The 288,358-nt window shown below is 39.1% G+C and overlaps 8 protein-coding genes and 2 non-coding genes across 12 annotated transcripts in view; 5 read left to right on the top strand and 5 right to left on the bottom strand.

Annotated features, from left to right (window-relative positions):
• The window catches only part of LOC134660503 (copper-transporting ATPase 1), a 64,865-nt gene extending 39,290 nt beyond the window's left edge, over positions 1-25,575 (bottom strand). The window contains exons 1-9 of the mRNA XM_063516274.1: positions 25,418-25,575; positions 12,654-12,771; positions 11,960-12,084; positions 7,912-8,033; positions 6,947-7,126; positions 5,856-5,947; positions 4,768-4,876; positions 3,436-3,602; positions 1,104-1,204 (exon numbers count right to left, since the gene is read on the bottom strand). Coding sequence (XP_063372344.1) covers positions 1,104-1,204; positions 3,436-3,602; positions 4,768-4,876; positions 5,856-5,947; positions 6,947-7,126; positions 7,912-8,033; positions 11,960-12,084; positions 12,654-12,771; positions 25,418-25,464 — 1,061 coding nt within the window. The 5' untranslated portion in view covers positions 25,465-25,575. The remainder of the gene's footprint in view (positions 1-1,103; positions 1,205-3,435; positions 3,603-4,767; positions 4,877-5,855; positions 5,948-6,946; positions 7,127-7,911; positions 8,034-11,959; positions 12,085-12,653; positions 12,772-25,417) is intronic.
• A 15,475-nt stretch (positions 25,576-41,050) lies between these two features.
• Positions 41,051-46,044, top strand: LOC134660495 (glia maturation factor beta). The gene is made up of 4 exons (XM_063516265.1): positions 41,051-41,248; positions 43,458-43,567; positions 45,045-45,132; positions 45,917-46,044. Exons 1-4 carry the CDS (start codon positions 41,141-41,143, stop codon positions 46,034-46,036), a joined length of 426 nt encoding a protein of 141 aa, XP_063372335.1. The 5' UTR covers positions 41,051-41,140; the 3' UTR covers positions 46,037-46,044.
• A 5,980-nt stretch (positions 46,045-52,024) lies between these two features.
• LOC134660399 (nascent polypeptide-associated complex subunit alpha, muscle-specific form) lies at positions 52,025-150,034 on the top strand. Its single transcript, XM_063516136.1, has 31 exons — positions 52,025-52,257; positions 87,453-87,639; positions 102,552-102,696; positions 103,694-103,755; positions 104,349-104,487; positions 105,544-105,694; positions 108,022-108,163; positions 109,164-109,236; positions 113,089-113,218; positions 114,594-114,733; positions 115,460-115,657; positions 118,676-119,074; positions 119,135-119,227; positions 121,253-121,369; positions 122,490-122,570; positions 123,576-123,663; positions 123,902-124,000; positions 125,353-125,421; positions 126,711-126,799; positions 127,751-127,852; positions 133,435-133,818; positions 135,853-136,012; positions 138,271-138,434; positions 140,628-140,763; positions 141,551-141,644; positions 142,932-143,006; positions 145,341-145,404; positions 145,769-145,895; positions 147,265-147,379; positions 148,151-148,325; positions 149,917-150,034. The coding sequence occupies exons 2-30, from the start codon at positions 87,581-87,583 to the stop codon at positions 148,323-148,325; spliced, it is 3,870 nt and encodes a 1,289-aa protein (XP_063372206.1). The 5' UTR covers positions 52,025-52,257; positions 87,453-87,580; the 3' UTR covers positions 149,917-150,034.
• On the bottom strand, positions 113,625-113,697 carry Trnar-ucu (transfer RNA arginine (anticodon UCU)). The gene has a single exon. It is a non-coding gene; the product is annotated as a tRNA-Arg (tRNA).
• On the top strand, positions 124,892-124,964 carry Trnaa-ggc (transfer RNA alanine (anticodon GGC)). The gene has a single exon. It is a non-coding gene; the product is annotated as a tRNA-Ala (tRNA).
• Positions 150,035-159,742: 9,708 nt separating the features above from the next.
• Positions 159,743-162,345, bottom strand: LOC134660459 (zinc finger protein 845-like). The gene is made up of 2 exons (XM_063516208.1): positions 162,210-162,345; positions 159,743-161,282 (listed from the first exon to the last, which is right to left on the bottom strand). The coding sequence occupies exons 1-2, from the start codon at positions 162,329-162,331 to the stop codon at positions 159,752-159,754; spliced, it is 1,653 nt and encodes a 550-aa protein (XP_063372278.1). The 5' UTR covers positions 162,332-162,345; the 3' UTR covers positions 159,743-159,751.
• A 2,179-nt stretch (positions 162,346-164,524) lies between these two features.
• On the top strand, positions 164,525-256,754 carry LOC134660483 (acidic fibroblast growth factor intracellular-binding protein). The gene is made up of 12 exons (XM_063516250.1): positions 164,525-164,664; positions 164,952-165,048; positions 165,903-166,004; positions 167,661-167,742; positions 167,964-168,109; positions 170,488-170,587; positions 173,364-173,491; positions 174,408-174,476; positions 175,546-175,632; positions 176,752-176,850; positions 178,708-178,784; positions 256,745-256,754. Coding segments are annotated over exons 1-12 (1,074 nt in total). The 5' UTR covers positions 164,525-164,579; the 3' UTR covers positions 256,747-256,754.
• Positions 182,925-254,011, bottom strand: LOC134660464 (TBC1 domain family member 1). 3 transcript variants are annotated; one of them, XM_063516214.1, is made up of 24 exons: positions 253,877-254,011; positions 251,558-251,646; positions 250,194-250,299; positions 222,423-222,592; positions 212,056-212,155; positions 211,596-211,736; positions 210,487-211,155; positions 209,765-209,966; positions 208,921-209,055; positions 207,917-208,032; positions 207,504-207,595; positions 206,488-206,626; positions 205,879-206,002; positions 204,081-204,177; positions 201,693-201,811; positions 199,516-199,665; positions 198,409-198,576; positions 193,941-194,105; positions 192,367-192,518; positions 190,540-190,638; positions 188,702-188,855; positions 185,556-185,725; positions 184,838-184,984; positions 182,925-183,873 (listed from the first exon to the last, which is right to left on the bottom strand). In XM_063516214.1, exons 1-24 carry the CDS (start codon positions 253,994-253,996, stop codon positions 183,016-183,018), a joined length of 4,482 nt encoding a protein of 1,493 aa, XP_063372284.1. In that variant the 5' UTR covers positions 253,997-254,011; the 3' UTR covers positions 182,925-183,015. The 3 variants fall into 3 exon arrangements, with proteins under 3 accessions (XP_063372284.1, XP_063372285.1, XP_063372286.1); XM_063516215.1 differs by having other exon boundaries at positions 208,921-209,043; XM_063516216.1 differs by lacking the exons at positions 250,194-250,299; positions 251,558-251,646; positions 253,877-254,011 and adding an exon at positions 240,191-240,277.
• A 9,170-nt stretch (positions 256,755-265,924) lies between the features above and the next one.
• Positions 265,925-284,301, top strand: LOC134660515 (P protein-like). The gene is made up of 18 exons (XM_063516288.1): positions 265,925-266,135; positions 267,136-267,262; positions 267,591-267,651; positions 268,566-268,701; positions 269,041-269,177; positions 269,749-269,884; positions 270,699-270,847; positions 271,886-272,089; positions 273,782-273,897; positions 274,738-274,876; positions 275,319-275,454; positions 276,014-276,111; positions 277,195-277,296; positions 278,385-278,478; positions 279,033-279,175; positions 280,104-280,214; positions 281,023-281,170; positions 283,646-284,301. The coding sequence occupies exons 1-18, from the start codon at positions 265,946-265,948 to the stop codon at positions 283,819-283,821; spliced, it is 2,403 nt and encodes an 800-aa protein (XP_063372358.1). The 5' UTR covers positions 265,925-265,945; the 3' UTR covers positions 283,822-284,301.
• Positions 284,302-285,340: 1,039 nt separating this feature from the next.
• LOC134660398 (uncharacterized) lies at positions 285,341-286,382 on the bottom strand. The gene is made up of 2 exons (XM_063516135.1): positions 286,374-286,382; positions 285,341-285,874 (listed from the first exon to the last, which is right to left on the bottom strand). Exons 1-2 carry the CDS (start codon positions 286,380-286,382, stop codon positions 285,341-285,343), a joined length of 543 nt encoding a protein of 180 aa, XP_063372205.1.
• Between the last annotated feature and the right edge of the window lie 1,976 nt (positions 286,383-288,358).

The following is a 288,358-nucleotide window of genomic DNA, read 5'->3' as shown; positions in this document are numbered from 1 at the left end:
TCCATATGAAAACCAAACTTCGCACAGTAATTGCGTCATAGTAAGCGGTTGGTCAGTATAAGCGGAGTCATAATAAACGGATTCCTATCAGTGAAAGAATAAGGGTCAAAGTCAAATGGCGTTAATCTTTTGTCAAAAGATGGCAGTAAATGTACTGGGGCTACATTTTACCATGACAGTAACTCTCTATTCACTCTATTCTCTTTGATTATAGTATTGTAAACTTATAGAGTCTGGCTAGCCAAAAATTGTTGACAGATATTTCGTTGTTGTATCACCAATTGTCTATGATTTAAAAAAAGCTAAAAGTCAATTTATGTCATTCATTTTATTTGTTTGCGGTTTATAAGGGGTTTATTTTAAATAATATTAGTAATGTCTATACTGAGTGAGGTCCGCAAACTACTATTTAAGCTAGTAAATAATTACGACAATGTGCGAAGTCGACGTGTAGCGTTGTATGACGAAAAACTGCAATGTTTACAAGTCGTAAGCAAATGTAAACAAATTAGGAGGTTAGTGATCTATAAATATTTTGATACTTAGCATTTAGCATATTTGGCATAGTACTTATGTAGTTTTTTTGCTGATGGATTAATATTACGGTATTATCGAGCTAGGTCTTATTTACACTACATTTCATTTTTGCCCGTTACAATGGTATATGGTGAGAAAGTGTTAACATATGTGTTTTTATCGTTGACAGTACTTTACATAGTGGTAGAAATTATGTGAGCTGATTTTGAGTGCACGTCAACGTATATTTAACTTATATCCTTAGGTACCTTACGTCTGCACAGAAAATCAAAAATATTATCTAGTATCAAAACTATATAAGGTTGTCTGGAAGAGATCGCTCTTTAGCGATAAAACCGCCTGTTGTTTACCTCTGTCTTCATGTATTATTTGTGTTTCCATGTACATTTATTCTGAGGTTGTACAATAAAGAGGATTTGTATTGTATTGTATAATTCCTACTACACAAAGTGTGACCAGCCCAAGATTTTTTGAATTTCCCGCCAAAAATTTGTGTAATATTTCAGTAGCCATACTCCATATGTCTGTATTATATTGTATTGTATTATATTGTATTGTATACTTACTTGCTGGTGGTGAGTGCGACGGCGCACGACGCCACGCCGGTTAGTTTAAGTACAGTTTTCTCTATTTTGTTGACGCACGACGCGCACGTCATGCCGCGTATCTGCAATTATTAAAATAATCATTAATAAATATAGCTGGTCAACCAAATCTTGTCAGTAAAAAATAGGCTGTGACAGACGGACAGACAGACAGACGAGTGATCCTATTAGGGTTCAATTTTTTCCTTTTGAGGTACGGAACCCTGAAAAAGGCGCAAAATTCAAATTTTCTATGGGACGATATCGCTTCGCGCCTACATTTTTCAAATTTGCCGCCTTTTTCTACTGTCAAGATCGTTGACCAAGTATAAATATAAATATCAGTGGACATCTTACACAGATCAACCTAGCCCCAAAGCAAAGCTTGTACTATGGGTGCTAGGCGACGATATACTTATATAGATAAATACATACTAATATACATAGAAAACACCCATGACTCAGGAACAAATATCTGTGCTTATCACACAAATAAATGCCCTTATCGGGATTCGAACCCAGGACCATCGGCTTCACAGGCAGGGTCACCACCCACTAGGCGAGACCGGTCCTCAAAATCGAAGTACATATGTAATATATCTAATATTGAAAGAAAAAGAATTTTAGGGCGTTTTCTAAATTAAATATTGAAAACCCGATTCTCACGGATCCTGGTATTTTTGGGTTTTTTCAACTCAGAATCACTAGCATATTCAATCCTGATGATAAAAAAAATGTCCCAAAAAATTGTACATTCCACTACGTCACGTCCATACAAGTGAAAAATTTTCTCATAATAAAACGTGACGTAATGGAATGGACATTTTGGGACATCTTTTTTTAATGGAAGGGTGGAGAGTGCTGTCGATTCTGAGTAGAATGAACCCAAAAATGTCCAGATTTGAAAGAATCGGGTTTTCGATATTTATTTTAGAAAACGCCCTTTAATATTATCAAACATACCAGAATAGACCTCTCCTTAAATCCACAACGACAGCATGTAATTGTAAATTAACAAATTATAGTCAATAATTATAACCTATGGGCCATATTACTATACTTTGTAGTGTTTCATAGAAATTCCATAGTAGTAAAATCGTTTTGACAGTTCGAAAAAAGAAATTGACTAGCAGTCAAATACCCTATTATGCACTACCAGGGGCCCATTTCTCGAACGATATTAGTCTAATATTATTAGTGTGTTGTCATGACAACGCATATGATTTGACAGTTCGTGGACTAATATTATTAGTGTGTTGTCATGACAACCCATACGATTTGACAGTTCGTGGACTAATAATATTAGTCTAATACCGTTCGAGAAATGGGCCCTAGGCGTGGCTCACTCCGCGGTTGCGTCTCGTCGCAACAAGTACTTAAAAGTACATCCGTCCCACACCAATATTGGTGTCTAGCCATAAGCCGCGCGTGGCGCTTGCGCCACCTAGCGGTCATATCTGTCCTAATCGTAACAGACGCGTTTTGTTAGAGAGTGAATCTTCTGTACCTAGTACTATTATTTATTCTGTGGCACTACATATGTACAATAGCTGGTGGCCTAGCGGTAAGAGCGTGCGACTTGTAATCCGGAGGTCGCGGGTTCGAACGCCGGCTCGTACCAGAGTTTTTCGGAACTTATGTACGAAATATCATTTGATATTTACCAGTCGCTTTTCGGTGAAGGAAACCATTGTGAGGAAACCGGACTAATCGCAATACGGGCCTAGTTTACCCTCTGGGTTGGAAGGTCAGATGGCAGTCGCTTTCGTAAAAACTAGTGCCCACGCCAATTACTAGGATTAGTTGCCAAGCGGACCCCAGGCTCCCATGAGCTGTGGCAAAATGCCGGAACAACGCGAGAAAGATGAAATATCTCAACAGTAACTGGAATTAGCACTACATTATGTAAAACTATATGGCGTCCTTACATGGCGACCCAGCCGCCGTAACATTTTGCAACATAGACGGGACTCGACTCATTCTTATTGAGAACTATAAATGTCTTCTACTTGCAGTGTTAAGGCTACGCTGGCTTAATAATTCATTCAGTTTAAAAGACCATAAAATTATACATAAGAGCCTCTAAATACTGAAAAAATAAACGGATGGCGCGTTATGTACCTATTCCAGAAGGCATTATCTGTTATACTCAAATTGTTCTACATTGTGTGACAAACGCGGTTTTAAGTATTGTTCGCTTATTACCTATAATCTCTGGGTTCTCTGTTAATATTAACATGCAATCATCAGAAAACGCTTGAAAATCAATTCTATTTACATTACATATGTAGTCTATATATGTACAATGTCATACCGTGAGTTGTATCTCCTTGAGCCCCGTTCCGTCGTCGACGCTGAGCACTTCAGAGGGGAACCCTAACTCAGTTATACTGTTAGCGATGTCCGTAGCAGAAATCTTTCTGGGGGAAAAACTGACTTCCGCCTTAGCTGCTAACAGCGCTATTAGGATGGAATCCACACCTGGAATATAATAAATAAAAATAAATAAATATCAGGGGACATCTTACACAGATCAACCTAGCCCCAAACTAAGCAAAGCTTGTACTATGGGTGCTAGGCAACGATATACATACTTATATAGATAAATACATATATACATAGAAAACACCCATGACTCAGGAACAAATATCTGTGCTCATCACACAAATAAATGCCCTTACCGGGATTCGAACCCAGAACCATCGGCTTCACAGGCAGGGTCACTACTCACTAGGCCAGACCGGTCGTCAATATATAGTTATTTGTTTTAAAAGGGGGCAAAGTTGTTGTTTAACCGCTCGTGCTAATATTGATACCCGAGCAAGCGAAAGATTCCAAAATTGAATCGAAAAATGGAATCTTGAGCGTTGCGAGGGTTTCAAAGCACGAGGGTTAAACAAAATTTGCCCCCGAGTGAAACACAAAATTTTTCACCACACCAACCCCGAAGCAAATATTAAATGTAAAATATCAACAAAATCAAATCAAATCAAATCTAAATAAATGTTATTAAATATTTATCATCCAAAATCATCATTTAAAAGTAAATTCTACCAGCAAACATAGGAAAACAACTAAAAATTTGCATTTGATTACTTTGCCTCACATGTGAATAAAATGCAACTTTGCTATCAGTTTTTGAAATGCAAAGTAAGCCTTTCCGAGCTGGTGTGGTGAAAACAACATTAATACACACATATACGATGCAACTCGCGTAGATTCATTGATGAATCGTTCAATCACTGTATATTGTCCCGTAGGTATATAAAAGTTTCGTCACTGTTAATTTATTAATTTACCGGCCGGTCTTTTGAGTAGACCAGCGGTCTTTTCAGTAGACCAACGGTCTTCTCAGTAGACCAACGGTCTTCTCAGTAGACCAACGGTCTTCTCAGTAGACCAAAGTCTTCTCAGTAGACCAACGGTCTTCTCAGTAGACCAAAGTCTTCTCAGTAGACCAACGGTCTTCTCAGTAGACCAACGGTCTTTTCAGTAGACCAACGGTCTTCTCAGTAGACCAACAGTCTTCTCAATAGACCAACGGTCTTCTCAGTACACCAACGGTCTTCTCAGTACACCAACGGTCTTCTCAGTAAAACAGCGGTATTGCAGTTATTTTAGTAGACTAATGTTCCCGATAGCTTACCATATAACTTTGAGCAGTGTTTCTCGATGGCTGCGACACACGAGGCACAGGTCATCCCCTTCACTTCTAACGTACATCGTGTCAACTCTGACTCTGATGGTAGTTTGCCCTGAAATTAAAAATAGATCTTTAAATTCCAATCTAGTATTAGCACAGAATAAATAATAGCACTAGGTACAGAAGATTCACTCTCTAACAAAGCGCTTCTATTACGACAAATACGACCTCTACTATGGCTAGACACCAAAATTGGTGTCGGCCGCATGTACTTGTAGGTACTTGTAGCGACGTGACGAAATCGCGGAGTGGGCCACGCCTGGTATTAGTGTATTAGTGTGTGTGTGTGTGTGTGTGGTAGTGTGTATAGATTTAAAAAAAGTCATTCGCTTTGAACCTTCTTAACCCTTTGGACGCTATGCCTATTGTGAGCGGCATTTCATCGTGAACCTTATACGAATGCATGAAGGTTGATATTGGCCTGTAGCCGCGCGCGTCAGGTGATTGGTATTGGTGAGTGATCGAATGAATGAATGAGTGAACGTAACTAAAGTGCACGAAATTTAACATATCTTTCCATACAATTTTGCAACTGGCTTTTCAACTTGCTTTTGGTATACAAAAACAACACAAATTCAAAATATTGCTGTCATTAGGTATGTGAATGAAATACCTATAATAATATTCTTGTGTGCAATAGGTTTTTTTTTAATATTTCCTAATCCTCGAGAAGATTCTCGAGACAGTGGTGTAGGGTTGGCCCGGTGTAGCTTTATTTGACGTTCATAAGCGCTTTGTAATATGCCTACTTGAATAAACTACGTAGGTCACTCGATAAGTTTTGAGATGCTCGAAATTCTGAAATGGAACGCACCTGAATTATATGTTTTTAAAAAGCAAATTTATTTAAAAATAGAACACAAGTTGGCGATTCGCTCCAATTTAAAAAATGAATATGTTACAGTCATTTTTCTAAAACGGTTCCCGCGTTTTTTCTTTATCTTTAATACCACCTCGGTGGCGAACAAAGCATACTGCCTGACGGTAAGCGGTCACCATAGCCTATGGGCGCTTACAACGCTCGTACTTACATTAGTTTGTGTTTTACTCTTGACGGGCGAAGGTCTGACCAGCACGCCGTCACCTGAAGCTTCTTGGTTGGATTTGCCTTGCGAATTCGTTTCTGGAAAGACAAATGCCTTTTTGTGATAAATACTTTACAGAGACAGTTGAAAATGGTGTCACTTGAGTCATAAAAACGAATCAACACTTTTGAAGCCTATTACTACTACTAGTCCAGGAAGGCTCGCGGGCCGCAAGTGACAGGTTCACCGGCCGCATGCGGCCCGCGGGCCGCAGGTTGCCGACCGCTGTTTTATGGTGTAAAAGTATAGCAGCTGGTCTCCAGAGTCCAGCTGAACCAACGGTCTATCCAGTAGACCAATAGTCTTTCCAGTAGACCAATGGTCTTTCCAGTAGACCAGGGGTGTATTTAACAGACGATAACAATTCTTACCACTATCCCCACTGGTTTCCACACCATCAACGCTTTTGATCGACGTCTGCGACCTGTAGAGGATTCAGAGTCGATGCTTTCGTTGGAACAGACCTTTGCGTCAGTAGACCAACGGTCTTTCCAGTAGACCAGCGGTCTTTCCAGTAGACCAATTATATTTCTAATGAATCATGAAAATCTCACCATTATCCCCACTGGATTCGACTCCATCAACGCTATTGATCGACGTATCGAATCCCAGCTCGTATATGATGTCTGCGATCTGTTGAGGAGTCAAGAGTAGAGCGGCTGGCCCGAACTCTAGCTGAACCAACGGTCTTTCGAGTAGACCCACGGTCTTTCCAGTAGACCAATGGTCTTTCCAGTAGACCAAGGGTGAATTTAACAGATAAAAATAATTCTTACCATTATCCCCACTGGATTCAACTCCATCAACGCTCTTGATGGACGTATCGAATCCCAGCTCGTATATGATGTCTGCGATCTGTTGGGGAGTCAGAGTGGAGCGGCTGGCCCGGACTCTAGCTGAAGCAACGGTCTTTCCAGTAGACCAATGGTCTTTCCAGTAGACCAATGGTCTTTCCAGTAGACCAATGGTCTTTCCAGTAGACCAACGGTCTTTCCAGTAGACCAGGGGTCTATTTAACAGATAGTAACAATTCTTACCACTATCCCCACTGGATTCGACTCCATCAACGCTCTTGATGGACGTATCGAATCCCAGCTCGTATATTATGTCTGCGATCTGTTGGGGAGTCAGAGTGGAGCGGCTGGCCCGGACTCTGGCGGTGCCAGACGCGAGGTCCACTGTGGCGTGGATTACGCCAGGGGTTTCTCTTAGAGCTCCTGTGAACGAAATATTTTACACAAATCAGAAAATTTTACCTTATTGTTGTTATTATTTGGTATGACCAACATATAACTGTACACTTTTAGTCGAGTTTTTTTTATTATCCACAAAATAGTCCCTTGATTATTCAAGGGTTTTCTTCCTATAGAATCATCATGACAGAAAACTAAAATGGTTTCTTCTCTACCTGTTCAGGACTTGGGCTTTTCTTCGGTTATCTTTCGGAAACAGACAAGTCAAATGAGAACACTAGACTAGACTAGTACTATCAATATCACATATTTGTATGAAGCTTATGCTTATAGACGTACTGTTGTTCCATTTGAATGTCCTTAAAAAGAAACGAATCGAAAGATCGATAGGACATTTCGCATACAATCTTTAACGAACGTTTTATCAGTGACAGGCGGTTCGGTGAAACCAACCCTAAGCCCCAACTTCAGTCACCCTATATGTAAAAAAAAAAGTAAAAATTATTTATTAACCATGAATAATTGTTTAAGTACAGTATGCAGTTTATCGACGACTTCCACACTAGGCTAAGCCTGTATCGTGAAAGTCAGCTACATGCGTAAATTAACCAAGTAAGTAACAGCGGCTTGAAAAATCCGATACATATACAGAGCAGTAGCAGCAGGTAGTGCATGCAAACTTACACTAAGTATTTAAATAATACAATACAAATGCGTAAGTATATGTAGTTGACAGGCTGACGAGTATGGCAGTTGGGGAGACACTCTGCATACCCTTTATAATGCAATCATACTGTAGAAATACGTACCCTCTATAGTATTAACGCAGGACTGACACGTCATGCCGCCGACTACGATGAGGATGTCGCTTTCTTCGGCGGCTGACATGTCTATTAGCAGATCTGTGGGGATTTCTTTCGGTAGGAGATTTCTGGAAGAAGAGAAGAAGAGATTTTTATTAAAACGTTAATGTGAAAATGGGAGCTTAGTTGGAAATGGATCTATATCTGAATCCCTAAAGTCTTTTCTCCTATCTTTGCATTCCCTAATATTGTCATAAAGATCAGTTGTCCTAACACTAAACACCCTAATTTTGGTTTCCCTAATTATTGTTTACTTATCCTATTAAGCATATTTTATTTTTTGCGAGGGTCGCAGTTCTAACCCTAACCTAACCCACTTTTGTGGCAGCAAGTTCTAAAACCTAACCATTTTTCAGAACCTTACATTATGGAAAATAATCGGTATGACAAATTGATCGTTAGGGCATGTGCTCATTAGGACAAACCAGTTAGGGCAAGTGACTTTAGGACAAACGTTGTTAGGGATTCAGAATGACACCCTTGGAAATTAATAATGTACTTTGTTGACTTCACTAATTGAGATCTAAACACTGACCATCCAGCCTCTAGACTCAACTTAGGCCAATTCTTTCATGAAACCGATGCTGCCAAAAATACAGGGGTGCGGGGGACGAGGTGAGCGAGTCCCGTGCCGTGATTGGTCCGTTCAAACACACGTGGGCGTCAGACAGTAATATCTGCCGGGCGCTAGTGATGTGACACGTTGAATAATAACATTGTCAATCACGGTCAATAATGTAATAACAGTAATAATATGCAAGCATGTTTTGAATGCTATGTTGATTCGTTCGTTCGAAAACATTAACCCATAACGTTGTGGTTTCGTTAGCAGGTGTATCTGCTTTATATAATTAATTTAAAAATAAACTATTGGTAAAAAGGCGTCTTATGGGATTTAGAGAAGCGCGAGACGAGACGAGATGCGGATGCGGATATTCGCAACATCCCTGCTTGGAAGCACTTCTTCACGCAGCTCGCCCTTCGGCCTCGCTTTAAATTACTGAGGGTTGCACGCTTGGGTGTCGGGGTGAAGGCTTCGGGCCTTCGGCGGGTCAGCCTTCGGCCTCCCAGCCTGATATTCGCCCTTCGGGTTCGCTTAACCTACTTGGAAATTTTCCTTTGCCCGTGTCCGCCGCCATTTTGAGTGTTTTCAAAAAATAATTCACATACTAATCTTGGGCCCCCAAGCTCGCCGCATGCCAAATCTCAACGCGCTCAGACCAACTTGAAAAAAAAAAGACGGCCATTTTCATAATCATAATCATAATTCTTTATTGCAACCATGGTATTACAAGGTGTTTTTATGTTAGTTAGTACATTTTGAAACTTTTTAAATGCAATTTGTGTTGTCTCGGGCCCTCTATGGCATTTGGTCGAGCACCCCCCACCTATCTCTCACCTTTGAAGATTTTCATAAAAAATAAGTGGCCATTTTTACCGCCATATTGGTTTTATTAAAAAAAATCCATAGGAATACAGCTAGGTGACCCCGAGTTTTCGTGACCAAAATTTTAGCGCGCTGGGAGTATTTTGAAAAATGATCGCCATTTTGAATCCGCCATTTTGAAAAAATAATGGCGGCTTCAGAAACTGTCAGCGTCCCTCTATGACATTTGGTCGAGCATCTCCCACGTATCTGTCACCGTTTAGTGACCAAAAGTCGGATAATCCGGTAGACCAAAAGTCGGATTTTTCTGGAAGTCACCAAACCACCCCCTCTATACGACCGTATCAAAGTCAAATACCCCAGGAACCCCCTTCTGGGAGAGCAATTATGTCAATTAATCACTCGGGTTGCGGCTTTATATACAGGGTGGATTTTCTTTTTGGCTCAGTGAGGGCAGCTACCAGATCCCGAACTGCTACGAGAAAACGGTCTTAGGAGACCTTCCCTCGATTTCAAATTAGATCCCATTCCTATTGAGGATCAAAAGCTTGTATGGAAGCAAAAAAAAATTCCGGCTAGAAAAGCCACAAATCGAGGAAAACTTTTCCCATAATAAATTTCACATTTTCTCCATAGTAAATGTATGGAAAAAGTTTTTATTAATTTGTGGCTTTTTAGTACATTACCGTAAGTCGACCCCTAGGAAACTATTGATACTGGATAGGAATGGAATCGATTGGCATACAAAAGTAGCATGTGAAAAATAAAAGTTTTCATTTTCATTCAAATATTATGGGAAGTTTTCCTCGATTTGTGGCTTTTCTAGCATGAAATTTTTTTTTGCTCCCATACAAGCTTTTGATCCTCAATAGGAATGGAATCGATTGGCATAAAAAAAAGTTTGTCAAAAATGACCTTTTTCTCGTATCCTGTATGTTTTTTCCAAAATCTGTAAATGCCAATCTTCATTAATTTAAAATCGAGGGAAGGTCTCTTAAGACCGTTTTCTCGTAGCAGTACGGGATCTGGTAGCTGCCCTCACTGAGCCAAAAAGAAAATCCACCCTGTATTCGCGGTATCCTACTATACCCACCCATTAAAAACATCCTGTATAATTCTATTAAGAGTTATTACATGGTTTAAATCAAATATTGATTTGTTATTATGTAAATGAAATGTTATTTAACACAATCTAACTAAATGAGGTTTAAATTATTTGGCCGAATGTTCAAGTATCATTGCCATGTTGGCAGTCGTACACAGAAAAAAAGCAAAAATTAAAAAGTTAAACCGGCGCCCACTATTCTCAACAAAAATGGAATCAAAATAATGCATTTTAAATTGCAACCGTGTGTTTTTGTATAAAATTGGTCTTGTGATTAATTTTTGCAATGTTTTTATAATCGCTAAAAGTAATACGAGTACCTATGTAGTGCTGAATTGACAATATCGGTTATGTTCAAGGGAAAATTGGTACCTGACCGTAAGTGTACTTCTCATATTATTTATTTGTTTTATAGTGAATTTTTCGCAAATACCTATGCGATTTGAATTGAATTACCTTATCAATAGTAAACAATCACATTCTATGGATATGGACATCACTAGTTTGGGCTTAGGAATGTCACGTAATAAAATACAAGAAAGGATGTATACGGATGCAGCGCGATAGAAAGAGACTTTCTTAAAAGACGTCATCGAGTTTCAAGCGCTGTCAAATTTGATGAGACGCTTAAATTAAAATATTTTTTTATCCAAATCTCTAAAAAATCGGCTTACCTGTGAAATGAAATGCCATTTTTTTGTACACCAGAGTTTTTAGTGTTCTTGCCACACAATTTGACACAACAATAATGCATTTTTGATAGCAAAAACTTCTTCGAGCTACCGAAGTTTCTACACCGAGCCCGGTCCGCCGACTGAAGTAAGCGGTGTAGGCGTGACTCGAAGATGGAGTAACGCTACCGTATGTGTGGCAGAGGGGGTAGCGCGACTATGCTATGTCTAGAGGCTGGATGGTCAGTGGATCTAAATTGGTACAAAGTTCTATATAGTTTTTCAAGTCAACAACAGTCATATGGTCAGTTATTTCACAAAAGGCCTTCTACCGTAAATTATGTACAGATAAACCGATAAAGATCGTCGGCATTTTGACTACCAATACTACCAATATTTTGAGTAGATCCATTCACTTTTTGTTTTCTCACGCTAGCCCGGATCCACTGCCATACCAGAAGTAATCTAAATTTTCAGAAGATCTTCGGTCTTTCCAGTATACCATGGTATTTCGAGTAGACCAAGGCATTTCTACAATATTCCTACCTGCTCTCGCCCTGAGCGGTATCGCACTGTTTTCTATTCACTCCGGTGCAAAGCGGAAGTAACCGAGTTTTTGAGAAGACCATCGGTCTTTCCAGTAGACCATAGTGTTTCAAGTAGACCAAATCTTACCTAGTCTCTTCCTGAGCGGTGTCTTGTGTGCTGAGTCCCATGTCTTCTTTTGACTCGCTGATCGCCTCCGCGCTGCATAACGGAAATAACCGAGGTTTTGAGAAGACCATCGGTCTTTCCAGTAGACCATGGAGTTTCAAGTAGACCTAGCCTTACCTAGTCTCTTCCTGAGCGGTGTCTTGCGTGTCGAAGCCCATGTCTTCTATTCGCTCGCGGATCGCCTCCGCGGTGCACTCTCGCGGCGCATAACGGAAGTAACCCGCGTTTTCTGATAACTCCACCTGCGGATACATTTACATATTATGGATTAAGACAGGGTCACCAAATGGCGGACCGCGGCCTGCATCCTGCATCCAGACCGCCGCCGACCTATTTTATTTTTTGCTTAAGTATTTAATAAACTCAAGGAGAAACGGACCGCGATGTCATTTTATTTTAAGAACCGGACCCCTGAAGAAAATTTTGGTGACCCCTGGATTAAGAGGAAAGGGGCAGAGCAGATAATGCGCTGGACCTTCAAAACGGTTCTAACGACTTTTTAGTACGTGGTTATTACCGGGTATTCCAAATTGGATGCAAACAGCCCAAATCAGAGATAGATGGAGAACTTTGGTGAAGGCCTCCGAAGACATGGTTTTTACCGAATGTTAACTCTATCTTCTTATCGTGAACTTATTATACCTATGTATTTATTTATTATCAATACGAACACGGGGCAATAGATCGGCTCAGTAGGTCTTTCGAGCAAACTTCCGGTATTTCTAGTAGACCGTTGGTCTTTCGAGTAGACCGTCGGTCTTTCGAGTAGACCGCCGGTCTTTCGAGTAGACCATAGTGAATTAGAGCTCACCTTAGCATGCTCGACGCCTTGCAGTCCACGGATAGTGCCCTCAATGTTCCGCACGCAGGACTGGCAAGTCATACCCTTGATCGGGATTCGAACCGCCACCAGGGCCTGCTCAGTCTCCCTGTGAACAAAGAGAAATTGTATTTAGTGTTTTATTCCAAACTTTATTTGTTGAGGGGAAAAAACACACTTGTCATTGGATTCGCAGCGCTTCGTAAGAAAGGAGTGAAATGTGAATGAAATTACTACAAGGATTTAGGGCGTTATAAACGCCTGCTAAGCTAATCAGCTGATGATCGTTGTTTGTCCCTCTCTATGGCATAACGACAGATAGGGACAAACGACGATCATCAACTAATTAAGAGCTCATTTAGACGATGCGAGAACTCGCATGCGTCTTTCATTACATTGCGGGTTTTGATCGGTCGGTTGAATTGGACGTAACCAACAGTCCGGAATGTAACTAAAATCGCATGCGAGTTCGCGCGCCGCCTAAGGGCTGATTTATACGACACGCGAGCTCGCATGCGGTTTTAGTTACATTGCGGACTGTTGGTTACGTCCAATTCAACCGACCGATCAAAACCCGCAATGTAATGAAACTCGCATGCGAGTTCTCGCATCGTCTAAATGAGCCCTAAATCAGCCCTAAGTTTCGCAGCCGTTTATGAACGCCATTAGTGTCGTGGCGTGGCTAGATCGAGTCGAACCAATATTCACCGCGTCGCTGATACACTATTATTAACCGGAAGTAAGACTATCTTAGAATCACAGATTGTTGGAAAACACATTCGTTCCACATTAACCAATTTCATGGCAATTTGTCTTGACTGAGCCGGTTTCCTGCACGAGGCTAGTAACTGAGCATTGTTTCGCTATTATATTACAGTTATGGGCTTGAAATCGTTTTTTTGAAGTGGAAACTTCTTTAGCGGCGCTGTGCACTTATTGTGATGGGGAAAAAATGTTAAACTCGTAACAGGTGTCACGTGACCGTAAGACGTAAGACGGTCACGTGACCTGATCGAAAAACTGTTACTTCAATGTCATTGAGTTTTTCTTTATTGATTTAAATGCCATCTAGTGAGTGTCGATCTAACTGGTATTAATATAACTCGAGTACTAACAGTGATGTTAGTTAGGGTTTCAAGTAATGCGATGAAATAACGCTAGATGGCGTTAACCTCAATTATACATAGTGCTGCAGACATTTTGCAATAGTTATTGAGTTTTCACTTCTGTCGGCACTCCCTGAGTGCAACCAGTTGTTTTTTTTATCTTTCAATCTCGTAGTCACCCATGCTAAAAACTTTCAGTGCTACCTTATGCTATCGAAACGTATTTTTTGTCACCTAGCAGGTTCATTGTCAAATCCATTCAACTGTGTCCTATCGTTTTCCGCATTCGATAACGTTTGCGGTGTTCTACGTTAACCAGGTATAACCGCCAATTTGAATTTGGAACTAATTTATCTTTGAAGAAAATGTTCCAATGATTAGCAATACAATTGAAGGGATGTTTACAAAAACAACATAACTGCTTAGAGCGGTTGACACCTTTTTATGAAGACTGTTAATCGTTTCAGGTGTCAACCAGTGTAGTCAGTTATGTTGTTTTTGTAAACATCCCTTCAATTCGCCACTGTTCTAAACCTTTAAAGGGGCCCACTGATTAACAGTCCGCCGGACGGTATCGGCCTGTCAGTTAGAACGAAAAATTGACAGTTCCGAACAACTGACAGTCTGATATCGTCCGGTGGACTGATAATCAGCGGGCCCTTTAGATTAGGTACATAAAAATTTACATTATAGTTTATAATATAACATGTAAGGGAGCGTTCAAGTATTACGTAACGCAATTTTTGAAAATTTTTGACCCCCCCCCCCTCCCCCATGTAACGCACCGTAACGTTTTTCTGTACCACCCAGGCCCCCCATCCCCCTAGTAAAACGTTACGTAACCACCAAGTGACCATTTTTTACCTAAAGGCCACAATTATGTGGCGTAAAGTACCGTAAAGTGGCGAAAAGTTCTGTAGGGTTAAAAAACAATGTTACGTAACGCGTAGTTCATTCTGAATCCCTAACAACGTTTGTCCTAAAGTCACATGCCCTAACTGGTTTGTCCTAATGGGCACATGCCCTAACGATCAATTGATATAACGATTATTTTCCATAATGTAAGGTTCTGAAAAATGGTTAGGTTTTAGAACTTGCTGCCACAAAAGTGGGTTAGGATAGGGTTAGAACTGCGACCCTCGCAAAAAATAAAATATGCTTAATAACATTAGGATAAGTAATCAATAATTAGGGAAACCAAAATTAGGGTTTTTAGTGTTAGGACAACTGATCATTATGACAAACAATATTAGAGAATGCAAAGATAGGAGAAAATACTTTAGGGATTCAGATATAGATCCGTGAGCAATCTATGTATTTTTTTCTCTATGGCATAGCACACGGCGTTTTGCACACGACAAGTCATTAATTCGCTCGCACGTAACTGCATTAACATAAATGCATATTTATTAGTCTTATCGGTAATACGCTTGTCAAGTTCACACGCTAATTGAAAATTAATGTTTCCTAACAAAGTGTTTACTTTGTTGTAGGTTTTTGTCTCGAATTTGTACGCCTAGACTCCTCGAGTCGAATGATGGTCCCTATACATAAATAAATAAATAAGTATATATTTATTTCAAAGCCAAACCAGTGGGGAGACACTCCTGACTTCGGGCACAGGGCGGACACGCCATACATCAAAAATCATTTGCGTTTATGTGTGCACGGCACGTCTGTACACGCGTCATTGTGTATGTGTGGGTAAGTCGCTTTACTGAGAGCACGCCAGAAGTCCGGCAGATTCATGCCGCGGCCAGTCGCGGGGCGAGGTAATGCGAGTCGGGGCGGGGCGGTGCGTGGCCGTTCTGTATGATAATACTATTACTTATTCTGTGCTTCGGCTCAGCATTGCTCCGAGCAATTATTAGCGTTGACACAACTTGAGGTCCCTTTGCGTGCACGACCACAGATAAGATATTTACTTGATTTTGACAACCCTAAATAGCCGAAAGGGATAGTGCCATAAGTTAGAAAGGGATATCATGATTCCACCTTGGATCGCTGTCAAACTTCGGTTTCGTAGGAAATGTCCTTTCTGTACGGTAGTAGTATATAGTAGGTACTATTACTTATTATGTGCCTACCATGAGACTTGAAGAAACTGTCATAGGGACCATCCAACCAATTTTGCGGGAAAAAGGGAATTTTACAAAACGTGTAAATTAATTAAGTAGTTTAATAATAGCTACACGTGAATTTTTTGTCTGTCAAGGTGTCTTGTATAAGGAAAAACCTCGATCCTTATGTTATATAGAATTGTATACCTATGGGTACTTTACATATGTATATATATGATATAGGTACAATGCGTCACGCGGAAGGCACCATAATGACGATAAATAAGTATTTTGGTGAATCTGGTGATAATCATAAGTTGAGTCATAGCGTTATATCAAACGCTATAAAGTATGGTTGATGTTTTGCTTACAAAACACTAATTATTATATCTACATGTAGATATATAATTCATAAACTTGACTCACTTAATTATTAAAATCATTATCATCAGCCACAAAAACTCCCAAACCGAACTGAAACACTATAAAATTAGAGTATAATATCGTAAACTTCTCAAAAATTCACACGCTCGCTAACAAAGCAAATGCAACTTTATAACAGAAGCAATAAGATTCAATTTGCAATGTCCAAACACAACACGTTCACAGTTGCCGAGATTCTAATTTGACTGAGCAAGTAGCAGAAATTGTTTAAAAAGTGAAATCTCTTTCTCGTTCCAATTTGAACTTTAACAAAGTGAAAATAAAATTCAAAATCATCTCAGCATATTCATCATACACACGGCACGCTCTGCGTCGAGTGCAAATTGTATTTAAAAAACTGAATAGTGATGGTTGTTTGATTTTAAACCTACAACTAAACGAGTTAAAGTTCAAATTTCAATGGGTATGTTACTCGATTTAATACTGTTTAGTTTCATAAGAGTATTTTGAATGAGTAAGGTCAGTACAATTTCAATTTCAATTTCAATTTCAATTTCTTTATTGTGAGTTATATGTAGGTAATACAGATGTTCTAAAATACTTAATGTCCATTATAACCTGCCTTTAAGGCGTACAATATTCTTAAACTACATGCATTATTAAAAAATTAAACTAACATAACATAATCAAAACATAACAAAAACCGACAATAATTATTAATTTATATCAACAATTACAATAATTATTAATTTACTAAATACATATCACAACCGAGATCCCAATTTCTTATTATTAAATTTAAATGTCAAAATTATCATCAAAAAATTCTTTTATGTCATAATAACTTTTTCTTACAAGTAATTCCTTTAGGTGTCGTTTAAATGAAGGTGTTGGTAAGCCTTTTATTTCGTTCGATAAGTGATTGAACATTCTAGGTCCCATAACAAAAAAAGAATTGTCATAAAAACTAGTTTTCGGAATGTGATCGGGTAGAATATAAAATACGTTTTTGGCTTTCCTAGGAAATTGGCATGTGTGACTTTTAAATAGTTCCATATGTTCCTGAATAAATATGCAGGACTCTAAGATGTAGGTTGAGGTCAGAGTCAATATGCCTAATTTGACAAAGTGAGCTCTGCATGAATCTCTTTGTTTTAAGAAAGACATTGCTCTTATGCACTTTTTCTGTATTTTAAATAGAGGCAATATATGTGTTGCAGCGGCATTTCCCCAATGTATTATATCATACCGTAAATTTGACGCTACATATGCGTGATAGGCATTTAGAGCAGTTGCTTGTGAGACTGTATTTGTTAGGTTTCTTAAAACGTATATATATCGGCTAATTTTCTTACAAATATCCATTATGTGTGTTTTCCAGCTAACATTAGAATCAATTGTAATGCCTAAGAATTTAAATTCATTAACTTGCTCTATAATATTTCCCTTATACATTATCGTCATGTCCTTTTCCTGTGATTGAGATAGATAAAACTGCATTACTTTTGTCTTGGTTACGTTGACTTTTAAATTATTTTTATCAAACCATTCTATGACATTATTGACGGCGTTGTTAGTTTGTGTTTCATATGTTTCGGCATGACTTGATTCAACTATAAGTGTGGAATCATCAGCAAAAAGCACCATTTGATGTTGTACGACACATGGAAGATCATTGATGTATAAAATGAATAATAATGGTCCTAGTATACTCCCTTGCGGGACGCCGTATTCTACTATTCTACAAACTTATATTTGCGGTCAGTTACGGTATTGTTCTAATCAAATAGTATGGATACATGATAGATTAACTGTTTTTGAACTGTGTTTGTGGATTTACGCGGATTTTCCTCTTTGCTTACAGATATTATGGATAGGTACAGTCACGACTAAAAATATCGATACGGACAACGTGCTAAAAATATGTAGGTATATACCATATAAGTAAAGAAAGTGTGGTAACTCCATACATCAGGTTTCTTACCAAAACGCGAGTTATTTCGTAGTCGACATCTAACGTCAAGTAGTGGAACTATCAGTACCGCTACTTGACGCTAGATGTCGACTACGAAATAACTCGTGTTTTGGTAAGAAAACTGATGTATGGAGTTACCACACTTTCTTTACTTATATTTCTCTATGATTCTGACTTAAAACTTTATGTGAAACAAAGGCACCCCGTACAGGATGGCCGTCTATTTATCATTTGTCACCATGCCTGTCACGTTCTAACAAGTGCGAAAGTGACGAATGACATGACAGGTGATAAAGACACAACCATGATGCCGCTGCAGTACACTTACGGTTACGTGTCAGAATAAATAATAGTACTAGGTACAGAAGACTCACTCTCTAACAAAACGCGTCTGTTACGATCAGCACAGATATGGCCGCTAGGTGGCGACAGCGCCACGCGCGGCTTATGGCTAGCCACCAAAATTGGGGCGGAACGGATGTACTTTTAGCTACCTGTAGCAAAGCGACGAAATCGCGGAGTGAGACACGCCTGGTTACGTGTCAAAGCGCCTATCGCCCCACACTCAATGGTATTGTTGAAAGTTCCACCTCAACTATTGTTAAGACACTGACAATAGTATTTTAGTTATGTAATGTTCGTATTGATTAAATATAGATGTGTTTATGTCGAGCTAAGATAAACTAAGGCATAGTTGAATAATCTATATGTTTTGTTTCAAGCTTTTATAGCAAGTGACAAATGGTTACAGAATGTGCTTGTATTAAATAAGTGCATTGAGTTATCACTACATAGTATAAAACAAAGTCGCTTCCCGCTGTCTGTCCCTATGTGTGCTTAGATCTTTAAAAGTACGCAACGGATTTTGATGCGGTTTTTTAAAATAGATAGTGATTCAAGAGGAAGGTCTATGTATATATAATTTGTTAAACCGTGCGAAACCGGGGGCGGGTCGCTAGTTAAGTAAAAGTTGTGGCCTTGTGGCGTTAAAAAAATGTATTTTCTTTCTTTCTTTCAAATATGATCCAAAAAAATTGTTTATCTTTATGCTGACCGTTATTTGCGGTTTTAGAACGCCTCATAGACGAGTTCATGATATGTGTGTACAGATGTATATTTTATAATATACATCTGTATTTTATAATATACAGATGCATAATTTTTTTTCATCGTATTTTCACGGAAACGTACGAACGTTTCTTGCTATTTCAGTCAATCTCGGTACAAAAAGTACTGAGGTTGACTGAAGTAGCATGACAAATACCAACGTTTCCGAGAAAATACGATGGAAAACAATTGTGACGTTATCTATGAAAAGGGACCTTATTGTCGATGGCGCTTACGCCATTATTAACAATGCTCCGATATAAATGCAATGCCGCGCGACGCTGTGCGGCGTAAGCGCAATCGACAATAAGGTCCCTTTTCATAGATAATGCCCCAACCCCAATTATCACCACATCTGTAGATCAATTTATTTAAATTCTATCGTACGCTAAATCAAAACAGCATTGTACCCGCACTGTTTATAAAACGACTACTTTTGATTGGACGCTCATCTAACTAAAACAATGACTAAACATTCATAGGACATGTTTAAATTTCATTCGATAGCGTGATTTGTATGGGATTTTGAACAGGGGCCCGTTTCTCAAAAGCTTGTAACTTGTAATACAAGCGGATTCCACTTGTATTACAAGTTACAAGCTTTTGAGAAACGGGCCCCAGGGCGCCAAGCGGGACGTTTTGGAAACTCAAAATGTGATACAAAATGAGACTTAGTGCAATTAAACGCGTACGTCCGTTTTGGAAACTCAAAATCCCATACAAATGACACGCGTACGTCACGTCACGCTATCAAATAAAATTTACACTAGGGGTACAGACAGCAGCAGAAGTTGCTAAGCGGGCGAGGTGTTACAAAATTACCTTGACACGCTCTTATTCTCGCGTCGCGTCAAGATCATTTTGAACACCCAGCCCGCTTAGCATCTTCTGCTGCTGACTGTACAGCTTACAGAGCCACTAGTTAAAGTCATTAAATGGTAACTTATTAAGGTCAAGTGTTAAAATACGGCCAATGGTCGGCAGAGAAAGGACAACCTTGCGACAGTTAAGTCACGTGCTTACGTAATAACGTATATGCAAATTGGACCTTAAACCTTTAGGGTAAGATTCAAATTTCTCTACCTTCAAGATTAAGACTTGAATCATGATTTAGTATTGTACAGCCGCCATCAAATATATTGGAGCGGCCAAGGTGCTCACAAATATCTGAACACGCCTCTATTGCCAGGGCGCTGGAGTGCGTGTTCAAATGTAAGTATGTAACTTTAACCTTGCCTATCCATTCCATATGTGCCTATTCAAAATCACTGGCGATTTTTTTTACATGCTACCTATGCCAGTGAGATTAGAAAACACAATTTATAAAATAGTTATTTACGATACAAGTGCGGAAAAGAGGAAATTCGAAACGAGTGGCGATAAATTAAAAGTATTAAAACACGACCGGAGGGAGTGTTTTAAATCGACACGAGTTGCGAATTACCTATTCGCACGTGTATCGTACAACGTTTTACATTACTGTTAGCGACGTGCTCAAAATGGTTTTTTTTTGGTTTTGTTTAATTCTGTTTATTATTGTGGTACTCCGATGATTTGTACAACTTTAGTTTTAAGCTGAAATTTGGAGGTAGATATACGTGTGACGCAGCGACAAGGTTCCAACGGTTTTTGTTTTTGACCACGGGTCAGTCGGCTTGTCTATCCGCGCGCGACACACGTACATACTGCTCTCATGTTAAAATCATGTGGTGTCTGTAACTTTTAGAAATTAAACTGTGTTTTCGTGTCCCGTACTGTGAGCTTTTATTGTGGAACACCTTCATCATCAACAATTACATATGGCACTTTAAACTTTTGACATACGCACGGAAAGTTCTATTTCTCGCACTAGTTCGGTAAAGTAGCACAATATGTACTGTAAACATATTTTTGGTTCAGTTTTGTATAAAGATATCAAATGGACCGGTTCATAACAATTATAGTGGTTAAAAAGAATAAAAGCCTTCCGAGTCTCCCGTTGTCGAATATAACTGTTCATTTAGGTGAAAGTAAAGCTCATAAACTTTCGCTTTCTTAAGAAAAAATCGTAGAGAAACAGATAAAATATAAATAGGGAACTTATTGTCATCAGGAAACACTTCCGAAACAATTAATTGAAGAAGTACCCACTAATCATCACGCACTATCTCCACTTATGACCGCCACATACCACGAACACATTACGCGAAGTAAGGTATAAGGGTTCCGTTTTTTCTTTTTTAGGTACGGAACCGTAAAAATTAATGCTTAAGGCTCAGGGGGCCATTTCGACTGCGGAATAATTTCAACTAGTCGAAATATCTTTCATGTTTTACGTTACTAACTAGAGTGCCATATACATAATAATAATAATATGTCCAGATAGCGAAAAAGATACAATACAACTCCTCTTTATTGCAAAACCTCAATAAAACATTTACAGAGAGACACACATAATACCTACATGAAGACAGAGGTAACAACAGGCGGTCTAATCGCTAAAGAGCGATCTAAATCTATCTAGTTAATTTATCTAGATCTATCGCGAAAGATGTGTTGTGTGTGACTCTAGTTAATAATGTAAAACATGGAAGATATTTCTAATAGTTGAAATTATCCCGCAGTCGAAATAGCCCCCCTTCACCTTACCTATTTCCAATTTAAAAAAAATCTAGTTCCTTTTGGACCATAGTTTACGGTAAATTATTAGCAATTTGTATTAAACTACACTTTAATTCCGGACACGATTAACAAACGCCATGGCGCAATTTCTACCGGCTACCTGTAAAATGGTAAAATCACGTGGAAATGTTTACAAAACAATAGCGCATTGTTTACAAAAAGTTTTGTAGGCGGGAAATGCATGACTTAGAATTTGCTTTTTAGGGTTCCCAAGGAGTACGAGGGCTGTTTGATAAGTACCCGTTTATGAAAAAAATAATCAGTTGTTTTTGTTTATATGCATTTATTTTTCTTCATAGTCTCCTTTTAACTCTATACACTTGTTCCACCTATATTCAAGCTTCAATAAACCATCCAAAAAGTATGATTTCGGAAAGTCATTAAAATAGGCCTCTGTGGCGGCAATGACTTCGTCATTTGATCCAAATCGCTTACCACCGAGCCATTTTTTCAGGTTGGGAAACAAAAATAAATCGCATGGGGTCAAATCTGGAGAATACGGGGGGTAAGGCAATAGGGCGTAGCGTAATTGTGTTAATTTAGCCATCACAACTCTAGACGAATGAGCTGGTGCGTTGTCGTGATGAGACAGTACTTTTTTATTTTTTAAATGGGGTCGTTTGTCCTTCAACCCAGCGTCAAATTCATCCAATAAATTGGCATAGTACTGCCCTGTTATCGTTTTCCCCTTTTCTAAGAACTCAATATGTATAATACCCTGCGAATCCCAAAAAACGGTCGCCATGACCTTTCCAGCCGATGGAACGATTTTTGCTATCTTTCGCGCAGGTTCACCCGGTAAAATCCACTTCTTCGACTGCCCTTTCATTTCCGGGGGGTAGTGGTGACCCACGTTTCGTCTACGGTCACGAAACGACGCAGAAACTCCTTCGGGTTACGCTTGAACACGGCCAAACACTGCTCCGAAGTAGTCAGTCGGTTCCGTTTTTGCTCCTCCGTGAGTAAACGCGGCACCCACCTCGCCGATACTGTCTTCATACCCAATTTTTCTTCTAATATGTTTTGTACCCGCTCGATTGGAACATTTACAGCATCAACGATTTCTCGAAGTTCAATTCGGCGGTCGGCTAAAACGATATTTTCAATTTTCTTAACCATATCGTCTGTAGTCACCTCAATTGGGCGGCCTGGGCGATCCTCATCAAAGACGGTTGTTCTCCCCCGCTTAAACTCGTTAAACCAGTATCTGACGGTTGTCATAGAAGGAGCACATTCATGGTAAACCGCTTGCATTCTTACTTTTATTTCATCACATGTTTTTCCTTCCAAAAACAAGAATCTAATTACAGACCGATACTGCTCTTTCTCCATTTTCACAATTTTAAGTTCACGCTTTCACTGAATCGCTGTCAAATGAGAAAAAAACAAAAGAATGCTGTTTTTTTTTTAAATTTTCCCACCTCTGAAAAATGGCTTAAAACGATTGTATACATATTTTCGGCCCGTGATATTAATACATTTGGAAAACGGGTACTTATCAAACAGCCCTCGTAAAAACGGGACCCTATTACTAAGACTCCACTGTCTGTTTGTCTGTCACCTGGCTGTAACTCACTCATGAACCGTGATAGCTAGACACTTAAAATGTTCATAGATGATGTATTTCTCTATTAATCTTCTGGTGCTTTATTTCTTGCATGGTATAAAATAATTTCTTTTAAATACAGTCAAATACCCTATTCGCCATACTCCCGGTCCGTAAAATGACTGGATAATATCCATCCGCCCTCGCGTTCGAGATGAAATTCTCAGTGACATCGCCTGCGTTCCGGTCGTGCGCGTTGGATATTAATGAAAAACTTGGAATGTTTGAAATAGGTCTCAGAAGAGTATGAAGCAATCAGTATTATTTAACCAAGGATTGAATTACTGAGAGGAATTAGGTGCTTTAATCATGATTACTATTGATTACCCTCGGGGCAATAGATAGACCATAAAATATAGCGGCGCCACCGTGTAAGGTTAAAACAACACCGTGTATTAAGGTTATAAGATGATATACCTTGCAGGTGTCTTCAAGCTTTACATTTGTAGTTTATACCAGGCGTGTCTCACTCCGCGATTTCGTCGCTTTGCTACAGGTAGCTAAAAGTACATCCGTTCGGCCCCAATTTTGGGGAAAGCCATAAGCCGCGCGTGGCGCTGTCGCCACCTAGCGGCCATATCTGTGCTGATCGTAACAGACGCGTTTTGTTAGAGAGTGAGTCTTCTGTACTTAGTACTATTATTTATTCTGTGTTTATACATACAGTTCAAAAGTTTTAAAGTTCTTGCACATTTTTATAAAATTACACTCCCTGTAGTCAGGTAAATAAATATTAAATAAAATTTGGCAATAAAATGTCATAAAAAATTCAATTCAATGGGATAAATAACCTCCGGCCTTCATTTTTCTGCCTTTTTCAACAGACAAAATTGGTTTACTGGACTATAATTATTATTTTTTTCTCAATAAACTTAATTATGACCTTATACAGCCGCCATCAGCTATATCGGAGCGGCCAAGGTGTTCACAATACCTGAACACGCACTCTAAACAATAGAGGCGTGCTCAGATATTTGTGAGCGCCTTAGCCGCTCCGATATATCTGATGGCGACTGTACCTAAAGCTTTTAAAAGCATCGCCCACAAAGCTCCAATGCGTGGGCGTCCACCGCCTTTAAATATTGATTTCTGAACGCCCACGGCGCTCCAATGACGTCACATAGGGGCCAGTCCAGACGGGACAATTTTCGCCTATTAAATTGAACATTTGATCGGGTGGTGTGGACGCAAAAATGAAAATGAAGGACATTGGCTCGCCGAATCTATTATGAAATTGTGTACGTGTGAAGCGTCCAGATGAGATTGATACCAATTTATTTTCTGATCAAATTGTCAATTTGATGATTTGATCATCCAGTCTGGACGGGACTTGTCACACTTATCAGCATCAAAGAGTGACGTGACAGCCAAAGTGGTCAAATATTTCGGAACACATCCTTATTTCTATAGTAACAAAGGCGATATATTTCGCAAATTAGGCCGTTAACTATCTATTTGATGCTGACTGTACATGTCGGATTTTTTTTTATGTGGGCGCAGAAAACTTTCTGGCCCCTGTTTCACCACGGTGACAATTTGTCACCTGACAATGACAATTCGCCGTGCATGGCTGTTCCAACAAGATTTTTTTTTAATAATGAATTTGTGTTATTAAAAAGAAAACTCTTTTCATATCGTGAAGAATAAAATGGGGTATCAAAACAATTTTATATAGTAATAATCGTATTATTAGAATTTTAGTTTTCGATCTGTTTTCGATATGTTACTGATCTGATCTGTCAAAAGTGACATTACTCAACCAAAAACGTCACTCTGGACACTGACAGATCAGTATTATATCTGAAACAGATCGAATCACTAAAATTCGAATATGCCTGTAAGAAATGTTAACTCACCCAATCTCCACATCGTCCAGCCTCTGGTACTTGACGTTCCGCGACATGTTGCCGTCCCTGTCACACACTATGTCGCACTCACTCACACATCATCGGTCTATAACTCCAGTAATCGTTTTATAATCGCTTGTTCTACAATAGATTTAATTAAATTAACACATTTTTTAGGTTAATTTACACTTGATTCAAAAAAATACGTGTTTTGATGAATATAAACATCTTGTAATGTTAAAATTGTTAGTTTATAACTGTGGGTGTCTTTAATTAGTGGTATGTTATTTGACTACAAATTACTGTTGGTTGCCGCTTATGACAATTTTGACAATTGTCTATTGACATACCTGTTATTTCATGAATTAGTAATTTGTTATTGCAAAGCCGTAAGGTTCAACGGTGGCCAATTAAGAGTGTCGTCACTAAGAGCACTTGTCGGGATATCTTAAGTGATTAGAGAATTGATAAGGCACTCGTAAGACTTGCAGTCGGCACTATTGCACACGGGTTTGTTTACATACAATAAAATGTACCTAGACTATACCTACAGCGTGTATTTTTGATACGACTACAACAACAACAACAACAATTAACAACAGCAGTTATAGAATAGGCCCTAGTGAATTTAGACGATAGTGGACGAAAGTAGTCCACATGTTCCTCCCTGGATATTGACTTTGTGGAAAATATTTCACCTATAAGTACTTACTAAAGGTTATTGCAGGTGACTGTACCTATGTGTGTATGTGTTTAAAAATATTTAAAAAATATTTTGTAAGTTAATTTAGTTTTTTGGCTGTCCTGAATATATGATATGATGGTATATGAAATTATCACAAATAGGGGATTGGACACGGACGGATTGTATCAAATACTACTTATATAATCACTTTAGACCCGATTAGTATATCTTTACTGTCTTGTACTATTATCGCCTGTGTTATCACTAAACAAAACACTATTAAATAAACTAAAAATCTCTCCATTAACCAGTATTTCGTCACGAAGTCTAGTTGACAATCACCGCACTGATAAATATCACATAACAACGTGAAACGCCGCGTGAATAACGCTTATTTTTAGGCTTAAAGACTCGAGCCCTCAAGACTCTTACGTCTTGAAGACTCGACTACATTTGAGAATTGTATTTATTTATTTTACGCGTATGGATGTAAGAAATCGTCTTTGCCGCCTTCGAGGCATTAAGCCTCGAGAGTCTTAAGGGGCCCTCTGATTAACAGTCCGCCGGACGGTATCGACCCGTCAGTTGTTCGGAGCTGTCAACTTTTTGTTCTAACTGACAGGCCGATATCGTCCGGCGGACTGTTAATCAGTGGGCCCCTTTAAGGGTTCGAGCCTTTAAGCCTTGAAATTAGCGTTATTCACGACACTAGAAACGCGTCGATATACCATGAACGAGTTCTATAAACTGAATGATAACAACTATCACTATGTAAACGGTTTATCTTCCAGATTAGAGAGTGTCTTTCAAAGGGGCTTATATCTTTATGAAAACTGTACAAAGATAAGCCCTTCTGAAAGCTCCTCATGCGCTGTCGATAGCAGGTCAAATAACGATTAACAGAAAAGTGGGAATGGTTGGTAAACTTTAAATCATTGGCAACTCATGAACAAATTTAGAGGAACGCAAAAAAAATGTTAAATTCCTGATGGATTACAGCGTAGAGATCACGCACAATTTTTGTTACACCTTGTATACTACTAAGTACTTGAAGGGATCTATATCTGAATCCCTAAAGTATTTTCTCCTATCTTTGCATTCCCTAATATTGTTTGTCATAATGATCAGTTATCCTAACACTAAAAACCCTAATGTTGGTTTCCCTAATTATTGATTACTTATCCTAATGTTATTAAGTATATTTTCTTTTTTGCGAGGGTCGCAGTTCTAACCCTAACCTAACCCACTTTTGTCGTAGCAAGTTCTAAAACCTAACCATTTTTCAGAACCTTACATTATGGAAAATAATCGTTATGACAATTGATCGTTAGGGCATGTGCCCATTAGGACAAACCAGTTAGGGCAAGTGACTTTAGGACAAACGTTAGGGATTCAGAATGACACCCTACTTGAAGTAATCATATAGAGCTAATATTATACTACTTGAAGTAACATAGAGCTGATATTACCACGTTAAACGATTATAATCGGTTGCGCCACCGCTCCAATTCGCGGGTGAAAGTCGCGTTACGAGGTAAAAGCGAGCGATGCGATCGGTACCTGATCATGCGCACTTTTAAACATCTTTTGTATTTTTCAACCAAAAAGGACAGTCATCAGACTTATCGGAGCGGCAGAGGTGCTCAGAAATATCTACACACGCACTGTCGCCTTAACTATATTTGAAGCTAGAGTTAGACCAAGAAAAGTCTGCAGCGATTTTGATAGCCCACGCAGTGTTATTTACACGTCATAAATTCATAGAAGTTTGACATTTAAAATGACACGTGCACTGCGTGGGCTATCAAAATCGCTGCAGACTTTTCTCGGTCTGACTCTAGTTAAAAAACCGGCTAAGTGCGAGTCGGTCTCGCATTCCAAGGGTTCCGTACATTAAGTCCGACTCACGCTTGGATGCACATTTCTAATAGGTTTTCCTGTCTATAGGTAAAAAACTATTTTGTGTATTTTTTTCAAAATTTTTAACGCAGTAGTTTCGGAGATAAAGGGGGGGGGGATGTTCGGACAGACAGACGCACGAGTGATCCTATAAAGGGGCCCACTGATTAACAGTCCGCCGGACGATATCGGCCTGTCACTTAGAACAAAAAGTTGACAGTTCCGAACAACTGACAGGCCGATATCGTCCGGCGGACTGGTAATCAGTGGGCCCCTTAAGGGTTCCGTTTTTTCCTTTTGAGGTACGGAACCCTAAAAACAGTTGCCAACAACGCAATAAACACCAAATATTATTTAGGATTCAATTTTAATGACTATCATTACATTATTTATTTTTTATCACCGAATCTTTATAAACCGTTCATTATGTTTTGATTGATATGATAAAACGATATCTGTGATTTGAAACCTTGAAAATATTGAATAATTTTACGGTTTAGACTCACTTGTTTTAAGTCACTCGCGCGGCATGTTTCGGAGAGCCTAGGTCTCCTTTCTCAAGCACCAACAGCCGTCAACGGCCGTCGTGAACGCTGCTCGCACTGTTGGTGCTTGAGAAAGGAGACCTAGGCTCTCCGAAACATGTCGCGCGAGTGACTTAAAACAAGTGAGTCTAAACCGTAAAATTATTCAATGTTAGCATGTCTCACAACAGTTTAAATTCGACCTTGAAAATAAGTTGTGTTTCACAGATAACTAGGTACGAGTATTAGTTTTTTAACTAGCTACAAATGTAGCTAATGCGACAGTGCGTGTTTAGATATTTCTGAGCACCTCTGCCGCTCCGATATATGTGATGGCGACTGTACATCACGACATAGTATAAAACATAGTCGCTTCCCGCTGTCTGTCTGTCCCTATGTATGCTTAGATCTTTAAAACTACGCAACGGATTTCGATGCGGTTTTTTTAGATAGAGTTATTCATGAGGAAGGTTTATGTATAATTTGTTAACCCGTGCGAAGCCGGGGCGGGTCGCTAGTTGTGTATAAAGGGCGGCAAAGAAAAATTCTCGAACGAGTTTCAATTGACGCCCGAACCCGATGGCGAGAGCTTAATTAACACGAGTTTGAAATTCCTGTACCGCCCGCACACATGTTTTTCATCACACTTGTGAGGGAAAAAAGGAAATAAATTTCGTACGTACATTTACAGCCCTAGGACGAATTAGGATTTACGGTCCGCATCGCCATCGTGTAATAACACCTTTTGCGAGCAAGTGTGATGAAAAATCGATAATTTAGTTTCGTAACAATGATTAATTAAGTTGTTAATGATATTCATTGAACCCATACTTGACTTTTATTGAATCTATTCCGATTTTAGACGCAATACTTGTTCAACGCAGTAAATATTGAGTTATAGGTCTAACATTTAGGATAAAAATAATTATATGGCATTTATTGTGAGTTGGGAGCCTATTGTGTCCCACTGCTGGGCAAAGGCCTCTTCTTCCATTCATCCCGGTTTTGAGCTGCATCTGGCCAGTATCTCAAGTCCAAGTTATCCCGCCATCGCCGACGAGGTCTGCCGGATCCCCAGTTGACTTGTGGGGCGACCACTCCGTGGTTATCTTGGCCCACAAGTCATTCGCCATGCGGCAGACATGACTAGCCCAGTCCCACTTTAAATTTTGCCACTTTTCGAGCTACATCTTTTGGCATAAAAACATTAATACTTATCTGGGAGACCCAAGTTTTTCTCGGAAAACATATTAAAACTCAAAAATGCGCGTTTTCCCAGAGATAAAACCTAGTTAGATCGATTTTTCGGCCCCGAAAACCCCTATATGGCAAATTTAATCGAAATCGTTAGAGCCGTTTCCGAGATATATATGTAGGTATATATATGCTCACAAGAACCAAATAGGATGCCGCTCAGCATAAGCTGGTTTTCAAGGCACCCAAAATTAAATTAAATTAAACTTAGGCAGTATAGTAAGAAGTTTATATGGTTAGCTATGGAACATACCACAGTTTTATATTGCCAGTTTGTCAAGAAAAACATTAAACTTTCATAAGTATCATAACTGAGGAAAAATCCTTTTAAAACTTTCAAGGAAAATCTATATTGAGTAAAGAAGAGTATTGATAATTTTATAACCCTTGACTTGACAATATCAGGTATTATAGGTAACTATCTCATAATATCGTCCATATTTGAAGTAACTGATATCACTGATAGTACCCATCATACGACGAGAAGTAGGATGCAATTAATAATTAATAGACACAGAGTGTTAATTATCAACGAGGTAAATAATAAATATGGAGGTCATGTTGAACAAATTTTACTATGGGACCAACCACGAGATCGGGTAAAAGATGGCGGTTTCCTAGTTTTCAAATGATCATATAACAACTATTAATATTGCTGTTTGTGGAGACTGGTCTATGTAAGCTAACACGAGCTATTATATTTAGTAACTTTATTTTTGAGGATAATTACATGGACACACCTCATTCGGTTCTCGTATGCTATTTTATTTTTATTATCATTTTCTTTGAATGTTTTAATTATTATTATTATTTTTTTACTCTTGGAGACCCTATACGCCTCTAAGGATAATTTGATTGACTACTATATATTGTAATCTTTTAGTTATGATGACACTTAGAGACATTTACATCTCTAAATAATTTAAGATTATAGTTTTTGTATCTTTGTGTTTTTTTTTTCAATACTATTGTTATAGCTTTTTTTGTAATTCGACATTTAGAGACTTAATACATCTCTATACTTTAGTTTGATTTGATATTTACGGCTTAGTTGTATTTTATAATTGTTGATGTTTTTTTTTGCTGTATGTAAATTCCATGTTGACGTGTAAAAGTGCCCTTGTGGCCTATTTGCTGAATAAATGTTGATGTTTGATGTAGGGACCCATAAGCAAATCTGAAAATCAGCGCTGGGTATATATCTAGACATATATCAGCGGGCTCAGCACGGTTCCATTTTTTATCCACTATCACTAAGCCCGTCACTTTCGCACTTACATACTTGTTAGAACGTGACAGGCATGGTGATAAACGATAAAAATGCGACCGTGCTACTAGAGCTGGCTAAAAGTTGTGCATGATTTTGTATAATTGTCTTTGTGAAATGAGTGTATATTGTTTTTCTCTCGTGTATTTTTTTTATGGTATTGCCTATATAAATGGACAGAGAGTAAACTAATACAAGAAAAAAAAATCAGTTTGCAAACTTGACGATTTGTTTTAAATATGTACTACCTATTCCGAACAATTCACAACTACATACATTCAAGAACTTACTGTAGTTTTTTATCTAAAGAATCTTTGTACTGCCATCAGATATATCGCAGCGGCCAGGGTGCTCATAATATCTGAACACGCACTGTAACGCCTTGACATTAAGAGGCGTGTTCAGATATTTGTGAGCACCTTGGCCGCTCCGATATATCTGATGGCGACTGGGCATCCCACACTCGAGCCTAAGACCTCGCCGGCAACCAAAATGCAACCAATTCACTTGGCAATCTTGGTCGATTACGATTATGCACCCAGCCGCCGGAATACCAGAGGACCTACCGCGAACACCGAAGTTCGCATATTGCGGGCGTCTTTCTCTTCTACTCCAATAAAGGCGTAATTAGAGTGACAGAGACATATGCCAGCAATTTGCGAACTTCGGTTTCTGCGGTAGGCCCTCAGAATGCACGTGATTATTGTTTGCCGGTCTTACCAAAAGTTGCGTAAATACTGAAGAGGATACTTGGATAGCATACTATACATATATGCTATGTTGGGGAAGGGTCTTTATGTGGCACTAGCGATCCGCCCCGGCTTTGCACGGGTTAACAAATTATACATAAACCTTCCTCTTGAATCACTCTATCTATTAAAAAAACAGCAACAAAATCCGTTGCGTAGTTTTAAAGATAAGCATACATAAGGACAGACAGCGGGAAGCGACTTTGTTTTATGCTATGTAGTAACGGTGACTGGTAGAGATGGGTCGTGGGTATTTACCCAATTTCCTCACCTAGGTAAATACCCGGTAAATACCCATCTACCCGGTATTTAACCGTATCTACCCAAATGGACGGGTAGATTCATTTCTTATTGCACATGTCGAGTTGTGTTAAAGTGGAGATATAAACCGAGTTTAGGTTGTAATTAATGTGTGTCATTTAAAATGAAAAGGTTTAGTGAAACCTGCAGTTGTAACTAAGGATTTTTAGTACACTTTTGATAAATATTAAAAAAAGACCGTCATAAGAGTATTTTTTTTAGATTTTAGTAATTTATCATACTTACACGTTGATAATACACATTCTAACTTCAGTCGGCAGGGGGTGTGGTTGGAGGGAGGGGGGTAAAAGTGTTTTTTTTCATATTTCTTGGAATCTGTCATTAATATCGAAAATTGTTGTATGTACAAACTAAAGCACACAGAATTTCCTACAAAAAAGGTTATATACATTTTTGTCCTAAAACTAACTGTATTTGACTTATGAGCTTCCCAAGTTGTGACACTGCACAATTTTTTTTTCTTATCATTCATAAGTAGTCTTTATTTTCATCTTTCTAATGTATATTAAAAGCGTTATAAAACATTTCCGGAAGCCAGGAAATGATTTTACACGATATTCATAATTTGACTTATATGTTAAAATCTAACTTTACCTCATAGCAACCTTTTCGTAATTAGTTTGAACATACATTTTATGTAACATTATAAAATATTACTTAAATTAATATTATTTATACTCACATACCATTAAACACATCAAATTTAGAAGAAAAACGAAAATACCCGCGTATTTACCCGCGGGTAGGTAAATATCGGGTATATACCGGGTAAATACCCGCTCTCGGGTATTTACCCGGGTAGTTACCCATCTCTAGTGACTGGTGCTTAGTTTGAGGCCAGGGTAATCTAATGAGTTTCTGGACACTTAATACATATGTACTTTATGTACAAAATATTACGATATTGTTTTGTTAGGATCCTGGAGAAATCGATGGAACTCCTAAGCTAATTAGTGGTTATGGTTTAACCCATCTATTTTAGTCACTTGCGCGACATGTTTCGTAAAACCTAGGTCGTTTTCAAGCACTAACAGACCTAACAGTGCTATATTAGCGCTTAGATTAGTGTTAGTATGACTCAGGCCAGTTTCAATCCGATGGATTGAACAAATCATATTATTAGACAGTACAGTCGACGTCAAATATATGTTTACAATTTTGCACCTTACTCCTTTGTAATAAGGCGAAAAAAGTAAACATATCATTTGACGTCGACTGTACAATAGTGATTTGGTTATTTTTATGGCAACCCGTGTTCACCTCTCATCGGGGAGTGATATTTGGTGAAAAGACGAAAAAATTGTGACGTCTTAAACTGTTTCTCGTAGTCGGTACGTTTTGTTGAAAATAAAAGAATAACTTTCATTTTTTGGCAATAACAACTAACTGGAATCCGCTTCGCGCTCAGCTTTCGTTTTGCGGCGAATTTTTTTTACGCTGCCGCTACGAATTTTTGATTTCTGTTGCTATACTAATACATTAACACTTTCCTGGATAACTTGTACTTATTGTACCCCTAATCATAAACGCATTATCTAAGACTTTTTCCAATTTTACTATACACCAGCAAACGATAAAACTGTGTACAGTCGCCATCAAATATATCGGAGCGGCCAAGATGTCCACAATATCTGAACACGCACTCTAACGCCTGGCAATAAAGGCGTGTTCAGATTGTTGTGAGCGCCTTAGCCGCTCCGATATATCTGATGGCGACTGTATATCTATTCAACAGTAAGATCAACCACGCAACTTTAACACCACAAATATATTAACATCTTATAACACAACACCAAACTTACAAACATATCAAGAACACAAACACAATTCACATATTTCCGAGCGAATTTCGAATCGAGACGGAAGTTCGACAACTTTCGCTTCGGGAAAGCGAGACGTGGTTACGCCGCGGCGGTACGAAGGAACTGAGGCTGTGGCGTAGGTCGGGCTGAATGGAAGTAGAGGTGGGCAGAGTCGATATCGATATCGATAACCTGCTAAAGGGGCCCACAGATTACCAGTTCGACGGACGATATCAGCCTGTCAGTTAAACATTCAGCAGCATTCCAATTGAGGGGGGATTTAAATCTTCTCGGGGCAGAGGTGTAGGGTTGGAGCCGGTGTAACTTTATTTGACGTTCATAAGCGCATTGTAATTATGCCTACTTGAATAAACTATCTTTTATCTTATCATTCTGAGCGTGTTTATGGAGCGCGAAAACGGCCCCATGCTCAGCCGTTGGCAGAGACTGCATGCAGTCGTCGTTTAGTTTTAAGTAGTTGATCTCTTTTTATTTCGTACTAACACTAGAAATAAGATTTTAATGTTTAAATTACTAACCATGTATGGACATTTTCACTCTGAAACAAATGATTTTTATGCATTTTATTTAAAAGCAAAAGGTGACAGTTCCGAACAACTGACAGACTGATATCGTCCGGCGGACTGGTAATCAGTGGGCCCTTTAAGATCACCGACTTTTTGACGTGTGGGAGTGCCACAATAAATGTATTTTTTTCATCCATAGATTATAATTGCAAAAGTAACTATACAATCGTGAAAACAGACATGTATCTCTCTAACCGCTGAACAGATTTAGATCAAATTTGGTATGGAGATAGTTTGACTCCTGGGAAAGGATATGGGATGGTGCAAAGGGGCGTGGAATTGATCACCTATAGACGGACTACGCAGACGAAGTTGCGGGCAGAATCTATAGTTGATCATGTTTATTATTCCAATCAGATGAAAGAAACTGGACACCTACGATAAATACTAATGGGAAATTATGTACAGCAGAACCGAGGTCTAATTTGATTTGATGAGTTGCTATAGTAATCCTTCGTCAAAAACTTGCAAAAGCTGATAAAATATCGACAAGTATACAATCGTCACATCACTAAAACTATTACGCACAACCCATTCAAGCACTTAGCAATTTCTTACAATCTGACACACATCTCACAACGGAATATCAACTCTACTATCATTACTTAAGGTCTTAATTTGCTTAAGTAGGTTAACTACATAAATGTACAATGTCAAGGTGATTTATGTCGTATTGACACGTAATTAGAGTCGAAAATTATTTGTTTACTAAAGATCCTATTAAGATTGGAATGTGATATCAAAATGATTGTCAATTTTAATGATAAGTAGCTAAGACTCAAAATGGTTCGTAATTCTGTAACTAGTTTTTCTTTGTTATGGTATGATGTAGGTATATGATAATATAAATTAAGCTTTTTCTGTGTATAATACTGCGGTTTATGTCTGCGTCTCAGTAACAAAACAAATATTGCAACAAAACATATACCTGTGAAATATGTAACTGTCTAGATTTTATTTTATTTTAGACTGTTATTTTAACGAGAAGCGCTGGTGGCCTAGCGGTAAGAGCGTGCGACTTGCAATCCGGAGGTCGTGGGTTCAAACCCCGGATCGTACCAATGAGTATTTCGAAACTCATGTGCGAAGTATCATTTGATATTTACCAGTCGCTTTTCGGTGAAGGAAAACTTCGTGAGGAAACCGGACTAATCCCAATAAGACCTAGTTTCCCCTCTGGGTTTGAAGGTCAGATGGCAGTCGCTCTCGTAAAAACTAGTGCCTACGCCAATTCTCGGGATTAGTTACGGTACCCAGGCTCCCATGAGCATATGACTATGTTCTTTTAACGCATATACCATTTAGTATAGCGGGTTAAAGGTGACTTTCGCATATGTGCAGTCAGCAGCAGAAGTTGCTAAGCGGGCGACGCGTTCATAATTACCTTGACGCGCTCTTATTGTCTTAACAATAAAGTCGCATCAAGATCATTTTGAACACCTCGCCCGCTTAGCAACTATTACTGCCGACTGTGCGTGGTGGCCAAAGATGGTGGGTTCACTTTACAGTCCGTCCTCATATCACAATCTCTATTCCGGCTTGGTGTTGGTTCAGTCACGATTTAAACATTAACCGGATGTAAGTTTTTATAAGTTACGGAGTAGTTATGACCTTCGAAAATATTGTACTCACATTCATTAAAAACAGCGCCTACTAATGATTTAATAGCAATCATGTTTGTCGTAAATTGATTGCTCTGACAAATGTGACAGGCGCTTTGATAATCAAATAGCGGTAGCACCGATAAATGTGTCGGAGTCTAGTCAAAGGTCCCACTTAGCCGCTTACTATTAGGACGAAATTTGCTCGTATCTTTATACGAATTACCTGTCAAAGCGTCCTTATGGCAAACGACGAAGTGAAAGTTTTTGCTTCGAAACGACACAAATAATATTTGTAATGTAAGATTTGAGTTGACTTTACTATTTTAATACTCACTTTGATGGCTTTTCCAGCATTTCCGTGGTTTCGCCTGTAACCAAATGAAAAAACAATTGTTTTTAGAAAAGTTGACGAATAAAGTGCATAATAGGGAGTTTTACTGCAATGTTTTGCCGCCAGAGTGCAGCACTAGCGCCTTTCGTAAACCAGAGTAATTTATACATACTACGCCTTAAACTGTATTAAATTTGACAAGTTTTCACAGACAATAAAATATGACATTGACACATCAAGGCGGTTTGTTTACAAAGGGCCTACCAGGAATCGCGAAATCGAAACTCTGATATACCTCTTTATCGCTCGAATATGCAAGAGTGATAGAGAGGTTAGATAACAAAATTTCGACTCTCTCGTTTGCGGTAAACCCTTAGAATCCTTAGATTGTGACTGATTGAGGGAGTGGCGCCCCTACCTACGCAGATTTTCGCTAAATTCCCTATTGTTTTCCATCGTATTTTCTCGAAAACGTCCGTATTTGTCATGCTATTTCAGTCAATGGCAGTACTTTTTTAACCGAGGCTGACTGAAATAGCAAGACACGTTCGTAAAAATACGATGGAAAATAATTATGCACTATATCTGTACTTTTTACACCTTTTCCAAACTTCAACATTTATTCAGCAAATAGACCACAAGGGCACTTTTACACGTCAACATTGAATTTACATACAAGCAAAAATAATAATAATAATACATCAACAATTATAAAATACAACTATGAATACAACTAACTACAACTACCAAATCAAACTAACGTATTACAATTACTTAGAGATGTATAAGGTATCTTAATGTCAAATTACATAAAAAAACTATAATAATATTATATTATTTAAAAAAAAAGAACATGGAAAAAAATAAAATCTAACTTATTTAGAGGTGTAAATGTCTCGTAAGTGTCAGAGCTATAAGATAATATAGTTTATCAAATTATCCTTAGAGATGTATAGGGTCTCCAAGAGTCAGAATCCTGTATAATTAACACATTCATTAATAGAATTCCACTATTGATAACTCTTTGCTTTGTCATAAATAATTAAAATGATAAATGTAATAGATAACTTACACTCCGTCATGTTGCTATCTGGGTTTGACTCGATTCAAATCAGGTCCTCGTGTGACATGCCTAAGGGCAATGACCTCTGCAACAAAGATATGTATAGGGTTAATCACAGAACAAGTAATAAGGTTAGAATGGCGATGCGAGCAGGGTACGTGTTGCCGCGGTTTTGAGCAAACGCTCGCCTGCTACTCGCTCGCGCTGACCGAAAAACGAAGTAAACATGCCTTTTTGCGCCACAATAACGTTCAGATTAAGAAGCCAGACATCAAACTTACGGCCGCTTACGCCGTGAGGAGAATTAGACAATTGACTGATGTTGAAACAGCTCGCCTTGTTTATTATAGTTATTTTCATAGTGTAATGTCATATGGTATTCTGGTTTGGGGCAAAGCAGCTGACATACAGACTATATTTGTCTTACAAAAGAGAGCCATTCGTTCTATATATAACTTAAGAGCGCGTGAATCATTAAGAGAACTTTTCAAAGAAATTAATATTTTAACTGTAGCTTCCCAATACATATATGATAGTATTATTTATGTTATTAAGAATCTAGACTCCTTCACTAAGAATTCTGATGTCCATAACTTTAACACTAGAAATAAAAATAAGCTTGCTATCAGAAAGTTTCGTGTCCGTAAGGTACAAAAGTCATTCGTTGGGCAATGCATTCATTTTTATAACAAGTTACCTGAGGATGCTTTAAGATTACCCTTTCCAGCTCTTAAGAATTACTTAAAAAAGTCATTGATGTTAAAAGCTTATTACAGAGTCGAGGACTACTTGACAGACAAACATGCATGGTCCAAACCAGAAACTAATAAAAAGTAGTAGCAATTAAAAACATTGTATTATGTATAGAGTTATAGGTGACACAGCTCAGGTAAGCAGGAAAACACATCAAATATTATATGTTGGTAATTCATAATAATCAATCAGATTTATATAATATGTTTTCCCATTTCTTTTAATAACTTTATTTTCTTTTCCTTTTGTAAGAATTTGATATGTTTTCTGAAAGAGCTACGAATTTGTATGATTCCATGTACATATGTAATTAGGACTCGCGCACGGAGGGTTCCGCACCATCAACAAAAAATAGAGCTAAACAAGCAAAAAAACGGTCACCCATCCAAGTACTGACCCCGCCCGACGTTGCTTAACTTAGGTCAAAAATCACGTTTGTTGTATGGGAGCCCCACTTAAATCTTTATTTTATTCTGGTTTTAGTATTTGTTGTTATAGCGGCAACAGAAATACATTATCTGTGAAAATTTTAACTGTCTAGCTATCACGGTTCGTGAGATACAGCCTGGTGACAGACGGACGGACGGACGGACGGACGGACGGACGGACGGAAGGACGGACGGACGGACGGACAGCGGAGAGCGGAGTCTTAGTAATAGGGTCCCGTTTTTATCCTTTGGGTACGGAACCCTAAAAACGACGCTGAGCACGAGCAAGCACATAATTATATCGCTGTTCCGCTCGCATATATAGCGTGCGATAGAGACAGAAATAAGCGGGTCATACATTCTTTGTGGTTAGTGTCCTAAAATTGAATTTAATTGAACTCAATTCAATGGGGTTGGCAACTGTCAAAAGTTTGCATAGATGGCGCCATCATAGCTTGGGCATATGGCATATGGGGCATTATCTATGAAAAGGGACCTTATTGACGATGGCGCTTACGCCGCACAGCGTCGCGTGGCATTGTATTTATATCGGAGCATCGTTAATAATAGTGTAGCCGCCATCGACATATCGACAATGAGGTCCCTTTTCATAGATAACGTCACATATTAACATTAGTTATCTTGGCTGAATTACTAAATCTACTAGGATTAACCACAATTTCAATGAGGCTTGTAATTTGGAAGCAAAGTATTAATAAAAAGTGATTAATATTATCAATATCAATTAATGTTAAACTAAGATTTGATTGTAGCAATATATCAAGGTTTTATGCGCATAAGAATCTCAATTTCAATAAATAATTGATTAATTGTTGTCTTAATTGTGTTCTATATAGCAGATACTAAAATATACAGTTTAATTTAGTCAATTTTCAAATTCTACTGCTTCGTAGCAATTTTGCAAAAATTATACCTAATTGGAAAAATTTGTGTAATCAAACTGCCGCAAAGTAAGTGTAAGGAATTATGTAGCATACTCAAATTTAACATAAATTAGAATCGGCACTTAATCGCCTACTTACTAAACTCCTGACTACTTAAGTCCCGATCAAGATGTAATTATTATGAGTGAAAATTCTCTTAAATACTTTAAAACATCATAAAAATTGCTTATCAGTTTAAAAATCAGGCAAGTGGCAATTTTGTGTATAGGTAGGTAAATAGGTATTGTAATAATGCCCTTTCACTCTGTATTTCTCTATTACTAACTACATAACTTATTACTATTTATACTAAATTTTGGTTTGTATTATTAACATTAAATCTCACAATAAAGACCAGTCCTAAGTAAATAAATGAGCCGGGAAAACGTAATAACAAACAAATCAATATTGTATCCACAAAAACAGCTCACGAGTTTTTAAATTCATACAACTTATTGATATTAAAAATTAGTAGGTTTGAACAACACTGCTATAGTATTTGTGACATTTTATACATAAAACAGGCAATGTGGCTTAGAAATGCGATAAAAATCCGTCGTTCGTTACGGTTGGAATCCGACACCGTAACCACTCACCAGACCAGTGTCACCACACTTTGGTACATACTCCCTAATGAGACAAAGACAAACTGTAATACAACATTTACAAATGGACATGCATGCATTATTATCGAAGAAGAGCTACTCACAAGTTATTCAGGTCTCAGATTACGCTATTGTACTCTAAATAGGGCATCTAAACCTCTTCAGCAAGCACAATCGACGATAAACAAAACATCCTACATACGAAAACCACTTTCTAAAACACGCACCATTCACTAAACAAACTCAAATTTCGTTGGAACTTATATCGATACAGGTCACATGGAGTGTTTTTGTGTTATTAATATTAAGTTTAAGTGTAAAATTGTAGTTTTGTGAGCGAAATATTGCTTTAACCTTTGACAGGAACTAACTCAGAAAATTCCGATTGTCACTTTTACTTTTACTGGAACATATAGAAACGAATTATGTAATTTGATAAAAAAGCTATTCACCTATTCTACCCAAATATAGACAGTATTTCAAGGCGTTAAGAGGCACTATGGCAATCAGAGTAAATGCACAGTTTACAGAATATTAAGACTTATCAGTATCTACTTAAACGGTGCCAAACGTCAAATAGCGTTTTATTTTCGCAAGATTCATTCAGCAATGTAAAGTGTAATGGTCACTGTTTTTAAATTTAAGGAATGAAATTAGAAAGCGAATACCTAATTAAAGCTTTGTTTTATGTTACATTTATATATTAAGCAATTAATTGAGCTTTAAAACGTTTCCGTTCATAACCGTATGAATTACTCCGTTTTGCAATCAACACTATTCAAGTACTTCCTGTCAAAATTGTGTAATGCTAATGTCAAATGTGTTGAACTGTTGACGGCGTTGACGCGTGTCCTTAGCTATTGAAGCGTCTCAATCGAAATTAAATAATTACAAATTATTACCGAAATAAATAAGCATGTCCGGGCACAACGTTAACGTGTGTGATATAGGAGACGACGTAAAGGAAAAACTGAAGAAGTTTCGCTTCTCGAAACACAATGAAAATTGTGCGTTAATATTGAAGGTACGCATTCTGCATTATCTTATTTCCTTTACATATTTATCCTTAAAACATTAAACCTTTAATCTGGACAGGATGTTAGCTGCAACGGATCATAATAACAGATACTTTTAAAGCAGTTTTTTGATACCCATTCAACAAATAACAACTAAACATTACGTTGTCAACATTAATGGGTGTATACTCATTTATACTCTATAAAATATTGCTTTTATATGGTCAAAGGGCTATTTTTCTGTGTATTTAAGGGTCTCCTCCCATCACTCGATAGATTTATCATTTTACGTCATACAAGTGTTATATATGTCACCGTAAAATTGTAAACACTCGTCATATTATAATCTCGCTAGTTACATTATAAACTGACGGTAGGGAGATTATAATCTAACCTAACCTAACCTACGTTAGATTATAAACTAACGGGTTCACAATCTTACGGTGTCATATATATAGTATTTTGATTATCTGTCGAGATACGCGCGGTAACTCACGATTAATGAGTCATGTAATAATATTGTGTCTTTATGCATCGTAAATGCGTCACGAGTCTAGTTCATAATTCGGTTATGGTTTTTTCCTTATTTAAAAACTTATTACTCCAAAAATATAAGGAAAATCGAGTAAAAGGTGGATGTAGTGTGTGAGAGATGATATGAAACGGACGCAAGTGAATGATGAGATGATAGGCGACAGAGGTATGGAAGAAAAACACATGCTGCGCCGACCCCAAGTGAATGGGACCATGGCAAGCAAATTATAAATTCCTTGTGCTGCTACCAGCCACTAGTCATACATACATACATATAATCACGCCTATTTCCCGGAGGGATAGGCAGAGACCACGGATTTCCACTTGCTACGATCCTGACATACTTCTTTCACTTCCTTCACTTTCATAACATTCCTCATACATGCTCGCCGGTTTAGGGTGCTCTTGACCAGGGATGTTGCGGATGCCGATTTTTTGACATCCGCGGATGCGGATGCGGATTTTTAAAGGCTCACATCATGGATGTCAAAATAGGTACATAAAAAACATCAAATATTACATTTTAGTAATTTTTATTTCAAAAAACCGGCTAAGTGCGAGTCGGACTCGCGTTCCAAGGGTTTCGTACATTAAGTCCCACTCACGCTTGACTGCTAATTTCTAATAGGTTTTTTTGGCTAATGACTAAATTACCTAGCAGTCTAGCACTTACGCTGATGCTAAGACGTTCCTGTACCGACCTGTTCCACATCCGCATCCGCATTAAATCCGCATCGATTTTATGCGGATGCGGATGTTGAAAATAATGCGGAAGTTCCGCAGTTGCGGATGCGGATATTCGCAACATCCCTGCTTGACCTTTCTTCGGGATTCCTCTGATCTGATCAGAGAAAGTCTGCCGAGGTCTGCCCCTTCCAACTCCCTCTTCTACTTCTCCCTTATACACTACTACTACTTCTACTAGTCATAGTTCAATATTTAATATTTATTGTATTGTAGTAATAAAATATACTGATACTACATTCTGATTACTATATACTCATTAACTAGACATTACTTAATAATTAAATCGTTGCCTATTTGTATTGAATACACATATTGACAATTAACTGATTCAATTCGACTTTATTCTAAAAAAAAAAATTGACTTATATACTTACTTTTATATTATACACATAGATTTAAGATTAGATCCTAAGCATGTATGTTTGCTATGCCCTCCCAGGGTCCATGTGGAACTACCCAAACATTGTAATATCTATAAAAATACCATGGTTGCAATAAATAAATATAAATATGAATAAATATACTTTTTATCAACAATAGTGGCTCTGTGATACTGCAGTCGCCATCAGATATATATTGGAGTGACCGAGGTGTTAAAAAATATCTGAACACACACACTCTAACGCTTTGACAATAGAGACGTGTTCAGATATTTGTGAGCACCTTGGTCGCTTCACTATTTTATATTGTCTATTGTCAGTTCTTATATGTTTAAAGTGTCATTCAATAGAACTTGCGAACTATGTAAACAAAAGTTACTAGTAATTTGACATTCAGTGTCAATTTTAGTATGGCGGTTTGTTTACATAGTTAGCAAGTTCTATTGAATGACACTTTAGAGTCATTGCATATTGGCAATTGTCCTGGCTGGTCTTACAGAAACTGTGTTATCTTATCTTTTATCTTTATCTTATCTTTTATTTTTATATCCCATAGGTAAACAGAGAAAAGCAGATGCTGGAGGTGGACGAGGAACTGGAGAGTGTGGAGCTAGAGGAGCTGCAAGATATATTGCCGTCTCACCAGCCGCGCTTCATTGTATACAGGTCTGTACTTAACCAAAATTTATTTGCCATAAGCAGAATACATATTTATTACAGTAATGTCATTTCAAATGGGGGGGGGGTCTCATGGTAGTATGACGTAGGAGGAAGGGATCATTCGAAGCATGATTTTTGGATGATTTTAGGGAGGGGGGTCAAAAATAGATGACGTAATTTATGAACAACCCCTGTGCGTACATCATGTACAGTCGCCATCAGATAAATCGGAGCGGCCAAGGTGCTCACAAATATCTGAACACGCTTCTATTGTCAAGGCGTTAGAGTGCGTGTTCAGATATTTTTGAGCGCCTCGCCCGCTATGATATATCTGATGGCGACTGTATAATAAATCTGTCATTTTAGTATCTAGGCAGTAAAAACAAGTTATAATTCTGAATGCACATTGCTATTGATGGTTGTATTTAGGCAGGTCTCATCATCTTCCTCGCGTTGTCCCGGCATTTTGCCACGGCTCATGGGAGCCTGGGGTCCGCTTGGCAACTAATTGGCGTGGGCACTAGTATTTACGAAAGCGACTGACACCTGACCTTCCAACCCAGAGGGTAAACTAGGCCCTTATCGGGATTAGTCCGGTTTCCTCACGATGTTTTTCCTTCACCGAAAAGCGACTGGTAAATATCAAATTATATTTTGTACATAAGTTCCAAAAAAACTCATTGGTACGAGCCGGGGTTTGAACCCGCGACCTCGGGATTGCAAGTCGCACGCTCTCACCGCTAGGCCACCAGCGCTTAGGCAGGTTCACTGACAATCCAACGTCTAGACTGAGCTTAGGCCAATTCTTTCATGAAACCGATGCTGCCAAAAATACGGGGGTGCGGGGGGACGAGGTGAGCGAGTCCCGTGCCGTGATTGGTCCGTTCAAAGACACGGACCAATCACGGCACGGGATTGACTCGAAGATGGAGTAACGCTACCGTATGTGTGGCAGAGGAGGTAGCGCGACTATGCTATGTCTAGAGGTTGGATTGTCTGTGGGCAGGTCTAAAATACGGAAATAGATAATAGATTTATACTTGTACATATCCTAAAACAATATCCACACCCACATTGGAAACTACGGAAATTCCTGTAATGCAATCTTCAATTGAGTAATGCATGCCTTTGTAATGAGTTCAATGTGGTGAAGGCCGTCTATGAGGGAAGACCGTCTACAAGCTCTTTCGTCGCTTTTAACTCGTTTGTACATCACACTAACAGAAGGTCCGCAGCTCACTCAGACAAGTGCCGTCCTTACAACATAGTATCTGGATTTTTAAACTCAACCTATGTAAATTAGTATAGTATCAGGATTTACAACGTAGTATTAGGATTTTTTATTTTTTAAACTCTACCTATGTAAATTAGTAGTTGTGTATATGACTAGGTAATAACAGTATAAGTGTGTTGGCATATCTAGAGCTGTAAACTTATACATGTGTTTATTTAAAGAATGAAGAACAACGAATGTCTGTTGCAGCTACAAGATGGAACACGAAGATGGCCGCACGTCGTTCCCGATGTGTTTCATATTCTACACTCCGCGGGACGCACACATGGAGCTACAGGTCTATACCCCTCTCTCTCTCTCTGTCTGTGTATCTCTCTCGCACAGCTACAGCACGAAGATGGCCGCACGTCGTTCCCGATGTGTTTCATATTCTACACTCCGCGGGACGCACACATGGAGCTACAGGTCTATACCACTAATTACCACTATATCTCTCTACCTCTGTTTCTCTCACTCTTTCGCACTCTCTCCGTCGCTCGCTTGAGATTATCTTGTGTTGTGAGTAAGGGCTCATTTAGACGGTGCGAGAACTCGCATGCGAGTTTCATTACATTGCGTCGTTTGATCGGTCGGCTGAATTGATGTAACCTCAATGGTCCTCGATGTAAATAAAATCGTATGCGTTAACGTGGATAAGATCGTTAATAAGGGAAGATCGTATACAAACTCTTTCGTCGCTTGACACTTCTAACTCTTGTTGTACACATACTCCACTTACAGAAGGTCGGTAGAGCCATAGAGAAATATAAAAAAGATAAGATAAAAGATAGTTTATTCAAGTAGGCATAATTACAATGCGCTTATGAACAATATTATAGTAAGACAAGAGTGCTCACTCCATACATCAGTTTTGGTACCAAAAAGACTATTAATTTCAGTGTCTACATCTAGCATCGAGTAGCGGAACTATCGGTACTGCTACTTGACAATATAGATGTAGCACAGACCGGAAAGTCTTATGTTGTTGCGCATACCCTTCGTGCGTGAGTCCGACTCGAACTTGTTTTTCTCCACATCGGCCTAAACGTTAATTTACAGTACTTACGACTACTTTTCGACAGGTAATGTACGCGGGCACCCAACGGGCGCTAGCGGCCGCTGTCGGCGCCCCGCGGCTGCTCGAAGTGAGGGAGATAGACGAACTCACCGCTGATTGGCTCAAGGAAAAGCTGTCCAGGTAGACGTACCCAACTACGTGGTTTACACTGTCAACTGAGACGATTCATAGAGCCACCCCATAGACAAATATAAGTAAAGAAAGAGTGGTAACTCCATACATCCGTTTTCTTACCGAAACGTGAGTTATTTCGTGAGTTACATCGTGTTACTTTGGTAAATTCGCCGGATAATAAAGTTTGTAGACTTAGATCTTTGTATAGTAATATATTATAATTAATAGTTATTATATTAAAAGATGATCAAGTATTAGAGAAATGCTAAATTTGGTTTTAATATATTGCTTTAGAACGCGTAGTTTAGTGATAGAAATTGAAATATTTTTTCTAAATATCAGTAGTATATTTTAAGTCTTATAAGTACAAGAAAAGACCAGGATTTCCAACAAAAACTTATTAACTCACATTTTTATCAAAGGTCAAAAAAAAAGCGGTGATTTGTGAAACAATCGGCTCCATATAAATACGCAATAAATGTTTTATTTTTATTTTTCAAACAAATATTAAATCTTGCCAGCAACATGTTGTAATTATTAATCTATTTTGTGTTAAAATATTATCAGTTATTTTTAGTGTCTAAGGCACTAGACCAAAGTTTTATTTATACATAAATAATCTTTATTTACATAAATAGGCAAGTGTTCAACAATACTCGTAACATACATAATTGGGGCATTATGAAAAGGGACCTTATTGTCGATGGCGCTTACGCCGCACAGCGTCGCACGGCATTGTATTTATATCGGAGCATCGTTAATAATGGCGTAAGCGCCATCGACAATAAGGTCCCTTTTCATAGATAACGTCACAATTTGTTATATTTTATTGCCATTCGAAATTGAATACGACAAACCTGACAATTTGAAGATTGTCATGACATATTTGGGGCATTATCTATGAAAAGGGACCTTATTGTCGATGGCGCTTACGCCGCACAGCGTCGCGCGGCATTGCATTTATATCGGAGCATCATTAATAATGGCGTAAGCGCCATCGACAATAAGGTCCCTTTTCATAGATAACGTCACATTTAATGTTTATTTTTTTGGAATTTACATACAGAGGTTGCCATGACGTCGTATAGCGTTTTGTACTAATATTTGTATTTAATAAATTGATTTGATTTATACAATAGCGTCAATAACTGATAACGTATACCTATTTAAACCTAATAAGAGTTCATTAGATAGATATATTTATTTTTAAATGTCTTCCTCTTAAGGCCCAGCCCAGCCGTACAAATGAGAAATCCAAAATTTGCTACTGCCGTTTGAATCTACACTGTAAGAAATAGAGCTGATTTTGCTTTGTATAAAAATTGAACGAAACAAAACAAATGCAACTCTGTTCCAATTGGATATTATGATTTAAATTTTATCAAACTTAATAAGTACTATAGGTAGGACCTTGGGCCTTACGAGGATATAACGCACAATGTGATTGAAATAAACAAAAAAGACATTTTAATTTGTATGAAGTCCATTACAAGAGTGATACTCGTATTATTGAAGGTCTCATTTTTATAAGAGACTAATATATTAATATTATGAATAATTTGTAATTTGTATGTTTACAAGTGATTTAAGATGCATTTATGTATTTGTATATCGTAGATATTTGTATAGAGATTTTTTCGTGTGATTTTGATAATAAACATGTATTAATGTGTCTTTGTATGTTTTCACTACACCTTATATAAAACAAAGTCCCCCGCCGCGTCTATGTGTGTATGTTTGTTCGCGATAAACTCACAAACTACTGAACGGATTACCATGCGGTTTTCACCTATCTATTCTTTTTCCTATTTTTCGCACTACATATTACCTATTATAATGTACAGGCACCATCCATCAGATATATCGGAGCGGCCAAGGTGTTCACATTATCTGAACACGCACTCTAACGCCTTGACAATAGAGGCGTGTTCAGATATTTGTGAGAGCCTTAGCCGCTCCGATATATCTGATGGCGACTGTACTAATGTATAATATAATAGAATAGTCAAGACTACGTTGATCACACAAAAAAGAACTTAAAATTCGTTCTGTATATCGAGGGAATAGGTTTTTGATGTCAGTACCCTACCCTTTGGTGGTGGCGACCTCTAGTGACGAAAGGCATGAACTTAAACTGCTTTGGCTACCCGCTAATAGATGGCGCCACTTACTACACAGCTAGGAAATTGCTAGGAATGTGTAAAAGCTTTGTTTTGTCGGCGTATTTTTAAAGTTATTTCGAAAGCCTCGTGCCGCCCAACGTACATTAGGATGTACACTCAGTTTCGATGGAATGTCAACCTTAATAAATAACAAAGTAGGTAGCGTTTTATTTGTCTCGTAAATTTATATTCTGATTTTCTTCTCATTTTCCTCGACAACTGTTTACACGTCAGCCCAGCGGCGAATCGAACGAAAATAAACGATTCGCTTCCGAGAAATACACGCAGGTGGGCCGTAATGTACTTATATACATGTACATGTAGTACTGTACATGTATACATGTTTAGGTTCATTACATGTTGATAGTACAGTCGCCTGCAATAATATGTTACACACCGACGGCCTAAAAATATCTGATACGGTCTTATTTGTAGAGCCATAAGAGCGTGTCACATATTTTTGCGGTCTTCGAAGAGTAACATATTATTGCAGGTGACTGTACAACGGGTACAGTCCGTAGTATCTGACCTTAGAGCACCAATGTTATAGGGGCGAAAATGGAGGGGGGGAGGGATCATTTATGCAATGGTCTTGTGGAGCTTTCAGCAAAGTATTATAGTTCGTTTTTTTTTTTAGAAAGAAGGTAAGCGATCTTGACATGTCTTTTAATAGGGATGTTGACATGAATCGCGAATATATAACATGTTATGTTTTTACCATAACGGGGAATATTAGAACGCGGAAAATCATATTTTGCAAGTGTAAATATGCGTAATAAATTAATTAAAAATAATCAAAAGTATTTAAAATAATGCCCAGTATCACGTGACTGCAAACGCCAATCGGAGCGCGTGACGTAATCACAGTGGAATCACCAAAGACAAGTTATAAAACCTGCCTAAGTGTCTACAGATTATCGTACCGAAACGCGATCTTGATGCGGTGCGGCGCACGAATTGATAGTGTGTAAGGTGGTGCGTTAAGGACGCAGCTATAAGTTAGAGCGAGAAAGAAGGTCGCTGTCCGATGCGGCAGTGTGTTTAGGCTTTAAAAAATATTGTCAGTTGCCATATAAAGAATTTAAAAAAATGACTGACAGCAGTTTGTTTAACCTCGTAAGTCCTGTGTTTTTCCAACAGCAGTAGTCATATCTGCCGGCTGTACTATACCAAGTACAAACCAAGAATAGTGCTTCAGACCGAAACAAAAAGATGTCGATTTTAGAGATTTTTGAAGTGGGGTCTTATTTTCAGTATTTTTTATGGTATGTTTATTATCTATAGCACCTCTTTAAGAAGGAAATTATTGAAAATATTTTGTACTTGTGTGAGTACATTGGGTTTTTACACAGTATAATAAAAAAAGTTAAAGGATTTATTTAATATTAAAATTAAATCATATATTTTGTCTAAACATCACTAAAGTAAAATCTTTACTTTATTACAACATAACTAATCTTCTTCTTATAAAAAGGTGAATTACAAAAGCTCTTTTCATTATTTTAATACCATACTACATCTACGAAGGTTGGATTTGGGTGTTCAAAATCTGGACTAGATCTCCAGACCTACCCCTTGCACTTTGACCACGTCGCGCCCTTGTGCACTTGTGCTACTACCACGGCTACGCCCACCTCATTGACCACGAGCACTTTGAAATCGATGACTAGATACACGTCCGCGTACTACAACTTCTATTTCTCTATCTTCATATTAGAAAAGTCCCTATTTGATTCTTGGTCGGGTTTAGATATAAACATATCTTCATTATCCGAGTCCTTGAAGTCATAGTTATTGAGAAGTTGTGATATTTGCTTTTCATCAAACGCTAGAATAAAAAAAAAATACTTGTAAGTTAGACCGAACGTACTACCGTAAGTACAAATTATTTTGACCAATCACGACCCTCCTTAAATATACAGGTTTCTTTGAAATATTGTTTATTTTACAATATTTATAATTTAAATATACTAATACATTCGTATGACAACAGAAATACAAGTGATTACTTGAATATAAACCGATTATCTTACCTCGTGCTGGCCAGCGACCTGACTGTGTGGCCATCTTGCGAAAAAGTGACACTGACACTGACAGTTGACTTTACCTATCTAACATGGCGAAATTGACCATAGAAAATAGAATGAGAATGACCGTGTCAGTGTTGCCGTTGTAAAAAAACTACCCGGTAAATGGGGAATGAAAAATTTGTACTTGAGTAAGTACATTAGGCAGTTACGCCATCTATGTAGTTAAAATGTCAGGTCTGAAGTGCTATCCTTAATTTGTACTTGTACAAGTACGCGGGGACTTACGAGGTTAAAACGACGTTACGTCATCAAGGTCACGTGACAGTTTGTAGCATTTAGGCGCGAAATTTAAACACGAAACTTATTGTACATGTTTTTTTATTCAAAATTAATGAATATATTTTTTTAATATTTTTTTCTGTAATTATTACGTGTCTATCTACAAAATAAAACCAGTTCCAAAAAATTGTCAACATCCCTATTGAAAAACGCTTTTTAAAAATCAGTAACTTATACTTACGAAAGCAGAAGAATATAAATGATCGTATTAGATTCATAATTGTTACACATTTGCCGTGACTTATTTTTAAAACATGTTATTCAATTAAAAGACACATCAAGATTGTTGCAATGCTAAAAAAAACGAAGTATAGCAGAGAAAGCGTTATTTTCCTATGTCAAGGAAGTAAGCGAAAGAGGTATGTCAGGATCGTAGCAAGTGGAAACCCGTGGTCTCTGGCTAGTTGGCTACCCCTCCGGGAATCAGGCGTGATTATATGTATGTATATAAGGAAGTAAGAAGTGGCAGTGACTAAGATTCAGAGGAAGAAAAGTCGGAAGTGAGACCTTGCAGCCTTGGAAGCCGCGTAGTTAAGGAAACAGCCAAGATGAATTAGTGATTTTAGTATAAGAGTATGATAATGCAAATAAATTAAATCTAGATGTGAAAGAGACCAAGGCATGTATGTTAGGTTGCAAAATACCGAGATTACGATGCCCCAAACAATATGCAAGTGTATAAAACAATACTGAAACAGGCATTCTGAAACTAGAGGAATACAGTAATGTTGTTTATCTGTCTAACAATGATTAGGCCGGACACATCATGCCATGCATCCAGAAATTTGGGCCATATTAAATAGCTGGGTAAAAATTATTTTCGTTGTATTTTCTTATTTTTTGTCCCCAAAAATGTGACGGAGTGGAGCTTTTTGTATGGGGTGAAATAAAGTTTTTATTTTCTCTCAAGAAAATTATAATATAGGTAAGTACAGCTAGAAATACATGCAATAGTACTCAACTTTTTTATTTATTTGATATATATAAGGCAAACATAGAAGCGTGACAGAGTGGTCAAAAATAAGACAATGGAAAGAATTTTGACCCAGCTAGAGCTACCAAATGGACCTCACAGTTTGACCAAACAGAAAATGGCGAAACAATAGACACATTAGACTCCTGGTGCATAGGTACTGTACGTATGTAGGTAACTGCTGAGTGGCGGAATCAGAGGGCTGTCTTAAACTATGCTGGGGCCCCTGGGCACATAAGAATTTGGGGCCCTTTTGGAAAGTAAAGAAAGCTAATTAAACTAACATTTTTCTACTATGATCTTCTATTTATTATGGGTAATCATTAATCAACTATACTGTTACTGTCTGTCCTTGGGGGACCCCTGAGGATAGGGGCCCTGGGCACGGGCCCCGTGTGCCCTTATGGTAAAGGCGGTACTGGCCGGAAGACAGGGAAACTCACGCGAACCTAATTTACAGACAATCACAAACTCATCAGGGTCAAACGTTCACCCGAACCCAGAAATACAGGATTCCGCGTACAAAAACTAGTATCATCCACCGTCACGCGGCGTTCGCCAAAATAACCGCAAGCAATTTTACATTTTCGATTCAGATTCGAGTCCGCCGCCGGGCTGGCGAGAGCGTCGCGCGCCACGCAGAATTTATTTAAAAATAATCGCGTTTCGTTACTGCAGTGTTGTTTCTAAATATAGTTTTTGTGTTGTGGATCATGATTTTATATTGGTAAGTAAGTATTTATTATTTATTTATTTAGGTATTTTATTCATAAGATTTTTCATACATAGAACCAATCAAGGTATTTTATTGAGTAAGTAATATAAGCAAAAAATTATAAACTAAAATTAAAAAAATAATTTATTTAATTAAACTTTATTGCACAAACATAAAGCCAGCCGTTGGGTCAAACAGAGATGTGTTTTAAGTTCAATAAACTTTATATACTTATTTGTATATACGGGGGATAAAGATATATTGTCACGCTGACAATCTTCAGTGAAATGTGTTGTAAATGTCGAAAACGGTCGGTCGCGAGGAGACTATAAATATTTAAGCCGTGTGCAAACGTGTGTTATTCTGTAGGTATTTTATTGTTTGAGATTTTTGATGATTTTTAGGGTTCCGTACCCAAAGGGTAAAAACGGGACCCATTACTAAGACTCCGCTGTCCGTCTGTCTGCCTGGCCGTCTGTCTGTCACCAGGCTGTAACTCATCAACTGTGATAGCTAGACAGTTGAAATTTTCACAGATGATGTATTTGTGTTGGCGCTATAACAACAAATACTAAAAACAAAAAAATATATACAACAAACCGCCGTTTTTTGCGTAATGGCACGGAACCCTTCGTGCGTGAGTTCGACTCGCACTTGTCCGGTTTTTTGTTTGTAGGAATTGTTTTAAACCCTACTCTTTACAAAAAGTAATTCCAATCGAGCATAATTTCTGTAATACTAATATGTACCTAAATAACCAGGGCCGGATTAAGCATGTCGGGGCCCCTAGGCAGTGCAATGCTCGGGGTCCCCTTACAGTCAATTCTATATACATAATGTTCAGTTGTTCAGTACAAGGATGTAAGTTTGCGATTTTAATTTCAACCTTCAGGTGTCAGTTGAGCCGATCCGAACATGCCGAGCGATGTCTTTTTCGCTCTTATTGCGTGGACATAAAGTTTTTTTCTATAAGTTTTTGTCGATTCCTTTTTGCGTCAAGTGTGGGGAGAGCCCTTTTTTCTCAATTGGTAGTTAAATATTTTGTTAGGCTGAACAGCTATTGTCCGACCATAAGACCATACGCCGAGCCACATGATTAAAATTAACCTAATAATATAGACTTTCCATGTTTAAATGACACTTCATTCACCAGTCAACCTAGCATGAAGGTACAGAGTTAACCTGAAAAGCAGCAAAAAACGCAAGCGCAGCGAGCGCGAAATTTTTTGTGAAATAATTGTGAAAGCGTGTTAAAAAGGCCGAGCCGGGCCCAAAAATCCAAAAAAAAGTGAGGCGTGCTTTCATGCGAGGTCAAAGCCGTGTTTCAGGATAAGCTCGGCTAGAGCACAGACGCCAACCAAAGTCCATTGTATTAAAAAGCGAGGCCGCAGGCCGAGCTTGGCCCAGCGAGGCCAAAGGCTAAGCTGAAGAAGAGGAAATTTGGAAGACAAACCAAAAATTGAGGTAAAAAGTGAGGCTGAAGGTCGAGCTCAGCAATCTCCACATTACTGACTTTCCATTGATGAGGTTTTAGGCCCTCGAGAGCTTGATATTCGAGCTCGACATTACAGACTTTAAAAGCTATAAAATAACATAATTTAGGTTCATAATCATCTAATGTTTCTGTGTCTGAGAAACTGATATTGGACATTAGGTATGCCCCGCCGCGTCTGTCTGCATGTTTGTTCGCGATAAACTCAACAACTACTGAACGGATTTTCATGCGGTTTTCACCTATCATAGAGTGATTCTTGAGGAAGGTTTAAGTGTATAAATTGTTAAGGTTTTGTGTAACCCGTGCGAAGCCGGGGCGGGTCGCTAGTAAATTATAAACTGAAATCATTGAAATAGATTGTCATGTACTAGTACCAAGGGCACAGACTAGTCAGAAGAAGTCAGACTACCATATATTATACTTTAAGCTGAAGACGTCGGTTCAATTCCGGCCTCAGCCATAGGACTTGGTTACTTTTCTTAAATAAATGACATCTATTTCAGTTTATAAAACAACAGTCCAATTCAATCAAGCAACTAATATGTCGCAAAAAAATAAATCCGTCACAATAATAGATGGCCGGACTCTGGTGTATTAACCCGGGTTGAGAAGAGGCACCTGATGCTATGAATACAGTTGCTATGAATGAGCACAGAGAAAAATAACCTTGTTTTTATTATACTTAGTAGGACGAATTAAAAGATGTATATTTTAATTCGTCCTACGAAATGGACAGGTCATATATAGATAGCGGTACATTTTAACATTTTTAACCTTATAACTCCATCGTTGTATAATAGTTATTTGTTTTACAAGGGGCCAAAGTTGTTGTTTAACCGCTCGTGCTAATATTGAGATCCCATAATTGAATCATAAATCATAATTAAAGCGAGTGGTTCCAAATCGTGGCACGATGGTTAAACAAATTTTGTCACCGAGTGAAATATTATTTTTTACAGTACATATGGTGCTACTTTCCTGAACTAGTGCGGAAAATAGCACTTTCCGTGTGTATTGTCGAAAGTTTAAAGTGCCATATTATGTACTGTAAAACGTTGTACGATACTCATACTCATACTCATACTCGTTTATTCATAAAGCCAATTTACATGTGAAATAAATTATACACTTACCCTACACGATACACGTGCGAATAGGTAATTCGCAACTCGTGTCGATTTAAAACACTCCATTCGGTCGTGTTTTAATTTATCGCCACTCGTTTCGAATTTCCTCTTTTCCGCACTTGTATCGTAAATAACTATTACCACACCAATCCGAGGAAAATACCAATTCTTAAACATGAAACCAAATCAAGTCCAAATTAACGTTATTTAATATTTGTCTTTAAATTAAAAGTCTATTCTACCAGCCAACATATGGAAATAACTCAAAATTTGCATCAAATTAGGTACTTTGCACTCTTGTGGATAAAATGCAACTAAGCGCCACTTGCACCATCCCACTAACCCGGGGTTATAACCGGTTAACCTTTTGGCCGCCGGACCTAGTCCGCAAAAACGCTCACTCACACGCCAGAGTAAATTTTAAGTAAACAACTAATAAAAAGTTTAGGGATTGCAAATAGTGATATCGATATTTACAATTTAATGGTAAAAATCTTCTCCATTTGGCTTTGTTCTTACCCAACTTTAATTTATTTCGAAAATGCCAAAAATTTACATATTTTTTACACACTACAATGTTAAAAATAAAGGTCTTTATCATTAAAAACAACCACTAAACAATATCGATTTATGACGTAATATCACTGCACTAGGCTGTACGAGAAGTCTTTTATACATGACAACGGCGCGCATGGACTGGCCGCAGTGCAGACCGACAAGGACTGTTTCCGCGCGGATTAAGTAATAATAGTCTCTAGGTCAACGGCGTAAGCGCTCGTCGGTACGTAAACTTTATAAGCGTAACGTTAGAGCCGCGCATAGTGTGTCGATATAAATGTACCGGAACTGCATTGGGGAAAATTACACGTGGGTTGAATTGTCAATGAGTGAAGAACAATAATATTCATTCAGTCATTTATTAATGTAATAGTTTGAAAAACAATTTCATAGTAGCATACGTAGCTTTACTTTATATCCTAACTCCTTATCAACGAACAATTAGGAGTTTTTTTACTTTCCATCCTAACTTCTTATCAAAAAATAATCAGCTGTCCTTTTTCGGTTTGGTTCCTGTGTTTTTCGGTTCGAGTGAATAAAGAAAATTTTAAGGGTTAATAACCGTCACATAATAAACGCTCGGCGCGCGGCGCGTCCTTTGTTCCTACGTCTGATTTAAAACAGTGTGGTATTTTTATACACTTGAACACGTGTGCGTGACTAAAAATATGCATGTGAAAATTGTAATCATCATCTTCTTTAAAATGACTCACTGCAGGGGTATCACTCCCCACTACACTATCATGTCAAAATGAATCATTTGTTCTGCAAATAGACCACAAGGACAGATTTACTTGTCTGGCTCTATTATCTACAGCTGAAGAAGCTCCCTGAACTTCAGCTATAGTTATGCCTGTCTCTCTCTCTCGTTTTACGTAATCTAGTTACTAGTTACCACCAATTGGCATTTAACAAGTGTTCAAATGCTTAAATAAAACGAGATTTGCGATTTGATATTTATTTTGAATATTCTCATATCGAGTTAACATTCCCATCCCTAGCTGTCTTGTATACAAGGCAACGGCGACGAGGAACATGAAAAACGTTGAAAACTGGAGCAAATTCTTTGATAGCCTTATTATAAAAGAATGGATTTACATATATAGCTGCTTTAAATGCATTTTTTTAAACAAAGACCTAAAACATTAAAAAGAGTGTAAAAAAATTACAATTGATATTTTTTTCACATTTACCGAGCGGTTGAATTTGTGTCTTGTATACAAGACAGCGGCGCCAGTGTACCGTTCTATCGTTGTCTTGTATACATGCCAACGGCGCTCAAAGGGTTAAACCGTTAACCCAGTGTCAAATCTTACTGGTAACCATGGTAACTCCAGGTTTAACCGGTTAACCCCGGGTAAGTGAATAGTGCAAGTGGCCCTTACAGTCTTGACACTCTTGACTATAGGTACACTAGGTATAATTATTAATTAACATTCAAAACATTCTGATTTATGAACAAACCTGTCCAGGACATTGTCCTAATAGTGAGACAAAGATTTAAAACATCACATAAACAACGCAAACATCAAAAAGCTGATTAATGTAACGCGCGGGTTTTGGCAAAAACATACGACGATGCGTATCTAGCCGTCCCTTTGGTTCAGAAATAACCGCCATTATTGCGTTTCGTTCGTTTACGCCATCGTACAAATTTGAGAACAAATCAAAGTTATTAGGTATATTAAAATATTAGACGACAACGGTTTCACTCACTTAGATTTGTAGGGATCTCGGAAACGGCTCTAACGATTTCGATTGAATTTGCTATATGGGGGTTTTCGGGGGCGAAAAATCGATCTAACTTGGTCATATATCTAGGAAAACGCGCATTTTCGAGGTTTTATATGTTTTCCTAGCTTTGCTCGGTCTCCCAGATATTACATATTGTGATTGCCTAAAACAGTATATTCAGAGATATAATCACCCACCATATCTCCTGAATACTTACAGCTTTTCGTATTTTGTAGCCCGCTGCGTACGTTTAAGTAAATTCGCGGTCACTTAGCACCCGCTATAAAGCTAAAAAGTTGTCACATTTTTCATTTATACTCGTAGTCTGCCTCTTTTGCACTCACGTATAATGTTCCTCATACGTGATGGCTTCCCTTTTGCACACTTCAATTATCCTTAACATCACGTCATGCCTTGTCGCCGCTTGCATTTCCTCAAGCACTACGCACATAGCAAATAGAAGAGGAAAGATGCTAGGGCACCTGATACGTTCACGACTAATTTATGAAAAATCATAGACTGTTCGGAAAGAGAAGAGATGTGAAATGTATTGGGCTCCATAGATTCCACGACTCTTCTCTTTCCGCACAGACTCTAGAAGGGAAAGTTGTAGCAAAGAGGAAGAAGGGAAGACCAAAGGCGAGCGTACATGAATCAAATAAAGGAAAAACGTTTTAACGTCGTGTCGTATCAGGCTGTCAAAGAGAAGGCAGAAGACCGCAAAACCACAGAATAAGTAATATCTAGTATTATGATATAGATATTTATGTTTGTGGGGAAAGTCGTTAAATATTTAGCACAAAGTGATGGTGGTTTGTACACCTGATTTTATCCATGACGTCCATCAGGTAGGTATTTGTGGTACCTATGTGTTCTGTTCGAAACACGAAACGAAATTAATATTGTAGATCGACTGACCGAAACATCAAAATTATAGATAATTTAGTTGACTGTTAAATAGGTACTTATTCAGTAAAAATATACCTAATAAAATACCTCTTACAATACAAACCTATTGTCACACAGATCATGTTCAATTTAAACAATTATTAGGTACTTACGCATTCTAAAATTTAACCATTATAATGGTTTGTTAAAGTAGAGCCAATGTAGAGATAATAGTACATTACCTACGATACCTACAAGTGCGAAAAATAGGAAACTCGCAACGAGTGGCGATACTGGCGATAAATTAAAACACGTCTTAATTATAATGTGTGATTAAGGTTCCGTTTATTATATTCCGATAAAATTTTAGAATGCGTATATACCTAATAACTGTTTAAATTGAACATGAATTTTCATGAGGCAGAGCTATTTTATCACAATTGTTATAGAAATTGTGTTGTGTGTGTTGTAGAAATAGTCTAACAACTTGTCTATGCCTATAACAATTGTGATAAAATAGCTCTGCCTCATGAAGATAGGTTCAGTTCCCATTTAGTTTTCCTTTTCTACGCCACCCACCTGAAAAACATGTGTGAAAAACAGTCAGCAATTTTGTATTACCAACTTCCCGCGTTTAATTGGGTGTTTTCTGGTCGCGAATCTGCGTGGGCGCGTCGTATTATTGTTCCGGAATGCACCGATAGCATCTGTGGTGTGTGCACTATAAAAAACCTGTGGCGTTTCGTTATCGCATTTTAAACGTTATGTACATCGTAAAGAGATTTATTTTTAGGATGTTTTGTATTCTGGAATTTTGTGCTACGTGTCGCAATTCGATGTGTTCAAATACTTGCTTCGTACCACGTAGATTTTCTTTACCATCGCGCATAAGTTTAATGAATGAATGAATGAATGAATGAATGAAAATGAATGAATGAATGAATGAAATCGTTTATTTCAGGCAACTAGTGGCCCATACATAAATACCTTAAAACTAGCATACATATTATAAAAATATAACTAAACACTAAAAAACACATTATGATTGCGATGCATTACGCAACCCCGCAGTGTCAGGGAACCGGCCGCGGAACCGCCGAAACTTGACACCCTTCGGCCAAAACTCCTCCTTGGTGAAGGTCGCTAGATGTTCAGTCGGAACGGTCACCACAAACGAATTAAAATTCGCATTGTGTCGAGATTCCAACTTCGCGACCCTCAGGATGAATCCGGTTTAATGTCCGAGTGAAACAAACTTCTTCAACTTACTTATATTACGAGGATCTTTCTCTTTTACTCCAATGAAGGCGTAATTAGAGTTCGGTTTTCGCGGTAGCCCCTCTGGACTTAGATTATGGTTCATGGTACATTTGGACTAGTCACCTACATATTTAGCCAAAATAGTCCAGAAGCACTAGATGCCAAAATTGCCAAAGCGCCAGAGAGAAAAGGCGGCCAGCGGATCTGTCAGCGGCTCTATTATTCTGATTGTCACGCTCACGCTTGACGGAGTGTTGAGTGATTGTCCTTAGCAATACACGTTTCGTATGATATGCCAAATGCTAATAACGCTCCGTGGCGAACGAAACGCAACTGTCACTGTCGCACTAATATGGAAGAGTACCTAATAGAGAGACACAAAGCGATTCGATGGCGAAGCGATAGCGATTGTCATCTGGGCTAGGTCGCCTGTTATCTTCCTCGCGTTGTCCCGGCATTTTGCCACGGCGGGAGCCTGGGGGTCCGCTTGGCAACTATTAGTCCGGTTTCCTCACGATGTTTTCCTTCACCGAAAAGCGACTGGTAAATATCGAATGATATTTCGTACAATGTTCCGAAAAAATCATTGGTACGAGCCTGAGTTTGAATTTGAACCCGTGACCTCCGCGGATTACAAGTCGCACGCTCTTACCGCTAGGCCACCAGCGCTTCGTCCAAACTGTTAACTGACAGTAAGAATACTTATGCCTTATTGAAAAGTTACTTAGTTTACAAGGCCCACGATATTTGAAGCGACGAAAGTCCGTGATAATTATCTATCTTAGCTTGACCTCTTAAAAATTTCTTAGGGTGGTATTCCACCTGTCCAATTTCTTTGTCCAATGTGCATTGCGTCTCAACTCTCTCATTTAAGCAAAATGTGAGATGCAAATACACATTGGAGAAAAAAAATTGGACAGATGGAGTACCACCCTTAACCTTTTGGACGCCAATGACCGATATATCCGCACCGTAGGTTCAACGCCAAAGACCGATTAATCGGTCACATATCACAGAGCAACATAGACCTACGTGCATATGCATAAAGTTCAATTTCAGTTTTGACACTCCGGTGACGTGGCGTTAGCGTGACAGCTTTTGTGTTTGACACGGCGGCGTCGAAAAGGTTAAGACGAAACAGGAGCTGAGATTTAAATATTTTAGGTAAATATACCCGTCTCGATAACGGAAGCGGCTCCTAAAACTAGTGCGATAAGGACAAGGCGAAAAATCCTGCGTAAAAATATCAAAAATCGAGGTTTCGTACTCGACTGTTTCCTCCTCCAAAACTTAACCAATCGTAACCAATATTGGAAATCTAAATGATTATGAAATTATCTGTGTCGGACCGTTTTGCTTTTTTGGCTAATTGATATCAGTTTTGAATACCACGCCTCTCATTGCGGCATAGTAAATTAGGCCATTTTGGCCATTTCAAACAAAAATATCAAAAAAAGCAAAACGGTCCGACACAGATATTGACAAAATTAATCTGTGTTGAAAAAATCATTGCTCTAGCTTCAAAACCCACGGAGGAAACAGTCGAGTACGTTTGTATGGAGAAATGACCACTCCTGTTGGCTCTTAATAAAACCAATATCTGGCTTGTCACAACGTCACGCTTGAATCCGGCAATCAATAATTTGACCTACGTTTCCTGGCCGATTGACAAGTCGTCGATAGGTCGATGGCCGACTATTATTAGTGCGCCAAATGTGGGCCGCCACTATTAATAACCTTGCTATATCGGCCACTAAGTCGATGGTATTACCAAAAGGAACAGGTGGGATATGAGAAACAGGTTTCTAGTTAAATTACGGGCAGCAGAATCATTCTTCCATTGTTAGTAGAAAAAGGCGCGAAATTCATATTTTCTATGGCACGTCAACTCTATTTTAACCGCCTTCAAATTTGCCGCCTTTTTCTACTGACGGAAATGCCTTGCCAAAATAATGGCAGCATTTGACATGTGTTCAATAACAAATCATGAAATCATTTTTTCTGTCTGTGGCGAAACTGTAAAAAGATAAGGCAAGACTAATTATATTTTCTTTTCTTTTCATGGTCATTTCTGTTGTTTATTTTACATTAAATTAATTTCATTTCAAATGTGTGAGTGTTAAATGTTTTTGGTCCTTCGATCCGGATATGAATCAACAGACATTATATTATATTATAATATAATACTGTAATAATTCATGAGTCACTGCGGATACGACGAAAAGAAAAAAGCGGCCAAGTGCGAGTCGGACTCGCCCATGAAGGGTTCCGTATTCAGGGGATTTATGACGTATTAAAAAAAAAACTACTTACTAGATCTCGTTCAAACCAATTTTCGGTGGAAGTTTGCATGGTAATATACATCATATATTTTTTTTTGTTTTATATTTTAGCAAATAAATAAATTACAATTTGTCAATAAATTACAAATCATTCTCTTATTTTAGAAGTTACAGGGGTGGGGGGGACACACCTTTTACCACTTTGGAAGTGTCTCTCGCGCAAACTATTCAGTTTAGAAAAAAATGATATTAGAAACCTCAATATCATTTTTGAAGACCTATCCATAAATACCCCACACGTATGGGTTTGATGAAAAAAAAATTTTCGAGTTTCAGTTCACAGTATGGGGAACCCCTAAAATTTATTGTTTTTTTTTCTATTTTTGTGTGAAAATCTTAATGCGGTTCACAGAATACATCTACTTACCAAGTTTCAACAGTATAGTTCTTATAGTTTCGGAAAAAAGTGGCTGTGACATACGGACGGACAGACAGACGGACAGACGGACGGACAGACAGACAGACATGACGAATATATAAGGGTTCCGTTTTTTGCCATTTGGCTACGGAACCCTAAAAAGAAATATATAAGTCGTTCAAGCCATTTCCGTCAGTAGAAAAACGTTACAAATTTAAAAATACGCCTACGCGAGGGGTTATCGTCCAATAGAAAATATGAATTTCGCGCCTTTTTCTACTGACAAAGTTGTTTGACAGACTATTTAAAAGCTATTAGGGACACACTTATCCCACGTACGCAACGTATGCAATGCATTTATGACAATCTGAACCCTGAAATGTGTACCTATGTCTTGTCATGACTCACTCGCTCTCCTGCACATTTCACACACACACACACACACACACACACACACACACACATATATACACACCCTAAAGCATACACCTTATCACCCTCTCTCTCACATAATTTTAATTAGGAAATGAAATGAAATGAAATGTATTTGTAGGTTTAAGTAGTTACTGTGACCTCTCTTTTGTACCTAAGCCCCAAGATACAGGCTCAGCCTAGTTTGGGGCTTACCGGACACCTTTGTGCATGCGTATTTTATTATAAATAATAATTATTTTTATTCTTATACGTTGCTTAGAAATTCTTCATCACATTAGTACAGGTATACCAGAGATATAATCTCACCAATGAATGGATCATAACAAAGCCACTGTTATTAAAATAACTATTAATTAACCAAAAACAAGGAAGGCCAGTGTCCTTCTGGCGACAATGATTGAAGTCGTTCCAACGGCAATGAAACAAAACATCGTTGCTGAAAGTAAAGTGTTTCAAAACAACACCTAGAGGCCGGTTGTGATTTCTACATTTGAGAATTTCATCTTGTTTTAACGAGACCTTGAGTCGTATCAATAGCCTTCTAAGGCCCAGCCATACAAACGAAACATCCGAAATTTACCACTGTAATTTGAACCTAAATTGTAGGAAATAGAGTTGTTTTGCGTTGTTTTAAAATTGAACGAAACAAAGCAAAATGAAAATGAAAATTTTATTGATAACAATTGTTACATGTCTTTTCTTTTTTTTAACATACTGCTATTTGTCTATATGAAATTAAATATTAAATATATTATATAAAAGCGACTGTTCCAATTGAACATGGTTTAAATTACATCGAACTGAATAGGTACTGCATGTAGGTAGGACCATGGGCCTTAAAAGGTTAGGCGTTTGGCACCAATAAGTGCGATGGCACGACTGATTGCTTGGCTCATTGGTGTCGTGAGCGAAATGATACACTAGATGAAGCTATTGATCTGTGCTATAGATAGAGCGAAATCATGGAATGCTAACTGATGCCCCAGAAGTGTATGTAAAAGTTTGGGGTAGTTAACACATAATGTTAACTATTGTCGATAGTCCGACACGCAACACTCACAATATCCACGCACACATCCGAAGTTAGATCCCTTAAATGTAAGTAAATGTGTGTTCAAAACGCGAAAGTTATAATAATATAAATCAGAAACGGCCTATAAAGATGGGGAATGGTGTTAGAAATATGTTCCGCGTGTCTGAAGGCTAATGAATTTTCTGAAATATCGTAAAATCTATTGATATACTTACTAACGTCCCGCGTGGCAATCTTGTTATTTGAATAACATACCTACCGAAATACTCTTGTCTTGTAATAGTTTGAGATCTAATCTAACTTGCTAAATACGTAGTATCTGTTAGATTTAGTGCAAACAACTGAAATTATTGCTAATATATAGAAAATTGTTTCACCCTGGATTTCTGGCATTCTGTAGGAAATGTATGCAGTGCCGGATTAACGAATAATATGCAAACTAAGTATATAGTTGCTTAACCTTTTAACCGCCAGCAATTTTTGATCGAGCGTGCTCGTGTCGCCACCGACAGTAATTGTCCCACGCAGAGTAAGGTTGGCATAGTTACGGGAGTTATAAATGTGCTGTTAAAACCAAATCAGATCTTTGTCTTATTTATCAGACTGTGGCGAAATGAGCTGGATATGTAATGTCTTATATATCAGACTCTGGCGGTTAAAGGGTTAATGGATGTTGTAACACCTCTAGGGGGAAAATCAAAGGAATCAATTTAATCTGACTTAGGTATTTATGATGTACGGAGAGAGATGGGCTCATTTAGACGATGCGAGAACTCGCATTATGCGAGTTTCATTACATTGCGGGTTTTGATCGGTCGGTTAAATTGGACGTAACCAACAATCCGCAATGTAACTAAAATCGCATGCAAGTCGCGCGCCGTCTAAATCAGCCCTTCTTCATTCCGCTCGTGATACATTATTGTTAGTCTAAAAGTCCGTAAATATAAAAATGTCTTCACGAAAATCTGAAAACATTTTAATTTAATGTTTACTTTCTCTTCCTCGACCGTTGCTTCATCAGCGGTCGTAAAGTTTCCAGAAAAGCGTGTCTCACGCCAAGTATGTCAACACTACACGCCCAGCTTAACATACATCCTTGTCCGCAGCCAGACAGGTATTTTGAAAAACCATTTGTTTTAAAGCTCGCAGTGCGTAGTCTGCTGTGTCATTGACCGGGAATTTTTTGGGAAGAAAAACGTGATATTTTATTGGTAATGGTCATCACACAAATAAATGCTCTTATCAGGATTTGGAGTCGGGACTATCCGCTTCATAGGCAGGATAACTATACGTAGTATCTTCTTAGTAGTTTGGTAACTATAGAATAAGTCGTCAAATTATAAAGTATTAGGTAGTAGATTAGCCAATAAAACTGGGAGTTTAGTATGTGGGGCATCAAAAGAGAGTTCTTGCTTTAAAATATGTGTAACAAACAGGCAGATAACTGTGTCGACTATGGTATTCAACTGATTTAACACAGGTACAGTCAGTCAACTTCAAGTGTAAAAAATATAGGTGCACACATCATACTCAAAAATATGTCCCGTAACTCTTATGTCAGCGAATTAAGAACTATGGAACCTATTCTTGAGTAAGTTATATGCACCCATATTTTTACACTTGACTGTACATGAGTAGCATTGTAAAATATTTCTTCTCACTATTACATTTCTTAATACACCAAAATCTAGTTCGCGTGCGTGGGTTGGACGAATTGTTTCATCCGGTTTCTGTGTTTATGACAAATTAGGTTTATTCAGGCCGACGTCCCTAGTTCCAATGACCTTTTGAATCATTTACAAAAAGCTAACATTCGGACGTCTTATTCTTAGTATTTTTGCAGGATAAATAAGGACGGGAATTGGACCGAGACTGATGAAATGCTTTGTTAGATTTTGGCAAAGATTTAACGAAGACGACCTGGTTATTATTGTAGGTCCGGAATGTGGGTCTTTCCTTCATTAGTGTTACACCTGTTGTTACACTCTTTCTTCGAATCTTGGAGAAAGCTGCAGTTACTTTTGCATAAACAATCCCAGGCCTAATTTATGGATTAATTCAATTAAATATGCATGCTGGGCCAATAGTTGCCTAAAAATAATTAATGATTTTTCATTTCATTTGTTTACTGGGGCCTTAACCATGATGTCCTTATTGCGATTCTGTTTAGGACCTAAACTGAATTGCTAAAGGACGGAGCTATATAAAGTCGCATAAAGCCATCCCTTACCAATTCAATTTAGTTCCTAAACAGAATCGCAATAAGGCCCCTGGTATCGCCTAGTTTCCGCGTGTCACCAGCTCAGAGATTTGGTGTGTTACTCTAAAGATATGTCGGAGCCGGTCTGTCTAGATGTGTGCTTGTGCCTACTGCTTGTGCGTCAAGAACTGTGTTATGTGTAGGTACAGATTTGCAGATAAAATATGACTTATAGGTTAGATGTGCACACGAGACCGTTTTGTTTGGGAGAACAATGACGTCAGTGAACTGAAAACGGAGCGAAGCGAATAATGATAGTTTAATAATCTCACTATCTTACCTGCCTGCTTGCTTATTAAAAGCGGTTGTATAAAATCTATCGCAGATGGAGTATCGAGACAAACCTTACTGGTTTAACGATACTTTTGTAATTAAGTTTAGATATAATTATGTACCTGAATAAAATAAAATAAGCATCCGTAGCTAATAGACTGGTAAAGCCAATTTGTCAGTAAATCGACTTTTAAAAAGAAACTTGATTTATGACGTATTAAAAAAAACTACGTACTAGATCTCGTTCAAACCAATTTTCGGTAGAAGTTTGCATGGTAATGTACATCATATATTTTTTTTAGTTTTATCATTCTCTTATTTTAGCAGTTACAGGGGGGGACACACATTTTACCACTTTGGAAGTGTCTCTCGCGCAAACTATTCAGTTTAGAAAAAAATGATTTTAGAAACCTCAATATCATTTTTGAAGACCTATCCATAGATACCCCACACGTATGGGTTTGATGAATTTTTGAGTTTCAGTTCTAAGTATGGGGAACCACCGAAATTTATTGTTTTTTTTTCTATTTTTGTGTGAAAATCTTAATGCGGTTCACAGAATACATCTACCTACTCACCAAGTTTCAACAGTACCTATAGTTCTTAAGGTTTCGGAAAAAAGTGGCTGTGACATACGGACGGACGGACAGACAGACAGACATGACGAAAGGGTTCCATTTTTTGCCATTTGGCTACGGAACCCTAAAAACTGATACTCATCCGTTTCTTTTGGGTGCTAATTAAGCACCTATTACTAGTGTATGACAAAGACAGTATAATATTCTCTCTTATGTTTGAAATGAGACAGTCGTCCCTATCACTGGCCAAACTATATTATATCAAAAGCTACCCAGAAGAAGGTATACGTCACTTATCAAGTCTCTTGCTATAGCTGAAACCAAAGAGAATATATCCACTATGGCTGAAACAAGCATTGGAAACAAGCTAAAATACATGTTTTTGGCAGCGCTTTTACTATTTTTTACTCACAACCACTAATATCGTCTAATTTCTTCCTCCGAAAACATAAATAGCTCTTTCGCCCACAGTCCCGCATGAAATCTCTAAAGGTTACGTTACGAATAGATATCAAACGCAAGCACTAACGAAACGCTTTCCCGCCAAATTGCATAGAAATAAAAATGGCGGACGCTCCGAAGGTCAATGTCGATATCAGGCGTTGAAATATTACGAGAATTAACTCTTTTGATTTATTCGAGTTTTGTGCAGAGTAAAAATAAAGTCTGTTTATTTTCACCGAAGGTTAGAATTAGAAGTACTGCTTCTTTGATATGTACAATAATAATTTGGCACAGATGTTTTTATCGAATTCGGTGCTGTTTGATTTTGATTGAATCATATTGAATGTGACAATCGGTACACGTAAACCACAACGGCGCGCTCTTTCTTTCTTCCGTGACGTAAACGTAGACCAGGGGGCCGATTTTTGAATTTCGATCGCTCGATTTCGTCACTCGAAAATCGGTGGAAAACGGCGAAATACTAATTTTTGAAATACGAGCGATCGAAATTTGGAATCTAGTGGTATTGACGACTCGATTTCAATTCTATTAGTCGAATTTAAATGCCTAGTAGTGGAGATATTAATTAACGAAATACACGAAATCGAACGATCGAAATTCAAAAATCGGCCTCCTGGGGGCCGATTTTTGAATTTATATCGCTCGATTTCGACACTCGAAAATCGGTGGAAAACGGCGAAATGCTGATTTTTGAAATACGAGCGATAGAAATTTGGAATCTAGTGGTATTGACCACTCGATTTCAATTCTATTAGTAGAATTTAAATCCCTAGCAGTGGAGATATTATTGAACGAAATACACGAAATCGAACGGTCGAAATTCGAAAATCGGCCCCCAGTAACTACCGCTGTGAGATGACTTCATTTATTTGTCAAATTTATCGAATATTTTCATCACACTTGCTCGTAAAAGGTGTTATTATTATTAGGTTTATTACACTCAGGCGATGCGGTCCAGAAAATACTAAATTTTCACCTAGGGCTGTACCTAATGTATTTTTCGCGGTCCGTAACTCCTTGTAATGTACGTACGAAACTAGGCCGAAGTTTTATTTATTCCCGTTTTTTCTTTACAACTCATGAAAACATTGCGTGTGCCAAACTCGACCGTACAAAGCTTATTAAAAGTGTTGCTGTTGTACATATACACTGATTATCCTTGAAGTACGCTGTGTGTTTTTCTAAAAATAAAGCATTTAACACTCGTTTTGAGTGTTTCGCTAGTAAACAACGGGCAACCTCTAACCGTTCAAAGATATAGGCTCAATAGGCAAGGTGGTTTTCTATGGAGAATATATCAAATTCTAACCACTAAGGTTTCATGACAAACTGCATGCTACTTACGTCAAATATGTCGCTCATTTGGGATATGTAGGTATTATATATCACCACCAATATGATGCAAACTTAGCGTGGTCGGAGTCTATAAACTAAGCCACCATCAGGGGCCTATTTCACCACGGTGACAATTGACACCAGACACTGACAATTTTCTGTCCATTTAGCGTCAATTTAGGTACTTGTAGGACCAGCAGAGTAGGTACGGAGAATGATCACTGTCAGCCAGGTGACAATTGTCACCGTGGTGAAACAGGGGCCGGGGCCCGGCCTATTAGCTGATACATCGACGCGCCAACATGTTCAAAAACATCTAAAATGCCATTACAAAAGTCAAAAGCATTTATTGCAAACATATTACCTACATAATATTAGGTACCTACATAATATGGACCCTGCAAGGGCGCAGCAATCTTATAAATAAATATCAAACTACTACAGTAGTTTCTTCAGAATTACGTAACATATATGAGATCACATTAGTGCATCGTAAGCGCTAATTCGCTTACAATGTTTTCTACTTACGAGTAAGTATATCAGACAGACGCATCCTCGAATTATAAGATCTCATGGATATTAGCAACGATCGAGGAAATATATTTTATCCCAGACACCAAATTCACGGTATCAAGAGTAATCCATCAGTTTGGCCATAAAAGACGCCGGGAACGCGTAGAAATTCCGGTGGAGTAAACATTGGCCGACTATAAAATCCTACGCATAAGTTCTGGCTTGTGTAAGTATTGCCACACTGAGTAAGACGCTGTGTAGCAATACGCAAGTATCTGTCGCGCCTGCATCAGTGATGCAGCATCACCGCTACGGCTGCTGAAGTGGTGGAGTATGTACATTGTAAAAGAAGACATGTTACACGTTGAAAGTGTTCTAGCTTCGATCGCGCCACTACGTACATTTCAACTCTTTTGTGGTGCACGCGCCGCGACCGCTACAGGGGACTATGGTGGGCCGATTTCTGGCCGAAGGGTTTCAGAGGCTCCGGGGCAAACTGCCGAATCCGACACAAGAGGAGACAATTTATTTAAATCTACTATGTTAGTCTGTAAGGTGTATCTATGGGCCTTTGTTGCCCGAAAATAAATATTCATTTCTAGATGAAACATTAGGTGGAACTGGTAGAAGATCGTGCAATCAAATTATATCAAGTACCATGTTATTAAAATCCCTTGGTCTTTTAGGATGGCTTGCTTCAGTTATGTGCTCGGTAAATAGGTATTTCAGGCAGGAGCTATTCTTGTCTTTAGCGTCACAAAGGGGAGTTATTGTCCTGCCCACCGAATCACGTTTTTGTTGAAACATTTTTCACGATATTATTGCGTTCGTGATATCTAAATCTTGAATCTCTTGGGAATGTTTTGGATGTCCCCTGAGAGATCACAATGTCAATGTCTAAATATTAATATAGGTAGGTAGATGCAGTGTGCTATGTTTCACTTTAATTTTACATGCCTGTCTTCTCCAAATTGATGATCAACCTTAAGATTTTCCCAATTTAACTGTTAAAGTATTTAACTTTGTTGTTTTATTACTTACTGAATTTGCTGATATACCTAGTCTGTACGGAAAGAGAAGAGTCGTTGAATATATTGGGCCCCATACATTCCACGCCTCTTCTCTTTCTGAACAGACTCTACTGATAAATGTAAAATTTCTTCTAGTACGCTCCAAATTTCCTCAAGATTTATCTACACCAGGTTCCGGAAGATAAATAGCAGCAATAACATGGCTCAACTAATGAGGTTTCAGAGTTTAAGCGATCCTCTACCATTCTCCCAAACCAGCATTAATCAGATCTCCAATTAGGAATACTTATTACGGATTCCGAGACCAAAAAATAATAGTTTGTTTAAGGCAAATGGGAATAAAGCAGTAGGTAATTGATATAGGAGCTGTACTACGCACGTAAAGTGTCTGCCAAGTGCCAAGCGATAACACGTGCGTTTACGTAAATACTGTGACGTAGAATAAACGTAGATGGGCGAAGGTACACTAGTCCAAAATATCCAAATAGGCCGAGAAAGGATGACTCACGTTAGACCGCCGACCGGGCCGTGTCTGGGCCGGAGCTTCCGGCGCTTACTTTTCTATGACAGATGATCACGTGATGCTTTCCATAGAAAACGAAGCTCCGAAAGCTCAGGCCAGCACACGGCCCGGTCTCGTGAGTCATTCTAAATGAGTGAGACGACAGCCTATTTTCACACCGAAAGGCAAATTTGCTAGCCAAATATGTCACTAGAAAATTGAGCATCAAAATGTTAGGACTCAATGAAATCTGTGGGTTTACCGTGAAAATAGTTTTTTTTTTAATCTTTCGCTCACTTCTCCCTATCGCTGCGCTGGAAGATAGATTTACAAGATGCAGACGTGCTGTAACGCAACTCAGTAGGCTGCGTAGAGATCGCACACAATATTACAAAACCGAGAGCCGAATTCACATATACTTAAATGAAAAGATAACATAAAATGTCCAAAAATACGTCGGAAACCCCGAATTTCGCCAAATAACCGCGTTCATTTCCACTTTAATTGAATACAGGTATTTTGAAGCTGATGCAAATGTTGTAGGACCGGCTGAGCGCCTGGTAACGGCGGCCATGTTGGAATGGCGCCAAACCGCTGCTGCAGTGTGCATGGAACATGTAAGCCAAGTTCTGGAAGACGGGGTACTATGTACGGCCAATAGCAACTTAGCAACGTTATGGTGAGGCCAGTGCACAGTGCCGTAAATCATTAGGGTAGGGGTAGGGATGCGCGTCGCAAAATCTTAAGTTGTCGATAGAATTATGTATTATAATCACTGATTTTATTCTACATATATCTATGATAATAGATTCTAGGTGATAGATTGTTATTGCTGTCTGTTTTTGTTTGTCGCTTTCTGTTTTTGTTCCACTAACACTTATTCATCTTAATTGTTACTAACCATTATTACACACCACATGGCACACGAGAAAATGTATGAAAAATAAAATACGCCTGGGTACTCCAAGATATAGAGGTTTTGGAAATTTGAAGAGAAAGAAGAGGCCCTTCTCAGATTTGAGAGTTTTATGTGAATAATATTCATATTATGTCCGTCGCGCTGACGGGGGCGGCTTCGCGCAGCAATAGTGTATACCGTGTGTGTCATAAATTATAAATCGATTTTTTTTGTGTGGTGCACGTACACATACGCGTACGTTAGTTCCGCTCGCGAGATAGGTATATCACTTATATCATATCAGTATCACGAAACCCCACGGCAGTCCAAAAAAGCGATGGCTCGATGTCGTGAAAGCAGATATGAGCGTAAATGGGCTCACACGAGACGTCGCCCAGGATCGCGCAAGGTGGAGGAAAGCAAGTCGGTAAGCGGACCCTGGCAAAGGCCGGGATAATGCTAGGTAGAAGAAGATTTAGAAAAGTCAGCCATAAATTAGTATTATATATGTTATAGTACGGCCACGTGTATTACGGCATCAGAGACAAACATTAAAACACTTGGCTCGTTTTTTACCCAAACATTTTTGGAGAAATGCTATACATATCCAACACATGTTTATCGAATCTCAACTCTACCAGCCCATTAATAGAGTAGCTTTAAGACTGTACAACTACTTAGAATAATAAATAGGAGTCTGTCAAAACTATTGCATTTTTAAGTGCCTATTTCAGTAGTTGTTACTTCTAAATAGTCATTTAGATATCGTAATGTGTTGGTGGCTCGTTGGTTTGATTTGTTTCTATTATAGTTCCGGGTTATGTTTCACCTTTGAATAAACTTATTGAATCATTATATAAGTGGGTATGAGCACGGGTGTTTAGTTTGTAGTAAATATGTTAATAAGTAGATAGGTCCTGAAATATTTGTTCTCTTGTTGAGAATAGTTATAAAGTCCCTCATTACTCTTATTAGGGTTCCGTACCTCAAAAGGAAAAAACGGAACCCTTATAGGATCACTCGTGTGTCTCTCTGTCCGTCTGTCACAGCCTATTTTCTTGAAAACTATTGGACCAATTAACTTGAAATTTGGTACACATATGTAAATTAGTGACCCAAAGATGGACATGTAACGTAAACAAATGAATTTTAAACATGGGGCCACTTTTGGGGGGTAAGTAAATGATAAAAGTATTTTTTTTGTCAGCGCCAAACTTGGCTAACTTCTAATCTGCAAGGTACTAACATGCTACAAGAGTTGGGAATTTATTGATAAAATACTTACTTACAACATTTTTTCTACCGTGTGCGTGCGATACATTTGATTTTCGCATTCTTCGAGATATTTTAAATGTTACGGACATTTCTCACTTGTCTGTGCCCGAAATAACGCGTGAAACGCGTCGGGTATTGTGATAGTGAATTCAGTTATTGTGTTGTTGATAAACAACCTAATGATGGAGACCCAGTAGTTTCAAAAATAGAAAAATGTATTAAAGTAAAGTAAATTCTTTATTTGCATTAAATGTGGTTAGCAGTAGGTCTTATTGTAAATATAATGTAAGGATCATTATTTATAAATAGCTTATATTTTGGTCATTCTTACTTTTATTCCTGATTAGATTATGAAAGAGTATCAATTGACTCTTACTTGTCACTGGTTCCCGCCATCTTGAATTGTTATAAAAAGGGCGGTAACCAACGGCAAGTGGCCAGTTTGAGTACGGACAAGTTACAGTGAAGACGTCTTGTAATATTTATTGTAAAATGGTTGTTATTATGCTTGTAGTAGACGAATAAAGTTAAAATATTAGTACAAGTATCAGTTTTCATCATCAACCCGGTAATACCTCCAACATCTCAGAAGTGAAATCGTACAAAAATCTATAGGATTTTTGCCACGCCGCACAAACGTAAGGTTTTCTTTTCTTTTTCTTTTGTATCAGCAAGTAAACTATACCGGAAAGTATATAAAATTATGGTAAGTCAGTCTTTTGTTTTTTTTTACTTTCTTTTATTTCAAATAAAATTGGTTTGATAATCTACCGTCATATATAATTAAAGATAATATCATTTGGAATTAAGTAATTTTGGTAGAAAGAACGTATGAACGAATGACGGGTAGCCTCAGTAATAATAAGAACTTGAAATTTAAAATATACAGTTGTCAATTAAGCGTTTCGTCATATGAGTTAGTGGAAATTAGATCAAGTGTTATTATAATGTTTCTTTATTCCTTATTTTATGAAACATCGATCGTATGATAATGTAACACGTCGATTATTACAAGTTCAGACTAAGGATTCATTATTTAGTTTCCTACAGCCTGTAGCAGGCTACAGTATTGCAGTAGGATATTGTTTTATACACATCACGATTTACGATATGTTGCACCTTTTGAAGTCAGTTTGTGATGCTAATATTGTATACATAAACTGGCCTAGTGACCGTGACACCGATGAGTAAACTTAAATTATAACTTGTCGATTAAAAATCTCTGTTGCGTTTGTTTAGCAATGCCGCAAGTAAAACGTTGTTAAACGCGATTTGCGTCAATGTATAACTTAATATTGTTACGAATGCATCTATTAAATTGCTTTTATTAAAATATTGGGCCATTCCTGTCGTTACGTATCATAAATAAACTGCGTACGTCTAGATTTCAACTTAAAATATTATTATATTATAATATGAGCTTATACGTAAGATTATTCACATCAGAACAAAATTTTAAACAAGTTAAACGTTATGTTTACACTTTACTCATAATATTGCGAGTCTATGCGCACACGACTGATAAGACGAATTTTTTTCGAAAGAAAATTAAAATGTGTAGATCTTAATTCAAATTGGAAACCATAACGCAGAGTTAAGGTATGTAACTTGGTACCTAGTAAGGTTAACATGAATTTTAACGTTTTTATACTGATATCCGTTTTTATTCGGCGACGCTGCCATCGTAGCATTACAATAAAAGCCTCGATGACGTTAAATGACTAGAACACATATGTAAATGACTTGTTTCCCTTTTTTGTGAAATACAAAACCTCTATGACAATCGGTTAATCAACGTAATGATGGTATGACTCAGAGTTGGGCACTTGTAATTGCAATCTATGATTAAAATGAAATAGCTGTCTCGATTAAAACGTTAGTTTAAATAACCATCTGCTCGAATAATTGAAATACTTTTCAAAATTATGACCGATAATAAAATCGTAAGAGTTTATCATGTCGAATTCAATTTGCCTGATAAGCTCATGATTGAATTCACGAATTAAGTTATGGTTATTAAAAACTAACGTTACCATTCGTAATCTGATTTTTAATCAAACTAAGATTGTCCAACTCTGGTATGAATATACATCTATATTAAATCTCCATGTTGTGGAGCGTGTCTCGTCTGCGAAATAATTGTAGAGTACACGAGTAGTAACTCGTTAACGAATGTACTTTTGTGCGTTATGCTTCTATTATAAAAATAACTTAACTTTATGCGCTGAGCTTTCAAGTATTTTTGTGTCAATTTACACATAATACTTGCATACTAGACATCGTGAACTTATTCAATTTAATGATTGGTCACCTTTTGTTTATTGACGGTATGTTACCACATGTAACAATTCACTGCGACACTTCTCATAACAATTTTATAATGGCCAGTAATGTTGGCACAAGTACTTAATCAGTGTTTTTAAATCTACGTGTGTTACCATGGTGATCATGGAGAAATATGAGGTCGATGGGAAATCGATATTATTATGATTAACTCGCATAATTTGAATTATAGAAACTCATTTACCCCTTTTTATTATGTATAGGATGTGGATATTCTGAATGACGTTGAAGTCATAATTTAAGTGTTATTATTTGATAGTAACGTTTGCTACATTTTATTATTTTACTTATCCGTAATAATACCAATTTATGCTCGTGTTTGTGGATCCATAAGCCACGTGTAGTGGTGTATTGTAAAGTTGCGGTTATGAAGAGTCACATGTAGAGTCACATGTAGAGTCACATGTAGAGTCACATGTAGAGTCACATGTAGAGTCACATGTAGAGTCACATGTAGAGTCACATGTAGAGTCACATGTAGAGTCACATGTAGAGTCACATGTAGAGTCACATGTAGAGTCACATGTAGAGTCACATGTAGAGTCACATGTAGAGTCACATGTAGAGTCACATGTAGAGTCACATGTAGAGTCACATGTAGAGTCACATGTAGAGTCACATGTAGAGTCACATGTAGAGTCACATGTAGAGTCACATGTAGAGTCACATGTAGAGTCACATGTAGAGTCACATGTAGAGTCACATGTAGAGTCACATGTAGAGTCACATGTAGAGTCACATGTAGAGTCACATGTAGAGTCACATGTAGAGTCACATGTAGAGTCACATGTAGAGTCACATGTAGAGTCACATGTAGAGTCACATGTAGAGTCACATGTAGAGTCACATGTAGAGTCAGTCGAATGTAGAGTCACATGTAGAGTCAGTCGAATGTAGAGTCAGTCGTATGTAGAGTCGAATGTAGAGTCAGTCGTATGTAGAGTCGAATGTAGAGTCAGTCGTATGTAGAGTCGAATGTAGAGTCAGTCGTATGTAGAGTCGAATGTAGAGTCAAATGTAGAGTCAAGTTGTATGTAGAGTTAGTCACATGTAGAGTCAAATGTAGAGTCGTATGTAGAGACAAGGTGATTCTCAATGTAGTCGATGGCGTATGTATAGACGCTAGTATCAGTTATGACACAGTGTATAAATCTTGTGGAATCGATGTGTAACGCACGTGGATAGACGTGTGAGACTTCAATGCACGTGGATGAACGTGTGAGACTTAACGCGCGTGGATGCATGCGCTAGACTTTTATTCCAACTTTCATAAATATATTTACAACACGTTAAAATAATTAGTCAAACGTAAATAAGCATAATATATAAATCAACAATAATAATAAAAGAGAAACTTAATGACATTGCTACACGTCTAACTCAACATATTAGAGTTCTCATTTAAGTTCAATTTAGACTAACACGGAATAAATTACAGATTATGTGAATGAAATATCATATTATGTGTGTTATACACAAGTTTCTAAAGTCCCAAGATTGTAAAAATACTTTTAACCACTAAATAAACGCGTTATTATCGCTCGTTCGTAAACATGAAACTACATGTAATGAAAATTGATATACGCGTAGATTAGTGATACCTGTTTTCTTAATGTTCAACTTGAACTTTTCTGAGCGCCTGAGCCATACAGTTATAAACTCCCTGCGAAATAAATAACGAAATCTTATAAGTTTAATTCATAAATAAAGCTTTTATATTTACAGATAAACTCATTCCTTCCATTATTTCAATAACCATAGTGCAATATCATGATGTACATATTAAATAGTAATTGATAAGGTGTTACGCCTTTAACAGACTGTCGAACTTTGTTCAATACTACTTAACAACTAAACATGATTATTATTCGTATGTAAACTCTCGTATTTATTATTCTAATACTTACTTACTGTGTTTGATGATCGACAATTCATAAGAAAGTCCCATTTATTCGAATAACAATAACAATACAACTAAGTTGCAAATAAAATGTATGCTTCATTTAATGAGGTTTCAGAAAGCAGTTCTTCATTTGACTCAAAAATAATTATTTACGATTATCTCGATTTAGTAAAATAGTATAAAAATAATATGCATATAAACTGTATTCTATATACCCACACTTTATTTGGCCCAGGGTTTGGTATACGTGAGTTATAAGAGATACCTATATTATTTTCCTTGTGTCTAACGAATTAATTTATTTATAAAGTTTTATTTTCGTAAAGCAGAAATAATTTTAATAATATAATAATAAAAACGAATTAGGATAACCAATGCACCATAACACCTATTAGGTTTTGTTTCAATAAAACAACACTATATTCGTTTGACATCTAATATTTGGTAGTATTCAAACTCAATTAAAATAATAAACTTAACGTTGGTCTAGATAAAAAAACCTGTTGGAGTAAAAAAATAATAATAATAAGCAAAAAGCAAGGGTGGTAAAATTATATAGCATTTCTTAGTTACTTTGTGAAACGAATATTGTTCGGTCTAGATTCACTAAAAACTAGTATATGTCTGATGTTTAAATCCATCCATTGTGATAAGGTTCTTGTAATGAAATTATGAACTCCTTATTACTCATTCGTTTATGCATTCAAATTTTACAAAAACCCATGACTATTTAGTTTATACTTGGTTTAGTGTTCATGAATCTTTAATGGCTATATTAATGATCTAAGGTGTGTAAGCAGTTCTAATGAGGATTAGTAGGTCGCATTCATATTAATTTATCTCTTATCAAACTTGAACTCGTCGATCGAATTAAGTCATTTTAATAAAAATCGTTGGCAACAGTTGAATATTATTCAAAGTAATAACAAAAGTTTAATTTAAACGATATTGTTTAAAAATCTTAATACAAACAGGAGTTAATCGTGTACACTTGCGTTTATTACGTCAACATATATTATCAAATTATCAGTAGCCAAAACAACACAACATAATTTGTTACTCATATTCTTATTATCAAGAGGTTTTTTATATCGCAGCATTATGCTTGCATTCACGTCAACTACGGGCTGGGCCCGAGGTTATAAAATCAAAACCATACATTCTTTATAGATGTCTAAGACTTATTACGTTTTTAAATCAAATTATTAAACTTCACTTACAAAACAAATAGTAAATAAATAATTAGGTACAATACTTGGTAGCCATGTCGTTTATGTACTAAAATATTTAAAACGTAACAATATAAATCCATAACAGGTTTAATCGATATAACGACTAAGAATAAAATAAATCAATTAAATAAACCCATGAGTTATACATTCAATGATAATTTAAAAGGGAGTCTTAATTTCATATTTCTAAAGAAAGTCTTAAAAGTTTCAGACAAAGGACCCAGGAGCGTCCAGGTGAAAGGGCCAGGGTTTGGTATTCCATTACCACCCAGGAGTGCCCAGGTGAGAGGGTCGGGGTGTGGAATCACTTCCGACCCAGGAGTGCCTAGGTGAGATGTCCAGGGCGATGACATTCTAGTTCCTTGGCAAAACAAAGGTGTTTTTACGCAGAAGTACGATCCTTGACTACAACGAAGAGTCTTCGAAGGCTGGCATCATGGCACGGGAGGCTGCGGCTTTTAGCGGCGCGACATCCGGCGCCCCGTGGTGAGCTGCGTCAACGTGGTCGGCGTCTTCATCGCGGACAGCGACAGAGAAGTTGACGGCATTATCGTAGCATGGTCTGTGATGCCATTGCAGTTAACGAGGTCGTGGCGTCGGGTCGGCAGACGCTGCAGCATGCGGTGTCGCAACTATCTTCCGCAGGGGAATCGTGTGGTGATACAATATAATTGCTAATCAAATTGTGTGATTCGTATATATCGGTTTTAATATTTACTTGTGAAAAGTGAAGTGTTGCGTACGATACATATTGTATTTCTTGCTCATAATTCTTGAAATGTAACAAGTGTTAAGGAAAATTTAATAATGCTAGATTGCGTAATTTAACTATACATAATGTTTGAAAACGAAATTAAGCTTATGAATTTTCTATGATTTAGTATTTTATTATATTTCTGCAGGCCGAACTAATTAAATTTATTCGTTTCTATGATGACACATACAGTTTCTTTAATCTTGATAACAGAGTTATGTAATTTCTTCAAAAACCATAATTTAAACGATTAATAATATTGTTTCGATATCGGCCACCTACTTCTTAATTCTCATTAATTGTCATTTTATTAATATCTAATAATTAACAACAATACACATTACACATTACAACTGTAAGCGTATTTTTATAGCACATCGTGTAATCATGAGTGCATATGAGCATTATGCGTTTTCTCTTGTTGCTTATTATAATTTTGCATATAATGTGCATAAATAATGTTTTTAATGTATACATTTCTGATTCATTATTTGTATAAATTAGTCATTATTTGTATCATTTTAACTATTTCATGGCGAAGGGTCTCGCCTCGAACAGGATGGCCGAGCTGTAAGGATCATTATTTATAAATAGCTTATATTTTGGTCATTCTTACTTTTATTCCTGATTAGATTATGAAAGAGTATCAATTGACTCTTACTTGTCACTGGTTCCCGCCATCTTGAATTGTTATAAAAAGGGCGGTAACCAACGGCAAGTGGCCAGTTTGAGTACGGACAAGTTACAGTGAAGACGTCTTGTAATATTTATTGTAAAATGGTTGTTATTATGCTTGTAGTAGACGAATAAAGTTAAAATATTAGTACAAGTATCAGTTTTCATCATCAACCCGGTAATACCTCCAACAATAAGTATCACACATTTAGCCGTATATAGCATGCAAAAATATGTACAAGTATATCTTAATTAAATCTATTTACATTTCATGCAATCTTTTAATCAGTCAACAACAGTGATAACAAATAAAATGATAAAATAATAATAATAAAATGAAAATGTCATTAGCTAGTGTGGAAGTCAAAATATTCATTAATATTGTAAAAATTATTATCTAGTAGCCAGTTATACAATGTCCGTTTGAATCTTTATCTTTATTTATTTTTGTTTGTTTTTTTTTAATGCTCGTTTATTAACACGACACGACCCGCCCCGGCTTTGCACGGGTTACAAAAAACCTTAACAAATTGTACACCTAAACCTTCCTCAAGAAACTCTATTGATAGGTGAAAACCGCTTGAAAATCCGTTCAGTAGTTTTTGAGTTTATCGCAAACATACAGAAAGACGCGGCGAGGGACTTTGATAATCCAAAAAATATATGTCTTTATTATTACTACCTTCAAACTTTCGGTGCCGGGGCCCGTATCCAGTACAAAATGGACACACATGTTCGTGTTCTTATAATTATTATTGGCAGTGAATGTCTGAATGTGTTAATACTGTTAATATATGTACTTACCTACAACCTACAATACGATCTTATATATATCTACATATTTTTGGCTCTTGGTCCGTGTCTACATTCTGTATATTGAAGCCAGCCCAGCACAAAATTACAGGACGTCGAAAATGGCCTGAATCGCTTCGAGAAAAGGATGGTACGGCCGGCCGTTTGTTTTGCTCGACTTGGCGGGGGCACTGTACCTTGACTGGACTGAGTTGACTGGATATTGATCCGAAAAAGCCTAATAAGGGCTACGGCGTAGCTATGGCGTAGCACTGCAGCTGCACTCGTAGCTCGACCGCGCTACGAGACCGATTCTGATTTAACAATTCGTTATAGTTTGGAACCGGTTTTGATACGAGCTTGAAGATCGACGCTGATTGGTGCGTGTGAAATGAAGTGAAAGTGGCGACGGATTGGTGAAAGTGCACGTCAGACTATTATTAATTCTGTGGTCAGATACGATTTAAAAACAATTATAGGAACGCCATTTTGTTCGGAACATTGGCCGCTACAGAGTGACAGCCGTCAGTTAACGATTAAAGTGTGTTTGGAAATTCGGGAATTTAGGAATTCCACTTGAATTTGAGTTTAAAAATAAATCATGTTTATGGTTTTATTATTCAACTCAATAAGTTATTTCTTGGAAAATTTCTACAAAACTCTTGAGATGGAAATTTTAAATTTTTATACGGAAGCCGAAAAGCATAGGTATCCTACTTTTTCTGTGGTAAAATCTTATGCTTGGAGGATACAACTAAACGGAGTAGCCATTAACAGGCTTTCCCCTCTGTCGAAAATAGGCGGCCAACGGTCATACACAATGTATGGACTGACATTTATCTGACATGGCTATTTTTACGTTACGTATACATTTGACGTTCCCCTCCCCCGCAAAAATCGGCAGACTGTTTGTACAGAAAATTACAGACATGGCGTCTCCGTTTGATTATATCCTCCAAGATCTTATGTATAAAATATTTTTATAGTCTGTCAATCCATTTCCGTCACTAGAAATAAAGCGGCAAATTTAAAAAATGTAGGTGCGTATTAGGGTTGTCGTCCCATAGAAAATCTTGATTTCACGGCTTTTTCTGCTGACAAAGTTGTTTAACAGACTATAGGTACAAAACATCGAAGCTAATAAACTTAAACATTTTACTCTTTTCGCCTAATATTCTGCTAAAATCTAAATCATCAGACTATCCAAAGCCAAAACACGTATGTGCTGTCCATAAATTGTCTCGGATCAAACATGACATTCATTTGTAGATCGGACGAATGATCGCTATTAAGTTTATTTTTAAAGTCTCGGTGCGTTCAACTCGCTGATTGAAGGCTGAAATGTGAGGCCTAGGTCGCGGGATCACTTCCAAACAATGATATCATGTAGTGGATTAATCACGTGGATTACAGTATTACAGACAGAGCAAGACAAATGGCGAAGAAAAATATACTTACCTATTACACTTAGGTACTGTATTTTTTTCAATAGAAATTTAGTGGGTTTATCTTTAGCCTCGTGCCGCCCACCATACAAAATTATGGCCAAGGAAGTTTGAATCTTGTTGTGTGTCTTGTATTATCAATTGGGTTAAATTTCATTTATTCGAAAACTTTACGAGACAAATGAAATGCTACCTAAGTCACAGAATAAATAATAGTACTAAGTACAGAAGACTCACTCTCTAACAAAACGCGTCTGTTACGATCAGCACAGATATGGCCGCTAGGTGGCGACAGCGCCACGCGCGGCTTATGGCATTCCCCAAAATTGGTGCCGAACGGATGTACTTTTAGCTACCTGTAGCAAAGCGACGAAATCGCGGAGTGAGACACGCCTGCCTAAGTTTCCGTCGAAATTGAGTGTACATCCTAATGTACATTATTGGGCGGAACGACGATCGATTCTGTTCGGAAAGAGAAGAGTCATGGAATATATTGGGTCCCATACATTCCACGACTCTTCTCTTTCCGCACAGACTGTAGCAAAATGCTAAAGTTGTTAGTGAGCTATACGTACCTATATCTTATACCTTTAAACGAGCAATTCTTGCATATTTATTTATTTATATATTTATTTATTTATATGTATATATATTTCGAGGATCTCGGGAACGGCTCTAACGATTTCGATGAAATTTGCTATATGGGGCTTTTCGGGGGCGAAAATTCGATCTAGCTAGGTTTTATCTCTGGGAAAACGCGCATTTTTGAGTTTTATATGTTTTCCGAGCAAAGCTCAGTCTCCCAGATATTACGGGTTATGCTAATACATAATGACGTAATATCTGGATGACCGAGCTTCGCTCGGAAAACATATAATAACTCGGAAATGCGCGTTTTCCCAGAGATAAGACCTAGCTAGATCGATTTTTCGCCCCCGAAAACCCCTATATACCAAATTTCATCGAAATCGTTAGAGCCGTTTCCGAGATCCACGAAATATATATATATATATATAAATAAATAAATAAACAAATAAACAAGAATTGCTCGTTTAAAGGTATTAGATTAGATTAGTATAACTTATCTATAGGTATGTAGAGTTATCGAATTTAAATTGTTGTGAGACATACTAACTAACATTGAATAATTTTACGGTTTAGACTCACTTGTTTTAAGTCACTCGCGCGACATGTTTCGGACAACAACAACAAGTGAATCTAAACCGTAAAATTATTCAATTTATGTAGAGTTTGTACGGAAAAAGAGAAGAGTCGTGGAATGTATTCAGTACAGACTTCATCATAATATCTAAATAACAAGTATTGGTTTCTATTAGCACGTCTTCTCATCTTGCCTTTTAATAATGAGGTCCCGAGCGTGCGTCACCGGCAATATATGACGAGAAGGGGCAGTTTTTAAAAATTCATCATAAAATTATAGTGGTAAATTATAAAAAATGATATATAAGAACAGTTTCAGGAAACGTTGTAGATTGTTTAAGTATCAAAATTACGTTGAAATTAAGCCGATTTTCACGAAAAATGTTCACTTGTTTTGAAGTAATTTCTGGTGAAAATTGATTTCGTCTAACTTTCATTTACTCTTGTTCAATATCATATAACAAAAATGTAGTCTATTAAAGTTGGAGTACAGGATATGTGTAATACAAAATTACCATTTTTAGCAGTCCAAACTTTACGAAATTTACAAATAAGATCGACTAAATCAGTGCTTTACGCGCGTTTACCTAAATTACCATCAGAAAAAAAATCATTACTAGTTTAGTGAGTCAGTTTTCAAAAAAATGATGTGTACTAATGCAAGATAAGAAGACGTGCTAATAGATACTAGTTCTTGTTATTTCGTAACAAAAGGTGTACAATTTCATCGACTAAATCTATCAATTTTACATTTTTGCGACTAAAATCGATACCGGCCTCTTAATAGGGTCACATTTTTACCCTTTGGGTACGGAACCCTAAAAATCTAGTGCGATGTCGATGAGTTTGAGGAGCCCATATCTTAATTCATGACCAATTACCCCACTGAGCCCACTCTCCTTCGATTATGTCCAACTAATTAAGTACCCACCAACGTTGGCTTGGCACGGGCTCAACACGTAATTGACAGATCATTAAAATCACGGGGAATCTTGATAGATGTTTTTAACAAACAGTGAATTTATACAATTATAAGAAATCTAAGAGGAGAATGTGTAAAAAACTATTTTAGTATAAGTTAAGATTATGTATCTTTCCTGTAGATATTATAAAATAAATAGGCTTTAAAGTCAAATTTTCTCGTTGGAGCCTAACAGGCATGTTAAAACCTTCTATTTCTTACAAACTATAGTTTGTCAAGCCATTTCTGTCAGTAGAAAAAAGCGGTAAATTCTAAAAATTGTAGGCGCGAAGGGTAATCAGCCCATAGAAAATTTGAATTTCGCGCCTTTTTCTACTGACAAAGTTGTTTGACCGGCTATATATGATAAATGCCTTAAGGCCCCTATACACAATGGGCCAGCGTGGGCCATTCTGGGGAACGCATTTATGCGTTAGAGGGAGCAAGTGATATTGCTATTTCATTCTACCGCATGGCTGCGTCCCTTGGACTGGCCGGCGATGGCCCATTGTGTACAGGGGCCTTAACATGTTCACTTTTCAGTATTTTCACCACCCCGCAACACGTAGAGGTAAACGCTAGACTGCTCGTCTACAAAAATCAAACAAAACGTGTTACATATTTGAAAGCTCAAATGTTTTGGAAGGCATCTCAGGAAATACCTCGTTTATTTATAAATACCGCACACATATTACTTCAGACTAAACAATCGTTTGTTTGGAAACTTTATTTGAAATTTCGAAGCTGCAATCTCATGGTTACTCTTATACCAGTCAAAATTAAACCATATCACTGAAATACGTACGTACGTAAATGAAAAATTCGTGAATTTCACATGGTCACACTTACATCACTAAACTTAACATATACTTGGTCAACTAGATCTTGACAGTAGAAAAAGGCGGCAAATTTGAAAAATGTAGGCGCGAAAGGATATCGTCCCATAGAAAATTTGAATTTCGCGCCTTTTTTTACTGACAAGATTTGGTTGACCAGCTATAAAAGTTTGTTTGCCGCCAACCGGACTAGAAGTCACAAGTTCAAGTAGACAAAAAAGTTATAAATCAACTCTATGACCAACTTTGTCTTTGAAGAACGCCATCTAGGGTCGGATAGTAAAAGTATTTTTTTAATTCTACAGATAAGATAACAGATTATACTAATCACAAAACGTTTGCCAGTTAATCAATCTTATTTTATTTGCTTCCACGAAATGGAACAGAGATGGCGTTGCCAACCTTGCGTTAACTATTATTTTAACAAAGCAGTTTTGAATGATCTCGAACAAAACATGTCATTAACGCGTCGATCTAACTGGGACAAACGTATATCTAGGGCGCGTATTCTGGTAACAGGTGACTCCCACGTCGCTCAGCTTTCGAGCCGTATTTCAAAATCTACGTTTTCGATGTGACAATGACATGGTCCTATGGCAAGGTGTCCTCGAGTGTGTTAGAACCAAATTGAACCAATGCCATTTTTTAACTCGATTATGGCATAGAGAAAAAAATACATAGAGTGCTCACTCCATAGTCTCCATACCAGGGATGTTGCGAATATTCGCATAATATTTGCGAATTATTTTCAACATCCGCATCTGCATCCGCATCCGCATAAAATCGATGCGGAGCTCATGCGGATGCGGATGTCGACCAAGTCGGTAACAGGAACGTCTTAGCGGCGGCGTAAGGCTAGGTAATTTCGTCATTATATATTAAACGAAATCGTCTAGATCCCGAAAAGTCGACCAAGTTACTATTTATTAAATAAAACGCACCTATATTCTTGCTCAAATACTAAACGTTTAGTTTTTTTTATAAAAAATACTAAAAATGAAATATTTGACGTTTTTTAGGGTTCAGTAGCCAAATGGCAAAAAACGGAACCCTTATAGATTCGTCATGTCTGTCTGTCTGTCTGTCTGTCCGTCTGTCTATCCGTCCGTATGTCACAGCCACTTTTCTCCGAAACTATAAGAACTATACTATTGAAACTTGGTAAGTAGATGTATTCTGTGAACCGCATTAAGATTTTCACACAAAAATAGAAAAAAAAAACAATAAATTTTTGGGGTTCCCCATACTTCGAACTGAAACTCAAAAATTTTTTTTTCATCAAACCCATACGTGTGGGGTATCTATGGATAGGTCTTCAAAAATGATATTGAGGTTTCTAATATCATTATTTTCTAAACTGAATAGTTTGCGCGAGAGACACTTCCAAAGTGGTAAAATGTGTGTGTGTGTCCCCCCCCTGTAACTTCTAAAATAAGAGAATGATAAAACTAAAAAAAATATATGATGTACATTACCATGTAAACTTCCACCGAAAATTGGTTTGAACGAGATCTAGTAAGTAGTTTTTTTTTATACGTCATAAATCGCCTAAATACGGAACCCTTCATGGGCGAGTCCGACTCGCACTTGGCCGCTTTTTTAAGTACTAAACTAATTACTAAGTAAATCTTGACATCCGCATCCGCGGATGTGAGGCTTTAAATATCCGCATCCGCGGATGTCAAAAAATCTGCATCCGCAATATCCCTGCTCCATACATCAGTTTTGGTGCCAAAAAGACTATTATTTTATTTTCATAGTCCTCGAGCACTCTATTCTTAATATATTTCTCTATGATTATGGCAAACCGACGTACGACGAGTATCACCGGCCGATCTTGCAATATACGGCGGCATTCAGCGCTAATCACGACACGTTGTCGTTTCACCTCTATGAAGCATTTTCATCACCTTGATATCGGGTTATCGGTTAAGATGTAGCGTGTAGCGTTACAACTGTAACTTAAGTTACAGTTACAGTAACTTATCCAGTGAATAAGTGTTATAAAAGTTTTGATATTAAAGGAAAAATCTAAATCTTCACCGCTTCCGGCAAGACTCGAACTTGCGACCTTGGAACACCGGTCCGGCCGCATATACCGAAGCTTACCAGAAGCGTACAAATCTTTTCATTTCTTCCTTTTTGGTTACACGCCTTAGGGTGGCGTCATCATATATCGGAGCGGCATAAGTGCTCAAAAATATCTGAACACGCTCTTTAGCGCCCGTTCAGATATTTGTGAGCACCATGGTTGCTCCAATGTGACTGATGGCGACTAAAATAGAGCTATAGTAGCCCTAGTGCAGTAAGTTCAGACTCTAAAGGCCACTTGCACCAACCCACTAACCCGGGATTAAGCGGTTAAACCGTTAATCTAGTGTCAAATTGTTCTGGTAAGTATGGTAACTCCAGGTTTAACCGGTTAACCCCGGATTAGTGAATGGTGCAAGTGGCTCTAAGAGACACAATGCAGGGGGCCTAGCCAAGATGCCAATCATTGGTGAAATAATTAATAATGTATGGAAATGTACACGGAACTGTTCGTAGCATCTGTCATTCCGATAGATTTTTTCTTTTCGTTTTGGCATTTGTCATCTTGACTAGGCCCCCAGGTTCCTTTCCTTGACCACGGCGCCTCAGCAGCTTTAACTAGTGGAAGAGCGACATAAAACAGTTTAATCTCATATAAAATCGTATTTAATAACATTTATACATATTATTAATTCCGATTTTAACTTGTTACAGGTACAAACAGGCAGAAACCAACTAGAATCCAATATCTAGTGAACGTTTAAAAATAAATGGCCCCAGTGTATGTTATGTGAAGTGAGCGTGCGAGCGAGACAGCGACGGTGGCTGAAGAGAGACAGAAGATGTCGCTAGTAGCGCCACGGCGGGTCCAGTTGGACTGGGCTCCTTCTATAATACCTTGGTATGTAATTATATACAAAAACAAATGTTTTCTTCTTCCTCGCGTTATCCCGGCATTTTGCCACCACGGCTCATGGGAGCCTGGGGTCCGCTTGACAACTAATCCCATGATTTGAGGTAGGCACTAGTTTTTACTAGTTAATAAAGGCGCCACGAGTATTTTTGACTCAGTTAAACTACGTTGCATACAATACTTTTTCTACGACCAAGCACTTACTTTGAAATAAAATTGTAAATTTAACAAATATTTTTAATTCAAGAAGTAGCAAAAATGGAGGGTACGGGCGGGAAAAGAATGAATGAATGAATGAAATTAAAAAAAACATGTCTATGGTTCACTTATTTGTCAGAGATGACATTTAAAATAAGACTGGCAACACTGTATTTCATTCAATATTTTTTAAGTGGTCATTACACGAAGTATCGTAAAATCGCCAAAAAGATACTGCGTGTATGCACAAATTCTTTTTTGGGGAATAGACTAAAGACTTGTCTTGACAACTATAAGGTAGGGTTTTAAAGGTGTGTGCACGACCCTTTAAATGACAAATAAAAGTACGGGAGTAGAAAAAACTTGTTAGGTGTGTAACTGTGTATTTCCAGCAATAAAGGCTATAATAATAAAAAAATAGATGTCGCGACGAACGAAAACTCTAATGCTCAACAATCCTGCCCTCTCCTACCCTGAGCCCGTACCATGAGTCACTGACAGTGTCAAAACTGACATTTACGCTATCGAGAACGTAATTTACTTTCTATACATCTCGTTTGCACTAATATGCGAGTACGAGCGAGATGTATAGAAAGCAAATTACGTTTTCGACGGCGTTTATGTCAGTGCCAAACTGATGGTAGCCGTACTGTCCTGTGACTCGTTGGCTGTCAAACGTAACGCACGTTTTTTGTTAATATAACACCTCCCTTCGGGTTTCCTTACATGACTCAAACTGGGTGGTGAAGGTTCCCGGTTACTAGTGTCGCTATACTGGCCACACTGGTGTGTCCTTACATGTCTTTTCAAATAACATTCACGCCTGCTAGCATAACCGCATTGGCCACATTTGTAAGGTAATTTAGCAGTGTGATTCCTTATATGAACTATCAAATTACGTTTATTGGTGCTGGCATAACTGCAGTGGTCACATTTGTAAGTTTCACCAGTGTGTTTTCTTATATGATATATCAAAGAAGTTTTTTCGTAGCTAGCGTAACTACACAGGTGACATTTGTAAGGCTTTTCACCAGTGTGTTTTCTTATATGGTTTATTAAATTCTGATTGTAATAAGATGCATAACTGCACTGGTCACATTTGTAATGCTTGTTACCTGTGTGTTTTCTTAAATGGACTAACAAATTGCCTTTTAGGTTGCTAGCATAACTACATTGATCACATTTGTAGGGTTTTTCACCAGTGTGTTTACTTACATGTTTTAATAAATCATTTTTGTAATGACTAGCATAACTACACTGGTCACATTTGTGACGTTTGTTTTTAGAATGAGTCTTCATATGACGTGCTAAAGAGGATTGTATGCCTGTTACATATTTACAGTTAGCACATTTGTAACTGGGTCTAGGGCTTGGCCTCTCCTGTGGATTTTGCCCTGCAACAATATTTTAAATAAATTAATAATAAATAAATATTATAAGGACATTCATACATTTCTTACACAACATTAAAAATCGTGAATATAAATAATAAATAAATAATAAATATTGGGGGACATCTTACACAGATCAACCTAGCCCCAAACTAAGCAAAGCTTGTATTATGGGTGCTAGGCGACGATATACATACTTATATAGATAAATACATACTTATATACATAGAAAACATCCATGACTCCGGAACAAATATTAGTGTTCATCACACAAATAAATGCCCTTACCGGGATTCGAACCCAGGACCATCGGCTTAGCAGGCAGGGTCACTACCCACTAGGCCAGACCGGTCGTCAAATGGAATGGTGACAGTGAAACCCTTTAAAGATATCATTCATTTTAACCGACATTAAATGTAATTAATTAGACAGGTAGTGTAGTTAATTGCATGAAATATCGCCTATTGAATTCAATTTAGTTTGGTAATTAATATTTTTCAATTTCTCTACCTGTACCACGAGTCACTGACAATGTCAACACTGACATGTATTATAAGCTAAATTCTGTCAGTACTAGCGAGATGCATAAGAAGTGACGTAGACGTTAGCGTATTTATGTCAGTGTTGACACTGTCAGTAGTGTCAGTGACTCAGGGTAAGGGAACTGATCATGATGGTAGAATTCAAAAAAAGGGGTTGTCATTAAATTACGTCATCTATTTTTGACGAGTTTTGACCCCCCCCTAAAATCATCTAAAAATCATGCTTCGAATGACCCCGTTTCCTCCTACGTCATGCTACCATCATCCGATGTCCAGACCCCCCCAAAATTTGAAATGACGTAATTTATGAATAGCCCCAAATCACTCAGATTCACTTAGGCCCACGAGCACACGTGGCATAGGCGTAAGCGTATCATAAAACGATACGAGTGCGAGACGCGTACAGTTCTGGGCGCCAAGCGTCGCGTAAGCGTATACGTCTTGTTTGCATACAAGTTCATTACGTTTAGGGCTCATTTAGACGGCGCACGAACTCGTATACGATTTTAGTTACATTGCGGACCATTGAGGTGACATCAATTAAGCCGACCGATCAAATGACGCAATGTAATGAAACTCGCATGCGAGTTCTCGCACCGTCTAAATGAGCCCTTATGCTACGTTTACGACTGTCGTGATGACGACAGAGATCTCATACGCTACGCTACGACTATACCAACTACGCTTTTTGTGGAGAGTTGTTTAAACTTCTACGTGCTCGTAGCGTTTTCGTTCTACGCGCATATTATGATACGCTTAAGCGTCTCTTACGCTTACGCCTCGTGTGCTGAGGGCCTTAGCTTATCCTGGCACAGGCTTTAATAAAAAATAACCAAATTCACATTGGCAGAATCCACCTTGCCAAATTAAAAATTAGCGAGGATTAAAAGCCATTATCACTACATAGTATAAAACAAAGTCGCTTCCCTCTGTCTGTCTGTCTGTATGCTTAGATTTTTAAAAGTACGCAACGGATTTTGATGCCGTTTTTTTTAATAGATAGAGTGATTCAAGAGGAAGGTTTACGTATAATTTGTTAACCCGTGCGAAGCCGGGGCGGGTCGCTAGTTTATAATAAAAAAAAACAGTTTAGAAAAAAAATACCACAAATCCGCACTCACCTCCATTGTTTCTTTTAACATTCCCAAATCCTGAGTTCTTGTCCTCCACATCAGCTCTATGAATTGGTCTCGGGGTGTCCCGGTCTGTGCTCCGAGTGCCGGTGAGCATGTCCACAAGAAGACGCCGTAGCCTTTCACGGCTGTCCTTCCGCAGTATATCAGGGACAATCACACAGGACTGCTTCGCTTCTATTGCCAAATTGGATGCTGAAACAATATTTTATTTCCACAGATTACTTATAGGGAGCCGACGATGCTAAATGTGTACTTACTCGAGCGTCGTACAGACCTATTGGAATCGAAATATTAGATGATAAGAAGAAAAAAAAAATTATATAAAGTTTCTTTTTCCAGCGAGCCGGAAAGCGTCCACAATTTTTTTGAATTTCGGGAGGTTGATCGGGAATTGTCGGGAGGGTTAAAAAATCGTTAAGCAGTTTGTGGGTTTGGTCGTTTTTGTCCACGTTAATGCTATATTTTTTCTATAACTTAATATTTAACACTTATTTGTAGGCATTTTCTTAATCTAACGAACACAAGTTTGACGCCTAATTTTTACATTGTAACCGTCAGATTAAGGAAATGCGTGCAAATAATTATCAGATTTAGTAATAGCACAATTATAGCGTTAACTTGGACTAATATGACCAAATCCACAATCTGCTTAACAATTTGTTGAACCCCCAGCCCCCAACCAACCAAGGGCTCAACATAGATGGCTAAAAGGGGTAAAGGTAGACTACACGGGGTAGCAAGATATCACTCATATCTTAATCTGACGCGCTCAAGTAAACACAAAAATCCCCTCTTGGGTCAAACATCAACACTTGACAATCAGAGTTACCGCAAAATGTATGGAGCTGTACCGCGCCATCTCGTTTTACCTTTCAAATTCGAAGCACGAAATTGTCTTAGATTTTACGCATCTTACTCAATCAATGTATCTTTGGTATCACATTGTAATCTTGTTATTTTAAACATAGCAAATGATATAATAACGTATGAAGCTTCATGGAATAAGTAAATGAGTTTGCAAACATGTTGCAATTAACCAACTCTATCTCCTGAGCTCTTTTACAACTTCACGCAAGCATGTTGCGTTTTTGGAAGACCAGTTTCAAGGTTTCATCAGGTATCTTGATACCAAGCTGAGTGGAAACCTTTTCAGTGACGTTTTAAACCCTTTTTGTGACATGTTTTTGTTGTTTAAATTTTATATTTTATTAGGGTTCCGTACCCAAAGGGTAAAAACGGGACGCTATTACTAAGACTCCGCTGTCTGTTTGTCCGTCCGTCTGTCTGTCTGTCACCATGCTGTATCTCATGAACCGTGATAATAATAATAAGACAACCGCCATGTGGGATGTTGATTCGACGATCATTGTCCCGATAGTTGTTTCAGCGAACGGTCTAATAGCGAAGAGTCTCGACCAACATCTTGAGAGACTCTCGCTAGGTGGTTGGATCAAGGGTCAGATGCAGAAGGCGGTGATCTTGGACACGGCGCGGATAGTCCGCCGGTTCCTCTCTCTGCAGCCCTGACCACCGGCAGCTTGGGTCTTGCCCCGCTGCTGGCAGCACCCTAGGTTAGGTTTTTTATAATATGTTTATATGTATTTTGTATTGTTTTTGTAAGTGTTTTTGTATTTTATTTTTATATCCATATTATAAAATAACCTAGCCTAAGAGTTCAAGTAAATAAAGAGTATAATAATAATAAAATCATTTATTTCAGGCAAAGCCCATAAAAGTGTTAGTATATATGTACAATTAAAGCATAACTTACGACTATTGTTAGTAATTAATACAGAGTCACAAAACACAGACACAACCGGATGAGCACAAATTCAAAACAATTCAGATATTGGTAAAAAATAAAATTACATAATTGAATTATTAATTACAGAAATAAATAAAAACATTAAAATAATAAGAATAAATGTAAAAAATCAATTATAATAAAAAACATGTCATCAATTAAAATTTCAAAATTACCAATTAAAATTTACAAATGTCGAGTGAAGGCTCCATCTTTTCAGCATGGGTGAATCCCACCTGTCGGTGAACACCTTTAGAAGGCTGCTAGGGCTCCCCCGCATCCTTTCTAACAATGAGGCGTAGCGCTTCCTCATGATCGCATGAAAGCCATCAATTCCTGCCTCCGTAAACAGCTAGCTAGCGTGATAGCTAGGCAGTTGAAATTTTCACAGATGATGTATTTCTGTTGCCGCTATAACAACAAATACTAAAAACAGAATATAATAAATATTTAAGTGGGGCTCACATACAACAAACATGATTTTTTTGCAGTTATTTGCGTAATGGTACGGAACCCTTCGTGCACGAGTCCGAGACGCACTTGTCCGGTTTTTCTATACTATTCAATGAGTTCGAGTTAGTATCCACAACTGACCTGTTGGTGCGTGGCGCACGCCGCGACGCTCCACTAGCACGGGGCCGACCACAAGCTCATCTTTCACAACATGGTCAGAGTACAGCTCCGCCGCCGCGCCGAGCTCCTTTATACACACATCTGAGCAAGATGGCTCCGTTTTTATACACACACCTCCGCACCTGGGCTCACAGACATTAATGTCATCGCTGACGCTTGACATTTTATTTCTATGCCTGGGCTCGTGGTTTATACACACATCATCCAAAGGCTCGGCTTTCTGAGCATTCACAAACACTGCCGTGGGCTCCTCTGTTGAAAAGATACTACAAACATCCACATCGTCACAGGGCTCAACCTTCACGGCCTGTAACGCTGACGACTCCATAGTGAACTAAAAACTTGTGATTATTCTTTAGTGTCAGGTTAATAGAGGATTAGGTATCTTTTTTAAATAGGATATTGTTTCAAATACATACAAAATATAAGAAAAGAAAACTAACTACACTAGTAAATGAGTAAATCCGTTTGTTTCGTTACTGTCAGTTTGACATTGACATTGCTAATTTTTTTTATTATTCGTACTTCTGGCCAGGCTAAGACTAGAGGCCATACTGCAACTGCCTCGTCTTCGGGGAGATCATTATATTCATTATGCATGAATCTAATATACTTGGTCAACCAGATCTTGACAGTAGAAAAAGGCGGCAAATTTGAAAAATGTAGGCGCGTGGTCATATCGTTCCATAGAAAATTTGTCTTTCGCCTTTTTTTACTGACAAGATTTGGTTGAGCATCTATATTTTAATTGGATAAGGCATGATGGGTGGGGAAAAAAAAAAAAAAGAATTAACAAAAGACACTCACAGATTGAACCGGATTTTTGATGCTAAATTTTGACTTAAGGGGGAGTGCCCGCCGAAATTTGTAAAAAAAATAAGTTTTGCTACGTGCTCAAGTTAGGTATCATTTTCGGGTAAATCAAGGATGCTAAATTAATTTCTGATATTTAATTTATACGGTTTCATATAAATAATTTAAAAAAATGAAAAATAAAATTTGCCATTTTATTATTTTCCGAATAAATGCCTAAATTTTTCTTATTTTATATATACACAAAAAATAAAATTAGGGGAATGGACTAATAATTACATTATTTCGTATTTTAAAGATATTACCACAGAATAACTAATAGTACTACCGTATTACTGCCTATATATGTATTTGTAAACTCTCTTTACATTGCTTACGCTCGGTGCACAACGTAATCCGAGTTAAGGAACGTAGCTATACGGAGGGAAACAATTTAAATATTAGTCAATATTTACATTATTAATTTGTATTTTGAATATTTAATTACCTAAATGATTTCTTTCTTTTGATTTACTTGAAAATGTCACCAAACTTATTGCAGAAACCTAAACCTGCTAAATTAATTTCTCATATTTAATTTATACGGTTTCATATAAATAATTTAAAAAAATGAAAAATAAAAATTTGCCATTTTATTATTTTCCGAATAAATGCCTAAATTTTTCTTATTTTATATATACACAAAAAATAAAATTTGGGGAATGGACTAATAATTACATTATTTCGTATTTTAAATATATTACCACAGAATAACTAATAGTACTACCGTATTACTGCCTAAAGTCTATTTTTTTATTCGGTAGACTGAAATGACAGTTAATAGTATGAACATGAAATGTCATTTCATACTATTAACTGTCATTTCAGTCTACCGAATAAAAAAATAGACTTTATATATGTATTTGTAAACTCTCTTTACATTGCTTACGCTCGGTGCACAACGTAATCCGAGTTAAGGAACGTAGCTATTCGGAGGGAAACAATTTAAATGTTAGTCAATATTTACATTATTAATTTGTATTTTGAATATTTAATTACCTAAATGATTTCTTTCTTTTGATTTACTTGAAAATGTTACCAAACTTATTGCAGAAACCTAAACAGGTGCCTGCATGTATGATTGTACGGGACAAATCACCCCACCTTTCATCCCGACCGTACTAAAAATCAAGGTAGATCTCCTTTCTAAAATGATCTAAGGGTTCTAAGGACTCGCTATATATAATAAAAAGGGATCTCATCGAACACCGTAAATCGCTTAGCTGTAGCTCACATCAAAGAGCTCACATCGTTGTATCTTGTTCAATGAGTGGTCGAAAGTAGATAAATTACATTTTTTTTGTTCACATTAAATTAAAATAAATATGCCATATGTATACTTTTTATAACGAGGATCAGTAGGGCTTTTTCGTGAAATTTTTATTTTTGTGTGCATATTAAATTAAGAAAAATATACGCTTTTATTCGGAAAAAAATATAGCAAAGTTTTATTTTTAATTTTGTTCCAATTATTTATATAAAACCGTATAAAGTAAATATCATAAACGAATTTAGCATCCTTGAGTTACACGAAAATGATACCAAACTTGACCACAGTATAGCAAAACTTTATTTTTTACAAATTTCGGGAGGTTTACAAATTTACAAAATTTTGACTTAAGTCAAAATTTTTGTAAATTCGTACGTAAGTGTGACAGGGAGGCAACACGTCGAACGTGGTTCGCGGTAGACCCTCTGTACATATTACACATATTATTACCTACACATTATGTATAGGTAGGTATGCAGTCGGATATAGTCCCTGGTGGTCACTTAATTATACGGCAAATGATGATGATGGAATTTCCTTTTGCAGAGTTGCTCCTTTTGACTCACAGATTGATTTAGGAAGGGGAGCCAATTGAATTTTTGATGCAAAATTTTGACTTAAGCACCCCCCTTAAGTCAAAATTTTGTAAATTTGTAAACCTCCCGAAATTTGTAAAAAATAAAGTTTTGCTATACTGTGGTAAAGTTTGGTATCATTTTCGTGTAACTCAAGGATGCTAAATTCGTTTATGATATTTAATTTATACGGTTTTATATAAATAATTGGAACAAAATTAAAAATAAAACTTTGCTATATTTTTTTCCGAATAAAAGCGTATATTTTTCTTAATTTAATATGCACACAAAAATAAAAATTTCACGAAAAAGCCCTACTGATCCTCGTTATAAAAAGTATACATATGGCATATTTATTTTAATTTATTGTGAACAAAAAAAATGAAATTTATCTACTTTCGACCACTCATTGAACAAGATACAACGATGTGAGCTCTTTGATGTGAGCTACAGCTAAGCGATTTACGGTGTTCGGTGAGATCCCTTTTTATTATATATAGCGAGTCCTTAGAAGCCTTAGATCATTTTAGAAAGGAGATCTACCTTGATTTTTAGTACGGTCGGGATGAAAGGTGGGGTGATTTGTCCCGTACAATCATACATGCAGGCACCTGTTTAGGTTTCTGCAATAAGTTTGGTGACAATTTCAAGTAAATCAAAAGAAAGAAATCATTTAGGTAATTAAATATTCAAAATACAAATTAATAATGTAAATATTGACTAACATTTAAATTGTTTCCCTCCGTATAGCTACGTTCCTTAACTCGGATTACGTTGTGCACCGAGCGTAAGCAATGTAAAGAGAGTTTACAAATACATATATAGGCAGTAATACGGTAGTACTATTAGTTATTCTGTGGTAATATCTTTAAAATACGAAATAATGTAATTATTAGTCCATTCCCCTAATTTTATTTTTTGTGTATATATAAAATAAGAAAAATTTAGGCATTTATTCGGAAAATAATAAAATGGCAAATTTTATTTTTCATTTTTTTAAATTATTTATATGAAACCGTATAAATTAAATATCAGAAATTAATTTAGCATCCTTGATTTACCCGAAAATGATACCTAACTTGAGCACGTAGCAAAACTTATTTTTTTTACAAATTTCGGCGGGCACTCCCCCTTAAGTCAAAATTTTGCATCAAAAATCCGGTTCAATCTGTGAGTGTCTTAATTGTTAATTCTTTTTTTTTTTTATGTAATTATGAAAAACGACATGTAATATGAATTATTATGAATATACGAATATGAATATGAATACGAATATGAGTCAAAAGGAGCAACTCTGCAAAAGGAAATTCCATCATCATCATTTCCCGTAAATCACACTTTTTTGTCGTGAGCGCCACGGACTACTACTCATACTACTGCTAAACCTCTTATTTTGTAAGTCGGTAAAGAATCATACATTATAATAAGTTACCTACATGTCAAGCTACAACCATGATCCTAAATGACAAATTTTACGACTATAAATTACATGTAAAGCAAGGGTTCCTGCCTAAATTTCGTATTCTAAACAGCACCGTCCCCACGTCGATCCGACTCCGCAATGGCTTTCGCCTGAAAATCACTAAAACGATAAACATTTGCATCACGAAAGCTAAAGAGCAGATAAAAGTAACGATTACGATTTTCCCTCATTTAAATTCCCAAACATAAATAACCCTTAATGTACTCCATAATGTCAAAAGGAACCCTAATTTATACCAAGGAGTTCGTCGACCTTCTCGCTGCGGCCCACGGCTAACTTCAATGCGGCAAAATTAAAAAAAAGTCGCCGTCAGCTGAGCGATCGCTGCTCTATTCACTCGGGACAGAACTGTCATGGCATCGCGATCGATGGCTAGCCCGTGCCTAGGAAAAGTCGGGGAAATTGCAAATATGCCGCGCTAAATGTCACGGAACGTTATAAACGCTATGCGACATCATTAGTGGGAGCACTGCGCTGGTTTTAGTGGTGTTGTTTAGCTTTTTCAGTGGCTTTTCAGTGTTTTATTAGGGATTCTAATTTTATTCTCGTCTAACGAGACCGTAGTTGCACTTTTTCTGGGTGAGTTTTCAACTTATTTATACATCTAGCAACCTCAAAACTGTTTTTACTTGTAGCATATGTATTAACAACTGTGTATTAGTAGTTATATTTAAATTAATACACTTCATATTCCTTCAAAATCGATTTGTGGGTGGGCTAGAAGATTTCATAGCTATCCCGCTCGACTATAAACCGACCGCGGCGAAGATGACGTAACGATGCGGCGTTTCGTACAACAGACCGCAATTTAAATCAGCCGGTTAACTGTTTCTGTCCCACTTTTCTTTTCCGATAATTTTAGTTTTTAATTACGACAAATTATTGTATTTCTAAATAGATAAATGTATGTAATATCCATCATCGATATTATCATATTACACGCGTTGTTTAGTTTTTATTTGAAGTTATAACATTGTAAAACGTCTGTTTTTGATAAATCAATAATTACTTTCTTACGACTTACGATAAGTAAAAAAAATGTTGAATGTATTTTTTTAAAGAAATCGTAGATAACATAGATTTGAGACTTTTTTTTTAAAAGGTGCTTTATTGTAGGTACAAGGACTTCTAGGTACTTAATGAAAAGGTCAAAAGAAGGTTTCCCAATAGGTATAGTGGATATTTCTTTGTAAATGCCACAGGACTGAGGAATATTGTAATAAAGGTCACATCATCTTATTCTCGTATCCTGATTAAATTAGAAATGAATAAAAAATGTAATCTCTGAAACTTTTTCTTGAAATGATTTATTGAATTGCCAAAAAGATTCTAATTGGAATAGTAACTTAAAATCAATTTAGCTGATTCTGACAAGATTCTTGTTTACTGTAATGTCCCCTGCCGCATCTGTGTGTATGTATGTTTGCGATAAACTCAAAAACTACTTAACGGATTTTCATGTGGTTTTCACTTATCAATAGAGTGATTCTCAAGGAAAGTTTAGTGTATGCACCCATACTCTACAGCAACCACTTACCTTGCTTGATGATGTATGCTAGTTTGACATTAAAATAATAATTATAAAGTATAAATAATCATTGTTTTAATAATAACAATAACATTGAAAAATTCAATATCACTACACCTTATAAAACAAAGTCCGCCGCTACATCTGTCTGTTTGTATGTTCATGTTAAACTCAAAAACGACTGTACGAATTTTCACGCGGATTTCACCTAACGATAGAGTGATTATTGAGAAAGGTTTGTGTATAATTTTTGACCCGTGCGAAACCGGGGCGTGTCGCTAGTTTGACATAAAACCCCTTTACGGCTAACACCACCTAGACACTGACATATTCGCTAGCATTGTATGTAATATACTTTCTATGCATCTTGCATATTAGTAGGAGCAAGATATTATATATCTCAGATATATATAAAAAGTAGGTTATGCAGACATTAGTAAATATGTAATACCTTTAAACGAGCAATTTTTGCATATTTATTTATTTATATATTTATTTATTTATATGTATATATATTTCAGCGATCTCGGAAACGGCTCTAACGATTTCGATAAAATTTGGTACATGGGTGTTTTCGGGGGCAAAAAATCGATCTAGCTAGGTTGTATCTCTGGGAAAACGCTAATTTTTGAGTTTTAATATGTTTACTGAGCAAAGCTCGGTCTCCCAGATATTTTTGTTAGTTTGACACTGCTAATAAGGCAGTCTTGGTAACACTACTTGTATCTATAAAGGAAAATTTGGCTTGTTTTGGTTTAACATAAACAAACATGATTATATCAATAATTGAATTATTATCATAACATAATATTGATAAAAAGGGCAAAATGTTAGGAGATAAGAAACCTATATTATTCCAAAAGGGCTTAAAACCTTGCGATTACAAATATTTATAATATGTTAGATAAGTGATATAGGAAGTCAGTCAACCGTGTCAAATGTTGGGTTATCTGATACTAAGTGTGCTAATTGTGTAGAGATAACACATTATGTTCATGGTTGTTGGAAGGTTGTCTGGAAGAGATCGCTCTTTAGCGATAAGACCGCCTGTTGTCTGCCTCTACATTTAATCAATTGTTATTTTCTTTTGTATCTTTTTACTGAGGTGTGCCAATAAAGAGTGTTCTATCTATCTATGTTCATGCATGTGTGTGAATTATGGGATTTTAATAATTGGCCACCTTTAAAAATGAATTCTACTCCCCTATAAACAGAATTCATTTTAGTACAAGGTATCAATAACTGGCCAGCCTCAATAACTGGCCAGTAATTGACGATTTACCCTAGAGTTTTTCTCAGAATAATAATAAAATTGAATTGAATTGTCGCTAAATAGTAATTTCCCTGCCACCGAAAACCTTCGATCAACACGGGCTTCCGACACGTCGAAAACGCTTTACAAACTAGTTAGGTAAGTTAGGTAATTAAATGAACGACAACGCATTGCCAAATGACTCAGCTTAGTTCTACTGAAATAGTTTACGTGTAGTTAGATATTTACATACACACCTACTGCGACAACCCTCTATACAGTCTATATGGCAGGGTTCGGAACCGGTTTTTTTGTAAAACCCAAAATAGCCCAATATTTTTAATTATTTTATGCTCTTTACGTAGGACTGAATCGTGCATTTAGGTAACAACTTCGTATTATTTTATTAGATTGTCCCATTAAAAATTAAAAAATAAGCCAAACAACGAAAAAGAACGTAATAATACCGGTATTTTTTGTATGAAGAAAAAACCGGTCCCGAGCCTTGTAAGTAAGTAAATATTCTTTATTGCACCAATAATTATACACTAAAAGTACTTAAGGGCATTTTCACTTAACTGTGCACCTTAAAGCACGACTTAAGTCGTATTTCAGTAATGTCTAACCGTTACATTCCTGACAAAATGTATGGGATCTGACATTGACCGTCAGTTTTGTAACGATTGCTAATGCTTTTGTTTCCTCCGAAAGCGGTGCCGTCATATAGCGGCCGTCTCCATACAAATACTGCGACATCCATATTTAGCCATATTATTTAGTATGGAGACGGCCGCTATATGACGGCACCGCTATCCTAGGAAAACCGATCTTAACTGGCCGTTAAAGGTGCACAGTTGAAAAAGTGAAAATGCCCTTAAAGCCGTAAGAGACTACCGCACCGCACATAACACACAACATATCTCTTTCTCGCTCCAACTTATAGCTGCGTCTTAACGCACGTACGGCGTATGCCCACCGAGGGACAGTGGAGTCATAGTAATAGGGTCCCGTTTTTACCCTTTGGGTACGGAACCCTAAAAATGCATAATAAAGACAGTCGAATAACTAAAGTAATTTGGCAGCGAAAGTAGGAATCTGCTAGAGATATGCAAAAGGTCTCGTACTCAGCTTATTAGATTTGGCGTGGGCCCAACAGTGGGATGGGGCACGTTTTTTTCGTGCAATTATGTATCGTACCTATGTAAAGTGTGTTAGTTTTCGTCCAGCTCTTGTTTTCGTCCACTTGAGGAAATTTGAATATAAACCTACATTGCTGCACAATTTTTTACATATTGCAATCCAATGTCAACACAATATATCTCTCTACCGACATACATACATTTATGCACATTTTCAGCTTCATTGGAAGTCGGGAAGTGGGTCAAATATAACGTGCAAGATTTGACCCGTACACACATACGTAGTTAGCTATAGTTGGTCAAACCAATTTGTCAGTCAGTAAGAACCAGGAAAACTATACTCATCCTTTTCTTTTGGGTGCTAGTAGTAGTGTAAGGCAAAGTTAATATGATTCTCACATGTCTATGTTTGAAATGAGACAGTCCTTGACAAACTATACATTGCAAGTTAAATAAAAGCTTAATTGTAATGAATGAAAGAATGAAAAACTTTAATTTCAGGCAACTATTGGCCCATAGATAAATACCTTTAAACTAGCATACATATTATTATAAAATATATCTTAAAACTAAACACACAATTATGGCTGCGATGCATTACGCAACCCCGCAGTGTCAGGGAACCGCCGGAACTTGACACCCTTCGGCCAAAACTCCTCCTTGGTGAAGGTCGTTAGGTGTTCAGTCGGAATGCTCGCCACAAACGAATTAAAACTCACAAAAATCTCTTCTTCTTCCTCGCGTTGTCCCGGCATTTTGGCCACGGCTCATGGGAGCCTGGGGTCCGCTTGGCAACTAATCCCAGTAATTGGCGTAGCCACTAGTTTTTACGAAAGCGACTGCCATCTGACCTTCCAACCCAGAGGGTAAACTAGGCCTTATTGGGATTAGTCCGGTTTCCTCACGATGTTTTCCTTCACCGAAAAGCGACTGGTAAATATCAAATGATATTTCGTACATAAGTTCCGAAAAACTCATTGGTACGAGCCGGGGTTTGAACCCGCGACCTCCGGATTGCAAGTCGCACGCTCTTACCGCTAGGCCACCAGCGCTTTTTTTACTAAAAAAAATCTAATTACTGATATCTTTTGTTATAGGGAGAAAGAGCCGACCTGCGAGAGGGACTCCTCGTTCAAGCAGGCGGCGCACCAGTCCAACAGATCCGAGTCCTCGTCATCATCAGCGGACACCGCCTCGCAGGGCTCCGGGTCAGACGCGCGGCCCCAGCGAAATGTGCCCCAGGTAAGCTTGGTGTCAATCACTTTTAGTTTAGTTTAGTTTCTTTATTGGTAAAAAATATTTTACAGGTCACACAGGTACAATTGAAATAAGATAGTTATTTTACAATTCTAGATATAAATAATACATTGGTCAAAGTTTACAAATCTCTAAATAATGAATAATGATCGTGCAATAATTGTTAATACAGTAAAATTTACATATTCTCTTTCATAAAGTCATCAACAGAATAACATGCTTGGTCTAGAAGTAGACATTTGAGTTTTTTATTGAATATTGAGTCGCTTTCTGTAAATTTAATGTCATTAGGAATTTTATTATATATTTTTGGCCCGATAATAATGAGAGACTTTCGGGCCTTGGCGAGTCGTTCTGTAGGAGCGACTAGTATGGGCAATCTGCGGCTGTTTGCGTCGCGGGTGCAGGTTTTTGTGTCTAAGGGCTCATTTAGCGCGCGATCTCGTATACGATTTTAGTTACATTGCGGACCATTGAGGTTACATCAATTCAGCCGACCGATCAAACGACGCAATGTAACCAAACTCGCATGCGAGTTCTCGCCCCGTCTAAATGAGCCCTTATATCCAAACAGGACTCCTACAGCTGCGAGATTTCTTAGCCTATGACGGTCTTACCAACATTTGTACCCGGCATTTTGCCACGGCTCATGGGAGCCTGGGGTCCGCTTGGCAACTAATCCCAGTAATTGGCGTGGGCACTAGTTTTACGAAAGCGACTGCCATCTGACCTTCCAACCCAGAGGGTAAACTAGGCCCGCATTGGGATTAGTCCGGTTTCCTCACGATGTTTTCCTTCACCGAAAAGCGACTGGTAAATATCAAATGATATTTCGTACATAAGTTCCGAAAAACTCATTGGTACGAGCCGGGGTTCGAACCCGCGACCTCCGGATTGCAAGTCGCACGCTCTTACCGCTAGGCCACCAGCGCTTCAAGGCCGGTCTTCTCCATATGGACCTTAAAATATATTTTTGTTGCAGCGTGAAGAGAGGCGATTTGAAGCCGCCCTCGGCCCTCGGGTGCAAGCCAATCCACTATTAAGGTATGTATTTTGATTTAGGTATGTTCGTAAAATAAAACTTTTTATTTAGACGTATTATATCACGTGATCCTTCCGGCCGATTTCGGCCATGGCGACCATTTCGACTCCTAGCAGTGGGGCCACATCACTCCTGACTTCGGGCAAACTCGGCTCCGTTCGGCTCAGCATTGCTCCGAGCAATTATTAGGGTTGACACAACTTGACGTCCCTTTGCGTGCACGACCACAGATAAGATAATCACTTGAATTTTGACAACCCTAAATAGCCGAAAGGGATAGTGCCATAAGTTAGAGAAAGGGATATCGTGCTGATTCGACCCTGAATCGCTGTCAAACTTCGGTTTTGTAGGAAGTGTCCTACTATTACTTATTCTGTGATCTTATTTAGTTATTTAGTTCGGCGCTCGTGCGCCCGAAGATGGTTGACGAAGCCGATCTTCGAGGTGAACCCCCGCGCATATTGAGGGCACCCAGTGGACAACATAATCACGTATTAAAATACATCCCGTCGTTTCGACGACGTTACTACTAAAATAAATTGTTTTGACTATTCACTTTATTCAGACAATTTTTGACTATTCACCTTATTTCCAGGTCCCGAACTTTACCGAACTTCGGCGGTAACCGCGAGCGCTCTGTGTCCCGCTGCGATACATCGCGCCGCGCCCACCACATCACCATGGCCAGCGAGGACCTGCTCCAGCCGGGACACGTGGTCAAGGAGAGATGGAAGGTATGTGTGTCCCGCTCGCACTGAGGCGGCTGTGTCCCTCGCGCCACCACATCACCATGGCCAGCGAGGACCTGCTCCAGCCAGGACACGTGGTCAAGGAGAGATGGAAGGTATGTGTGTCCCGCTCGCACTGAGGCGGCTGTGTCTCTCGCGCCACCACATCACCATGGCCAGCGAGGACCTGCTCCAGCCAGGACACGTGGTCAAGGAGAGATGGAAGGTATGTGTGTCCCGCTCGCACTGAGGCGGCTGTGTCCCTCGCGCCACCACATCACCATGATCGGCGAGGATCAGTGAAAAAATAAGGATCAAAATCAAACGGCATTCTAACAGTTTTAATCTTCTGCCGAAAAATGGCAGTAAATGTACTGTGGCTACATATTGTATCATGGCAGTAACTCTCTATCACAGACAAGACATCCTCTAGACTGAGCATAGTAACGCTACCCCCTCTGCCACTTATACGGTAGTTTCACTCCATCTTCGAGTCAATCCCGTGCCGTGATTGGTCCGTGTCATTGAACGGACCAATCACGGCACGGGACTCGCTCACCTCGTCCCCCGCACCCCCGTATTTTTGGCAGCATCGGTTTCATGAAATAATTGCTCTAAACTCAGTCATAGAGAAAAAAATACATAGAGTGCTCACTCCATACATCAGTTTTAGTACCAAAAAGACTATTAGCATCTAGCATCGAGTAGCGGAACTATCAGTACTGCTACTTGACAATAGATGTCGCCACCGACCGGAAAGTCTTATGCTGTTGAGATAAGACTTTCCGGTCGGTGCTACATCTATTGTCAAGTAGCAGTACTGATAGTTCCGCTACTCGATGCTAGATGTAGACACTGAAATTAATAGTCTGAACTGACGTATGGAGTGAGCACTCTATGTATTTTTTTCTCTATGACTCAGTCTAGAGGATTCCTAGTTTATGCTCCCTATAGGCTATTCTCCTTGCTCCAACGATTCAAAATCTACAAATGCTTACTAAGAGTGTAGCTGTTGGTAATTTCAAGAGGTGCTATCATAATCATAAAATGTTCACCTTTCAGGTCGTGAAAAAAATCGGCGGCGGCGGCTTCGGCGAGATCTACGAGGGTCTGGACCTGGTGACCCAGGAACAGGTGGCCCTGAAGGTGGAATCCGCCAGGCAGCCCAAGCAGGTGCTGAAAATGGAGGTGGCTGTGCTGAAGAAGCTGCAAGGTGAGCTCTATGGTGGTGGCTAGGACTTGGGATCTACGAGGGTCTGGAGCTGGTGACCCAGGAACAGCCCAAGCAGGTGCTGAAGATGGAAGTGGCTGTGCTGAAGAAGCTGCAAGGTGAGCTCTATGGTGGTGACTAGGACTTGGGATCTACGAGGGTCTGGAGCTGGTGACCCAGGAACAGGCTCTGAAGGTGGACGCGAGGCAGCCCAAGCAGGTGCTGAAGATGTAGGTGGATGTGCTGAAGAAGCTACAAGGTGAGCTCTATGCTGTTGACTAGGACTTGGGATCTACGAGGGTCTGGAGCTGGTGACCCAGGAACAGCCTCTGAAGGTGGACGCGTGGCAGCCCAAGCAGGTGCTGAAGATGGTGGCTGTGCTGAAGAAGCTGCAAGGTGAGCTCTATGGTGGTGGCTAGGACTTGGGATCTACGAGGGTCTGGAGCTGGTGACCCAGGAACAGGCTCTGAAGGTGGACGCGAGGCAGCCCAAGCAGGTGCTGAAGATGGAAGTGGCTGTGCTGAAGAAGCTGCAAGGTGAGCTCTATGGTGGTGGCTAGGACTTGGGATCTACGAGGGTCTGGAGCTGGTGACCCAGGAACAGGCTCTGAAGGTGGACGCGAGGCAGCCCAAGCAGGTGCTGAAGATGGAAGTGGCTGTGCTGAAGAAGCTGCAAGGTGAGCTCTATGGTGGTGGCTAGGACTTGGGATCTACGAGGGTCTGGAGCTGGTGACCCAGGAACAGGCTCTGAAGGTGGACGCGAGGCAGCCCAAGCAGGTGCTGAAGATGGAAGTGGCTGTGCTGAAGAAGCTGCAAGGTGAGCTCTATGGTGGTGGCTAGGACTTGGGATCTACGAGGGTCTGGAGCTGGTGACCCAGGAACAGGCTCTGAAGGTGGACGGGAGGCAACCCAAGCAGGTGCTGAAGACGGTGGCTGTGCTGAAGAAGCTGCAAGGTGAGCTCTATGGTGGTGACTAGGACTTGGGGTCTACGAGGGTCTGGAGCTGGTGACCCAGGAACAGGCTCTGAAGGCGCGCGGCACGCTACATATTTTGACTAAGGTGTAGAGTTTGTGAAGTTAGAAGCTTGGCTCTATGACATCTGATAAGTTATAGGGCTCATATAGACAGTGTGAGACATTACATTGCGTTATTTGATCGGTCGGCTGAATTGTTGTAACCTCACTGGTCCGCAATGTAACTAAAATCACATGCGAGTTCCGTTCCGTCTAAATGAGCCCTCACGGTCTCGTCTGGGCAAAATTTTACATGAAAATGTTTTTGGTGGGATAAATACCGGAAGATGAAACGTTTGTGATAAAGAAACATTAATCTCACATGGTCTTAGCCGGAAAATTATATAGTTTTGAACGAAAAGGTTAGCTGGAAGAGATCCCTTAAAGGGATAAGTTCGCATTTGTACATATCTATTGTAGTCTCTATTTGTTATGTACTTGTTTTGTGCAATAAAGTGTTTTACTTTTTCGAAACCGGCACCCCCTAAAACCTATAAAACGACACCCATGACGACTTTTATGACAAAGTGCACGGCAGACATTGCGATCTGCACGCAAGGCATCTTTTTTTACGTATATAAATGACTCACTGTCAACTTTCAATCGAGATTTAATCGAAAATTTATTCGATTAATAAGCAGATTAATTCAATTTCAATCGTATGTTAGGTCGACTAAATTAATCGCGATTAAAATTTGACGATTAACTTTTTTATTCGAATAAAAAGTTAATCGATTAATGCCCATCTCTGAGTCTACAGGTAGGTAGCTTGCGAAGAGAATATTTCGCCAAAGGGCTACCTACTTTCTTTTATTTAAAATTTGAGTATGGTGCCTCATAAAACCCAACCAATTTTTACCAAAGCTCTATTCTATAACCATCTAATCTTGTGGTTAAAGAATTTTATTGATCTCAAAAGAAATTTACATTTCACTTAATGAGATACATGCACTAATTTATTATATTATTCCATGTTAGTTTGCGCCCGTGAGCGACAATTTGATTCAATTTACAAAGTATATACAAGTATCGGAAGTAACAATAACAAATTACCAAAAGTTGTGTTAAGTCACAGTTCAGTGGGTAGAAGTAAGTTAAAATACATACTTAAGTTAAATTCATACGCGCACCGCTGTCCAACTGCACTGAGTTAGTGGTCAGCGGTAACTCGCCAGGGCCGTATTTAGGTTTGGATTATAGGGATGTTATTCACAATATAAGTTTTTAGGTTAGTTTTAAAAGTTTTAAAACTCTTAATCTTATCTTATCTTATCTTATAACTATTCTATAACTCATCTAATCTTATGTTATCTTCAGGAAAAGAGCACGTCTGCCGCTTCATAGGGTGCGGTCGGAACGCGCGCTTCAACTACGTAGTGATGCAACTGCAGGGAAGGAACCTGGCAGAGCTGAGGAGGGCGCAGCCGAGGGGCGCCTTTTCACTGTCCACCACACTCAGGTTAGCTAATATGTGACCACAGACAAGACATCCTCCAGACTGAGCATAGTAGCGCTACCGCCTCTGCCACAAATATACGGTGGTTTTACTCCATCTTCGAGTCAAAGTGTCTTTGTGTGACGTCCGTGTCTTTGAACGGACCAATCACGGCACGGGATTCGCTCACCTCGTCCCCCGCACCCCAGTATTTTTGGCAGCATCGGTTTCATGAAATAATTGCTCTAAACTCCGTTTAGAGGATTCCTAGTCTATGTATGTGACGTAATCTATGAAAAGGGACCTCGTTGTCGATGGCGCTTATTAACGATGCTCCGATAGTAATACAATGTCGCGTGACGCTGTGCGGCTTAAGCGCCATCGACAATAAGGTCCCTTTTCATAAATAATGCCCCATATATCACTTCTTAAGCCCATCACAGTCGGAGCGATAATATATCGTATATACCGACAGATACGGCATCTGCCGATATTTTTTACGTAAGGTGCAGGGGGGGGGGGGGGGCAAAAATTACGACTGCGGGGCATTACGACTGCGGGGAAATTTCAACTAATCGTAATATCTTGCATGTTTTACATTATTAACTGGTGCGAGAACCATATATGTCCAGGCGGTCTAGCACGAGTTGCGTTCGAACGCAACTTTTGCTAAACCGCCTGGACATATATGGCACTCTAGTTAATAATGTAAAACATGGAAGATATTTCGATTAGTTGAAATTTCCCCGCAGTCGAAATTGGCCCCCTGCACGTTACTAGGTATTTGATATAGCCCACATATGAAGCTGTAATATATATATTGGTATCTGCCGATATCTTATCGCAAGGCATCTGCAGATGCAGATACACTGTTTTGATATTTTATTGGTAATGGCATCACACAAATAAATGCCCTTACCGGGATTCGAAACCAGGACCGCGGCTTCAAGGGCAGGGTCACTACCGACAGTACCGACGTGTCGTCAAAAGTTACTGAAATTCTAATATATATTATGTTTTTCAGGTTGGGCCTGCAAATACTCAAGGCGATAGATTCCATACACTCAGTCGGATTTTTACATAGGGATATTAAACCAGTAAGTTTTCCAAGTTTTTTTTTTAAGTTACTTTTACTTATCATACTGTTCTACCTTAGAGGTGGCCAGGGGGCGCCATAAGCCTTCAGTAAGCACTTCTTACTTGGACAAATTACACTATATACTTGGAAAAATTCGACCTATGCCGCTGTGGCCCGGTGGCCGAATGGTACAGGCACCTGCCGCGATAGCAGAGGACGCTGGTTCGATTCCAGCCTGGGGCACTGGAGGCCTTGGTCATTTTTTCTTAGTATATGACATTTATATCAGTTTATTATTTTTACTTGTTAATAAAATACAATTTTAGTCTCTTTACAAACTTATTCTAAACGAATATGGGAAATATCATTCAAAGTTCACGTTCTCGAACTTTGAAAATAACAGTCTTTTTGGTACCAAAATTGATGTATGGAGTGAGCACTATGTATTTTTAGGGTAAAAACGGGACCCTATTACTAAGACTCCGCTGTCCGTCCGTCCGTCCGTCCGTCCGTCCGTCCGTCCGTCCGTCCGTCCGTCCGTCTGTCTGTCACCAGGCTGTATCTCACGAACCGTGATAGCTAGACAGTTGACATTTTCACAGATGATGTATTTCTGTTGCCGCTATAACAACAAATACTAAAAACCACTGACCATCCAGCCTCTAGACATAGCATAGTCGCGCTACCCCCTCTGCCACACATACGGTAGCGTTACTCCATCTTCGAGTCACGCCTACACCGCTTACTTCAGTCGGCGGACCGGGCTCGGTCTAGAAACTTCGGTAGCTCGAAGAAGTTTTTGCTATCAAAAATGCATTATTGTTGTGTCAAATTGTGTGGCAAGAACACTAAAAACTCTGGTGTACAAAAAAATGGCATTTCATTTCACAGGTAAGCCGATTTTTTAGAGATTTGGATAAAAAAATATTTTAATTTAAGCGTCTCATCAAATTTGACAGCGCTTGAAACTCGATGACGTCTTTTAAGAAAGTCTCTTTCTATCGCGCTGCATCCGTATACATCCTTTCTTGTCTTTTATTACGTGACATTCCTAAGCCCAAACTAGTGATGTCCATATCCATAGAATGTGATTGTTTACTATTGATAAGGTAATTCAATTCAAATCGCATAGGTATTTGCGAAAAATTCACTATAAAACAAATAAATAATATGAGAATTACACTTACGGTCAGGTACCAATTTTCCCTTGAACATAACCGATATTGTCAATTCAGCACTACATAGGTACTCGTATTACTTTTAGCGATTATAAAAACATTGCAAAAATTAATCACAAGACCAATTTTATACAAAAACACACGGTTGCAATTTAAAATGCATTATTTTGATTCCATTTTTGTTGAGAATAGTGGGCGCCGGTTTAACTTTTTAATTTTTGCTTTTTTTCTGTGTACGACTGCCAACATGGCAATGATACTTGAACATTCGGCCAAATAATTTAAACCTCATTTAGTTAGATTGTGTTAAATAACATTTCATTTACATAATAACAAATCAATATTTGATTTAAACCATGTAATAACTCTTAATAGAATTATACAGGCTGTTTTTAATGGGTGGGTATAGTAGGATACCGCGAATACAGGGTGGATTTTCTTTTTGGCTCAGTGAGGGCAGCTACCAGATCCCGTACTGCTACGAGAAAACGGTCTTAAGAGACCTTCCCTCGATTTTAAATTAATGAAGATTGGCATTTACAGATTTTGGAAAAAACATACAGGATACGAGAAAAAGGTCATTTTTGACAAACTTTTTTTTATGCCAATCGATCCCATTCCTATTGAGGATCAAAAGCTTGTATGGGAGCAAAAAAAAATTTCATGCTAGAAAAGCCACAAATCGAGGAAAACTTTTCCCATAATATTTGAATGCTTTTCCCATAATTTTGTGAATAAAATTTCACATTTTCTCCATAGTAAATGTATGGAAAAAGTTTTTATTAATTTGTGGCTTTTTAGTACATTGCCGTAAGTCGACCCCTAGGAAACTATTGATACTGGATAGGAATGGAATCGATTGGCATATAAAAGTAGCATGTGAAAAATAAAAGTTTTCATTTTCATTCAAATATTATGGGAAAAGTTTTCCTCGATTTGTGGCTTTTCTAGCCGGAATTTTTTTTTGCTTCCATACAAGCTTTTGATCCTCAATAGGAATGGGATCTAATTTGAAATCGAGGGAAGGTCTCCTAAGACCGTTTTCTCGTAGCAGTACGGGATCGGGTAGCTGCCCTCACTGAGCCAGAAAGAAATTCCACCCTGTATATAAAGCCGCAACCCGACTGATTAATTGACATAATTGCTCTCCCAGAAGGGGGTTCCTGGGGTATTTGACTTTGATACGGTCGTATAGAGGGGGTGGTTTGGTGACTTCCAGAAAAATCCGACTTTTGGTCTACCGGATTATCCGACTTTTGGTCACTAAACGGTGACAGATACGTGGGAGATGCTCGACCAAATGTCATAGAGGGACGCTGACAGTTTCTGAAGCCGCCATTATTTTTTCAAAATGGCGGATTCAAAATGGCGATCATTTTTCAAAATGCTCCCAGCGCGCTAAAATTTTGGTCACGAAAACTCGGGGTCACCTAGCTGTATTCCTATGGATTTTTTTTTAATAAAACCAATATGGCGGTAAAAATGGCCACTTATTTTTTATGAAAAGCTTCAAAGGTGAGAGATAGGTGGGGGGTGCTCGACCAAATGCCATAGAGGGCCCGAGACAACACAAATTGCATTTAAAAAGTTTCAAAATGTACTAACTAACATAAAAACACCTTGTAATACCATGGTTGCAATAAAGAATTATGATTATGATTATGAAAATGGCCGTCTTTTTTTTTCAAGTTGGTCTGAGCGCGTTGAGATTTGGCATGCGGCGAGCTTGGGGGCCCAAGATTAGTATGTGAATTATTTTTTGAAAACACTCAAAATGGCGGCGGACACGGGCAAAGGAAAACTTCCAAGTAGGTTAAGCGAACCCGAAGGGCGAATATCAGGCTGGGAGGCCGAAGGCTGACCCGCCGAAGGCCCGAAGCCTTCACCCCGACTCCCAAGCGTGCAACCCTCAGTAATTTAAAGCGAGGCCGAAGGGCGAGCTGCGTGAAGAAGTGCTTCCAAGCAGGGATGTTGCGAATATCCGCATCCGCATCTCGTCTCGTCTCGCGCTTCTCTAAATCCCATAAGACGCCTTTTTACCAATAGTTTATTTTTAAATTAATTATATAAAGCAGATACACCTGCTAACGAAACCACAACGTTATGGGTTAATGTTTTCGAACGAACGAATCAACATAGCATTCAAAACATGCTTGCATATTATTACGGTTATTACATTATTGACCGTGATTGACAATGTTATTATTCAATGTGTCACATCACTAGCGCCCGGCAGATATTACTGTCTGACGCCCACGTGTGTTTGAACGGACCAATCACGGCACGGGACTCGCTCACCTCGTCCCCCGCACCCCTGTATTTTTGGCAGCATCGGTTTCATGAAAGAATTGGCCTAAGTTGAGTCTAGAGGCTGGATGGTCAGTGACTAAAAACAGAATAAAATAAAGATTTAAGTGGGGCTCCCATACAACAAACGTGATTTTTGACCGAAGTTAAGCAACGGCGGGCGGGGTCAGTACTTGGATGGGTGACCGTTTTTTTGCTTGTTTTGCTCTATTTTTTGTTGATAGTGCGGAACCCTCCGTACGCGAGTCCGACTCGCACTTGGCCGGTTTTTTTTCTATGCTAACACACAGACAGACAGAAAGCCACACTTTAGCAATTCATAATATTATAGTATGGATTTATAAATGTTTTTATTAAGACACTAACGAATATCTTTTTATTTCCAGAGTAACTTTAGCATAGGCCGACACCCCTCAAATTGTCGGAAAGTGTATATGCTGGATTTCGGTCTGGCCAGGCAGTACACCACCAGCAACGGGCAGGTCAGGCCTCCCCGCGCCGCGGCAGGCTTCAGAGGTTAGTTTTACAGAATTACTGAACGGATTTCGATATAATTTGGTCTATTATGTCTAGCCCGACAATATACGACCAGCAACGGTCAAGTGAGACCTCGCGTGGAGTTAGCTTTTGAGGTTAGTTTTATAGAATGACTGAACAGATTTTGATTGAATTTTGTCTAGATCATCGTATAAAATTGGGACAGTAGTTTACTGTAGCATGAACAATGACAACTATAGTTGTTCTTGTTCTTTTGCGCTTAAAGGGTACATTTTATCAACAAGTAAATTCAAACCAAAAAAAAAGAAAAAAAAACTATTAAATTCTTAGAGAAATCAAATGACTAGGTACTACAACATTTTGAAAAAATAAGTGCTGTATAATTTGTAAGCACAAAAATAAAACAAAAAGTGATTTGCTTGCGCATCCCTGGTGGGGATCGAACCCACGACCTTTGGATTAGAAGTCCAACGCGCTATCCTCTGCGCCACAGGGACTGTGAGTGAGCGCGCGAAATTACCGCTCGCCTGGTGTTGACCGTTTGTATTAGTATCGAAATGTCGTATGTGCACGATTTGTAGGTTATTTTCTGGTGTTTTGATTTTGAAAAATGTTTTTTGTACCATAGCGATTGAAATCATGATAAGAATTATGTTTTATGATTGTTTTATTATGTGAGAAATCGATCAAATATGTTGTTAATCATACGTCATGGTTAATTTAGTATGTTGATTGTTTTCTATGTCAATATTTACATAGGTGTTGGGTTGGTTGTTGGTTGTATATTTATTTGAGCAAGATAAGCGTGTATGTATGTATTTGCTTGGATAGGCTAAGGTACTAAGCAATTTCCAACCGATTTTCGTGAAATTTTGTGAGCAGGTTTTTTTTATTTATTATATTTAAGCCACCCGGCAACCAGGTCAGGACGTTAGCCGCGTGACCTGAAGACGCCGGTTCGATTCCGGCCTCGACCACCGGTGGGCTTGGTCACTTTTTAGGGCACCGTACCTTAAGGGTAAAAACGGGACCCTATCACTTTCCGTCTGTCTGTCACCACGCTGTATCTCATGAACCGTGATAGACACTTGAAATTTTCACAGATGATGTATTTCTGATGCGGCTATAACAATAAATAAATACTAAAAAGTACGGAACCCTCGGTGGGCGAGTCCGACACGCACTTGTCCGGTAGTTTCTTTAGTGCATCTATTTCACTTTATTGTCATTCCATCAATATTCAATCAATCAATATCAATCAATATTCATTTATTTCAAATAACAAAGATTCATAATACATGGTTAGTAACATAATAAATATCTGTATTAATAATAATATCTGTAATACTGATTGATTGAAATATTTTATTGACACATTATTTTCTATACCCAGGTACAGTCCGCTACGCGTCAATAAACGCCCACAAGAACAAGGAGATGGGCCGCCACGACGACCTGTGGTCGCTCTTCTACATGCTAGTAGAGTTCGTGAACGGGCAGCTGCCGTGGAGGAAGATCAAAGATAAGGAGCAGGTATGTCAATACTGTCGGTGCGTCAGTAATACTGTCAGTACAGCAGCCGCGTCAATAAACGCCCGCAACAAGATGGGCCACCACGACGACCTGTGGTCACTCTTCAAGGAACATCAAGGATAAGGAGCAGGTATGTCAATACTGTCCGTGCGTCAGTAATACTGTCAGTACAGCGGCTGCACGTCCATAAAACAGTCAGTACAGGCCCCCAAACGTGTCAATAAATATTAAGACATTAATAATATTATCAGTACGACATAAATATTGGTTAGTCGTTAATCATACCGTCAGCCCATCAGTAAAACTGTCAATTAAGACCGTTGCGGCATGGGTGTCAGTACATTTATTTACGCGTCAGTAATTATGATATCTTATACCTTTAAACGAGCAATTCTTGTTTATTTTTATATATATATATATTCGGGGATCTCGGATACGGCTCTAACGATTTCGATGAAATTTGCTATACGGGGATTTTCGGGGGCGAAATATCGATCTAGCTAGGTCTTATCTCTGGGAAAACGCGCATTTTCGAGTTTTTATGTTTTCCGAGCGAAGCTCGGTCACCCAGATATTAAATTACTAAGAGCAAGTAAGGCAGGAATCATATTGTCAGTCTTTTAACTGTCAATATAGTATGTAAAAATCAATAAGAAGACAACAAGTAGCGCGATCAGTTTTTATACATACGTTTATTAATTTACTAACCACCCATTTTGTCCCCAGGTCGGACTGATGAAAGAGAAGTACGATCACCGCCTCCTCCTCAAACACTTGCCTTCAGAGCTCCGCCAGTTCCTCGAACACGTCCAACAGCTGGAATACGCGGACAGTCCAGACTACTGCATGCTGACCGCGCTGCTGGAGAGGTGCTGCAAGCGGAGGGGCATCAGGGACACGGATCCGTACGATTGGGAGAAAGATGTAAGTGCGTCAGTATTATTGACAGTATATTTAATATTCTGTTTTAACCCTTAAATAATGATGTGGATCTACATCGTATATTTTGTAGGCCCGTGGCTCAATATGCATATATTATTTTTTAATTACTATGATTTTTTTCTTTATTCTTCCCACAATCTATACAGCATTACCCATCTATTTTCATCAATTTATTAGGAAATTATACAAAAAACATGCATTTAAGGGTTAAAAGAATCTCAATGTTGGAAAACATGTTTCTTAATCTGAAGCTATTACTTTACTATTATGCTTTGTACATGCGCTATATCAATTAATTAATAAAATAAAATATTGATCATTATTTTTAATTTTCTTTTCTACTGAATTTAATGATAACCACTGGTGAGCTTCGCTCGTAACCTTTTACTATTATGCTATGTACATGCGCAATATCACTAAATTACTGAAATGAAATATTTATCATTATTTTTCATTTTTCTACTGAATTTTATGATAAATCACTTAATTCGCTAAACCATCAATATAAAACAAATCAATCAGTCAACATAGCATATGTTTTCAGGCTTATATCTTCGATTCCGATTCAGACTATACAGAATAACAGTATTGGTGAGATAACATTAGTATAGCCCTCTCCGTCACATCTGTACTCTTGTATATTACATACATAGTAATTTGTCATATTACAGCATTTAAAAATACCGAACTCATATTGCGTAATGGCATGAAGTCAATAAATTATACGCATGAAAACATCGCATTACTGAAGTCATCAATATTTATTGATATTATTACATTATTATGTCATTTCACAATATAAAGGGGTGTTCATTTATGTTTATGTGTATGATTTTTATTTTGTTGTCTGTTTGTTAGGATTCCGTACCCAAAGGGTAAAAACGGGACCCTATTACTAAGACTCCGCTGTCCGTCCGTCCGTCCGTCCGTCTGTCACCAGGCTGTATCTCACGAACCGTGATAGCTAGACAGTTGAAATTTTCACAGATGATGTATTTCTGTTGCCGCTATAACAACAAATACTAAAAACAGAATAAAATAAAGATTTAAGTGGGGCTCCCATACAACAAACGTGATTTTTGACCGAAGTTAAGCAACGTCGGGCGGGGTCAGTACTTGGATGGGTGACCGTTTTTTTTCTTGTTTTGCTTTATTTTTTGTTGATGGTGCGGAACCCTCCGTGCGCGAGTCCGACTCGCACTTGGCCGGTTTTTCTAAAATCAAAATACGTTTGTAAATTTGGTTTATCCATATACTATGGAAACTCGGAAAGGCGTAATTACTAAGAGGGATATTTTCACAGTTTTTTTTACGACAGTATCAGTATTTGGCGCTAGTATCAATAAATAGGGGAGATACAGAAAGATGAATTAATTAAAATGTTGTCTACCCTGACAAGATTTTATTTGGCCGTAGTCATTTGTGGATTTTCAGTGGTAGAAGTAGTGTGAGAAGAGCGGCCTACCAGAGCTGCGTCACAGAATAAATAATACTACTAAGTACAGAAGGTTCATTCGTATATTACGACAGATATGACCGCCAGGTGGCGCAAGCGCGAGCAGGCATTAGTTCCGTAGCGGTGCGCGGCACCACTATGGCTAGACACCAAAATTGGTGTGGGCCGCGTGTACAGTCAGCAGCAGAAGTAGCTAAGCGGGCGAGGTGTTCAAAATTACCTTGACGCGCTCTTATTGTCTTAAAAATAAAGTCGCGTCAAGATCATTTTGAACATCTCGCCCGCTTAGCAACTATTGCTGCTGACTGTACTTGTAGCGATGCGACGAAATCGCGGAGTGAGCCACGCCCGGCAGCGTTAATAGTATAGTTGTTCATTCCAAATTTGTAAGTAAATAAGAACAAAAAAAACTATACTCATCTGTTTCTTTTGGGTGCTAATACTAAAGTGTCATTCAATAGAACTTGCGAACTATGTAAACAAAAGTTACTAGTAAATTGACATTCAGTGTCAATTTTAGTATGGCAGTTTGTTTACATAGTTAGCAAGTTCTGTTGAATGACATTTTAGTGTAAGACAAAGATTATATGATTTTCTCTGTCTGTGTTTGAAATAGCGTTGAAAATGTCGGAATAAATCAAATGATTTTTTCGGGAATTTATGAAATTTTCGTTTTTTTCCGTTTTTTTCGGATTTTTAAAGAAAAAAACCAATAAGCGTAATGATATAACTGTGACAACTGAACTGAACTGACACCGATCCGATGTCAATGGCAAAGTACCGAAGTCTATAATCATTCACCTACTTACTCACCAGTATTAAGAAAAATAACCGATTGAAACCTGTTTAAATCGCTAGATTGAAGCGGTAAATGTCATGGTTTTTTTTCCGTCCAAATCCGAAAAAAACGAGCCGTTTGGAAAGAAACGGGGTTTTTTCCGGAAATTTTCAAGTTGAAATGAGACAGTCCTTTGACAAACTATATGTGTTTCCTGTGCTTGTAGTGGTATCTCATGGTCCATATACGTGTCCGAGCCAGCGGAGCCTTCTCTGCTTTAACATAGCAGATAAGGCTCCGATATTACATATCTATAGTTATAATATGATTGTTGCGAACGCAACCTTTATTTGTATAAAATCTCAATACCTATATTCCTAATGCAGTAGCTAAACGCGGCCGTCGGGCTCGGCTAGTATTCGGCAGCTTTTTCTTAAGCACCAATAGGAGCGCTCCACATACTATGTATCGCGGCCAATTAGAGGCACCTAAATTTAAACCACCTTTTGTACTATTGAAATTATGCAAATCACTCTCTCATCAGCCTTCATACAATATCCACCACTTCTACATTTAACCGTTTTGGCAAGAACCCTTGTAAACCAGTACTTGGAAAATTATATCAGTTCACTATAAGAATTGAAGCTTTTTATTTGAGTCGTCGAGCTCCTGACCTGCACGGCGGCTACAATGATTGTATATGGTCCTCTCCCGCTCCCTCGCGGGGAGAGGGAAGAGTACAGGAGTAACGTTCCCCTGTGCGCAGGCGGCGGCGGCGGGAGGCGCGACGGGCCGCCTGCGCGCCGCCGTGCACGCCGCGCCCGAGCACGCCGCGCCCACCGACAGCGTGCCCGACAACGTGAGTATACCGCACTGCTCACACCACACATATATACACATTACACACATACATACGCAGGCGGCGGCGGCGGGAGGCGCGACGGGCCGCCTGCGCGCCGCCGTGCACGCCGCGCCCGAGCACGCCGCGCCCACCGACAGCGTGCCCGACAACGTGAGTATACCGCACTGCTCACACCACACATATATACACATTACACACATACATACGCAGGCGGCGGCGGCGGGAGGCGCGACGGGCCGCCTGCGCGCCGCCGTGCACGCCGCGCCCGAGCACGCCGCGCCCACCGACAGCGTGCCCGACAACGTGAGTATACCGCACTGCTCACACCACACATACATACACATTACACACATACATACGCAGGCGGCGGCGGCGGGAGGCGCGACGGGCCGCCTGCGCGCCGCCGTGCACGCCGCGCCCGAGCACGCCGCGCCCACCGACAGCGTGCCCGACAACGTGAGTATACCGCACTGCTCACACCACACATACATACACATTACACACATACATACGCAGGCGGCGGCGGGAGGCGCGACGGGCCGCCTGCGCGCCGCCGTGCACGCCGCGCCCGAAGCGTGCCCGACACCGTGAGTACTGCCGTGCACTGCTCACACCAGCGCCCACATGATTAACTCTAGATGCCACGAATGTTGTCTACTATTCGGCCGAATACCGGATATCTGTTGTAACGAAGCGCTGGTGGCCTAGTGGTAAGAGCGTGCGACTTGCAATCCGGAGGTCGCGGGTTCGAACCCCGGCTCGTACCAATGAGTTTTTCGGAACTTATGTACGAAATATCATTTGATATTTACCAGTTGCTTTTCGGTGAAGGAAAACATCGTGAGGAAACCGGACTAATCCCGATACGGGCCTAGTTTACCCTCTGGGTTGGGAGGTCAGGCAGTCGCTTTCGTAAAACTAGTGCCCACGCCAATTACTGGGATTAGTTTCCAAGCGGACCCCAGGCTCCCATGAGCCGTGGCAAAATGCCGGGACAACGCGAGGAAGAAGAAGAAGAAGACCGGATATCTGTTGCACCTACCTAAAAAGAAATTTACACAATAAAAATAACAAAAAACTAGGTATGTGTTCTTGGAAAGTTGTTAAATACGAATACCCTTTTTGAGAATTTGATTACAAAATATTTTATTTTTATATTTTGGGTCTGATTTGATTGACTCTAACTATTTTCATTAATTCTATTCAACAAAAAATATATCTTAGCAAACGTTGGCGAACAATTTTCATAACATTTGTGACTCAAAATGTTCGCATGTCATGCCAAATATTCGGCGCTTCGGCCGAGAGAGGGGCCGAATGTTCATTATTCGGCCAAAACCACTATTCGAGGCATCTCTACTGTTAACTGTAGATCGGTGGACCTTATGCCTCTTGTAATAAGGTCCACCGATGTACAGTTAACAGTGTTGCCGTTTGTACTTCGGATGTTCCATTTTATAACAATTGGTTAACCTTTTGAACGCCAAAAGCACCTAAAGTCATCGTTACTAGTTGTACCATGAATCTAGTATAACTGGATCAGGCATGAAGAGTGGGAGGAAATGACCGAACGGGATAGTCTTATGTATCTTTCAGTAGGAGTAGCAGCGAAAGCGCTATTATTGTTTGTCCTTGTCATAGTCGCACATTTTTTTTAAATTCCCCACCGTAAATTTAGTATGGATTATGGTGGGCAATCATTATTTTTATTAAATAAAACTGAAATCTATCATTACAGGTTTTGCCTAATACGATAGATAAGCAACAAAAATATAACCAGACTTATTGAGGATAATATAAACTTAACTTAATATTAACATAGTGGCCTTTGTGAAATCATTCAGGGAGCACGTAAATATGTCTAACCCCAACGCAACTTAATTGACCGTGCGAATAGCCCTCGTTAGGGGAGCTTCCTTCAGCATTTTTGTGCGAGCAACGGCATAGTGTCTTAAAGTAGCTCGCTTGCACCCGGGACTTTGGCGTTTGAGTTATGACACAAAGCGTTCAAAAGGTTAAATAAATGAATTGGACACTAAAAATACTAACCACACGAAACATATGCTATACTGTTCCTGTATTAAGTACCCCGTAAGGAAACTATTGTTACATACTAAAGTTTTGGTTTTTATTGTGAATTTCATAATTTAAAAAATATTTAATCTTAATACCATTCCAATTAGCTGACCAAGGGCGGGTTTAAATTCAGCAAGCTGTACCCGCACCTTTTTCATTACTTACACAATTTGTTGCACAATGTTTAGATAAATACTGTACTTACTTCATGTACCTAAGATGGACTAATTACCTACCTAACCCTTATATTATACCTAAGAACTGATGTAAAAAATAATGAAATAAATGCATTTGTATTTTGTATTTGTATTTGTACTAAAAAAAATATAAAAATGATAAAAAAAACCTACGACCTACTTGCCTGCGTAGACAAACCAACAATAACACTATGTTGAATGATTGCAGACCCGCCGCCGCCTAGAAACGGAGGCTACAATGGCCGGGACGGACACGGCGCCCGCATTGCTGGCGCACAAACTGGACAACAAACGCCCTGAGCCGGACAAACACGTCAATGGATACGTAAGTTGTTTAATTTGTTGTTGTTGTGTTAATTTGCTCAGTAGAGTACCGTGTTAAGGCCACGAAGCGTGCTGAGTGGCCTTAATGGGTACGAAATTGAAAAGCAGCTAACTCATGGCTCCGCCATTTTGAAAATAAAAAACGGCCAAGTGCGAGTCGAACTCGCGTTCCAAGGGTTCGGTACATTAAGTCCGACTCACGCTTGACTGCACATTTCTAATAGGTTTTCCTGTCCTATAGGTAAAGAACTACTTTGTATTTTTATCAAAATTTTGTCGGAAGGAATGGTCGGACAGACAGACAGACAGACAGACGCACGAGTAATCCTATAAGGGTTCCGTTTTTTCCTTTTGAGGTACGGAACCCTAAAAATCCAAAAAGTATTTAGACAAAAGAATCTACGTAATAGGGTATTTGACTGTATTTAAAATATTATTTTACACTATGCAAGAAATAAAGCACCAGAAGATTAATAGAGAAACGTGGACAGCAGTTATTTTTAGACACAATTTCTATTTTAAAACCCTAAAAAGTAGGTTATTTGATCGTGACGTCACATGCTAGTGTTACACCAGATGTCATAAGTTTCGCTACTGACGAAAAAGGTGCTACTAAAACAATTTATAACTAATATTATGTGCAGGAGTTGAAAATAGAGTTCCGGTTAATTCGGTTATAATATTAGCTAATAATTGTTGAGCATTAGAGTTTTTGTTTGTCGCTACATCTATTGTCAACTAGCAGAACTGATAATGTCCGCTACTTGACGCTAGATGTCGCCTACGAAATAACTCGCGTTTTGGTAAGAAAACTGATGAATGGAGTTACCACTCTTTCTTTACTTATCTATCTAATCTAATCTAATACCTTTAAACGAGCAATTCTTGCTTATTTATATGTTTATTTATATATATATATATATTTCGGTGATCTCGGAAACGGCTCTAACGATTTCGATGAAATTTGCCATATAGGGGGTCTTCGGGGGCGTAAAATCGATCTAGCTAGGTCTTATCCCTGGGAAAACGCGCGTTTTCGAGTTTTTATATGTTTTCCGAGCTTTGCTCGGTCTCCCGGATATTATTTATCTATGGTCTATAACGTGTTTGATTGTCCACAGTCGACCACAGACAAGCCGACGGCGGAGAAAGAGCCTGAAGCCAAGACCACCCCGGCGCCCTCGCCCGACCGACATGCCAAGGTATTTGTCATCACATAACTAGCCTTGTTGCGACTATAGTTTGTTTTTTTAGCATTAGAAAAAAGGTAAACAATCTTGATGTGTCTTTTAATTGAAAAACGTGTTTTAAAAATAAGTCACGGCAAATATGTAACAATTATGAATCTAATACGATCATTTATATTCTTCTGCTTTCATAAGTTACTGATTTTCAAAAAGCGTTTTTCAATTAAAAGACATGTCAAAATCGCTTATCTTCTTTCAAGTTCTTTCTAATGCTAAAAAAAAGGAACTATAGCTTTAAAAAAACCTTTCATATGTGCAGTCAGCAGCAGAAGTTGCTAAGCGGGCGAGGCGTTCAAAATTACCTTGACACACTCTTATTCTAATAACAATACAGGTTGTACAGACAGACACACGAGGGATCCTACAAGGGTCCGTTTTTTTTCCTTTTGAGGCACAGAATCCTAAAAGTTTAAAATAGGTAAGTAATTTCTATTTTTGCACTTGTATCGTAATGTACCTACTGTTTTCAAACATCAAACATCAACATTTATTCAGCAAATAGGCCACAAGGGCACTTTTACACGTCAACATAGAATTTACACACAAGCAAAAAAAAACACATCAGCAAAACACAACGATACAATAGTAGTTTGTGTTACAAGGGATCAAAATGATATATTTCCGTCAAGGTCGTACATTGAATCCTGAGCGTAATGTGGGATTCAAGTGTTAACGCCCAAGACGAAATAATTTTGATACCGTGTGACACATACTGCTTTTCACATCAACTATGAGGAAAATAAAAAAATCTTAGTGTTGACACAATCTGATGCTTAAACAGATTATTTAAGCTAAACAAATAATGTGCAAAAAAATTTAAAAATAGTGTGCTTGAACAGAAAAGTGTTACTTTGATCCCTCCTAGCAGGGAGGAAAGTGCCACTTTGATCCCTCCTAGCAGGGAAGAAAAAGCTCTTTTCCGAATAGGAGGTGTGAAAAAACTTTTTATATTTTGTGCAGGAAACAAGCACGTCAGTGGTAACGGGAACTACGGCGACGCGGCCCGAGCGGCAGAGCGTGCCGCCGTGCAAGCCGCGCGTCGGACCCGGTACGTGCCTATATGTACTTGTATCATTTTACAATATCTGGGAGACCGAGCTTTGCTCGGAAAACATATAAAATCTCAAAAATTAGCGTTCTCCCAGAGATAAGACCTAGATCGATTTTACTTGCTGTGGCAATCGATTTGGGTTAGTTACATCACTATAAACGTCAGTCGTAATGTGTCAAATAATGCAAATAGGAATAATCCGACTATAGTTGATCAGCAATGAATGTTTGTGCAGGTGGGCCGACGTTGGCGCGACTGCGCGTGGTGACGGCGCCGCCGTGCTGTGTGCAGGAACTCGCGCACCAGGACCACACGCCCGCCACCAGCAACCCGGGTACTTAATATAACTGGTCAAGCAGATCTTGTCAGTAGAAAAAGGCGGCAAATTTGAAAAATATAGGCGCGAAGGGATATCGTCCCATAGAAAATTTGAATTTCGCGCCTTTGTTTACTGACAAGATTTGCTTGACCAGCTATAAGATAAGATAAGATATTATTTATTGTATAACTGTGTACAAAGATGTTGACATAATACAATTAGGAACCAACAGTCTATCCATCACGGACGTACAATATATTAATGACTAACCTATAACTAAATAACAAAACTAATACATGCATACACTATTATCACAATCGTCAAATTCTTTCATGCTGTAGAAGACTCTACTAATAAGCCATTTTTTTTAAATGGTTTTAAATTGGTTACCTTCGACAGACTTATAGACTTATAGTTATTTACGATACAAGTGCGGAAAAGAGGGAATTCGAAACGAGTTTAAATCGACACGAGTTGCGAATTACCTATTCGCACGTGTATCGTACAACATTTTACAGTAAGTACATATGGCACTTTAAACTTTCGACATACGCACGGAAAATGCTCATTCCCGCACTAGTTCGGGAAAGTAGCACCATATGTACTGTAAAGATAAATTAAGACGAAAGCGGAGGACCCGCGCGATATCGCCTTTTCATACAAACGTGGTCCCCATTTTCCTCTCTGGCTGTTAACATTATTGAAAATATTTTGACACAGTTTATTGTATATTAACCACAGCTATGACCCTACGTTAGATTTTTTTCGAATTTTTAATTATTATAAGAGTTAGGAGGATTTGAAATTTAATTTTTACAATAATAAAAAAAAACGATCAAAGTCTAACGTAGGGGTGTAGCTATCTAAGGCTCATATATGATGAAAATATTCGCTGTATTAGGTAAGGTCTTGGTAGCTCAGATGGCAGAGCACTGGGCTGGCGATCCAGTGGTCGCGGGTTCAAGTCCCATCCAACACACTGAATTTATCCACTTTTTTTAATTTATTTAATCCATAAAAACGAGATTACAGCTTGTAATAAAAACGATTATCTGCCAAACTGCAGAACAGTTGCACTGTTAAATATAAATAAATATTATAGGAGATTATTACACAAATTAACTAAGCCCCACGGTAAGCTCAAGAAGGCTTGTGTTGTGGGTACTCAGACAACGATATATATAATATACAAATACATAAATACATAGAAAACAACCATGACTCGGGAACAAATATCTGTGCTCATCGCACAAATAAATGCCCTTACTGGGATTCGAACCCAGGACCGTGGCTTCACAGGCAGGGTCACTACCCACTAGGCCAGACCGGTCGTCAGAACAGTTTAATTTACTCCGTTATTGTTTCAGCTGAAGCGGTCAGCCCCAGGATCTTGGCTGATGTGGACAGTGTACACTCGGACACGCATTTCAAGAGAGGTACACTCTTCCATATTACTAAGTGGCTCTGTGAAGTCACAGAATAAATAATAGTACTAAGTACAGAAGACTCACTCTCTAACAAAACGCGTCTGTTACGATCAGCACAGATATGGCCGCTAGGTGGCGACAGCGCCGCGCGCGGCTTATGGCTTTCCCCAAAATTGGGGCGGAACGGATGTACTTTTAGCTACCTGTAGCAAAGCGACGAAATCGCGGAGTGAGACACGCCTGGTGAAGTGTAAATGTCAAGTTTAAGTTTCCAATAGGGAATATGACGCGAAACTCTGCATAGGGGGCGCCACTTCCACAATCCGCCACAATCTAAGGGTCTACCGCAAACGAGAGTCGAAATTTTGTTATCTACTCTCCTTATCACTTGCATATTGGAGCGATAAAGAGGCAGATAGCGGAGATTCGATTTTCGAGTTTCCCGGTAGGCCCTATGTAAACAAACCGCCTTGATGTATATTTGATTGTCTGTGAAAACAAGTCAAAAAACAGTTTAAGGCACAGTATGTATATGTTACTCTATGGTTTACGAAAGGCGCGTGCTGCACTCTGGCGGCAGAACATTGCAGTAATACCCCCTATTTAGGCCACAAGATGGCAGGCCCTCCAACGTGCACGGTCCCTATAACATTTTATAAGACAAAGAGTAGGTAATTTGATTGCGACGTCACATGCTAGTGTTTCATATGAATTCCATATTAGCAAAACCGTTTTGACAGTTCGAAAAAACCGGCCAAGTGCGAGTCGGACTCGCGCACGGAGGGTTCCACACCATCAACAAAAAAAAGCAAAGAAATCGTATTTGTTGTATGGGAGCCCCCCTTAAATGTTTATTTTATTTTATTTGTACTATTTGTTGTTATTGCGGCAACAGAGATACATCATTTGTGAAAATTTCAACTGTCTAGCTATCGCGGTTCATGAGATACAGCCTGGTGACAGACGGACGGACAGCGAAGTCTTAGTAATAGGGTCCCGTTTTTTACCCTTTGGGTACGGAACCCTAAAAAGAAACTGATTTGACTAGTTAAATACCCTATTCGCCCACCCCCCTTTTACAGAAAATATCATATCATATCATATCATATCATTTATTCAGTAATGGTCATACATTGTCATTTATTATTTACAATTCACTTAGTGAGTTGTTAAATAATATCTCTAAGTTTTTTTTTTTTTTTTTAAGATTTGAAGAACATTTATTGCAAAAACTTAAATATAAATACAAACTAAAAATATAAAAAATAAATTGTTAAATGAAGTTATTTATGTGACAGGCACCCGCAGGGCGGCGAGAGCTCGCGCCGACCAAAGCTACACACAATTTGCTGTCATGGACGATGAAAATGTATCCGCTTTACAACAGGTACTTAACACATCATAGAGAAATATAATAAAAGAGTGCTCACTCCATACATCATCCAAACTATTAATTTCAGTGTCTACATCTAGCATCGAGTAGCGGAACTATCAGTACTGCTACTTGACAATAGATGTAGCACCGACCGGAAAGTCTTATCTCAACAGCATAAGACTTTCCGGTCGGTGCTACATCTATTGTCAAGTAGCAGTACTGGTAGTTCCGCTACTCGATGCTAGATGCTAATAGTCTTTTTGGTACTAAAACTGATCTATGGAGTGAGCAATCTATGTATTTTTTTCTCTATGTAACACATTCACTGCCAACGTTTTCAACTTCAACTTCAACATTTATTCAGCAAATAGGCCACAAGGGCACTTTTACACGTCAACATTGAATTTACATACAAGAGAAATAATAATAATAATACATTTTCGTAGCGCTACGCTTGTAGCCAATCCCAGCGTTTACCCGCTTTGGTTCCCGGCGGTAGTTACTCAATGTGTTAGTAATAAAATTGTATTTTTTTCTTTTTTTCTCGTAATGCATGTTATTTATAAGATGTATTTTTTTTTAAAGATGTGTCCCGCCGAGTTTGTTGCCGGTCCCATATTGGGATACCCTCCTCCAATTGAGGGGGGATTTAAATCTTCTTGATGCAGAGTTGTAGTAGGGTTGGAGCCGGTGTAGCTTTATTAGACGTTCATAAGCGCATTGTAATATGCCTGCTTGAATAAACTATCTTTTATCTTTATCTTATCTTACCCTGCTATTTACTACATTCCAGTGAGTATATTGCATTTATAGATGAACCAGAACCAACCAAATTTGGATTACATTTTTTTACCTGTAAATTCGTATAGTTTTGTATAAATAATAGTTATTTTAGCCTAACGGGGGTAATATCCTCATATGGAAATGGAAATAAACAATTAAATATATTTTATTTGTTCATAGGTGACAAAGGGAGGCGCCCTGACTCTAGTGTCTCTATGGAAATCTCAGTTCGACGACTCAGAGGAGACCACAGACAATGAATGGAAACAGGAACAGCTACAGGTAACACACTGTTTGCAACTTATTATTGTAACTTAAACATTAACCCCATGTTCAGGCAAATACATGTTATCAGCTGCATAAACAAATAACACAGTAGTTACCTGTTGCTAACCGCCTCGGGACGGCACGTTTTTGCTATGGCGGTGCTGGGTTTACCGGTTAACCATGTCGGGTTCCACCATAACGAATGGTTCAATAACATAGCAGCAGATGTACCACGTGATGCCACGTCTGCACAGTTTTGTTCAGTTGGAACATGTCTCCAGGTAATTTTCACTTCAGATGTTATAATTTTCGATACACGATTCCCTTCGTAAACCTGCAATTTGTGAGGTTGTGTTCGTATCCAAGAAAGTACAATGGTGCTATCGCACCAGCCAATAACGTCATTGATCTCTATAGACAATTCGTTAACCAGAGTGTTATATACATGGTTGATAAGGTTAGTCAATAGCAAAGTACCGTTTAATTCCGACTGAGGAATAGTCATTCTTTTCCGTAGAGGAGAAACTCGCGATTTTGCTAATAAAAGTCTAATAGTAACTTCACCACTTCCGCTAACTGTGCGCAAGTAAACTACAGCACCATAACCTACAGCAGATCCATCACTGAATCCGTGCAGTGAGTAGGTATTGTTTTTACTATCCGGTAATTTCAAACATCGAGGTATTGAAAGCCTCGTTATGTTAGGTAGATCCGAGAGGAGCTCACGCCATTTTTGAACAAGTTCTTCAGGGGCGGGAGAATCCCAATCGACGGCCTTATTGCCATCTCCATTACTGAGTAGCTCTTGTAATAGCAGTTTAGCCCGAAATATTACTGGACTGATCCACCCGAGTGGATCGAATAATTTTGCAGTAGATGATAGTATAGTGCGCCGAGTTACTTGTTGTTTTTCATCGGGCACATTGACCTTATACGTAAAACAATCAGTTTTTGGATCCCACTGTATGCCTAAAACTTTGATACATCCGTATTGATCATCTTTATCGAAGTTGTTGGGCATCTCACAATGGTCGCGAGGAAAGTCTTGCATTAACCGAGCATCGTTAGCTGCCCATTTGCGCAGCTCGTAACCCGCAGTGTTCATCAAGGCAATAAGCTCGTCACGCACGCTTAAAGCCTCCTCTAAAGAATCACCTCCACCGTTCAAATCGTCAACAAAACTATTGTGGCGTAGAATTTTAGTCGCCCGGGGAAAATCTGCTTCTCCGTCATTTGCTAATTGTTGCAAACAGCGATTCGAGACATACGGGCTTGACTTCAAGCCGTATGTATTAGTGGTAAGCTCGTATACTGTCAACGGTAACGAACTATTTTCTCTCCATAAAATTAGTTGATATTTTCGATCATCGGGGTGAATCCATGTTTGCCTAAACATCATTTTTACGTCTGTGGTGAACACGAATTTATAGTATCTAAAGTTCAAAATTATATCAACTATATCGTTTTGCAGTTTTTCACCAGCGTATAAACAGTCATTTAGAGAAACACCGTTCGACGTTTTTCCACTTCCATCAAATACCACACGAATTTTTGATTTGTCACCAGATTTAAAAACTCCATGATGAGCTAGGAAATAGTGTTCATCCGTATAGTCACAAAAGTCTGACTTCTTCATATGTCCCATTTGTATATATTCCGTCATAAATTCCACATATTTGTCCCGGAATACAGGCTGAACTTTAAACCGACGTTCTAAAGCTTGAAATCTCCGATAAGCCATTTGTCTAGAATCGCCTAATTGAGGATGTGTAGGTATAAGCGGCAGTCGTACCGTGTATTTTCCATCTGACCCCCGATTTGTCGTTTCAATAAATAAATTCTCACATTCAATATTCATGGGGTCCTTAATTTTCATCATAGGTGGTTCTTCCGAAGACCAAAACCTTTCAACCGCTTCGACAAGTGCGTTTCCCGAAAACAAAATATTATCAGCATCCGTATTATTATTTACCACCGTATTGTACTTATGAATCGAATTTAAACCGAATAAAACCGAATTGTCATTGACAGACGTATTCACCGAGACCGAATCAAATAAAGCCGAATTATCACTAACTGAATCAGAACCGAATAAACCTAAATTTTCTTTAACCGAGTTACACATATTAACCGAAGCCGAACCGAATGAAACCGAATTTTCATTAACCATGTTATGCGAAACCAGGTTCTGAGCCGAAATACCACTATTAAGTGGACCGAAAACCGCATAGTCGAAAATCGTATTTAACGCATATGGCCCACCTGGCCCTAACGTTACAATTTCGCCGGTTAAAATCTCGCCTAAAATATCACATCCGATAATAATATCGATCCTTGATAGTTGTAATAAGTCCGTGTCTGAAATCGGAACCTTATTTATAAATTTTATTATATTCGCCAACTTGCACACATAGGCTGTAGGAATTTTCATAACAATGGCCGTGCAAGATAAAACCTTATTATCATTACTTTTAGGTTTCAAATTCAATACTACCATTTGATCATTAAGCCTACCTTTTCCGCCGACACCGTAAACAGAAGTATGACAGTTATGTCGCTTTAATAAAAGTAAGTTACTAAATGCACTTCTAATTATAGTTAATTGCGAGCCAATATCTAACAAGGCGCGTGTAGGTACCAAGTTACCGTAAGCCGATTGTGCATAAACAATTACAGTAGGTAGTAATATGTTATCCGGTAATTTAGGAACGGATGAAGCGACATGACTGTCAATTAATTGCTATGAGTTTCTATTCTGCCCAGCAGTGGGCGAAGTCGAGAAACGAATATCGTTATTCTCGCGTACATCTTGTATCGCCGGCGCCGGTGCCGTCAAACGATTGTCATTTGAGTCAAAACGGCACGAGTACTCACGATTCGTCTCAAATCGTCCATAAGCCGAATGCGGGGCGTTATTCTCAAATCTGTCGACCGACCGATTGTCGAAGTGATCGTAATCGTCATTACAATCAGTATTGCGTTCACCATTGTAATCGAACATACCTACGGCTACGTGACGCGTGTTTTTGTTTATTTTGTTATTTTTATTGAACTTGTCGTTTTGGGTCAAGCAAATCAATTTATGATGGCCAACGTTGCCGCAAAAGGAACATGCTACATTACGCGTGCATGAAATAGCCGAATGTCCACCGAAACATCTAAAACAGTATCCCTTTGTCTTAACCCACGTACGTCGTTCATCCGGGGTTGAGCCTAGAAATTTAAAACAATCGAATACCTTGTGGTTCGTATTATTACAGAATAGGCACCCGACGGGTTGTTTACGTTGCTCATAAGTATTTAACTTTCGAGTCCGTTCATCCGATTTTACTGTAACCGAATTATAATCCGTAGCAGTGTCAATGAAATGACATTCATTTTGAATAAACGTTATAAAAATTTTAAACTCCGGTAATCCATTATTTAATCCACCGTGTTTTTGTTCAAATCTAGTTCTTAACTCTGTGGGTAACTTCCCAAGCATCATAAACACAAGCATGTAATCTTCGATAGATAATCCTAAATTTTTTAGGGACCTGGTACATTCTAATAGCGGATTAAGTAACCCTACGCGAAGATTTCGCGGATTCGTCAAGACGGGCAAATTAATCAAGCGTCCTAGATATCGGTCAATCATCATCCTTTTATTATCATATCTACTCTTTAAAATTTCTAGGGCGGTATCTAGTGAGTCGTCCGTCATAGTCAGGTGTTGTATAAGCGTCCGGGGCTCGTCATAAACATGACTAAACAAATAGTGATATTTTTGCGTCTTGGAGAGATCGTTTCTGGACAATATTAGAGAGTTGAACAAACTAATAAATCCGAACCATTCGAATGGTTCTCCGTGATAGTTCTGTAGATCTATATTAGGTAGACGGCCATGCACTGAACTTTCCGTCGTCATGTGTGAACCATCAGAATTCGGTAATTTTACAGAAAATGCTTCAAGTTCATTGTAACAGAGATTAGCCTTCTTAAATTGCTCATCATATACCGATACGCGTGCCTGGTCTGTTTCCTCATCTAATTTTGTTAACAAATTCTCATAAGCGACCGATAGATTCTTATAATGGTCTTCGAGTTTACGAATTCGAGCCGATAATACCCCTGATGAGTAATCCTTTGATTTAATCATAGCGGCCGTGTCCGTAAACCACTCGCATTCAATTTTAAATTTTACTTCGTAACTTTTAAGCGCCATCTTGAATCATAAAATTTTCACAACACAACAGACACGCCGTAATATACCAACACCTATGAATTAAGTACGCACCGAACGGAAAGCTATGTACTTTATATTACCTACGTAATAACAATTTTAAATAATTAGCCACAAAAACCGAATTCACCGCCGATAAATAATGAAATGTACTTAGTATCTTAAATCAAAACGTTCGCCGTCCGCAATCGAAGACGCGTCTTCTAGTACCAAGGTAGATTTAAAATCCGCGCTCTTAGGACCAAATTTATGTTTGCAACTTATTATTGTAACTTAAACATTAACCCCATGTTCAGGCAAATACATGTTATCAGCTGCATAAACAAATAACACAGTAGTTACCTGTTGCTAACCGCCTCGGGATGGGATGGAAGCCGGCTCCATTTCTGGTCAGGGGCAGAGCCCCCGCTCTTGTTGATGTTTCAATTTAATGTTCCGAGGTTCCTGACACTTGATACACTCACACAGAACCTTCACAGATAGTATTTTCACAATAAAACCAATTTTACAGCACCGCCATAGCAAAAACGTGCCGTCCGTCGTTTGTTTTCCGCAGTGACTAGTTTCCCTTTTCTGCCACGGAGGGAACTGACCGGCGAGTGGCGTGGCTGTCGCGCGGTTGTCGCAAGCACGGCGATTTCCCGCGCTATTTGAATTATGTAGCCGATAGACATGTTTTTATTATGCCTGAACACACACTGATTTAAACTTACTGAGCCCATACCATGAGTCACTGACAGTGTCAAAACTGACATATACGCTATCGAAAACGTAATTTACTTTATATACATCTTGCTCGCACTAATATGCGAGTACGAGCGAGATGCATAGAAAGCAAATAACGTTCTCGATGGCGTTTATGTCAGTGTCAAACTGGTGGTAGCCACACAGGTAGGTTTTTAATTACAGGTAAGACTTATTACAATGTAAAGGTGTTTAGTTCAGTTCTCATTCTCTATTTGAACACCATTCTGTTTAGAGGCCTTTAGAGTGCCTTTAAGGGGGCCCACTGATTACCAGTCCGCCGGACGATATCGGACTGTCAGTTGTTCGAAACTGACACCTTTTGCGTTTAACTGACAGGCTGATATCGTCCGGCGGACTGGTAATCTGCGGGCCCCTTTACCCTGTCAGCTCTCTGTGGTGTCTCGTAGGTGAAAATGTCAAAAATATTTAAAACTAGCGACCCGCCTCGGCTTCGCACGGGTTAATAAATTATACATAAACCTTCCTCTTGAATTACTCTATCTATTAAAAAATAACCGCATCAAAATCCGTTGCGTAGTTTTAAAGATCTAAGCATACATACAGACAGACAGCGGGAAGGGACTTCGTTTTATACTAGATATATAGTGATGTCATATTTTGTCTACAGTCTCCAGAGCATCGAACAGGCGCCAGCAATGCTCGCAGCAGTGCGGTTTCTAGTTCAGCCAACGCTCCGCGCACACAGCGCGCCAACACAAACACTAATATCCAGCTCAACGCGAGGGACCCTCCCCCCGCACTACAGGTACCACAGTCACCCGAGCACCGAACAGTCAGCAATGCTCGCAGCAGTACGGTTTCTGGTTCAGCCAACGCTCCGCGCACACATGTTCAGTTCAACGCGAGGGACCCTCCCCCAACACTACAGGTACCACAGTCACCCGAGCACCGAACAGTCAGCAATGCTCGCAGCAGTACGGTTTCTGGTTCAGCCAACGCTCCGCGCACACATGTTCAGTTCAACGCGAGGGACCCTCCCCCCACACTACAGGTACCACAGTCACCCGAGCACCGAACAGTCAGCAATGCTCGCAGCAGTACGGTTTCTGGTTCAGCCAACGCTCCGCGCACACATGTTCAGTTCAACGCGAGGGACCCTCCCCCAACACTACAGGTACCACAGTCACCCGAGCATCGAACAGTCAGCAATGCTCGCAGCAGTACGGTTTCTGGTTTAGCCAACGCTCCGCGCACACATGTTCCGCTCAACGCGAGGCACCCTCCCCCCACACTACAGGTACCACAGTCACCTGAGCACCGAACAGTCAGCAATGCTCGCAGCAGTACGGTTTCTGGTTTAGCCAACGCTCCGCGCACACATGTTCCGCTCAACGCGAGGCACCCTCCCCCCACACTACAGGTACCACAGTCACCTGAGCACCGAACAGTCAGCAATGCTCGCAGCAGTACGGTTTCTGGTTTAGCCAACGCTCCGCGCACACATGTTCCGCTCAACGCGAGGCACCCTCCCCCCACACTACAGGTACCACAGTCACCTGAGCACCGAACAGTCAGCAATGCTCGCAGCAGTACGGTTTCTGGTTTAGCCAACGCTCCGCGCACACATGTTCCGCTCAACGCGAGGCACCCTCCCCCCACACTACAGGTACCACAGTCACCTGAGCACCGAACAGTCAGCAATGCTCGCAGCAGTACGGTTTCTGGTTTAGCCAACGCTCCGCGCACACATGTTCCGCTCAACGCGAGGCACCCTCCCCCCACACTACAGGTACCACAGTCACCTGAGCACCGAACAGTCAGCAATGCTCGCAGCAGTACGGTTTCTGGTTTAGCCAACGCTCCGCGCACACATGTTCCGCTCAACGCGAGGCACCCTCCCCCCACACTACAGGTACCACAGTCACCTGAGCACCGAACAGTCAGCAATGCTCGCAGCAGTACGGTTTCTGGTTTAGCCAACGCTCCGCGCACACATGTTCCGCTCAACGCGAGGCACCCTCCCCCCACACTACAGGTACCACAGTCACCTGAGCACCGAACAGTCAGCAATGCTCGCAGCAGTACGGTTTCTGGTTTAGCCAACGCTCCGCGCACACATGTTCCGCTCAACGCGAGGCACCCTCCCCCCACACTACAGGTACCACAGTCACCTGAGCACCGAACAGTCAGCAATGCTCGCAGCAGTACGGTTTCTGGTTTAGCCAACGCTCCGCGCACACATGTTCCGCTCAACGCGAGGCACCCTCCCCCCACACTACAGGTACCACAGTCACCTGAGCACCGAACAGTCAGCAATGCTCGCAGCAGTACGGTTTCTGGTTTAGCCAACGCTCCGCGCACACATGTTCCGCTCAACGCGAGGCACCCTCCCCCCACACTACAGGTACCACAGTCACCTGAGCACCGAACAGTCAGCAATGCTCGCAGCAGTACGGTTTCTGGTTTAGCCAACGCTCCGCGCACACATGTTCCGCTCAACGCGAGGCACCCTCCCCCCACACTACAGGTACCACAGTCACCTGAGCACCGAACAGTCAGCAATGCTCGCAGCAGTACGGTTTCTGGTTTAGCCAACGCTCCGCGCACACATGTTCCGCTCAACGCGAGGCACCCTCCCCCCACACTACAGGTACCACAGTCACCTGAGCACCGAACAGTCAGCAATGCTCGCAGCAGTACGGTTTCTAGTTCAGCCAACGTCCCTTTGCGTGCACGACCATAGATAAGATAATGACTTGAATTTTGACAACCGTAAATAGCCGAAAGGAATAGTGTCATACATTAGAAAGTGACAGCAATAATCGCTGTCAAACTTCGGTTTTGTAGGAAGTGTCGTATCATTTCTGTACGGTAGTACTATTGTTTATTCTGTGGTAGGTAGTCGAAAATTTAAAGGGCTATATTATATACTAAACCCTGTACAATACACGTGCGAATAAGTAATTCGCAACTCGTGTCGATTCAAAACATTCCCTTTGGTCGTGTTTTAGTTTATCGCCACGCGTTGCGAATTTCCTACTTTCCGCACTTGTATCGGAAATAACTATTACATTGTACTTTGCAGCCCCTGCCAGTGCCGGTCCCCCCGGCCGTGGAGCGGGCCGCGGCCCCGCCGCCGGCGCCCCTGTCCCCGCGGCCGCAGCGCTGCCTGCACATCCCCGGCATAGAGGCCTTCCCTAAACTGCGGCCCGCTTTACCGAGAAGCTGGACTTTACCTGCTATAGGTGAGTTAGCGGCCGAGCGGAACGAGGACGTACATAGTAGTAGTAGCAGTAGTAATAGTACATTATTGTCGAGGCTCGGAAGTAGCTACTTGCTGGCTGAGGATTCGTTTTAAACGGACGACCTTGGGAGTCCGTTTAATTGAATCCGAAGCCAGCAAGTAGCCTTCCAGCCGAGTCATTTATAGTGCTTTTCTCAAAAATGGTGCAAGAAATAAGAAACATTTTACAGAAGCAACGTTCTAATTTTCACAGATTTTGTAAAACCATTAAAAAGATTTGTTTTACCGCCTTTAAAAAAAATAGAAGTGTATTTTTCTGCTGAAAATACGCTAACTTCCCAAGTAGCATTTCAAGCTGTATAAAAGCTGTATATAAGTTTATTTGTATACTATAAGCTGTACACTTAGGCTGTACAAAGTCTGTATAAACGCTTATACAGCCCTTATAAGTTAAAAAAGGGCCCAAATTATACAGCTTTTCGCGTTATTGGAGCTGTAGAGTAGCTGTATATAAGCTGTATACATTGTATAATAGCTGTATTATAGCTGTAATTTGGTATAAAGGAAACCTTCACACTACAGATAATATCTTATAAGTATGATTTAAGAATATAAGTTGTAAATAAGTTTTTAAAAAGAAATACAAGAGAATAAAAATAATTTAAGAAACTAAAATGTCTTCTTGTTCATTCGTAATATTTGTAATGGCGACAAATATTATAAGTGGATGATAAGTAAGGGACATTAAATATTAATAAAGGACCTTGGGAGCGGATATTATATAGGTACCTAAGTGCCGATTAATATTTATTGTGAACCTGTGTATATTTACCGGCAAAATATTCACGCGCCTGCAAAATAATCAAGAGAAACGCAAGAAAAATAAAAAAAATTGCTAAGTTAGTGTTTGTTTTTAAGGTTAGAATGTATTTTTTTATTAAATATAATTTCTTTTGCTATAGTCATTATAGTCAATTTATTTTAAGCTGGTAATCTTAAAACGGCTTTAGTTTTTGCTAAATATTTGCAAGTATTTCTTTAATTACATTTTTAAATATGTTTTTGTTCATTGTAAAATGTCGACAATGTTTAAACAGCCTACAAGATAGTTGGAGAGCATTATAATCTTAGTAGCTTTACTATGTAATTAGTGGAGTAACTTTTATAGCTTTTGGATTCAAATCAGCTTTAAAATAGAATATTTTTAATCGTTTGGCTGTATTTTGGTTCTCCTTACATAAGGTATAATCCTTCAGTTTTATAATACACTCAGTGAGAACTCGTAAAACTATACTATACTTATACGAGTGTCAAATTACGCCACAAAATTGCTTTAATCGGCTCTGTCAGTAATACAGAAAAAAGATGTACTATAGCTATCATTTATTCTTTTAGTTTTATAATACCCTTATAGGCAGAAGTTATACAACTACTATACTTATAGGAGAGTTAAATTACGCCATAAGAAATAGTTTTAAAACGGAGTTGACGGATACTTTTGTACAGCTACAAGTGCCAAGTGATACTACAATACAGCCAATATACAGCTTTTACGCTAAAATTAGCTTGTAGTGTCTCACAACTCTTAAAGTTTTAAAACGGAGTTGACAGATACTTGTAGCTGTACAAAGCTACAAGTGCCAAGTGATACTAAAATACAGCCTGTATACAGCTTTAAGGATAGAATTAGCTTGTAGTGTCACACAACACCTAAAGTTTTATAGTAGCGTTTTTATATTCTGATAAAGCACCTCATGCTTACACAGTATCCTTTATAATGCTTTTATACAGCTTGAGCTGTATAATAACTGTAAAATACCTTTTATACACCTTAAATTTTTTCTGACACCCTTATACGTCCCTTAAATTACTCTAAGTTCTAAATTGGCTGGTATATTGATTTTGCCGACACTTACATAATGCTACTTGGGTTATTTCGAGACACGTAAATAGTCGCGGTACCAACATTATAATAATAAGTGCTGATCATCTGTTTGGCTGTTTAATGGACCTATGCCTTCAATTGACATGGCCATTTCAACTTTTAAAAAGTTTGGAACTAGACAAATAATGGATTTCTATACAACATTCCAGTACCGAAACGAGACTGCAATTGTTTTTAACTTTTGAAATTTTTCACTGACCGTAAACTACGCACTTCGCGACCTATTTTTTAACCGGCAACGTCGACTTTGCCGTCCATTTTTGAGAAAAAAACATGATTTAGCCCGTCCATTTTTGAGAGAAATGTTGTTTCAGGCGCTCACGTCCGTAAGCTCCGAGCGCCGCTACTCCAGCAGGCCTCCTTCGACGGCGGCAGCGGGGGCTCGCTGCGGTACAGGGTGGACGTGATGCGGGGCGTGGCCTCCCGCCACGAGGGGCCCCCCACCCCCACCCCGCCGCAGAGGGCCAACAGTGCGCCGGTCAGTGTCACTATAGTCTGTCAAGCTCCGAGCGCCGCTACTCCAGCAGGCCTTCGACGGCGGCAGCGGGGGCTCGCTGCGGTACAGGGTGGACGTGATGCGGGGCGTGGCCTCCCGCCACGAGGGGCCCCCCACCCCCACCCCGCCGCAGAGGGCCAACAGTGCGCCGGTCAGTGTCACTATAGTCTGTCAAGCTCCGAGCGCCGCTACTCCAGCAGGCCTTCGACGGCGGCAGCGGGGGCTCGCTGCGGTACAGGGTGGACGTGATGCGGGGCGTGGCCTCCCGCCACGAGGGGCCCCCCACCCCCACCCCGCCGCAGAGGGCCAACAGTGCGCCGGTCAGTGTCACTATAGTCTGTCAAGCTCCGAGCGCCGCTACTCCAGCAGGCCTTCGACGGCGGCAGCGGGGGCTCGCTGCGGTACAGGGTGGACGTGATGCGGGGCGTGGCCTCCCGCCACGAGGGGCCCCCCACCCCCACCCCGCCGCAGAGGGCCAACAGTGCGCCGGTCAGTGTCACTATAGTCTGTCAAGCTCCGAGCGCCGCTACTCCAGCAGGCCTTCGACGGCGGCAGCGGGGGCTCGCTGCGGTACAGGGTGGACGTGATGCGGGGCGTGGCCTCCCGCCACGAGGGGCCCCCCACCCCCACCCCGCCGCAGAGGGCCAACAGTGCGCCGGTCAGTGTCACTATAGTCTGTCAAGCTCCGAGCGCCGCTACTCCAGCAGGCCTTCGACGGCGGCAGCGGGGGCTCGCTGCGGTACAGGGTGGACGTGATGCGGGGCGTGGCCTCCCGCCACGAGGGGCCCCCCACCCCCACCCCGCCGCAGAGGGCCAACAGTGCGCCGGTCAGTGTCACTATAGTCTGTCAAGCTCCGAGCGCCGCTACTCCAGCAGGCCTTCGACGGCGGCAGCGGGGGCTCGCTGCGGTACAGGGTGGACGTGATGCGGGGCGTGGCCTCCCGCCACGAGGGGCCCCCCACCCCCACCCCGCCGCAGAGGGCCAACAGTGCGCCGGTCAGTGTCACTATAGTCTGTCAAGCTCCGAGCGCCGCTACTCCAGCAGGCCTTCGACGGCGGCAGCGGGGGCTCGCTGCGGTACAGGGTGGACGTGATGCGGGGCGTGGCCTCCCGCCACGAGGGGCCCCCCACCCCCACCCCGCCGCAGAGGGCCAACAGTGCGCCGGTCAGTGTCACTATAGTCTGTCAAGCTCCGAGCGCCGCTACTCCAGCAGGCCTTCGACGGCGGCAGCGGGGGCTCGCTGCGGTACAGGGTGGACGTGATGCGGGGCGTGGCCTCCCGCCACGAGGGGCCCCCCACCCCCACCCCGCCGCAGAGGGCCAACAGTGCGCCGGTCAGTGTCACTATAGTCTGTCAAGCTCCGAGCGCCGCTACTCCAGCAGGCCTTCGACGGCGGCAGCGGGGGCTCGCTGCGGTACAGGGTGGACGTGATGCGGGGCGTGGCCTCCCGCCACGAGGGGCCCCCCACCCCCACCCCGCCGCAGAGGGCCAACAGTGCGCCGGTCAGTGTCACTATAGTCTGTCAAGCTCCGAGCGCCGCTACTCCAGCAGGCCTTCGACGGCGGCAGCGGGGGCTCGCTGCGGTACAGGGTGGACGTGATGCGGGGCGTGGCCTCCCGCCACGAGGGGCCCCCCACCCCCACCCCGCCGCAGAGGACCAACAGTGCGCCGGTCAGTTCAAACAGGGCCCGGAAACCGTTTAGACAAACCGGTTTCGTTCGTTCACTAGGCCGTGTAAACCGGTTTTAATTGTACGGTAAACCCAGGTATTAACCGAAATGTAATTTGTTTTACTCAACATACCGGTTTCTTTCATTCGCTAGGGAATGTAAACCGGTTTTAATTGTGTGGGGAAAACCGGTTATTAACAGAAATTTTAGTTTATTTTATTGAACAAACCGGTTTCGTTAATTCACTAGAGAATGTAAAACGGTTTTTAACTGCATGGGAAAACCGGATATAAAAAACTCATACAAATAAAAACCAGTTTACATTCCCTATCATTCACCCGAGAACGACAAGGATTTCGTTTTGCGGTGCAATTTTAACAAATAAGGATTTAGATTTAAATAAAACTATACTATGCAAAATACCCACATACAAAATATTGAACCATCATAAACTATACATTTTAAGGCAGAGCATTGGTTTTACCACTGTTTTTTTTTTCACAGAGCCTATCAAGTTCGTCAACAACCACAGCGCCGCCGCGAAGACCAGAGAAACAGGACCCGCCAGAGGGCGCCACGGTATCTAGCCGGCTAGAAATACGAGTCAGACCGCCTGACTCCGCCTCCCCTGGTCATTCAGGTCAGTTATTCAATAGGGTATTTGACTGTATTTTAAAATAAATTATTTCACAATATACATGAAATAAAGCACCAGATAATTATTAATACAAGACATCCGCGCCAGGCCACAAAAATTTCTTCATATAAATCATAATTAAACATATTAGTTAGTACTAGATGCTTATTAGAAAATAAAACTTCAGCGTAGGATGTAGGTAACTCAATGTAGTAATGTTTTCAATCTGACTACACAATACAGGCGTAGTCTAGTGTGGCAGTCATAGGTTAAGTAAAACCTGTAAACTTTTTGGCAAATAAAACTATTTTTATTTTTTATTTTTATTTTTTATTAGCTGTAGTACCACGGTCCCGACTATCGGGTCGTCCGGACTGGGACCGAAATCATAAAATACCCGATAGTCGGGTTTTTGGCACTGAATGTGTTAAGCGACTCATCTAGCGTCAAGTAGCGGATTTATCAGTTATTGCCCAAGCTGAAACGGAGACCTTCGCCAACGCTCGGTCAATTATCGACCACGACGAGTTACGATTTGACGACTTGTCTGACTTAGTGGGTAGTCCTGGGTTCGAATCCCAGTAAGCGCATTTATTTGTGTGATGAACACAGATATTTGTTCCTGAGTCTTGGGTGTTTTCTATGTATTTAAGTATTTGTATATTATATATATCGTTGTCTGAGTACCCGCAACACAAGCCTTCTTGAGCTTACCGTGGGGCTTAGTCAATTTGTGTAAAAATGTCCTATAATATTTATTTATTTATAATGAATATTTGTTTTGTTGCAGTGAAAATCCATTCTGTCGTGAGTGGGGGAGAACCAATCAGGAACCACGAGGACGCTTCTATTTATTATGACGCCACGGACCATAGAGACAAACGGTACGTATTACCATTATTACGTACTAGCTTTTGCCCGCGACTTCGTCTGCGTGGAGTTAGTAATTTGGGTAGCTTATTTTTACCCAATCTAAAGCAGATTAACGATTCCCCATACAAACTTCCACCCCCCTTTTCACCCCCTTATAGGGAGATTTTTGGGATAAAAACTACCCTATGTCCTTTCCCGGGACTCAAACTATCTCCATACCAAATTTCAACTAAATCGGTTCAGCGGTTATTGATTGCCCATACAAATTTCCACCCCCTTAAGGGGCGAGTTCTGAGATAAAAAGTATCCTATGTCCTTCCCCGGGACTCAAACTATCTTCATACAAAATTTCAACTAAATCGGTTCAGCGGTTTAAGCGTGAAGAGGTAATAGACAGACAGACAGACACACTTTCGCATTTATAATATTAGTATGGATTACCATTACCATAGAGAAATATAAGTAAAGAAAGAGTGGTAACTTCATACATCAGTTTTCTTACAAAAAAGCGAGTTATATCGTAGTCGACATCTAACGTCAAATAGTGGAACTATTAGTGCCGCTACTTGATACCAGATTTCACAAGTGTAGCTACTGACGAAAAATGTACTACTAAAACAATTTACAACTAATATTATAAGCAGAAGGAGTTGAGAATAGATCCGGTTAATATTAGCTGAAAATTGTTGACCATTAAAGTTTTACTTTGCCGCGACATCTATTGTCAACTAGCAGAACCGATAATGTCCGCTACTTGACGCTAGATGTCGACTACGAAATAACTAGCGTTTTGATAAGAAAACTGATGTATGGAGTTACCACTCTTTCTTTACTTATATTTTGAATTTCTATGCCATTACCAAGGCTCGGAAAAGTTAGGTTAGGTTATGTCATACAGAAAAAAATACATAGATTGCTCACTCCATACATCAGTTTTAGTACCAAAAATACTATTAGCATCTAGCATCGAGTAGCGGAACTATCAGTACTGCTACTTGACAATAGATGTAGCAGTACTGATAGTTCCGCTACTCGATGCTAGATGTAGACACTGAAATTAATAGTCTAACTGATGTATGGAGTGAGCACTCTTTGTCTTATTATATTTTTCTATGGTTATGTGAAAGACTGTTTTATATTATAGTATAAAATGTCATTCAATAGAACTTGCTAACTATGTAAACAAACCACCATACTAAAATTGACACTGAATGTCAATTTACTAGTAACTTTTGTTTACATAGTTAGCAAGTTCTATTGAATGACACTTTATAATAAAATTGATAATATTTGTTAAGGTCGTTGACTCGGAGCGGCGAGAAGAGCCAAAGTCCAGCCGTGGAAAGGACCAGGCTAGACACTATACCAGATAGGTACGTTAACCCTTTTATCTACCCAAATATCATAAACCCTCCATGATGCGTCCAAGAACCACACATTATGACCACCATAAAAATATACTGTTTTGTTAGAACAAATTTCTTATCTGTAACAATGTTATTATTGCTAAATAATAACATCGATTTCGATAATATTATGCATTCAAATTTCGAACATCTTTGAAAAACAAAGAAATTTGATTTGACCTCTATTCTAATATCAGTCGAGATGACGTTTAGTTCGAAATGAATTGTTAATTTTCAAACAAATTTGACAAATGTCGCACGTAAGTAAGATATCGAACGATATGATAGTTGGGGCCGACTCTAGTTTGTCTCTGAATTAAAAAAAAACTATGACGGCTGCCAGAAAACTTTTCAATACTGCCATTACAGGTTAAAATTTGTTTTGTTGCATAAATTTGTTCAATTTGTTGAATTTAAACCATAAAATGAGCGATCAAAATGATATAGATATTTCGGCGACGCCTCCTGATATCCGTGACAAAGCAACTAACGTTATAAATGACTTATTATCAGCTAAGTCAAGGAAACAATACAAAGGAACATACTTCTGTCCGAGCTGGGCAAGTGAATTATAATAATTGCACCATCCAAATTGTAGGTAAATAATTATTTTTGTTCTAAATCAATTTCTTCATTTTCGCATTTGTTTTCTGTTTTATTTTACTAATAATTATTGTTAGTGGCCCTGAACAACACCGCGATGCCGGTCATAATATGCGGCTCCTGAATGCATCATGAAGGCTTATGATATGTGGGTAGATAAAGTAGTGTATGTAACTGTACATAATTAGGCATTAAAACACTCGTGTGATCCTTTTAAGAAAATCACTTCGTTCGTTTCTTAAACCCACACTCGTGTTTAATGCCCTTCATGTACAGTCACATAAACTACTATTAACGCCACGCCTTACGTATTAGCACAGAATAAGGGATGTAATAGTATTATCATACAGAACGGCCACGCACCGCCCCGCCCCGACTCGCATTACCTCGCCCGCGACAGTCCGCGACATGAATGTGTGCGTAAGTCGCTCTACTGAGAGCATGTCAGGATTCCGTCAGAAACTCAATGACGCGTGTACAGACGTGCCGCGCACACATATAAACGCAAATCATTTTTCATGTATGGCGTGTCCGCCCTGTGGTATTAGCTGACCAAGGGCGGGTTTAAATTCAGCAAGCTGTACCCGCACCTTTTTCATTACTTACACAATTTGTTGCACAATGTTTAGATAAATACTTACCTACTTACCCCATGTACCTAAGATGGACTAATTACCTTTATATTATACCTAAGAATGTAAAAAGTAATGAAATAAATGCATTTGTATTTGTATTTACGTCACGCGTCATCGTGAACCTTATTTAATTACACAAACGGGTCCACCGCGATATAGTTTCATTGTTTTTACCTTTAATTCCGACGTTTCAGCTGAGTTGCACCAGAGCCGTTTGTGTAACCACAGAATAAATAATAGTACTAAGTACAGAAGACTCACTCTCTAACAAAACGCGTCTGTTACGATCAGCACAGATATGGCCGCTAGGTGGCGACAGCGCCGCGCGCGGCTTATGGCTTTCCCCAAAATTGGGGCGGAACGGATGTACTTTTAGCTACCTGTAGCAAAGCGACGAAATCGCGGAGTGAGCCACGCCTGGTGTAAGTAAATGTGTACAAAACGCGAGAGTTTAAAGTGTTATATCGTGAACCTTGTCGGAATGCACGAAGGTGGAATATAAGCATCAAAGAGAATATATAGTATAGAGGGGTCCTGTCATAGTAAATTTTGCGGTCACAGTCAATTTACTGCCATCTATCGACACACGATTAAAACTCAAAATGAAAATGTATAAAACTATAAAAAAATGTATATATACTTGGTCAACCAGATCTTGACAGTAGAAAAAGGCGGCAAATTTGAAAAATGTAGGCGCGAAGGGATATCGTCCCATAGAAAATTTGAATTTCGCGCCTTTTTTTACTGACAAGATTTGGTTGACCAGCTATATATGGCTAAATGATTTTATTTCTTTTGTATCATTACGACCCATGTTTCACTGATACCTATGTGTTAAAATAGTTAAATATGAAACGGTGTCGTCAACGCCATCTAGCCGAGCATAGGCCAAAGGTGTGTGCGCCATCTATCCGAGAATGACTTTTTCTTGACTTCCGAGGCCCGTTTTTTTCTTAGACGTTATTCATCTTATACGGAGTTACATATGTCTTTGTTGGCATATGGTTTATTTATTTATTCTTAATTTTATAATGATTAAAAATCAATATTTAATTTTTTTTAGAACTCCAATTGTGAAACGGGAAGTGTCCAGCGCGGGTGGCGACGGATCTCAGAGTTTGAGAGATGTAAGTTTTATAATTATAACTTCACTTTTGTTATATGTGTAAATGAGTTCGAATTTTGCGTCCAAATAACTTAAATATGTACCTATAAGAAAAATTAGATTTCTTTGAGGCCTAAAGAAAAAATAATATAAATATTACGTACTACTCTCAATTTAGATATTTCTGTATTGTTTACATACTCCGCAGTCCTCACCAACTATGCGTCTTTGTTTAGCTTAAATATTTATCGATAGATGATGTCGTGTGGCATTAAGTGCGCCTTCTGTAACTGTATCTTTTTGCTATGCACAACATATAAAAAAAAAATCAACGTAAAAAATGGGCGCCATTTTGAACTTGCAACTTATTAGCCCGTCCGTTTCAGCGTTCGACCACCAGCGCCACCACGTCCCGTATCCCCATAGCGACCATGGCGGAGAACAGGCTGGCCAAGTGCGCCTCCTGGAGCGGGGACGGACCCTTATCCCCGGACCCTAACGATCTGACGCCAGGTACGTAGTCAGACAGACAGACACAAGTGTCCCATAGCGACCATGACAGACAGACACAAGTGTCCCATAGCGACCATGACAGACAGACACAAGTGTCCCATAGCGGCCATGGCGGAGAACAGGCTGGCCAAGTGCGCCTCCTGGAGCGGGGACGGACCCTTATCCCCGGACCCTAACGATCTGACGCCAGGTACGTAGTCAGACAGACAGACACAAGTGTCCCATAGCGACCATGGCAGACAGACACAAGTGTCCCATAGCGACCATGACAGACAGACACAAGTGTCCCATAGCGGCCATGGCGGAGAACAGGCTGGCCAAGTGCGCCTCGTGGAGCGGGGACGGACCCCTATCCCGGACCCTAACGATCTGACGCCAGGTACGTAGTCAGACAGACAGACACAAGTGTCCCATAGCGACCATGGCAGACAGACACAAGTGTCCCATAGCGACCATGACAGACAGACACAAGTGTCCCATAGCGGCCATGGCGGAGAACAGGCTGGCCAAGTGCGCCTCGTGGAGCGGGGACGGACCCCTATCCCGGACCCTAACGATCTGACGCCAGGTACGTAGTCAGACAGACAGACACAAGTGTCCCATAGCGACCATGGCAGACAGACACAAGTGTCCCATAGCGACCATGACAGACAGACACAAGTGTCCCATAGCGGCCATGGCGGAGAACAGGCTGGCCAAGTGCGCCTCGTGGAGCGGGGACGGACCCCTATCCCGGACCCTAACGATCTGACGCCAGGTACGTAGTCAGACAGACAGACACAAGTGTCCCATAGCGGCCATGGCGGAGAACAGGCTGGCCAAGTGCGCCTCCTGGAGCGGGGACGGACCCTTATCCCCGGACCCTAACGATCTGACGCCAGGTACGTAGTCAGACAGACAGACACAAGTGTCCCATAGCGACCATGACAGACAGACACAAGTGTCCCATAGCGGCCATGGCGGAGAACAGGCTGGCCAAGTGCGCCTCCTGGAGCGGGGACGGACCCTTATCCCCGGACCCTAACGATCTGACGCCAGGTACGTAGTCAGACAGACAGACACAAGTGTCCCATAGCGACCATGACAGACAGACACAAGTGTCCCATAGCGGCCATGGCGGAGAACAGGCTGGCCAAGTGCGCCTCGTGGAGCGGGGACGGACCCCTATCCCGGACCCTAACGATCTGACGCCAGGTACGTAGTCAGACAGACAGACACAAGTGTTGGAAGGCTACTTGCTAGCTTCGGATTCAATTAAACGGACTCCCGAGGTAGTCCTTTTAAAACGAATCCTCGGCCAGCAAGTAGCTGCTTCCGAGCCTCGACAATAATATACTATTTCATAGGCTTTTAACTTATTTGTTCCCAGCGCTCCGCCGCCGGCGTCAGAACGCGAGTGAGAAGTACGCGGCGGACCCCGCGCGGGACCTGAACCTGCGCTTCGCCCGCCCCAGGCATCGGCAGCCGCCCGCCGTGCACTCCAGGTAACCACTTACTTATACAGGGTGGATTTTCTTTTTGGGTCAGTGAGGGCAGCTACCAGATCCCGTGCTGCTACGAGAAAACGGTCTTAGAAGACCTTCCCTCGATTTCAAATTAATGAACATTGGCTTTTACAGATTTTGGAAAAAACATACAGGTTGCGAGAAAAAGGTCACCGTCCGTGCGGATCGCTCCGCACCGGACCAATATGTATTAAGTTCAGGGAGCGTTTTAGAGTGGTCCGCGCGGACGACCGTCCGCGCAGACAGCTCTCTCATACAATTTGGCAATCCGCACGGACGGTCCGCGTGACACTAAAACCAGCCTTAGTAATAGGGTCCCGTTTTTTACCCTTTGGGTACGGAACCCTAATAATTGCTCTAAACTCCGTCTAGAGGATTCCTAGTCTATGATAGTACCTAATGTATCTATTTATGTATTGTCCAAATATTTATAAATAAACATGTCCCGGTTTTATAAATAAATTACAGTGTCAACTGCACATTCTGTTGTATTCTGCTTCGGTTTTGTTTTTATGTTCTGTGTTGTTTTGTGTTTGTTTTAAGTGTCAATGGGTACACTGAAAATCAGCGTCGTAACACAACTCATGTGCTACGACACATGCTGAGTGTTATCCTTTTCTGGAACCCCTCGCAACATTGTTACTTACCTACTAATTTACCTAGATTTAAGCCTATTTTAGTGTTGTTGTGTATGTGTGTTTCGAATAAATTATCATTCATTCATTCATTCATAATGTACTGTTGTTCCAGGAGCGGGTCCCGCGGCGTGGCGCTGCTCCCGTCCCCCCCGGGCTCGGGCGCCTCCTCCCCCTCCGCGTCCCCGCCCCCCGCGCCCCCCGCGCCCGCGCCCCCCGCCCCCGCGGACCCCGCGCCGCACAACGCCGCGCGGGCCAGGAGGTTCCGCCCCCTCTCCATCGCGCCATAGGTAACTAACAACCCTTTTTAGGGTTCCGTAGCCAAATGGCAAAAAACGGAACCCTTATGGATTCGTCATGTCTGTCTGTCTGTCCGTATGTCACAGCCACTTTTCTCCGAAACTATAAGAACTATACTATTGAAACTTGGTAAGTAGATGTATTCTGTGAATAATAATATTTTCACACAAAAATAGAAAAAAAAACAATAAATTTTTGGGGTTCCCCATACTTCGAACTGAAACTAAAAATTTTTTTTTCATCAAACCCATACGTGTGGGGTATCTGTGGATAGGTCTTCAAAAATGATATTGAGGTTTCTAATATCATTTTTTTCTAAACTGAATAGTTTGCGCGAGAGACACTTCCAAACTTGTAAAATGTGTGTCCCCCCCCCCTGTAACTTCTAAAATAAGAGAATGATAAAACTAAAAAAAATATATGATGTACATTACCATGTAAACTTCCACCGAAAATTGGTTTGAACGAGATCTAGTAAGTAGTTTTTTTTTAATACGTCATAAATCGCCTAAATACGGAACCCTTCATGGGCGAGTCCGACTCGCACTTGGCCGCTTTTTTTATTAACCCTTAAATGCATGATTTTATTTATATAATTTGATTAAATTGAGATAAATGGGTAATGTTGTATAGATTGTGGGAAAAATAAAGAAAAAATATCATAGTAATTAAAAAACCGGCCAAGTGCGAGTCGGACTCGCGCACGGAGGGTTCCGCACCATCAACAAAAAATAGAGCAAAACAAGCAAAAAAACGGTCACCCATCCAAGTACTGACCCCGCCCGACGTTGCTTAACTTCGGTCAAAAATCACGTTTGTTGTATGGGAGCCCCGCTTAAATCTTTATTTTATTCTGTTTTTAGTATTTGTTGTTATAGCGGCAACAGAAATACATCTGTGAAAATTTCAACTGTCTAGCTATCACGGTTCGTGAGATACAGCCTGGTGACAGACGGACGGACGGACGGACGGACAGCGGAGTCTTAGTAATAGGGTCCCGTTTTTACCCTTTGGGTACGGAACCCTAAAAATTATATGCATATTGAGCCACGGGCCATCAAAATATACGATGTAGATCTACATCATAATGCATATAAGGGTTAAGTTTATAATATATACAGGTGATACTCAACCAGCGGCCCGTCGGACTTTTTAGCTGACCAGGGGTCGCCAACCTTTTGAAAATAAAAGGGTTAATCAACTTTTTCTTGTCACACGTTGCTATGGTTACGGTCTCCTGAGTCACTCTTAAAATTCTAGGTTTTTCGAATTTAAATGAACCAAACTTGCATTTAATGGTAATTTCCTTTTACATAATGGGACATCTACTGAACATATTAGTAGAACATGGTGCAGCAGTTCTAACAATCTATGCTACTATTGTCTCCTCGCTGATGGGACAGAATAACAACAAGAAATACTTGATTGACCCATAAGGTTTCAATAACTGGCCACCCTTCAATAACTGGCCACCTTATACTAAAATGAATTCTGTTTATAGGTGAATAGAATTAATTTTTTAGTTTAGAGTGGCCAATAATTTACGAATTACGAAATTAATTGGAAACCATATCTTTTCAGGACACCACAAATAGCTGTGACACAGCGGAGGACTTCTAAACACTAACATATACACAGTATATCGTTATACTAGTTACGTACACATACACATTGAGATTGAACATGAGATTCGACAAGTGACAAGTCGAGCCCGTCCTGTACAGTCACGGACATGTATGCGGACTAAGCGGTCATAAATATCTATACACTACTTTATCCTCTCAAGGCCCATTACAATGTACACTCTGTTACAATCTAATTTGAACCTTTCGTAAACTAAATAAGGTGGCATTTCTTTTGTTTTATAAAGCAAATGAAAGTCACCCTATTGTACTATGCGACAAGGTTCAAATTAAAAATTGGAATAATTTATTGTACCTTATTGAACAAAAGTGTTGCGTTCTTGGACTCTTATTTTTAGCCACGCGTTAAAGCTACGGTGTCCACTTCCCAACAAGTGCTTTTTGGTGAAGTGTAGATATTTACGGTATATGATGTTGATACCGAGGTATAGCGAACGAAGAATTATATAACTAGTTCTATTTCAGTGGGTTACCTTTCAGTTATACCACAGAATAAATAATAGTACTAGGTACAAAAGGTTCACTCTATAACAAAACGTGTCTATTACGACAGATATGACCGCTAGGTGGCGCAACGCGAGCAGGCGTCCGTTCCGTAGCGGTGCGCGGCAACTACTGGTGTGGACCGCATGTACTGCACGACCACAGATAATTTAATAGTGCTTCGTATATCAGATAAATATGTTAAATATTTGTTGTATTTATTATTTGATTTTGACCACATTGAGGGTTGAAAGAAACCGTGTGTTAGAAAGGGACAGTATGATTTGTGACCTTGAGCTGTCAAAGTGAGTAGTGAGACTTATGTACGAAGTATTTTGATTATTTTACTTAAATTCACTTTGCAAGAAAAATATGGCGAATAAATCCTAAACTGGAGAATACCCTTTCTAAGCTATCTAAACATATAAACTTTATATTCTCTTATCCGAAAACATACTCATTTTCTTTTAGAATAGGGTAATTCGCCAGTAACTGGCCATCCTAAACTAAACATGAGTTCTATTCACCTATAAACAAATTTCATTTTAGTATAAGGTTTCAATAACTGGCCACCCTTCAATAACTAGCCACCTTATACTAAAATGAATTATGTTTATAGGAGAATAGAATTCGTTTTCAGTTTAGGGTGGCCAGTTACTGGCGAATTACCCTATATATTTCGTAAACCACTAAATAACACATTAGTTATATAATTCTTCAGTGGCCACTGTTATATAAGAGTTACTGTACCGAACGGTATAAAATTATAAAATTGTGATTGACACGAACCTCAAGTTAGACTAGACCTTATGTTATTAATGTTATTTAATAGCTTTATAAGGGAATTTAGCGGATTTCCAACGCTTATGCTATATTTAATACAAAATTACTTTAAACTGAAATAAATGTCATATACATACTAAGAAAAAGTGACCCAGGCCTCTAGTGCCCCAGGCTGGAATCGAGCCAGCGTCCTCTGCTATCGCGGCAGGTGCCTGTTGCCACTCGGCCACCGGGCCACAGCGGCATAGGTCGAATTTACTTTAGCCTTTTCGACGCCGCAGGTCCAACGCCAAAGACGGGTTAATCCGTCACAGGCCACAGAGCAACATCGACCTACGCGCATATGTATAAAGTTCAATTTCATGACACTTCGGTGACGTGGCATCCGAGTGACAGCTTTTGTTTGACACGGCGTCGAAAAGGTTAATTTTGCCAGCCAAATAACGACCTTGAAGTGCACATTTAGAATTTAATTTCGATTCACTTTTCTAAACTAAAATGGTGTCGGTCGGTGGGCTTAGGTAATTGGGGCTCTTTCTCGATGTATTAAGGTTCATTTTATATTGTAGCCTTTGTCGTGTATAGCAGACAGTAGCGCCTAAACGGTTGGACTGTGACTTCAATGAAGCTTAACTTTTAAAATCTATTCGGATATGCTTCCAAATCGCAATAAGTGCTTTAATATGATTATATTTACTTTAAAAATGGGTAAAAAAAGAATACTCGGCTGTTTTTTCTATGAAAAAAAAAACTTGTATAAGTATAGCATATGCGCTTGGTAGGTAAGGGGCTACAAAAAGACTATTTTCTAGAAGTGGTACTGTAGCGTATTAGAGACATATCATAATAAAATTACCATTCAAAATGTATTACTTTCATCTCATTTTTTCGGTATAAAAAACTTTCTTCAAATCCTGGAAAAAGTTTAAAAAATTTTTTTTTGACGCAAATGCTTAAAGAAAGGAATGTAATATTAGTAATAATAGTTAGAAACGCTCTCACCACTTCTAGTAATACCTGTGTATAGTTGGTCAAACCAATTTGTCAGTCAGTAAGAACCAGGAAAACTATACTCATCCTTTTCTTTTGGGTGCTAGTACTAGTGTAAGACAAAGATAGTATGATTAACTCTGTCTATGTTTGAAATGAGACAGTCCTTTGACAAACTATATATACAGTGACAGTTATAAGGTATTTATAGGACTCGCTTTCCCAAGCTAAATGTTACATTGCAATGTAACTAATGTAAGATTGAATGTGACGTTCCACGGGGAAAGGTAACTTATGGCGGTTGGCGCTTACGTTAATATTAACGACGCTTGAATGCAGTGCTACGTGACGTATGCGCCGGCCGCCGTAAGGTACCTTTTCCGTGGAACGTCACAAATTTCTTAGTTATGGCAATTGGCCAAGATTTAAAGAAGAACGTTTTTACAATTGTAATGTTTGATACATTTAAAAAACCGTTAAAGTATTGCCAAGTTTTTTAATATTTTTATTGTAGCATACGAATGCGGTCATTACAGTACAAATTGTAAGGTGACAGCTACCGTAAGTATCGAGGCAGTGAAATAGTTTTGCTAGCGATCATTTCTGTAACTGACAGGCAAAAAATACAGGCAAACTGTTTTTTAGTGAACTTGGAAACAAATTAAAAGTGGAATAATTCATGCAGTCGTTTCTGCTTGATACAAAATTAATTTTGTTTTCTAGTGATTGGAAAACCATAAGCCGAAGCATGATTTTGAATTTGAGGCTCTTTTGCGTCGTTTCAGTGATGAATATTACAAGTAAATTTCAGTTAGAATGCAGTCCGTCTGTACCTTAAACAGTCTCTGAGCATAACCAGTATTTTCTTTTTTTTACCGAAAGAAACTTTGTGCTTTGAAGTGAAACTTTGTGCTTTGAAGTGAAACTTTGTGGTTTGAAGTGAAACTTTGTGATTTGAAGTGAAACTTTCTGGTTTGACGTCACATCACGTCGTACGCAACAAAAAATTGACCATAATGTTTACCCACGTGTTAATGACAAATATAATTGTAATATAGTAACTAAAGAGGCACAGTTGAGCTTATGGTAAAACAATGCATTATTTATAATTATTATTGGTGTTGGTATGTACTTGTATATACAAATAACATTTCTTACATACTTCTTCTTACAATGAAAATACGACGAGCGCACGCGGCAACTTTTTGTTACGAATCTTACAGATTGCGAATTTTAACCTTATGCCAATGCACGAGAGTCGATATTGCTTTGCCGCCGCTGACGTCATATATCGTCGTTTTTTTATAGATATTCAAGTTTATATGTTATATGCAAGTACATTTTACTCATCTCAAAATGTATATAGTGTTTAAATTTAATTTAATTGGCTTATAACAATGTTAAGACTTATCGCTCATTATTTATTTGACAGGTGCTAGTTTTGTATAGACTAACTTTTTGTCAAGTTGACAGAAAATGTCAAATACGACCATTTTTCTTCAGCTGTCGACTCGGTGTCCATATTAACCCCTAGTCTTGTCTCTTTCGCGTATGTTTATAATTATGTGGTTAAAAAGAGATGCATATTTTGAAATAAAGAAATAGTTGTATGCTAAATTTAATTTTAGGTGCTACTGATTTAAAAATCATGACAGTTGTAATGACAATTCTTTTGACGAAAGAAAAATTGTACAGAAAGGTTTGCTTTAATATTAAAAAAGGAGATTATTTATTGGATTATTTTGCGGCTACAAATGGTTATTAGTATTTATTTTTAATTACAAGGTGTAATGTTCAAAATAAATTGTTATTATCAAATTGTTACTTAATATCTATCGTGGCTTAAGAGTGAATATATTATTAGGGAATTTTCGAAAAAAAAAACTCTTTCTTGTATAATAAGCGTTGCTTTTGAATGAACTGATCGAAGTGGCTCGAGATTCGAGAAAGTCGAAAATTATAACTTTCGTTAATAGAAAGTTGGGTTTTGGTCGAAAATGCAGGGATGAGTACTGTGTATCCTTTTTGAAGGAGTGTATAAAAAAGATATTTTTCAAATGTGGAATTTCGAAAGGGTTTCGCTAATGTGGTTTTTAATGTATCTCAAGGTATCGATGTTGCACTTTTATTCTTTTAAAGTTAAATGTGACGTTCTCAAGCTAAATGTACCACATTAACGCTTGCCATAAGGACGCTGACAGGTTATTCGTATGAAGATACGAGCAAATTTCGTACTCATGGTAAGCGGCAATGTGGTACCTTTTGCTTGAGAATGTCACAAATAAATAATATTAAAGTATTTATTTCAAATGAAAGCATTTAACTTAATATTCAATGCATTTCTAATCCTATTCTTTTCACATCATTCTCATTTCAAACTGATAATTCAAATGAAATGAAAATGATTACTTCCTATTGCTAAATTCGTCTTTGTTTTTAAATACTTTAATATTATTGATTCTATACATATGTATAAAATGGATAAATAGTAATTATACGTAGATGCCATTAAATTCTAGTCTTGCTGAGTAGTCTTAGAACGAGGATATATGTAATAATTAATTAATACAAAAAATATTTAGCAATTAATTATGATATTAAACGAGAGAAAAGGTTGACGCACCTGGCTCCGTAGACAACATGCCAATCGCTAACGCTCCGTAGCGTACGAAACGCGACTGTCACTGTCACACTAATATGGAAGAGTGATAGAGAGACACAGCGATTCAATGGCGAAACGCAAGCGATTGTCACCTTGGCTAGGCCGCCTGGATTATTTTACAGTGGCAACACTGAGTAATGTTGCCAGTGTGGAAAAGTCTGAAAAATGTTGCTGATTTAAATTCGCTTTTGAAGGCGCGTTCGGTGTCTATTTTTTATATTGAACTCATCTCTATGCTGAAATAAGTTATGTAGGGTTAGGGTATTTCGCCAGTAACTGGCAACCCTAAACTAAAAATAAGTTTTTGGCAAAAATTTAATTTTTGGTACACGCTTTTATCGCTGACTGTACTTTTCTTACGACAGACAACTAATACTCATCGAGACAATTCTAAAAACCCCTAACACAATTAGGTTGCGTTGTTTCATCACAGAGTTCCTATGGCCACCTCCTGTCTCCATCATCAGATCAGCTCGATAGTACCATAATATTGCATTGTCACCCGACTTACATGTGCATGCAAAATTTCAGCTCAATCGAAAACCGGGTAGTGGATCAAATTTAACTTGCAAGATTCCATTACAATTTAGTTACATACAGGTCGAGTTCCTATGGCCACCTCCTGTCTCCATCATCAGATCAGCTCGATGGTACCATAATATTGCATTGTCACCCGACTTACATGTGTATGCAAAATTCCAGCTCAATCGGAAACCGGGAAGTGGATCAAATTTAACTTGCAAGATTCCATTACATGTTAAGTAGTTACATACAGGTCGACCTAATAAAAGCGTATTAATGAATTCTGTTCACCTATAAACAGAATTCATTTTAGTGTAAGGTTTCAATAACTGGCCGCCCTTCAATGACTAGCCACCTTATACTAAAATGAACATTAATTTTTAGTTTGGGGTGGCCAGTTACTGGCGAATTACCCTAAGTAGTATTATATCTACTATTTCCTTGTATGGGTAATTTAAATAGTGATTAAATATTTTGTGGCTTTCCATTGCGGGTTCTTATGCACATAGAACATAAGGAACCTCTAGACATGGAATGACATGTTTTACTTGTAAAATAAAATGTGTTAAACCACCAAACCCTTTGACCGCCACAGTCGGCCATAGCCGACGAAGGTTAAAAAATAAAATTAACCTAATAAAATAGTCGTGGCGGTCAAAATGTTAAAATCTGCTAAGCCTACTAGCAGTTCATCAATCAATTTGTATTTGGTGAAATTAACTATACAAGGAATATAGCAAGAAAGTGATATATTTTAACTCAAGTCCAGCCAGTTACAGATGAGTTCATTATGCTATACCACATTTTATATATTAAATTAGTGAAGTACTCTCAAATCTCAAACATATCGCGAATAATATCTGTTACTACTTGCCTCCTTATTTACCAAAACGGACAATAGTTTTAACAATATAAATTCTGTTCCAAAAAATTTAAGACGAACTGTACTTCAAAATGTACAAGTGTACCAAAATAGTACAGGTCAATGTCTAGAATAATAATAATATAATGTCTTTAGCTTTTGGGAAGAGAACATAAATTATAATATTTAAGATACCCAAAAAGGTAGATTTTCAATATAAAACATTTGTTATAGTTTGACAAACCAATTTGTCAGTCAGTAAGAACCAGAAAAACTATACTCATCCTTTTCTTTTGGATGCGAGTACTAGTGTAAGACAAAGATAGTATGATTCTCTCTATGTTTGAAATGAGACAGTCCTTTGACAAACTATATTTAAGTGCCCCAAAAAGGTAGCTTTTCAATATAGAAACATTTGTTATTTACTAACTTGATATAATAAATAGGGTATGGCAACACCGACGCATTACAATTCTAGTCTACGGCCGCTTCCGTCTCTTAAATTTTATCATTAAAAAATGAGACATTATTTTTGTCAAATGTATAAAAAATGTTAATAATTATAGGGCTCTTTTTTAAAGCATTGTATGAGAGCGGGTTTTTTTATTGACGCACGCTCGGTTATCGTTTTATTTTGCCATATTTTTTTACATTTACCGAAATATGCACAATAAAATTTTAATAAAAGGTCATTTGTCCTTTCATTGTTGTTTTATTTATTTTATATTATTTTCATAACCCATTTCCTACCGGCGTTCATGACGATTATATGTCGGTGACTTATCAATAAATTAAAAAGCTTATTGCAGGAAACAAGGTGGATAAATAATTATTTCTAGATAGTAACTATGCTTTTATTTACAAAATCAACAATAAAAATAATTATGGCAAAATTGACATCAATTTATCATTAATATAGGTAATATAATTTTAGACTATTGGAAACATAATTTAAATTAATAGCATTAAGCCCATTAACGCTAACTACCAACTCGTAAGAAGACATATATGCGTACTAGACCACCCATTACCCAAAATACTAGATATTGGAACAAAATGGAACATTGTTGGATTATCACATAACTTCGGTATTTTTACTAAACTATCTACCACATGAGAGGCCTTCCTTTTATAAACAGATAGTACAAACATATTTAGCTTAAAACAGACGGTTAAACCCTTTTGTCGCCAAAGACGTCTTATCACGTCTCAAATTTCACTGCTAAATGGAAACTGGAAGTAGATACGAAGCTAAGCAAGACAAAATATACGACAGTACTAGAGTCTGGCTAATGAAAGTTGAGCCTGAGATAACGCGGGAATTTCAATAAAAACCGCACCTGGCAATAAAATTACTTTGAAATTAAATGACAGCTTGAAACTGACAGCTTATTTGATGGGAAAAAAAGTTGCCATATAAAAAGTTTTAAATAAATCTCAGGTTCAACTTTCATTAGCCAGACTCTATTCGTCATTGACGTGTATAGACGTCATTGGCGATAAAAGGGTTGAACTATCTGTTTAATATTCCTGCATAGTCTGTGTAAAAACTACACTTTGAGGTAAAATTATTATTCAACAAAAATATAAAAATACATCGACTCTCTTTCCAAAAAAATGTTAGTCCTGAACGTAACTGATATATTGTAAATTATGCAATATATGCATAACAACTAAACTACCTAAATGTAAAAATATATTTATTTCACAATCAATAATTACTATTTAGGTACTACGTTTAATACATTTATATTTCACTTACGGCTCTTTAAAAATATGTCTGCGGTTTAATCGCCACGGCTACATACAAAAATTGTATGAAGAGGTGACGGTAATTAGAAGACATATTATCTGAGAATTGCTGTTTTATATTATAAAATCCTACAACAATAAGTAAGGATAATAAGAAAGTTTAATTCCTTAACCACCATTTAACAACTTAACAAAATCCATGGACCGAGACAAAAAACTTCATCCTTATTGCCATGATAGTAAACCGCATAACCTAGATTTTCCGCCTAGGATTGGTAAGTTTTTTGAGATTTATTTAAAACCTAATTAGACTTAGGGCCACTTGCACCATTCACTAAACCGGGATTAACCGGTTAAACCTGGAGTTACTATGGTTACCAGTACAATTTGACACTGGGTTAACCGGTTAACACCGGGTTACTGGGACGGTGCAAGCGGCGCTTAGAATTTTTAGCGATTTAAAATAAAGAAAAACCATCAGTTCTCGTAAAACAGTAAATAACCAATTCCTCAAATATTTAAAATGTATGATACAGTTCGTAGGTACTAGTATGGCGCTTTGAGTCCCTTGTCATTCTTGTCAATTTTAGATTTTTACTCTGGACTTATTAAATTGTACACCGGGACTTAATCGCGTATCTAAGTTAGTAGTGTAGTGTAATGTAAGCGTAAACCAATATCGACAGTCGATAAATCGAATATCGTTAGTGTTGTGTGTCGACAGAGTGACATCCCTAGTGCGCAAAACGTTCAAGCTGATAAACAAGACCAAGTGCGGGTAGTTCGAAAAACTCGCGCGGTTAGAAGATGCTGATGTCAACTTAAGCTAGTCTTCTCCGAGACCACGGGGACAACGCCGTCCTCGAAACGTCGGAGGTAAATCTTAAAACTTAGCTACGCGATTAAGTCCCGGTGTACAATTTAATAATGTGTAAAAATCGTGAAGGTTAAATCAGTGTTCTGTAACAATAGTTACAGATTGTACCAGCACAAGCTGTTTAAATGCATTTATTTATACATTTGTTATTAATTAAATAATTATGTAGTATGGCGCATTATTAACATCAAATGGTGGTTCACACAGTTATTTTACACTATTTTAACCTTTTGACCGTCACGACAATTTAAATAACACGCCATAGGAAACTTTATAAGGTTCATTCTGTCCTTTAACCTTAATCGGCTATGGCCGACTGTGGTCAAAGAGCGGCTATTCTCAAAAAATATTTTTACATTACCTACTTCTAATTGCCACGACTACATATACACTTTATATGGAGTGTGGCAATTAGAAGTAGGTAACAAAAAAATATTTTTTGAGAATAGCCTCCCTTTGACCACAGTCGGCCAAGGACAAAATGAACCTTATAAAGTTTACTATGGCATGTTATTTAAATTGTCGTGATGGTCAAAAGGTTAAAATGTGTAAAATAACTGTCCATCCAAGGTTAGAGTCCATTTAAGCTAACTCGGCACCGATTTTGCCATTAGAAACTTTTTTTATGATATGGGAGGCAAACGAGGAGATGAATCGGCTGATGGTAAGCGATTACCGTCGCCCATGGACACCAGAGGGGTTGTAAACTACAGCAGTGCTACAATAAACGCCATATTCTCATAGTTTTATGAATTTGAGGTTTAGGGTGATACTGCCATGCTGTCTTTGCTAAATCCGTGCCGAGTTAGCTTGGTCAGACTTTTAGATTTAAAAAAAAACCTTCACTCTTTTGGTTCATTATGGTCCTGATTTTCCTTACAGAAATCCATGGGCTCCTGTAGAACTAGCGGTATCTTCAAACTCTCTATTTTACTCTCGCTCACTATAGTTATATCCTTCTTTATATCGCTATGGTAACGCTTGACATGGTTGTCTAACAAAGATTTTCTTATAGAGGTATAGTCGCAGTACTCACATTTAAATGGTTTCATCCCGGTGTGAATCGTTTCGTGACATAGTACGCTATCCTTTCTAGATGCTTTATACTCGCAGAATCTGCATTTGATACCATTCCCGAGATGCATTATGCCATAATGCCTTTGCAATTCATACTTGTGTTTACAAGAGTAGTTGCAAGCGGTGCATTTGTAAGCGTAATGGCACTTTTGATGCATAACGAACTGACATTTGTATGAAGTTTGAAATTTGCAAATGTTACAGAAGAGTCTGATGTCGGACACGCTTCTCTTATTGTGTAAAGCGATTTGGTCCTTAGTTTTAGTTGAAAAATCGCAGTTGACACATTTGTACGGTCTGTTGTGGCTTCCAGTATGGTGTCTTTGGAAATGTCTTTGCACTGAAGCTTTAAATTTCGAAGTATACGCACACATATGACACTGGAAAGGCCTTTCTTTATCATCAGTTTCTAAAACTTGAATGTTATTCCAATCCACGCAATTCGGATCTAAGTTATATTTATTATGATTCTCAGGCTCACTTTGTATATATTGCATATTTTTATCCGTATAATTATGGAACTTCAAGTCAGTTTCTGGTGTCTCCTTATCTTGTAACTCTTTAATAAGTTGCTGCTCTGCGCTTAAAGTATTTTTCGTGCGTTTAGGATTAATATAAATTTCATTGTAATGGTCTACTTTGTGCTTTTTATACGCGCATGTGTATAAAGTCTCGAATTCGCAAAAACTGCACTTTAACGCCTGTTCCTTTTTCATTCTATTCACATGTATTTTCAATCTCCATCTAGTTTTAGTAGAGAAATCGCACAGATCACACTTATTAGCCTTTTCTGTGACCTCGTTATGAATTTTCGCTAAATGTCTAGTGATATGCCCTTCAAATCTTGTGGTAAAAGGACATTTGTCACATTTGAAAGCTACAGATTCCTTGTGAACCTTGCTATGCTTGATGTAATTATGTCTGTAAGCGGTTTCAAAGTTGCAGTCTTGGGACGGGCATTTAAACTGTTTGACAAGCTTATGTTTCCGCTTGTGACTGTTTAAATTCCACTTGTAAAAAGTTTTATAGTCGCAGTCAGGGCACTGGTGTAAAGGTAGAGGCTTACCGTTGTCCATGGGGGTGTCTCCGTTCATCTCATAGTGTCGGATGGCGATGTGCCGCTGTAGTGCGGTTGGGTATTTGGACTTGTAATCGCAGACATGGCAGGCGAAGCCTTTGCCCTGCTTGTGGCTGAGTATGTGCAGTTCTAGGCAGTTTTTGTACGCTGTCCGGTAGTCGCATTGGTCGCAGATGAGGTTCTTTAGGTGTTTCTTTGATCGATGCTTACGTTTCGGTCTGAAATCAATGTAAACAATAATTAAACACTGCATTAGGGGGATTAAATCCGCTTTATTTGGGGAGGGGAGGCAGTTGACATGGCCGAAGGCCAATGGGAGGTGGAGAGCATATATGTATTAGGGTCAATCAACTATTTCTTGTTGTTGTTCTGTGTGTAGAGGAGACAATGGCACAGAATAAATAATAGTACTAAGTACAGAAGACTCACTCTCTAACAAAACGCGTCTGTTACGATCAGCACAGATATGGCCGCTAGGTGGCGACAGCGCCACGCGCGTCTTATGGCTTTCCCCAAAAGTGGGGCCGAACGGATGTACTTTTAGCTACCTGTAGCAAAGCGACGAAATCGCGGAGTGAGACACGCCTGACAATGGTAACATAGATTGTTAGAAGAACTGCTGTACCGTGTTCTACTAACATGCTCAGTAGATGTCCCATTATGGAAAGGTCTTACAACCTCCATAAAATGCAAGTTTGGTTCATTTAAATACGAAAAACCTAGAATTTTAAGAGTGACCCAGGAGACCGTAACCATAGCAACGTGTGACAAGAAAAAGTTGATTAACCCATTGTGTATTCTACAGATTACAATGTAGGCGGTGTAATATCACTAATATCTCAGTGGCGGGAGTGAAAACGGAACTATTCTGATTTGACGACTGCTCTGACCTAGTGGATAGTGACCCTGCCTGTGAAGCCGCGGTCCTGGGTTCGAATCCCGGTAAGGGCATTTATTTGTGTGAAGAGCACAGACATTTGTTCCTGAGTCTTGGGTGTTTTCTATGTATTTGTATATTATATATATCATTGTCTGAGTACCCACAACACAAGCCTTCTTGAGCTTACTGTGGGACGTAGTCAATCTGTGTAAGAATGTCCTATCATATTTATTTATTCTGTAATTTCGAAATATGTAAAACTCACCTCTGAGGACCTTCATCTATCTGCAACTCTTCTCTCGCCTCCTCCACTTCCACCTTCACCCACACACTGGCAAACATGCTCATCATGTCTTCCTTTATCATCATTTCATCCCTCTCTAACATATTCTCCGACTTCATATTATTCTCTGTTGCATCTTCCTTATCTGATAACTCGTTTTCTGAAGTCGATTCTTCATTATCAGTATCTTTTTCTGATATTTCTTCATCTGTCATTGTGGTTTCCTTTTCTGTTTCTTCCTGTTCTATGTCTTCTGTCTCTGTCTCTGGGCTGGGTAACTCTGACATTATACTGTAATGAAAATGGAAGTTTAGGATTGCATAAAACCACAATGAATGGACCATTAACTGCATGAAATGATTTATTATTAATAATTATTGAGGAGAGAAGAAACAGAGGTTTGTGATGCATCCCTTAATCCCTGGGATAAGGTATAGTAGAATAAGGTAATTTGTGATACAACCCTTAATCCATGGGATAAGGTATAGTAGAATAAGGTAATGTAAAAATCCGGCCAAGTGCGAGTCGGACTCGCGTTCCAAGGGCTCCGTACATTAAGTCCTACTCACGCTTGACTGCACATTTATAGGTGAAGAACTATTTTGTGTATTTTTTTCAAAATTTTAGACCCAGTAGTTTCGGAGAGGGGGGAATGGTAATTTTTTGCCTATTTTCTTGAATAACTGCTAAACTATTTATCCTAAAATTATAAAAAAAATATATTTGAGATTCTTACAATGAGCTCTTTCATTTGATATATAACACAATATAGTTTGAAAAACATTATTTTTTAATTTTCTCATTTGCCCCCCAAAAATGGCCTCCATATTTAAAATTCATTTATTTACGTTACACCTCCATCTTTGGGTCACAAACTTACATATGTGTGCCAAATTTCAACTTAATTGATCCAGTAGTTTCGGAGAAAAGCTGTGACAGACGGACGGACAGACAGACGAGTGATCCTATTAGGGTTCCATTTTTTCCTTTTGAGGTACGGAACCCTAAAAGCTCAAATATTACCACCAAATTGATTATTTCTAAATGAGAGTCCCAAAGTCAAGTTCAGGTTTTTCAACTAGTTCCAAATATAATAAACGTATCAATTATTCAAGTCAACTGGATACAACTTGGGTTGCCTGTCTATCAATTTAAATCTTGTAAACTTTTAGCGTTACGTTCCTTATCAATGTAACGTTATTTAATAATTGTAAAAATATACATGTCCCATATCATCATAATTATGTGACAGGACAAGGTAGACGTGCAAATCTCAGCTGTTTTAATAAAAATCTTGATTTGAAATTGATAACATACCAATATACAACTAAACATATTCTATGTTATGCGCTTAATACAAAGGACGCTTCTCTTTCATGCAAGATTATAAAAAAAGATCGATATGATATGAGTGATAATTTTATGACCAAAAAACTCGGTGAAAAAATCTGACCCTGCGAAGTTTTGAGATGTTTCAAAGACGAATATATTGTTTTGAAACACGTTTAGCAGCCGAAATCAAGCTTCTATAGAGATCCGAGGCCTTTAAACACTGTATTATATGTATATGTTGTAGTTAATGATCATCTATTTTTGGGCACAAAAACATCGGGTTTTGAAGACATATTATTCTCTATAAACACAATTTATTATTGTAACTAGTCATTATGTACTGGTAAGATAGCTCAAAAAGTGCGGAAATAAAGTACTTACGTTTCTATTTACAAAATAAACCGATTTAAAAATCACAATTTTTCTTGTTCACGAAAAAAAATCAATTGCTTTGTGAACACGTTCGAAAAAACTATATCGCCGCACAACGCATTCTTTTTTTAGACAGTTATCCGGTTACTATTCCTCATTAAATTATATATGTCCTATTTTCTAATTATTTATTAATTAAGAAATATATCGTTAAATGTATTGATTCGTGACGAGGAATAACATAAAATATTTAATTATTTCTAAAAATTAAAACAACATTATTTATAAATACATAAACTAGTTTCAGAACACATCGTCACGAGTTTCGCGTTTAGATAGTACACTGAGAAAAGTTTGTTCTTTTTATATAAAGATTTTTAATATCTTACATAGATCCTCCGGCCTCCTGAAGAGGAAAAATCATCATCATTTGGGTAAATAATAGTTTATTACGTAATAATTAATTAATTATGAAATCAGAACAAATGCAATGTTTACCAATTCAATTATGTTTGATATGATTCGTGATTCCTAATGAGTGATCGGAACGTAGCGAAATCCGTCAAATAGATTTTTGATGGATTTTTGACAGGTCTTTCAAAGTCGCCGTGTTTTCTTATTGTATAAAAACATTAAAATAATCACAAAATGTACACAGAAGTGGATGTATTCGTTAGTAATTACACTCTAATAGATCCTGAAATATATCAGTTATGGATAGAAGGTTGCTCATGTAAGTATTAGGCTCGTTTTCTAAACAGTGAGTTCCATCAGTCTTATCTATTAATAAGTATTTTAGCAATCACGGACATCGTAGATTATTTATAAAATAAGTCCTTAAATCACCAGTAAGTCATATTAGAGTCTGATTTATGTACAACCAAGTTGATATGCTATCAAAAATGTTTAAATTTGCCAAGGACACATACAATTCAACACAATACACAATTACATGAATACAATACACAATTACAATACAATTTTCATGAATATCGTTCAGTAAACGTGTCTTGTTGGTAGCAAGCGAAGCAGTATCCACGCTGCACCAGCGCGGTGTTGCCAAGCAGATGGGGGCCTCCGTGGAGCTCATCGCCAGCGATGTGCTGGATCACTACAGGTACTTTGACACAGCTTTCACGTGATTAAGCTAGACCACAGAATAAATCGTCGGGTGACAAGCAAAAGTCACTAAGTACCACCAGAAGTTCATAGCCTTAGTGAACCTTATTAGTACGAAAAGAAGGTTGATTTTTGTTTAAATATTTTATAGTAATTAGTGACTTTTGCTTGTCACCTGACGAAATAATAGTACTAGGCACAGAAGATTCACTCTCTAACAAAACGCCTATGACCGCTAGGTGGCGCAAGCGCGAGCAGGCGTCCATTCCGTAGCGGTGCACGGCAACTACTATGGCTAGACACCAAAATTGGTGTGGGCCGCATGTACTTGTAGCGACGCGACGAAATCGCAGAGTGAGCCACGCCTGGTTAGACCATTACAAACAACTACAATAAAAATACTGGGATGAACTGGACACATAGAGGCAGGCCAATGAATTCTATCAGTGCAGAATTACAATCTCACCAAAATTCTACAGATGTAGTGCATAATTATTTGCATACTAATAACTAGCGGTACTGATAATTCCACTATCTATCTATCTATTAAGCCCTTTTGTTCTGACTTAGAGTATGTCTCTAAGCTCAGTGTGCTGCTTGGCAAAGGCCTCTAGCTCCTTCCATTGGGGTCTGTCGTGGGCTACTCTTCTCCATTTCAGGCCCGCTGTGAGATTGAGTTCATCCTCCCATCTTGTTCGAGGTTTCTTCTGACTCCGTGTGCAACCTCTTGGGTACCAATCTGTTACGATCTTACTCCATTTTTCCTGCTTGTCTCTCAACATGTGGCCAGTACATCTCCATCTCCAGTCTAATTCCACTACTTGACACTTTAGCAATAACACTTGTCTCCAGGACGTTTGCACTCTTGGAGCGACTACTCACAGTGCCGACCAAGCTGTCGGAGCAGATGGTGTTCCAGATAGATGAGGCTACCAAACAGATGCTCATTGAGAAGTGAGTACAAGCATAGAGAAATATAGTAAGACAAGAGTGCTCACTCCATACATCAGTTAGACTATTAATTTCAGTGTCTAAATCTAGCATCGAGTAGCGGAACTATCAGTACTGCTACTTGACAATAGATGTAGCACCGACCGGAAAGTCTTATCTCAACAGCATAAGACTTTCCAGTTGGTGCTACATCGATTGTCGAGTAGCAGTACTGATAGTTCCGCTACTCGATGCTAGATGCTAATAGTCTTTTTGGTACTAAAACTGATGTATGGAGTGAGCACTCTATGTATTTTTTCTCTATGGTACAAGTTATTTTGACCTACTCATCCAAGTATAGCCCAAGACAGGATTTTTGTAGTTACTTGAGGTAATTTATTGCTACCTGTGGAGTCTACCTTAACCCTTAAATGCATAGTGTTGCCAAATGTCTACAAAGCATTAGACAGCTCACAGATTAAGGGTTAAACAAATTCTATTTGTTCCTGTATATTATTTCAACAGTAAAACTAATAAATTTTCCGAATTATTACATAAATTTACGCAGTATTTTAATTTATAAAAATTACATTTGTTTATAGACGAAATGTCGGAAAACTTGTAAAAACCTGGAAGTTGATGATTTTTAGTATGTGATTTTGGGCAGATTTTTCGGGGTTTGTAATTATTTTATATTTACAAACTTTATCATAGGAACATCATAAATAAGTGTACCTTTCTGATGGCAGTTAAGATTTTTGCTATACCCTTTACTAATAGCTATATATTTCCAAAAATATGATTTAGCCTATGCAAATTTTAACATTGATTTCGCTGTGAAAATCGATGATATAATTTTTTTACCATTTTTCCCATAATCAGCAAACAATTACGTAACACATATATTAATTTCGGGCAAAAAGAAAAAATCATGCATTTAAGGGTTAACCAAACATTCCTGCATCACCAAACCATGTCCGCAACGCGGCGCTGAGGAGTGACATCACATTTTTGATAAACTACCAACTTAAGTTGTTGCAACATCATCCTGGCATCACGTCTATCAGCTGAGGCCAGGATGATTGTGCAACCTATACTTAAAAGTAATGTAGTGGTGTAAGTAATTCTACACTACTACATTATTACTAGATCTCAGTACAGGGGTGACATAGTCACTGTGTGACAAAACCCCTTTAAAAATATAATAAAGACTAGCTGTTGCCCGCGACTTCGTACCCGTGGATTAGTGTATTTTCCCCATACAAACTTTGGACCCCCATTTCACCCCTTTAGGGGATGAATTTTGAAAAATTTAGTGGACCCCTAGACCTTATAAGGAACCTACTTGCCAAATTTGGACTTTCTAGTCCGAGCGGTTTGGGCTGTGCGTTGATTTAAGTCAGTCAGTCAGGTCTTTCACGTTTATATATATAGATTTTTAAAAATAAGCCACTCGTTTACAGGTTTACAGTCGTAGTGTAACTAGTGTATAATTATTTTTCCATCGTATTTTCACGGAAACGTATGGACGTGCGTTCATTAAGATTAAGTAATAAATCGGCTATGACAGTATTTGCACGCATTTTCTTAATCTGAAGAGGTTACAATGTGAAAATTGGTTTTCAAAATTGTAACAGTCTCATTAAATGTGGTAAAAATATTAAATGATGTTCTGTTCAGGTATTATGAGTTGGACGATGCAGTAATAAGGGAGCTGCTTGGACGAAAACTGTCGTCAAGGCATAGAAAAGATTTGGATGAGGTGAGAGATAAGTTGTGTATATGTCACCGTAGTATATTTTTATATTTTATATCTATTTTATGCTTTATATGTCACCGTAAAATTGTAAACGCTCGTCAGTTTATAAATCTCGCTAGTTAAATTATAAAAACCGCACCTACCTCTTGTTTCGTGCAACGTAATGTTTATTCATTACAAATCAAAATAAGCAAAGAAAAATACTGACGACACGTTGTCGTCAGGTGGCGGAGCGCTCGGGCGCGCCGCTGCGTTGCTGCCGGCGGCAGTTCGACAACGTGCGCCGCGTGTTCCGGGGCGTCGAGGAGATGCCTGGCAACGTCGTTGCCAATATTAGATCCACGTTCTTACTGTCGGAGCCACTGGCCAAGTAAGTTATACAATGACGACACGTTGTCGTGAAGTGAAGCGGCGTCGAGGAGATGCCTGGCAGCGTCGTTGCCAATATTAGATCGACGTTCTTACTGTCGGAGCCACTGGCCAAGTAAGTATACAATGACGACATGTTGTCGTGAAGTGGTGCCTGGCAACGTCGTCAAGCTTCAATGTCTCAATTATATACTGTCCGCTGTCCTAAAGTTACTGCAACTTCAACTTCAACATTTATTTAGCAAATAGGCCACAAGGGCACATTTACACGTCAACATTGAATTTACATACAAGCAAAATAATAATAATAATACGAGTACATCAACAATTATACTTGCCTCTTAGTAGGTAATATTTTATAATGACGACACATTGTAGTGAAGTGAAGCGGCGTCGAGGAGATGCCCGGCAACATCGTTGCCAATATTAGATCCACGTTCTTACTGTCGGAGCCACTGGCCAAGTAAGTATACAATGACGACACGTTGTCGTGAAGTGAAGCGGCGTCGAGGAGATACCCGGCAACGTCGTTGCCAATATTAGATCGACGTTCTTACTGTCGGAGCCACTGGCCAAGTAAGTATACAATGACGACACGTTGTCGTGAAGTGAAGCGGCGTCGAGGAGATACCCGGCAACGTCGTTGCCAATATTAGATCGACGTTCTTACTGTCGGAGCCACTGGCCAAGTAAGTATACAATGATGACACATTGTCGTGAAGTGTAGGTGCCTGAAAACATCGTCAAGCTTCAATGTCTCAATTATATACGGCCCGCTGTCCTAAAGTTACTGCCTCTTGTAGTAAGTAATATTTTATAATGACGACACATTGTCATGAAGTGAAGCGGCGTCGAGGAGATGCCTGGCAACGTCGTTGCCAATATTAGATGACGTTCTTACTGTCGGAGCCACTGGCCGAGTAAGTATACAATGACGACATGTTGTCGTGAAGTGTAGGTGCCTGGAAACGTCGTCAAGCTTCAATGTCTCAATAGGATATTTGACTAATAGTCAAATCAGTTTCTTTTTTCGAACTGTCAACACGATTTTGTAACTATGGAATGTATATGAAACACTAGCATGTGACGTCAAAAATGAAATAACCTACTCTTTATGGTCATATACGGGTTTTAAAATATAAATTGTGTCTAAAAATAACTGCTGTCTACGTTTCTCTGTTAATCTTCTGGTGCTTTATTTCATGCATGGTGTAAAATTATTTATTTTAAATACAGTCAAATACCCTGTTATATACGGCCCGCTGTCCTAAAGTTACTGCCTCTTGGTAAGTAATATTTTATAATGACGACACATTTTCGTGAAGTGAAGCGGCGTCGAGGAGATGCCTGGCAACGTCGTTGCCAATATTAGATGACGTTTACTGTCGGAGACACTGGCCGAGTAAGTATACAATGACGACATGTTGTCGTGAAGTGTAGGTGCCTGAAAACATCGTCAAGCTTCAATGTCTCAATTATATACGGCTCGCTGTCCTAAAGTTACTGCCTCTTGTAGTAAGTAATATTTTATAATGACGACACATTGTCATGAAGTGAAGCGGCGTCGAGGAGATGCCTGGCAACGTCGTTGCCAATATTAGATGACGTTTACTGTCGGAGCCACTGGCCGAGTAAGTATACAATGACGACATGTTGTCGTGAAGTGTTGGTGCCTGGAAACGTCGTCAAGCTTCAATGTCTCAATAGGATATTTGACTAATAGTCAAATCAGTTTCTTTTTTCGAACTGTCAACACGATTTTGTAACTATGGAATGTATATGAAACACTAGCATGTGACGTCAAAATGAAATAACCTACTCTTTATGGTCATATACGGGTTTTAAAATATAAATTGTGTCTAAAAATAACTGCTGTCTACGTTTCTCTGTTAATCTTCTGGTGCTTTATTTCATGCATGATGTAAAATTATTTATTTTAAATACAGTCAAATACCCTGTTATATACGGCCCGCTGTCCTAAAGTTACTGCCTCTTGGTAAGTAATATTTTATAATGACGACACATTGTCGTGAAGTGAAGCGGCGTCGAGATGCCTGGCAACGTCGTTGCCAATATTAGATCCTTGGAAAGTAAGTTTTCAAATAGCAGGCTCATGTCAGAAAATATTTGGGGCATTATCTATGAAAAGGGATCTTATTGTCGATGGCGCTTACGCCGCACAGCGTCGCGCGGCATTGTATTTATATCGGAGCATCGTTAATAACGGCGTAAGCGCCATCGACAATAAGGTCCCTTTTCATAGATAACGTCACATTTGTCAGAAAATGTATAAAAAGTTGTTTTGTAGTGGTATCTCTGTAGGTATTTTTAAGTGTAGCTATAAATATTTTGAGAACTTTATTTTATACTTTGTTATAGGAAATATGGCGCGGTGGTGTTTATAGCGTGCATGAGATTCGAGACCACGAAACGCAAGTTACAGTATCTGTGTTTCAACGACTTCTATCACTGCGCTCAGGTGCGTTCACGACACTCTGTCGTTATTGGCAATGGACGTTATACCGTAAAATGGGGTGAGTAGGGTTCATGGGGAGAGAAGGGATGAAAGTGGTGAGATGGCATTTTAAGGCTACAGCTACAAAAATAATTTATTCCAATATAAATGGAGCTATAGTAATACTCATGATAAAAAAAATCGATCCAACAATCTTCCAAAATCACCTTTGTATGAAATCCCATCTCACCCCAATTACGAGGGACTACGGGGTGAGGTGGGATTTTCTGTTTATCGTCAAAGTTATGAAATGGAACTACCCAAAATAAAATAAAAACTAAAATACAAACGTCCGGAACACTTATTATATACACCATTCAGTTTGCATATGTAAAATTAAAATATATCGAGGTTCGAATGTCAATTTTGCCCCTACTCACCCCATTTTACGGTACAGGGCTGCCATTGCATTGAGCATTAGGGTGGATCAACTATTTCTTGTTGTTATTCTGTCCGGTCAGCCAAGAGACAATAGTAGCATAGTTTGTTAATAGTTATTTGTACAACAAGAGATCAAAGTTTGATATTTCTTCGAGTGCTTATTTTGAGTCCCGTGCAAGCGAAAGATTCTATAATAGATTCACGAGCGTAGCGAGTGAATCTAATTTAGAATCTTGAGCGTAGTAAGGGACTCAAAAGCGCACGAGATGTAAATAACTTTGATCTCGTGTAGTACACAACATTTTTCACCTCAGCAGTGAGAACATATTAGAGAACCCGACAAATGTATTCCTTCTTCATTACTTACCTCTATTCACTCATGTTTTCTTAAGATATACCAACAATTTAATTTTCACCTCAGCAGCTCGAACAAGGGTACTTTGCTACTTAAAAATAGTGAGCAAAATCGCATTTTGCTCATTTTGTCCCACTCAGTGAGCAAAATGCGATTTTGCTCACTGTTTTTAAGTAGCAAAGTACCCTTGTTCGAGCTGCTGAGGTGAAAAATACATTGTACAACACCTTCTTCTGACACGCTTGGTAGACGACCCTCAATGGAAAAGGTTTATAAGTATCACAAAAAAGCGTGTTTGGTGAATTTAAATGCCTAAAAATCGGGTTTTAAAGAGTTACCCGGGAGAACGTAACCATGGTAACGGGTGACAAGAAAAAGTTGATTCACCCATTATTATTATTTTCTACTTTACTAATTCATTGTTTATTTGTAAGCAGTTTCACTGTACAATGCTGTGCAACTTTTTTGAAGTGAAAACTTCTTTAGCGGCGCTGTGCACTTTTTGAGGTGGGGAAAAAATGTTAAACTCGAGACAGCGTAAGACGATCACGTGACCGTAAGACGGACACGTGACCTGATCGAAAAACTGTACCATGTAATGTCATTGAGTTTTTCTTTATTGATTTAAATGGCATCTAGTAAGTTTCGCTCTAACTGGTATTAATATAACTAGAGTACTAACAGTGATGTGCTTAGGGGTTTCAAGTAATTAACGCTAACGCTAGATGGCGTTAACCTCAATTGAAGGAATGTTTACAAAAACAACATAACTGCTTAGAGCGGTTGACACTTTTTTAAGAACATTGTTAATCGTTTCAGGTGTCAACCAGTGTAGTCAGTTATGTTGTTTTTGTAAACATGCCTTCAATTATACATAGTGCATTTTGCACTAGTCATTGAGTTTTCAATTCTGCCGGCACTACCTGAGTGTAACCCGTTGTTTTTAAATACGTTTTAGTGGCATCCATTTGTGTGAGAGATACGCCAAAAAGTTCTCTCTGCCCTATGTTTCTCTTGAGATTCGTGCTATCGAGGTTCCACTTTGGTGGATCTTTAACCTCCTGGGACAAAATGTACATTATAATGTACATATTCGTGCAATCTAATTTGAACCTTTCATTAACCAAATAAAGTAGCATTTCCTTTGTATCGTTGCTTTTTAAAACAAACGAAATTCCTTCTAATTTACTTATAGAATAAGGTTGAAATAAAAAAAACAACGGGTTGCACTCCGGGAGTGCCGGCAGAAGTGAAAACTGCAAAATGTCTGCTGCACTATGTATAATTGAGGTTAACGCCATCTAGCATTATTTCGTCGCATTACTTGAAACCCCTAAGCACATCACTGTTAGTACTCGAGTTATATTAATACCAGTTAGAGGGGAAACTCACTAGATGGCATTTAAATCAATAAAGAAAAACTCAATGACATTGTAACCGTTTTTCGATCAGGTCACGTGTCCGTCTTACGTCTTACAAATCTTACCTGTCGCGAGTTTAACATTTTTTCCCCATCACAAAAAGTGCACAGCCCCGGTAAAGAAGATTTCACTTCAAAAATTGTAAACTTTATATGGTGGGTCTTAGGCCCACTTGCACCACTTCACTAACCCGGGGTTAACCGGTTGAACTTTGAGTTACCATGGTTACCAGTACAGTTTGACACTTGGTTGACGGTTTAATCGCTTAACCCCGGGTTTGTGGGATGGTGCAAGTGGGTCTTACGAGGTTAAAAGGGCGAATCAACTTTTTCTTGTCACTCGTTGCCATGGTTACGTTCTCCTGGGTCACTCTTTAAAACCAGATTTTTAGGCATTTAAATCCAGCAAACCCGCTTTTTTGTGATACTTATAAACCCTTTCCATTGAGGGTCGTCTACCAAGCGTGTCAGAAGGTGGTGTACAATGTCTTCTAACAAACTATGCTACTATTGTCTCTTGGCTGACCGGACAGAATAACAACAAGAAATTGTTGATCCACCCAAAAGTATTATTTTGTCGGCAGTCAATAATGACCTCTTGGACCTATTCGTGCACGGGCCCCGAGTACTACGACACGGAGATGGACCGCGAATTCTTACTAGAGCTGAGGGAACTGCGGATACTGTTGGACAAGGAAAAGGAACACAAACAGTAAGACATATGCGACGTGATATCTTGCATATAATTCTCGCAGTTCGTTAAATTGTGACAAACCTTTTTAGGGTTCCGTACCCAAAGGGTAAAAACGGGACCCTATTACTAAGACTCCGCTGTCCGTCCGTCCGTCTGTCACCAGGCTGTATCTCACGAACCGTGATAGCTAGACAGTTGAAATTTTCACAGATGATGTATTTCTGTTGCCGCTATAACAACAAATACTAAAAACAGAATAAAATAAAGATTTAAGTGGGGCTCCCATACAACAAACGTGATTTTTGACCGAAGTTAAGCAACGTCGGGCGGGGTCAGTACTTGGATGGGTGACCGTTTTTTTGCTTGTTTTGCTTTATTTTTTGTTGATGGTGCGGAACCCTCCGTGCGCGAGTCCGACTCGCACTTGGCCGGTTTTTTATTAAGTACAAGCTTTAGAGTTAGACCAAGAAAAGTCTGCAGCGATTTTGATAGCCCACGCAGTGCAAGTGTTATTTTAAACGTCAAACTTCTATGAAATTATGGCGTATAAATAACACTTGCACTGCGTGGGCTTTCAAAATCGCTGCAGACTTTTCTTGGTCTAACTCTATTTAACTTTACTATGTATGTTAGTACGGGTCAAATCTTGCAAGTTAAATTTGACCCACTTCCCGGTTTCCGATGAACCTGACAATTTGCATACACAAGTAAGTCGGGTGACAAATTGACAATGCAATATTATGGTACCATCGAGCTGATCTGATGATGGAAACAGGAGGTGGCCATAGGAACTCTGAGATAAAACAACGAAACCAACTTGTATTTGGGGTTTTTAGAATTATCTCGATGAGTATTAGTTGTCTGTGGAAAGAAAAGTACAGTTAGCGATAAAAGCTTTTTTATTTATATTTTTAATAGACTTCCTTTGTTTCAGCTTGATATGTATGCGTCTGAAACCGAAGCTATTGGAGAAGTCATATCAAGAGTTAGAACTGAACTTCAGGTAAGACTCAATGAAATTAACATTGAATGCCGACAACGCACATGTGCGTTTACAAATAAAAATCTGTTTCGAAGTAATTTTTATAATATTAGGCGCCAAAAGCAAATCGATTCTTTATGAAAGTTATTATAATTTAATTAATGCAAGTATGCCGTTAATATAATTATACTCATTTTGGTAATTAACAATTTATAAATATTGACATTGTTATTAAGTAATAATTAATCTGGGAAATGTAATTAAGTATGTATGTATAGTAAAATTTGCACGCCGTAAGTCGGTAGAATTGTACTGGGCTTATATTTCTATGTAACATCTGTGTTAACCATGATTCTAGCAAATAAATTACAAATTAAAAAAATAATTAGTTTTATAATAACCGGCCAAGTGCGAGTCGGGCGCACGTTCCACGGGTTCCGTACATTAAGTCCGACTCACGCTTGACTGCACATTTCTAATAGGTTTTCCTGTCATCTATAGGTAAAAACCTATTTTTTTAGACCCAGTAGTGTAGGATAGACAGACAGACGCACGAGATCCTATAAGGGTTCCGTTTTTTCCTTTTGAGGTACTTACGGAACCCTAAAAAAGACTTACAGCACTTTGTTCCTCTATTAGAATCGAAAGAGCTCATGATTCCATTTAGAATAACAAAAAAAATGTGTTGCAAACATTTTACCAAAAATGGCTTAGTTCTAACTTATGATGTCATCGAATTTAAACTGTTGTGAGACATGCTAACATTGAATAATTTTACTTAATAATTTTTTTTTATGATGTCATCATCTTCCTCGCGTTGTCCCGGCATTTTGCCACGGCTCATGGGAGCCTGGGGTCCGCTTGGCAACTAATCCCAGTAATTGGCGTGGGCACTAGTTTTTACGCAAGCGACTGCCATCTGACCTTCCAACCCAGAGGGTAAACTAGGCCTTATTGGGATTAGTCCGGTTTCCTCACGATGTTTTCCTTCACCGAAAAGCGACTGGTAAATATCAAATGATATTTCGTACATAAGTTCCGAAAAACTCATTGGTACGAGCCAGGGTTCTAACTTATGATGTATTTGCAGGTTATACACGAGAGCCCTGGTGGGCCTGGCGTGCAACCTGCACCGAGGGAGGGAACTCAGGTCACTGTTTATTGACCTCCTGGAAAGGTACAGTAAACGGATTTACATTGAAATTATTCTAACATCACATATTTGACAGTTACAAATTGACCAAACTCAAACTCAAAATATACTTTATTCATGTAGGCCTAGCAACAAGCACTTATGAATCGTTAACATAAATATTATCTTAAGCTAATTATCAGAGCAATTTATTGATGTTATTATTCCATAATAATATTGGATTATTATACAAATCAAATTTAACACAAATTTGAGAATTTCACTTTCATTTTCAGAATAATGTGGATATTAAAATAAAATATTGAAAAATTACAAAAATACAGGACCTGAAAGTTTCAAAATTTAAGTTTTTTTTAACTTCCAAAAACGATAAAAGTAAGGGTGCCATTCGATTCCTTACATTTCATCCAAAAAAATATTGTATAGCAACTATATACATAAACGCAATATTTCACCGACAAAAACGCAATTTTCTTGTTTTGTCCATACTACAAGATGGGCGATGACGTCACGGCCCCTGGCAGTTTTGTATAGGGCGTTTCGCGAGTGAAGTGCGACTGTCGGACTTTGATTACAATTTCTGACTTTTGTGTTACTTTAATGCAACGGGTTCCATATAGACATTTGATCCTAAAAACCAGGGATGTTGCGGATGCCGATTTTTTGACATCTGCGGATGCGGATGCGGATGCGGATTTTTAGAGGCTCACATCCGCGGATGCGGATGCGGATGCGGATGTCAAGATAGGTACATAAAAAACGTCAAATATTACATTTTAGTAATTTTTATTTAAAAAAACCGGACAAGTGCGAGTCGGACTCGCGTTCCAAGGGTTCCGTACATTAAGTCCCACTCACGCTTGACTGCTCATTTCTAATAGGTTTTTTTGGCTAATGACTAAATTACTTAGCAGTCTAGCACTTACGCCGATGCTAAGACGTTCCTGTACCGACCTGTTCCACATCCGCATCCGCATTAAATCCGCATCGATTTTATGCGGATGCGGATGCAGATGCGGATGTTCAAAATAAGGCGGAAGTTCCGCGGTTGCGGATGCGGATATTCGCAACATCCCTGCTAAAAACAAACCCGATCGATTGATACCATAAAAAAAATTAGTCATGTAGCGTATTGTTTGACAGATGTGTGGAGCCATTACGCGCAGGCGGCTGGCCGCGCACCGACTTGGCTCAGTTTCTGAGCGCATACGAGCAATGCGCACTACAGATGGACGTGCTCAGGTAATTCATCATCATCATCATCATCATCATCATCATTTATTATTGTATTGTATTTATTGCAGTTAATGCATGTTAGACACTAAGCAATGTAATGTCAATTAGCACGTAAGGTTTATCTGTAAGTGCTGATTGATTGAAGTGAATAAATGAAATGAAATGAAAAAAAAAAATATTTGGGGTCTATAGTATTTCCACTATATATCGCTTAATAAGTGATTGTCCTAATGTAATGTTACCTCTACGCCAGTGGTTCCTAACCTGGGGGTAATTACCCCCGTGGGGGCAAAACTGGTATTTTACGGGGGTAATAAGCTAACCTAATATAACAATACAACAAACGTACACGTTTTATTTTTTATTACCATTGGGAGGAGGGGTAAAATCAGGTTCCCTAGTTAGTCATAGGGGTGACCGGACTGAAAAGGTTAGGAACCACTGCAGTCTACGTTTAAACTCGCGCGCGCTACGCGTCACTTTTCGAGAAATCATCGAAAAGTGACGCCATCATCATCTTCCTCGCGTTGTCCCGGCATTTTGCCACGGCTCATGGGAGGCTGGGGTCCGCTTGGCAACTAATCCCAGGAATTGGCGTGGGCACTAGTTTTTACGAAAGCGACTGCCATCTGACCTTCCAACCCATTGGGTAAACTAGGCCCGTATTGGGATTAGTCCGGTTTCCTCACGATGTTTTCCTTCACCGAAAAGCGACTGGTAAATATCAATAGTTATTTGTACAACAAGTGATCAAAGTTTGATATTTCTTCGAGTGCTTATTTTGAGTCCCGTGCAAGCGAAAGATTCTATAATAGATTCACGAGCGTAGCGAGTGAATCTAATTTAGAATCTTGAGCGTAGTAAGGGACTCAAAAGCGCACGAGATGTAAATAACTTTGATCTCGTGTAGTACACAACATTTTTCACCTCAGCGCAGTGAGAACATACCTATTAGACAACTTGAAAAATGTAATCCTTCTTCATCACTTAATACCTGCACTCATGTTTTCTTAAGATATACAAACAATTAAGTTTAATTACCGCAATGGAACACAAAAACAAAACGTAATAATAAATTCCAGTAAAATAATATAGAAATAACAAACATTAACTGACACTTCAATCGCCAACTTTGACAACAACAAAAATCTTTGTAAGATACGGTCCGAATTGCGGATACGTACTATTTGTCAACTATGGTAGAAATTCTTAAAAGTAAAATAATTAATTTTGCGTGATGATCTGTGTATTTTTTGAGTTCGTTATTTTAATTGTACAATAAAATACCTAAAATATAGTATTTTATCAGTTTTTATGAAATCTTAAACTTTATTTTTATTTATTAATTATTAAGAATTCATACTCGTACGTGGTTTGGAACGATGCGGTCTGAAGTTTTTCGGGGGTCTATTATAAACCGTGAATATACTGTTGAATGTCGTTTTAACTTTTTTTGTCTGTTTCTTTTTGTGACAGTGTGAAAGGGACAGAGATAATAGAACCCAAGTATTTCGAACTTTTATTAGACCCCGCATGTTGAAATGACATTTGACTATAAAGGTCAGTTGAATGTCATTTTGTCTCACTCAGTGAGCAAAATCGCATTTTGCTCACTGTTTTTAAGAATCAAAGTACCCTTGTTCGAGCTGCTGAGGTGAAAATGATATTACGTACATAAGTTCCGAAAAACTCATTGGTACGAGCCGGGGAGCGAAAAGTGACTCCATACTTTGATAAATATCAGAACAGTTTTCAGAAAAATACACGACCCCGCCGTTTAAAAGCCGCTTCCATACATTCGAAGGTTACTCTGTCACTTTAAAACGACATACTTGGTTTAAATTTTTGTTTATTTGTTTTCAGAGAAGCGGATTTGAAGAGCGTCTGGGAGCGATATATGAAAGTAGTCAGTCAGTGCTTACTCACAATGTATCACGCTTAAATCTAGAACATTCAGTTTTAACAAGATATATAAGATATATACCTATAGACTGCCAATTTGACGAAGAATATCCATAAATGAAAAAGGCGGCAAATTAATAATATGTAGGCCGTTTTCCCGTAGAAATATTATATTTTGCGTCTTTTTTTACTGTTTGGCTATTAGCTATATTAGTTATAGACTAGGTATTATTATTAAATTGTACAACGGAACTTAATCGCCTATCTAAATTTTAAGATTTACCTCCGACGTTTCGAGGACGGCGTTGTCCCCGTGGTCTCAGAGAAGACTGGCTTAAGTTGACATCAGCATCTTCTAACCGCGCGAGTTTTTCGAACTACCCGCACTTGGTCTTGTTTATCCGCTTGAACGTTTTGCGCACTAGGGATGTCACTCTGTCGACACACAACACTAACGATATTCGATATATCGACTGTCGATATTCGTTTACGCTTACATTTACTAATGACTGGATTCCATGTGGATGAGATCTTGAAACCCTCGTCCCGATTGAAATTACCATGTTTTTTGATTTCAATGGCTTCCCGTTAATAATGTGTAAAAATCGTGAAAGTTTAAATCAGTGTTAGGTATTATTAGTTATAGACATATGTGTGAAAAGAGACAAACTGAGGTGTAAGTCTCATGTGTTAATGTATGTTATAATATAATTATTTATTGTAATTTTTTTGAGTATTTGTATAAATATATTTAAAGTTTTCAAATATTTGGCGTTTTCTTTATTAATTATGGGTTTTTGCGTGCGTTTACCGTATGACGTCACGGATTTGTTTTAACCACAGACAAGACATCCTCTAGACTGAGAGCATAGTAATGCTACCCCCTCTGCCACTTATACGGTAGTTTTACTCCATCTTCGAGTCAATCCCGTGCCGTGATTGGTCCGTGTCTTTGAACGGACCAATCACGGCACGGGATTCGCTCACCTCGTCCCCCCGCACCCCCGTATTTTTGGCAGTATCGGTTTCATGAAATAATTGCTCTAAACTCAGTCTAAAGGATTCCTAGTCTATGGTTTTAACCCGTCGAACGACCATCATACAACAAATTGATGCAAAGCAATTTGATCTATATTGATCTGTAGTAACACATGTGTGAAACCGAGTCGCTACGACCCAAATTGAGTTAGCATCACACGTGTGATACTAGGGCGCCCCACGCGTTAAGCTACAGTATGTAGTAAAAAAAGAGTGTACAGGTTTTTAATGGGTCGGCAAGTAGTATCCGTGTAGTTGCAGTCCATAGGCTACGGTGACCGCTTACCATCAGGCGGGGCATATTCTTGTTTTTCACCGACGTCGTATAAAAAAATGTTAAAGTTTTTACCAATTTAAGCTATTTGAAGAGGCCTAAGCGGATACACAAAGGGGAAAAACCATACAGGTGCGAAGTATGTAAAATCGAGTTTTCCGAATTTGACATGACAATCGTTTGCACTAAGACAACTTTGCTTAACAACGTAACAACATAAGACTTTCCGGTCGGTGCTACATCTATTTTCAAGTAGCAGTACTGATAGTTCCGCTACTCGATGCTAGATGTAGACACTGAAATTAATAGTCTTTTTGGTACCAAAACTGATCTATGGAGTGAGCACTCTTGTCTTACTATATAGTACTATATAGTAAGACAAGAGTGCTCAAAAACATAGAGAAATATTTCTCTATGCTTTTGTGTACCTAGTTTCTGACTCCTTTCCCGTTAAAACTTCTAAAGGGACAAGTGAAACAAACATACTTTATAGCACACTATTTATTGTATAAGGCGAGTCACACATACATCCACGCACACATACACACATGCAACAATAACATAATTTTCTACGTACAGATGGATTCACAAAACCTGGCACTTATTATTATTTCTTCGTGTTTTTCGTATCTTAATTTAGGTTTTTTATTTAGTATTTTTGTGGTGTTGTGGGCCTTTTTGAGTGTCACATCGATTAAGCAATAGTACATTACATACCTAGGGAGGTGAATTCGTGAATGCTCCAGACCGCAGGTGTTTGTGGCCCGAACCGAAGGTGAGGGCCATAAATATGTGATCTGGGGCTTTACGAATTACCGCCCGTGGTTTGTCTAAAGTTTTACGTCTTGCCTTGGCTAGGAAGTGAGATTTTCTCCTCGCGTAGCGGGAAGAAAATGCCACTTACGGGCCTAGGGTGACGTAAAGTTCATTACTAATTGCCGTTGAATCTAGGAAATACCATATTCTTTTAACAACGTTTTAACATAAATATCATAACGAGTAGCTGATCTAATTCCTTAATACAATAGCCTATTGTGTGTGTTTCTCCCAGTATGTTACCTGCTTATTGTTTACTTTTACAAATTGTTAGTTTCTTTCACTAATTAGATCCAATCATGCCAGCTCAGATGAATAAATCTATACCATACATATTATACTTAGGTACATAACAACTAGCGAGTGCAACAACACGAACCGCAAGAGATCTAACAATTACACAATAACAACAATGGTTCAAGTAGAGCACATCGGCTGTGTGTGCGTAAACGTGCACGCACACGTCACGCAAGCGGTGTGCCGTCTCTCATAAGTATCTGTATATTACAACGCGCACTTCTACGCGCACGCACCGGGTGTGCACAGGCCTTCATTCGCCATGAATTTATAAGTATTCACAATTTCATTGATTTATTAATATTATTATTGGGGTGTTTTGGGCCTTTGAATTAATGCCACGTCGACCAAGTAGTATTGTGAAGTAGTAGTATATAGTATTGTGACGCCAATTTCATTGATAGAACAAGTTCTTATTACCCAAAAAGATCTCCATAACTATATCGGAAATAAATAACAGTTTTTATAGTGTCAATTATATAGTGGAACAACTGGGGACCTAGCCAAGGTTACAATCGTTCACAGAGAAACGAAACGCTAGTCTCGATCGTACTAAAGGCCCCAGTTCACAATAGGCCATCGCCGGCCACTCCAAGCGACGCAGCCATGCGGTAGAATGAGATAGCAATATCACTTGCTCCCTCTAACGCATAAATGCGTCCCTTGGAGTGGCCGGCGATGGCCCATTGTGTACTATAGACCTAATATGGAGAGTGGTAGACAATAGCGTTTCGTTTTCTGAAAACAATTGGCATGTTGGCTAAGCACCCTGGTGATTAAGAATCCTGCTGTTTTCTATGCTATTAAGGATAAACCTAAACGGATCGAAAATGGAAAAGATCTCTTGGATTCGATCTCACATAACACAGCTTTTACTACATGACATTGAGCTTATTTCTATCTGTCACGATTTTTTGGAAGAGTGCATTTCCTACTTATTAAATTCCAAGCAGCTCTTTTGACTTGAAAAGCCGCAGCTAACAGCTGCTACAGACGGGCGTACCGTCCGGTCCGAGACCTGTTCGATCGTGCGTAAGGTGGTCTGCCGTACGTCCGAGCTATAAGTTAGTGTGCTACCTAACACACTGTCGCACCGCACCGCGACCTTGGTGCGTTGCACCCATAAGTGAGAGCGAGAAACGGATATCTCTTTCTCACTCTCACTTATGGGTGCGACACTCCAAGGTCACGGTGCGGTGCGATAGTGTGTTACCACTTTAAGAGCAAGAAGGAGATATTTACCGGACCATGGTCGCCGGTACGCCCGTCTGTAACGGCTTTAACAGTCAATCATATACCGCTTATGACTGTAACTTTAAATTGGAACTATTTATTTGAAATTAAAATTATTAAGCATATTGGTAAACTGTTGGCAGTTTACAATTGTAATTGAATGTAAAGCCGAACAATTGAAGGGATGTTTACAAAAACAACATAACTGACTACACTGGTTGACACCTGAAACGATTAACAATGTTCTTAAAAAAGTGTCAACCGCTCTAAGGAGTTATGTTGTTTTTGTAAACATCCCTTCAATTGTGTTGCTAAATTTAACCATTTCGAGTAAGGCATCAACCGAGTTCCGTAACCAACTAGATAAATCCTAAATCCAGATTAGTAACCTTTTCCATGGTATTTTTCATCTAATTTTGGTTGGTTATAAAATGGTTACATTCTAGGAATATAATTTACCATTTTGTAACTGGTTACGAAAGTGCTTAGGGCACGTGACACTTCAATGGTATTTTTTTTCATGTAATTTTAAATGGTAACATTCTAGGAATATTATTTCCCATTTCGTAACTGGTTACGAAAGTATATACTAAGCAAGTAACACTTGATAATTATTCGCTTAATATTCTAAAAGGCCTAATTTGCTTCAGTTTAGTCGATTGTCCATCAAACTTTATTTCCACGTCACAGTCGCTTAAAGGATGCGATATAATCGACGAAGTATCTTCTTTTCTAATATCCTCTGGACTCATGGGAGTTACGAAACCACTGTCTTGTTTGTTTTCCTTCGGTTCTTTCAAATTTAACGACATGCTCTTTCTACTTTGGAATATACTTAAATCTTCATCGTATTTGGGTGATAATTTCTGGTCTAACTTCTTTAAATTCTCATCGAAATCATGTTTTAACTGCTGTTCAAATAGTCTTTCTTGTCTTATTTGTTCGTGTGTGTTAGCAAAAAATCCTGTATTTTTCTTTCCTAGTTCTCTTAGAGATTCATTAAGTACGTTGCTGTTTTTGAAGCTGTCAGATCTCTTGTTTTCCGGTTTTTCTTCTAAAACTTTCAATGGGAATGGTTTAACAGCCATGCCTGACACGGATTGGGACTTTTTCGATAAGAACTGTTTTTTATCTGATTCTGGTGAATATTTTTCTTTGACAGCATTGAATACGTCTTCTCTGGATATTTTAGCGAAGAGGTTTGGCGCACTTATGCCAGTTTTGAACGTCTTTTTGGGATCATTTTCGTCATCTTCGTTTGAAGTGAATTTCGATGAGAATATTTTGGATCCAAAGGATATTTTCTTGTTGTGGTTTTGGACTATCTTCTTGATTTCTGTAGGCATGTCTTGTCTGTGGTGCGCGGCGATGTACCGACTGAGCAGAGAGAGCTGATGATCCATGGATTTGTTTATTGATTCTAGGCGCGCTTGGCTGCTCTGGTAGGCAGTTATGGCATCCATGGCAGACTGGAATAGAAAGTTGATGTTAGTGTGTTTTAAACAACGAGGGAGTGTAACATGATAGAAACCTGTCTTACAAAGATAGTCACTTGAACAAGTTTAATCTAGTGCAAGTATCATTCTCATAAATGTCTCAGATATTTACCATGAGCCCGTTACGCGCGTAGTGCGCGCGCGTACTAATCAAAGAATCGCTACTACTACTATTACTGAATCGCGATTAGAAAGGGATTAGAAATAACAGATTTCCATACACTTACGTCAAAATCAATATGGATTGACAGCTATCTCAATCCCTTTCTAATCGCGATTCAGTAATACCTAGGTACTAATCGCTATCGAAATAATATTTTTTTGTAACTCAGTTTTGAAGAAAACAATTGTTCGTAACAAGTTACGAACGCAGACAAATAATATTAATTGCATGCAAAAAATACGCAAGTAAATATTATTTCGCGGAATAGCAAAGTAAAACTTTTCTATGATTAATATTGTCGGAGCCATTTAATATTTTCCCAAATAACTATTTAGGAGTCATCCATTAATTACGTCACACGTTTAGGGGGAGGGAGGGGGTCAAGAAAATGTGACATATTGTGACATGGGGGAGGGGGGAGTCACAAACATTGTGATGTCACTTTAACTTCATCAGTAACCGAAAATTAATTTATATTTTTTTATTCCCTGTACAGTTAAATAATGAGATTTTGGATGTAACTTTCGTTGTGTTATAAAATTACTAATATTTATATATCAAAAATATTTTTTTTTTAAATAATGTCGAGTTAATATTGTCGATTTCGTTGAAAACAAAATTGCCTAAAATGTGACGTCACACCAGGGGGGAGGGGTTTGCAAAATGTGACCAAGTGTGACAAGGAGGGGGGAGGGGTAAAAAACCTAGAAATTCGTGTGACGTAATTAATGGATGATCCCTTAGTAATGTGCACTTGTGTACAATTGTACTTACGTCCAGTTCGCCGGACATGCGATTAGTCTGTGCGACCAGTCGTCGGTTGTCCTCAGTCAGGGTCGCGAGTCGCGGCATCTCCTCTCTCAGCACTGCGTACTCCACCGCATAGTCGCAGAGCTGACGGCTTATGTCTAGAGTTAGGACCTGGAATCAAACAATATCTTCCGGTAAATGATGTGGCTTAGTGGGTCCAGGATTCGTATCCCGGTAGGGGCATTTATTTGTGTGATGGACACAGATATTTGTGAAGTTCCACGGGAAAAGGTACCTTATGGTGGCTGGCGCTTACTGTTATTCACGAAGCTCCTATATGATCGCTGCTACGCGTCGTAAGCGCCAACCGCCATCAGGTACCTTTACTCGTGGCACGTCACATTTGTTCCTGAGACATGGTTGTTTTCTATGAGCTGTTGAGATTACGAGAAAGCTGTTTTTTTTACGTTTTTTCCCCTATTGTAAAAAATATTCAGAATATAGTTACGCATATCTGGTAGTTTATATTTTATTTATTTGTGTAGTTTCTAAAGTATACATAGTTAGCTTTTTAAAATTGTTTCAACTTAAGTATTTCTCTCTGTCTGCACCAATTGTATGTATCTCTGTACCTTATGGTTGACTTGCAGAAGCATTCCTTTTTGTCATTAAGTCCGCCACTTGTACATAATTGCATATCTTTGCGCAACAAAGTTAAAAAAATAAAAAATCCACATCACACCTTCTTCATAACTCGATCGCATGTCGCCTTGTTCATGTCCGGCAGCTTGTGTTTGAGATACTCGGCGGCCTCCTCGCAGCTCTCGCATAACATCAGCCCGTCTCTATGCGCCGCCAGCAGTGCGAGAGAGACGGAGAACACGATGTCGAGAGATTCCAGGAAGATTAGGTCTGGAATAAAATTACACAGATTATTATACAAATACCTGTTAGCTGAAAAAAAACAACGGGTTGCACTCAGGGAGTGCCGGCAGAAGTGAAAACTCAATGACTAGTGCAAAATGCACTGTGTATAATTGAGGTTAACGCCATCTAGCGTTAGAGTTAATTACTTGAAAGTTATATTAATACCAGTTAGAGCGAAACTCACTAGATGGAATTTAAATCAATAAAGAAAAACTCAATGACATTACATGTAACAGTTTTTCATGTAATGTCATTGAGTTTTTATTTATTGATTTAAATGCCATCTAAATGAGTGGCCATCTAAATCTTACGGTCACGTGATCGTCTTACGCTGTCTCCACCTCAAAAGTGCATAGCGCAACTACGTAAGTTTTCACTTCAAAATATCTCACTGGGCATTTCTATTTAAAGTTGTACCACCAACTTGAATTTTAGATTTAGGATTATTTTATATAATTTCCACTCAGAATCAAGAGCTCTTTCGATCCTAATACGACAAGAAAAGTGTCACCAAAATTTCATAAATTGTTTGCTTGTCCGTTTTGTTACGGTCATAGAAGGTAACCAAATGGACCAACAAAATTGAGGTTTTTTTTTCAGTAAGAACAGAAATCTCGTGATTCTGAGTAGATATAATATAAAAATTCCCAATTCTAACACCAAATTACAGGTACGGTCGAAAGTACTAATTTATGACCCATTTCGTACCTTGTCACAGTGACAATCAATATGAAAGTCGCTAGAGACCTCATACTATTGTCACTGTGACAAGGCACAAAATGGGTCATAAATTAAAGCTTTCGACTGTACAACTTAAAAAAGAAATTACCAGCTCCGTCATTGGTATTGAGGAATGAAAATATAGTAAGAATAATTGAGGCCCATTTCGTAACCATATTTGGTAACTAGTTACGAACCATGTTTGGTAACTAGTTACGAACCATAATTGGTAACTAGTTACGAAAGAACCTACCGAATACTCTTACAACGAAGCCCAGAGGGAACTGGCTGGTGAAGAGGGTCAGCATCCACGGAGCGGCGCTGAGGGAGGTGTCATGTCAAGAGAGACAGAGACAGAGAAAGAGAGAGAGAGAGAGAGAGACGTACCGAACACTCTCACCACGAAGCCCAGAGGGAACTGGCTGGTGAAGAGGGTCAGCATCCAGGGAGCGGCGCTGAGGGAGGTGTCATGTCAAGAGAGACAGAGACAGAGAAAGAGAGAGAGAGAGAGACGTACCGAACACTCTCACCACGAAGCCCAGAGGGAACTGGCTGGTGAAGAGGGTCAGCATCCAGGGAGCGGCGCTGAGGGAGGTGTCATGTCAAGAGAGACAGAGACAGAGAAAGAGAGAGAGAGAGAGACGTACCGAACACTCTCACCACGAAGCCCAGAGGGAACTGGCTGGTGAAGAGGGTCAGCATCCAGGGAGCGGCGCTGAGGGAGGTGTCATGTCAAGAGAGACAGAGACAGAGAAAGAGAGAGAGACGTACCGAACACTCTCACCACGAAGCCCAGAGGGAACTGGCTGGTGACGAGGGTCAGCATCCAGGGAGCGGCGCTGAGGGAGATGTCATGTCAAGAGAGACAGAGAAAGAGAGAGAGAGAGACGTACCGAACACCCTCACCACGAAGCCCAGAGGGAACTGGCTGGTGAAGAGGGTCAGCATCCAGGGAGCGGCGCTGAGGGAGGTGTCATGTCAAGAGAGACAGAGAAAGAGAGAGAGAGAGACGTACCGAACACCCTCACCACGAAGCCCAGAGGGAACTGGCTGGTGAAGAGGGTCAGCATCCAGGGAGCGGCGCTGAGGGAGGTGTCATGTCAAGAGAGACAGAGACAGAGAGAGAGAGAGACGTACCGAACACCCTCACCACGAAGCCCAGAGGGAACTGGCTGGTGAAGAGGGTCAGCATCCAGGGAGCGGCGCTGAGGGAGATGTCATGTCAAGAGAGACAGAGAAAGAGAGAGAGAGAGACGTACCGAACACCCTCACCACGAAGCCCAGAGGGAACTGGCTGGTGAAGAGGGTCAGCATCCAGGGAGCGGCGCTGAGGGAGGTGTCATGTCAAGAGAGACAGAGAAAGAGAGAGAGAGAGACGTACCGAACACCCTCACCACGAAGCCCAGAGGGAACTGGCTGGTGAAGAGGGTCAGCATCCAGGGAGCGGCGCTGAGGGAGGTGTCATGTCAAGAGAGACAGAGAAAGAGAGAGAGAGAGACGTACCGAACACCCTCACCACGAAGCCCAGAGGGAACTGGCTGGTGAAGAGGGTCAGCATCCAGGGAGCGGCGCTGAGGGAGGTGTCATGTCAAGAGAGACAGAGAAAGAGAGAGAGAGAGACGTACCGAACACCCTCACCACGAAGCCCAGAGGGAACTGGCTGGTGAAGAGGGTCAGCATCCAGGGAGCGGCGCTGAGGGAGGTGTCATGTCAAGAGAGACAGAGAAAGAGAGAGAGAGAGACGTACCGAACACCCTCACCACGAAGCCCAGAGGGAACTGGCTGGTGAAGAGGGTCAGCATCCAGGGAGCGGCGCTGAGGGAGGTGTCATGTCAAGAGAGACAGAGAAAGAGAGAGAGAGAGACGTACCGAACACCCTCACCACGAAGCCCAGAGGGAACTGGCTGGTGAAGAGGGTCAGCATCCAGGGAGCGGCGCTGAGGGAGGTGTCATGTCAAGAGAGACAGAGACAGAGAAAGAGAGAGAGACGTACCGAACACTCTCACCACGAAGCCCAGAGGGAACTGGCTGGTGAAGAGGGTCAGCATCCAGGGAGCGGCGCTGAGGGAGGTGTCATGTCAAGAGAGACAGAGACAGAGAAAGAGAGAGAGACGTACCGAACACTCTCACCACGAAGCCCAGAGGGAACTGGCTGGTGAAGAGGGTCAGCATCCAGGGAGCGGCGCTGAGGGAGGTGTCATGTCAAGAGAGACAGAGACAGATAAAGAGAGAGAGACGTACCGAACACTCTCACCACGAAGCCCAGAGGGAACTGGCTGGTGAAGAGGGTCAGCATCCACGGAGCGGCGTAGAGGGCTGGCGAGATGTCCAGGGATTCTAGTTTGGCGTGCAGCTCAGGCTCATGGTCGCGGAGTAGCCTGGACAGTTGGTATAGCTGAAATAAGGTTTAGGTTTAAGATGTTTATTTCTCAAAAGATTACAAGAATAATCACTTCCTGGGAAATACATGTTTACACTAACATAATACTAAGGAGAGGATAATTAATCAATATACAAAAATTACAAAGCCAATTCTAAACAACTAAGTATACAACTATCTAAAACTATTCTATTACTTATTAAATATAAAGCGGGTAGATATAAGCAACGAGACAAGCATGCGCTGCTACTAAGTAGCATGATAACAGGATCGGTTAAACAAGACTAGTATCTAGTGGTTAACCGTCGGTTACGATCGGTGGGTTAATTACATTAACATTATAGTTTACACAAACATAAAATAAAATAAAATTTATTATATTCATCATCATCATCATTTTAGCCTTCGTTCGCCCACTGGTGAGCATAGGCCTCTTTTCGTGTACGCCACTTGTCTAGGTCCTGTGCTAGTCTCATCCAAAAGTGCCCCGCGATTATCCGTCATCCACTTAACAGGCTAACGGACGCCAGGCGCTTCTTTCATCCGAAAGCGGACCAATCCGTCAACATTTTGGTCCAGCTGCCTATATACAGGGTGTCCCAAGAAGTAGTGATATACTGAAGCTGGGAGGTAGAGGACCTAGAGGGCTATCTGAATCACCCCCATGTATGTTCCGCGATTTTTCATATTTTCGGAGTTATGATTTTTTTTAATTTTTCACCTATCGCCGAGTACGATGAGATTTTTATTTATGGTGACGTGAATTATTGCGGTAGATGCTTGATTTTTTTTGTGTGCTACGCTGATAGATAGGCCAATTCAGTATGGTAACATTTACTATCGTTAGATCTTTGAATGGAATTAAAAAAAAAAAAATGCCAAGAAAGATAAAATTACCCAGTATGTTCACAACTTCAAGGGCGCTTAGAAAAATAAAACATACTGGGTAATTTTATCTTTCTTGGCATTAAATTTTTTTTAAATTCCATTCAGAGATCTAACGATAGTAAATGTTACCATACTGAATTGGCCTATCTATCAGCTTAGCACACAAAAAAAATCAAGCATCTACCGCAATAATTCACGTCACCATAAATAAAAATCTCATCGTACTCGGCGATAGGTGAAAAATTAAAAAAAATCATAACTCCGAAAATACGAAAAATCGCGGAACATACATGGGGGTGATTCAGATAGCCCTCTAGGTCCTCTACCTCCCAGCTTCAGTATATCACTACTTCTTGGGACACCCTGTATATATATATATTAACATTACGTGACTAGAGTCAGACCAAGACCACAGAATAAATAATAGTACTAAGTACAGAAGACTCACTCTCTAACAAAACGCGTCTGTTACGATCAGCACAGATATGGCCGCTAGGTGGCGACAGCGCCACGCGCGGCTTATGGCTTTCCCCAAAATTGGAGCCGAACGGATGTACTTTTAGCTACCTGTAGCAAAGCGACGAAATCGCGGAGTGAGACACGCCTGCCAAGACAAGTCTGCAACGATTTTGATAGCACACGCAATGCAAGTGCGACGTATAAGTATTATCGCAGCAATATTATTTCGCACGTTGATTAAAGATATATGTAACTTCGTACACACTTTGTTCTCTTTGACGTTAACACTTGAATCCCTCACTACGCTCACGCCGTAAATGTGTCATTTTGTTCCCTTGTGACACAATCTTACCTGTACTTGTAGAGCGCTCATATCGGGCAAGTACTGTTTCCTGAGGCCACGCCTGAACATGAGGTGCCGCAATAGAATGAATGCATCGGCTTCCTCCGTCTGCAATAAGAAAGTATAAGTATAGTATTACCATAGAGACAAAAATACATAGATTGCTCACTCCATACATCAGTTTTGATCCCAAAAAGACTATTTCAGTATAGCTGATAGTTCCGCTACTCAATGCTAGATGTAGACACTGAAATTAATAGTCTTTTTGGTATCAAAACTGATGTATGGAGTGGGCACTTTTGTCTTACTATATTTCTCTATGGTATTATAGAATATGGCATTTGACTACTAGTCAAATTAGTTTCTTTTTTCTAACTGTCAAAATGATTTTGCTACTATGGAATTTATATGAAACACTAGCATGTGACGATGACGTCACGATCAAATAAACCTACTCTTTATAGTTTTATACGGGTTTTAAAATAGAAATTGTGTCTAAAATAACTGCTGTCTACGTTTCTCTATTAATCTTCTAGTTCTTTATTTCATGCATGGTATAAAACAATTTATTTTAAATACAGTCAAATACCCTATTGTGATATAATACAGAGCCTTTCAGTCCTAGCCTAACCTACGTTAGATTGGAAACTAACGGGTTCATAATCTTACGGTGTCATATATAAAATAACGGTAACGGAACTGCGTATTCCGTAATCGAGTTTTGATTATCATGGCTCGGGTATGGAATCCTAACAAAGGTTTACAATACGGTTTACAACGCCAAATATCTATACTTACCAGGGATGTTGCGGATGCCGATTTTTTGACATGCGGATTTTTAAAGGCTCACATCCGCGGATGCGAATGCGGATGTCAAGATAGGTACATAAAAAACGTCAAATATTACATTTTAGTAATTTTTATTTCAAAAAACCGGCCAAGTGCGAGTCGGACTCGCGTTCCAAGGGTTCCGTACATTAAGTCCCACTCAAGCTTGACTGCTCATTTCTAATAGGTTTTTTTGGCTAATGACTAAATTACCTAGCAGTCGTCACTTACGCCGATGCTAAGACGTTCCTGTGGGTCTCTATTGTTTCCCAAATAGTTTTAAGCCATAATGTATTGTTTGCCCGAATTTTCGTTAGTCATAATTCATTTGGTTCAGAAACGCGTCACTTTTCAGGATTGCCATAAAACAAACCTAACCTAACCTAACCTGTCTATAGGATAACCTAACGACAATCCTGAAATGTTAACGGTTTCAGTTTTATGACTAATGATAATATGATAAACAATACATTATGACTTAAAACTTTATGGGAAACAACGGGACCCCCGTTCCTGTACCGACCTGTTCCACATCCGCGTCCGCATTAAACTCCGCATCGATTTTATGCGGATGCGGATGTTGAAAATAATGCGGAAGTTCCGCGGGTGCGGATGGAACATCCCTGATACTTACCAGGGATGTTGCGGATGCAGATTTTTTGACATCCGCGGATGCGGATGCGGATGTCAAGATTAGGTACTTAGAAAACGTCAAATATTACATTTTTAGTATATTTTTATTAAAAAAAAAACGAAACGTTTAGTATTTGAGCAAGAATATAGGTGCGTTATATTTAATAAACAGTACCTTCGCCGACTTTTCTAGATCTAGACGATTTCGTTATAGGTAATGACGAAATTACCTAGCACTTACGCCGCCGCTAAGACGTTCCTGTACCGACCTGTTCCACATCCGCGTCCGCATTAAACTCCGCATCGATTTTATGCGGATGCGGATGTTGAAAATAATGCGGAAGTTCCGCGGTTGCCAACATCCCTGATACTTACATGTAACAATAGTACTCCAGCAACAAAACTAAGTCCCTGGCAGTAGCCAACATCGGGGTCTACCAAAGAGTACGCCTTCAGTATGTTGTAGAGCGCGAGTTGTCCTGGGCCGAGCGCCGACGCGAAATACGAGTGCTGGGGAAAAGTGCGCCCTGCAACAAACCCATACTAATATAAACGAGCAATTCTTGTATATTTATTTATGCATGTTAAGAAGCGCTGGTGGCCTAGCGGTAAGAGCGTGCGACTTGCAATCCGGAGGTCGCGGGTTCGAACCCCGGCTCGTACCAATGAGTTTTTCGGAACTTATGTACGAAATATCATTTGATATTTACCAGTCGCTTTTCGGTGAAGGAAACCGGACTAATCCCAATACGGGCCTAGTTTACCCTCTGGGTTGGAAGGTCAGATGGCACTGGCAGTCGCTTTCGTAAAAACTAGTGCCCACGTCAATTACTAGGATTAGTTGCCAAGCGGACCCCAGGCTCCCATGAGCCGTGGCAAAATGCCGGGACAACGCGAGGAAGATGATGAATTATAAGATGTATTTTTTTTTAAAGATGTGTCCCGCCGAGTTTGTTGCCGGTCCCATATTGGGATACCCTCCTCCAATTGAGGGGGGATTTAAATCTTCTCGGGGCAGAGAGGGTTGGAGCCGGTGTAGCTTTATTTGACGTTCATAAGCGCATTGTAATTATGCCTACTTGAATAAACTATCTTTTATCTTTATCTTATCTATATATTTCGGGGATCTCGGAATCGGCTTTAACGATTTCGATGAAATTTGCTATAGGTATGGGAGTTTTGGGGGATGAAAAATCGATCTAGTTAGGTCTTATCTCTGGGAAAACGCGCATTTTCGAGTTTTTATATGTTTTCCGAGCTTTGGTCTCCCAGATATTCCATATACTAATATTACGAGTATACTTAAATGCGAGAGTGTGTCTGTCTGTTACCTCTTCACGCTTAAACCGCTGAACTGATTTAGTTGAAATTTGGTATAAGGTAGAGATAGTTTAAGTCCCGGGGAAGGACATAGGGTAGTTTTTGTCTCAGAAATCATCTTTTAAGGGGATGAAAAGGGGGGCTGGAAATTTGTGTGAAAAATCGATAAAAAGGAGATTGGATAAAAAAATACCCAAATTACTAACCCCACGCAGACCAAGTCGCGGGCAAAAGCTAGTCAGAAATAATAGAAAATTGGGCGTTTTCTACAATAAATATTTCATGAAAACTTGATTCTTACAAACCTGGACGTTCTTGGGCTCAAGAATGGACAGCATTCTCCATTCTATCATTAAAAAAAATGTCCCAGAATGTCCGTTCCATGATCCATTGCGTCACGTCTTAGTGTGAATAATTTTCACTTGTACAGTCAGCAGCAATAGTCGCTAAGCGGGCGAGGTGTTCAAAATTACCTTGACGCGCTCTTATTCTCTTAACAATAAACTCGCGTCAAGATAATTTTGAACACCTCGCCCGCTTAGCAACTATTGCTGCTGACTATGTGCGTGAAGTAGAGGAAACTACAATTTTCATACTAATTTTTGAGACATTTTTATAGGGTCACCTACCAAGGTCTATAAGTATGGCGTGTTGATGTTTGGTCAGACCCGCTAGCAGGGTCCGGTAGGGGGTCTGGTAGCGCGGGTGCAGGCGCGGGTCCGGCGGGGGGGAGCGCAGGCAGGCCTGCTCGGCGAGGAAGTACCACACCAGGCCGCGGCTCATGCGAGGGACCCCTGGAACACAGTACAAGAACAGTAGTGAATCTTCATAGAAATGTGCCGCTGCCGGCTTGAATGTGTGCGTGCGCGCCGGGCGCCGTGTACGCACGCGCTGCCACGCACACATTCGCATAATATACGGGGGAATACGGTGGCGGCAGTGTGGGCCGTACCGCGACTGTGATCGCGCGCATTCGAGTACGCTCGCATTTGCCTGCTCTTACCGGCCTTAATTTATACCACATTTATGAATTGATAGAACATTTCATTATATTATATAAATAGAAATCTAGTGCTACTCATAATACGCAAATAATATTTAACTAAAAATAAAAGTGACAACCCTAAGCGCCAATGCAAGAGTAGGTAAATAACTTGCCGAGCGGCCTTAGATTCACTACTGTTCTTAGTGTACTGTGCCTGGAATAAGATGGATTACAAATCAGCCCATTCAGCGCCGAAAACCGGACTATCGGGTATTTTATGATTCCGTTCCCAGGCCGGACGACCCGATAGTCGGGATCGTGGTACTACAGTTTTATATGACGAAATTTTTGTGGCCTGGCGCGGATGTCTTGTTTGGCCGGGTGGCGATGAATGTGCTAAAATTTTATGCAACAGTTACATATTAAGAGGGAAGACGATGATCGCTTCTTCATTCAAACCTAGTCCTCATTTTCCTCTCTGGATATTAACATTATAAAAAATATTTTAACCTAGGTTCCTTTGTTTGATTTTTTTAGTCATTTTAGTCATTTAGTCATTTATTCAATATTGCATTGTCATGTACATAATAAGGTGTTACAATTTAAGAGGTCAGTTCATGACACCCTGTAAGGGCACACAATAGTAGGTACTTATATTTACAGTTATATAGGACTTTATACGATTCTATCAGGTTATATAACATAATCATTTAAAGTTACCAATTATTTAATAAAATAGCATCTACATAGTCACATAAATTAATTCAGGATTACAATGTCAATAAATAAATTGGAATATTAAATAGTTAATGGAATTATTTTGTCAAAATATAGTATAGTTTATTTTCCGGACGTCTTTTCTAATCGTATAGTTAATAGTAGATTTATTGTTGGTACTAGTAGGTCAAGCTATAATTTACAAAAAATAATAATTAAATCCTAAATTAATTCAATGTCATACTTATTATCTAGCGTATTATCTTCGAGAAACGAGTTGACTGTGTAATAACAATTTTCTATTAACAGGGTTTTTAGTCTAGTGTTAAACATTTTGTCATCTGGTTCGGCTTTGATAGCATTAGGGATATTATTAAAAATTTGTATACATTTGTACTGCGGTCCTTTTTTATACATAGCCATGGACTAACCTATTAGGACTCGCAATCGCCAATTTGAGTAGCGTACCCCGGAAGAAAACATTTTTTTTGTATTAGACTTAGATGGCGTCGGTCATTCAGCGGGCTGTAGGTTGTGTAGCCCATTCCGCAAGAGGGCGCTGCCACTAGAAGAGTTGTAGACGTTGTAGTTGTTAAGGTGTAGTTCTTAGTTTTTCTTAAACGAATGGATAGATGGCGCAATAATTTTAATATTAGGTAGCTGGTCAACCAAATCTTGTCAGTAAAAAAAGGCGCGAAATTCAAATTTTCTATGGGACTACATTTTTCAAATTTGCCGCCTTTTTCTACTGTCAAGATCTGGTTGACCGAGTATACTACCGCATCATTTGCGTTTCTATGTGTGAACAGCGCATCTGTACACGTGTCATTGTGTGAGTTAGTTGTTATTATTATAATTAGGGCTGACTTTCGTTTTTTGTCACAGATAGCAATCAAATGTATATGTTTTAGATAAAAATGGTCTTCACAGCAAGATGTGTTGTCGTTAATTGTGTAAACACTAGCAGAAATAGTGACTGCAAATTTTATAGATTTCCAAAAGTAGTGTGGAAACAAGAACACGCAATAAATGGATAATTGCCGTAAGGAGAAAAAAAGTAAGTCACCTAACCTAACCTCTAAAATCATACCTTCCTTAAATACGCAAAAATTTGATTTATGTTGTAAACGTATCAAGTTTTAACGGTGAATTATTTTGTTATAGTCCCGATGGCACTCAAAACCGGACGACAGAATTTGCAGTGCTTACTTTATTGTTGGTAGAAAGGCTGATGAAAGTGATGAACAAGCCAGTCCCAGCTATGTTCCAAGAATCGAGACAAATCAAGACGGATTGACGAAAATGCGGCAATATCGAGGTTCCAACGTTATATGGAACGAAGAAACGCGAAAAAATAGAAGCTGTTAGTGCTATTAATACAACTAATACAAGTGACTTTGAATTGCTGGAAAATAGTGTTAGTGTGACTTCAAAATATTGATAGTGAATGTCAAGTGGACCTGTATACAGGTGTACAAAATCCAGGAAAGACGTTTACGTGCAACAGGTACATATTTTATGGTAAAAAAACGTGATGCCGAAGTTCAAACAGAAATATGTAGATATCAGTACCAGTGTACGAAGATTATTAAGCATTTTAAAATAACAAAACTCGAAGTCTGTAATACTGCTAAAAGTATTTCTCTGGATCTAGCCACCATAACTGACAGTAAATATTTTGCTGGATTTTAATTTATTAAAACCAACGAACAGGGGCCGATTGCATAACAAACTACAACTAATAATACAACCGGAACTCCTTATTTAATAAGTTAAATTAGAAAAGGAGTTCCGCTTGTAATATTAGTTGTAGCAAGTTGTAATTTGTTATGCAATCGGCCGCAGCTTGTAGATCTTGCAGGTGTTACTCTTAACAACTTCAACTTTTTATTAAAAACTACACAAATAAATTATATGGTGAGCGAAAAAGATAGACTTCTACTTTTCTTGATGAAAATAAAACTTGGTGTCACATTTTCAGCACTCAGTGTTTTGTTCGGTATTCATAGAACAACAGTGTCAAGAATATTCTGCCCGTATGTTGAAGAAGTAGCAGCTGTTACATCAAATTTGGTTTTTTGGCTAGAATGCTTCCGTCCGGAGTATAGTAACACTAGAGTACAGAGTTGCCTATAGTACCTACAGAGCAAGTATAGAAGTACCATCAAGTTTTGCTAATCGTGTGTATTGCTACTCACACTATAAAAAGGGTTTTACCTCAAAAGTGCTTATTGGTATTACTCCAGGGAGGCTTCATATCGTTCAAGTCAAAAGAATGTGGTGGAAGAAAAAGTGTCTCCCAAATAACGAGTCAGGATTAGTAGACTACTTAAAAAATTGGGATATTGTCTTGGCTGATAAGGGATTTCCGGCAATAAAGAATGTAATTGATGAAAGTGGAAAAGAAATTGTTTTTTTAGACTGGAGGAAAGCCTGTTTTGAGAAAAGTCGTCGACATCTCTTCTAAATACCTAAAACTGGTATGGATGTGTTCCTCGTGATCTCTAGAATACGAATTGACCGGTTTTGGTTTATGGAGGGGGGGACGGGTCGAAAAAAGGGGGGGGGGGGGGGGCAAAGATGTCGGCCGACCATCATTGATATTTGTGCTATTATCTATGAAAAGGGAGCTTATTGCCGATGGCGCTTACGACACTGACATCGATAAGCAAAAAACGTAGGTAGTCCATGACATAGCTAAGGTAGATCTTGGCACTAACAGCTTATTTCTATATTGGCTTCTAGTTTTATACGTATCGATTTTCGGTGGGAATAGTTCTGTATGTTGTCTGACAAAAAGTGCAGCCTCCATTATGTATATTGAGGGTAGTGTCAACAGCTTATATTTGATAAAAAGAGGCCGGCAGCTGTTAGGAATGTGTACATTCGCTAAGATTCGTATACACTTTTTCTGTAAAATGAATATTTCTTTGGCGTCTGTGCTATCACCCCAGAGAAGTACGCCATATCGGAGGCCAGAGTAAATATATGCAAAATATACCGATAAAGCCGACTCAAAATCCGTGTTTGCTTTTAATATGCCAAGAGCGTAAATAAATCTGACTATTTTTGTTTTAAGGCCTTGGACGTGCGCTTTCCAGTTTAGCCCTGAATCTATAGTTATACCCAATAGTTTGAAATCATTAACCTCTTCTATTGTATTGTTATTTATTTGTAGTTCTAGTTCTAATGGTCTTTTCTGTGTCGGTTTAAATTGAATGATTTTTGTTTTCTGTAGGTTTATGTCTAAATTATGCTCGGCAAGCCATTTTTTGACAGTGTGTAAGAGGGTCGAAAGTTTTAGGTTGGCTTCGGTACTGTCCGTAGCGTTAAATAGCAAAGAGACGTCGTCTGCAAACATGACACATTTTGTACTTTTATTCATTCTATCTCACCTTGTATGACAGCTTGTGTCAACATATGTCTGTCAACTTTGGCAACAGGTTGTGACCGGTCCCGAGAGGCCAGGAGCGAGTCCCACATGGACGCGACACCGGTGTCACATGCGCCTAGCTCCACGTATTCCAGCTTTATACGTCTTACTGCTGATGTTTCTTCGCTTTCTGTAACATAGACACAAAAAGTTTATTGTCAAAAATTTGACTTTTGATACAAGCTTTTATCGCTGACTGTACTTTTCTTTCAACAGATAACTAATACTCATTGAAATAATTCTAGCAAACTGAGACACAATTAGATTTGAGTTGTTTTATTACTTATTAGAGAGTTCCTATGGCCATCTCATATATTAATTCAGTATCTTCAGATCAGCTCGATGGTACCATGTTTCAGCTCAATCGAAAGGGGTGTGTTCATAAAGGAGACTGTATAGTCAATAACGGTGAACAAAGCGGCCAAGTGCGAGTCGGACTTGTCGGGAGGGTTCCGCACCATCAACAAAAAATAGAGCAAAACAAGCAAAAAAACGGTCACCCATCCAAGTACTGACCCCGCCCGACGTTGCTTAACTTCGGTCAAAAATCACGTTTGTTGTATGGGAGCCCCACTTAAATCTTTATTTTATTCTGTTTTTAGTATTTGTTGTTATAGCGGCAACAGAAATACATCATCTGTGAAAATTTCAACTGTCTAGCTATCACGGTTCGTGAGATACACGCCTGGTGACAGACGGACGGACAGCGAAGTCTTAGTAATAGCATAGAGAAAAAAATACATAGAGTGCTTACTCCATACATCAGTTCAGACTATTAATTTCAGTGTCTACATCTAGCATCGAGTAGCGGAACTATCAGTACTGCTACTTGACAATAGATGTAGCACCGACCGGAAAGTCTTATCTCAACAGCATAAGACTTTCCGGTTGGTGCTACATCTATTGTCAAGTAACAGTACTGATAGTTCCGCTACTCGATGCTAGATGCTAATAGTCTTTTTGGTACTAAAACTGATGTATGGAGTGAGCACTCTATGTATTTTTTTCTCTATGGTAATAGGGTCCCGTTTTTACCCTTTGGGTACGGAACCCTAAAGGAAGAACTTACTCTTCAACTTGGCGTTTTCCCTCTCCATCCTGACCAGGAGTACGGTCTGGTCGATGGCCATCTTCCACAGCTGCCGGAGCTCATCCTTGCTCCTCTTGCCGGGCCGGGGAGACGGCAGACCCAGGAGGTTCGCGGGAGTCAAGTCTCCGGCTGAAACAGAAGATTCCTGTTTAATTTTTTGCAAACGAATCAAATATAAGAGCCTCGGTAGAGAGTACCATTTTGTACCATTTGGAGTTGAAACTCTAGGTCCATGGGGTCCCAGCGCGCATAAGTTGTTCGCAGAAATCGCGAAGCGTCTGGTTGACGTAACTGGTGACCGAAGAGCTGGCGGCTACCTCGCACAACGTATCAGCATTGCGATACAGCGAGGAAATGTCGCCAGCATCCTTGGTACAATGCCTCAAGGGCCTATTTTAGATTTAAGCTAGTTTTTAATTTCTTTTAGTAATACACTGTATATATCTTGTTTGTAAATAAATTTTTTGCAAAAAGTTTAGGTGAAAGTTCAAAGGTTTAGACTGGATGAGTTTTTTTATATGTATACCGTAAAATGGGGTGAGTAGGTGCAAAACTGACATTCAAACCTCGATAACATTTTATTTTTACATATGCAAACTGAATGGTGTATGTAATAAGTGTTCCGGAAGTTTGTATTTTCGTTTTTATTTTATTTTGGGTAGTTCCATTTCATAACTTTGACGATAAACAGGAAAACCCACCTCACCCCGTAGTCCCTCGTATTTGGGGTGAGTTGGGTTTTCATACAAAGGTGATTTTGGAAGATTGTTGGATCGATTTTTTTTTATTATGAGTATTACTATAGCTCCAATTTAAATTGGAATGCATTGTTTTTGTGGCAGTAGCCTTAGAGTTTTTTTCCTATTGTGTTACCATTTCCCCATATACTTTGTATGGCGGTAACAAAACGGAAAGTTTGAAAAATGTATGGAAACTTTAGGACACTTTTTTTCTCCTGTAAGGATGAAAAGGTCTCGCGATCCTGACTAGAAATAACACAAAAGTGGTAAAAAAAAAGAAACGCTCAACTACACCTTATAAAACAAAGTCCACCGCCGCGTCTGTTTGTTTGTGTGTATGTTCGCGAACAACTCAAAAACTACTGAACGGATTGTTATGCCGGTTTCACCTATCAATAGAGTGATTCTTGAAGGTTTAGGTGTATAATTTGTTAAGCTTTTGTGTAACCCGTGCGAAGCCGGGGCGGGTCGCTAGTTCTCAAAATGATAACATATATACATCTTGCTACTCTTGAGATCCGCAGCTACGAATATGAGACAATAACAATGCTACCACATTCTAGAAATGACAACTTGTACACATATATTTTTGAGAGCCACAACTGTGGTCTATTCATCATCATCTCCTAACCGTTTTCGGCCACAGCGACTACTTTCTACCGCTGAGAGCGTCACTGGTACGCTCTCGGTGACTGACGTAGCCAATCTTTGCAGCAAATGTGCGGCCACACTCGCTGCAGGTCAGCACCCTTCCGCCGCCACTAGCCGGTTGTGGCATTATGGCAGCTGAAACAACAATAGCTGTCTGTCCTGCTCTTACCCTCGCACTGCACGTCTGTAGGTTGCACGACCTTCTCGTAGATGGCCTGTCGCCAGGTCGCGTCGTGTTCAGCGCCCGCTTCCGCCGCCACTAGCCGGTTGTGGCATTATGGCAGCTGAAACAACAATAGCTGTCTGTCCTGCTCTTACCCTCGCACTGCACGTCTGTAGGTTGCACGACCTTCTCGTAGATGGCCTGTCGCCAGGTCGCGTCGTGTTCAGCGCCCGCTTCCGCCGCCACTAGCCGGTTGTGGCATTATGGCAGCTGAAACAACAATAGCTGTCTGTCCTGCTCTTACCCTCGCACTGCACGTCTGTAGGTTGCACGACCTTCTCGTAGATGGCCTGTCGCCAGGTCGCGTCGTGTTCAGCGCCCGCTTCCGCCGCCACTAGCCGGTTGTGGCATTATGGCAGCTGAAACAACAATAGCTGTCTGTCCTGCTCTTACCCTCGCACTGCACGTCTGTAGGTTGCACGACCTTCTCGTAGATGGCCTGTCGCCAGGTCGCGTCGTGTTCAGCGCCCGCTTCCGCCGCCACTAGCCGGTTGTGGCATTATGGCAGCTGAAACAACAATAGCTGTCTGTCCTGCTCTTACCCTCGCACTGCACGTCTGTAGGTTGCACGACTTTCTCGTAGATGGCCTGTCGCCAGGTCGCGTCGTGTTCAGCGCCCGCCTCAGTCGCCGCTGGTCGGTTGTCGCTGACTTTCAGGAAGCTGTGGACATTGCAAGAGTTAAATTACTTGCTTATACAACTTTGGGAATACATCTAATCTAATATTTCAATATCTAGGAGACCGATCTTCGCTCGTTAAACATATAAAAACTCAAAAATGCTCGTTTTCCCATAGATAAGATCGATTTTTCGCCCCCGAAAGCCCCGAATTATAGCAAATTTCATCGAAATCGTTAGAGCCTTTTTCGGGGATCTCAGTAACGTGGATGTCCGTTTCTAACAAAATCTGTCAAAAAGGGACTTCCACTTGTATTACAAGTTACAAGCTTTTGATAAACTACCTACCTAACTACTAGTAGTAATTACCAAGCTGCTACTAGATATAGAAAAAACAGTTTCATATGCAGGGCAGGCATGAGTTTAAATAAAGTTCTTATAAATTGTGATATTGACATATATAGTGATAGCATACCAGTAATAAGAAATAAATTAACTAGATACTTCATGAGTGAAAATAATTCTGGCGCAGGTCAGGGCTCGGTGCATTATTGAATGTGTATTACTCGCAAAAGGTTTTTTTCTTTTTTCTTCTCTTTACTTATTTTTGTAAACATAGATCATATACATATAGATCATCTGTTCTTATGCTTTGTGAACTTGTATGTGTAACTAAGTTGGGCAAAAACTTTTTATAATTTATTGTATTTCTATAAGTGAGAACCTATAATTGGCTCTGTGATTCTATTGTAATTTCTGGATATATGTAGCGCTGTTGGTTTTCCATGTACTAAAATAAAATAAAAAAATAAAATAAACAGGGCACCTGCGTAGTAAAAAATAAATTATTTATTTATTTAAACTTTATTGCACAGTAAAAAATGTACAAAAGGCAAACTTAATGCCTGAAGGCATTCTCTACCAGTTAACCCTCGGGCCAAACAGAGAGCAAGCAGTAATAGGTGCAAGAAAAATTTAAAGTACGAACAGTTTAATATTAAACATAATTTTTTATGTTGTACAACATACTATTTCAAATATACATATTATTATTGCTATAATATACTTACTTATACATACATAATATACTAATATACACACATATATATATATATACAAATATTATATAAATAAATATATACCTGCTTTAAGATTTTTATGAGACTTAGCTAAGAGACTTTTCTAAAAGATGTCTGCGCAACTTGATTTAAAACAGAGTTTTGGTCTGACTTTGCCTTATCTCGAGAGGGAGGGAACTCCAAAGACGAACCGCATGTGCGGTGAAGGAGTTGGTCATGGATCCGGAGCGATACCATGGAACTGACACAGTGAGTTTTCGGGAGGATAATTAGAATAATCGAACGAGCGAGCGAAGCGAAGCGAAGTTCTTACATTTGACTTGGGACACGCGGCTGGCTAGGGGCACGTCCCGGCATTTCAATGTTTTTAAGCTGAACTATCAGAGGATAGTTTGATACACAATAACTTAAGTAAATTTGTTCTAATTTCAATGAAATTGGGTAAACGTGTAGTTGAGGGCATTATATTTTAGTCATTAAATTATGAGCAGGCTCGATCAAGGGGTTATTGAGCTAGAAGAGCTTAGAAGGCTAAAAAGCTATTTGTGAGGAGTCTTGCTATTCTGGTCATCTTTTTAGCAAGAAAGTATGGTCGAGTTTGGTATCAAACGAAAGTGCTCGGCTTACACATTTATAATATAGTTTTAAAATTTACAATTTTAAAATAATAATGTAACATTTTGGCGAACCGCGAGTTCTCAGTTCGGGGCGAACTGCTAGTTATAATAATCGAACGAGCGAGCGAAGCGAAGCGAAGTTCTTATCGAACGAGCGAGCGAAGCGAAGCGAAGTTCTTACATTCGACTTGGGACACGCGGCTGGCTAGGGGCACGTCCCGGCATTTCAATGTTTTTAAGCTGAACTATCAGAGGATAGTTTGATACACAATAACTTAAGTAAATTTGTTCTAATTTCAATGAAATTGGGTAAACGTGTAGTTGAGGGCATTATATTTTAGTCATTAAATTATGAGCAGGCTCGCTCAAGGGGTTATTGAGCTAGAAGAGCTTAGAAGGCCAAAAAGCAATTTGAGAGGGGTCTTGCTATTCTGGTCATCTTTTTTGCAAGAAAGTATGGTCGAGTTTGGTATCAAATGAAAGTGCTCGGCTTACACATTTATATATATTTTTTTAATTTACCATTTTTAAACTACAGTTCTATGCGAAACGCGAGTTCTCAGTTCGGGGCGAACTACTAGTATTTTAAGAAAAGATAAAAAAAAAAAATTCTTACATGTCCATCATGGGCGAGGTGACAGGTTCCTCCTTGATGTCCTCTTCCTCCTCAGCTGGCGGGGTCATGTTCGAAGGCTTCGGCGACGGAGGCGGCTCTGTAACAGATAATAAATAAACATAACATTGCCTTTTCTCAACTCTTTCAACTAAGAGCGTCATCTTCCTCGCGTTGTCCCGACATTTTGCCACGGCTCATGGGAGCCTGGGGTCCGCTTGGCAACTAATTGGCGTGGGCACTAGTTTTTACGAAAGCGACTGCCATCTGACCTTCCAACTCAGAGGGTAAACTATTGGCCCGTATTGGGATTAGTCCGGTTTCCTCACGATGTTTTCTTTCACCGAAAAGCGACTGGTAAATATCAAATGATATTTCGTACATAAGTTACGAAAAACTCATTGGTACGAGCCGGGGTTCGAACCCGCGACCTCCGGTTTGCAAGTCGCACGCTCTTACCGCTAGGCCACCAGCGCTTGCTTTCAACTAAGAGCTCATATCCTCCTAATGCCCAAGGTCCTACCTATAGTACCTATTCAATTCGATGTAATTTAAACCATGTTCAATTGGAACAGAGTCGCTTTTGCTTTGCTTCGTTCAATTTTCATACAACGCAAAATCACAATTTACAACAATTTAGGTTCAAATTTCAGCGGCAAATTGTGGATGTTTCGTTTAGAAGGATATTGGGAGCTCGAAAACAATAGAAAATGGAATAGAAGTTCCGAGACTTATAATACTTATATTCTATGGGAGTAGTTTCATTCCCATCTGTTCCCGGCTGTATTATTTGGAAATGAAACTATTACCATCTGTCCTCACCATAGTTATACAGAGTGGGGACATGAGAATTACACAGCTTTCTAGTTCAATAGGGAGTATTACTGCAAAGTTTTGTCGCCAGAGTGCAGCGCTAGCGCCTTTAGTAAACCATAGAGTAACTTATACATACTGGTTAACTGTTTTTTGGCAAGTTTTCATAGACAGTAAAATATGACATTGATACATCAAGGCGGTTTGTTTACAAAGGGCCTACCGGGAAACGCGAAATCGGAACTCGGTTATCTGCCTCTTTATCGCTCGAGTGAGAGATAGAGAGGTTAGATAACAAAATGTCGTCTCTCTCGTTTGCGTTAGACCCATAGATTGTGACTTATTGTGGGAGTGACGCCCCCTGCGCAGAGTTTCGCGTAATATTCCCTGTTAGTAGCAAAATTCTCTTTTTCAGAGTCAAGGGGGTTATTCCCACTAGTTACCACCAAGTTCTTACCAGTGGTAACTACTGGGAATTTTTTTCCCACCTTTTACCACTGGTAACTACTGGGAAAAATAATTCCCAGTAGTTACCACCAACTCGGTTTGGTGGTAACTTGTGGGAATTTTTATTCTCAGTAGTTACCACCAAAATTTTGTTAGAGTTAAATACTAATAAAATAAATATAGAGTGATTTAATAAATCATTATTAAGTCGATTAGTGTTTTAGTAAACTGCCTTAAAAGTGACGAAAAAATATGGAATCAGTTTAACTGGTACTAGTACAAAAACTATAATATATGCTATGCAAGGATAAATTTAATAATCCATTTAGATTATTTTTCAACTGATTTTATTCGGTAATTCAAAATCACTCTATATTTATACTATACTATTTTATTTACTCTAACAAAATTTTGGTCGTAACTACTGGGAATATTTTGTCCCAGTAGTTACCAGTGGTAAAAGGTGGGAAAAAAATTCCCAGTAGTTACCACTGATAACAACTTGGTGGTAACTAGTGGGAATAACCCAGTCAAGGCTTACCACTTCCATTAAGAACAGCTGGTGAGAGAGACTTGCACCGCGTCTGGTCAGGCGACAACAACTCTGACACGGAGGGTTCCGATGACGTGTCGACTATCGGAGGGGTTGGTAGGGGGGATGGTTCCTGAAACCATATCAGAAGATTGGTAAGGTCATGGTATCCAAGAGGTAGGTCTTCTCAGCAGGGCTAGGTCCAAGTCCTGTGATTCCTCGGGAAATTGTTCTATTATACTATACTAGCGACCCGCCCCGGTTTCGCACAGGTAATAAACAAATTATACATAAACCTTCCTCTTAACCTTTTGGACGCCAATTACCGATATATACGCACCGCAGGTCCAACGCCAAGGACGTATTAATCGGTCATAGACCACAGAGCAACATAGACCTAGGTGCATATGCATAAAGTTCAATTTCAGTTTTGACACTTCGGTGACGTGGCGTCTGAGAGACAGCTTTTGTATTTGACACGGCGTCGAAAAGGTTAAATTTGCCCGTTGCGTAGTTTTAAAGATCGAATCATAAATAATGGCAGACACACAGACAGCGGGAAGTGACTTGGTTTTATACTATGTAGTGATTCTGGACTAAGTATATGATTGTTCATACCTTCTTAATGTGAGGAATGATGTCTTCTTTGGACAAGCTGGATTTCCTCTTGAGCAGATGATCAAAGCCGCTGGTGAGAGAACGTCGGGCCTTCATGAAGATGGTGCTGCCACCTAGGTACTGGTTTAGGAATTCCGACCTGACAACAAATCATTATTATATTAGGCAGTTCATATTATGAAGCAAAATAAATAGAGACAGAATTTAAACTGTCGTATCCAGAAATTATGTGATCCTCTATGGAGCGCTATCCTCCTTAGGCCCAAGGTCCTACCTATTCAGTTCGATGTAATTTAAACCATGTTCAATTGGAACAGAGCCGCTTTTGCTTTGTTTCGTACAATTTTCGAACAACGCAAAATAGACTCTATTTCCTATAGTTTAGGTTCAAATTTCGGTGGCAAATTTTTGATGTTTCTTTTGTATGGCTGGGCCTTAGGAGGCTAATGTCCGATCATTTTACTACTATTTTTAGACTCTCCTAAACATGTTGCGTCGTGAGTTACCGTAAAATTACAGCTAATTTTTATAGAGACAGATCTTCATAATCGTAAATATGCAGGCATCTTTCTATTTATTAATACATTTGACGACCGGTCTGGCCTAGTGGGTAGTGAAGCCGCGGTCCTGGGTTCGAATCCCAGTAAGGGCATTTACTTGTGTGATGAGCACAGATATTTGTTCCTGAGTCATGGTTGTTTTCTATGTATTTGTATATTATATATATCGTTGTCTGAGTACCCACAACACAAGCTTTCTTGAGCTTACCGTGGGGCTTAGTCAATTTGTGTAATAATGTCCTATAATATTTATTTATATTTATTTATTACTTTTATTTATATGTGTATCTATCAATTGATTAAATATGACACATAAGAATAAGCAACTTCCATTAATTCCCGGTGGGTATAGATGGTAATGAAAATTTTCCCATCTGCCCCACCTTGTAGGTTACAAATAAATTTTCATTACCATCTATGCCCAGGAATCTTGAAAAAGAGATAAGATAATGTTACCTGTTTTCGGCAGTGTCATGGATATGCCTGGTCTGTTTCGCTTCGCAATGGGCCCGTAACAACATCATTAGGAAAGCGTTGTGTTCATTTACCTGAGAAAAAACAGGTTATTTAGGACTTAAGTGTAACAGGACTGGAAAATTTAATAAAATACCTAACAAAGAGATAAACAAATGTGCAACATTAATTTTTATCTTTTAAGACCTACTTTGGCTATTAGTATTGACGACCAAAATAAGAAAAAAACCTATCGAAATTAGGTACAACGATATTCTAGGAAGGGGGATATTTTCGCTTATAAGCTATCAACGCTAAATCTAACCTATATAGCCTTTCGAAAGAATAAAATAAGATTTGTAAATAATCCATTATATGTAGTTACGGTATGTATCTTAAGTACGCAGTAGCCTTACCTCGTACATATGGTTGGTTCCCCCTTGGTATTTAGTGATGATGAGATCCTGCTCATCCTCAGGCAAGTGCTCGATCCGCCGCAGAATGAACGCGTGCGTTTTCTTCTCATTCATGCCTGAAAAAAAACCACCAGTGTTGGACACTGCTGAAGCTGACAGGCGCCAGTTATGAACAGTTCTTTTTTTCAAGGATACGGTTATAACTCGCTTGTTGCAACACAAATACATAATCCATAGGATCGGGATGCATCGAATTATCAGTCCGTGGTTGGTGTAATTGGTCCTTAAAATTACACCAACCAAAATTGACGGACTGATAATTCGATGCGCTTCCCGATCCTATGGATTTGTAATGAGTTTGTTTAAAATGATAGTACTTACAGGTTTTGGCTAGTTCAATCCCCAAATATTTACTTTTAAGAATCATGCCCATCGTTAGTTCTTTGTCTATTACTGGTAATGTCGCCCTATGCCACCAAATTGCGTTTAAAAGTGTGTCTATTACCTTACATGTCATTACACAGGCGGTGGTACCAGATAGTGTTCGCACGTCAGATTAGAATTAGAATCAGAATCAGAATCAAGTATTTTATTCGTGATAAACTTAAAATTTAAAGGAGATTACGAGATTTCAATAGTTTGTCGTGGGCTAACTCTTACTTGAGGGTCATTACCTTCCACGTCATTGCACAGGCAGTGGTACCAGATAAGTGATAGTGTTCGCACGTCAGATTAGGACATTTCAATAGTTTGACGTGGGCTAACGCTTACTTGGTGGATCATTACCTTCCACGTCGTGGCACAGCCGGTGGTACCACAGCATAGGACAGTGCTCGCACGTCAGATTGGGATACTTGGTGGATCATTAGTATCATTACCTTCCACGTCGTGGTACAGCCGGTGGTACCACGGCATAACACAGTGTTCACACGTCAGCTTCGGAGATTTCAATAGTTTCAACTTTCAATAGTCTGTGGGTAGACGATTACTTGGCGGATCATTACCTTCCACGTCGTGGCACAGCCGGTGGTACCACAGCATAGGACAGTGCTCGCACGTCAGATTGGGAGATTTCTCGCGAGACTTCTTCAAGAGTTCCGCGTGGGCCACGAACGCTTGCTTGATCGCTGGAACAAGATCTGCTTTGAATCGAGAGCTTTTTCAAGTCTAGCGTACTTAAGTGTGACTACTCTACATGTTTCTATTCTACTGGATTTGGAAAGGAATAGAATTTGTCAAATTACATTTGAAGCTATTGATATTACAGTCGTACCGAGAAATAGGAATAGTACCTAAAATGACGGTGGTTTAAATAAAAAATGGTTCGGCTAGTTTATTGTACAATATAATTGCAATGAAGTAACTTACACTAAAGGTTGTCTGGAAAAGATCGCTTCTGAGCGATAAGACCGCCTGTTGTTAGGTACCTAATCCTAATCTGTTCTGTATTCTTTTTCATTATGTGGTGCACAATAATGAATATATTATTATTATTAACACTAACGCCATCTGTTAAAGAACACGGATGGGGATGAATCATTTCCATCCACCCCGCCTCGATATGGATGGAGTTTCACCAAAAAATTAACATTACTCACCGTTGACAACCTCCAAGGCGACCGCATCGATCTCGCACTTCAACACGTAGGCCGCGTAGTTCTCATTGGTCTCCCTGCAGACGAAGCTGAAATGGTCCTTGTTGTGGCGGCCGATGACGCACCTGGTAATGTCCTGTCTGGGCTGATGAGGCGGAGCTAGCAAACACGGATGGGGATGAATCATTCCCATCCATCCCCGGGCCCCGTCTCGATTTGGATGGAGATTCACCAAAAAATTAACATTACTCACCGTTGACAACCTCCAAGGCCACCGCATCGCTTTCACACTTGAACACGTAGGCCGCATAGCTCTCATTGGTCTCTCTGCAGACGAAGCCGAAGTGGTCCTTGTTGTGGCGGCCGAGGACGCAGCTGGCGACGTCCTTGAAGGCGCGGTGAAGCAGGATCTGCTTCCTGTCTGGGCTGATGAGGCGGAGCTCGGAGCGGCCGACCTGAGGAATAATAGTGGATTGTTAACCAAGGGGTGAAAGGCACTCATTTCTGCCGAGCTAGTTTGGTGCTTGAACGCAGTGAGAGCACCAATAGTCCGAGGCTGAAATGATGCCGTTCACCCGAGTTAAACACTCTACTTTTCATTTCGAATACCTACGAAGAAAGTAAAATGCATGTCACATGTGTTTTTTGAAAAACATGACTAAGTATACATTTTTATAGTATTTCTTGAGGGTACTTTCAATATTTAGGTAAAAGTATCGTTATTTATGTAATGGGTAGTTAAAAATCAGAATGGAAATTGTATAACAAATCCATTTAAACACAAATTTCAATTGCTTATCGTAAAACAACAAAAAATCCTTCATAGAACGTAAAATGCTCTAGTGCAGAAACGTATAATTTTGCTGCACACCTTTTAGAACAACAATGACCCTCTTTCAGTTCAGAGCATGAGAAATGTAAATCTTTTTTCTAACACTTTTTAAATATTTTCATATACTTAATTGTGGTACTTACTTGAAACAACATTGTCCGATTTTGTTCTCCTATAACTTGTGCTATAGGAGTTTTTAAACTAATAGTGCCTATCGAAGCAGACCTGTCTCTCAAAAACGACTTGTTCTCAGGCATTCCCGAATTATTTCTAGCTTCTTCATTTTTCCCTCCTGATTTTGATTCCTCAAAAGTTATATTAGTTGAGCTGTCCGATTTCTGAACCTCAGCTTTATCTACTAAATTAAGCTTTAAATCTAATTTATTCCTCTGGTTAGCTTTAACATCAAATGGATTCACATTTTCACTAGTTACTTTTGTATCTTCATTCCTGTCCGTTAAGAAATTCGTTTGACAGAATTGCGTTATAGACGAAGCTGTTTCAGACAGAATTGATCTGATCTCTTCGTGTTTTTCCTCGTCTTCAGCAACTGTGCCTAAGTTAGGTACATTAAGTACTATATCAGCTTTCCTTCCATTTACCCTTTCTTTGGTAAAATTTTCAAATTCCTGGTCTAAATCCGCGTTGTCTGTTTTAACTATGTCTGGTAGATTTTCATGGCTTTTCCAGGAGACAGATTTGTCTGGTTCTAAAGGGGTATTTGATACAGATACGTTTGTTTTTGTATCTGGTGATTCAGTCTTTTTGTCATTTGTTAAGTTTTCATTGGAGTCCGCACTGTAGATTGAGGTCTGCAAATAAAGTAAAAACATAGTTAATAATATAAATAGGTATATTAATGCAAATTGAGATAGGCAAGAGTAGGTAAAGGTGCCAGGTGGTACTATTAGATAAGTATTATATTCGTAACAATGAAAGTTTAAAAAAAAAGTGAAAATACGTGAGTGACCCGTTTTTAATATATTTAATATGAAAGTTTTGAATGGTTTTAATAGAAATTAATTATTTCCATTTAATTAATTTAGTTCTAAAAAACCAAGAAATTAGCGGTCAATGATTTATGATTTGACATTTGTGATTAAAAAAAAAATTTTTGTTAGTTATTAAGCTAATTAAGAATGTAAGTTGCAAATTTACTGAATACTGAAAAGTGTATGTGGATAAAGCAAATAGAAAATTAGGATTTATATTAGCCTCTCTGGGTAAATCCGCAGGAGAGGTCCCGTCTTACCCCATTGGAAGACAGTAAGCTGTGTCGTCGCTGGTTCTTCGCCTTGTCCGCCTCGTGCTGTGCGAATTTGATTAAAGCGTCATCTATGAGCGACTCGGGAACCTTCCGCTGCGATATCCGGACTTTCCCGATGTATAATACCTGTAAGTTATGAGGTTTAATAATTAAAATTGCAGGTAGAATGCTATAGAAAACGACGGCCATTTAATGTCATATAAGGTCGAAAATTCATATTGCTTCCGAGATATGTACCTAAATATGTACTATGTACTTACCTATAGGTTAGTGCATTTACGCTGTTTTATGATTTGGGTGGCAAACGAGCAGACGAATCGCCTGATGGTAAGCTATTACCGTAGATGGAGTCCATAGTATTTTTTTGTTTATGAAACACTATAGCGACCCGCCCCCGCTTCGCACGGGTTAACAAATTATACGTGAATAGTGAAAACGCTCTTACCTCAAAGAAATGTGAGTCTGAAGGGGAAAGATCGGCGCAGAGCGACGTGAGAGCGGACGCATTGCTAACGCTCCTTACTAGGGGAGGCGGCTCTCCGGCTCTGGAATAAACAAAATGTACTGTTCATATTTTATACTAGCATAGAGAAATATAAGTAAAGAAAGAGTGGTAACTCCATACATCTTCTTACCAAAACGCGAGTTATTTCGTAGTCGACATCTAACGTCAAGTAGTGGAACTATCAGGACCGCTACTTGATACCAGATGTCGCAGGTCTCGCTACTGACGAAAAATGTACTACTAATATTATAAGCAGAAGGAGCTGAAAATAGAGTTCCGGTGCATCCGGTTATAATATTAGCTGTAAATTGTTGAGCATTAGAGTTTTTGTTTGCCGAGCCATCTAATGTCAACTAGCAGAACTGATAATATCTGGGAGATCGAGCTTTGCTCGGAAAACATATAAAAACTCAAAAATTTGCGTTTACCCAGAGATAAGACCTTGCTAGATCGATTTTTCGCCCCCGAAAACCCCCATATAGCAAATTTCATCGAAATCGTTAGAGCCGTTTCCAAGATCCCCGAAATATAAAGAATTGCTCGTTTAAAGCATGGAGAAAAAATACATAGAGTGCTCACTCCATACATCAGTTCAGACTATTAATTTCAGTGTCTACATCTAGCATCGAGTAGCGGAACTATTAGTACTGCTACTTGACAATAGATGTAGCACCGATCGGAAAGTCTTATCTCAACAGCATACGACTTTCCGGTCGGTGCTACATCTATTGTCAAGTAGCAGTACTGATAGTTCCACTACTCGATGCTAGATGCTAAGAGTCTTTTTGGTACTAAAACTGATGTATGGAGTGAGCACTCTATGTATTTTTTTCTCTATGTTTAAAGGCATAAGATTAATTTACCTTAGAAATGTTTGATAGTATACCTACTTTGTGTATAGTACCTATAGTAGACACGCGCCGGTCCAAAGTCGCGGTTGGCAATCTGCCAATGTCAGTTTGGACTTAAAATAGAGCGTTCAGAACCAGCTGACAATTTCTACATGGCTATAAGTTCAACACTCTGGAACGGAACTACATCTTTCAGTAAATACATTTTTATCAATAACATCTTGAAAAATACGAAAATAAATATAAGTAAGGTAAACGTACGGGTGCTCGACGCGGTCCTACATGTCATCTTGAAACTGAAGTCATTGTCAATAGAGGTGACAGCAGGGTGTCATCTATTGGGCACTAGCTTGTCGAGCACTAGGTACAGTGGCGTAGCTAGGCCTGGGCGAATGGGGCCCTCGCCCACGGCCTCGCACTTAGAGGGGCCTCGCAAAGCCAATCTTTTTATTACCATGAGAATACACATTGAAAACGGCCTCGCATTTGTGGTTTCGCCCACGGCTAGATTAGTTCACGCTACGCCACTGACTAGGTACGTTTACCTTACCTATTTTATTTTCGTCACATCTGAAACAGTAACGCGTTACCTGACGATATGATGCCGTGCAAAAAGGTAAACAGTTCCGTTCAAGGTCGAATTTAATGCATCCCAAATGGGAACCCGTAACCGCCCGTATTAGCCAAATATAATTAGGAACAGAGCCGTTAATAGAGTAGGTAGCACAACACAATAGAGTATTTGACTGTATTTATAAAATAAATCATTTTACACGATGCATGAAATAAAGCACCAGAAGATTAATAGACGTAGACAGCAATTATTTTTAGACTCAATTTCGTTTTTAAATCCGTATAAAACTATAAAGAGTTATTTGATTGTGACGTCACATTGCTAGTGTTTCATATAAATTCCATAGTAGCAAAATCGTTTTGACAGTGCGAAAAAAGAAACTGATTTGACTAGTAGTCAAATACCCTATTTCATGACCTGACGGGTAAGACCGTCTACAAGCTCTTACGTCGCTTCTTCACATGCCCTACTCACAGAGAAGGTAGAGCAGAAGGAGCGAAGCTCTTCCTTTCTGACTGTGTCTGAGCCAAGTGCGTATACAAATGCGAAAGTTTTTGCCCTATGATTTACATGATACAATTTGTAAGTGGTTTTTAAGAAATTATCCTGTTGACTGTACTTATAGTTTGGCCAGGGACAGAGGGACTATCTCATTTCAAACAGAGACAGAGAGTATCATACTGTATTTGTCTTAAGCTAGTAGTAGCACCCAAAAGAAAGGAATGAATTTAGTTTTTCGTGCTTATTTATAAACTTGGTTTGCTTGGTTTGGTCATGCCCTCCCATTCCGAAGGCCGTATAATTCTTTTTAAATCGATATCATAGATGGCGCTATATGTCACAATCGGCGATAACGAAATTTTTATCTTACAGATTAAGATGTATTAAGAGACATTTAAAGTGTCATAAATTAAAAACATTATAAATGAAATACAAACATTAATAACAACACGAATTCAATGCATTTATTTTTCGAAATTTGAAATCACAATTATATCGCGACTGACTACGTTATGAACAACAGCGCAGGACAGTTATGTGGAGCTGTCGAAGTAATATTGAATATTCTCACTAGATGGAGCCACCACGGTTCTAATATGTGGAGTTTGATTTAGAATAATTACATTTGAGTTATGAATTACGAAATTTAGTACATAATGTAAAAAAAATAGATCGGTCAATAAACAGGCCTACTCTAAATGAGTACCTATTTTTTTAAAAGTAGGCCTGACGTTAAAATATAAATTAAAAAAACTCGTAAGCCGATGTTTTTCAAAAGAAATGAATGCTTTGTTTTTAAACACAATGCAAGTTTTTATTTCGCTTGATGTCCAAGTCAAACGCACATTTTACTCCTTTATTGACCGACGCGTTTGCGAAGGTCTCCGTTTTAACTCGCGCCAAATTTCGTTTGAGGAGAACGTTCTCCTCGGTTTAATTCTCAACCGATTCTCATCAAATTTTGTGACCAGATTCTAGGATAAAATAGTTTTTTTTTTAATGTGATTATTTCAAAATTGCGGAAACAAATATGTAGTCGTATCAATATTATAAGAGCATTTCTTTTCTTTTTCAGATATATTTACAGTGCTTGGCAAAAATGTAGAAATGTTGTATAGGCGGTATTTAGATATGTATGTAGGTTTTTACTCGAATATAAGTAGCCAAATTTCGTCAAATTGGCTAAGTGCTATCATGGCGCAGTTTGCAAACAGTTGCTTTGATGCATGGAGGTTCCAAGTTCGAACCCCAGTAAAGTGCGCTGCTAACTTTTTGTAAATTTTTACACTTATATTATTGTATTATGTATTATTATTTGTGCAAAGCACGGGTTAAACGTATTCGTTTCATTTTTCCAATCTTTTATAAACTTTTTGTTAATTTAGTTTTTCTAAATAATTCTAAACGGCGTACCCATATATTTTTTATTCAGTTTTAAGCTATGCTCGCGAGGTCTACAGTTTATTAATTTCCTTGTTGTAAACGATGATCGGCTTAAACCGCGAAAATCGAAGTTTGTAAACTTCATGAGGTAGAACAAACTAAATTGACAGCGATTTTGATAACACAGACTATGCAAGTGTTCTTTTAATTACATAATCTAATAGAAGTTTGATGTTTAAAATAACACTAATAAAATATGCTTGGTATGACTCATGCAACTATCTCTGTCACTCGAATTACAACTTAATGTGAGTAAAAGAGCCCAAAATTTGCAATATTCGGTGTTCGCGGGTCGCGGGGCCTGCCTAGTCGAATTTTTGTTGACGGACAAACTCCGACAATGACTGCACTCATGACTACGACGGGAAGTATGGGGGTGGTCATGATTTGGTCATGGACTGGCCACGGTGTGACATGTGAGTTATCCTTGAAAAAAATGCTACCTAGGTGTTCGTATTTCCAATGCAAGGTCATGACCGCCATGACTGGTCAAAAGTCGATGTTTCGCTTCTAAACTGAACACAGTGCGCGTTTGCAAACTTGAATTGACAATACGGTGTGTTATATCTATAGGTTTGTATTTATTTTTAATTTAATACGAGTACTTATGTCCTCAATCGCTCCAGCGTCTCAAGGCCGCACAGCGACGTGCACACGCACACTCGGATTAAGTACTAATTGTAAGGTGCGTCTGTGTGCTTACGAAAACTACCATACAACTAGGTACATAGGCGTGAACGCTGAACGCCACAGTCATTCGTGCCGTCCTCTTCTTCTTTCTAATAGGAGCGACAGGGACAGCATGCACGGTTTGAAACTTCTAACAGTTCTAACCATGTTAATAAAAGAGGGACGGGCAATATATCTCGCCGCGAGATACTGTCGTGCCTATCATGGGCTAGCCCGGCTGTAAATATTTGTTTTTAGTGCAAATATTTCCTTTTTGTATTTTAAAATACTACAAAATAAATCGTGTTACTGCCGTTTGTACGAGAATGTAAATTTTTAACATGAAATAAATGTTTAATAAATAAATAAATATTATAGGGACATTCTTACACAAATTGACTAACGATACAAATGTGTAATATACAATTAATACTTAAATACACAGAAAATATCCATAACTCAAGAACAAATATCTGTCTCATTATATAAATAAATAACACTTTATTTTCAATATAAAAAAATCGATCGAGTAGGTAATTCAAGGTAACTTTTTTTGTAACGTTGTGGACCTGCTACTTACGGGTTAAACACCCTGACCATGGAAACCGGCATACCCTTATTATTTTCCCTCCTCTTTTTTATTTCTGAGACTTGGTGCGCGACTGACACTATCAATAGCTGGCGCGCTCGAGTAACATTTTTAATAACTAATCCGTTTTGTATATATATTTTCTTAGGTACAGTCAGCAGCAGAAGTTGCTAAGCGGGCGAGGCGTTCATAATTACCTTGACGCGCTCTTATTCACTTAACAATAAAGTCGCGTCAAGATTATTTTGAACACCTCGCCCGCTTAGCAACTATTGCTGCTGACTGTACATGATAGGACAAGTACGGCTACCATTAATTGACATTTGACTTTTACGCCACCGACTGCGTGAACTCGATCGCACCAATACATCAATGCGAGTGCGAGCGAGATAGACTGCGATCGACTTCATGCAGTCGCTAGCGTACCTAAACGTCAAATGCCAACTCATGATAGCCGTAGCGAATAAGCTACAAAACTTTTAGTAGTTAAATAAAAAAATGAATAAATCGGAAATACAATTAGTTTATTTATTAATTTAAAAGCATGGCAAAAAAAACGTTACACACATTTTTTATTGCAATATTACGAAATAGAATGTAAAACACGCAAAGCAACGTACATATATGGGGCATTATCTATGAAAAGGGACCTTATTGTCGATGGCGATTACGCCGCACAGCGTCGCGCGGCATTGTATTTATATCAGAGCATCGTTAATAACGGCGTAAGCGCCATCGACAATAAGGTCCCTTTTCATAGATAACGTCACATATGCTACTTAGGACGGTGCGCTTTTTTAGTATGGGATTGGCGGATTGGGTATCTGCATGTACTATGTAAGTACTAGTATTTTATGGGGCATTATCTATGAAAAGGGACCTTATTGTCGATGGCGCTTACGACGCACGGCGTGGCGCGGCATTGTATTTATACCGGAGCATCGTTGATAACGATGTAGGCGCCATCGACAATAAGGTCCCTTTTCATGGATAACGTCACATATGATCTGTGATCCTTACAAAATACCTACTCCTTCCTTTCCTATATACATGGTCTTTTTAGGGTTCCGTACCCAAAGGGTAAAAACGGGACCCTATTACTAAGACTCCGCTGTCCGTCCGTTCGTCCGTCTGTCTGTCACCAGGCTATATCTCACGAACCGTGATAGCTAGACAGTTGAAATTTTCACAGATGATGTATTTCTGTTGCCGCTATAACAACAAATACTAAAAATAGAATAAAATAAAGATTTAAGTGGGGCTCCCATACAACAAACGTGATTTTTGACCGAAGTTAAGCAACGTCGGGCGGGGTCAGTACTTGGATGGGTGACCGTTTTTTTGCTTGTTTTGGCTCGACTCGATATTTGTTTATGGTGCGGAACCCTCCGTGCGCGAGTCCGACTCGCACTTGGCCGGTTTTTTATTTCATAATAAATCTAAGAAAATACCGCGTAGTATTATATCTATATCTCTAGGTACTAATATGGGGCATTATCTATGAAAAGGGACCTTATTGTCGATGGCGCTTACGCCGCACGGCGTCGCGTGGCCTTTTATTTATATCTGAACATCGTCAATAATGGCGTAAGCGCCATCGACAATAAGATCCATTTTCATAGATAACGTCACATATATATTTAGATTTTAATATGCGCATATTTTTTCAAGTTATTACTTTCGATTTTATTTAACGGACGTTAAAAATAGATTGTTTCGTCGGCGCGACCTTGGGCTTTGGGCCTCTCAAGGCCATGTGGACGGCACGCGGCAATGCAACGCTTAGCTCCAAGAATTATTTTATTAAAACAGATCATACCGCAATGCCGTGTTCTTTCTGCCCTAATGTGAAGCATAGGTACCTACTAGATACCTTCAAACCAGCATAAGAGTCCTCTTTGATTATGCATTATTATTGTGTATCTCAAAGTCACAGTTATGCTGGTTTACCCGAACGCTTGTCGTGCTGATTTGCCGAAGCAAGGTAAGCGATAAGAATACGACCTGTGATTTGTAACGAAACTTTGACGCCTTCGCCTATACTAAAGTAGGTACCCATTCAAACTTCTATTTACAATACAAAAAAATTAACAAAAAAATTAAAAAGTCAAATTGATTTCATAATCGTAAATTATGATATGTAAATAAATTTCAATTTTGTCGCCGATGGCTGAGACGCCATCTAGTAATGATTGACCTTAAAAATGAATGTGATGTGTAGGTTTAGTCCGTGAAAGCTACAACAGATGTCGCGCGAGAGGTGTTTTGACGCCATTTCAACGCATGTTTGTCGTAAGAGTTTTATTAGCTCCGAGGGGCTCCGTGCGCCATCTAGTTTGTTACTGTGAACTAAAAAATTGCCTACAAGTATTTGCTACTTAGGACGGTGCGCGTTTTTAGTATGGGATTGGGTATCTGTACTAGTATTATATGATCTGTGGTTTGGTATTATAGAATAGGTACCTAATCTGAGATTAGCAACCTGCGAGTCCACCTTACAGTTCATTAGCACGACATTATTAATCGAATAAAGCATAATTATTATAATTAGTCATCACGACTCCACGACTTCGCTGTTTTCACACCAAGTCGAACAAAACCCATTGTTGGAGCGAGCGTGTCATCAAAACAACGAGAATGGTGCGAACATAGTAAGGTCCGGTTTATGAAACTACTGTGTTTAAATGCGACTTTGCTAGAATGCCTATATATTATTCGAAGGACCAAAATGAAGTGGATTACATATGTATATGTATATTTATTTAAACACGTATTTCTCGTTGTTTCTTTATTATTAATATAAAATACATGCTTCTAGTACAAATCTAAATCGAAAAGTCGCATTCTTTTTATATATGGCATTGTGTATATAAGTAGAAAATCAATATAACTAAAACGCAGAAGAATTTAATACCGAACAAGACTACTGTTTTTATGCGACTTTGTCTGCTAGAATGCCTATCCCTCTTCTTCCTCGCGTTGTCCCGGCATTTTCCTGGGTCTGCTAGAATGCCTATATTATGTTATTTCGCAGTCTTCCAAAAACTACAGTGAAACCTGGATAATTGCAATCTCAAAGGACCGGCAATTTTTTGTCAATTAACCAGGTTTTTCAATTAAGCAGGCCGTGCCAATTAACGAGGTTCAAAAAATCGTTGTGTCAATTATAGAGGTTCTCATTAATAGAGGTTGCATTCTGACAAATTGCTTTTATGGAGGTGCAAATAACAATTGAAAGCAGATTTACAAGCTTACATTCTGGGTTTCTGGTCTTTATATTATGTAACTTGCACTTTTACACTACATTAATTACTACTTTATTTTCTTATAGTCATTTGGGTTTTAAAAAAAATCCCTTCAATTGTAGAAGAAAGTGAAATTGGAATGTAAAAAGCATACTATGTTTTTGATTTAATCAACACTATTTCACCTACTACACTCCGTGATAGATAGCCAATAAATAAATTGACTTCCGGATGATGATTTAAAATAAAATTATCATTGCTATTAAAATATTGTTTCTGCTCTCTACAAGTCTACATTCTTTCAATTACAGAGGTAATAAGTAAGACTTGTTTCAATAATAGAGGTAATGAGAAGAGCTAAAATAACGGATTTTTTAGCACAGTGTCAATTATAGAGGTCTTAGTTGCAATGTGGTCAATTACAGAGGCAAAATTCCGAAAAGCAATTAAATCTAAATTGCAATTATAGAGGTTCCAAAATTTCAATTATAGAGGCCTTTTGGTCTCAAGGGACCGGGACCGGACCTTTGGTTGCAATTATTGAGGTTTTGCATTTATCCAGATGTCAATTAACCAGGTTTCACTGTATATAAAAAGACACAACGGCATATAAGTATGTATTTGTTATTCAGTACCCCTAGCGTAAATTTTATTCGATAGCGTGATGAGACGTACGCGTAAGTTCATCATCATATCATCATGAACTTAGTTATTCTCTTGTTGGGGTGCCGTATATTCCAGCTTTTCCTATCTTACGCCAGCTTCTCCAACGTTTACCTATTACCTATATTTTAAAAACCATATGGAATATGCAATAGGTATTGGTAAATATTTTCCTTCTGGTAATGAATCATTACGTTAAGTATACCTACTATTTATGTACCAAATAAACAAATGATTAATGTTTGGTATAAGGAAGGAAACCTTAAGGAAACTGTCAAACTGAAAGTATTTTTAAACATGTCTACGAGTGTATACCCTGACCTCTTGACAAATACATCAATAACTTGTGGTTTTATGTTTTACATTGTATACATATATGTCACCGTAAAGTTGTAAACACTCGTCAGTTTATAATCTCGCTAGTTAAATTAAGAACTGACGATAGGGAGACTATAAATTAATTAACCTAACCTACGTTAGATATGGGTTCACAATCTTACGGTGTCATATACAAGATGTTACACCAGCCCCTGAAAGTGGCATGGGTACACGTTGTATATTAGGCATAGGTCATACCTACTGAGCAACTTTTACTATGGGACCAACCCCGAAATCGCGAAAAAAAATTGACTCTCCCATACATTTTGGCTGGCTGATACTGTAGATATCTTGTATGGGAGTGTCAATTTTCTCATCGCAATTTCGGGGTTGGTCCCATAGTAAATAAAGTTCCTCAGTATGACCTATACAACGAGTACCCACCCCACTTTCAGTGGCTGGTGTAAGTGATGTAACACGTTGTATGTGACATGACATATGACCATAGACTAGGAATCCTCTAGACGGAGTTTAGATCAATTATTTCATGAACCCGATGCTGCCAAAAATACTGGGGTGCGGGGGACGAGATGAGCGAGTCCCGTGCCGTGATTGGTCCGTTCAAAGACACGGACGTCACACAACGACACTTTGACTCGAAGATGGAGTAAAACTACCGTATATTTGTGGCAGAGGCGGTAGCGCTACTATCTCCTAGTGAGTATTATATTCTTTGGCTACTATGTTCAGTCTAGAGGATGTCTCGTCTGTGCATATGACGGAATGGCAGAAAAGTCACGAAAAGGCACGTGATTATTTCCATACATTATTTAAGATTCGATTGGCGCTTATCAACGATAAAAAAATAATAATAAATAAATAAAATAATCTTTATTGCAACTTTGAGTGGTTACATAGCATTGGTTCCTGGCTCTCAAAGTAGGTGTCCCTGTGTCTCAAGAGCCAGTTCCTTCCCAATTACAAGCGTCAGTAATGTTACAAGTTAGACATTTTATATTTCAGTTTCAACAATATTAAAATTAAAATTAAAGAAAGATAATCTAAACATGCGAAACTATGATGTGTGTACGCGCGCGTGTGTGAGTATTCTGTATGTCTGATTTTTAGAATATGTGTGTGTTTATGTGTGTTTACGCGCGTGTGTTATTTTAGATTGTATGTACTAGAACACGCTTCGTAATAGCTCTTCCGCTTTAGTATAATTTAATGATTTTAACCAAGTCTTGATTTTGTTTTTTAATTGAAAATTACTAATGGTGTTTATATTAAGGGTATTGTTTGCTTTATTATATAAGTTGGGTGCCAAAAAAGATAAATGCCTTTTAGACCATGCACTATTACAGCGAGGTACGGGGTAGTGAGCTATGCGTTTGTTGCCAAGTGTGATTGTAGGTGCTAGTAGGTGTAGGTGCTAACGATGCCAAGATACTTACAAGTTGCTATTGCAGTTGCCAGCCAGGGATATGGCGGGGGTCTGCCACGGCAGCTCCTGAGCCTGCTGCTGGAAGCCTACGTTCCTGGTGACGTGGAGCGAGCTGGTGGAGGATTTGGGGCTCGGAGCCCCGGGGGAGGGCTCCCGCATCTGCGTGAACAGCTCCGTCACCTGGGTTTGGATAAAATAATAACGATAAAATACTTAAATTGATAAGATGATAACTTATATAAATAAAACGGCCCTAATAAATAATTGGTTGGTGCCCAGAAGGCTGGCCGCATTACCCCTCTGGATAGATAGTAATGCTATGTCCGTTATCTGAGCAAAATATTGGCCAGCCCTCTGGTCACTCGGTTGGCGCCACAGACAATCCAACCTCTAGACATAGCATAGTCGCGCTACCCCCTCTGCCACACATACGGTAGCGTTACTCCATCTTCGAGTCAATCCCGTGCCGTGATTGGTCCGTGTCTTTGAACGGACCAATCACGGCACGGGATTCGCTTACCTCGTCCCCCCGCAACCCCGTATTTTTGGCAGCATCGGTTTCATGAAATAATTGGCCTAAGCTCAGTCTAGAGGTTGGATAGTCAGTGGTTGGCGCTAACGCTATTATTAACGGCGCTCCAATGCTATTGCGGCGCTATGCGACGTAAACGCCAGCCCCCAAAGGTACCTTTTCCGTGGAACGTCACATATATCTCTATCTCCCAATGCAGTCTGCCTCTTTCGTAATTCGTATCGTAAGCATTATTGTCTTAAGGGGCCCACTGATTAACAGTCCGCCGGACGATATCGGCCTGTCAGTTAGAACAAAAAGTTGACAGTTCCGAACAACTGACAGGCCGATATCGTCCGGCGGACTGTTAATCAGTGGGGCCCTTTAGAGCATTAAGATTATTGTAGGTACATCAGTTATAAAAGTAGTGGTAATGACAATGTGTAGCGTAGTGAGCGAATTAACAATTAACATATTGATAGTGCGTCAGAGGCGCCCTGTCTAGCGAATGTCAAGGCAACCAATCATGGCAATTGGTTGTTGACATACGTTTAGATACAACGTACGCCGCGTACACGCAAATAACATTCAATCAAGATTTATTGATCAAAGTATCGCAAAATAGTATGTGTTATTTATTTTCTTCAGTGCTAAATTCGCTATGAAAATATCTGTTTGTAAGTTGTTTTTAAAATAATACAATGATGGTGGCAAACAGGAATACGGCCCGCCCGATGGTAAGCGGTAACCGTAGCCCATGGATGCCTGTGACGTCAGCAAAAGATATGTTTTACAATTGTCGCACCTGTCACCGTGGCGAAATAGGAGCCTGGTGCTCGACACGGTACCAGTACATGTCATCATGAAACTTAAGTCATTGTCAATAGAGGCACAGATCATATAATACTAGTACAGATACCCAATCCCATACTAAAAACGCGCACCGTCCTAAGTAGCAAATACTTGTAGGCAATTTTTTAGTTCACAGTAACAAACTAGATGGCGCACGGAGCCCCTCGGAGCTAATAAAACTCTTACGACAAACATGCGTTGAAATGGCGTCAAAACACCTCTCGCGCGACATCTGTTGTAGCTTTCACGGACTAAACCTACACATCACATTCATTTTTAAGGTCAATCATTACTAGATGGCGTCTCAGCCATCGGCGACAAAATTGAAATTTATTTACATATCATAATTTACGATTATGAAATCAATTTGACTTTTTAATTTTTTTGTTAATTTTTTTGTATTGTAAATAGAAGTTTGAATGGGTACCTACTTTAGTATAGGCGAAGGCGTCAAAGTTTCGTTACAAATCACAGGTCGTATTCTTATCGCTTACCTTGCTTCGGCAAATCAGCACGACAAGCGTTCGGGTAAACCAGCATAACTGTGACTTTGAGATACACAATAATAATGCATAATCAAAGAGGACTCTTATGCTGGTTTGAAGGTATCTAGTAGGTACCTATGCTTCACATTAGGGCAGAAAGAACACGGCATTGCGGTATGATCTGTTTTAATAAAATAATTCTTGGAGCTAAGCGTTGCATTGCCGCGTGCCGTCCACATGGCCTTGAGAGGCCCAAAGCCCAAGGTCGCGCCGACGAAACAATCTATTTTTAACGTCCGTTAAATAAAATCGAAAGTAATAACTTGAAAAAATATGCGCATATTAAAATCTAAATATATATGTGACGTTATCTATGAAAATGGATCTTATTGTCGATGGCGCTTACGCCATTATTGACGATGTTCAGATATAAATAAAAGGCCACGCGACGCCGTGCGGCGTAAGCGCCATCGACAATAAGGTCCCTTTTCATAGATAATGCCCCATATTAGTACCTAGAGATATAGATATAATACTACGCGGTATTTTCTTAGATTTATTATGAAATAAAAAACCGGCCAAGTGCGAGTCGGACTCGCGCACGGAGGGTTCCGCACCATAAACAAATATCGAGTCGAGCCAAAACAAGCAAAAAAACGGTCACCCATCCAAGTACTGACCCCGCCCGACGTTGCTTAACTTCGGTCAAAAATCACGTTTGTTGTATGGGAGCCCCACTTAAATCTTTATTTTATTCTATTTTTAGTATTTGTTGTTATAGCGGCAACAGAAATACATCATCTGTGAAAATTTCAACTGTCTAGCTATCACGGTTCGTGAGATATAGCCTGGTGACAGACAGACGGACGAACGGACGGACAGCGGAGTCTTAGTAATAGGGTCCCGTTTTTACCCTTTGGGTACGGAACCCTAAAAAGACCATGTATATAGGAAAGGAAGGAGTAGGTATTTTGTAAGGATCACAGATCATATGTGACGTTATCCATGAAAAGGGACCTTATTGTCGATGGCGCCTACATCGTTATCAACGATGCTCCGGTATAAATACAATGCCGCGCCACGCCGTGCGTCGTAAGCGCCATCGACAATAAGGTCCCTTTTCATAGATAATGCCCCATAAAATACTAGTACTTACATAGTACATGCAGATACCCAATCCGCCAATCCCATACTAAAAAAGCGCACCGTCCTAAGTAGCATATGTGACGTTATCTATGAAAAGGGACCTTATTGTCGATGGCGCTTACGCCGTTATTAACGATGCTCTGATATAAATACAATGCCGCGCGACGCTGTGCGGCGTAATCGCCATCGACAATAAGGTCCCTTTTCATAGATAATGCCCCATATATGTACGTTGCTTTGCGTGTTTTACATTCTATTTCGTAATATTGCAATAAAAAATGTGTGTAACGTTTTTTTTGCCATGCTTTTAAATTAATAAATAAACTAATTGTATTTCCGATTTATTCATTTTTTTATTTAACTACTAAAAGTTTTGTAGCTTATTCGCTACGGCTATCATGAGTTGGCATTTGACGTTTAGGTACGCTAGCGACTGCATGAAGTCGATCGCAGTCTATCTCGCTCGCACTCGCATTGATGTATTGGTGCGATCGAGTTCACGCAGTCGGTGGCGTAAAAGTCAAATGTCAATTAATGGTAGCCGTACTTGTCCTATCATGTACAGTCAGCAGCAATAGTTGCTAAGCGGGCGAGGTGTTCAAAATAATCTTGACGCGACTTTATTGTTAAGTGAATAAGAGCGCGTCAAGGTAATTATGAACGCCTCGCCCGCTTAGCAACTTCTGCTGCTGACTGTACCTAAGAAAATATATATACAAAACGGATTAGTTATTAAAAATGTTACTCGAGCGCGCCAGCTATTGATAGTGTCAGTCGCGCACCAAGTCTCAGAAATAAAAAAGAGGAGGGAAAATAATAAGGGTATGCCGGTTTCCATGGTCAGGGTGTTTAACCCGTAAGTAGCAGGTCCACAACGTTACAAAAAAAGTTACCTTGAATTACCTACTCGATCGATTTTTTTATATTGAAAATAAAGTGTTATTTATTTATATAATGAGACAGATATTTGTTCTTGAGTTATGGATATTTTCTGTGTATTTAAGTATTAATTGTATATTACACATTTGTATCGTTAGTCAATTTGTGTAAGAATGTCCCTATAATATTTATTTATTTATTAAACATTTATTTCATGTTAAAAATTTACATTCTCGTACAAACGGCAGTAACACGATTTATTTTGTAGTATTTTAAAATACAAAAAGGAAATATTTGCACTAAAAACAAATATTTACAGCCGGGCTAGCCCATGATAGGCACGACAGTATCTCGCGGCGAGATATATTGCCCGTCCCTCTTTTATTAACATGGTTAGAACTGTTAGAAGTTTCAAACCGTGCATGCTGTCCCTGTCGCTCCTATTAGAAAGAAGAAGAGGACGGCACGAATGACTGTGGCGTTCAGCGTTCACGCCTATGTACCTAGTTGTATGGTAGTTTTCGTAAGCACACAGACGCACCTTACAATTAGTACTTAATCCGAGTGTGCGTGTGCACGTCGCTGTGCGGCCTTGAGACGCTGGAGCGATTGAGGACATAAGTACTCGTATTAAATTAAAAATAAATACAAACCTATAGATATAACACACCGTATTGTCAATTCAAGTTTGCAAACGCGCACTGTGTTCAGTTTAGAAGCGAAACATCGACTTTTGACCAGTCATGGCGGTCATGACCTTGCATTGGAAATACGAACACCTAGGTAGCATTTTTTTCAAGGATAACTCACATGTCACACCGTGGCCAGTCCATGACCAAATCATGACCACCCCCATACTTCCCGTCGTAGTCATGAGTGCAGTCATTGTCGGAGTTTGTCCGTCAACAAAAATTCGACTAGGCAGGCCCCGCGACCCGCGAACACCGAATATTGCAAATTTTGGGCTCTTTTACTCACATTAAGTTGTAATTCGAGTGACAGAGATAGTTGCATGAGTCATACCAAGCATATTTTATTAGTGTTATTTTAAACATCAAACTTCTATTAGATTATGTAATTAAAAGAACACTTGCATAGTCTGTGTTATCAAAATCGCTGTCAATTTAGTTTGTTCTACCTCATGAAGTTTACAAACTTCGATTTTCGCGGTTTAAGCCGATCATCGTTTACAACAAGGAAATTAATAAACTGTAGACCTCGCGAGCATAGCTTAAAACTGAATAAAAAATATATGGGTACGCCGTTTAGAATTATTTAGAAAAACTAAATTAACAAAAAGTTTATAAAAGATTGGAAAAATGAAACGAATACGTTTAACCCGTGCTTTGCACAAATAATAATACATAATACAATAATATAAGTGTAAAAATTTACAAAAAGTTAGCAGCGCACTTTACTGGGGTTCGAACTTGGAACCTCCATGCATCAAAGCAACTGTTTGCAAACTGCGCCATGATAGCACTTAGCCAATTTGACGAAATTTGGCTACTTATATTCGAGTAAAAACCTACATACATATCTAAATACCGCCTATACAACATTTCTACATTTTTGCCAAGCACTGTAAATATATCTGAAAAAGAAAAGAAATGCTCTTATAATATTGATACGACTACATATTTGTTTCCGCAATTTTGAAATAATCACATTAAAAAAAAAACTATTTTATCCTAGAATCTGGTCACAAAATTTGATGAGAATCGGTTGAGAATTAAACCGAGGAGAACGTTCTCCTCAAACGAAATTTGGCGCGAGTTAAAACGGAGACCTTCGCAAACGCGTCGGTCAATAAAGGAGTAAAATGTGCGTTTGACTTGGACATCAAGCGAAATAAAAACTTGCATTGTGTTTAAAAACAAAGCATTCATTTCTTTTGAAAAACATCGGCTTACGAGTTTTTTTAATTTATATTTTAACGTCAGGCCTACTTTTAAAAAAATAGGTACTCATTTAGAGTAGGCCTGTTTATTGACCGATCTATTTTTTTTACATTATGTACTAAATTTCGTAATTCATAACTCAAATGTAATTATTCTAAATCAAACTCCACATATTAGAACCGTGGTGGCTCCATCTAGTGAGAATATTCAATATTACTTCGACAGCTCCACATAACTGTCCTGCGCTGTTGTTCATAACGTAGTCAGTCGCGATATAATTGTGATTTCAAATTTCGAAAAATAAATGCATTGAATTCGTGTTGTTATTAATGTTTGTATTTCATTTATAATGTTTTTAATTTATGACACTTTAAATGTCTCTTAATACATCTTAATCTGTAAGATAAAAATTTCGTTATCGCCGATTGTGACATATAGCGCCATCTATGATATCGATTTAAAAAGAATTATACGGCCTTCGGAATGGGAGGGCATGATAGAGGTGACAGTAGGGTGTCATCTATTGGGCATTAGCATGTCGAACACTAGTACGTTTACCTTAGTTATCTATAAAAGCGCTACGATTTTTCAAACACTCTGCTATAGTAGTTAAACCTACTGCACCAGTTTGTGTCAACTGTTGTTAGGTCCTCGACATTAGTACAGATACAGTATAGCTATGTCCATACATCAAGTAATCACAGACGCAGTTACGCACCAAACCCTGTCATTTATTAGACTATGTCATTACTATGAGCATCATGGCTTTATTCAGTTAGTTGTTAGGGTCAACAGAATAAGCAGAAATCGAGCAATTGACGGTGAAATGAAAACTAACAGTTGTAATTAAACTAGTGGCTCTGTGAGCTGTAGGTCTCGCGAGCATACCTTAAAATATAAAAGGTCTATGGCTTAAAACTGAATATGTGTAATGTAAACTTGTAAAGCCCGACCAGGAATATATGATCACGCGCCATGGAACAGTTTCAACTTAACTGGAACTTCAATTTCACTGGAACTAATTTTTTCATAAACTTGGTCAATTAGATCTTGTCAGTAGAAAAAGGCGGCGAAAAATGTAGGCGCGAAGGGATATCGTCCTATAGAAAATTTGAATTTCGCGCCTTTTTTTACTGACAAGATTTGGTTGTACTATACTATATATATACTGAACTGTCACCCTATACATGAGAATAACAGCGCCCTCTTGACAATGATCATATATTACTGGTCAGGATTTACCTATGACTCCGCCATTTAAAAAAAAAACAAAATCTTAATTGACAAAAAAATATTCAATCATTGAACCTGCAATTTGAATGGGATTTTGCGGATTTAGCTTTTAGAGTCTGTTCGGAAATAGAAGAGTCTTGGAATGTATTGGGCCCCATACATTCCACGACTCTTCTTGTTCCGAACACTCGTGGACTCGAATTGAAAGGAATTTGATGCTGATGTTGTGGCATCACATTAATTGCTGTATCAATTAGCCTGATTCATTTATAACGGCTTTTGGGATTTCACAAGTACCAATGAGTTTTTTCCAAACTTATAGTATTTTTCAAACTCGACGGGTATGCCGACAGATGTCATCTCAATACAATTTTGCGAGATTTCGCGTTTTTAGGTTATACATTATGTGGAGATGACATCTGTGACATCTGTCACACTACCCATTGATTTAGAAAAACACTATAATATGTAGAGTTAGCAATACTATTTAGGCTCCGTCACACAGGCGCGTTTTGCTGGCGGGGTGTGAGCGGGGCGCGACGCGAGCGCCTCGCGCGCGCGATCTGCGCGTGGCCGCATCGCCCCGCCGGCGCGCCGCGCGCTTCCCCCGCTTTGATCGCGCCCGCGCAGTCACACACAACCGCGCCGCTCTCATCGAGTCCCGCGCTCGCAAAACGCGCCTGTGTGACGGAGCCTTTAGCTGCCACAAGCTAATAAAAGATTTAGGTATCTTTGCATACAGCATCAACAAACATCCAAAAACAAGACGGGTAGACGAAATCCGCTTAACCTTAGGGCCTTACTGGTCCATATAGGGCCTATGCCAAAAGGCACACCGAACTGCGGGACATATTGTAGTTTGTAAAAAAAAAGATAATATCTACTTAATAACCATTGTACCTAAGGATTGGAAATAAATGGCTATATAGATAGTAGATGCAACGCAGGGGGGGAGAGGGTACCTTTGTAGGTATACATATGTATACCTTTGTATATGTACTAGGTACTTCTAATTATTGGCAACCCTAGGAAAATCACGTGCCTAGTGTTAACTGCAGTCTATTATTTGCCAGCGTGCAGTTGCATTTTGCATTCATCATTGTTTTACTTTACCCAAGGTCTGTTTGAGTATAAGATTAAACATAGGTACATATTGCTCAAAGGTTGACTGGAAGAGATCCCTTATACTCCTTATAGCGATAAGTTCGCCCTTCTACTTGTATACTTTCTGTTTAATTTACCACTATAATTTATTAACAAACAAGATATATACAGTGGTATTACTAAAAGAAATTTAATCTGTTTAATAGTATCTTAACCTGTCCGACTAGGCCAGAAAGCCGCCAAATTATTAATTTCAAAAATGGCTTTCTTAAGGTTATGGCTTCAGCATCGAAAAATTCAACCGATGCTTTGGCTTGCCCGGTTTGGCTCAGGAATCACTCTATTGATAGGTGAAAACCACATGAAAATCCGTTCAGTAGTTTGTGAGATTATCACGAACATACTCGTACAGACCGACAGATTGTTTTATAATATGTATTAGTGATATAGTAGTGTAACTACGTAAAAAAACACAAATAAAAATATTTACTAAAAATAATTTGATCTGTTCCCTAATCAAATAAACCTATTTGATAGTACCATACGCATAAATATCCTGTTTGGGTCTGACATCGCTTATGCTGATAAAAACGCAATAACATCCCAATTTAGAAACCCATAAGTGTTCGATATCAATCGTATTGGATTACCGTTTATCATACAGACACCAATAGGGAGTATTACTGCAATGTTTTGCCGCCAGAGTGCAGCACTAGCGACTTAAGTATAAGGTATAACATAGAGTAACTTATACATACTGTACCTTAAACTATTTTTTGACAAGTTTTCACAGACAATCAAATATGACATTGATACATCAAGGCGGTTTGTTTACAAAGGGCCTACCGGGAAACGCGAAATCGAAACTCAGCTATCTGCCTCTTTATCGCTCGAATATGCAAGAGGGATAGAGAGGTTAGATAACAACATTTCGACTCTCTCGTTTGCGGTAGACCCTTAGATTGTGACTGATTGTGGTAGTGGCGCCCGCTACGCAGTTTCGCGTAATATTCCCTATTGGGGCCTAATCTATCGTGGTTAAAGAGGATAGTGGTCGCTTATACAAACATAGTCCCCATTTTCCTCCCCGGGTATTTTTCAATACAAATTATTGCAGGTATATTGATCATAGCTACGCCCCTTTGTTTGACTTTTTTCGATTTTTTATTATTATAAAAGTTAGGAGCGAAAAAAAGTCTATACAAATTCTAACCTAAACTCTTAAAATATGTTATTAAAAATCAAAAATAATCAAAAAGGGGCATAGCTATGGATAATATAGGTACGTCATATCGCCTAATTTTTTTTCTATAATATTAATATCAGGAGAGAAAAATGGCAGATGGATCGCCTGAGTAAGCAATTCCCGTTGCCCATAGACACCCGCAACATTTACCTATTCAACGAGACAATATAAAAAAATATTGTTTATTTGACGTATAAATCAAGTTTATTTAAATAAATATCACACTAACAAGCTCACACAGTTAATTGAACGACAAAAAAATGTTAACATTTAAATGATAAATCATAAGCAATTTAACCACCTAATTAAATAAACAAGTTTTAAATCTTTGACGTAAAGGGGCCCACTGATTAACAGTCCGCCGGACGGTATATAATGAAACTCGCATGCGAGTTCTCGCTCCGTCTAAACTTCTAAAGTTTTGAAGTGACTTGGAATTACATATCTGAATACATGCATTACGCGTTTTTATACAAGGGGGCAAAGTTATTGTTTTACTCCTCGTGCTTATTGATACCCGAGCTATAGTTCGTTTTTTTAGCATTAGAAAGAACTTGAAAGAAGGTAAGCGGATTTGACATGTCTTTTAATTGAAAAACACTTTTTAAAAATCAATAACTGTTACTTATGAAAGCAGAAGACTATAAAAGATCGTATTAGATTCATAATTGTTACATGTTTACCGTAACTAATTTTTAAAATGTGTTTTTCAATTAAAAGACACATCAAGATTGTTTACCTTATTTCTAATGCTAAAAAAACGAACTAACAGTAACGAAGTAACAGATTCCAAAAGTTGAAAAAAGTGAAATTTTGAGCTTTGCGACTTTTGCGAGAGTTACAAGGTATGGGGGCTAAACAATTAAGTATCGCTAAGTGACACACATTTTCTTTAACTACACCATCGCGTGGAAAGTAGTAATTGTAAAACATTGCAAATCAAATACAATTAAATACTATTTTAAGTATTTATCATTCAATATCATCACTTAAAACTCAATCCCACCAGCCAACATGAGGAAAACCCAAAAGCATCTAATTCTTTGCCACTCTTGTGGATAAAATACCATTTTTTCAACCGTTTTTGAAAAATAAGTAAAGGCCCCTGTGTCCTGTTTATCAAAAGCTTGTAACTTGTAATACAAGCGGATGTCACTTTTGACAGCTTTTGTTAGAAAGGGACTTCCACTTGTATTACAAGTTACAAGATTTTGAGAAACAGGCCCCTGGTGTGGTTAAAAAAAATTTATGCGCATATCGCCTAAAATTAAGGCCACGTTAACGTTTGTACCTCTATAAATGATTTTTGGAATTAGCCGTAATTATTAAATAAAGTTTGTTTACAAACTTGTCAAGATAGGTACTTTTATCTTTTTTATTTAAAAAGTTAAATCAAGTTATTAAATTGTTAAGAAATTCACACTAAAACTGTGTTAATTTAAATAAAAAAAATGTTAAAAAACACGCACAAAGCAAAAATACCATGTGCTTTATGTTGATAGCCGACGTGTCAGAGTGAGAGCCGAATAGTGGCTTCTCTTTCGGATTCATGATTTATCTGTGAAGCAAACATGTTTTTTTAAAATAAATTAAATCTTAGAATTAAATAGGTACTTGTAGTTTAAGCCCTTAGAGCCACCTCACACTAACGCTACGGCTTACGTAGGCGGACAACGCGCGAAAGCGGCGCGGCGCGGCGCGGCGCGGCGAGGATGAAACAAACCGTTGATACGTATAGGTATGTCCTACTCGTACGTGAGCGATTTAGACGTGAATGCCGCGCGGCGGCCGCGCGGCGTTCGCGCGTTGTTCGCCTACGTAAGACGTAGCGTCAGCGTCTCCCGAGCGCTGGCGTCTAGTCAACTCTATGGCTGCTGCTCGACGCAACGTTCGCGCAAACTCTTGCGCAGCGACGCCATTTTCCATAGCGCTGACTAGACACCGACGCCCAAAAGACGCTAAGTGTGGGGTGGCACTAAAGAGGAAGAGGTAAAGTTTTACTTAAGAGCCCATCAACGTGCACACTAGCGCCACTGCTAAATAATCGTGATTATTTCAATTTAACGAACTATATTTAAAAAAGGGGGCCGCTACGTACTGTATCTTGTATTAAAGTACCTTTTGAATACATCAAACTAGTTTCTATGTTGCTGGATACGTCAATCTATAAACTCAAAACAACCGTTTTAACTTTGGACGCATAGATTGAAGAATCCAGCAAATTTAAATATATTTCGTTAAATTCAAATAATCGCGATAATTTAGCAGTGGCGCTAGTGTGCACGTTACATAGACATAGACATAGAATGCGTTGATGGGCTCTTAAAGATAAAACCTAAATTAATTGTGAAACGTTTTCTGCAAACGATTGTCATCTTGGCTAGACCCTCTGAACTCACGTCTCATTAAACTTGTTGTTTTGTTTCCAAGTTGACAGGCCACGTAAGTATTTACCTATCTACTTAAGCAAATGTATTTAAATAATTTGAACAATATCCTATTATGTCATCACTTAAACATACGTTTTGCATAATCTGCCCACTGAACAGGAAATTACATAGAGTGTATTATTTTGACATGTTTTCGCTAAAATAATAATGTCGTTGTTGTTAGATACAGTCGAATTAACAAACATATTTACAAGCTAACGTTCCAAAAATATATTTTCACACCACCTATTCGGAAAAGAGCTTTTTCTTCCCTGCTAGGAGGGATCAAAATGGCACTTTTCCTCCCTGCTGGAGGGATCATAGTAACACTTTTCTGTTCTAGCACACTAGTTTTACATTTTTTTGCACATTATTTTTTTAGCTTAAATAATCTGTTTATGTTCAGATTGTGTCAACACTAAAGATTTTTTTATTTTCCTCATAGTTGATGTGAAAAGCAGTATGTGTCACACGGTATCAAAATTATTTCGTCTTGGGCGTTAACACTTGAATCCCTCATTACGCTCAGGATTCAATGTACGCCCTTGACGGAAATATATCATTTTGATCCCTTGTAACACAAACTACTATTACGCGCTTCACGGCACTAGTTGACAATAAGGTTGTGTACATTTTTTTTGTATTTTTTCCTTCACCGAAAAGCGATGGGAAATAGGGTGACTGATAGCAGTCACCCTATACTATAGAGTTATGGGCCACTACATAGTAATAATAGGCCTTTCCTAACAATAAGGTTTCAATTGGCTTGTTTCTTTCTGATTTGTTAGGAAAGGCCAATTACTACGTAGTGCTTGGTGCGTATGCCAAATTAAAACGGCAGATCAGAACGGTTGAGTCATTTGCTATCTTCTCATGCCTAGACAAAAAAATGCCCACGGTTTCACGGTTTTTTTTCACTACCGTAAATTGGGGTGAGTAGGGTCAAAACTGACATTCAAACCTCGATAACATTTTATTTTTACATATGCAAACTGAATGGTGTATATAATAAGTGTTCCGGAAGTTTGCATTTTAGTTTTTATTTTATTTTGGGTAGTTCCATTTCATAACTTTGACGATAAACAGGAAATCCCACCTCACTCCGTAGTCCCTCGTAATTGGGGTGAGATGGGATTTCATACAAAGGTGAATTTGGAAGATTGTTGGATCGATTTTTTTTTATTATGAGTATTGCTATAGCTCCATTTTAAATTGGAATACATTATTTTTGTAGCAGTAGCCTTAAAATTCCATCTCACCCCCCTTTCATCCCTTCTCTCCCCATTCATGACCCAACTCTTACCGCGAAACCTACACACCCCATTTTACGAAAAACTGGCGTAGAGCTGGAAAAAAAACGTGCGCATTTTTTTTTTCTAGGCCTGAGAAGATAGCAAATTTATGACTCAACCTATCTGCCATTTTAATTTGGCAAACGATGTACCAAACACCCTGATATAACAGTATAAATGAATAGTATCATCGGAATTTTCTCAAATAATGAAAACATCTGAAAATATCCACAGAAAATTATTTTCCGGGTTTTTTTTTATCAAGAGTATGTTTTCCTCAAGGTTTGCATTAGTTTTAAGAACAAGGAAGTTTCACGCGAAATATTATTTTCGTTGACTCTCAGAATCATTTTGGCAAGCGATCAAAATTTAACAATGGTAGACCAAAGGGCACTAGAAAAGTGATGGAAAACATAAATATATAAGCATAATATCACTGACAAGTTACTTATAATGTTATACAGTCAGAACCCCTATAGTTCGTTTTTTTAGCATTAGAAATAAGGTAAACAATCTTGATGTGTATTTTAATTGAAAAACACATTTTAAAAATAAGTTACGGCAAATATGTAACAATTATTAATCTAATACGATCATTTATATTCTTCTGCTTTCATAAGTAATAGTTTTTGATTTTTAAAAAGCGTTTTTCAATTAAAAGACATGTCAAGATCGCTTCCCTTCTTGCAAGTTCTTTCTAATGCTAAAAAAAACGAACTATAGTGTACATTTCACTCAATAGCGTGCGTTCGCGTTTCCGTTGTCTATTTTTGTAGGGGATTTTGAACAGCGCGCCAAGTGGGGCGTTTTGAAAACTCAAAATCCCATACAAAATGTCACTTAACGCAAAAATGGACGTCACGTCCTTACGTCACGCTCAGGATCAATAGTACCTAGCAGATATAATAACAAAGAAACTATCAGAAAATTTTAAACTTTTATATATTCAATCTCATAATATAAATTCAACATTATTCGGAGCACAGGAATTATGGATTATTAATTATAAGTGAAAACTGCTTTGGCTTATGTTTCAACTATATATTTTACTTTATTGTATTTTTTTGTGTTGTATGTTTCCCAAATAAATAAAACAACCGCTGGTCATGCGGTCGCATGATTGGCCGTGCCGACGACGCAGAGTGTGGCTCCTCTACACTCTACACGATGGCCCAGCGCTGGACTAGCGAGATGGCCATGCGCTGGTTGAGAGCACGCACTATGCAGTGGCGTAGCGTGAACTAATCTAGCCGTGGGCGAAATCGCATTTGCGAGGCCCTTTTCTTTCATTGTGCCCGAAGGGGCCGAGCGAGGCCCCTCTTGGGGCGCGAGACCGTGGGCGACGGCCCACTTCGCCCACGCCTAGCTACGCCACTGGCACTATGGAACGAACCACGTGTACCTAGATGCGTTCGCACTATCGCTGGCCCACTACTATTGATGTGCGGATGATAAACCGACACCGCGGCCGTCCCGCAGCGCCATAAGCCATCCGACACCACTACCCTCTCTACACGCTGGCCAATCTTAGTGGGCCAGTATGAGGCCCATCGTGTAGAGGAGCCATAAACGACGTTGAACGAACGATAATGAACTTAGACGAAACTAGTTTTACATAATGCGTGCGTCCAAAATTGTGACGTTCCACGGGTAAAGGCACCTGATGGCGGTTGGCGCTTACGCCGCATTATTATTGGAGCGTGGTTTATAACAGCGTAAGCGCTGACCGCCATAAGGTACCTTACCCGTGGAACGTCACTTAATGTTAGTCAACACAATATAGGTAGGTATGTAGTAGTTTTCTGAAGCTTCGGCAAGCTGCCAAGATCAGGTTAACGTGTTTAGCAAGGTCATGATCATTTGTCAAAAGTATTCATTGATTGTATTGGATATTGGATGTACTATCACGCTCCGCGATTGTTGAGCCATTTAGGGTCCTAGCACAGAATAAATAATAGTACTAAGTACAGAAGACTCACTCTCTAATAAAACGCGTCTGTTACGATCAGCACAGATATGGCCGCTAGGTGGCGACAACGCCACGCGCGGCTTATGGCTTTCCCCAAAATTGGGGCCGAACGGATGTACAAAAGTACATCCGTTCGGCCCCAATTTTCGTCGCTTTGCTACAGGTAGCTAAAAAGCTACCTGTAGCAAAGCGACGAAATCGCGGAGTAAGACACGCCTGGTCCTAGCTAAATTGGTTTTTCAATACTTGAGAGGCCTTTGCCCAGCAGTGGAAGTGGAGTGGCTTAGAAAAAAATGGTTTAAGAATATATTTGTGACGTTCCACGGCAAAAGGTACCTTATGGCACTTGGCGCTTACGTCGCATAGCGCCGCAATAATAATAGCGCGCGGCGGCGGAGCGGCGTTAATAATAGCGTAAGCGCCAACGGCCATAAGGTACCTTTAACCGTGGAACGTCACATTTTTCTAAAAGAATATTACATACTTAACCCTATAAAATTTATAAAAGTATTATTTTCCGTGTATATAACTCTGACCTCTGAGCTAGGTCAAATTCGTGGAATATTTACGTTATTATGATATGACATGAATAAACATAGGTATGTATGTTACTTAGCAAGGCCATAGATTGTAGGTTACATTTCTGCATATACATTATACTCTCGTTTAGTTAGGCCATGCGTTGTCGACGTTGTCTGATAATCTTTATCTGTTATAAAAAAATCTTCCATCAAATTTATGATGATTTTGCTAATGTCAAAAGTGGACGCTGCAAAAGCCACGATGGATTGCCGGGTGTTGACTAAATAATGGTTAAACGCGTTTGATTACTATTTTATTTATTTATGAGTGCAAACTTTAGTGCACATAAAATAAGGACACTGATTATTATAGCGGGCTTAATGCCTTTAAGGCATTCTATATCAGTCAACCAAAAAGAGAATTTTCATTTCAAATTAAAGTGCACTGCATAATAAGCTATCAATATTATCTACACTTCAATAACGCATTCACAGCCAATGTTTCCGTAGCCCTACGCCCGTAGCTGATCTCAGCGTTTTCCGACTTTGTAGAGGAAAGCGACTACAAACCGAGAACCCGCCGACCGGGTTACCGGCACTCAATGTGATAAACAAAAAAATATCTACGAGACGACGCCATTCTGAAGTTCAACAGGAAAAACTTGTCTTTTAATGTCAAAATAAAGGAACTGTTAATTTTAAAACAAAACAACAACAAACCAATATGACGTAACTTTTAAATTATTTGATTTTCAATAGGTAGCCGTATGAACAACATGGACAATTATGATTTATTTGTTTACGTTTCACAAGCCATATAAATGAACAATATTGAATAAAATATTTCTAATAGTACCATTCCCATTGTTATTTATGTGTCAATTACTGTATAGACGTAGGCAAAAGCAGCTCAGTGGGCTATAGTTAATGGTTAATATGACATATATTAGACCTCGGTGATTTAGCCTAAATAAATAAACCTTACATTTGTGTACTTTTATGCTCATATCTGTGTTTATGATACCTGAATAGTCTTGTAAGTTATTATTTGTATATGTACTAATAACACTCTCATGGGCTTCGCCTGAAATAAATTATTATAAACATATTAGGCATCACCTCACCCGTCTTTATTTTTTACCGCATTCAAGATTTCTATTTTGCGAGAGAACTACTTTCAAATTTCGGGATACATGGTTAACATTTGAGACATGTATTATGTAGATACTAAGCTTTTATTCGGTTGATTTTCATAAACATTCATTATTTTCTGTAACGGGACATTTTTTAACCAGCACAATGACCCTACAACACGTGCGACACACTGAATGTCATTTGAAGACTTCCCTGGTATTGTTTTGCTGATGCGTCGAAAACAACACGCAGTTCGATAGCATCGTTTTGTTCCTTAAGCACAACGTGATGGGGAAGCAACTGCCTACTAAGTGTAGTGCAGTAGTGAGTCAACAATATAATAACAAATCGAATTTGTCATGTCACAGCCTCGTCAGTCCCCTTGTACTTGTACAAGTACAAATTAAATTCGAGTTTTGAACTCGTAAAAAAAAAAAAAAAAAATTCCAAATTCAAAAGCGCCAAAATTGCCCTGGGTCTTACGAGGATAAGTTAGTGATGCTTGGTAATGTCACTAGGCAGTGACATTTACCAAGCATTCGTAGGCACGAAGAACGACATTTTACCTGAGTTATTGATGTTTTGCATGTATATAAGTAGTTATATGTCATTTATATTGTCGTCTAGTACCCACAACATAAGCCTTATTGAGATTAATATCGATCTGTATAAAATTGATCTATAATATTTTATTTTATAAGTATGTTCATACGTCACGTTCATATATATGGTAACGACACCCATTATTTACGCAATAAAAGAAAATAACTTTGACCTTCGTTTGAAAACAATATGACCACGCTGTCAATACAAATTATGTTTGAAAACATTGTTTTGGCAGTTAAACTATGAACCTAAAATAATACAAATCTTGGCGCGTTTCGTTCTACGTCAACACAACAGTGCGTCGCGTTTTGGCGCGAAAGTAAAAAAAAACGCAAGTTACCTACCTATTTGTTAATAGACATATCGACTTAAAATAGGTGAAAGTTGATTATTAATTTTCGTCATTTTCGTAAAAAGTTACCCTTTTTGTGATATTGTATTTAATACTTGCTAAAAAGGAAAATACTTACGCGGTAAAGTTGTTCTATAAATCATTTACAGCATTTTACACCATCACTGCCACATTCACAATAAAAACTATTTGACGCTCAAAACTCTTAAAACAAACACATACAAAAACAACTACGTACACAGCTCTAATACGTATTTTATAAATACGAAAATATGTAAATTTAATACGCGTATAGTGACACTAAAAAAACATACTGAAACTGTTCCATAAGTGGAAATATATTAAGTCCATTTCACAAGCCGCCAGTATTAGGACGACTCCGAGCCAGAATTCTAAATTTGAAATTTGCGAGGCCGTTCGAAACACGGCCGTCTGGTGCCCTAGCGGATAACACACTGAATTCAACATGGCGTCTTGGCACTGTTTCTCCGTCAATTAATCACTTATTAAATATTAATTCACAGACACTGTTGTAATTATGTTGTTAACTTTGTTTGGAAAATGATGAAATTGTAACAAGTAATATCAATTTCTAATGGTTACTAAAATGAAACATAACTTTTACAAAGTTTTTTTAACATATATTTTTTTATTGCAGCGAACTTTAGAAATGGCACTAAGGTTTTTTTTTAATTCACTATTTTCAAGAACACTTAACTGTCACTTTTTAGGAATGTTAATTACAATTTTGATACGAAGTGTTTTTTTTCTTACTAGCAAAATAATGTATTACCAGTAACGCTGGTCAGTTTGGACTAATCAAAGTCATATCGAATACTATTTCAAGCCAAGGATTTGATATTGTAGATCGACACTACTTAATCAATATTTATATCATATAGTACAGGTTTTTGAATGTCAATGTCTATAAATAAGAGTGGAATTATTATTTTGATCGTTGATTATTATTTTGGATCTTTATATTTTAGTTTGCTCAAATTGTTTGTTGAAATAAAAACAAATTAAAATATTTTGTTTTTTTTTCTAATACCTACTTCTAATAGTAGTTTGCGTTTGTTTTGAATATTTTCATTCATACGTATTACTATAGGTTATTCAGGAGTTTTTTTTTTGTAGAGCAGCCAGCAGAAAGTTATGGCCTATGGGAAATATTAGCGATCTGACAGTCAGTATCTATCAAATAATATAAAAATGAACGTAAAAATATAATATTTCTCCACGTCACCGTCGTGCGCTGTAATTTTAGAGCTCCACCGTGCAGTTCACTGCGCCAACGCATTGCAACTATGCGCGAAATTATTAAGGTATTTTTTCTTACTATAAAGAATAGAATAGAATAGAATAGAAAAATCTTTATTCAAAAACGCTTAATTTAAACTTAACTAATAAAAACACTGACATAGATTGGTTATAAAGCGTTCCTGAAATGGTCTCCACTCAGCTTCATGTCAAGGAACCTTTGAAGTCCCCGACGCTGGTCTTCCGTGGAAACCCTTTCGAGAGAGCGCAACTATAAGCTATACAATTTAAATTAAATATAATACTACAGTTATACAAATTAAATTAAATATAATTTAGTTAAATTATTAAGACTATTGATCCACAATAAAACTGTAAAAACTATTGACCCATACAGTAACAGTAAGTCATACTTGTGTTTGTGTTACTTGTAAAATTAGTTTCACAAAGAAGAAAGAAACACATAGGCACACAAAAAGAAGAATTAGCACAGACTTCTAACCACGGTTTTTCTGTACACTTAAAATGATTTTTTTGTAATTATTTTTAAACGAATTCACTGACAATGAGTTCCTAAGAGGAGGCGGTATATTGTTCCAGCATTTCGTGGCAGAGTATTTAAAGCTGCCACGAAATGCGGCGGTGCTGTGCCGTGGACAAAGCAAACGAGTAGCTCCCCTAATATGCCTTTGTGAAAAAGTTAATTTTTCGTAAAGATATTGTGGCGTCATTGTCTTTACAATACCAAAAAGCATACAGGCGAAATGCAATGCACGTCGCGACTCCATATTCATTAACCCACTGTTATTTAGGTAAGGAGTAACATGGCTTCGAGGTGGAATGTAAAAACAAAAACGTGCACATGCATTCTGCATACGCTGTATTAGCTTTTTGGTTTTTGACAACAGACAGCCACCTATAACAGTATCGGCATAATTGAGTTTTGACAATATCAAAGATTCACACAGAGATATTCTGACTTCAGTACTCAAATACCTACGTACGTTATATAATATTTTGAGTCTATAAAAACATACTCGACAGGTCTCTACTACATGGTTGTGAAATCTAAGGTTACCGTCCATGAGCACTCCCAAGTTCCTTACTTCTGCTACCTGCTCAATACATTGACCCCCGACTTCAATCGTGGGGTTTTGGTTTAGAATCTTGCGCCTCTGTTTCTCAGTACCCAATATTAGAAACTTGGACTTTTGAGGGTTTAAAACTAGGCTATTTTTGTTGGACCACTGGGTTATTCGATCCAAATCATCATTAATTTTATTTATTGCACATGACATTTCATTTGGCTTACAAGATAGGTACAACTGTATATCGTCAGCATACATGTGATAAGCACAGTGCTTAATACTTTTCACAATATCCGCGCTATATAAAATATATAGAATTGGACCCAAAATCGAACCCTGGGGCACGCCACGGGAGACAAGAGAGGCATCAGAAAGCTGATAGTTACCTTTTTCATCAACTAAATGTACCCTTTGCCGACGATCACTTAAATAGCTAGAGAACCATCTCAAAGACGAACTCTGAAATCCGTAATACGCGAGCTTAGAAAGAAGTAAATTATGATCTATAGTATCAAAGGCACGGGAGAAGTCAAGCAATACCATAATTGATCCGTTTCCTGCATCAATATCTGTCAAAATGTCATCAATGACGTCTAGCAAGGCAGTTGACGTACTACGCCCCGCCCTAAAACCGGATTGCTTTGATGGCAGGATACCGTTAGCTTCAAGAAATTCAGTCACTTGCTGGCTTACCACTTTCTCGATAACCTTCGACAAGAAGGGCAGAGGCAAATAAGCAATAAAGGAGGCAAATAAGCAGGCGAATCGCTCAATAGTAAGCAAATACCGTCGCCCATGGACACCAGCAACACCAGACACCCACAAAATTAATATTTTACGGTCTATGCCGTAAAAATCTCGTAACGGCGTAGATACAGTATACTGTATACTAATTTGCAATATTTAATATCGTTCGTTAACCACATAGTGTAAACACGCGTAAGTGAATCATCCTAACTGGCATAGCTTACTCTTAAACAGCCAGCACAGTCAGACCAAGCTAACGCTATGCCCTGTTACCGACTATACCCCGTTTTTTTGTGTTTCTGTGACAAAAAAAGTTTGCTGTGACTTATTTTTCAAAAGTGTTTTTAATCAATATCGTGTAGTCTTTTTCTAATGCTATAATACCTACCGAAGTATAATAGGCAAGCGACGAAATAAGGAAGCGCCGCATGAACGTCAAATTTCAATGATGTATTTTAAAATGACATAATGGAATAGGTATAACTAAATATTTTAATTGGCCAAGTTTCCTTATTTATAATGATTCAATATTTTTGTATTGAATAAACTAGGTATATATCCTTATAGTTCGTGTTTTTAGCATTAGAAAGAACTTGCAAGAAGGTAAGCGATCGTGACATGTCTTTTAAATGAAAAACGCTTTTTAAAAATCAAAAACTATTACTTATGAAAGCAGAAGAATATAAATGATCGTATTAGATTCATAATTGTTACATATTTGCCGTAACTTATTTTTAAAATGTGTTTTTCAATTAAAAGACACATCAAGATTGTTTACCTTATTTCCAATGCTAAAAAAAACGAACTATAGGTTTCATCACTACATAAGTATATTTGAACGGTCTATTACTCCGTAATATACTTATTAGTTTAAGTATAGGTAGGTACATGTACTACTTATATTTTACTCTGTAACTGTCAATCTCAACCACGATAAGGGTAAAATGTTGAAATCTCTCTAAAAATTTTCTTGGCAGGATCAAGAATGTATTTCCCCAATTTCAAATTCAAAAGTTATCCCGGAGTTAGTGGTAGTGATTAGAGACACCTACACATATTATAAAGTGCAAAATATTAGGTGAATAAACTTGCATACAATGGCTGAGTATGCGCTTCGGGTTAGTGACACTACTGGACGAAAATAAACAGGTACATTAGATGTAGGAACTGTAAATTTGGTAACTGTACTGACTGTCGTAATGCATTTATCGAAATGGAATGGTTTTTTCCTGGAAATTTTAGAAATGTTTAAATGGTGAGGAAATATTCCGTCCGTTTTTCATAAACATTCAGTTTAAAATTTTGAGGAATTAGTTTATATGATAATGAGGTTTATTTTTAGCAAATTAACACAGTAAAAATATTTGATCAAACACTTAAAGTCAAAACATTTTTATATAAATAAGTCTTGTATTTATTTAAAAGATAACTCATGTTTTATATGTATTATTTATTTAATGACCAATTTTTTCCCAAATCTTAATCCAGCTAGAGTTAATTAGGTAAGGGTACAGTCATCCGCAATCATATGTTACTATTCGAAGGCCGCAAAAATATGTGACACGCTCGTATGGCTCTACAAATAAGATCGTGTCAGATATTTTTGCGGCCTTCGTTGTGTATACAGGATGGTATGGTCCAAACATAGACGTCTAAAATTTTTTTTAGATTCCTCACATCGTGGGCTATCAGAATATAACTAAAACTTTGACTTTTGACTTTTTTTTCAACTCGCAGCCAAGTGAGGATGCTGATTTTTTTAACAACTGCGCCGTTTGTAAATGATTATGTTACGAAAAGAAACATATCAAAAAAGTTGAATAGTTTTTATTTTAATACATTAATTGGTTCGCCCGGGAATTTCTTAACAAAAGTTCAAAGTTCAAAAATTCATAACTCGAAAACTACGAAAAATCGGCTAACATACATGGGGTATATTCTGATAGTAATTAATGTGAGGAATGTAAAAAAAAATTTTGGACGTCTATGTTTGGACCATAACATAACATATTATTGCAGGTGACTGTACACCGATAGATTAGGCCCGAGAACACGTATACTGGGTCAACCAAATCTTGTCATTATCATTAAATAGGAACAAAAAAAACTATACTCATCCTTTTGCTCTTATTTGCTCTGAGAAGACTGAGTCAAACTGTTTCCATTCAAGCATCGTTAATAGCATATCATGGATATGTACATTCAATTTTAAGGTATGGCATAACAATCTGGGGATACTGCACTGATAAACATAATGTATTCATTGTACAAAAGCGCTGCATTAAAGCCATATTTTCAGTTCATCCTAGAGATTCATGCCGTCCATATTTTATAAAACATAACATTCTTACTTTTCCCAGTCTCTATATTTATGAAGTTTCTGTTTTCGTCCACAAATATAAATATCTATTCACGGATAATAACTCAGTGGGTTCCCGCGTAACTAGACCTAAATACAAACACAGATTGCCTAAGCCATATGTAAACTTGTCACTCACTGCAAAAAACGCCTATATTATGTGTATCACAATATATAATAAGTTACCTGATCGTTTTAAAGATATGGATCTCAAACTATTCAAATCAAACACAAAAATGTGGCTTATTGAAAAATGTTTTTACAGTGTTAATGACTATTTAAGTTACTCATAAGTAATTGTAGTATTTAGGTAATATATAAATATATGTGTTGCAAATGTATGTACACCTGAAAAGGTAAAGTCTCAGTGTAACGAATGTGTAATTGTATTTTCGACCTGCAATGTAACCTGATTCTTATATACAATAATAAAACTTTTTTCTTTTGGGTGCTAGTACTAGTGTTAGACAAAGATAGTATGATTCTCTCTGAGCAACAGACCGCCACACATGTGCCATAAATATAAGAAATAAAGATAAACTAGATATACCATCAAGTAACTTACAAATTAGTAATAGGAGCCCTCACGTAATGACTATAAGAATTTATAATTACCTTCCAAAAGAAATAACTAAAGAGCAAACTTACACAAAATTCGTTACCAACCTAAAAACCTACCTAATAGACCACAGTTTTTACTCTCTGCAAGAGTTTTTCAATGCAAATAAGTATAATTCTAAGATATTAAATTAATATTTTTGTTATATTTAATATGCGTAGAAAAAGATGTTTATTGTACCTTTCTTATTGTGTATATTTTATATTTTGTAATTGCAATACCCTTGCAGGGTAACATGTAGTAACTATTGTACCTTTAGAGTAAGACCTGTACACCAACATGTGCGCAATAAAGATTCTATTCTATTCTATTCTACGAGGGGTGTTCAAAATATTCTCGGTATGAGAATGAAAACAAACAAGTACGAAAAGTTTGATATTTTTATTTTTCAATATACTCCCCCCCTATGTTCATACACTTAAAAGATCGATCAATTATTTTTTTAAATCCTGCATAAAAATATTTTTTTATCTTTGGTGTAAAAATGCTCCTCCACTGCCGCCTTCAATGCTTCATCATCGGAAAATTTATTTCCACGCAGATCCTTTTTAAGATTGGGGAACAAAAAGAAGTCGCTGGGGGCTAAGTCCGGACTATACGGTGGGTGAGTAACAGTTTCAAACCCACATTCAACAATAGCTGCCTTGGCAATATGAGCAGTATGGACGGGGGCGTTGTCATGCAGAAGCATAACACCTTTGGTTAACTTTCCTCGCCTCTTTTCTTTGATTGCATCCTTTAATTGACGTAGAATGTTAGCGTAGTACTGTCCTGTGATATTTACACCTTTTTCTTTATAATCGATCAGTAATACTCCTTCACAATCCCAAAATATCGTGGCCATGACCTTGCCAGCTGAAGGGATGACCTTGAACTTCTTGGGATGAGCTGAACCCTTAATGTGCCATTGCATGGACTCTTGTTTACTCTCTGGGTCATAATGATGAACCCAGGTTTCATCTCCAGTAACTATTCTTTGCAGCACCTCATCAGGATTTTCACCGCACAGGTCAATAAAATCGGAACAACAAGCTACACGCATGTCTTTTTGAAGCCGAGTCAGCATTCGCGGAACCCATCTTGCACTTACTTTTGACATATTAAGATGGTCATGGATAATATCATGTACGGTACCAATAGAGAGATTGGTTACTTGTGCTATAGATTTTACCTTCACTCGACCATCTTCCAATATAAGTTTTTCCACTTTATCAATATTTTCTTGTGAAGTAGCTACTACAGGTCGGCCAGGTCTAGGGTCGTCTTCAACACTCTCCCTTCCACGTTTAAACTCGCTTGACCACTTTTGAATGGTAGATAAAGAAGGAGCAGACTCACGGTAAACACAATCCATTTCCTCTTTTATGGTTTTTTGATTTTTACCCTGTTTTGTCAAGAATTTTATCACGCATCGATGTTCTAATTTAGTTAACATTGTCAATTCCCACATGATGTTCATGTTTGTTCAGCAATTGCAGAAAAACAAAAGAACATCTCGGTTCGAATTATACTTTTTTTTAATGTCAATGAATAAACCTTAGCGGCCAGTAACGAAAGAAATTTTAGAAAAGGTTGTAAGATATCAATACCGAGAATATTTTGAACGCCCCTCGTATGTTTGAAATCAAACAGACCTTTGACACACTATAGTAAACTACGACGTAGTGTACGTAGTAACTTCAGAGAAAGCGCTGTTTCATCTAATCTGTAGTCTATGATAAAATTGGTGATCTATCAAATACATGGCGTGACACACACGGTGATTGATCTTCTGTAAACAACTCATATGCATAACAAAATGTAACCATGTATATAAAATTACCAAAATAACAATATACAAAACATAGGTACTTCACTTTTGAATTTTGTTTGTAATTGTGGAATAGACAAGTAGGTAGGAATAGTTTAAGTCATAGACTGACATAGACAATCGGGTCTGAAATAAATATTTTTGTAGTCTATTAAGCATATTATTTAATATAAGAAAAGATTTTTATATTTATTTGCAGATATACATATAAATAAATAAATAAATATCAGGGGACATCTTACACAGATCAACCTAGCCCCAAACTAAGCAAAGCTTGTACTATATGTAGGTGCTAGGCGACGATATACATACTTATATAGAAACATACTTATATCATAGAAAACACCCATGAGGCACAGGAACAAATATCTGTGCTCATCACACAAATAAATGCCCTTACCGGGATTCGAACCCAGGACCATCGGCTTCACAGGCAGGTTCACTACCCACTAGGCCAGACCGGTCGTCGTAATTATTAAATAAATATACTTAATATTGCCACGGTTCGCAGTATTTTTACCCTTACTACGTTATACGAAGTTGGACCTTGAAAAATATACCTACCCTGTACCTACAAAATACATGCCCAATCTTGCTTCGGGCTCTCAGGGTAATTGGAAATTTCCACAAAATTGTGTCGCCAAAAAGAGGCCAAGTCTCTTGACCTAATTAGTTACATGCATATCATCAGAACAGGAGCTACTTACGTTGAAAACGATGTGGTATTTCATTTGGTGCATGCAGATATAATTAACAAGGAGTGTTAACCGCGTGTTACTGAATACTCGTATATAGCTGTATATAAAATCTAGATGGATTTGTTATTTATAGTTTGTACTAAAACCTAACCTAAAAATATATTTATCCAAAAAATTATCGCTGGAACTGGTTTATACGAAAAAAGAAAAACAAATCTCACACTTACCACCGTCTCATAAATTAAACAAAATGTAAATATAGGTAGGTACTTATATGATATGCCGGTTTTTCCTTAAAATATAGATCACCTCCATACCTACCGAAGAATCGTGACTTCCTCGGACCTGGGACTAAGGTTTGCAATCCGGATCCGAAATGTATGAAATTATCCTGATCTGGATCGGATCCGCGGATCTTCCTATACATTTCGGATCCGTCGTGCAAACCCTACCTAGGGACAATGCCTTTTTGCTTTGAAAAGAGAGCAATGCAGTCTTCACCTGCAGGGTACAAATAGGTACCTATACAGGGTGCTTCCTGTAACAGGAGCAATAAATTAAACTGTAGGCTGTACTCCTCAAACTGACCAACATTTGTTCAGCAACTTTTGAAAATAACTCATGTTTTGATTTTTATTACACTTTTAAGTTTATTCTAAGACGCAATGTATTGCAAATTTTGTTATGTATAAAGCGTGACAAGCAACGTCAAATACACTGATATCAGCGTACATTGAAGGCAATATTTATTTTGTATGAAAAAGAGGAAGTCTAAAGGATTCATAATTTTTAAAAGTTGCTGAACAAATGTTGGTCGGTTTGAGGAGTACAGCCTTTAGTTTAATTTAACAGGAAGCACCCTGTATACTCTGGCACACCCAACATTGTCAGTAGAAAAAGTCAAAATAAAAAAAATTGTAGGCACAATGAGTTGACTTCCCATAGAAAATTTGAATTTGGCGCCTTTTCCTACTGTAGTGTGGAGTATGCTCCCCTCTCACTGTTCGTTACGTTACTATATAAGCATGTACCTAACAGACAATTTTATTAATGTATGTGTAATGTATGTATGTAATTAGACAGTATTATAACTACTTTTAAAATCAAATTTCTATCACACCTTATGTGTATTGCATGAATTCTATAGTAATTTAAATTGTATATTTTTAATGCGTTAATTATAAGATGTATTTTTTTTTAAAGATGTGTCCCGCCGTGTTTGTTGCCGGTCCCATATTGGGATACTCTCCTCCAATTGAGGGGGGATTTAAATCTTTTCGGTGCTGAGGTGTAGGGTTCAAGCCGGGTAACTTTATTTGACGTTCATAAGCGCATTGTAATTATGCCTACTTGAATAAACTATCTTTTTATCTTTATCTTTTTTTCTTTTATAATAAGCCTCTTACCGACAATAGTGGTTTCGCTTACACATCTCCCACATCACATGGCGATCCTGAGAAAGCAGGTGTGTCTGAGTATAGAACAATGCCTCTGGAATCCCCAGAACCTGGACCTGGCTTGCCCTGCTGGTGAGACTTACCTCTTGGACACTGTTCGCTTTGAAGAGGTAGCAGTGCAGCAGAGCCTCCTTCTCATTGAGGAGTATGTAGAACAGCTCGTCAGGTCTGCCTGGTACTTGGCTCGCCCTGCCGAAAGGTGGATAGGTTAGGCATGAGTTTATTAAGAAAAGGGACTACTTAATGCTTTTCCTCATCTCTATACAAACGTAGTTCATATTTTCCTATATATTAAGTTTTATTCACCCGGTTCGAAGGACCAAAAATGAAGTGGATTATGTATAGGTATGTATATTTATTTAAACACATATTTCTCGTTGTTTCTTTATTATTTGTATAAAATTCGTGCTTTTAGTACAAATCTAAATCAAAATGTCACATTATTTTTTATATGTCATTGTTTAAATCTAGAATAGTAGTTTATGCAACAGTGATATAATAAGGGTTCTTAAAATTCAAGGGTCGAAGTTACAAAACGAGACGTAGTCGAGTTTTGTAAAAAAAGACCCGAGAATTTTAAGAACCAATTATGAGCTGTTGCATACATTACTTTTTCTATGACAGCTGCAGCAAAAAAAAAAAAAATTATTTAAAAAAAATTGAGTTATTATTTAAAAAAAAAAGAGTTATTATTGTAAATGAAAACATACCTCTTTCAATCAAGATGATCGGAACTTGTATCTTTAAAAAAAATAAAGCAGTTGTATTATACTCATAAGATGACTGCTAGCAGTCATCTTATGAGCCTATAGACAAAGCATTCAAATGACATTGCTTTAGATATCACTGTCAGTCATTTAATTGACACATTTAAGTGCTGGAGTAGAAAAAATCAATAAACTAAATCGCAGAAGGTTTTAATACTGAACAAGTATGTTTACACAATTTTATCTACGTATATTGACCATAGCTATGCCCCTTTATTTGATTTCATTAGAGTTTATGATTATTTTAAGAGTTAGGAGCGAAAAACAAATTCCATACTCTTTAAACTCTCGTTATCAAACGACTTGCGACCCACTTCGGCTTCGCACGGGCTACCCTTTACAAAGTATACCTACACCTAAACCTTCCTCTAAGAATCACTCTATTGATAGGTGAAAACTGCATGAAAATCCGTTGAGTAGTTTTTGAGTTTATCGCGGACAAACAGACAGACGCGGCGGGGGACTTTGTTTTATAAGATGTAGGTATAGAAGGGGCATATCTGGGGTTCATAATATGTAGGTAGGTATGTACGTGGTATGTAGGTACATACATCAAATTGTATGTTCGATTACAATTTCATTTATGTTATTTTTGTAAGCTTCAATTTGTAAACATACCTACTCTGGTAAATAAACGATTTTGTATATTTATTTGCATTTTGTCTCAAATATAAAAGTACCTGATGATATCGACCAGCCTGTGAACGATAACTGGTTCAAAGTTCTCGTTGTAAGCCTTAAGGCAGCCATCTTCTATAGTTACGCTGAGCTACAACAAAAATATTTAAGACTTTATTTAAGGGGCTGATATTTGAATTTCGAGCGCTCAACATTTTAAAGTTTGCATGTCTTTGTGACAAAACATGTAGTTTTCTTTTTTTAAATTTGCATGACCTTTTGCACCATGTTTTAGCAAATAAATATCATTCTGATTCGATTTCGTGTGGCTTCCTCCAATTAACGAGTGTGGCCTGTAACCCGAGCAAAATAATTAAAACATGGATTGTACTCCTCAAACGATGACACTTTTGTTCAATAACTTTAAAAAAAATTGAAGTCTTTAAACTTCCTATTTTTCATACAAAATAAATATTATTTTCAATACGCCATTATCATTTTGATTGACGTTGCTAATTGCTTGTCTCGCCTTAAACATAACAAAATTCATAAATCATAATACATACCTACGTATTAAAAAAAACTTTAGTGTACTAAAAATCAAACCACAAGTTATTTTAAAAGTCGCTGAACAAATGTTTATTAGTTTTTACAGCCTACAGTTAAAATTTTTGCTCATAATACAGGCCACACCATATCTGCAGTATAGCCAGTATATCCACTATTTATCGCATTTAAATTCTACTAATAGAATTGAAAACGAGTGGTCAATACCACAAGATTCCCAATTTCTATTGTTCGTATTTCAAAAATACCAATTCGCCGTTTTGCACAGATTTTCGCACAGATAAATCAAGCGCTCGAAATTCAAAAATCGGCCCCCAGATTTCCGAAAATTGTTCAGGTCTGGACGGGCCTTTAAGTAGGTAACCTAATACCTAACCTGGCAAAAAAGACTACCGTAAAATGGGGTGAGTAGGCTTCGCGGGGACAGTTGGGTTATGAATGGGGAGAGGTTTGAAAGGGGGGTGAGATGGTTTTTTAAGGCTACTGCCACAAAAACAATGCATTCCAATTTAAATTGGAGCTATAGTAATACTCATAATAAAAAAAAAATCGATCCAACAATCTTCCAAAATCACCTTTGTATGAAAACCCAACTCACCCCAAATACGAGGGACTACGGGGTGAGGTGGGTTTTCCTGTTTATCGTCAAAGTTATGAAATGGAACTACCCAAAATAAAATAAAAACGAAAATACAAACTTCCGGAACACTTATTATATACACAATTCAGGTTGCATATGTTAAAGTAAAATGTTAACGAGGTTTGAATGTCAGTTTTGCACCTACTCACCCCATTTTACGGTAATGCTATAGATGGTCAAGCAAATCTTGTCAGTAGAAAAAGGCGCGAAATTCAAATTTTCTATGGGACGATATCCCTTCGCCCCTACATTTTTCAAATTTGCCGCCTTTTTCTACTGACAAGATTTGCTTGACCATCTATGGTTGGAATTTGACTTCAAGTCGCTACCTTGACAAAACAACTTTTGATTTTAATATTTAAGTCGGAAAATTCATCGTGCACGGTAGAGCACAAGTCAAGTTTGTACGTTCTCCTTTGGTTCTCCTCATGGTTTTAGCATTTTTCGAAAGTATTCTAAAATAAGAGACATTGGCTGTATTAGAATAAGCAGGTGAATATAGGCACTGGTTTTAACAAAAACCGCCAGCTTTCAACTTAGGAGAAAAAACTATTTTAAATAAACCTGAATACTGTTTTACTCACAAATTTGCTTCTCATCAATTATGCGCCCTACCTTTACCAGCGATCGAGATAAAGGGGATAGAGATGGAAATAGTCACGCATGCCGCATACGTCGTGTACACTAACGTAAATATGCACATCATTATTCGGAATAACTTTTGAAACAATTGAACCGACTTTATAAAGTATAAAAAGCCATTTATAAGGTTTTCATTAGCAACACGACTTTGCCAAATAATGCTTTACGAGAACAAATTCTTGAGTTACCTACTATTGAAATACAATACCAATGCCTTTGAAAATTTCTTTCGATTTCTGCAGTATTTAAAATTAGAGGCCAATTCAAAATTACATAGTGACATCAAACACAATAATTATAATTTTGCTGGTATCTGATGACCATACATGTATTGTATGTATGTATGTATGTATGTCACTTTATTGCACATAAACAGGTTTACATAAAATGGACAAAAACAAAACAAAAATAAGAATGTTATGTACAAAGGCGAACTTATCCCTAAAAGGGATCTCTTCCAGCTAACCTTGGGTATTGGTGCGATATTAGGTATCATTTTGATTTGTTAAACATATGAAGCTGAAAAACTGACCTTATCGTTAGTGCCACAAGTTCTAATTTCCTTCAACAACCACGGGAGCATGACAGTTGACAGGCGGCGGTCCGTGGCGGTGAAGCCAAGATACGTCACGGCTGTCAAACGAGTCTTCATGATTTCGTGGGTATTTGACAGGTATCGTGAACTCTTAGATGATTATTTAGCAAGCATCACGAAGGCTGTGGGTTAAGGCTGGAAAGAAAATAAAACTATTACTAAACTAGTGTAATAAGACTAATAAGATACCAAGGTAAATAAGCTGGGGGGAAAATATTTCTACGCTTAACTGACACTTTTTTGAGTAATTGTTGTGTAAAAAAGGTTCAGAAACTTTAAGGTACAATGTTAATACCTAAATTTATCTTCATCATCCCACAGTACGCTTAATAATGCTCACGCACGTAGAAAACTAAAATAAATACAATGTAATATTTTACTTTAATCATTGTCTAGTTTAATGTGATGGGGTAGGGACATGGACTGCCTGCTATAGTTAATTGGCCACTACATACTTAATTGACCACTCTCAACAATAAGGCTTCAATTGCCTTGTATCTTTCGAATTTGTTAGTGTAAGGCCTGAGTGGACGCTCGAGTTGGGCGTGCAGCGGGGCGGGGCGTGCGGCGTGCATGTTAAACAAATGCAAACGTATAGGAGCGGCCTTAGTGCACGCTGCTCACATCACTTGGGAGCTCGACGCCACGCTGCACGCCCCGCCGAACGCTCCGCTTCGAGCGTCCACTCAGGCCCACTTAGGATTAGGAGTGGCCAATAACTACGTAGTGGCCAATAACTATAGCAGACACCCTAGTCGAGTTTGGTTTGGTTGTCGTCTGAGACGCTATGAATAGTATAATAATAGTATAATAGTATTATAATCCTTGCATACCTACTACACAACACGATATAGGTAGGGAGGGATAGATTTGGTTATGATCGTAGGTTGCCAATGTTGCCATGGTTACGTACTAACAAACGTTGTTATGCAAAGTATGTACCTATAGTAGATGTAGGTATTTGCATTAAATTTCAACTTAATCCGATTACCGCCAATCAAGCGCATCTACATAACTACCTGTAGGTACCTATGGCTTACCGTAAGCGCAAATGGACATGCGTTCATGAAATAGGGACGTTTTACAACATTACAACTCTATTTTAATTCGACTTATTTCCATTTCTGTTATTATCTTATCTTTTTAAAAGAGTGATACGATACATTATATAGGTACCTACTTATAAACTTATATACTGAGCCTGTTTGGAAGTCTGGGCTTATTTAATAACACTGAGAAATACTTATTATAAACTACCATTATAAAGTAGGTATTCATATATTTAGTCTTAAATCTTATCGTGCAAAAGTAATGATTAACCCCGCGTGACGGCAAAAAAATCTTAGGAAAACTTGCAAAACTTGGCTGGTATACTTCTTAGTAGCTATACCTACTTTTCGACAGACATGTCATTTATTTCATTTCATTTATTTATTCTTAAACAATGCATTAAAAAACATAATTTGTTTCAAAGCTTGGTTACGTAAATGAAATGAAAATTTATGATTAGTGATTTTCCTCTTTGTAACAAAGAAATAGGAATCAATAAAATACCTAATACGTTCAATCATGAAATTAGAAAAATATTTTAATGTTCTCTTTAATTAAGTAATAAAACAGTGACACACATAAGTACCTGCCAATTAATTAATTACTTAATTGTTAATTAAGCTAAATATTACCAACCTTTAACGTGAGCCAATAACAATATAGAACAAATCACAGAAACTGTTCAAAACATGTTAATCCATTCACAAAATAAACATTAACAAACGAAATAAACGTGAAACCACAAACAAATCTTCAAATCAATAACTCTAACAATCTTTAACAAGAACTCCTCGATTTTATAACAACAACAATTTAAAGGCACGATTTTCCCACTTATTTCACTTACGTAATCATTTTAAAGCATATTTTTATTTGATTTCACACACGAAAACAGTATTGAATTTCAGTTTTCGTACTTCCAAAACAATAGATCGAAGGCTACTGAACTGAAAGTACTAAAACAGAAGGTGGAAAATTCTGTCCTCCTTGTCAGAAGCTTTGTTATAAACGCCATCTAGCCTTTAAATAAAACATTACGCTCTACGGCTCATAACCTACCTACACTTTTAAAAAATATTGCCATCTACCGATGAATAGCGGTACTAACTCTACAATCACATGTAAGTTGTTCTCGTTTGTAAGTTTCCTACAAAAATGGCGCTGTGATTAACGGAGCAATACGTTATCTAGCGGTGAATAGCAGAACTATGCCACACGTTTCTTACCATATATGTTAGTACAGACTGCCTCTACAAGATGGCGCTATAATCAAAGTTTCGTACCATACATATCGCATAAAAGATGGCGCTTTAATTATACCAAAAAATTATTACATTTTATTACTTTGTATTATAAAAACATAGTGGTTCAACCTAATTACATTTCATGTGTAGCATAAGCTTAAAAATCCACCTAGTTCCACAATTTATTTGATTGTAAAAATGTGGACGTTTGTATGTAGTGTATGCCTAGACGTTTTATATTTTTAATATCCTAATTAAATTAAGGTAGGCCTTTCACGCATTCCTCATTGTCTCATCAAAAGAGGGTACACGGTAACAGTAGTATGTCAATAACGACAAGTTTTTTCATTAATTGTGTCCAGTGTGTTAAGTTTAGTATGTTTGTACGAATAATATTGTTGTGATCAAAGGATTGTGTTAATCAGTGAAGGTTAGTAAAATAAATTAACTGTTATGTTATAATTTATAATATCTCTCAGTGATTTTCTGTGGTGTTCCAAGATCTTGAACGGAAGACCAGCTTCTCCATACAAACGTATTAGTCCCCATTATTCTCTCTGGATATCAGGTAGGCATGATAGAAAATTTTCTTACGCATTTTCAATATTTGATGTATTAAAGTATTAAGTAATAAGAGTTAAAGTTAGACCAGGTTAGGCAGGGATTTTAATAGCCCAGCCCAGACCGTGCAAGTATTATTTTAAACGTCAAACTTCTATGATATTATGACGTTAATAACACTTGCACGGTCTGGGCCACGGGTCTGGGCTATCAAAATCGCTGCCAACTTAGCTTGGTCTAACTCTAGGAGCTTTTAAAATGTGTACGTATTTCATTCGTTTTTTACTCCTAACTTGTAGGTACAATCAATTTAAAAGTGGAAAAATTAATGTCTTGGGTGTGACTTCACCACAAACTACTATAAGAAAAGATATACCTACTACCTTCACCCAATCGGTCGCAGACGTTTCTGTTTGTTAAATATTTAATTTGTAGTGTACAATAGCTACATATGGTTAATATACTGTACCTACTTAGTACCTACGTACTTTTAATAAATTGTGCAAAAAAATATATTTAGGGAGGAAAAGGGAGGGTCGTCCACTATCGTATTCAGTTAACGCCATCTTGCAGGTCATGCCAGACGACTTGTCCAGCTCCGTGTCCAGCAGCTGGCGTGGCTTGAAGCTGGTCACCGGCACCGGCTCCAGCTGCGACGCTGACGTGTCCACTTTGGACCCTGAGCGGTAAGAGAATGTTCCCGAATGCTCAAGTGGACGAAAATCCGTCGAACGACCACCATAGTCACCATACAACAAATTAATGCAAACTTCAAACTTCAACTTCAAACTTCAACATTTATGCAGCAAATAGGCCACAAGGGCACTTTTACACGTCAACAATTTACATACAAGCAAAAAAAAATACATCAACAATTATAAAATACAACTAACTGCTACAATTTGACCCACATTGATCTGTAATAACACACGTCTGATACTGAGTCGCTACGACCCAAATTGGGTTAGTATCACACGTGTGATACTAGGGCGCTTCACGGGTTTAGTATAGGTAGGGGAGAACGAGGTGAAGAAAAACAGTAAGTTGAAACAACGTCAGTTTTACGGGATTTATAATCGTCTTGAGGCAAGGATGTATATTGAGGGTCCAGCGGACGGTGGGACGCAGCTAAACATTTATTTATTTAAACTTTATTGCACAAAATACAAATAGGGCACAGGCATTCTCTACCAGTCAACCATAGGGCTAAACAGAGATGTAATAAAAATGGTGCGAGAAGAAAAGTAAGAGAATTTAATTAGGAACTATTGCAGATCGTTTTTTCCCGCTTGATAACACTTATTGATGTCCCAAAATTGACATATATTGTTTCAACCTTCTCTTTCTACCTCTGTTTTAACTCACCTCGGTGTCTCCTTCCTCTCGCGTCGCATTATGGTCCTTAAGACACTTCCTTGAGGGCTTAATTTAAAAAACATAAATGTTTTTACCGTAATTTTATTATGGAAATCTGTTGCAGTGTCCCGCGCACTATTAACTTTCATATTGTCTACAGAAAAGACGCCGGTTTCCTCGAACGTTTTTGACCCAACTATCCTATGATTTTAACCTCAAGATTGTTATTAACTATGTACTTACTTATCACTAAAGGATTTCAGCCTCCTCAGTGTTACAAAAGGCCGAACAACGCGGGGCACGGCCGTACCCCCGCCAAGACGAGTGAAAGGGCAAAAGGCAGTGCCTATCTTTTCTCGGCACGTTTCGTATTTTCGAACCCTAGTTTCCGTTTAATCTCTACTTGCAAGGTTTCACTCATTTTCAGCCGACCTTCTGAGTTTGGCCTGACGTCATTGCGGCTTAGGCCCCAGGGTCAAACTGTCAAAATTAATCCTACCCGTTTTGACATTAAACTTTACCCTCTGACACTCTGACACCAATTTCTCGATTCGAATTTCATTCGAATTCGACTAAATTTACATTTCAGTAATAAGGTTAATGTTTTAACATTGTTTCTAAGTACAAAGGATACACCTCATTATTTTAATTACCTAGCTAAACTCCACCGTAACAGTCAGCATGAGGATAAATATACTTCATGAGGTAAAATAATTAAATAATCTCAATTAACATGATTATTTACTCGGTATGTATGTAATGTATGTACAGTTGGTGCCCTAAAAAAGTATTCAGTTTTCTACACAGCTGACTATGGCGACGTCGGTACTTAAGTATGATAATACTACCTATTACTTATTCTGTGCTGTGTTGAGGAACTTACTGTACTTGGAAACTTTACCATATATGAGTTTTTCATCTGTTTACTCACAACACAACTGATAAACAGTAACCAGTCAGTACCCAGCGAGACGCCATCGCGACCGCCCGTCGGCCATTTTTAAAAAGTTTACCGCGCGTATTTTCCTTTTGTAAAAGTTTGTTATTCTTGTATGTTGCGTTATATAAATATGCATTGTGTTAATTATACGGTATAGTGTTTTGGTGAATACAAAAGGCATGTGATGATTCAGCTTGAATTGTTTTAATTAAAAAAATTGTGTATTGTTGTATTTTTTGTTAATGTTGAAATTGAAAAAGTAGCAAATTGTTGACATTTTCGTCATTTTTTTGTGTCCAGCCATGGTCCAACCAATTTATACTTTTTTTAGTATATTGGTTGGAGTCTGCCCTTGCAAATATATTTAGTTTAGTTTCCATGTGAATTTTCCGGCATTTGCCTTTGAATAAAACGTGTAAAAATTAAGTTTAAAACTCTGAAAATTAAATTTAAAAAGTACAGTTTTGCATCAAATTAATTTAAATTACTCCTCTATTAGTTTGATATGATATCGACGATAAAGCAGTGTTGGTGAATGGTGTTTATATAAAAAGAATTACAAACACGTTCGTTGGTAATGTTTGTAAACAACTCAACGTGTAACAGCAGAAGCTTTATGTAACTGGGTTTTTCATAACATTATTCACTCCTTTCTTACATGACAAACGGAGGAAGTATTACAATTGTATGCATCTATATCTATGCTATGTATCTACATGCTGAGATGGGGCCATTTCGTGACACTTTATTTTTCACTTTGTTATTTCTATGTATGTCTTTTGTCTGTGTGTTTACGAATAAAAAACTATTCTATTATATATGGGGCATTATCTATGAAGGGGAAGGGATATTTGTTGATGGCGCTTACGCCGCACAGCGTCGCGCGGCATTGTATTTATATCGGAGCATCGTTAATAATAGCGTAACCGCCGTCGACAATAAGGTCCCTTTTCATAGATAACGTCACATATAAGAAAATTTTGAATTTTAGAGATTTATCTATATTATTTACTGACGCGTATCTGAAGCAGATCCGTCACACTGTCCCCCCAGCGATACCTGGGTCGACCCACCAGAGGGCTACCAGTCCCAAGAACGCCCTCATGAACCCCGATCCTCTGCCATTTGCAGGCAGGAAGTTGGGCAGGATCGGGACAGGTGGCACGCTCTCGTTTCGGAGGCCAAGACTTTTTGAATCATTGAGCCAAAATAGTTAGTTAAATAAAAAAAAAAGTTTTTTCACAAATCTTGCTTACAACTAAAATTTACATATATTCTTCTGCCAAACCACAGAGTGGTTTGTTGGCAGACGAGGCTCCTTTGTTTATGTATTTAAGCTAGGTAGTTGATGTAACTTAAACTTAGGTATCTACTTAACCCTTTACCATTTACCGCATGCGCAGCCCTATATGGCAGTAATGTTAGTTATCTGTAAATTAATATTAGGAAAAGTTATCCGGAATATCAGATACTTTTGGCGCGTTGTTTCATCCGCTACTAATGATGTTGACTGTACAACCAGGAGGTAGATTCTAATTTAAAAATTAGTTATGGTTTTAAACTGGTTTTGATACGACGTTGACGATAAAGGTGGCGCTCATCTCACGCACGACTTTCACTTCATTTAGCGTACACCAATCAAGGTGAGCGATTTCTAAGGTCGTATCAAAATAATAACAAAACCGTATCAAATTGCTATTGTTGCTAAATCTAAATAGGGTGCGATTTATAAGGTCGTATCAAAATAAGATCAAAACGGTAGGTATCAAGTTGCTAAATCTGAATTGGACGGGACCCATTAATGAGAATAGATAGTCAAGTACTACATACATCCATTTTATATTATATACATTTAGCAAAAGTAACTGTCCTATCCAACAGGACACTAGTTCGATCTTACAATGTACCAAAGAGATTATACAAAAAATGCAAAATTTATCCATGAAATTTTCTCGGTATTTTTTTCTGCACGTTTATTGCCATACCTTCTCTTGTCTTGTTTTTTATCCCAAGCAGAGCCGCGGGCGACACGATATTTTCATTAAAAAAACCGGCCAAGTGCGAGTCGGACTCGCGCTCCAAGGGTTCCGTACATTAAGTCCGACTCACGCTTGCCTGCACATTTCTAATAGGTTTTCCTGTCATCTATAGTTAAAGAACTATTTTGTGTAGTGTACCTATTTTTTCCAAAATGTTAGACTCAGTAGTTTCGGAGATAAAGGGGGGGAATGGTCGGACAGACAGACAGACGCACGAGTGATCTTATATGGGTACCGTTTTCTCCTTTTGAGGTACGGAACCCTAATATAAATTACACTAAGTTTTCAACCACAAAGAATTCACATATAGATCCATATCATATCATTTAACTTATTAACCTACCGTCGCGAGCAACTGAAACAAGTCACTTAGTATGAAAAACTAAACGCAAAGTAATCCGCTTCCATTGCTCCCAAGTATAGGTACTTAAGGCAACTAGGTATGTAACTTGTTTCTAACATGCTAAAAGTCTTGTTGCCCGAAGACAATGGATGATTAAATTAATGGCATATTTATTCCGACACGGTGATTTCATTAGCCAGGAAAATTATGTAAGTAATGTGTGCAGCGTGCATCAGGGATGTTGCGGATGCCGATTTTTTGACATCCGCGTCAAGATAGGTACATAAAAAACGTCAAATATTACATTTTAGTAATTTTTATTTAAAAAAACCGGCCAAGTGCGAGTCGGACTCGCGTTCCAAGGGTTCCGTCCCACCCTTTAAGTATTAAGTCCCATTAAGTCCCACTCACGCTTGACTGCTAATTTCTAATAGTTTTTTTGGCTAATAACTAAATTACCCAGCAGTCTAGCACTTACGCCGATGCTAAAAGACGTTCCTGTACCGACCTGTTTCACATCCGCATCCGCATTAAATCCGCATCGATTTTATGCGGATGCGGATGCAGATGCGGATGTTGAAAATAATGCGGAAGTTCCGCGGTTGCGGATGCGGATGCGGATATTCGCAACATCCCTGGTGTGCATATAGTGCATACGACGTTGTGTAATGTAATACTACCGTACAGAAAGCACACTTCCTACAAAACAGAAGTTTGACAGCGATTCAGGGACGAATCATGATATCCCTCTCTAACTTATGGCACTATCCCTTTCGGCTATTTAGGGTTGTCTAAACTCAAGTAGGTAATTATCTTATCTGTGTTCGTGCACGCAAAGGGACGTCAAGTTGTGTCAACCCTAATAATTGCTCGGAGCAATGCTGAGCCGAACGGAGCCGAGTTTGCCCGAAGTCAGGAGTGTTTCCCCGCTGGTGTGAGGCGCGTATTCCAAGTTGTAGGGAACTGTATAAATTTATAGGAACAAGTATATAATTTTTGAAATATGGTGCAAAAAAGTATAGACACGTTGTTTGAATTAAGACTTCGTACTTTTCTCTATGGGCTCCCGACTGAATATAATGACTTCATAACGAAACGCTTTAGTGAACTATAATAGGTAAATTTGACCGCGTGAAGGAGACAAAACCAAAGGAGAGTACTAATACAAAAGACGTCAACGAGCTTCTTTTCAATGATGTACCGTTATACTGGAAGAGATCCCTCAGAGGGATAAGTTCGCCTTTGTACTTCTTGCTAAGTTTATGTAATTTTTATTGTCTTTGTAGAATAAAAGAGTTTGCTACTACTGGATGATTTTGGGGTCGTGACTATGAAATATAAATATTATGAATATATTAAAATTGCCCAACGAGACTAACCACTAAATCGCGAAAATAAATATTATACAGACTGGCATCCAGGAATCTGTCTCTGTCTCTCTAATTACGACTTCATTGGAGTAAAAGAGAAAGATTCCCGCAATTTTCGAATTTCGGTTTTCGCGGTAGCCACTCAGAGATATAATCTAATGCGACAATAACTCCGTCTGTCTGACTGACTGTTACCTCTTCAAGCTTAAAACGCTGAATAGGGTATTTGACTGTATTTAAAATAAATTATTTTAGACCATGCCTGAAATGAAGCACCAAAAGATTAAAGAGAAACGTAGACTGCAGTTATTTTTAGACACAATTTCTATTTTACAATTTTTACAACCTGTATACAACTATAAAGAGTAGGTTATTGATTGTGACGTCACATGCTAGTGTTTCATATAAATTCCATAGTAGCAAAATCGTTTTGACAGTTCGAAAAAAGAAACTGATTTGACTAGTATAATTGAATAGTATAGTCAAATACCCTATTGTGAGCTGAACCAATTGAAGGGGATATCTACACCAACTGTCAAGTGTAGGAAAAATACCGGTTTTATCTGGTTACTCGTGCGATAGCGATAGCTAATCGATTGGATTAGGTTGCATCAATAAGCATAATAGGTTAGGCAGCCTTCTCAAAGTGTGCTCCGCGGATCCCTGGGGCTCCGCAAAGCCTCTATGGGGGCTCCGCGAGAAAAAACTAAAACACAAACAAGTGCGATTCAGACTCACCCACCGAGGTTTCCGTACTTTTTATTATTTTTTGTTATAGCGTAAAAAGAAATACATCATCTGTGAAAATTTCAACTGCATATTAGCTATCACGGTTCATGAGATACAGCCTGGTGTCAGACAGACGGACAGTGGAGTAAAACTAAAGCCACAAAGTACTATAACATTCTCTTACAAATAAGAGTTCGTTGACCGGTTCTAACTGGTACAGACCGGTTCAATCCAGTTATGTGCGCCATTTTGGAAGTTCACCGGCTTGGTATAACAAAGGTAGACTTTTTTCCTTGTGAGCGCGCATAAAATATATCCTTCCCCGCATTATCACTGCCTTTTGCCACGGCACATGGGAGCCTGGGGTCCGCTTGGCAACTAATCCCGAGAATTGGCGTAGGCACTAGATTTTACGTTTATTTAACCACATGAGCATATTTTAATTACCCGGTTTCCACGTAATTAAATATTAACGGTTGACCTTTAAACTATTTTTAAACGCCGTTAATATTGTCCACACTGTAACTGACAATTATGTACCTTACCGTAACGGCATAAGGTCCAAAATGGCCAGTTAAATGTAGTTGTTAGTAACAGAGACTAGTAAATATTCAAGACGGGCAACCTCCATACAACACCGCGTTCCACGTGTGTCAATTTTGAATTTTTCCATTTACTTATAACTGTTATAAATATAAAAATGGAAAAGTATAAGACGTAAGTATAACACTTGACAAATTGCGTATTTTTAGAAACAACATATCTTTAGCTTTTGAGATGCGACAAATTTTTAAGATGCTTTTTATACCTAATATAGTTAAAGAAAGTCAAGTCAAGAAATCAGGTTTCGCATCGAAAAAGTTACTACAGAAAGACCTCAATATTGTTAATTAATAGTATAAATAAATATTAAATAAACATTGACTATTCTCGTGATGTTGTATGGGCATTGTCAGTCTTATTTATTTACTAGAGTCTGATAACAACAATTACAGCAAAGGAAACTGCTAATAAAGGAGTCAGGAACATACAAACAAACATGATTGTTGAAAGCACGGTGAACTGATCGTAAGTGAACCGTATTGTAAGGGCATAAGGTCGAACGGTGGTCGTTGTCTATTGTTTCATATTGCCACAGTATTAGTTATAAGGATTAGCTCTTCTTAACATGATTATTACATTAAATAGATCGATAGGAAGCGCTGGTGGCCTAGCGGTAAGAGCCTGCGACTTGCAATCCGGAGGTCGCGGATTCAAACCCCGGCTAGTACCAAAGAGTTTTTCGGAACTTATGTACGAAATATCATTTGATATATACCAGTCGCTTTTCGGCGATCGTGAGGAAACCGGACTATAATCCCTATAAGGCCCTAGTTTACCCTCTTTCGTAAAAACTAGTGCCCACGCCAATTCCGGGAATTAGTTTCCAAGCGGACCCCAGGCTCCCATGAGCCGTGGCAAAATACCGGGACACCGTGAGGACGATGAGATAGGGAGGTTTGTCTAGATTCTTCAGGTCTATTCGGTTTGTTTTGAGTCACACGAATTGTAAAATGTTGTCAACTGTGTTAGCAGTAATGTACCTAATAACACATATGGACATTATTTGTAAACAGTACACATAGTGCATGGCTATAAAAGAGAGCTACCTTGACATTGAATACATGCAACCGTTAGCTTCGTAGAATTTTATTACCTCGCTTCATAGCTAATGCTTACACTTGGTACTTATTTACTAACATATCTGTTCCTACATCTGTAGGTGCAATCAAATTGTTTGAGTTGATGTTTAGGGTTCCGTACCTCAAAAAGAAAAAACGGAAACCTTATAGGATCACTCGTGCGTCTGTTCCCCCCCCCCCCCTTCATCTCCGAAACTACTGGGTCCAAACTTTTGAAAAAAATACACAAATTAGTTCTTTCCCTATAGATGACAGGAAAACCAATTAGAAATGTGCAGTCAATAGTGAGCCGGACTTAATCTACGGAACCCTTGGAACGCGAGTCCGAATCGCGCTTGGCCTTGGCTATAATATATGCTTAGGCTATTTATGATTATTTGTCCAGACAACTCATTAACAGAACTCAAAATAAACACACCATGTAATATTTTTAGGCTAAACACATCGTCACATACCCACGAAAGGCTAAGTATATTAAACAACTCTAAAGGTCTATCTATATTTAGAAGTCTATATTAGCTCATGTAGGCCAAGGGTTTCGATTTTAAGGTACGTTGTGTACATAGTCACAATAAAAACGGGTCACTTTATTTAAAAAAAATCATACCGAAACTCCCGTTATCATTGCTCAAGTTTTAAGTAATTCAAGACTGACATCACAGTGCCTTCACAAACGTGACTATTGTAACTTTATGGCTGGATTATTTAAAAAGTTGAAAAAGAAACAAGATGGCCGCCACAGTGTGTACAGCAGTGTTTATTCCATGGTGTCCTGCAGTGACCTGACGCCGGGCAGCCTGGAAGTGTGGGTGGACCTGCCAGACACCATCAAGTACGACCCGTCTCTGGCACCATTCAAACATCTGTATGAACAACACCATGGTGAGGCATATATTCCTACATACATATATACTGTAGCCTCACTAGCCTCTAGGTGTGGGTGGACCTGCCAGCCACCATCAAGTACGACCCGTCTCTGGCACCCTTCAAGCATCTGTATGAGCAACACCATGGTGAGGCATATATACATATATATATTGTAGCCTCTAGGTGTGGGTGGACCTGTCAGAGACCATCAAGTACGACTCGTCTCTGGCACGCTTCAAGCATGTGTATGAACTATTATGAACGACACCATGGTGAGGCATCTATACATCTAGTAGTGTTTATTCCATAGTCTGCAGTGACCTGACTCCTGACGTATTCTAATCAAAAGGTGATACTTTAGCTATGATGAACAAACACAAACGTTTGTTAAAATTATCAGCAATATACACAGTAAAAAAATCTTTGTAAACATATTTTTGGGCCATTCTGTATTTTGGAGAAAAGTCCTTAATTTCCCGCTAATCACTTGCATCTGTGGGGTTTCAGAAGCAATACAATTCGAAGCACTTAATGAATGTAACTTGTGAGTGTTATATCAAATTGATTGTAGGTCAGAACCTTGCAGTTTAATAGTACCTACGTTTATATAGTTTTTGTTTATATCATATGACTAAATATACTTTCAAGTAGCAGGAAATTTATATGATTTCCGTTTTACATTCGGTTGTTAAATTATCCGGTTTTAAATGTATAAGCGTGTGTCATTACGTTTCTCTAGAGCCATAATCTGCGACTAAAACATGTACCTACAACCAAAGACAATAACTGCAACATATATATAATGTGTCATTGAACAAATAAGTAAAGTGCTATTTTTGACACAGTTAAGTTACTACTAACTACCCTTTTATAAACCTTATTGCGAAGATATAAAGTCTACCAGTAATGAGTTATGTTTTGCTGTTTTTGTTTGTTCAAGTTTTTGTAAGACAACAAATGTCTCTGTAAATTGAATTTCTTCCTCATAATACAAAGTGTGACTTTATAATTCCAGGAAAACTGGAGTCAACGGAGAATCATGATGGCGATAAATCAATATTTAATAAAAATCTTACCCAAATCAGTAAAAGTAAAGAAAACGTAGCCAATAGCGATGTCCCAGCAAAAGAATGTGATAATAGGTAAGACATAGTAAAAAGTTACGTCAAAAATGTGATGTACATTTTGTCTCAAGTAACAAATTTATAAGCAATAAAATAAATAACTTTTTAATGTAAGAATGGATCATACTTTTTCGATTATTTTTCTGTTTCCGATACCCAAAGGTTGTCTGGAAGAGATCGCTCTTTAGCGATAAGATCGCTTGTTGTCTGTCTGTAGGTACATTTAATCAATTGTTCTTTTCTTTTGTATGTTTTTACTGAGGTGTGCCAATAAAGAGTATTTTATTTATCTATTTAGGTATATTATATTCAAGCGTAATATTTTAATGTTTTATTAAAATTTCAGATTAGTGGAGCCTGTACACACACAAGAGGGAGAAAAAGTCAGATCAGCGAGAAAAAAGCAGGTACCTACAGATTTTACTGTCACTCTTTAGTGCATGGAAATGGATACCTAGTATGTCACGCATAGTGACTAAATCTAGGCCAGACAGATAATCTAAATATATAAACATAAATATGAACACAAAATATTAATTTTTTACAAGCAGAAATGTCTGCGAACGATGCTGCAGTTAAAATAAATTAAAAAGTGGAAAAATTACTGTCTTGGGTGACACTGAACTCACGCCCTCTGGATCGTTACTCCAGCGCTCCCCCATCTGAGGCACCAAGACCAATGATTTATAACTCAAGATAGGTTATAGGCGTTCCAAAATTGAAGCGCTTAACTTGTGACAAATTGGACAAGTTTCCTTTAGACGCGGCTGGACAAGCGAGAAATGTGCACGTGCTAACGAGCTCCCGCACACCAAAAGAAAAAGAGACGACCTTATGTTTAACAACGAGTGTGACAAAGATGGATGTAATGAGAAAACTAATCAAAAATAACAGATTTCTTCGTAGGCACAGAAATAAATATGGAAGTATTTTTTGTGCTCCACAAGTATGAGTATAACCTATCTATGGTTATATAATATCATTGACCAAGACCTCAACCTTAGCCACTTCATCTTTCTATTTCTGGCTATGGATGAGGTCTTGATGGCAGAGCGCTGGAGTATCGATCCAGAGGCCGTGAGTTCAAGTATCACCCAAGACCGTATAATTATCCACTTTTATAAACATACTAGCGACCCGCCGCGGCTTCGCACGGGTTAACAAATTCTACATAAACCTTCCTCTTGAATCACTCTATCTATTAAAAACAACCGTATCATAATCCGTTTAAAGATCTAAGCATACATAGGGACAGACAGCGGGAAGCGACTTTGTTTTATACTATGTAGTGATAACGTACTTATGTTTGTAAATTGTCAAGGTGGACTGCACTCTGAAAGTCGTTAAGCTGTCAATCCTGGTGGCAGGGTGGGTGTTCCTGACTGCATCCCTGCTCCTCAACAGGGAAAGGACAGACGTGGTGCTGCACACAGCAGTAAAGGAAGGAGAAGTCAAAGGTGAATTAAATGAGTCAAACACGTTCGGACATGTTGCTTATTTGTCAGTTGGCAACTGCTAAATGAAGTAGTCGTCCCACGAAAGTTCATATTTTTGCAACGTCGTGCGTTGGCGTCGCTTGTATTTACCCCCACCAGGAAATTCACACAATGACCAATAGCTGTCATATTGAAGCATACGGTTTAAAACTCGCGAGTCCAGAGGCCTCAAAGGCGTGAGTCCTCCTGATTACTTAGCTTTATAACTTAAAACACAAATCCCGACTAATTGAAAACTTCTCCCTTTTTGATATCTGTTAACAACAAAAAAGTTTATCCATTTTAAGTTTCCCTTTTCAGTATACCCATTAAACTGCACACTAGGGCGAGTGACCCTAAAAGTGACCCTAACGGGCCCCTTTGACCAAACGGTGGGGAATGAAACTGACAATATTCTGCAAGTTTGGCTGGAGAGGACCTCCGGAGATAACACAGAGGTAAAATGTATAAAGAATACGTTTTATTTACACCATACCATCTCGTAAAGGCTTTCTTTATTCTTCAAAAACGAATGAAAAATTGCATTTTATCCACAAGAGTGGCAAAGTAAAGTTTTTTTTAACAAACAAAAATAATTTTATTTGCAAAAAAAGGGTAAATAAATACCTATTACATGTGTTAGAGAAAAATATTGTTTCACCTTTTCTAACTGTTTTAAACGGTATGTTAATGTTAGTTAGTAAAATGATGCTAATTTTTAAAATTTTGTTGTTTCGTCTTGTTGGCTAATCTTTTTCATGTGTTATTTATTCACCTCCCCGCAAAAATTAAGCAGACATTTTTGTACGCAAATACTTAAAAATAAGGCTACTCCAGGGGCCTTACTGATGTCCTTATTGCGATTCTGTTTAGACCTAAACGAATTGCTAAGGGACGGAGTTATGCGACTTATATAGCTCTGTCCCATAGCGATTCGTTTAGGTCCTAAACAGCATCGCAATAAGGACATCATGGTAAGGCCCCAGTTAAGATTGCAATACATTGTCAGGATCGTTCGAAACATTCCAGAGCTCCCCTCCCTGGTCGGTGCGGCTGAGGTCTGATGACCTCATAGACTTCGCCGAAAGCGCCACAGACACGAAGACGCTGGTGCTGGTGGGGCGTGCGAATGGCTCGGACACCAATGATCTGTTTTCCAGTAATGGTAAAAAAAACGACCCAATACACATTGACGTACTTATATCTCAGGACTGGCCTTACGGGCAATAAGAATGGGGCCAGTACAGCGGTGTGACACCGCTACAACGCGATTGGTTGATGAGTTCGCATCACGCGAGCGATTGGTCGCAACTAGTTGCGTTAGACAGCACGATTGGCTAGAATTCGTGAGTGACACCGCTGAACTAATACCATTTTTAGTGCCCGTATATACGTCAATGCACATACCTACATCATTTGTGATTTCGCATATTTAACCCTTTAACGGTCAAGGTTTAAAAAATAACACGATTTTAAGCGTCATCGCCTCTTTAAAGTCTTAAAAATTCTGTATAAGAAAAAATACACAAAAATATAATAAATGCAGAGAAAAATTCAAAATTTGTCAGTGAAATTGAATTTAGTGTCAGAAGTTGACTTTGTTTGGTTTGAAAATTGAACGGAACAAAACAAATCCAACTCTGTTCCAATGGGGTTGGCAACTGTCAAAGGTTTGCATAGATGGCGCCAATATAGCTTGCCCCTTTATCTATGAAATTTGGCTTAAAGGGCTGGCATCCAGGGCATTAAAAAAACAAAAATTTTACGCAATTCTAGGGATTGACAGGGCAAGCTATGATGGCGCCATCTGCTAAATACTTCGACCGGCCAACCCCATTGAAAATTATTTAAATTTCGTCGAACTTAATAAGTCCTATAGGTAGGACCTTGAACCTTAGGAGTATAGGGTGATTATTTTCGCTCCATGACATATAACTGTGCCTTAAAGAGTTAAAAAGGTAATATTGCTTATATTCCAGGCTCAGAGCTGTCTCTCCGAATGCAGTCATCCAGCAACACCACAGTCCCTCTCACCGTCAGCTACGTCATGAGCCCTTTGGAAGAAAGAGACGGCCTTATATACGCAACAGTTCTCCTGTGCACCCTGTATATCCTCGTCATATTTGAGGTAAATTGCCATCTGTGGTCTACCGTGACGCCTTACAATTTGTGGGTCCCAACGGGTGGCGGTTTTGGCCAGGTCATAAACCCAACGGGCGGCTGTTTTGACCCACATATCATAAAGGATGACTCACGTTAGACCGGGCCGTGTCCGGGCCGGAGCTTCCGGCGCTTACTTTTCTATGACAGATGACAGGTGATCACGTGATGCTTTCCATAGAAAATGAAGCGCCGGAAGCTCCGGCCCGGACACGACCCGGTCTAACGTGATCCTTTTGGCATACGGCAGACGTGTCCTGCCCAATCCCATTTGAGCTTGGAAGCAGACTCAGCTACGTCAGTTATTCGAGTTATATTTTTAATGCGATCGATTTTTAATATTTGTACTTACTTACTTACTGCAGTGGCGTAATGACCCGAAGTGGATCTTGGCCTCCGACACCAAAAACCGCCACGCTACTCTGTCCAAAGCCGTTTCTGTCCAGTCGACGGCGCCGAGTTCGCCAAGTACTATACTAATATAGGCCTCAAGATGTTTTAAGCAGCATCCTGGTGACGACACTTGCGTTCGTGTCTGTATAGTCCTATGCGAGAGAGGATCCCGCGTCCACACACGCGGCAGGTGTATGCTCCCCCAGGTTGGCGGGGGTTAAAGGCCTATACTATACTTAACTTTTGTACTTAACTCTTCTTCCTCCTCACGTTATCCCGGCATTTTGCCACGGCTCATGAGAGCCTGGGGTCCTCTTGACAACTAATCCCAAGAATTGACGTAGGCTCTAGTTTTTACGAAAGCGACTGCCATCTGACCTTCCAATCCAACCCAGAGGGAAAAAGCAACTGGGAAGATATCAAATGACATTTCGTACATAAGTTCCGAAAAACTCATTGGTGCGAACCGGGGTTTGAACCCGCGACCTCCGGATTGAAAGTCACATGCTCTTACCGCTAGGCCACCAGCGCTACTTTTGTACTTAACTATTGAAGTATAAATTGTAGGTGTATAATGCCAATTGATAGGAAATATAATCATCTTCCCATGCAGATTGTAAACCGCACAATCGCCGCGCTCCTCTCCTCGTCTCTCTCCGTGGGTGTCCTGGCCCTCACCGGTTCCCGACCCTCGCTGCCCGAGCTGGTCTCCTGGCTGGACGTGGAAACCTTACTGCTGTTGCTGAGCATGATGCTGCTGGTCGCCATATTGGCTGAGACCGGCTTGCTGGATTACTTGGCGTTGCTGGCTTTTGAGGTGAGAGACAAACATCAGCTCCCGACCCTCGCTGCTGGAGCTGCAGATGTCCTGGCTGGACGTGGAAACCTTACTTCTGTTGCTGAGCATGATGCTGCTGGTCGCCATATTGGCTGAGACCGGCTTGCTGGATTACTTGGCGTTGCTGGCTTTTGAGGTGAGACACACAGCGGCGCCTGACCCTTGCTGCCGGAGCTGGTCTCCTGGCTGGACGTGGAAACCTTACTGCTGTTGCTGAGCATGATGCTGCTGGTCGCCATATTGGCTGAGATCGGCTTGCTGGATTACTTGGCGTTGCTGGCTTTTGAGGTGAGAGACAAACATCAGCTCCCGACCCTCGTTGCTGGAGCTGCAGATGTCCTGGCTGGACGTGGAAACCTTACTTCTGTTGCTGAGCATGATGCTGCTGGTCGCCATATTGGCTGAGACCGGCTTGCTGGATTACTTGGCGTTGCTGGCTTTTGAGGTGAGACACACAGCGGCGCCTGACCCTTGCTGCCGGAGCTGGTCTCCTGGCTGGACGTGGAAACCTTACTGCTGTTGCTGAGCATGATGCTGCTGGTCGCCATATTGGCTGAGATCGGCTTGCTGGATTACTTGGCGTTGCTGGCTTTTGAGGTGAGAGACAAACATCAGCTCCCGACCCTCGTTGCTGGAGCTGCAGATGTCCTGGCTGGACGTGGAAACCTTACTTCTGTTGCTGAGCATGATGCTGCTGGTCGCCATATTGGCTGAGACCGGCTTGCTGGATTACTTGGCGTTGCTGGCTTTTGAGGTGAGAGACAAACATCAGCTCCCGACCCTCGCTGCTGGAGCTGCAGATGTCCTGGCTGGACGTGGAAACCTTACTTCTGTTGCTGAGCATGATGCTGCTGGTCGCCATATTGGCTGAGACCGGCTTGCTGGATTACTTGGCGTTGCTGGCTTTTGAGGTGAGACACACAGCGGCGCCTGACCCTTGCTGCCGGAGCTGGTCTCCTGGCTGGACGTGGAAACCTTACTGCTGTTGCTGAGCATGATGCTGCTGGTCGCCATATTGGCTGAGACTGGCTTGCTGGATTACTTGGCGTTGCTGGCTTTTGAGGTGAGACTCACAGCGGCGCCTGACCCTTGCTGCCGGAGCTAGTCTCCTGGCTGGACGTGGAGACCTTGCTTCTGTTGCTGAGCATGATGCTGCTGGTCGTCATATTGGCTGAGACCGGCTTGTTGGATTACTTGGCGTTGCTGACTTTTGAGGTAAAACATCGGCTCCCGACCCTCGCAGCTGAAGCTGGTCTCCTGGCTGGTCGTGGAGTTAGTTTAGCCGGGTAATATTTTCCACAAATTGACAACCATCCTATTGGAAGCACTGCACTCCCGCAGCTCGGCCTTAGGCCTCGCTTTGAATTACTTGAGGTAGTTGAGGTTGAAACGTTTGGGAGCTCGTGGTAAAGGCTCCGGGCCCTCGGTCCTCTGTCTGGGTCGGCCTTCGGCCTTCCTGTGCTTGCCCTTCGGGCTTGCGAACGCAAAACACAGTTTTTATATAGGGTTTTTGCTTTCTTCAATCCTATGGAGACCTTACTGCTGGTCGCCATATTGTCTGAGACCGGCTTGCTGGATTACTTAGCTTTGTTGGTGTTTGAGGTAAAACGAAAAAATATATCACAAGATTGAATCTAATAAATTTACCTAGTCAGTTTCCATATGTTTCAGGTGACAGGAGGTCGCACTTGGCCCCTGATCAACTGCCTGTGTCTCTTCACGGCCGTGTTCTCCACATTCCTGGACAACGTGACCACCGTACTGCTCATGACACCAGTCACCATCAGGTACAGTCATCAGTAAAGTAAGGAAGCTAGCCAGGAAGTTTCTGGGCACAGTTGAGAACTGCTAACCACCTAAGTGTAAGGCCTGAGTGGACGCTCGCTCGGCGACGCGTGCGGCGTGGCTGTGGGCTCACGCGTAATGTGAGCAGCGTGCACTAAGGCCGCTCCTATACGTGCGCATTTGTTTAACATGCACGCCGCACGCCCCGCCCCGCTGCAGGCACAACAATAGCGTCCACTCAGGCCTTACACTAAGTGGTGAAGTTGGAAATATCGCGTAAAGCTGGTGGAAGAAGATTTTCGAGCATTGTTCTGTCTACTAAAGTAAGGACTCTTTAAGAATTTGCTTGATAGAACAATGCTCGGAAATGTTCTTCTGCCATCGCTTTACGCTGAACATATCGCATACGCTAAGGTAACTGTCAATACAAGTAAAATATATATAGGGTGCTTCCTGTAACAGAAGCAATAAATTAAACTAAAGGCTCCTCAAACATTTGTTCAACAACTTTTAAAAATTATGAATCCTTTAGGCTTCCTCTTTTTCATACAAAAATAAATATTGCCTTCAATGTACACTGACATCATCACATCAGTGTGTTTGACGTTGCTTTTTGTCACGCTTTAAACATAACAAAATTTGTGATACATTGCGTCTTAGAACAAACTTTAAAGTGTAATAAAAATCAAGACATGAGTTATTTTCAAAAGTTGCTGAACAAATGTTGGTCAGCTTGAGGAGTACAGCCTATAACCTATATATATAATATTTAATTTATTGCTCCTGTTACAGGAAACACTGTACATTGACTTGTTTTAAAAACATTTTACCACATTTCACAGGCTCTGCGAAGTGATGCAGCTGAACCCAGTGCCAGTCCTGATGTCCATGGTGATCTTCAGCAATGTGGGGGGCGCCGCCACCCCCGTGGGGGACCCCCCTAACGTCATCATAGCCAGCCACCCCGCCGTGCTGAGGGAGGTATGGTCATCCAGATTTGCAGTCAGGGGGGAGAGGAATCATAAAGTCAAGGGGGCGGGGGGGCAGTTTAGAAAAAATATCTACTGTTGTCTATTTCAATATTCTACTGTTGTGCTATTTTTTTGATGACCCAGGGGGAATAGTCCATAGACTTCCACGGACTAAACCCCCTGGGGTGTTTCGCCGCGCGCTTTGTAGGCAGGGTTTCGGGAACTCAATTGTAGACCTCCGATATACCTCGTCGGCGTTGCTCTTGCGAGCTCATCATATAGGGCTGCTCTAGCAGCTTACTCCGCTGAAGGCACTTCGAAACACTTGAGGGCATTCCAACTCCAAACCTCTTCAGGCGAGTGATAAAACTCCCGACCCAGCACCCGCAGGACCCAGCCCAGGTCCCAGGGGGAGAGGCCATGAGTATTAAAAAGTGTTAATTTTGTTGTAGAACATAAACTTCATGACGTTCACGCTACACATGGGTGTGGGAATCCTGTTGGTGTGTGTGCAGACATATCTGCAACTACGATACATGTTTCGGGACCTGAACAAGTTGAGGCATGACGTGCCTAGGGAGATACAAGGTAAATGTTATTGAGTCATATAGAGAAGCATACCTACCAAACAATTAAATGTCACAATCGCAACCTGTATGTCCCGCAACCGAATCGCTAAACTTAAAAGTGGCAGTGGGCGGGACACATTGCACGTAGGACCGATGAGCGTTGGGGCGTAAAGGTTCTCGAGTGGCCACCACGTACCGGAAGACGCAGCGTGGGTAGACCCCCAAGGTGAACTGATGACCTGGTAAAAGTCGCGGGAGTCCGCTGGATGCAGGTGGCGCAAGACCGGTCATTGTGGCACTCTTTGGGGGAGGCTTTGTCCAGCAGTGGACGTGCTCTGGCTGATATGATGAACCGCATCTGTAGCCGAGCGGACCACGTGGTGTGGCGTGTACCACGCGACCAAAACGTAAGCGCCGTGACACATGGCGCAGAACGCAATGCGCAGACATAAAGCTTTTTCCTTCCGAATTTTACCGATTCCGCGTCTATATATCTGGGGAGACCCAAGTACCTACCTAAGTACAAGGTTTGTCACTGTCTACCATGCGACTCACAACAACCATTTGACCAATTACAGAAATGCGTCAAGAAATAGCGGTGTGGAAGCGAGCGGCCGGCTCCCTGTCTCTGTACTCCAGGGACGAAGATATCGTAAGGAAAGCTCTAGAAAAGAAGGTACTTATTGTAATATATATGTCGGCGGCCGATAGTACAATCAGGCAGATCATGAAATTCCTAGGCGTATCGTGAATCGTGAAAATCATTGTCTCATTCCCTGAATCATAGAGAAATAAGTAAGACAAGAGTGCTCACTCCATACATCAGTTCAGACTATTCATTTCAGTGTCTACATCTAGCATCGAGTAGCGGAACTATCAGTACTGCTACTTGACAATAGATGTAGCACCGACCGGAAAGTCTTATGCTGTTGAGATAAGTCTTTCCGGTCGGTGCTACATCTATTGTCAAGTAGCAGTACTGATAGTTCCGCTACTCGATGCTAGATGCTAATAGTCTTTTTGGTACTAAAACTGATGTATGGAGTGAGCACTCTATGTATTTTTTTCTCTATGCCTGAATGGACGGAGCCTATTTCTGGACAGTTTGCCCTTCGGGTATCTGAAGCAACCTAAACGAACCTATCCTACCTATAGGTATTGGTTTAATGTGACCGCTGTAATAGTAGAAACATAAACGGCGTTTGACGGTTCAAGTACCGTCGAAGATTTTAATTTCCTACCCCTTTTGAACTTTGTCACAGTGACAATATAGTATGAGGTCTCTAGCGACTTTCATATTGATTGTCACTGTGACAAGGTACGAAATGGGACGGAAATTAAATCCTTTGATTGTACAGTCGACATCAGATATATCGGAGCGGCCATGGTGCTCACACATATCTGAATACTCCTCTATTGTCAAAGCGTTAGAGTGCGTGTTCAGATATTAATGAGCACCTCGGCCGCTCCGATCTATTTGATGGCGACTTGGCGACTTTACCACAAAACTCACTGTGACAAAACTGTGACATCTGGTGTCAAGTAACAGTACTGATAATGTCCGCTACTTGACGCTAGATGTCGACTATACGAAATAACTCGCGTTTTGGTAAGAAAACTGATGTATGGAGTTACCAATCTTTTTTTACTTATTTCTCTATAGTTTTACCTAATTCGGCCGTTCAGTTGCCAAACTCTCCACGATTTTGTTTAGACTTTACGCCTCTTCCACAAGTGTAGTATTCTTCCTTTTAAACAGGTAGAAAGGCTGAACGCGGCATTACTGAAGAAAGAGGCGGGCGGCGGCGTCAACAAAACTGACCCCAAATTCTGCTCCACCCTGGCACAGATGAAACAGAAGGTAGAATAGAATAGAATATCTTTATTGCTCACATGTTGGTGTACAGGTCTTACTCTATAGGTACAATAGTTAGAACATGTTACCCTACAAGGGTATTGCAATTACATATATGTAAATACAGGGTGCTTCCTGTAACAGGAGCAATAAATTAAACTAAAGGGTGTACTCCTCAAACTGACCAACATTTGTTCAGCAACTTTTAAAAATTATGAATCCTTTAGGCTTCCTCTTTTTCATACAAAATAAATATTGCCTTCAATGTACGCTGACATCAGTGTGTTTGACGTTGCTTGTCACGCTTTAAACATAACAAATTTTGCAATACATTGCGTCTTAGAATAAACTTAAAAGTGTAATCAAAATAAAAACATGAGTTATTTTCAAAAGTTGCTGAACAAATGTTGGTCAGTTTGAGGAGTACAGCCTATTACAGTTTAATTTATTGCTCCTGTTACAGGAAGCACCCTGTATAGAACATACACATAAGATTTTGTAAATGTAAGTTAAAGATTAATTAATGATAACAAATTAAGTTTACAGAATGTTTTAATATTCCTATGTACTCGTACAAGTGTTTTTACCTTAATATACGGAGTTAAAGTCTGTTTTTTTATTCCGTAGACTGAAATGACAGTTAATAGTATGAACATGAAATGTCATTTCATACTATTAACTGTCATTTCAGTCTACCGAATAAAAAAATAGACTTTACGTATGTCTTTGTCCAAAGAGAATAGATAGTATAGAGGGGTCCTGCCTGTCATAGTAAATTTTGTAGTCACAGTAAATTTACTGCCATCTATCGACACACGATTACAACTCAAAATGAAAATCACAACTTTGTAAGGCCTGAGTGGCCGCTCTTGTTGTGCGTGCAGCGGGGCGGGGCGTGCGGCGTGCATATTAAACAAATGCGCACGTATAGGAGCGGCCTTAGTGCACGCTGCTCACATCACGCGTGAGCCCACAGACACGCTGCACGCGTCGCCGAGCGAGCGTCCACTCAGGCCTTACACTTATGACTCCCTGTATAACAAAGACACCCTGTTTGAATATTGAATAATATCTACTTATAATGAATGTTTCAGTACCGCATCAGGGATAAGCCCCTCCTCGTCAAGTCGTGTGTCTGCGTGTCTTTCGTCGTGATTGTCTTCTTCCTTCACGCCTTCCCTTTCCTACGTAAGTAATAAGACGAATAAGCATGAAGAGTTTCGTACATTGACACATTTACTATCTCTATCGCACACGCTTAATTGTATTTCTGTACCTTTCGCACAGTGGCATTATTATTTATTATTGGGGTGTTTTGGGCCTTTGAATGCCACGTCGACCATATAGTGATCTATTGTGACGGTCCTTTAAAGTTCCAATCCAGGAAATTCCAGATTCTTTGGGCCGTAATGCTTTGTACCTCGTAGGGTTGCAATACTTATGTGTCGCCCTAGGTAGGTAAGTACTTATTCTTTTTGACATTAGTGGTCCACAGGAACAGATAATATGCGTAGCAGTCTCCTCTGACTCCTGGCAGAACCTGCATGTCGCATCTTGTCATGTCTTTCCGATTTGAAAGATATGTTTGTTCAACTTACAGTGTCCAGTGTGTCACAGTGCCATTGGCCGCCCGGCATCATCAATGGGAAATGTCAGTCATTTATGAAGTCCTAGATATGCAGCGATGCAGTCGACTGTAACGCTGGTGCAGACTAAATCTGAATGTAACCCCCGTGTTCCAGAGCGGCTGTCCCTGGGCTGGACGGCGCTGCTGGGGGCTCTCCTGCTGCTACTGCTGGCCGACATACAGGACCTGGAGCCCATCCTGGCCAGGGTGGAGTGGTCTACTCTGCTGTTCTTCGCCGCGCTGTTTGTGCTGATGGAGGTACGCCTGCAACCGTGTTCCAGAACTGTCCCTAGGCTGGACGACGATGCTCGGCGCGCTGATTACTGCTCCTGCAGGATCTGGAGCCGATCCTGGCCAGGGTAGAGTGGTCTACTCTGCTGTTGTTCGCCGCGCTGTTTGTGCTGATGGAGGTACGCCTGCAAACGTGTTCCAGAACTGTCCCTAGGGACTACGATGCTCGGCGCGCTGATTACTGCTCCTGCAGGATCTGGAGCCAGCCAGGATTGGCTCCAGATCCTGCAGGAGCAGGATAGAGTGGTCTACTCTGCTGTTCTTCGCCGCGCTGTTTGTACTGATGGAGGTACAAAGAATTATAGTTTTCTTCGGCTTGAAAGGGTGGTATTCCACCTGTCCAATTTCTTGGTCCAATGTGTATTTGCGTCTCACATTTTGCCTAATAAGAGAGTGAGACGCAATGCACATTGGACGAAGATATTGGACAGGTGGAACAATACCATCCAAAGTCACATGGCTTTATAAAATTGCATATACTCAAGAAATATCGGCCGGTACCGCCGTGATCGTGTCGCCCGTAGCGCATCCGCGGAAGACGCTAGTTCGATGCCAGCCCTGGACACTTCCTCGATTTACTCGTATTATTGATCAAAAGTATATTTTATCCCTGTTTTTTATCTTATTGTCTCATTCGAAAATCAGCGCTAAAAGTCGCCAGCATTTTATGCTGAGATGACGAGACAGTTTCGTGGCACTTTCAACTTCGTATATTTTTCTCTTCTGTGTTTCTGCTTAGGAATAAATTATTTCCATTCTATTATTTATTTATTTAAACTTTATTTTACATAAAAAAGAGTACAACAGGCGGACTACATAACACACAGACACATAGACAGATACACACACAAACACAGGGGGTATATTATTTTCCATAATGGCGTTATAATTTCAGGCCCTGTCTAAACTGGGACTTATCGACTGGATCGGCAAGCTGACAGGATCTCTCATCTTACAAGTGGGCGAGGAGTCACGTCTGACGGTGGCCATCATGCTGATATTGTGGGTGAGTCTCCTGAATAAAAACATACAGTCACCATCAGATATATCGGAGCGCCCAAGTGGCTCAAAAAATCTATATGACCCAGTAGCCTTAGCAGTAATGCCGTACCAGTAATGCAGCTGCAGTAACCATCCAAATGGTAATTACGCTTTAAAATCCATTTAGTTTTGATGTCCTCGGGGTAGATGCATAACGCTCTAACTCATGTATACAATAATAGGTACCTAGATCTTGGCCCAATTTCATCAGTCCTGTGATCATTTCCTGTCATGAGACTGATGTGATGTGATTCACTGACAGGTAGTGATCTTTACCTATTCGACAACACACGATTGTTCAGATTCAACGGGAGTTCAACACGATACGTCAAACGTCGCTTGTCGAATAAGGCACCAGTAAAATTGTGAATTTGTGTTAATACCGTCGTCATTTTTTAATCGCTTATAAAGAAGTCGACTCTTTCCTTTCCATGATTATTCTCACAGAACATATTAAAGAGGTTAGAACGGCTATCGCGCGCAGTTAGTATCGGAACCGGTGTCGCCGCTCGTTCCTCTCCACATTTCTCGCGCAACGGTAGTAAAAACTTGTGTGCCTGGTGAATGGATACGCCACCTTTAGACAGATTTGATGTCTGGCTTCTTAATCTGAACGTTATTGTGGCGCAAAAGGCATGTTAACGTTTTTCGGTCAGCGCGGGCGAGTACTAGCATGCGAGCGTTTGCTCATAACCGGCGGCGACACGTACCCTGCTCGCATCGCCATTCTACTTGTTCTGTGATTATTCTCTTATCGTTGTCTAATTCTGCAGGTGTCGGGTCTAGCATCAGCCTTTGTGGACAACATTCCCCTGACGACTATGATGGTGCGGGTAATAGCGGGTTTAGCGGACCCGGCGGGCTTGGCCCTGCCTCTTGCCCCACTAGCCTGGGCCCTGAGCTTCGGAGCTTGTCTTGGAGGTGAGTGTGGGGTGGTGGCAGGTTTAGCAGACCCCGCGAGCCTGGCCCCATGCCAATCGCTAACGCTGAGCCTGGCCCCGTAGCCAACATGCCAATCGCTAACGCTCCGTAGCGAACGAAACGCAACTGTCACTGTCACACTAATACCTATGAGTGATAGATGTAGAGCTTTTTTCATTGATGACTGATGTAGAGTCCTTCAGTGACGAGGGCATGGCATGAGTGGTGGGGATAACTGACAGAACGGGATAGTCTTATGTATCTTTCACTAGCAGTAGCAGAGAAAGCGCTATTATTGTTTGTCTTTGTCAGAGTCTCATATTTTTTTATTCCCCACCGTAGTTTATGGTGGGATACAAACAATGCGTAAACGTCAAATTGGTGTGAAACATATGAACAGTGCAAAGATTATCAGGAAAAATATTTAAAATCAGTGTTTCGTGTGCATGTAGTACTACTTAACAATTCAACAAATATGGTGAATTGCTCAGTTTTGCGCTGTACAAGTGACTGCCGGCAAAAACAGGACAACGTAACATTTCACAGGTAAATACAGTATTTTATACTTCGGTCACATTATCATGCTTAGTAACAGCATCCTACAATCTATATAAATTAAAATCTGAGTAGAAAAAGCATTTACAGTAAATAATAACTCGGGTAAAAAATTAACCTATAAATATTTCCTGATAAATTAACCGACCAAATTACGTACGCATATTGACAGTAAGCCGTCACCCTTTTAATAACGTGTATTCAATTTAGTCGCATAGCTATTATTCGAGGGATACCAGCCCGCGATGCATATCATTACCCCAAAATTCGGGTATTTTGTATTTTAATAACATTTTTATAAATAATTTTGCTGTAGAACTGGACATATACGAACAATAAAATTGAACTGTGTTTAAATTAGAATGTAAATTATATTTATTTAAGCACGGATTATTTCTAACGTTATAGAGGGTTTTGCCACGACTCAGAGAATCTAATTCTATGATATGCTGCAGGCACTAATTCTTAATTTTGCAATAAGAGTGACAGATTACAAAATGAATATTTCGTTTATTACCTCCAGATTTCCACAAGATGCAGGCACGCGTGCTAAATGGATTTTAGCAACCGGAAGGAGAAACTGGGCACCGACGCAAAACTGCCGGATATGCTCAAAGCATATTACGAAAACCTACCTTTTCTATTTCTTCCTGTGGCACACAGTATGCTAAAAATTCTTTCTTTAGGCGTAGGTACTTGTAATATGTATAATGAATCGCTTAATGATATAGACATTTTTGTTCATAGTTTGTCCGTTTCCAAGAACAAAGTTCGGCATATTTTGTTTACTAGTAATTGAAAAATTGTTTCAAGTAAATATTTTGCACTGTTTTCTTACTTTATTTGCGTGTTGTACTCACAACTATACCTACGGGTAATTTATAATTAAGTAACCTATTTACTTTTCATTGTAATAGTCAACTTAGTAACGTATGAAACTTTAGGTCTATTTTTAGTCATTTTTGTAAGACTTATTTGTAAAAGGCTGTTTGTTTTCTAAATAAATAAAAAAAAAAATTGGCCCATTGATATTTTATTTATCGCTGCGTCTTACGTAGGCGAACAAATCGCGAACGTGATTAAAATTACCCCAATATTTGATAATATTGGGGTAATTTTTACCTATATGGTATCCCCGGGTTTGTGACGTCATCTATGTCTATCCCTTACGGGGGCACGCGGTAGGCCACATCTATAGAAATACTACCATCTATGTTCAGTGATGGAGCATCACTAATACAGATCTGTCACTTTGACATCTAGATATAGACAGCCAGAGAAAATGGAAACAGCGTAAGATTGTTAGTTAAATCGGAATAAATGTAGAAATCAATAAATAAAGACAATTACGGTTTTGAACAACAAGTGTTTTTAATTGAGAATCTGTACAATAGAGACACAAAGCGATTCGATGGCGATAAAATAATTAATATTTAATTGAGATTTTGTATGATAAATGGGCCATTTTATTTAAAGTTGTCCCCTACACTTTTTTTTAATTTGAGAATTTATATGTTATTTCTACTCAGAATCACGAGCTCTTTCTATCCTAATAGGAGAAAAAAAGTGTCCCAAGGTTTTTTTCCCATTCCGTTACCATTTTTTCATAGACTTTGTATGGCGGTTTCGGAATGGAAAGATCGAAAAATGTATGGAAATCTTGGGACACTTTTTTTCTCCTATTAGGATCAAAAGAGCTCATGATGCTAAGTAGAAATAAACATAAAAAAACCCAATTTTGAAAAAAAAAGTGTAGGGGACAACTATAAATAAAATTATCCAAATATTTAATAACGTTCATTTGAATTTGGTTCGTAACATTTACAGTTTGTATTTTCCTCGTGTTGATGTGGTTAAAAAAAATCCAAACAATTGTTCGTATATAAAAAATATTTGGCACATTATAAACTTTTTTTTCAGGCAACGGCACTTTAATCGGCGCGAGCGCGAACGTGGTATGCGCGGGAGTGGCCGAGCAGCACGGCTACCGCTTCACCTTCCTGCAATACCTGCGCATCGGCTTTCCTGTCATGATGGGTAACCTACTCGTCGCCACTGGTTACCTTCTACTCTGCGACGCTGTTGGATGGCACTGATATACCTAGACGCGGTATGCGCGGGAGTGGCCGAGCCGGCTACCGTGTCACCTTCCTGCAGTACCTGCGCATCGGCTTTCCTGTCATGATGGGTAACCTACTCGTCGCCACTGGTTACCTTCTACTCTGCGACGCTGTCGGGTGGCACTGATATACCTAGACGCGGTATGCGCGGGAGTGGCCGAGCCGGCTACCGTGTCACCTTCCTGCAGTACCTGCGCGTGGGTTTCCCTGTCATGATGGGTAACCTGCTCGTCGCCACTGGTTACCTTCTACTCTGCGACGCTGTTGGTTGGCACTGATATACCTAGACGTGGTATGCGCGGGAGTGGCCGAGCAGCACGGCTACCGCTTCACCTTCCTGCAATACCTGCGCATCGGCTTTCCTGTCATGATGGGTAACCTACTCGTCGCCACTGGTTACCTTCTACTCTGCGACGCTGTTGGTTGGCACTGATATACCTAGACGTGGTATGCGCGGGTCGCCGAGCAACACGGCTACCGTTTCGGTTTACTAATGAATGGGCCAAAAACGTTTCCCAAAGTATCACATCCCAAACTATGTTTCCCAAATTATCATTTCCCAAAAAAATGTTTGGCAAAACAACTTATCGCAATTTTTCAGTTAGCAAAAGTCTTTTTTGGCAAAGTATTGTTTAGCAAATAATTACTTGGTCAAGTTTCATTTTACCAAGTATTATTTAGTCAAATGTATCATTAAGCATAACTTACATGTCCCAAAATATTACATGGGATACAATTTACATACCAATAGAGGGCCTGTAGTATTTTTTGGTTGTACGTTGTTTCATATACTACATTTTCGTAGAATTGCGCTTCATAGAAAATGTTTCTCATATTATCATTTCATAGAATGATCAACTTCCAGTGCACATACATTGTAGAAGATCTATTTGTATATTTTTTATAGTTCAGAAAATTAATGTTTCGAAATTCATTTTATGAAATTTCAGGTCATATATTATTCTAATTCTTTTCTAGCAACAGTTTGTTTCTGCGGGGCTCGCAGTTCTAACCTAACCTAACCTACTTTTCTGGCAACAGTTTATTTCCGCAGGGGTCGCAATTCTAACCTAACCTAACCCACTTTTCTAGCAACAGTTTGTTTCTGCGGGGGTCGCAGTTCTAACCTAACCTTACCTACTTCTCTGGCAACAGTTTGTTTCCGCAGGGGTCGCAGTTCTAACCTTTTTTTTTTTGGTTACCCAGGGGGAATCCGTTATAGATCCCACCGGCCTGGGAGAAGCAAGGTGGGTATGTCCGACTCCCACGGACTAAACCCCCTGGGGTGTTCCGCCGCGCGCTTTGTTGACGGGGTTTCGGGAACGCTACTGTAGACCTCCGATACCCCGCCGGCGTTGCCCTTGCGGGCTCGTCTTTTGGGGCTGCTTTAGCAGCCTGCTCCGCTGAAGGCACCTCGGAACACTTGAGGGCCTTCCAGCTTGGAACCTCTTCAGGCGAGTGATGGAACTCCCGGCCCATCACCCGCAGGTTCCGGTTAAGGCGGCATCATTCGGGCTGCGTAGGCCCTTCGCCGCCGTCCTGGCCTTCTACGGCGCTGAGGGAGTGAGTTCGCATCGTCCTCGCGCATTCTCTCTGCAGCCTCCTTTTGTGTCAGGACGGTGACGCTAAAGGTGGCCACTGCCGCCCATACCTCTTCACTGCTGAGCATGCGGCGTATTAGCGCCGGCAGTGAGAGGTCTCCTCCCACAGCTGCGGACAGGGCAGCGCGAGGCTCCGCCCACGCAGGGCACTCTTCGCGCGTGTGTTGGGCCGTCTCCACGGCTCCTCCGTTGCAGTGGTGACACGCCGTCCTCGGCTCTCTTCCCAACCTCTCACACAGGTACCAGCCGAAGCAGCCGTGCCCCGTAAGGAGCTGCGTGAGATGGAAGGAGGGTGCGCCATGCTTGCGTTCGACCCATTCTTTTAGCACAGGCCGCACAGCGGCCACTAGGTCCCGGCTAGCTCCCGGGATTTCTAGACGCTCTGACCACTGCTGGTAGAGGACGTCTCGGGCCTCTTCATCGCAGTTCTAACCTAACTTAACCTACTTTTCTAGCAACAGTTTGTTTCTGTGGGGGTCGCAGTTCTAACCTAACCTAACCTACTTTTCTGGCAACAGTTTGTTTCCGCAGGGGTCGCCGTTCTAACCTAACCTAATCTACTTTTCTGGCAGCAATTTGTTTCCGCAGGGGTCGCAATTCTAACCTAACCTACTTTTCTAGCAACAGTTTGTTTTTGCGGGGGTCGCAGTTCTAACCTAACCTAACCTACTTTTCTGGCAACAGTTTGTTTCCGCAGGGGTCGCAGTTCTAACCTAACCTACTTTTCTAGCAACAATTTGTTTCTGCGGGGGTCGCAGTTCTAATATTACAATTCTTTGCATTGAGTTTCTTTTCAATAAATTTAAATGAAGTGAATAAGTTCTGAAATAATAATATTTGAAAAGAAAATATTCGAACTAAATGTTATATTAAACAGTTCCTGTGAAATAACAATCTATGAAATCTGTGTCTACGAAACAAGAATACACGAAACATAATTCTACCGTTTGATAAGTTTCTAAATTTAAAAAGTTTGATAGTAATATTCATTCAACTGAATTTCTGTGAAATATGTTTCAACCAAGTAAATAGTCTATGAAACAATAATATTGAAACTGAAAGTATATGAACCAAATAATATAAGAAATAATTTCTGAGAAACGATATTCTATGAAATTTCTGTCTGTGAAATAGGGTGACACCGTATTTTTTATTTTTGCTTTCATTTGAAATACTTTATCATTTTGGTTATGTTTTACCTACGCAAACGGATGTAATTTGTTGAACCATGAACATATCTGTAATATATAATATTTTAGAATTATATAAGGACCTAAAATAAAAATTAAGTAATTAAGATTCGGTAATCAATGGGATTGGCCGGTCAAAGTATTTAGCAGATGGCGCCAGCATAGATTGCTCTGTCAATCCCCAGAATTGTGTCAAATTCTTGTTTTTTATATAGAATTTTATGCCCTAGATGCCAGCCCTTTAAGCCAAATCTCATAGAACTCAACTAGAGAAGGGGCAAGCCCCGGCAAGCTATGATGGTGCCATCTATGCAAACCATTGACAGTTGCCAATCCCATTCAGTGTAGTGTAACTGGTAAAGCGGTATCCAGACGGGATGATCAAATCGATCGATTTGATCAGAAATGAAATTGACTTGATTTTGACATAAAACATATATTTTTTAGGGTTCCGTAGCCAAATGGCAAAAATCGGAACCCTTATAGATTCGTCATGTCTGTCTGTCTGTCTGTCTGTCTGTCCGTCTGTCCGTCTGTCCGTCTGTCCGTCTGTCTGTCCGTCCGTATGTCACAGCCACTTTTCTCCGAAACTATAAGAACTATACTGTTGAAACTTGGTAAGTAGATGTATTCTGTGAACCGCATTAAGATTTTCACACAAAAATAGAAAAAAAAACAATAAATTTTTGGGGTTCCCCATACTTCGAACTGAAACTCAAAAAATTTTTTTTCTTCAAACCCATACGTGTGGGGTATCTATGGATAGGTCTTCAAAAATGATATTGAGGTTTCTAATATCATTTTTTTCTAAACTGAATAGTTTGCGCGAGAGACACTTCCAAAGTGGTAAAATGTGTGTCCCCCCCCCCCCCTGTAACTTCTAAAATAAGAGAATGATAAAACTAAAAAAAATATATGATGTACATTACCATGTAAACTTCCACCGAAAATTGGTTTGAACGAGATCTAGTAAGTAGTTTTTTTTTTATACGTCATAAATCGCCTAAATACGGAACCCTTCATGGGCGAGTCCGACTCGCACTTGGCCGCTTTTTTTGGTACTGCATTGTATAACTTAATTTATGAAGATTACCCCCAATCTGCATTACACAGAACTGTGATTTTTTGTATTATTTCCAGTCAGAATCACGAGCTCTTTCGACCCTAATACGAGTAAAAAGTGGCCCCAAAATTTCATACAAATGCACCAAAAACTTGTGGACATTTTTTCTCAGTAAGAATGGGGAAAGCTACTGATCCTGAGTAGAAATATTATATTAATTCAAAATTCTAACAGAACGAATTTAGGTTCAAATTTAAATAGAGATGCCTATTTGCCAAATTTGCGAAGTGACAATTTGAGCAAACATCTTTTTGGGATATAATATTAGCCAATAAAAAACGTTTGCTAAATAAGTTTTTGTCCTAATAACATTTGACAAAGTAAAATCATGCCAAATGATAATTTGACCAAATAAGTTATATGCGAAGTGTAACTTTGCTAAAGGTTCCTTTGGGAAATGAAACTATTGCGATAAGTTTGTTGGGAAGTGAAATTTGGCGAAATGTATTTGGGCCAAACGGAAGTACACCCTACCGTTTCACCTTCCTGCAATACCTGCGCATCGGCTTTCCTGTCATGATGGGTAACCTACTCGTCGCTACTGGTTACCTTCTACTCTGCGACGCTGTCGGGTGGCACTGATATACTAAATAGATATC

This window comes from Cydia amplana, chromosome 27, assembly GCF_948474715.1.
Source record: "Cydia amplana chromosome 27, ilCydAmpl1.1, whole genome shotgun sequence".
Taxonomy (NCBI): domain Eukaryota; kingdom Metazoa; phylum Arthropoda; class Insecta; order Lepidoptera; family Tortricidae; genus Cydia; species Cydia amplana.
Note: the sequence above shows the minus strand (reverse complement) of the source record. Positions and strands in the feature narration are given on the sequence as shown.

Coding starts and splice junctions, on each gene's coding strand:
- LOC134660483 (XM_063516250.1), top strand. CDS start 164,580: ATGTACACAGAAGTGGATGTATTCGTTAGTAATTACACTCTAATAGAT. Junction 165,049..165,902: donor GATGTGCTGGATCACTACAG/GTACTTTGACAC, acceptor ACTTGTCTCCAG/GACGTTTGCACTCTTGGAGC. Junction 173,492..174,407: donor AAGGAAAAGGAACACAAACA/GTAAGACATATG, acceptor CCTTTGTTTCAG/CTTGATATGTATGCGTCTGA.
- LOC134660495 (XM_063516265.1), top strand. CDS start 41,141: ATGTCCGGGCACAACGTTAACGTGTGTGATATAGGAGACGACGTAAAG. Junction 41,249..43,457: donor ATTGTGCGTTAATATTGAAG/GTACGCATTCTG, acceptor TATATCCCATAG/GTAAACAGAGAAAAGCAGAT. Junction 45,133..45,916: donor ACGCACACATGGAGCTACAG/GTCTATACCCCT, acceptor ACTTTTCGACAG/GTAATGTACGCGGGCACCCA.
- LOC134660515 (XM_063516288.1), top strand. CDS start 265,946: ATGGCTGGATTATTTAAAAAGTTGAAAAAGAAACAAGATGGCCGCCAC. Junction 269,885..270,698: donor TGATCTGTTTTCCAGTAATG/GTAAAAAAAACG, acceptor CTTATATTCCAG/GCTCAGAGCTGTCTCTCCGA. Junction 280,215..281,022: donor CCATCATGCTGATATTGTGG/GTGAGTCTCCTG, acceptor CTAATTCTGCAG/GTGTCGGGTCTAGCATCAGC.
- LOC134660459 (XM_063516208.1), bottom strand. CDS start 162,331: ATGTTAGAGAGGGATGAAATGATGATAAAGGAAGACATGATGAGCATG. Junction 161,283..162,209: donor ATAGATGAAGGTCCTCAGAG/GTGAGTTTTACA, acceptor CATTGATTTCAG/ACCGAAACGTAAGCATCGAT.
- LOC134660464 (XM_063516214.1), bottom strand. CDS start 253,996: ATGAAGACTCGTTTGACAGCCGTGACGTATCTTGGCTTCACCGCCACG. Junction 211,156..211,595: donor GCTTACTGTCTTCCAATGGG/GTAAGACGGGAC, acceptor CTTTATTTGCAG/ACCTCAATCTACAGTGCGGA. Junction 188,856..190,539: donor TGAGCGCTCTACAAGTACAG/GTAAGATTGTGT, acceptor ACCTTATTTCAG/CTATACCAACTGTCCAGGCT.
- LOC134660399 (XM_063516136.1), top strand. CDS start 87,581: ATGTCGCTAGTAGCGCCACGGCGGGTCCAGTTGGACTGGGCTCCTTCT. Junction 123,664..123,901: donor CAAGCCGCGCGTCGGACCCG/GTACGTGCCTAT, acceptor ATGTTTGTGCAG/GTGGGCCGACGTTGGCGCGA. Junction 138,435..140,627: donor AGAGGGCCAACAGTGCGCCG/GTCAGTGTCACT, acceptor TTTTTTTCACAG/AGCCTATCAAGTTCGTCAAC.